At 49.4% G+C, this 261,543-nt stretch overlaps 42 protein-coding genes, 2 long non-coding RNA genes and 4 other non-coding genes across 87 annotated transcripts in view; 25 read left to right on the plus strand and 23 right to left on the minus strand.

The window, feature by feature from the left end:
• myod1 (myogenic differentiation 1) overlaps positions 1-1,050 on the minus strand; it is a 3,332-nt gene extending 2,282 nt beyond the window's left edge. Inside the window, exon 1 of the mRNA XM_037253122.1 lies at positions 318-1,050. Coding sequence (XP_037109017.1) covers positions 318-938 — 621 coding nt within the window. The 5' untranslated portion in view covers positions 939-1,050. The remainder of the gene's footprint in view (positions 1-317) is intronic.
• A 7,452-nt stretch (positions 1,051-8,502) lies between these two features.
• On the plus strand, positions 8,503-23,119 carry LOC119123838 (voltage-dependent calcium channel subunit alpha-2/delta-4-like). Its single transcript, XM_037253165.1, has 40 exons — positions 8,503-8,613; positions 10,518-10,599; positions 11,020-11,136; positions 11,280-11,339; positions 11,449-11,611; positions 11,685-11,816; positions 11,883-11,943; positions 12,099-12,249; positions 12,313-12,387; positions 12,468-12,557; positions 12,635-12,748; positions 12,815-12,893; positions 12,963-13,096; positions 13,243-13,260; positions 13,366-13,443; positions 13,515-13,595; positions 13,673-13,747; positions 13,834-13,920; positions 13,976-14,047; positions 14,171-14,232; positions 14,398-14,465; positions 14,541-14,586; positions 14,690-14,787; positions 14,874-15,057; positions 15,131-15,252; positions 15,334-15,402; positions 18,696-18,757; positions 19,185-19,199; positions 19,273-19,317; positions 19,465-19,527; positions 19,883-19,953; positions 20,093-20,171; positions 20,283-20,335; positions 20,412-20,467; positions 20,644-20,664; positions 20,756-20,873; positions 20,945-21,060; positions 21,141-21,223; positions 21,447-22,668; positions 22,732-23,119. The coding sequence occupies exons 1-39, from the start codon at positions 8,534-8,536 to the stop codon at positions 21,546-21,548; spliced, it is 3,282 nt and encodes a 1,093-aa protein (XP_037109060.1). The 5' UTR covers positions 8,503-8,533; the 3' UTR covers positions 21,549-22,668; positions 22,732-23,119.
• Positions 15,857-17,473, minus strand: LOC119123836 (leucine-rich repeat and transmembrane domain-containing protein 2-like). Its single transcript, XM_037253163.1, has 3 exons — positions 17,389-17,473; positions 16,575-17,225; positions 15,857-16,444 (listed from the first exon to the last, which is right to left on the minus strand). The coding sequence occupies exons 1-3, from the start codon at positions 17,432-17,434 to the stop codon at positions 15,993-15,995; spliced, it is 1,149 nt and encodes a 382-aa protein (XP_037109058.1). The 5' UTR covers positions 17,435-17,473; the 3' UTR covers positions 15,857-15,992.
• si:ch1073-174d20.2 (AFG3-like protein 1) lies at positions 22,899-28,024 on the minus strand. Its single transcript, XM_037253161.1, has 16 exons — positions 27,766-28,024; positions 27,255-27,330; positions 27,043-27,140; positions 26,461-26,610; positions 26,331-26,396; positions 26,107-26,231; positions 25,766-26,036; positions 25,544-25,681; positions 25,321-25,474; positions 25,135-25,242; positions 24,939-25,064; positions 24,742-24,852; positions 24,488-24,603; positions 24,223-24,423; positions 23,950-24,144; positions 22,899-23,879 (listed from the first exon to the last, which is right to left on the minus strand). The coding sequence occupies exons 1-16, from the start codon at positions 27,898-27,900 to the stop codon at positions 23,655-23,657; spliced, it is 2,295 nt and encodes a 764-aa protein (XP_037109056.1). The 5' UTR covers positions 27,901-28,024; the 3' UTR covers positions 22,899-23,654.
• Positions 28,025-28,396: 372 nt separating this feature from the next.
• Positions 28,397-30,025, minus strand: urahb (urate (5-hydroxyiso-) hydrolase b). Its single transcript, XM_037253164.1, has 4 exons — positions 29,909-30,025; positions 29,488-29,630; positions 29,270-29,405; positions 28,397-29,131 (listed from the first exon to the last, which is right to left on the minus strand). Exons 2-4 carry the CDS (start codon positions 29,616-29,618, stop codon positions 29,042-29,044), a joined length of 357 nt encoding a protein of 118 aa, XP_037109059.1. The 5' UTR covers positions 29,619-29,630; positions 29,909-30,025; the 3' UTR covers positions 28,397-29,041.
• Positions 30,026-30,101: 76 nt separating this feature from the next.
• slc7a10b (solute carrier family 7 member 10b) lies at positions 30,102-35,258 on the plus strand. Its single transcript, XM_037253162.1, has 11 exons — positions 30,102-30,905; positions 31,627-31,831; positions 31,904-32,055; positions 32,616-32,741; positions 32,806-32,959; positions 33,110-33,233; positions 33,305-33,408; positions 33,469-33,565; positions 33,657-33,806; positions 33,879-34,056; positions 34,157-35,258. Exons 1-11 carry the CDS (start codon positions 30,809-30,811, stop codon positions 34,273-34,275), a joined length of 1,506 nt encoding a protein of 501 aa, XP_037109057.1. The 5' UTR covers positions 30,102-30,808; the 3' UTR covers positions 34,276-35,258.
• A 47-nt stretch (positions 35,259-35,305) lies between these two features.
• dus2 (dihydrouridine synthase 2) lies at positions 35,306-38,578 on the plus strand. Of its 2 annotated transcripts, none has more exons than XM_037253193.1 (16): positions 35,306-35,412; positions 35,845-36,054; positions 36,137-36,182; positions 36,259-36,350; positions 36,416-36,459; positions 36,568-36,628; positions 36,704-36,751; positions 36,849-36,914; positions 36,976-37,046; positions 37,106-37,192; positions 37,272-37,440; positions 37,501-37,622; positions 37,705-37,851; positions 37,923-38,010; positions 38,091-38,164; positions 38,267-38,578. In XM_037253193.1, exons 2-16 carry the CDS (start codon positions 35,938-35,940, stop codon positions 38,454-38,456), a joined length of 1,422 nt encoding a protein of 473 aa, XP_037109088.1. In that variant the 5' UTR covers positions 35,306-35,412; positions 35,845-35,937; the 3' UTR covers positions 38,457-38,578. The 2 variants fall into 2 exon arrangements, with proteins under 2 accessions (XP_037109088.1, XP_037109087.1); XM_037253192.1 differs by having other exon boundaries at positions 35,313-35,412; positions 35,924-36,054.
• A 1,050-nt stretch (positions 38,579-39,628) lies between these two features.
• Positions 39,629-44,018, plus strand: LOC119123844 (nuclear factor of activated T-cells, cytoplasmic 3-like). The gene is made up of 11 exons (XM_037253178.1): positions 39,629-39,971; positions 40,859-41,126; positions 41,347-41,640; positions 41,765-42,097; positions 42,160-42,322; positions 42,380-42,579; positions 42,741-42,907; positions 42,970-43,110; positions 43,229-43,284; positions 43,352-43,673; positions 43,749-44,018. Exons 1-11 carry the CDS (start codon positions 39,662-39,664, stop codon positions 43,859-43,861), a joined length of 2,367 nt encoding a protein of 788 aa, XP_037109073.1. The 5' UTR covers positions 39,629-39,661; the 3' UTR covers positions 43,862-44,018.
• On the minus strand, positions 43,971-45,657 carry pdcd2l (programmed cell death 2-like). The gene is made up of 2 exons (XM_037253205.1): positions 45,117-45,657; positions 43,971-44,885 (listed from the first exon to the last, which is right to left on the minus strand). The coding sequence occupies exons 1-2, from the start codon at positions 45,577-45,579 to the stop codon at positions 44,284-44,286; spliced, it is 1,065 nt and encodes a 354-aa protein (XP_037109100.1). The 5' UTR covers positions 45,580-45,657; the 3' UTR covers positions 43,971-44,283.
• Positions 45,658-45,866: 209 nt separating this feature from the next.
• Positions 45,867-47,911, minus strand: immp2l (inner mitochondrial membrane peptidase subunit 2). The gene is made up of 7 exons (XM_037253218.1): positions 47,780-47,911; positions 47,632-47,711; positions 46,917-47,080; positions 46,731-46,834; positions 46,596-46,661; positions 46,391-46,493; positions 45,867-46,264 (listed from the first exon to the last, which is right to left on the minus strand). The coding sequence occupies exons 3-7, from the start codon at positions 47,049-47,051 to the stop codon at positions 46,139-46,141; spliced, it is 534 nt and encodes a 177-aa protein (XP_037109113.1). The 5' UTR covers positions 47,052-47,080; positions 47,632-47,711; positions 47,780-47,911; the 3' UTR covers positions 45,867-46,138.
• znf277 (zinc finger protein 277) lies at positions 47,837-50,534 on the plus strand. The gene is made up of 12 exons (XM_037253200.1): positions 47,837-47,910; positions 48,295-48,517; positions 48,623-48,711; positions 48,778-48,860; positions 48,955-49,046; positions 49,114-49,224; positions 49,302-49,434; positions 49,491-49,558; positions 49,642-49,738; positions 49,827-49,869; positions 49,987-50,161; positions 50,247-50,534. The coding sequence occupies exons 1-12, from the start codon at positions 47,883-47,885 to the stop codon at positions 50,425-50,427; spliced, it is 1,323 nt and encodes a 440-aa protein (XP_037109095.1). The 5' UTR covers positions 47,837-47,882; the 3' UTR covers positions 50,428-50,534.
• A 499-nt stretch (positions 50,535-51,033) lies between these two features.
• ankrd27 (ankyrin repeat domain 27 (VPS9 domain)) lies at positions 51,034-59,216 on the plus strand. 3 transcript variants are annotated; one of them, XM_037253167.1, is made up of 28 exons: positions 51,034-51,335; positions 52,715-52,837; positions 52,952-53,062; positions 53,132-53,458; positions 53,534-53,593; positions 54,004-54,057; positions 54,131-54,196; positions 54,260-54,336; positions 54,429-54,550; positions 54,617-54,695; positions 54,751-54,883; positions 54,965-55,048; positions 55,113-55,234; positions 55,395-55,477; positions 55,549-55,664; positions 55,799-55,891; positions 55,958-56,155; positions 56,214-56,258; positions 56,339-56,464; positions 56,546-56,590; positions 56,691-56,798; positions 56,891-57,085; positions 57,153-57,272; positions 57,334-57,507; positions 57,639-57,732; positions 57,799-57,862; positions 57,924-57,984; positions 58,197-59,216. In XM_037253167.1, exons 2-28 carry the CDS (start codon positions 52,736-52,738, stop codon positions 58,863-58,865), a joined length of 3,528 nt encoding a protein of 1,175 aa, XP_037109062.1. In that variant the 5' UTR covers positions 51,034-51,335; positions 52,715-52,735; the 3' UTR covers positions 58,866-59,216. The 3 variants fall into 3 exon arrangements, with proteins under 3 accessions (XP_037109062.1, XP_037109065.1, XP_037109064.1); XM_037253170.1 differs by having other exon boundaries at positions 55,113-55,228; XM_037253169.1 differs by having other exon boundaries at positions 54,007-54,057.
• A 282-nt stretch (positions 59,217-59,498) lies between these two features.
• Positions 59,499-60,796, plus strand: tmed6 (transmembrane p24 trafficking protein 6). The gene is made up of 4 exons (XM_037253212.1): positions 59,499-59,749; positions 59,818-59,944; positions 60,211-60,374; positions 60,481-60,796. The coding sequence occupies exons 1-4, from the start codon at positions 59,534-59,536 to the stop codon at positions 60,712-60,714; spliced, it is 741 nt and encodes a 246-aa protein (XP_037109107.1). The 5' UTR covers positions 59,499-59,533; the 3' UTR covers positions 60,715-60,796.
• Positions 60,797-60,975: 179 nt separating this feature from the next.
• LOC119123851 (BCL-6 corepressor-like protein 1) lies at positions 60,976-65,466 on the plus strand. 5 transcript variants are annotated; one of them, XM_037253195.1, is made up of 5 exons: positions 60,976-61,065; positions 61,589-61,638; positions 61,778-62,737; positions 64,837-64,891; positions 65,030-65,466. In XM_037253195.1, the coding sequence occupies exons 2-5, from the start codon at positions 61,630-61,632 to the stop codon at positions 65,284-65,286; spliced, it is 1,281 nt and encodes a 426-aa protein (XP_037109090.1). In that variant the 5' UTR covers positions 60,976-61,065; positions 61,589-61,629; the 3' UTR covers positions 65,287-65,466. The 5 variants fall into 5 exon arrangements, with proteins under 5 accessions (XP_037109090.1, XP_037109089.1, XP_037109092.1 ...); XM_037253194.1 differs by having other exon boundaries at positions 64,837-65,466; XM_037253197.1 differs by lacking the exon at positions 64,837-64,891 and having other exon boundaries at positions 61,778-62,734; positions 64,978-65,466.
• A 134-nt stretch (positions 65,467-65,600) lies between these two features.
• On the plus strand, positions 65,601-67,757 carry LOC119123861. 2 transcript variants are annotated; one of them, XM_037253215.1, is made up of 4 exons: positions 65,601-65,740; positions 66,222-66,250; positions 66,457-67,153; positions 67,406-67,757. In XM_037253215.1, exons 2-3 carry the CDS (start codon positions 66,224-66,226, stop codon positions 67,120-67,122), a joined length of 693 nt encoding a protein of 230 aa, XP_037109110.1. In that variant the 5' UTR covers positions 65,601-65,740; positions 66,222-66,223; the 3' UTR covers positions 67,123-67,153; positions 67,406-67,757. The 2 variants fall into 2 exon arrangements, with proteins under 2 accessions (XP_037109110.1, XP_037109109.1); XM_037253214.1 differs by having other exon boundaries at positions 66,457-67,757.
• Positions 67,758-67,958: 201 nt separating this feature from the next.
• rfwd3 (ring finger and WD repeat domain 3) lies at positions 67,959-73,070 on the plus strand. 4 transcript variants are annotated; one of them, XM_037253186.1, is made up of 13 exons: positions 67,959-68,190; positions 69,705-69,952; positions 70,030-70,211; positions 70,309-70,358; positions 70,450-70,635; positions 70,696-70,787; positions 70,879-70,993; positions 71,065-71,278; positions 71,370-71,520; positions 71,596-71,772; positions 71,847-72,064; positions 72,268-72,482; positions 72,580-73,070. In XM_037253186.1, exons 2-13 carry the CDS (start codon positions 69,726-69,728, stop codon positions 72,721-72,723), a joined length of 1,971 nt encoding a protein of 656 aa, XP_037109081.1. In that variant the 5' UTR covers positions 67,959-68,190; positions 69,705-69,725; the 3' UTR covers positions 72,724-73,070. The 4 variants fall into 4 exon arrangements, with proteins under 4 accessions (XP_037109081.1, XP_037109078.1, XP_037109079.1 ...); XM_037253183.1 differs by having other exon boundaries at positions 67,975-68,190; positions 70,030-70,235; XM_037253184.1 differs by having other exon boundaries at positions 67,976-68,190; positions 69,717-69,952; positions 70,030-70,235.
• Positions 73,071-73,566: 496 nt separating this feature from the next.
• glg1a (golgi glycoprotein 1a) lies at positions 73,567-83,693 on the plus strand. 2 transcript variants are annotated; one of them, XM_037253171.1, is made up of 26 exons: positions 73,567-73,960; positions 76,177-76,206; positions 76,284-76,370; positions 76,436-76,651; positions 76,727-76,930; positions 76,998-77,069; positions 77,204-77,390; positions 77,464-77,672; positions 77,768-77,889; positions 77,970-78,071; positions 78,148-78,301; positions 78,717-78,752; positions 79,473-79,697; positions 79,952-80,014; positions 80,092-80,205; positions 80,291-80,379; positions 80,447-80,564; positions 80,654-80,746; positions 80,827-80,964; positions 81,034-81,157; positions 81,230-81,372; positions 81,453-81,554; positions 81,626-81,733; positions 81,835-81,955; positions 82,065-82,171; positions 82,253-83,693. In XM_037253171.1, the coding sequence occupies exons 1-26, from the start codon at positions 73,649-73,651 to the stop codon at positions 82,418-82,420; spliced, it is 3,444 nt and encodes a 1,147-aa protein (XP_037109066.1). In that variant the 5' UTR covers positions 73,567-73,648; the 3' UTR covers positions 82,421-83,693. The 2 variants fall into 2 exon arrangements, with proteins under 2 accessions (XP_037109066.1, XP_037109067.1); XM_037253172.1 differs by lacking the exon at positions 78,717-78,752.
• A 495-nt stretch (positions 83,694-84,188) lies between these two features.
• On the plus strand, positions 84,189-86,481 carry LOC119123854 (relaxin-3 receptor 1-like). The gene has a single exon (XM_037253202.1). The coding sequence runs from the start codon at positions 84,767-84,769 to the stop codon at positions 85,889-85,891; it is 1,125 nt and encodes a 374-aa protein (XP_037109097.1). The 5' UTR covers positions 84,189-84,766; the 3' UTR covers positions 85,892-86,481.
• fem1b (fem-1 homolog b) lies at positions 86,313-89,751 on the plus strand. Its single transcript, XM_037253188.1, has 4 exons — positions 86,313-87,037; positions 87,258-88,227; positions 88,311-88,634; positions 88,698-89,751. Exons 1-4 carry the CDS (start codon positions 86,790-86,792, stop codon positions 89,040-89,042), a joined length of 1,887 nt encoding a protein of 628 aa, XP_037109083.1. The 5' UTR covers positions 86,313-86,789; the 3' UTR covers positions 89,043-89,751.
• Positions 89,752-90,928: 1,177 nt separating this feature from the next.
• LOC119123839 (zinc finger protein 609-like) lies at positions 90,929-98,048 on the plus strand. The gene is made up of 8 exons (XM_037253166.1): positions 90,929-91,318; positions 92,931-93,792; positions 93,960-94,176; positions 94,284-94,371; positions 94,446-96,369; positions 96,489-96,867; positions 96,950-97,282; positions 97,553-98,048. The coding sequence occupies exons 2-8, from the start codon at positions 93,058-93,060 to the stop codon at positions 97,624-97,626; spliced, it is 3,750 nt and encodes a 1,249-aa protein (XP_037109061.1). The 5' UTR covers positions 90,929-91,318; positions 92,931-93,057; the 3' UTR covers positions 97,627-98,048.
• A 665-nt stretch (positions 98,049-98,713) lies between these two features.
• Positions 98,714-101,791, minus strand: LOC119123858 (proline-rich protein 5-like). Of its 5 annotated transcripts, none has more exons than XM_037253208.1 (9): positions 101,601-101,791; positions 100,927-101,052; positions 100,541-100,621; positions 100,383-100,431; positions 100,262-100,316; positions 100,090-100,181; positions 99,890-100,027; positions 99,634-99,760; positions 98,714-99,168 (listed from the first exon to the last, which is right to left on the minus strand). In XM_037253208.1, the coding sequence occupies exons 2-9, from the start codon at positions 101,046-101,048 to the stop codon at positions 98,894-98,896; spliced, it is 939 nt and encodes a 312-aa protein (XP_037109103.1). In that variant the 5' UTR covers positions 101,049-101,052; positions 101,601-101,791; the 3' UTR covers positions 98,714-98,893. The 5 variants fall into 5 exon arrangements, with proteins under 5 accessions (XP_037109103.1, XP_037109102.1, XP_037109105.1 ...); XM_037253207.1 differs by having other exon boundaries at positions 101,589-101,791; XM_037253210.1 differs by lacking the exon at positions 101,601-101,791 and adding an exon at positions 101,249-101,564.
• A 3,816-nt stretch (positions 101,792-105,607) lies between these two features.
• On the minus strand, positions 105,608-107,944 carry zgc:114188 (uncharacterized protein LOC541327 homolog). The gene is made up of 5 exons (XM_037253219.1): positions 107,871-107,944; positions 107,100-107,251; positions 106,700-106,805; positions 105,992-106,057; positions 105,608-105,769 (listed from the first exon to the last, which is right to left on the minus strand). Exons 1-5 carry the CDS (start codon positions 107,871-107,873, stop codon positions 105,692-105,694), a joined length of 405 nt encoding a protein of 134 aa, XP_037109114.1. The 5' UTR covers positions 107,874-107,944; the 3' UTR covers positions 105,608-105,691.
• LOC119125051 lies at positions 105,828-105,956 on the minus strand. The gene has a single exon (XR_005098424.1). It is a non-coding gene; the product is annotated as a small nucleolar RNA SNORA71 (small nucleolar RNA).
• LOC119125049 lies at positions 106,182-106,310 on the minus strand. Its single transcript, XR_005098422.1, has one exon. It is a non-coding gene; the product is annotated as a small nucleolar RNA SNORA71 (small nucleolar RNA).
• On the minus strand, positions 106,939-107,066 carry LOC119125050. Its single transcript, XR_005098423.1, has one exon. It is a non-coding gene; the product is annotated as a small nucleolar RNA SNORA71 (small nucleolar RNA).
• Positions 107,945-108,326: 382 nt separating the features above from the next.
• Positions 108,327-110,101, plus strand: commd9 (COMM domain containing 9). Its single transcript, XM_037253216.1, has 6 exons — positions 108,327-108,461; positions 108,812-108,928; positions 109,213-109,352; positions 109,423-109,457; positions 109,652-109,755; positions 109,831-110,101. The coding sequence occupies exons 1-6, from the start codon at positions 108,408-108,410 to the stop codon at positions 109,957-109,959; spliced, it is 579 nt and encodes a 192-aa protein (XP_037109111.1). The 5' UTR covers positions 108,327-108,407; the 3' UTR covers positions 109,960-110,101.
• On the minus strand, positions 109,490-115,979 carry LOC119123842 (L-fucose kinase). The gene is made up of 25 exons (XM_037253173.1): positions 115,449-115,979; positions 115,164-115,315; positions 115,049-115,099; positions 114,742-114,867; positions 114,591-114,663; positions 114,406-114,503; positions 114,251-114,331; positions 114,069-114,188; positions 113,830-113,989; positions 113,655-113,761; positions 113,477-113,578; positions 113,180-113,353; positions 113,039-113,112; positions 112,607-112,962; positions 112,464-112,541; positions 112,152-112,377; positions 111,852-112,018; positions 111,534-111,761; positions 111,207-111,350; positions 111,020-111,139; positions 110,762-110,949; positions 110,584-110,683; positions 110,296-110,519; positions 110,134-110,235; positions 109,490-109,948 (listed from the first exon to the last, which is right to left on the minus strand). The coding sequence occupies exons 1-24, from the start codon at positions 115,519-115,521 to the stop codon at positions 110,164-110,166; spliced, it is 3,294 nt and encodes a 1,097-aa protein (XP_037109068.1). The 5' UTR covers positions 115,522-115,979; the 3' UTR covers positions 109,490-109,948; positions 110,134-110,163.
• A 266-nt stretch (positions 115,980-116,245) lies between these two features.
• On the minus strand, positions 116,246-117,347 carry pclaf (PCNA clamp associated factor). The gene is made up of 4 exons (XM_037253220.1): positions 117,173-117,347; positions 116,801-116,890; positions 116,529-116,709; positions 116,246-116,439 (listed from the first exon to the last, which is right to left on the minus strand). The coding sequence occupies exons 1-4, from the start codon at positions 117,216-117,218 to the stop codon at positions 116,397-116,399; spliced, it is 360 nt and encodes a 119-aa protein (XP_037109115.1). The 5' UTR covers positions 117,219-117,347; the 3' UTR covers positions 116,246-116,396.
• A 417-nt stretch (positions 117,348-117,764) lies between these two features.
• nedd1 (NEDD1 gamma-tubulin ring complex targeting factor) lies at positions 117,765-121,354 on the plus strand. 3 transcript variants are annotated; one of them, XM_037253189.1, is made up of 15 exons: positions 117,765-117,868; positions 118,316-118,462; positions 118,639-118,733; positions 118,816-118,932; positions 118,993-119,133; positions 119,243-119,472; positions 119,620-119,821; positions 119,908-120,013; positions 120,076-120,192; positions 120,254-120,295; positions 120,361-120,560; positions 120,610-120,805; positions 120,887-120,983; positions 121,060-121,126; positions 121,199-121,354. In XM_037253189.1, the coding sequence occupies exons 2-15, from the start codon at positions 118,327-118,329 to the stop codon at positions 121,304-121,306; spliced, it is 1,854 nt and encodes a 617-aa protein (XP_037109084.1). In that variant the 5' UTR covers positions 117,765-117,868; positions 118,316-118,326; the 3' UTR covers positions 121,307-121,354. The 3 variants fall into 3 exon arrangements, with proteins under 3 accessions (XP_037109084.1, XP_037109085.1, XP_037109086.1); XM_037253190.1 differs by having other exon boundaries at positions 120,361-120,557; XM_037253191.1 differs by having other exon boundaries at positions 120,079-120,192.
• Positions 121,355-121,436: 82 nt separating this feature from the next.
• si:ch211-59o9.10 (uncharacterized protein LOC561841 homolog) lies at positions 121,437-123,785 on the minus strand. 2 transcript variants are annotated; one of them, XM_037253204.1, is made up of 10 exons: positions 123,615-123,784; positions 123,202-123,308; positions 123,034-123,091; positions 122,588-122,930; positions 122,387-122,490; positions 122,259-122,306; positions 122,107-122,193; positions 121,920-122,032; positions 121,754-121,853; positions 121,437-121,559 (listed from the first exon to the last, which is right to left on the minus strand). In XM_037253204.1, the coding sequence occupies exons 2-10, from the start codon at positions 123,303-123,305 to the stop codon at positions 121,512-121,514; spliced, it is 1,005 nt and encodes a 334-aa protein (XP_037109099.1). In that variant the 5' UTR covers positions 123,306-123,308; positions 123,615-123,784; the 3' UTR covers positions 121,437-121,511. The 2 variants fall into 2 exon arrangements, with proteins under 2 accessions (XP_037109099.1, XP_037109098.1); XM_037253203.1 differs by having other exon boundaries at positions 121,437-121,853; positions 123,615-123,785.
• Positions 123,786-124,027: 242 nt separating this feature from the next.
• sycp3 (synaptonemal complex protein 3) lies at positions 124,028-125,969 on the minus strand. Its single transcript, XM_037253213.1, has 8 exons — positions 125,701-125,969; positions 125,543-125,636; positions 125,421-125,455; positions 125,202-125,319; positions 125,028-125,127; positions 124,753-124,851; positions 124,442-124,546; positions 124,028-124,370 (listed from the first exon to the last, which is right to left on the minus strand). The coding sequence occupies exons 1-8, from the start codon at positions 125,825-125,827 to the stop codon at positions 124,317-124,319; spliced, it is 732 nt and encodes a 243-aa protein (XP_037109108.1). The 5' UTR covers positions 125,828-125,969; the 3' UTR covers positions 124,028-124,316.
• A 314-nt stretch (positions 125,970-126,283) lies between these two features.
• actr6 (actin related protein 6) lies at positions 126,284-129,062 on the minus strand. The gene is made up of 11 exons (XM_037253201.1): positions 128,845-129,062; positions 128,427-128,544; positions 128,292-128,360; positions 128,084-128,207; positions 127,887-128,022; positions 127,643-127,699; positions 127,460-127,558; positions 127,299-127,377; positions 127,053-127,224; positions 126,814-126,952; positions 126,284-126,691 (listed from the first exon to the last, which is right to left on the minus strand). The coding sequence occupies exons 1-11, from the start codon at positions 128,910-128,912 to the stop codon at positions 126,562-126,564; spliced, it is 1,191 nt and encodes a 396-aa protein (XP_037109096.1). The 5' UTR covers positions 128,913-129,062; the 3' UTR covers positions 126,284-126,561.
• A 147-nt stretch (positions 129,063-129,209) lies between these two features.
• LOC119123845 lies at positions 129,210-133,152 on the minus strand. Its single transcript, XM_037253179.1, has 13 exons — positions 132,766-133,152; positions 132,583-132,676; positions 132,274-132,361; positions 131,913-132,204; positions 131,723-131,816; positions 131,535-131,622; positions 131,113-131,425; positions 130,949-131,042; positions 130,784-130,871; positions 130,402-130,708; positions 130,204-130,297; positions 130,051-130,138; positions 129,210-129,982 (listed from the first exon to the last, which is right to left on the minus strand). Exons 1-13 carry the CDS (start codon positions 132,809-132,811, stop codon positions 129,572-129,574), a joined length of 2,097 nt encoding a protein of 698 aa, XP_037109074.1. The 5' UTR covers positions 132,812-133,152; the 3' UTR covers positions 129,210-129,571.
• Positions 133,153-134,131: 979 nt separating this feature from the next.
• On the minus strand, positions 134,132-143,290 carry eps8l2 (EPS8 like 2). 3 transcript variants are annotated; one of them, XM_037253182.1, is made up of 20 exons: positions 143,205-143,290; positions 142,870-142,916; positions 139,239-139,303; positions 138,747-138,908; positions 138,501-138,650; positions 138,269-138,348; positions 138,087-138,193; positions 137,915-137,985; positions 137,590-137,716; positions 136,642-136,730; positions 136,506-136,580; positions 136,288-136,436; positions 136,043-136,229; positions 135,931-135,965; positions 135,762-135,867; positions 135,585-135,704; positions 135,261-135,336; positions 135,017-135,188; positions 134,805-134,937; positions 134,132-134,740 (listed from the first exon to the last, which is right to left on the minus strand). In XM_037253182.1, exons 3-20 carry the CDS (start codon positions 139,266-139,268, stop codon positions 134,663-134,665), a joined length of 1,947 nt encoding a protein of 648 aa, XP_037109077.1. In that variant the 5' UTR covers positions 139,269-139,303; positions 142,870-142,916; positions 143,205-143,290; the 3' UTR covers positions 134,132-134,662. The 3 variants fall into 3 exon arrangements, with proteins under 3 accessions (XP_037109077.1, XP_037109075.1, XP_037109076.1); XM_037253180.1 differs by lacking the exon at positions 143,205-143,290 and having other exon boundaries at positions 142,870-143,086; XM_037253181.1 differs by lacking the exons at positions 142,870-142,916; positions 143,205-143,290 and adding an exon at positions 139,372-139,585.
• A 3,637-nt stretch (positions 143,291-146,927) lies between these two features.
• On the plus strand, positions 146,928-165,961 carry myrf (myelin regulatory factor). Of its 3 annotated transcripts, XM_037253174.1 has the most exons (28): positions 146,928-146,948; positions 149,827-150,311; positions 156,463-156,553; positions 156,697-157,011; positions 157,238-157,299; positions 157,414-157,630; positions 158,224-158,324; positions 158,489-158,603; positions 158,960-159,155; positions 159,240-159,316; positions 159,595-159,705; positions 159,789-159,879; positions 160,369-160,569; positions 160,697-160,805; positions 160,938-161,047; positions 161,150-161,310; positions 161,384-161,456; positions 161,552-161,634; positions 161,747-161,821; positions 161,895-161,975; positions 162,130-162,197; positions 162,271-162,345; positions 162,628-162,858; positions 162,940-163,033; positions 163,120-163,182; positions 163,660-163,765; positions 163,859-163,933; positions 164,324-165,961. In XM_037253174.1, exons 2-28 carry the CDS (start codon positions 150,266-150,268, stop codon positions 164,402-164,404), a joined length of 3,108 nt encoding a protein of 1,035 aa, XP_037109069.1. In that variant the 5' UTR covers positions 146,928-146,948; positions 149,827-150,265; the 3' UTR covers positions 164,405-165,961. The 3 variants fall into 3 exon arrangements, with proteins under 3 accessions (XP_037109069.1, XP_037109071.1, XP_037109070.1); XM_037253176.1 differs by lacking the exon at positions 161,895-161,975 and having other exon boundaries at positions 159,231-159,316; positions 159,789-159,894; XM_037253175.1 differs by lacking the exons at positions 146,928-146,948; positions 149,827-150,311 and adding an exon at positions 154,184-154,310 and having other exon boundaries at positions 159,231-159,316; positions 159,789-159,894.
• A 270-nt stretch (positions 165,962-166,231) lies between these two features.
• Positions 166,232-167,408, plus strand: tmem258 (transmembrane protein 258). The gene is made up of 4 exons (XM_037254720.1): positions 166,232-166,356; positions 166,585-166,694; positions 167,085-167,213; positions 167,285-167,408. Exons 1-3 carry the CDS (start codon positions 166,354-166,356, stop codon positions 167,209-167,211), a joined length of 240 nt encoding a protein of 79 aa, XP_037110615.1. The 5' UTR covers positions 166,232-166,353; the 3' UTR covers positions 167,212-167,213; positions 167,285-167,408.
• Positions 167,409-167,662: 254 nt separating this feature from the next.
• Positions 167,663-169,826, minus strand: tmem138 (transmembrane protein 138). Its single transcript, XM_037254718.1, has 5 exons — positions 169,690-169,826; positions 168,951-169,323; positions 168,481-168,652; positions 168,339-168,414; positions 167,663-168,271 (listed from the first exon to the last, which is right to left on the minus strand). The coding sequence occupies exons 2-5, from the start codon at positions 169,076-169,078 to the stop codon at positions 168,159-168,161; spliced, it is 489 nt and encodes a 162-aa protein (XP_037110613.1). The 5' UTR covers positions 169,079-169,323; positions 169,690-169,826; the 3' UTR covers positions 167,663-168,158.
• Positions 169,827-170,065: 239 nt separating this feature from the next.
• Positions 170,066-175,407, plus strand: cracr2b (calcium release activated channel regulator 2B). The gene is given in 13 exon segments (XM_037254712.1): positions 170,066-170,159; positions 171,275-171,410; positions 171,545-171,810; positions 171,813-171,986; positions 172,060-172,207; positions 172,364-172,510; positions 172,589-172,679; positions 172,933-173,028; positions 173,098-173,285; positions 174,024-174,095; positions 174,315-174,369; positions 174,867-175,302; positions 175,362-175,407. Coding segments are annotated over 10 exon segments (1,305 nt in total). The 5' UTR covers positions 170,066-170,159; positions 171,275-171,410; positions 171,545-171,557; the 3' UTR covers positions 174,948-175,302; positions 175,362-175,407.
• Positions 175,408-175,468: 61 nt separating this feature from the next.
• Positions 175,469-180,071, plus strand: cd151 (CD151 molecule). 5 transcript variants are annotated; one of them, XM_037254716.1, is made up of 12 exons: positions 175,469-175,639; positions 175,750-175,857; positions 175,947-176,023; positions 176,293-176,795; positions 177,473-177,557; positions 177,724-177,915; positions 178,472-178,546; positions 178,765-178,785; positions 179,215-179,319; positions 179,389-179,547; positions 179,604-179,690; positions 179,765-180,071. In XM_037254716.1, the coding sequence occupies exons 5-12, from the start codon at positions 177,474-177,476 to the stop codon at positions 179,822-179,824; spliced, it is 783 nt and encodes a 260-aa protein (XP_037110611.1). In that variant the 5' UTR covers positions 175,469-175,639; positions 175,750-175,857; positions 175,947-176,023; positions 176,293-176,795; position 177,473; the 3' UTR covers positions 179,825-180,071. The 5 variants fall into 5 exon arrangements, with proteins under 5 accessions (XP_037110611.1, XP_037110608.1, XP_037110610.1 ...); XM_037254713.1 differs by having other exon boundaries at positions 176,293-176,468; XM_037254715.1 differs by lacking the exon at positions 178,765-178,785 and having other exon boundaries at positions 176,293-176,468.
• Positions 180,072-180,547: 476 nt separating this feature from the next.
• On the plus strand, positions 180,548-182,324 carry gatd1 (glutamine amidotransferase like class 1 domain containing 1). 2 transcript variants are annotated; one of them, XR_005098241.1, is made up of 8 exons: positions 180,548-180,713; positions 180,815-180,891; positions 181,154-181,259; positions 181,347-181,454; positions 181,530-181,621; positions 181,691-181,784; positions 181,874-182,115; positions 182,174-182,324. XR_005098241.1 is itself a non-coding variant. In XM_037254036.1 (7 exons), exons 1-7 carry the CDS (start codon positions 180,665-180,667, stop codon positions 181,987-181,989), a joined length of 642 nt encoding a protein of 213 aa, XP_037109931.1. In that variant the 5' UTR covers positions 180,548-180,664; the 3' UTR covers positions 181,990-182,324. The 2 variants fall into 2 exon arrangements, 1 of the variants encoding a protein (XP_037109931.1); XM_037254036.1 differs by having other exon boundaries at positions 181,874-182,324.
• On the minus strand, positions 182,251-184,979 carry chid1 (chitinase domain containing 1). Its single transcript, XM_037254035.1, has 12 exons — positions 184,642-184,979; positions 184,089-184,232; positions 183,881-184,013; positions 183,768-183,812; positions 183,569-183,675; positions 183,435-183,496; positions 183,275-183,364; positions 183,088-183,189; positions 182,821-182,970; positions 182,680-182,760; positions 182,558-182,597; positions 182,251-182,458 (listed from the first exon to the last, which is right to left on the minus strand). Exons 1-12 carry the CDS (start codon positions 184,759-184,761, stop codon positions 182,360-182,362), a joined length of 1,173 nt encoding a protein of 390 aa, XP_037109930.1. The 5' UTR covers positions 184,762-184,979; the 3' UTR covers positions 182,251-182,359.
• LOC119124276 lies at positions 184,239-188,671 on the plus strand. The gene is made up of 3 exons (XR_005098242.1): positions 184,239-184,626; positions 188,340-188,396; positions 188,534-188,671. It is a non-coding gene; the product is annotated as an uncharacterized LOC119124276 (long non-coding RNA).
• Positions 185,722-189,001, minus strand: LOC119124273 (zinc-binding protein A33-like). Of its 2 annotated transcripts, XR_005098240.1 has the most exons (7): positions 188,507-189,001; positions 187,953-188,048; positions 187,631-187,861; positions 187,528-187,550; positions 187,334-187,452; positions 186,434-187,070; positions 185,722-186,170 (listed from the first exon to the last, which is right to left on the minus strand). XR_005098240.1 is itself a non-coding variant. In XM_037254034.1 (6 exons), exons 1-6 carry the CDS (start codon positions 188,891-188,893, stop codon positions 186,514-186,516), a joined length of 1,413 nt encoding a protein of 470 aa, XP_037109929.1. In that variant the 5' UTR covers positions 188,894-189,001; the 3' UTR covers positions 185,722-186,513. The 2 variants fall into 2 exon arrangements, 1 of the variants encoding a protein (XP_037109929.1); XM_037254034.1 differs by having other exon boundaries at positions 185,722-187,070.
• Positions 189,002-190,049: 1,048 nt separating this feature from the next.
• Positions 190,050-193,501, minus strand: ddb2 (damage-specific DNA binding protein 2). Of its 4 annotated transcripts, none has more exons than XM_037254029.1 (11): positions 193,387-193,501; positions 193,180-193,329; positions 193,010-193,098; positions 192,631-192,822; positions 191,916-192,082; positions 191,701-191,800; positions 191,428-191,605; positions 191,201-191,346; positions 190,946-191,101; positions 190,479-190,524; positions 190,050-190,403 (listed from the first exon to the last, which is right to left on the minus strand). In XM_037254029.1, exons 1-11 carry the CDS (start codon positions 193,403-193,405, stop codon positions 190,162-190,164), a joined length of 1,485 nt encoding a protein of 494 aa, XP_037109924.1. In that variant the 5' UTR covers positions 193,406-193,501; the 3' UTR covers positions 190,050-190,161. The 4 variants fall into 4 exon arrangements, with proteins under 4 accessions (XP_037109924.1, XP_037109925.1, XP_037109926.1 ...); XM_037254030.1 differs by lacking the exon at positions 191,916-192,082 and adding an exon at positions 192,421-192,566; XM_037254031.1 differs by having other exon boundaries at positions 193,180-193,332; positions 193,385-193,480.
• Positions 193,502-193,841: 340 nt separating this feature from the next.
• kif23 (kinesin family member 23) lies at positions 193,842-199,881 on the plus strand. Of its 2 annotated transcripts, XM_037254027.1 has the most exons (23): positions 193,842-194,029; positions 194,271-194,331; positions 194,435-194,563; positions 194,904-195,009; positions 195,085-195,221; positions 195,304-195,413; positions 195,489-195,659; positions 195,742-195,786; positions 196,243-196,355; positions 196,568-196,689; positions 196,770-196,866; positions 196,946-197,025; positions 197,091-197,210; positions 197,285-197,444; positions 197,562-197,723; positions 197,792-197,958; positions 198,029-198,202; positions 198,279-198,491; positions 198,631-198,864; positions 198,941-199,029; positions 199,129-199,201; positions 199,435-199,505; positions 199,576-199,881. In XM_037254027.1, exons 1-23 carry the CDS (start codon positions 194,016-194,018, stop codon positions 199,589-199,591), a joined length of 2,664 nt encoding a protein of 887 aa, XP_037109922.1. In that variant the 5' UTR covers positions 193,842-194,015; the 3' UTR covers positions 199,592-199,881. The 2 variants fall into 2 exon arrangements, with proteins under 2 accessions (XP_037109922.1, XP_037109923.1); XM_037254028.1 differs by lacking the exon at positions 195,742-195,786.
• On the plus strand, positions 196,400-196,493 carry LOC119125057. Its single transcript, XR_005098429.1, has one exon. It is a non-coding gene; the product is annotated as a Z30 small nucleolar RNA (small nucleolar RNA).
• A 31,208-nt stretch (positions 199,882-231,089) lies between the features above and the next one.
• Positions 231,090-238,690, plus strand: LOC119124936. The gene is made up of 3 exons (XR_005098367.1): positions 231,090-231,430; positions 236,751-236,931; positions 237,525-238,690. It is a non-coding gene; the product is annotated as an uncharacterized LOC119124936 (long non-coding RNA).
• A 7,856-nt stretch (positions 238,691-246,546) lies between these two features.
• Positions 246,547-261,543, minus strand: part of tle3a (TLE family member 3, transcriptional corepressor a) — a 16,849-nt gene continuing 1,852 nt past the window's right edge. For 2 of the 7 annotated variants that reach the window (XM_037254699.1, XM_037254698.1), the window contains exons 5-21: positions 260,635-260,679; positions 256,342-256,404; positions 255,961-256,065; positions 252,841-253,045; positions 252,517-252,536; positions 251,170-251,292; positions 251,029-251,079; positions 250,760-250,912; positions 250,190-250,322; positions 249,934-250,109; positions 249,774-249,847; positions 249,447-249,696; positions 248,710-248,957; positions 248,470-248,617; positions 248,241-248,391; positions 247,994-248,070; positions 246,547-247,757 (exon numbers count right to left, since the gene is read on the minus strand). In XM_037254699.1, the coding sequence (XP_037110594.1) occupies positions 247,650-247,757; positions 247,994-248,070; positions 248,241-248,391; positions 248,470-248,617; positions 248,710-248,957; positions 249,447-249,696; positions 249,774-249,847; positions 249,934-250,109; positions 250,190-250,322; positions 250,760-250,912; positions 251,029-251,079; positions 251,170-251,292; positions 252,517-252,536; positions 252,841-253,045; positions 255,961-256,065; positions 256,342-256,404; positions 260,635-260,679 (2,130 nt within the window). In that variant the 3' untranslated portion in view covers positions 246,547-247,649. The remainder of the gene's footprint in view (positions 247,758-247,993; positions 248,071-248,240; positions 248,392-248,469; positions 248,618-248,709; positions 248,958-249,446; positions 249,697-249,773; positions 249,848-249,933; positions 250,110-250,189; positions 250,323-250,759; positions 250,913-251,028; positions 251,080-251,169; positions 251,293-252,516; positions 252,537-252,840; positions 253,046-255,960; positions 256,066-256,341; positions 256,405-260,634; positions 260,680-261,543) is intronic. The other 5 variants (XM_037254704.1, XM_037254703.1, XM_037254700.1 and 2 more) reach the window with 5 other exon arrangements.

A 261,543-nucleotide genomic window follows, 5' to 3' on the forward strand; every position in this document is an offset into this window, starting at 1 on the left:
GTCATATCAAAACATTTTCGAAAACAACCCTTCTTATTTTCTACATGTCTTATTATTGTTTAGTTTATTTTCTTCTCCTGTCGGGCGCGCGGCCAGGACAAGAAAGCTCATTCCCAAAAGAAAAATATTTATACTTTCATTCATTCGTTACAAAAAATGAAGGGTTTGCCAGAGGATTTTTTTTTGTTCATACAGAACGAAAGCCCTTTTCTGATACTTTTAAAATTCAGCAAATAAATTAAGACCACTTCAGCCATGAGGGTGTGGGGATTTTCTTTTTCTTTTCTTTTCTTTTTTTCTGCTAGCCGCCTCCTTACCATGCCGTCGGAGCAGTTGGAGCGGGGGCTGGAGGCGTCCGAGTCGGCAGCGTAACGCTCGACTTGCAGCGGGTAGCAGGCGTCCCCCGTAGGCGGGGAGCCGGCGGCGGTGCCGGCCCCGCCCGCGCGTAGCAGCGCCTGCAGCGCTTCGATGTATCCGATGGCGTTGCGCAGGATCTCGACCTTGGGCAGCCGCTGGTTGGGGTTGGCCGACGTGCAGCGCTTGAGCGTCTCGAAGGCGTCGTTGACTTTGCCCAGGCGGCGGCGCTCGCGCAGCGTGGCGGCCTTGCGCCGGTCGGCGTTGGTGGTCTTGCGCTTGCACGCCTTGCACGCCCACAGCAGGCAGCGGCCCGCCTGGTGGTGGCCACTGGGCGCGCGTACGTGCTCGTCGTCGTCGTCCGGGTCGCGTGCGTGCGAAGACCCGGACGACGACGAAGACGAGTCGTCCGGCTTGCAGGCCTGCAGCAGGCCCGCCGCGTGCACCATGCGGGGATCCAGGTGGGGGTCCAGGTCCTCGAAGAAGCGCATGTCGCTCGTGTCGAAGCACGGGTCGTCGTAGAAGTCGTCGCCCGGGCAGCCCGGACAGGGCGCCATGTTGAACTGCATGTCCGACAGCTCCATGCTCGCCACCGAAAGTTGCCCTGCGCGCAGCCGCCTTAACGGGTGCTCATGTTGGGCCTGGCTGCGGGCCTTTGGGGGCGGGGGGGGGAGGGGTTGCTGGAGAGTTCGCTTCACTGATACTTGATGGGGAACCCCGAAACCGCTCCCAGCGTCTTATAGCTGCCAGGGCACGCGTAGGCGTGTTTAGCAGGGCAACGTGCACCTGACGCTGGCCAATCAGGGGGCCGCGCGCGGCGCGACGGCTCTTAAGACTTCACGCCAATTAGGATCCAATTACGACGACGCCCCCCCGCCACTCAACGCAGAACATCCCATTCACATGTTCGAATGCTGGTGTTCATTTTTCCTTCATTGCCCGCCTTCATTTCATCCCCACAACGTTTGAAAATGTTTTTACAAGAAAAAAAACATCAATAAATAGATAAAGCATGTTGACAAATCCAAGCGTATGGCGGGCGGGCCTGCCAGGCAGCAAAAAAAAAAAAAAAAAATTACATGGGCCCTTTTATAAAATATGACAAGGTGATATGTAAGATTGGAAGTTGATGATGAGAATGCCTCTGACAAAATGAGATCATGACAATATGTTCAATACATTCTCTCCACATTGACAGTGGAACAATCACAAGGGTCCGTGGAGGCTTTTCCATTTGCAGCCCTTAAGGACCACCAAGGTGTTGACATGGCAAAGAGACCCCGGTGCTGCTCAGCTGCCATACGCAAAGCCCCCCTGCCCATCTTCTAAGATGGACGCCCCCGTCTGGAGCTCAGCTGGGGGTGACGAGACACGCTGGGAATCAAATGGCTTCCACTTAAAGGTAAATCATCTCGCTGAGGTCCACTCGGACCACACCCAGAGAACGACCCGCCGCCTCATTAGACGTCGTTGAACCCGGCTGGAGCGACACTCCCCACACCAAAAGTGGCACATAACCAGACAGCCAAGGAGGCATCCAAAGACCAAACCTGAGGATGATCCATGCATGGCGGCATATTTGAACAAGGGCTGTTTGCGCCGTTGCGGGCGTGAACTCCTCCGACTTGATTCAGTCCAATCGAAGGACCTCCTCTCGTTTCCTTTCATTGTGGAGTGCTCACATCACAAGGAGAGGGACGTTTCACGAAACACAATGACCAAAAAGACATCGGAAGCTGTTGGCACACTTTTCGTGATCAGAATTCAATCTGCTTTATTTTTGATGACTTCAAGGACGGTGGCTCCGAAGGATCAAAAAGACAAAACGGTCATATCGCATCTCGGTGTCAAATATCACCACGGCAACCACGGCAGAAGACCAACAAGACGAGTGTGTTGACTCGTCACCTGCGGGTTCAAAGGTCACGGACCACACAAGTGCCTGCCACTGCTACATGACCACAGGCGCACGCACACACACTCACACAGGCACGTGTAACCTGAGTCTTATTGCTGTGCAAGCAATTACTCTCATGTGCTCATCAACATGTTAACTGCAGACTAATGCTCACATGCGGACACACAACACACCCCCACGCACACACACACACACACACACAGCGAGCGCTGCAAATCAACTTTATTCATCCAGCAAGCAAGTCAATGTCAGCGAGGTGAGGTGGTCTCCGTCCGGGTGGTGAGGTGAAGATGCTTCCCGCAACAGCTGAGCCCCTAAAACCATCACAAGGCCCCCAAACGGGACCACCCAACACCACACAAATACACGCAACACACACTTGTGCATTTTTTGTATTTCATTGTGACAGAGCGCAAGTTTTCATTCGTGGTCGTAACTACCGATTGATTGATTTTCCATTTTGCAGCATGACCGTCTTGTCATTCTCCATGTTATCAAGTTCTAAAGTTGGTATCCAGACGAGGCCTGTAGCACTTTTCGTCTCCTCGCTAATCCGGTCCCCATGCTAACTTTTTGGAATGCGACCCGCTTTCTTTCGATATCAATCACGTGCGTGATGCACTTGATTGAAGCCAAGTCTCTAAAGCTGGACCCAGACCTGCTCCATGTTGTATTTTTATTTGCCATCCTGATACTTTCTGTAACCGCATCGGGAGCCGCTAACCCACAATAGCATGTTAGCAGCGCTGACGTGAGGCGCACGCACGTTAAAGCGAGCTCTCATGTCAACGGTTCAGGTTTCGTCCTCCAGCACCTGTCGTTAGCCGTTAGCCGCTAGCCGGCGCTGCCTCGTTTTGTCTCGCTCGTGCCAGCAAATATTTGCGGCGTTGTGTCATGCCGCTTCCCTGAGAGCTTTCCTTCTCGCTGGATTTAGTCTAATCGCGTGTTCCACTCTGGCATGCGAGGCTGTATGCCCACAGCAAGCGCCTCCAGCCCATCCAGGCCCGCAGCCAGGACGCGTGGGGGGTCTCCGAACGCAGGCGCCCGTTGACGGACATGGAGAACCTGCCCAGACTTTTACATGTCACAGAAAAGAACTCAAAAGATGTCTTGCTTGTCCAAATGAGAGAAGAGCTCCACATGCCTCAAAAAATCCTAATGTAGCATGGCTAGCTTGCGTTTGACTTCATAAAAGTAGGATTCAAGAGCTCAAAATAGGACATAAACCTTTGGCCACACCCAAAACATTTTGGGGGGTTATCAATTTCCAAATGCTCCCAAAGTTTTTGTTCTGCTGACTTCAGCCGATCTCCAGCATATATTTTTAGTCAGAATCTCCCGACGAGCGCCATTGGTCCGGTACGGTGGGGCGTTGACTTCCTGTACACGGTGGGGGGTTGACTTCCTGTACACGGTGGAGATGTTGGTGTACAGTACACAAGCTAGCCACTGCTAACCCAAACTCATTTTGGCTCACTCAGATGGGCACGGATGTCGTCCTGCTGACTCCGCCCATTTTTCGATTCTGGTTCCGAACCTGCTGTGATGCTTGTGAAGTCCAAACGCACGACATGCAAAAGTCTTCTGCAACGTAGGGCAGAAAATGAAAATGACAAGAAGGTAAACTTCAAGAAAGTTCTGGAAGCGTGACATTTTGTCGCGGCAGTGCCTCCTACGTCACAAACAACATACTGCATGACTCATTTACGTGATCCGATGACTGAAGGTTATTTCTGGCTTCTCGTGTACTCTATGTACCGAACGTATGTGCATGCGTGCGTGCGTGAGAGAGAGAGAGCTGCTCGTTTGCTCGCCGACTAACAAACTTGCTCACATTTAAAAAAAAAGATATTTTTCAAACACGGCTTTTCTTGATGTCTTCCATTTTGAGTCTTTTCCATTCATGACTATCTTTGGGCTTCAGACTGGTCAACAGATTCAACTGGAACCGTTTGCCTGAAACTTCAGTGGGACTGAAGGAATGCTGTTTACTGCAGACAGCCAACTGCTTGCGCACGCACACACACACACACACACACACACACACACACACACTCACACTCACACACACACGCAGAGTGTGTGTGCCCCCTCATTGGTCGGCGGTGTCGTCACGGAGACAACAGCTGTCTCCAGGATGAAGAAGCTACTTGGAGGGTGCCAGCCAGTCTGCAGGCCTGCAACCGGAGAGTCCCACAGGAGTCCCCAACACACACACACACACACGCACACACACACGCACACACTGGCACGGCAGGCCTAGCTTAGCGCCCTCTAGAGCAGGGCTCAGCAACTAAGTTTGGCCCCGGCCCAAATTTCTTCTTCCTGACATTGTCATGGAGCAAGTCGTGCTTTTTGTGCTCATTTCAGTGTGGCTTGTCTGAAGCAAGCACATGGAAGGCTCCATTGTGTTTTTTTTGTCTTCAAACAGTTCTTGACAATGTAGTGTGTGTGTGTGCGTGTGTGTTGCACGAGCGTGTTCATGTGTGGGCGTGCGTCACATGTGTTGTTTTCACTGACGGCAACTGTCGCAACAACGACCCCTTGAATCTGCACCTGCCACTGACACAGCCAATGTGCAGATACACTCACATACACACACACACACACACACATACACAGATGACCCCCAGGCTGATGCGCAGCCGAGCATGCTGGGAGTCGTGATGGCTACAGACGCCATCTTGGATGTTTGCCATCCAAACATATACACGCACAGCTTAAACACACACACACAGACATACAGTACATACACGTACTATCAAAACATATGCAAAAATATTCCCCTCACACACAGGCACACACAAACAGACACACGCGCCGTCATACGTCAAAAAAATGGAGACGGACACACGTTGGCACTTTTGTTTTAGCAATGGCGTAAAGGCAAAGTTTAAGGACATCCTTTGCACGCACGTACGGGCAGGGCAGGGGGTATAAGGGGTGGAGCTAGGGGGGGTGTTACAGGCGGGGTGTTTACTGTGCCCACGAGGATAGGAAGTTGGTCATGGGGTCAGAAGTCAGGGAGCGATAGCACGCTTCACTTCTATGTCAGTGTGTGCGTGTGTGCAAGACAACAGGTGGGACACACTAGCACATGCGCACACACACGGCCCACCTGCCACACCTGTCAATCACCAAGCAGCATGCACTTTTGCAAGGAAGCTCGCATCGTGTGTGTGTGTGTGTGTGAGAGAGAGATACGATGTACATGTGAGTGTGTGTGTATGCAGTATATACATCTCTATACGCACGCACATATATACATATAGACACTGTATACCTGTATGCATGCTGTCCTTGACACCCTCCCTGAACTTTGATCCCACCTAACGAAGGGACGCCGCTTCATCCTCGTCCGAATGGTTTACACGCACTTTGTTTTGGTGGCGACGAACGACAAGGCCTCTCAGTGACGGGTCAGTGAGGACAAAGTGTGCAGGGAGGGAGGGGGGGCTTTTGGGGGTCCAGTTACCCCTAAGGGAAGTAAACCAACGTCAAGTGTGAACTTTGATGTCTGCACGTGAATGTTGTTGCTCTGTTTGTCAAAATGCAGGAAGTCAAGTCAAAATGAGTTTGTCTTTTTGTAATTATTTTTTATTATGACATTGTGGATTTTTGCCCTCGTGCCGCACGAGCGAGACACGTTGCTGCACCAGTGGCAGTTATAGCGCCGGCCGCATGTGTTCCACTTTCTTCATGATGGCTTTGAACTTGTGTCCGCTGCTGCAGAGTAAAATGCCCCATCGCTCCCGACACCCCAAAAGCGCCCCCCCCCCCCTCATTATCCCGTGCAGATGTTGGGTCGGCGGGCAGCTAGCGAGCCCGTCTCAAATGTCGCCCATCTAATTGATAGGAAAACTCTGGCCGGGAAGCGCTAAGCCCGTCTGAGCTCTCGGGTTCCCGGTGGGCGCGAGGCGTTCACGGACCTCGCGTCGGGCCACGGAGCCAGATGAAGACGATCCGGACCGGGTCTTAAACGAAGGATGTGACGCTAATGACTTTAAGAAGAGCTAATCCGGCCATCTGGACCCACCCATTGTTTGATCTGGACCTTGTTGTCTCTTTGGGGACGGATCATGGGAAGGGGCTTCCTTGTTTGTTTTGCTTTCATTTGCTGCTGGATCCGTTGCAGATGGACAGACACGACCGGTCATTCGATCGGGGACGGCGAGGCCTTCTCTCCTCATCGTTCTACGTTCTAATAAAAAAAAAAAAGGTCCATCAGAATTGAGCACGGGCATGTACAAGACAACCCAATCTAGGTATGCCCCCCCCACCCTGAGTCCTTTGACGGTGGCGTGATGGATGACTCTATGGTGCTATTTTGAGGCGGGTGGCGCTATGTGACCTTTGGCGGGTATTTCTCGTCCGGCCTTTTAATGCACCCGAGAGCCGTTTCGGACTGTCCGGAACATTCCGCACTCTTCCCCCCCATCGAGGGGCTGAAGACTGTCTTTGGAAGTCGCCGCTCAGGAATGTGTGGCGAGGGGACGCCTCACCTGCGTGTTGCATTCATGATGTCAAAGAACAAGATTCTATTCCTGCACGGAACAAACGTGTTTGGATGGCTGAAGTGGATGTTGCTTCCATTCAAAACGTGCAGAGCGACGGGCGTGACGATCGGCGCCTGAGATGGCTCTGGTCAGCTTTTTTTGTGCTGGGCGGCCATTTTGGCTTCTTTTGGACTTGTGCTGCATTTGTTCTGGCAGCTGAACTTGAGTGCACAATTTCTCCGTTCTTCTAGCAGTGGACAGCTGCGGTGTCAGTTACACACAAACCGGGCCCCACTTGAGGGGGGGGGGGGCAGGGGGTCACGCGCCGCACTACACTCTGCTTGCGTGCGTCTCCGGGGACACGTTGGCTCGGGCCTCGCTCAAGACGCAGGAGCGAGGCAGGGGTGAGGTAGGCGAGGCCAGGCCTGGCCGGACCAGGTCGGGCCGGGCCCCCGCTTCCAGATGCCCGCTGTTGACAGAGTGCTCCTTAGCGTGCCATTCGCCGCTTCTCCTCACGGGCCGGAGTGTGCTGTGCGACAGCTGCGGGGTCTCAACAACACCCCCTTCATATTCCTACTTGGACGCCCCCCCCCCCCCCCATCAAATACTTGATGCCTCAAAAGCACCACAGCAGGCCACATGGGACAAAGACGGAGCCCAAATGCAGCATTATTGACACTTACACGCCTTGTCCACCAGATGACGCTGTCGCCCCAGCATTGCTCATCATCCCGCTTTTCTTGCTTTTTTTCCTGTGTGGCTTTGCACGTCCAAAGTCTGAAGGACAAATTCCTTTTGCATTATGAGTCAATGAGAATGATTCACATTAATGGTATCATTGAGTCCAATCCAGGAATTGCTGGTTCTGTCATCTGCTAGAATTAGTTGGTGAAGGAAAGCACTCTCCAGGGCGTTGTGGATGGATCCACCCAGGATGTTGCAGACGCTCTGTTGGGAAGGAAGGAAAGCCACTTGACAAGCTGACCCAAAGCCGACCCAATCCCCTGGTGCCGCCTCGGCATCTGCGAAGGTCCTGGTCTCGTCCTGGTACACCTCCGATTGAAATAGGTCTTGGGGCCTGCTCTCGGCAACACCGTACGCAGCACTGGGCCAACTTTTCATTCTTTTCTTATTCGTGCCGATGCAGCCGTGCTATGCCGCTTAGCTTGTATGCCTCTTGCACAATGACAAGAAAGGCATTGTTCAATTCTTTCTGCTAGTTATTGTTGATCATATTGACTGTACTCTCCAGTAAGTGACATGTCGGTTACCATGGTTACTACCGATGCACGGCAGCTAAGAACAAAAAATGCATATTTGGGTCTGAGGAATTTTTTTTTAAATGCCATGAATATGTGCATGCGTGTGTGAGGATATCAAAGGAATGAACAGTTATTGCATACCCAGGTGTGTGTGCGTGCGCGCACGTGTAATCCTCTTAAATGAATGCATCCAATGAGGCGCCGGCGTCCCGTCTGGTCCTACCCGCCCTTCGCCCGCTTTCCCGCCATTTAATCCAAGTGGATTATGTGGCGCTGACTGGGCGGCACATTGAGGTGAGGAAGAACCCGCAGGAATCGGCAAGTGGGAGCAGCAGCGGGAGGAGCCTCCCAGGAACGGCCGTCGTCCAAGACCACAGGTGGCGGTGGTGGGGGAGCTCGCTCGCTCGCTCGCCATGAGCGGCTGGAAGGAGGCAAAAATTGAGGAAAGGCAACCGGCCGGTACGGCCCACGAGAGGAGACGCCGTCCGTCCTCTTGAGTCGGGATGAAGCGCGGCCTCCAAGTCGCCGCCTCGCTCTTGCTGTGGCTCGGCGTTCAAGCTCAGATGAAGATCCCGCCTGAGACGTGAGTGTGCTTTTCCTTCTTGCCAAACTGCTTCGGATCTGGAGTGTCTTCTTTCTGACCCGGTGGATGAATGAATGAGGCTTCAAAGTGGTCTTGATCTGGATCTTCATAGTCTTGCTGTGCATGAGTGAAACCTGTCCAGATGGGTTCTGAGCTCGATAGTCTCACTCTGACTTTGACTGAATGAATAAATGAGCTTCCCACGGGTTCTCATCGAGCTATTCATTCATGACTATGACGACCCAACATTTCGCTAACGTTTCATTGACGGTCAAAGGGACTCAATGATGTCATAAACGTCATCACAATGATGGCGTGATTCCTCCTGGTCGAGATGTCAGAGAGCTAACGAGGCGCTTCCGTTGGGGGAATTGACGCCCTCTTGCTTTCTCGTCGGCTGCTGGGGCACAGATTCCGCCCCCTGCCGGCCGGTTAGGTCAGTGGCCAGGATTTGGAAGGCTCCAACTGTCCCACATATTTACCCGCCTCTTGTCCCTCTGCCATCTTGTCCACTCATCCTGCTAATCTGGTTAATCTGCACTAGCACACCGCCACATTATCTGGGCTGTGTCCCCGCTTGCAACTTTGGCTGTTTTCTAAATGCCCCCCCCCCCCCCCCCATCTTCCAGAATGCCTCCAGAATCTTGCACCATGTTCTCGAATGATCACAGAATGCCGTTACCTCATGTACCACAATGTTCTATAATGCCCCTTATGTTGTTTCCCACACTATTCTAAAATGGGTTGGCAATTTTACACAATGTTCAATGTAATATGAAAGTAGCATGCAAATGAATGCATTGTTTACACACACACACACACACAAGCTAATTTTTAGAATCTAAATCGGCATTTAATAAAGGGAAAAACCAAAACCACAAAGAAATTGCATGTTCACATGACGTCCAGTAGGTGGCGTCATCGTCGGAGGAATTCTGTGTACAGTACTCACAGTTCAGAAGATCGTATCTTTTCCGAGTATTTTTCATCCCCGGCAGATGACGTGACGTTCCCACGAAGAAAACTGTATTTTTTTTGTTTTATCACACACACATTCACACCATCAATGCGGGAATCGAACGCACGGTGTCGGCACACAAGACAGGCAAGAAGAAAACGATTCCAGCGCAAACGAACTCACTCCTCTGACGTAGTTCCCGCCATTAGCTAGTCCAGCTAACGAACACGGCTAACTAGCCGGCTATGCTAACTGCACTGGGCTAATGTCTGGAACAGGAATGCAATTAGCTACAGCTAACTAGCCATTATCACGCTCGTCCTTTTCCATCTGCGGGTAAACATGGCGCTGGACCTTGCCACCACGGCGCTCACCGTCCCATTTCCGGTGAAAAGGTTTTGTGTACTTGTCTCAGAAATTATTTTGTTAACACACTAATATGCTAACGTGCTCATCCGCAGTGTGTGCGCGCGCGTCTCTCTCAAACATGGAAGTACTTCCCGCATTGATGATTGAGGATTGATGACATCATCGTGATCTTAATAGGATTTTAGCCTTCCACTGTGCTTGTTAACTTGACACTTGAGTTATTTTGCGTTTTGTTCCACTTGATGTGTTCAGTAGTGTTGTTTTGTTGAGCTGTGGGTTTAGTGATTTTTGTCATACGTCCGGGTTGCATAGATTGTGTTGTATATTATGACTGAGTCATGTTGTCATCATTTTTGTCTTGTTTTGGGTTGGGTTGCTCTGAGTTAAGTTGGCTTAAATTGTGTTTTCCATTTGCTACTTATTGTGCGTCAGGTATTGTGATTCTGTTGTGTTGCGTTCTGCGTATCGTGTTTTTTGTAGGTGGGGCAATCGCAATTCACTTGAAATTGTTGTCTACGAGATGATAAATGATGCCGGTTGTGCAATCGACATGACAGGTTGTGTCGTTGTGTTACAGCGTGCAGCAATGGGCGTCCATCTTCTCGTCGCAGCTTCGAGAGCTTTCCACCAAGTATTCCGGATCGCTTCTTCTGCAAAAGGTACAGCTCGTTTTTCTTTTTGTTGATCCGCGATTGGCATCGATCCACTTTGATGGGGCGAGAAAGTCACCTGATGACTCGAGGTCACGTCATGTCTGATTTGGCTGACTTGCAGATCAGATTGGGGTGGCCAGGATCTCCAAGCTCATAATAAAGTGACACAAATCCCCGTGACACAAATAACCTCACTAAACAGGGTTAGCGTGCTTTGTTTAGCTCCGTGCTAACGAGCGCATCTCGGCTCGCTTGAGCCGTTTGTTCGTCGCTCGCATTGGTTATGCGAAGCGCATGTAAATAGTCTACAGATGAAATGTCTACTGAGGTAAACGTACAAATTCTGTCCGAGAATGATGGTGCCCGACTATCGAGTCCACCTTTTTGGCAGAAGTCCGAGAATCCATTTTTGTGTGCTGTGTTCAGAAACTGAAGGATGTGGAGCCCATCATCAAGATGGTGGACGTGGACGGAAGCGATCTGGTCAAGGATTACGCTGACCAGATTGAACGCATGCTGGGCAGCAAAATGAAGTCTGTCAAGGTGCTTTTTAGAATTCTGCCGTTGTTCTGTTGACCAGCAGCTGCTGAGTGATGAGCTGGTAGAATTCATTCATCAATCATCCGGCACCATTGTGCAAAAAAAATAAAAGGGACACAAAATCTAATCTCGATGTCGTCCTTCAGCGACTCGCCGAGTCGGCGGAAGATGCCGACCTCTATCACGACTTCAACGCTTCCTTAGAGGTAATTTTTTGGTTGGTCTGAAGTAGACAATAATCACGTCCACGTTGAAGCAAATGCTGGCCGGCCGGCGCAGAGGAAGTCCCGTCAGCGTTTCTCCTCGCATTCTCAGTTTGACTACTACAACTCCATGCTGATCAACACGCTGAACGAGGACGGCAACTCTGTGGAGCTGGGCGGCGAGTTCCCGCTGGAGGAGAACGAGCACTTCAACAAGATGCCCGTCAACACCCAGCAGAGCACCGTGCAGGTGCCCACCAACGTCTACAACAAAGGTGGCTCGTCCGTCGGCGCCGCCGCTCGGCCCCGGCGGCCCTTCCTCACCCTTCCTCCTCTTCCCCCCGGCAGACCCCAACATCCTCAACGCTGTGTACAACTCGGAGGCCCTCAATGACGTTTTTGTGGGCAACTTCCTCAAGGACCCTACGCTCACCTGGCAATACTTTGGCAGCTCTGCCGGCTTCTTCAGGATCTACCCCGGTAACACGTACGCACGATTGGAGTCATCAGATCACCACTTTGAGCTTAGCGTGCTTATCGTTTCAGGCATCAAATGGACGCCGGACAGCAACGGCGTCGCAGCCTTCGACTGCAGGAACCGAAACTGGTGACTTTTTCATTCGAAATTTTGTGAGCCTGTGCCTAATCTAGCACACACTTGAGGAGGTTCAGTCAGACAAAAGTTTGCTGCCATCTTGCGCTATTGTTATTTGAATGATGATGATGTGAGTTGTGAAGTTCCACCACTTGCACGCGTGTCAGGTACATCCAGGCGGCCACATCGCCCAAGGACATCATCATCATGGTGGACATCAGCGGCAGCATGAAGGGCTTGAAGATGACCATCGCCAAGCACACCATCAACACCATCCTCGACACGCTGGGAGAGAACGACTTTGTCAACGTCATCGCCGTGAGACGCATGCGCGCACGTGCCAGAACGTGTGCACGACTTTACGCGCCCGTGTGTGTGTAGTACACAGATTACGTGCGCTATGTGGAGCCGTGCTTCAAGGGAACTCTGGTCCAATCCGACCTGGACAACAGGGAGGTAAGCTCTCCGTCGGCAGCCTCAGCACCTCAACAAAGTCACGGCGTGATGTCGTCATTGTTGACGTGTGTGCGTGTCAGCACTTCAAGATACTGGTGGAGAAGCTTCACGTGAAAGGAGAAGCAAAGCTCAAGAACGCCATGAAAGAAGCCTTCAAGATCCTCAATGAGGTGGGAGGGGGGCAAGGGGCGTGTCTTTGACATCCCGCAGGGCACAATGGGAGAAGAAACGTGTTTTGTGCGCGTAGGCGCGCGTTTTGGGTCAGGGCAGCATGTGCAACCAGGCCATCATGCTGATCACCGACGGCGCCATGGAGGACTTTGAGTCCGTCTTTGAGGAGTTCAACTGGCCCGAGCGCAGGGTGAGCTCGCCGCCTGTGACTGTGTGTGCGCCTGCTCAACGTTGGCTGAGCTCCTTCGCTCTGCAGGTGCGCGTCTTCACGTATTTGATTGGCCGAGAGATGACCTTTGCCCAGAACGCCAAGTGGATCGCCTGCAACAACAAAGGTGGCGCAAGTCTTGCTTTGTTGTCATGCGAGAGATGCACTTTTTGGAGCTAGCGACACTTTGACGCAGGCTACTACACGCACGTGTCGACGCTGGCCGACGTGCAGGAGAACGTAATGGAGTACCTGCACGTGCTGAGTCGGCCCATGGTCATCAACCACGACCACGACATCATCTGGACCGAAGCCTACATGGACACTGTGGTGAGACCGCCCGCTCCGGCCCCCACCGTCCCCCTCGCTCATAAAAGACGGCGCACCGCCTCGGTGCCCTTCATCTTCCTCATGATTTTTCATCTTCATCATCATCATCATCATCGTTTTCATCCTCTTCATGACCTTGCCGTCAGCTTCCCAAAACCAAGGAGGTAAACCTGCTCCCTTGGCAATGCTCAGGCGCACGCCTTTCTTTTTGTCAGCTCCCTACTTGAAGCCAATCCGCTTGTGTGTTTTGATCATGGTGTTGTTGGCAGCTGTTCAACACCAAGGCGCAAAGTCTGCTGCTGATGACGTCGGTGGCCATGCCCGTCTTCAGCAAGAAGAAGGAGACGGTCAGTGAAAATTCAGCACGAAAAGTAGCCTTGGTTGGGAAGGTGTCAAGTGAGTCATGGCGTGTGTGCAGCTGTCGCACGGGATCCTCCTGGGCGTGGTGGGTACCGACGTTCCCCTCATGGAGGTGATGAAGCTGGTGCCCCGCTACATGGTGGGTCCGCCTGGCCGCGCCCTCGTGCTCCTCGTCCTCCTCGTCACGGTTTTGCCTTTGTCGTCGTTGCGTGTCAGCTGGGCGCGCACGGCTACGCCTTCCTCATCACCAACAACGGCTACATCCTGGCGCACCCCGACCTTCGACCTCTGGTGACTACACACAAGCACGCGTGCCATCAGAATTGGACCGATGTACTCCATTGAAGAGCGGCAACAAAGCGAGCGTTTGTTTGCAGTACAAGGACGGCAAGAAGCTGAAGCCCAAGCCCAACTACAACAGCGTGGACCTGTCCGAGGTGGAGTGGGAGGACGACGACGAGACGGTAAGCGCGACCGGCGGCCGGTCTTCTTCGCTCCCAACTGACCGTCTTTTGGCAGCTGCGGACGGCCATGGTGAAAGGCGAGACCGGAAGTTACACGCTCAACATCCGCGCCTCGCTGGAGAATGGGGTGAGTCCATTTGATGGACGAGGCACAAAAAGCGACTGAGCGAGCCAGAAAGAATTGCAAGTCCACTTTGTCACTAGCAAGAGGCAAAACCATGACGTTCCATTTCAATCCATTTTTGAACAGAGGAGGCCCCTCTTCCTGGTCAACGACTATTTCTACACAAACATTGACGACACTCCCTTCAGGTACGATTGGACATTGGGCAATGCTCGCCGTGACTTGTTCAAAACGAGTCTGTTGAATGCCAGTCCCATCTGGGAGTGGAGCAGCACATGTAGACAGACAATTTTTCAATGCTTTGAGTGGTGATTGAGGCTGAGCTCAGCAAAAATGCCTTTGTGTGCACACAGCTTCGGCATGGTGTTGACACAAGGTCACGGGAAACTCATGTTTGTGGGAAACGTGTCGGTGGAAGAAGGTAGGCGCTCGCCTCGCTTTTCCTCACGCTTTGCTCACATGGTGAGCGTTGACCTTTGCGCCCGCCCGCCCGCAGGGCTCCACGACCTGACCTCTCCCGACCTCAGCATCGCCTCCGAGTGGTACGACTGTAATCTTTGCTCACTTTACAGTTTGGTTCCTTTTTATGAAATGAGTTTACTCATGGCAAAGAATTCAATGCGACGGTTCGTTTTGCTCCTTGAGGACGTACTGCGAGACGGACATCGACCCCGCCCACCGCAAGTACTCGCAGCTGCAGGCGGCCCTCCGCTACCTGCAGGGCGAGGAGCCCGACCTGGAGTGTAAGTGGCCGCCGCTCGGCCGCCCGGTCGCCCGCTCCGAAAAGCTTTCGGGCCTCCATGACGTCAGCCGTGTGCGCTTGGCCTAGGCGACGAGCTGCTGCTCCAGCAAACCTTGTTTGACGCGGTGGTGACGGCGCCCATGGAGGCCTACTGGAACGCCATCATGCTGGACGACAAGGTGGAGCCCGGCGTGGAGACGGCCTTCCTGGGCACGCGCGTGGGCCTGACGAGGATCATGAGATACGCCGGCGTGGAGACGCGGGTGGCAAAGTGAGAAGGCGGCGCGCTGTCACCGTGCCGGCGCTCGCGATCAATACGTGTGCGTGTCTTCCTCACCTCCCAGAAAGTTCCTGACGCCCGCGGACAAGGACAACCTGTTTACGGTGGACCACTTCCCGCTGTGGTACCGCCTGGCCGTGGAGAACCCGCCGGGAAGTTTCTTCTACTACCCCATCAACGACAAAGGTCACACACACACGTGCTCCTCTTTCTTTTGATCTTCTTGTCATTGCTGTTCTCACACGTGTTTGTTGTCGTTGCTTCCAGGCACCAAGTACGTGGTGGCCACTACGTCGGTCACCGTGGCAGCGCAAGGCAAGACAGCCGTGGCCGGAGGTCAGTCGTCCTTCCTTGGAATTCATCAGAAGGTCAGGTCGCTTTTCTTTGTTTGTTTTGAGCTCGACTGCCGCTCCAGAGTCAGCTAACCAATCCAGCTACTACTCGGACCCTGGACACTTAAAAGTACACCAATCGCTTTTATTGAGGAAGCCGTCTCTTCATGTGGAACAATAATGGGAACTTTTACAGACTGTTACAAGTGGTGCTGAAGTTGTAGTAAGTCCGTGTGGCCTGTAGGTGGCAGTGTTGCTGTAGTATAAGAGTGTCTTGGCGCAGGACAAGAGGGGACATTTTTGCGAATCGTTCACTCGTTGCCTTCTCCCTAAACACTACACGGGGATTTTTTTACATCATCTAAGGAACTAGATAGTTCCTTTGAATGAAAAAGATTGATGTGATGATTCCAAATGCAATTGCCGCCCGCGTTCAGAGTCATTCGCTAATTCCTTACTACTCCCGAATGCCTTTTATGTCACGGACTATATGGCTGGAAGGACGAATCAAATCAAATAATCCCAAATCATCACTATTTTGAGATTGTAGTAGAGTCATGACGATGTCGGAAGAAGACGGCGGACAAGCACACATCAGAAGCTGCTGATGCGGTAGCCGTGCACCACGCAGGCCTCTTTGGGCGGCGTCTCCTCTGGCAGGAGGCCATCTTCCGGGTCGGCGTCCGGTCCCGACCGCTCCATGAGCGGCTGCCCGCGGTGGTTCAGGTGCTTCTGGTAGCGCGCCATGAGCGAGGCGTAGACACAGCCGTAGGTGGCCGCCACCGCCATCATGATGCACACCGTCCCGCACACCACGCCCGCCACCATCTGCGTGCCGCGAGCCCGCCGCACGCTGAGCGGACGGTAGCGCTGCCGCACGCAGTCGCGCCCCGGCGGACACGAGGGGCGGCTCGGGTCTCCGGACGCAAACTCCCTGGCGCTGGAGCTCTGCGTGCAGTGGGCCAACATCTCGGCCGGCACCCCGCGGATATCCCGGCCCGACAAGCTCCTCGGTAGACTGCAAGTCACGGCGTCGACCAGACCATCTAAAAGGATGGAGGAGAAAAGATGGATTCAACATTTTAGGGAGGAGAGGAGATGTTTGGTCCGAGCCTTTTCTCGTAAATGGCATCAGGATTATGAAGAGGTCTTTGTCAGAATGTCTCGGCGGCCCACCTCGGTAGAGCATCCACTCCATCCAGTGTTTGAAGGCCCTCATCTTGCAATCGCAGTGCCAGGGGTTCCCAGCCAGGAGGAGCTGCTTAAGTCCCCTCACAGGTTCAAAGGTGGCCCTCTCCAGAACGACCAGACGGTTCCTGGCCAGGGACAACCACCGCAACCTCTGGAGTCCGTCCAGCAGGCCCGTAGGCAGCCAGGGGAGCGCATTGGAAGACAGGTCCAGACCTCGGAGCCACCGCAAACCCTTGAAGGCCTCCCTGTCCAGGCCCCACTCCACCTCCTGGCTCCAGTCGATGTTCGCGGTGGTCAGGTGCTCTCCGAGAAGGTTAGCGGACAGGTTGAGCCAACGTAGGCTGCCCAGATCGGAGAAGGCTCCCGAGGGCAGGCCGGAGAGTCGGTTCTGGGAGATATCCAGGACCTCCAGGCCGCTGAGGTTGGTCCAGTCAACGGACACCAGGGTGGAGAGGTTGTTCCCGTAGAGACGCAGCGTCATGCAGTCCTGATCCAGCGTAGGCAGGAGCGGCGTCAAGGTCATCAAATCCAGACCCGAGCAGTCGCTGGTGTTCCCGGTGCAGGTGCACATGTCGGGACAGCAGCGGCCCGAGCCCAGGAGGACCACCAGAACCAGGGTGGGCGTGACGGCGCCAACTGAAAAGCCAGAACAAACGGTGAGAAATGGGCCTCGCAATAGGAATGAACTGGCTTTTGGATTCCAAGTTGGTGGATCATGGCAAAACGATTGCCCATGCATCTTACTATCCACAGCTCAATAATTAATCAATGATTTCCAATCATCGTGGAGCAGACTCACCGAGAAGCCGCTGGAGCTTTTGCGGGTGCTGGTCCAGCCGCCTCATGTCAGCCACATGGATCACAGCAGGGTCCGGTCGAGCAGAACATCCTGCGGAGAACAACCAGAACCCGACATGAGCCCGACGTTCTGTTTTTGCCACGCAGCAAACTTTCACTTTGGATGCAATTGTGATGCTACATGCTAGCGCTAGCAGTTTGCCCCTTCCAGCCGAGCCCGCGATGAACTGCCGGCGCTAATCCTGAAATGAATTGAATAATCCCAGCAAAGCTTTATTCCATCAGAGTGAGGATGAAATGCTGAACTTGGTCAAACATCGGCGACGGACGGACGGACGGACGATTAAAAGCATCGCCAGATGGCAGGACGGAGAGAAAAAGAGGAGCAAATCCACGCCGGCCTTCCTTTCCTGCCAAGGCACTTGAGTCAAGACGGACGCCGCCCCCAGCTCTTTTCTTTGTGGACCTTCCGTCCCGCTTTGTCAGCCCGCCACAAAGGGGCCATCTTGGCTGCCTCTGAGGCCTGCCGCCATTGAAGCGCATCGTCCTCACAATATGGACAAAATGTCTGCCAAAGTGTCACCGCAGACTGATGACAAGTTTAAAGCCCTCATTTGAAATCTAATGATAGTTTCAAACTTGAATTTAAAACCCTAACCCCAAGAAGTCTAACATGGGGGCCCTGCACATGCCCAGAAATACCTGTTGGAATTGCCACGCCACGGACGCCCTCAGGCGGATGCCAGGGGGGGCCGCCGCCCCATCATCCCCTCCCTTTGCACGCCCCTGGACTGCACACACGTCACATGCACACTCACCATGAGCCTCCAAGGTCAAAGTCGTGCAGTGGAGCTCCAGCACAGGACGTCCTCCTCCGGAACGGAAAGTCCACCTGCACACAGGTGGCCAAGCGCTCCTCACCCCATCAAGTGTGGAGCCACTTGCTGCTTCTGCTCAAACACGAGCGCACTTCATCCTGGATGCTCCTCCTCATCTGCGTCATTCTCATTCTGGTATAGTGCGCCTTATCTGTTATCGTCATCACTGCTCAGCTGCCTCTCGCGCACACACACGCAGACACACACGCGGGCATACATCATGGGCACACACCCAAACACCCGCCCGGGGTGAGCGAGCATCATGTGGTTTGGAGGGGGGGAAAAAAAGAGAGACAGAGGCCATATGTTGCCGCACGGCTGCCGTTAGTGGAGTGTGTGCATGTGTGCACGTGCGTGTGGAGATTAAATGGAGTGTGTGCATTCATTCACATTGACTGATTGTGTGTGTGTATTTTTGTTCTATTCATAGCCGTAGGTCTGCAGATGTCCTTGGACGTGCTGGAGAAGGCCTTCTGGGCTGTCACCAAGCAGGTGACTGAGGGCACGCACACAAATATACACACACACACACACACACACACACAGCCAGCTGTTTGTGAGGCAGGCAGCCGATGCTTAATGAAAGCTGACAGCTCCTGACTCAAGTTTTCTCTTTACATTTCCATCCTGAGCTTCGTCATTTTAAATGTCTTTTAAACGTACTTAATTAAAAATTTTGAGCATTATTTTGCGATTTTAATCGTCATTTTTAATTGTAAGCGTAAATACGTAACAAGAATTAAGTGTCAGTGCTGCCCCCAGAGGCACACTGTGGTACTACATAAGAAGGACCTTTGTCATTCATGAAAGTATGCAAAAGTACACAAACCTATCCTTTGCTCAACACAAATGACATGTAATATTTGTTGTCCTAGTTTAACGATGGATATCTTTCTAATTGATATGTTTTTTCTTTCAGGCGAGCGACACAGACGTGAGTGTTTCCTCTTTTGTCGCTCAGCTCCAGGTGGGAACGCCGCAATTGACATGTTTTGCTTGCGTGTTAGTGTTCCAATGTGGAAGGATTGTGCCCCCTCAACTGCGAAAGTGACGTAAGTCCCGTCACACCACACACCACCACAAAAGTGCTTTTTCCAAATGGTTTTTCGGATACTTTAAAAGGCGTAAAGTCGTGGCGTGCGTGCGTAGGTCACATGACGACGCACGTGAGCCGTCGTTGACGTGATGTCATCTTCCAGGACCTGCGCTGCCTGTTGGTGGACAATCACGGCTTCATCTTGCTGTCCAAAGAGAGAAAGGAGGTAAGAGGTCAGGGGTCACGGCCAACGTGAGGAGGAGGACTAGGCCGTCCGGCGACTGACGAGGCGGGATTGGCTCGTTTGAGCGCCAGATTGGCCGCACGACCTTCATGCTCACCTTCGACGCTGACCGTGTGCGTTGCCAGCAGTAGAACGAGATGCCATCCTGTCATTATTTGATTGCTTCGGTGACAGCTGGCCATCGCGAGGCACATTAGCCCTGGCCATTAACACACACACACACACATTAGTCAACATAATGCACATTACACAAAGCCACGCGCACACATTCAGGCAAACTTTGAGCCACCACATGTTATTCAGTCCACTCCATTTTTTTGTTTTGTTTTTTATTCAGGTGGGCCGCTTCATGGGCGAGGTGGACGGCGCCGTCATGGCCACGCTCATCAAGATGGGCATGTACAAAAAGTCAGTTGGGCAACTTTGTGCCTGCGTTTGCTTTTTTTGTGCAACTTTGTGGCTGCCGTTTTGTGCTGGTTCAAAGCCAGCATTACAACATTGTGTGTGTGTGTTGTCACGGTTTCCCGCCCGCCTGCTGCACTTGCAGAGTGTCGCTGTTTGACTACCAGGCCATGTGCAAGAACAGCCATCAGCACGCCAGCGGTGCTCCGCGCCACCTGCTCAGCGTCAGTCGCGTGCACCGGCCCACAGCACATTGAAAGTTGGCCGCCGAGGCGTACCTAATCATTTGTCCGACGCGGCCCAGGTTGACGGTTGTTGTCTTTTTGTTTCCGCAGCCTTTCTACAACCTGGCGGCCATCGTCCGCTGGATCTTTTCCAATGCGCTCATGTGAGGAAGCGCAACTTTTTCCTGACCTCTCTTTTTTTTTTTTTCAACTAACTTTGTGTGGTGTGTGTCTCTCAAGGTTCGTGTTGGACTTCAACCTGTGCGGTTTGTGGCACTCTGATTACTTTGTGGACGGTAAGCCACTGTCATCAGCCATTTTGTGATCGTGCCCATGACTCAAAACGCGTCCCTCAAATCTGACATGAAATGAATCCGGCTCAGCAAAAACTGTTGTGTTTGAGTCTCCTTGTCATCACTCTCCATGTTTTTCGCCATCATCTTCATCATCATCGTTATGTTCATCATTTAAGCCAAGGCTGGCTATCACACCTGTGAGTTCAACATGGACGTCACATCACATTAGCACCTCGCCCGCTGGATTTATTTGCATTTCTACTTGCGTGCGTGCGTGCGTGTGCACAGCTCACAAGCAGAAGAAGGTGGAGGCTCTGGTTCCATGCGAGACGGCCTATCCCGGCTTCATGTATGACACCTCCGTCAAAGAGGCAAACAGCATCATCAAATGTGGACGCTGCCAAAAGTACAATCACACACTACTTTTTTTTCTGCGCCTGATGATATGCTTGAATTTCATTTTTTTTTTTTTTGCAGGATGTTTGTGGTGCAGCGTGTCCCAGACAGCAACTTGCTGGTGGTGGTGACGGAGGCTAACTGCGACTGTTCTCGCCAATACAGCCCCATCCCGCTGGAGGCCAAAGAGATCAAATATATCCTTTTGCCACGCGCCACCTACAGGCCGCCTAAGGCAAAGCAACCAGCGTTTTCTTTTTCCTTGACGACTGCCAACATAACGCCACCGTTAAGTGCAACAGGATGAAGTCGCAGAAAGTACGCAGGCGCCCTGAGTCTTGCCACGCCTACCACCCCAAGGTCAGGCCGCTGCATCTTTGACCTTTCGCATCTTTTGATGCCCCTTTGAAAGATTCAAACTTTTACAACTTCAACTTATTTTTCAGTTACAGCATCTCCCATTTCTTATTTCAACACGTCAGTCAATTGTGCGGAATTTTCCATTTGTCGTCTGACTCCCTTAAAAATGTTTCTCTTGAAAATTGTGATCCGCTTGACTTTTTGTCAAACTTTTGTGTGTCAGGAAAACGCCAAGGACTGTGGGGGCGCGTGCACCATCTCCCTGTCATTGAGCCTTTTCTGCGCCTCCCTGCTGTTTTCGGGTACCCTTCTCCTTATGACATAACCACAGCAAGCGGCCATTCAGGAGGCGGAAGCAGACCTGAAGCAGGAAATCATTTGGGGGGGATGTCAATTGTCAAGACCAACCTGGTTTCCGGTCGTTTCTATGGCTTTTCACAATGAAGGTTTAGCAGCGTTTTGCTGTTGAGGCAAAAAGACATTTATGGGACGTTTGGCGCCCTCTGCTGGACAGATTCCTTCATAGCCATAGCTTTGACTTTTTTGTCTCCTTCAAAAAAAAATCTTGAACGGTGATATACTGCCAATAGAGTTTTTCCACAAAAACACGGGGATTAAGTAGCAACCCCATAATTTAAAAAAAAAAAAAGTATAAATAAAATATTTCTATAAATGTGTGTGTGGGGGAGGATACGCCATTAGGTGAACCCACAGTTGTCGAACGGCAAGGATGAAGGAGATCTTTTTATTGTATTCTTTTTCTTGTTATAACTTTATGCAACCTATTTTCCAGTCTCCAGAGATTGTTATAAATAAAACCAATATATTTCTATCATAGAGACTTCTGTCTCTCCTGTCGGCCAGCAGAGAAGCAAAAGTAGTGTAACACCTTGCAGTATTCTGTTTGTTTTACTAAAACACTTCTAGTATCATTAGGATTGTATTCAGTATATATTTTCTTTTGTTTATTGTCAATATCTACCTGGGCATTTAGGACCTATGTGGTGTGCGTGGTGACGTCACACCACGTGGCCGACCATTCTCGCTCTGCATGTGGCTGAGGTAAGACACGAGCTGCGCTCTCTCGATTTCGGCTAATTAAAGGAATACGACTCCACATTACGGCAAAAGGGACGTGATAAATACTTGGGTAGAGATTTCCTGTGATTTGGGGTTCGCGTTATAGTCGCCAGGTGACGCTTTTGAGCTATCACCGAGCGACGAAATGAGCTAATGCTGCTAACGCCAATTAGCGCTTGTGCTAATGTTGCTAACGTCAATTAGCGTGCATCTTTTTTATTTACTTCTGACTTACGAGAGATCCGGGAAGTCCTTCGCAGTTGCACGACGTGCTCACGAGGCATTTTGTGCACAATGATGGTATGATGATGTTTTTATTGTACATTTAGTTTGTGTCTTCAGTGGTGTCGTGATCCCTTGGAGAAGTTGGTATACTCTCAATTTTCATTTTTTTAAGTAGTCACAGTAAAAGGGCCTGTTTTAGAAAGTGACATGAAGAAAAACCCGTCATCTCTATTTGCTGCCTCGTAAGACGTTATTCTTTGGCTACTTTGTCTACTGCTACCTCTTAAATCATGCCCAAGAGCTATCCACTTTCTAATAGGAAGAAAAAAAAAGTAGAAAGGTCTGTTTGGACAAAGAACGTTTTTGTCTACAACATTGTTGAAATTTTATTCTGAAACCCTGAATCCAAAAGAATTTTGAATAAATACAGGAAATGTTCCTCTTTTTCTTTCATGTCAACTTTGCTGTTTAAAAAAAAAATTTGAGTAACTCAAACCGTCAAAATGTTTACATCATGTCACAGTAGGCTGTAGCACCATGTCATGGTCTTCATTTGAAAATTGGGGGATAAAAGAAAAAACATAATAAAAATGGTACACAAACAGCGTTCGCTGCTGGAGCCCCAAGATGACCTATTACGGAGGGGAGGGGGGGTGGTCATGTGTCTGGAGTGCCAACCCAGCCATCAACTGTGAAGTTATTTGACAACCTGCCAAAATGTGATTTTGCTAACTTGTGACTTCACAGTGGAGCAAACCAGTTCCACAGCCAACGTTACGGTGAAGTCCCAGAGTGGAAAAAGCCACCAGGCAGATGGTGGGAGTAGCCGTTGAAATGAAAAAGCCAAAAGGTAAGCAGAGCTGCAGCAGATATCCCATTGGGCCGAAACGTTATGAGACACATCGGCCCCTACAATTTCACAATAGCAAGAGATAAATGTTGGCCATTTTTTATCCGTGGGGGGTTTGAAGGAAATGGTAAAAAAAATGTCCTTGAACAATCCAATAATTGGTGTTGGTTTGTTGCTTAAAAGTTGAAGCAAATCCGTCCGAGAGCACCTTAGGAGGTCTGGCAGCGATGCTTCCAAACAAGTGTCCGAGAAAATGACGAGCCGCTGACAACGAGTCTAGATGGCGTGCTGTTTGTCGCGAGCTTGGTCATCGGGGTCGGCGGCGGGACGCTGGCGGTTCCAGTCCCGCAGGCCTTCGGGTAGGCTGGTGTCCTCGTCCAAGCTGCCCGTGCCCTCCACAAAGTCCTCGTACGTGGACTTCTCCTCGAAGGGCCGTGGGCCCAGCAGCTCCAACATGTCCGCCTTGTCCAGGACTTCCTTCTCCAGCAGCCGCTTGCCCACCTGAGCACGCACACGTTCAACACAAGCAGGACTCAAGAAGCTGAAAGGGAGAGCGGGGTTGCGACCCTACCAGCTCCACCAGGTCCTTCTTGTCCTGGACCAGCTGGTGCGTGTGCGCGTACGCTCGCTCCACCAGCGCCCGGACCTCTTCGTCGATCAGCTCGGCCGTGGCTTCGCTGTACGGCTTCTCCAGGACCATCTCGCCCTGGCGCGGCAGCTCAAAGGACACTTGGCCCACCTTCTCACTCATCCCGAACTGGACCACCTGTCCGTCGACACACGACGGGCGGGAGCTGTTCAAAACCGTCCCCGAGAGCACGAGCGCGCGCACGGGCGGGCATACCTGTGCGTACGCCGACTGCGTGACCTTCTTGAGGTCGTCCTGCGCGCCGGTGGTGATGCGTCCGAAAAAGATGCTCTCGGCCACGCGCCCGCCCAGCATCATGCACATCCTGTCGAAGAGCTGCTCGCGGCTGTAGAGGTACTGCTCGCGCGGCAGGTACTGTGCGTAGCCCAGTCCCTTCCCGCGGGGGATGATGGACACCTGGTGGCGGTTGGCAAGTCTCAGTCCAACCCATCCCCTTTGCCGCTTTGACGACCGTTCTCACCTTAAGCAGCGGGTCGGCGTGCTGCAGGAACCAGCCCACCACGGCGTGACCCGCCTCGTGGTAGGCCACCGTCTTCTTCTCTGTGGGCTGAAGCACCTGCGTCTTCTTCTCCAGACCTGAAAGAACAAGGCAGACCATGATGGCAAGTAGTCAAACGAGCGAATCAAGTATTTGAACTGCTTAAGCCGGGATCCCAGAGGAGGAAACGAATCAGGATCGGACGCACGGCAGCGGCGAGCGGATCCCGGACTGACCTCCAATGACCCTGTCGATGGCCTGCTCGAAGTCCTTGTGGCCGACGTGCGGGTGGAGGTGCCTGGCCGCGATCAGCGCCGCCTCGTTGCAAACGTTGGCGATGTCTGCCCCTGCGTGCGCCCACACACACACACAAAAATGCATGAGCATCGCCTTTTGTTTCAACGGCCGCTCAGACGATGTCGTGGGCACGTGCCGGTGAAGCCGGGCGTGGCGGCGGCCATCTTCCTGGCCAGCACGTCCTTGTCCACGTTGGGGTCCAACTTGATGGGTCGCAGGTGCACTCGAAAGATGGACGCCCGTCCTTTGATGTCCGGAGGACCTGAGGAGCCACAACAAGTTTTACTCTGGCTCCCCCTTGTGGCTGTGAGAGAGAAAGGACCCTTTGTTACCGATGTAGATCTGTCTGTCAAAGCGTCCGGGCCTCATGAGAGCGGGGTCTAGGACGTCGGGTCTGTTGGTGCCGGCCAGGACCACAACGTTGGTGGCAGTGTTGAAGCCTGACGGACAAACGGCAAAGTGAGAGGCAGGTGGGCGGGCACCGAAGAAGGCGCATAGCGGCTGCAGCTGCGACCGACCGTCCATCTCCACCAGCAGCTGGTTGAGCGTGTTCTCCTGCTCGCTCTGCCCGCCAAAGTTGCCGCCGCCTCGTTTGCGGCCCACCGCGTCAATCTCGTCGATGAAGAGGATGCAGGGAGCGTTCTTCCTCGCCATGGCGAACATGTCCCTCACCTGTCAACAGACACCTTGCTGTCAGGAAGCCCAAGCACGCGGCCAACACTTGCAAGTTTGCGCGCTCACCCTGGCGGGACCGACGCCCACAAACATCTCCAGGAATTCCGAGCCGTTGACGGTGATGAAGGGAACGTTGGCCTCGCCGGCCGTGGCTTTGGCCAGAAGAGTCTTGCCAGTCCCGGGAGGTCCCGACAACACGGCACCCTGGCAAAACATTTTCTTGTTCATCAGCATATCTCTGTGGGTGATTTTTTATTTTATTTTTTCTTCTTCAAACAAAAGTGTCACCTTGGGGATCTTGGCTCCGAGATCCTGGTACTGCTGCGGGTTCTTGAGGAAGTTGACAAACTCCAGGATCTCCAGCTTGGCCTCCTCGCAGCCGGCCACGTCCTTGAACTTGACCTCGATGTCGTCCTTCATCATCTTGGCGGTGGATTCGCTCATGCTGAAGGGCCCGCCCCTGCCGCCGCCGGGCCCCGCCCCCATGGGCCCGCGGCGCAGTGTGAAGAGCAGGAAGCCGATGAGCAGCAGCGTGGGAATCATGCTCATCAGGAAAGACCTGCGCGCGCACAAAGGCAAGCGCGGCGTTGAGGAACGTCCCGAGGCCTTTTGACGCGGCGTTCGCTGACCCGTCGCTCTCGGAGCTGTAGACCACGGCGGGCCGGCGCGACGCCTCCATGCCCAGCTCAAAGTGGGCCGTCTCCAGGTTCCTTTCAAATGTGTCCACGCTGCCGATGTTGAACCACACGTAGCTCTGTGCGCAACAGGATGACATTTTTCAGACTGGTGTCAAATTCATGTTTAAGAGGAGCAAAAAAAAATCTTGGTTGGAAATGACCATGTTGCCACTCACCCCTTCAGCGCCGGGCATGAGGATGACGCGCACGTACTGCTTGTTGACCACTTCCAGACGGTCCACCTAAACACGCAGAAAGAAAAATAGCCAGCCAAAGTTGTGGCCGGGGCTCGTCGAGGCACCTTACCAAGCCGCGGCCCAGGTAGCGGTGCACAAAGTCCTTCCAGGTGATCTCGCGCCCGCTGTCGCGGAAGTACATGTAGAGCAGCGTGGAGGAGGCGCCGGCCGCCAGGACAGCCAGGTAGCGGAAGTCCTTCTCGTCCCACGGGAAGTCGCCCTGAACGCAAACGGCGAGCGCGACATCGTGTACGTGAATATTTATTGCCTCGCATGTTTGGTACATTTAAATTCTGTCCACGTCGGGCAAAAAAAGCCCAGGACATTCTTTTGTTTAGTGCACTAACAATTTGAGTTGATTTGATTTATGATTCTGTGACTGTTTAGTTTTGTAACATGTAAAAACAGTTAGCAGTCTCCTTCTGTGGAGGATGACAGATTGGAATTCATTTAGGAATTGGTGCGCTGCCGATGAACCGGTGCACCAGTTTGCGCCTTTATGTGCTTGATGTCAAAGGAATGCTTTGGCGCCATCTTGCTGCATCTCTGCGCCAGGCAACACGATGGCAAAAGATTGCGTGATGCTGCGTCACCATGCGAGAGCAACTTTTGTTGTGGTGTGTGAAACATCGCAGGTTTCGGGAGCCCAAACCTTCTGCATTCGACTCCACCAGTCTTTTTTTCCTCCTCCTCCTCTCTTGCCACCTCCTGTCCGTCCTCCTCGTCCTCCTCCACTTTCTCCTTTCACGTCTGGAAAGCACAGACAATCTCAGTGACGACTCCTTTCATCCAAATGCAAACAGACGCCGATTTTGTTGATGCTGTAAAACATCTGACACGGGTTCGATCCAGCCAGGCCTTCACCTTGGGGCTCAGTCGAATAAAGACGTTGCCGAACCACCCGAAAGCCGCGCGGGGACACGTAGGTTGGGGACGCGCTCTGAAAAGAGCATGCAAAGTCATTCACTGACGTTACCTCATGAATAAAATAACAACAATTAATGAACATTAAGCCTCAACTAAGTCTTTGTAACTGACAAACACTTTGGGTGGTGATAATCATTTAGAAGGACGCCAATTCCCACGTTTTGCAACCAACCTAGCCATGTTGTAAGGTTATATGAATGAGCTGTTACGTCAGCTCAGCACCGTGTTTACCTTCCGTTAGAGCGGGACATCGGAATTCATGTACTACATTCGTTTAAAAGGAAAGATTTGGCCGTCCTTGCTCAAGTTTGACAGAAGCAGATCCACTCAAATTTAAACTTCGCGCGATTCTCCAAATGGACTCTTAAGTTCAACAACTAAGACAAATGACATCATTTATAAACTGAAAAGTACTTTAGGGGGGCGAATGACGCCAAGAGGTAATTACCGGCACGCCGAAGCGCGTGTATCCGCCAATGAAGCGACGTCCGACGGCGCCGGCGTTTAACCGAGCCGCGACAAGTGCAGCCCGGCAGCACAGAGGTCGCGCGGCCGCTGAGACGAGCCTCAAAAGCTGCGACATCCTCCCTTTCCCACCCGGCCAAGCTCCTGTCGATTAGGAGCTCTAAATTCCAACTTGTTCAAGTGAACTCGTCTTTCCCCAGCTCATCGTCGTGCTGTTATTGAACAAGGACCGACGTCAAATGTCAACCCAATCATGCCGAGCCTTGGGGTGGCATTTTCTAACGCCTGAGTAGAAATAAAGAAATAAAAACAGACTTCATAAAGGAAATATATTTTAAAATATATTTGCTGCTATTGCATTTTTAAAACAGATCTTTCTGTTGTCTAAGCATATTAACAGTGATTTTTACAGTCTATCAAGGTTTATTTTCAAGCAGGCCCTAACAAAGCGTTAAGGGGGCCTCATTGAGAAACCTCTCCCTGATTGGTCGGAGAGGAAAAAGATCACGCCTCCAAAACACAGTCAAACGGGACAGTGACAGACACTCGTATTACAAAATAGACACAAAGCAAAATAAGGAAATATATTTGTTGTCAGAATAATCAAAATCAACAACTTTGTAGTTGTATCGTTTATCAATTATCACTTTACTCCAGTAAAACAGTCACAAAACAAAAAGAATTAGATTTGAGGTTAAAGGCTAAAGCAGGGGTGGGCAAAGAAGGGCAACTCGCAACACCTTTCTTTCCTGAAATTTAATGATTTAATAAAGCAATCTCGGTTGATCATTTCTAAGTAAGTAATTATCAACAAATACAAGATAAAATGAGAATAACATTTTATTTGACATTTTTTATAAATCGCATTTAGGATTGAATGTGGCCCATCTGGTAAAGGTCAAATGTGAGCCGTGAACACAAACGTTTCCCCATCACATGAACCGAATGAATGGTGCAACTTTCTCCTCCTTGTTGACGACAGCCAAGTCCAAACGGGATGGTCACCTGTCACTGCCGGGGTCGATCCAGGCCATTGACCAGCCAAAGAAGGCGGAGCAACAGTACCCACAACATCAATGTTTACAGTTCAGTCAGTGGCACACATTGTGTTTGTAGTGTTCACAACTGAGATGGATCTAAATCCAAGTTCATGAATATGCATGTGTCATGGCAAAAATAATAATGATAATAATAATTCTACATCTGTAAGCATGTGTGAGCGAGTGTGTGTGTGTGTGTGCGCGCCTGCGCGGCGGCCCTCAGCTTCCCATGTACGTGCTGAAGGAGAAGCGGCTCATGAGCAGCGGCAGGTGAAGACTTTGCATTGAATCCGTGACGGTGAACACCACCTGGAGCACACACACGTTGATCGAAAGATGATTGATCACTTGATTGGATGACCATCTGAAAGCATTCCAAATCTACTGAAAATGTTCAAAGAAGAAAAAAAAGAATAGGACGACTGGCAAGCGTGTAGAAAAGATGACCTCGGCGTAGGGATAGAAGGAGTCGCGGTCCAGGCTGGTCCAGTACGAGCCGGTTTCAAAACGTAACTTGTACATTCCCGGGACGAACGCTTCCCGGCTGATGAGACCCGGACAGCGGCCGTCTTCGTCCGTCGTTCTGCCGTTAAAAAACAAACAAACGTGGAACTCGAACATTTCCTTTACCCTACCACTAGAGAGAGCCGGCATATTCAGCGTACCCGACGTTGAGCATGTTCCACAGCTTGAGCTGCGAGTCGAGTCGATGCAGGCTGAGGGACACGCGTGAGGCCGGAACGCCGTCGCTGATGTTGAGCACGTGCGTGGTGAGCGGGCTGCGCGCCGTCGTCATCGCAACAATTTCCTGGGCAAAAACAAAAAATTTATATATTTATTCCGGATAGATAATTGGCTGATTCATCCGTCTTCACTGTTTTACTCTCCCAAAAATCTGGAGCGGTTGACCTTTAAATCAGGCTCCATCAAGATCTTCATTTTGATGGAATGACAGAACGTTTACGATTGTGTTTGCTGTCTCGTACATTCGTAACGGATCAAGGAGCACGTACGGGCAACAAACGCTAAATTCAGTCACGTTAGCTCCATTCCAAGATAAATTAGAAGATGAGTGAATACGCTTACCTGCTGGTGAGTCTGTCGTCTGCCGCTCAAACTCTCTCGTCGGTGTGTGACGGCGCGGCGCGGGGTGCACGACAAACAAGCTTGGTGTCAAAGGTCGGCGTGTCCGGAATGAATCATTACAGAAAAGAAAAATTCAACAAACAAGCGAGCGCTCGGCCATTTAATCATCAATGTTAGCTCATCTTAAAAGGTCGCCGCAATCGTTTTGTTGAAGCTGACGGAAGGGAAATTGCTGCTTGCGCAGCTCAAGCACATGATTGAATCCAGATTAGAAGGGAAATTAATCATCTTTTGCTGATAACAGGCACGCTGCAGCTTTCCCGACTTATGGCAAAGTTGGGAAGACTCCTGCGTCCTGCAATGGACTTCTCCACACTGGCTGGAGCCAGACTGGATTCAAATGATGAAGACGCCGGCCAGCCCAGCACCTTGGGGAGGGACCCTGCTTCAAAATCCCCCCCCCCTCCATCCATCCGCCCATCCATCCTTGACACCGATCCTTGGAAGTACTCCCCCCCTCCCCCTGCTCCCGTGTGAGGCCTCCATTCTGTGCGTGCCCAACAAATCCAAATCCAGGTGAGCATTCTTCTACTTGGTTGATTGTCACCGTGGCCATGTCCACTCACAGACGTTGACAGCGACCTCACCGGTTACTCTTCTCTGGCCGTTCAATCCCGAGTTAAATCCAGTCGGGGTGTCCCTGAACGCTTCGCGGCGAGTTGCGCCTACTTAACATTCAAGCCCCAGCAGCGGCCGGGGTGTTGCGCAAGCGCGGCCCATTGAGGAGGCCCGGATGCCGAGAGAGGGGAGCGCCGGGACGAGCCATCCAGCCAGATTGGAACGAGCCGCGGCGGGAACCACAGCACCGGCGGGAGCCACAGCACCAGCGGGAAGGCCGATATGGACCGGCCGCCGCGTGACCCGAGGACCCCGGCTCCGGACCGCGTGACCCTCAAGAAGGAGATCGGCCTGTTGAGCGCCTGCACCATCATCATCGGTGAACGGCGCCGCCGCCGTCCTCATCGTTAGGCAACTAGCGTGTCTGTGCTCGACGCACGCGCGTGTGCCGCTTTGAATGAATGAGCTGAGCTGAGCTGAGCTGAGCAGAGCAGAGCAGAGCAGAGCAGAGCAGAGCAGAGCAGAGCAGAGCAGCAGAGCTGAGCTGAGCTGAGCTGAGCTGAGCTGAGCTGAGCTGAGCTGAGCAGAGCAGAGCAGAGCAGAGCAGAGCAGAGCAGAGCAGAGCAGAGCAGAGCAGAGCAGAGCAGAGCAGAGCAGAGCAGAGCTGAGCTGAGCTGAGCTGAGCTGAGCTGAGCTGAGCTGAGCTGAGCTGAGCAGAGCAGCGTCGTCAACTTGCCACATCAATACGGATGGACAGCCGGCGTGTCACATGCTGTTCAATTGCGCCCGACTTTGGGCCGGTCGCCGCTCCATGTCAACAAGTCAAGACGTCAATTAAGGGGCTTGTCCAAAGATTGTGCCGGTACATGGGTCTCATGGAAAGCCAATAGGGGTGTCCAAACTACGGCCCGGGGGCCATTCAAAGCCACCACCCGTAAACTAAAACTAACTTTTATAACACGAGGCTCCCAATGCTAGTTAAAACAAAAAAAAAGCAGAATTATTACATTGAATAATTATGTTGATGATTGGTTACTGCAAACATTTATAAATGTGCGTTGAGCTCTGGACTGTGTGTTGAACTGTCACCCCTCCCTCAGGGAACATCATCGGCTCGGGCATCTTCATCTCTCCCAAAGGCGTTCTGGAGCACTCGGGTTCGGTGGGCGCGGCGCTGCTGGTGTGGATGCTGGGCGGAGGCGTGGCCGCCCTGGGCTCGCTGTGCTACGCCGAGCTGGGCGTGGCCATCCCCAAGTCGGGCGGCGACTACGCCTACGTCAGCGAGATCTTCGGAGGCCTGGTGGGGTCAGTTGCCGTTTCCTGCTTTACGCCCTCCGCCGCCCGCTTCGGGCCTCATTGAAGCTCTGGTGACGTCAGGTTCCTGATACTGTGGAGCGCCGTGGTGATCATGTACCCGACCACGCTGGCCGTCATCGCGCTCACCTTCTCCAGCTACGTGCTGCAGCCCGTCTTCCCCGAGTGCGCGCCGCCGTACGCCGCCACGCGAGTGCTGTCGGCCACCTGCCTCCGTGAGTCAAAAAACGCAGCTCGGGTCCCCTTTGAAAGTTTGGTGATCTCGCAAGATCATTTGTCACCATTGTGTGGCTTGGGAGGTGAGCGCGGGCTCCCTCGGCGCAGGTGGCGCTTCTGGTGGGGCGCTCACGTTTTGTGGCTCCTTTGCGACGGAAACCATCCGTCTGGCCGGGCCCACAAGACTTTCTTTGTGCCCGAGAGCCGGGCCACCGTGAGAGCGCGTGACACTGATGGATGAGCCCCCGGCGGCACAGTGCATTCCTCGAGCCATGGAGACCCGCCCGCCCCCAGCCATGGAGGGATGAAGCGGATGGATGGATGGATGGATGGATGGATGGATGGATGGATGGATGCATGGATGGAAGGATGGAAGGACGGACGGACGGACGGACGGACGGACGGACGGACGGACGGAAATGCCAAAGCTCACCAGTCGTGGGACATTGTGATTTCCTGGGCAGGTTGTACATGTTTCCTGATGATTGCGAGAAACAACATAAGCGGTATTTGTTATTAAAGGGACTTGGGGCAAATGTGTTTTGTGACATTGGCGCAGTGCTGCTGACGTGGGTGAACTGCTCCAGCGTGCGCATGGCCACCAGGATTCAGGACGTGTTCACGGTGGGGAAGCTGCTGGCGTTGGGGCTGATCATCGTCGTGGGTTTGGTGCAGATCTTCAAGGGTAAAACTCCTTTCCTCACCTTCCGTCCCACCGGGAGCTGACCGTGGTCTTCCGTTTCCTCCAGGCAACTATGAGGCGCTGACTCCGCAGGCGGTCTTCTCCATGGAGCGGACCCCCTCGGTGGGGCAGATGGCGCTGGCTTTCCTGCATGCCTCCTTCGCCTTCAGCGGATGGAACTTCCTCAACTACGTGACGGAGGAGGTTGTGGATCCCAGAAGGTGCCCGCTGTTTCTGCTTTGTTACTTTGACCTTGCGGAGCTCTCCGGGGCTTGTTCCTGCTCGTGCTGCTTGTTGAACACGAGCCTTGTTGGCTACAAGAACAACGACGACAGACGTTGCTGGTTTCCCTGTGTCCCTTGTCGGTTCAGGAACCTCCCTCGCGCCATCTACATCTCCATCCCGCTGGTGACTCTGGTCTACACGCTGACCAACATGGCCTACTTCTCGTCCATGTCTTCCGACGAGCTGCTTTCCTCCAACGCTGTCGCCGTCGTGAGTTTCTCCAGCATGAGCTAGTGTTAATGCTAATGTTAGCCTAAATACTAGTATGTCCTCTCGTCCAGACGTTCGGAGAGAAGCTGCTCGGCGTCTTTTCTGTCATCATGCCCATCTCCGTGGCGTTGTCCACGTTCGGCGGCATCAACGGCTACCTGTTCACTTCGTCCAGGCGAGTGCCGGCCGTTGCTAGCGCTGGCCGCGTTTGCCCTGACCGCGTTTGCGCCGCCAGGTTGTGTTTCTCGGGCGCCAGGGAGGGTCACCTGCCCGGCCTGCTGGCCATGATCCACGTGGACAAGTGCACGCCCATCCCGGCTCTGCTGGTCTGCGTACGTTCAAACCGGCCTTTGCTCCGATAGCTAGCTAGCTAGCTAGCGCGTGGCCCGGTGTCTCCTCTCACGGCAGCGTGCATGCTCGCAGTGTACGGCCGCCATGGTGATCCTGTGCATCGGGGAGACTCACAACTTGATCAACTACGTGTCCTTCATCAACTACCTGTCGTACGGCGTCACCATCGCGGGCCTCCTTTTCTACCGCTGGAAGAAGCCCAACCTCTACCGCCCCATCAAGGTCCCAGCTCACCTCTTCTTTTTAAAAAAAAAAAAATTTATTGTTCCTTTCATGACTTTGTGCTTGGCGCAGGTGCGTCTGCTGGTGCCCGTGTGCTACCTGATGTTCTGGGCGCTCCTGTTGGGCTTCAGTCTCTACTCTGAGCCGCTGGTGTGCGGCGTGGGTCTTCTCATCATGCTAACCGGCGTGCCTGTCTACTTTCTGGCCGTCCACTGGAGGGCAAAACCAAAGTGCCTCAACCGCTTCATTGGTGAGCACTTGTTGAACTTTCAACTTGAACAGTCTTCCCGGCTAATTGGCCCGCGTCCATGCGAAGAAACATTGCTAACGTCGCTGTTGTTGTCGTGCAGAGACGGCGACCGTGGTGGGCCAGAGCTTGTGTTTGGTGGTCTTTCCTCAGTTGGACCCCATCGAGGCGGTGGAGTCTTCCGAGTGGACGGAGCCGTCGTCCGGTTCGTCCGCTAACTAAAAATGGATGCCAGCGCGTTGTGTTTCCACCACCTAATGCTGCGTTGACATTTATGCCGAGCGGACGCCTTTTCTTCCTTGCAGACTTTTGCACGTTGTTTTATTTCCCACCACCAACCAACGTACAACTTGCTCATGTGAGCCAACCCAGCTAACCAGCAGAATACACTGGGTTCTAGGAAAGAAACATCCTCACACAAGTCGTTTGTTTTATGTCAGCGTTTGGATTTTTGACAGGGCCAAATGTACTTCATTTTTTTGAGAACTAACCCATGGATTAGGTTGACCTGGTAGTACGTATCTTCTTTTCTTTTTCTAAAAGAGTCAGCTCGTCCTGTGTGTCGCAGTGGGCCAGCGTATTGGTTCTGACTGAAGTTTCCTTTATTTCCAATCCAATCGGAAATGTCATCGTTCATATGGACGTCTATTTCACGCCAGGACGTCAATAAAAAGTTCACGGTCACATCATGATAAGTCAACTTGTCAAAATGAACTTTTTTTAATACCTCCCTGACTTTGCTTTTTTTTCCACTGTAAATTATTTGTAAAGTATTGACAACGCAATATTGTTAACTATCATGTATTTAGACATGGTTATCACTATCAAATAGTTTTAGACCCGACCATTCTATCGATTTCATCGATTAATAGAAATATCAGATATCATTTTATTTGCATTAAAGTGTATTAAAACATTTTCCCGATGACTGTTTATGAACCAATTCTTGTTTATTTGGTATGATTTAGTGATTGATAAACAACAGCAGCTAAGCAATATGACACAAGAATTGAAGGTGATTGAAAGAAAGTAAAGCAGATGTTTACAAATATTTTATTTGGATTAAACACTAAAGATACATGATCAAATACGAGGCCATTGATTTGATAAGCGATTTGTTGTCAATTAAGCGATTCATTTTGACACCTTTAGAAATCTAACGGTGTTTATGCCTTCGGATGACATGACAATCACAAATGCTTGCATGTTCTTACTTTCGTTTTGTTTTTTAATGAAAAACGCCTTGCGGTGACGTCATCGTCCTGACCAGGAAGTAGAGCAGCACGCGTCTATCCGCTCGCTGCATGAGCGTGCAGCACGAGCGTGCCACTCTTGCCCAATTGGACATTTTACATGTCGGTAAGTGAATATAAAGTCAATCTCAAATTCTGTCGACATTGTTTTGTACAATTTGTACGTCGTCTCGCAACTAACTGTGCCAGTTAGCCGAGCTAAAATGTGAGCATTTAACCCGAATTGACTGAGCAGCCAAACTTCACTCTTTTCGTTTAGTTTGAGTGTCGCTTGGAGAGCAAACAGAACATTTAGTGGATCCAATCTTTTTACAAACTTATGCCATGACGCAGTGATTTCGGCATTTGTTTTGTGTACGTTTTCTTCCATTTCATCCCATTGAAATGTGGATGCTAGGGTTCTCGTTCATGACCTCTCGTCAAATCCTTCTGCTGTCAGTGAAAAATGATATTTGAGCAAACGTTCATACCACGGCTCAGAATTAGATGGGTGACATTGCTGCAGGAGAACTATCATTTTGTCTCGTGGTGCGTTCAGGGACTCAACTGGCCCACATGAGCAGGAGGAAAGTCGAAGTTGCTGGTGTGTCAAGTGGACTTTGCTGAGCTGCGTTCAGGGACTTCAGTGGACATGGCTGGGAGGCTGAGCTTCTCAAACATCACAGCCCTGGCCCCCATGGTGCGGGTGGGCACGCTGCCCATGAGGTTGCTGGCGCTAGACTACGGGGCTGATGTGGTCTACTCCGAGGTGAGGATGGAGACAGAGCTCACGGGTTGAGGTCCGGGCGAAGCGGGCTTCCATCCATCGCACTTGTCCCATTGTTTGGCAGGAGCTGATTGACATCAAGATGGTGCAGTGTCGCAGGGTGGAGAACGGTGAGCGCCGGCCGGCAACAGGGAGTGTGTGTGTATGCCTGCCTGCGTGTGTGACGCGTGTGTGTGCGCTTGGCAGAGGTTCTGCAGACGGTGGATTTTGTGGCGCCGGATGATCGCGTCATGTTCCAGACCTGCGCAAAGGAGAAGCAGCGAGTCGTCTTCCAGATGGTGAGACGAGAAGCGACACGCGGGCGCGCGCTTATTTGCCCGCTGACGCGTCTGTTGTGGCGCAGGGTACGGCCGACCCGGACAGAGCCCTCGCCGTGGCCCGACTGGTGTGAGTTCTCAAATTTGCAGACTTGTGACTGCTCTGCGCTGTTCCACAAAGTGTTTGTGAATGTCGTCCTGCTGCTCGCCCCGAAAAATGCTTGCGCTGGCGTTACAGGCAAAAGGACGTGGCGGCCATTGACGTCAACATGGGCTGCCCTAAAGAGTATTCCACAAAGGTCCGGTGAAGAACATCGCAGGTACTTTTATTCAACTCCAGCCTGTGTTTATTGGCTGTCAATCATTTTTTGCAGGGCGGCATGGGCGCAGCTCTCCTGTCCGATCCCGACAAGATCGAGGCTGTGAGTGTCGGGCGCTTCGGAAGCGGCCGCTCGGCTCGGCTCGGCTCGGCACGGCTCGGCTCGGCTCGGCTCTTAATGCGCTCGGTGTTGTTTGCAGATCCTCCGCAAGCTGGTCGGCGGCGTGGCCGTGCCCGTCACCTGCAAGATCAGGATCCTGCCCTCGGTAACAACTGATTGATTTGTTGTCCGCTGCGTGTATTTTTTCTCAACCCAATTTCTCGCAGCTGGAGGACACGCTGACTCTGGTGCGGCGGATCGAGAAGACGGGCGTGGCCGCTATCGCCGTCCACGGCAGGTGAGCCCTTTCCCGTCGTTAGTGTGCCGACGCCGCAGACTGAACGGACGAGCGCGCAGGTTCAAGGACGAGCGGCCCAGACATCCCGTCCACTGCGACTACATCAGAGGCGTCGCCGGGGCCTTGTCCGTCCCCGTCGTCGCCAAGTAAGGACGCGCAGAGACCAAAGTTCCAAAGTTGGCCGCAACTGACGCTTTATGTTTGCAAATCAAATAACACCGTCAGTGGTGGCTCCCTGGACCTGGTCAAGAGCTACGACGACATCCGGGCCTTCAAGGAGGCCACGGGCGCCTCATCCGTCATGTTGGCGCGAGCAGCCATGTGGAACCCATCCGTCTTTCGCAGCGCCGGACCGCTTCCTCTCCACGACGTCATGATCCAATACCTCACATACGTACGTACGAGTCGCCGGATGGGTGCGCGACTCATCACGTGACTTGGTGTGCGTGTGCAGGCGCTGCGCTACGACAACCACGCCTTCAACAGCAAGTACTGTTTGTGTCAAATGCTGCGGGACAAAGTGGAGTCGGCTCTGGGCAAACGCGTTCAGGCGGCGCAGAGCAACCGAGAGCTCAGGTCTGAGCTCGGACGCAAAGACCGAGATCCCGCCGTGCCCAAACGGCCGTGTCCAGATAAACAATTGCCGTGCGTGTTCCAGCGAGGCGTACGGCCTGGAGGAGCTGTTCCAGCAGACGCAGGCGGAGCTGGAGGCTCGTCGCGACGCCCTGCTGAGTCCCGAGCGACGGCGGGGCGACGTCATCGCCATGGACGGCGACGTCACCACCATGGCCCTCAAGTTTCAACGGTACCATTTGCACCCCCCCACCCCCATGAAAAAGGTTGAGTGAGCTGATGTCGTTTGTTTGCGGGAGGCAGACGTGAATACCCGCCGCAGCTCACGCCCAAGATGTTCCTCCTGGAGTGGAGCCGGCGACAAAAGATGGAGCAGCCCACCTACCAAACTGTAAACGAAAAATGCCTTCGCCGCCAAATGGCTCTGCCAGACCACAACGTGTGCGTGCGTGCGTTTGTGTGGCCGTTCAGGTGCAACGTGCGCAGGATCGAGCTTTCCAGTCCACCGTCACTGTGCAAGACAGGAAGTACAGATCGTCGCTCTGGTGTGTACACACACACACACACGCACACACACAAACAAAAATCACAATGAAGAGAATCGTGCTCACAGTCACAATGGATATTTTGCTGTTGTCAATTTTCAGGGAGAAGTCAAAGAAGTTTGCGGAGCAGGCGTCCGCCGTGGTTTGTCTGCGTGCTCTGGGAATTCCCGAAGGTCGCGCAGGCGAGGAAAATGTGGAACGGCTGCACAAAAGGAAGATGGAGGACACTTGCAACGCGGATGAAGACAAGAGGAAGAAGAAACAAGTGATGAATGACGACGGAAGCTTGTGAAGGCAAAAATGGCATGAATGTTTGACTTTTTATTTATTTTTAGCTCCCTTCTACGCAAACACACGGAATCTAGCAGGCGCCCGGAACGCGCTGAAGATTATGTCACACGCGACTTGAAACTCAAATTTTGTTGGACATTTTTGTTGAGCTTTTGCCCGCAAACGTTGCCTTCGGCCAACAGGGGGCAACATCGTATCATCAATTTCTTGCATGTCAATTTAGTCAATGAGATTCTAATTTTATGTCCTAACATTAAGTGAATGTTACATGTTTTCTGGAAACCTTCTGATTATCTTTTTATTCTTGTCTATGATGTAGGTTGGGGGTGTCCAAACTGGGTTCTGAAGGGCAGCTGTCTTGCCTGGTTTTGCTGCAAGGTGTGCCGCAGGAGCGACACATCTAAAACATGCAGGACAGGACTTACGGCCCTTCAGAACCCAAGCTGGACATGCCTGGTGTAGGAGAAGCACTATATAAGTGGAATCCAGTTTTTTTTTCTTTATTAGCACAAGAAGCTCATGTTATGATCAAACAAGTGTCCTTCTGAAATAGTAGGGTGACCCCAAGGAGCATTGGGGGCAGCAGAGCGTACCAAAATAAAGTTTAACTGCACATCGCACAGTGCAGGAGCTATGAAAGGGGCAAAGACTGCATGGCCAACTCCAAACTGGAAATAACGGTGATGAAAAGAAAAGCAGAAAGACATTTTTGTTGTAAGTTGATATAAACAAATGATACCTTTGGATATTTCTTCCTGACGGTGCGTAACAGTAAAAAACGGAATCACACTGGTTTGATTTACTTTGTTTATGGGCTTGATTTCTAATTAAATTCCAATACAAATGGAAGGCGAATCACAATCAGCTTTATTGGCCGAGAGCACGCCCGATCGATGACGTCAGTGCCGGGCCAGCACACGGTGCGTTCAGGTATCTCGGGACTTTGCGCATTAGCAAAGTGGATGTGACCCAAGACAGATAATATAAAGTACCGCAAGCCAACTTAACACGCTTCCCGCCCTATTTGCTGAAAATATTCAATCAGAATAAAATGGAATTGAAGCGTAGACTTTGGAATTTTATCCACAATTTCCATCCATGCTCGTCGCGTATCTGAACTCAATTAGAATTCCACGCAAGATGAGAACAAAGTGAAGATGACTGAGGCGACCTGAACGCGGCAGCAGATCAGCGCGAGGAGTGCAAATGTACTCTTGCTGGTGTTTGACCAACAGCACCAAACAGCAGCCCAACAAGTCAGTCAGTCAGTCCGTCAGTCAGTCAGTCCGTTGGCCATCTCCTCCGACCTCCAAATGTAGCCATCATCTCAACAAAGTTGGCCTTGAAGGCTGCAGATGCCCACGAGCAAGCGAGACAGGCGACAGCGACGACAGGCAAACTTTTCTTTCATTCTTCTGGAGCACACGTCTTTTGGTTACTATGTCCTCCGCAAAGTGTGCGGAGGAGGAGCTGGACTTTGCTCTCATCTTCGAGGAGGACAGTGGACAAGGTGAAGGTTAGTAGTGGCTTGTCACTTTTCCAACAAGTTTGGCTTTCTCGTCAAGTTGACGTCATTAAGCGCAACTTCGGCCGGATGTTGTAAATGGCGACGTTGGCGTAATATAAGTCCCCAGGAAGCAAAGAAGCACAACAATGCTCATTCCACATATTTTACAACGTGTTGAACGCGCCAGGTGTTATTTTTGTCCCGGAATATAAACACGGTGCTCGCCTTTCGGAGCATGTTGACCAAACATGCCTGCGATTTCTTTTGAAATGAACAAGAGGAAGCGCTTATGCTTTGTGCCTCAATCTGACACGCCCAGGTGTCAGCTGTTGAATTCTGCTCCATTTTTAAATTGGCACTTGGAAAGAAAAAAACAAAAGAAACTTGCACAAATTTGTTATGATGATACTTGACCGGTGAATTGCATGGTGAATTTTTTTGTACTTGTGGTGACAACACTTGATGCACTTTTAACAGCACAGTGCCAAGTAGGAAGGCCACAACCAATCTTTGCATCGGTGTCAAAGCTAACTATAGTTTAATCATTCTATTCTACTTTATTGCCTTGTTTTTTCTTTAGTTTCTGGAGTGACTTTCAACTTTAAATACTCAGAGCCACTGAAGATGTCAGCTGTTTTTGACCAGTTGGAGTAGCTTGGAAAAAGGCCAATCCAAATTACCTTGCCAACCCAATAAGTGCACATCAAGAAATTGTAAAAAAAAAAAATATATATAAAAACGAGCAAAAATGGTGTCATGTGATTTGCCATTTGTCCCAGCCTCAGTTTGTCAGCACACTAGTGTTTGAAATCCCAGGTGTAAATAAACGTTGCCGCCCGCAAAGCCAGCCACAAGTTTGTAATGCAAACATTGACGAGGGTGCCGTCTCTTGCCAGGTCTCAGTCATCACGTGACCACACCTCCGTGGCCCATGCGGGCCGCTCCCCCCTGCAGGCAATACGCACTGCCGGATGATGGCGCCCGGGGGAGCTCGCCGGCGTTGCACTGTCCCAGCATCCAGATCACCGCCATCGCGGCCAACGACGACGGCGGCGGCAGCGGCCGGCAGTGCGCAGAGAGCGGCTACGTGGAGGCGGCTTGGCCCAGAGACCAGCTGTACCTCCCTTTGGACCCGTGCTACCGTGACGCCCCCTTCTGTCCCAGGTTGTTATGCAGTCACACGCAGGTGCTTCAACACCTGCGGATTTGCATATTTGTTTCGGAAATGTTTTCAGTATTTTTTCCCCCTATACGTTTCAGTGGGTATTTTTTACCGGATCTTTTACCCCCCCCCAAAAAAAGGCCTGCTGTGCAAAGGGCCTGTACTTGAGCGCCACCTAGTGGCCAGGTGAGCTTATATTATATTTCCTTTTTTGTGCCGCAGCCCCTGCAGCAGCCTGTCGTCCCGCAGCTGGGTGTCGGACCTGTCGTCCTGCGACTCGTTGTCTCACGCCGTCGATAAGGACGCCGTCGAGGATCTGCGCGATGCCGCCCTGCTGCTGGCGCTGGGCTCCTCGGGAGGCGGAGCTGGAGGAGGAGGAGGCGGCGGAGCCTTTGGCGTGGAGCTGTGGCAGCAGAAGTACCAGGACCCGGCGCTGTCGCCTCACCAATCTCCCCAGCACTCGCCTCGCGCCAGCGTCACCGAGGACACGTGGACGAGCCGCTGCCCTTCCTCCAGGTCACCACGGTTACCGCTACCACCTTTTTAATTCGATTGTCAGAGCAACACGTAGTATCGTTTTCTTTGTAACGCATATCGCAATAGTAGAACCGTTTAAGCAATGGATACCAACACTGCGCAGACTGACCGCCCGCCCAGCGTCTCCGTGCGGGAAGCGCCGGCACGCAGAGGCCGACGCCTTTTCCCGCTCACCTTCCCCTCAGCGCTGGTCTTTGGACGACGCCTGGGCGGGACCCTCCGGCCACTCCCTCCATGAGCTGGACGTCCCACCTAAGACCAGAAGGACATTGGGGACGCAGCTGGTGGGAGATTCGCCGCTTGAGGAAGTCCCCGACATCGAGGCGCCGCCACCGGGAGAGGAGTCACGTGACGGCGGCGACTTGACCGAACTCTTCCTGCGGGTTCCCGCCGCCCACTTCAGCTGGACTGCCCCCGGAGCCGCGCCTCTTTTCAGGTACCCGACTCTTTGATGTCCAAGAGAGGAAGTGGCGTGATCCCGAGGTCCGCTTCCCTCAGAGCGTCGTCACCGCCCCCTCTGGACTTTCCTCTCCCGAGCGGCTTCGGGCCCAACCGGCTGAGCGTGGAGGCGGAGCCCCGGCCGTGCCACCGCGCCCACTACGAGACGGAGGGCAGCCGAGGCGCCGTCAAGGCCGGCGACGGAGGACACCCCAGAGTCAAGGTGAGCCCACGAGTCGGGAACGACGCTGCGACCCTTGACCTCGGCCCATGTGTGCAGCTGAGCGGTCCGTGCTGGCGTCCCCCCGCCGGCCTGTTGCTGTTCATGGGCACAGCGGACGAGCGCCGCCCCCTCCGGCCGCACGCCTTCTACCAAGTCCACCGCGTGACGGGCAAGACGGTGAGCACGCCTTGTCGGGAGAGGACGCTGAACGGGACCACAGTCCTGGAGATCCCACTGACGCCCGACATGAGGGCCACGTAAGCGCAACAAATGTCATTGGTCCCCCCTTTTCAACGTCCGACTATTATTCGTTTTGATAACGCGGACAAATTGGGGTACGTGGCCAATTTTGGGAAACGAAAGTGTCAAAGTGCAAGATGTGAAAAGGCAAGAATTGGGTTGGCTTGCTGTTGCTCAGCATCGACTGCGCCGGAATCTTGAAGCTGCGCAACGCCGACATCGAGCTGAAAAACGGCGACGCGGGCAGGAAGAACACGCGGCTGCGCCTGGCCTTCCGGGTGGCCGTGCCGCAGTCGGACGGACGGACGCTGTGGCTCCAGACGGCCTCGCGGCCCATCGAGTGCTGTGAGTGACGCCGTCGTCGTTGCCGCCGCCGTTTGTTGACGTGGCGGCGGCGCGCCTTGCAGCGCAGCGTTCGGGTCAGGACTTTCCTCGCGTGGAGCGCTTTGCGCCCACCTGCTGCCGGCGGGAAGGAGGACAGCGGCTGCTCATCATTGGCTCCAACTTGTCCTCTCGCTCCAGGGTGGTCTTCCTGGAGAAAAGTCACGGTGAGCTCTCAACATTTCCACCCCTTCCCAACCCTCCCTCCCCATTTTTTGCTGGCTTGAATCTTTCAACGTGGCGCAAGTCAAGTTTGAGCTTTAATGGGAAATCCCTTCCTGCCAGATGGGCGTGTCCTTTGGGAGACAGACGCCACAGGCGTGCTTGAAGCCAGCAGCAACGTAGGACATGTCTGGATGCCCGCCACTTTCTCCAGCCCGCCTGATGTTTATTTGTTTTGCGTGCCAGTCCAGCCTGACGGTGGTGGTTCCGGCCTACGGGCGCGACGCCGGCCTTCCGGCGCACGTGCTCTTCTACGTGTCCAACGGCAAAAGAAGGCGAAGCGCTCAGCAGAGCTTCACGTATCTGCCAGGGGTCGTCCCTAACGCGCTGCCCCTCCCCACCCCCCTCCTCAAGCAGGAGCCCCGGGAGGCGGGGCCGCCTTCCTGCCGCGGCGACGAGCAGGTGTGGCACGAAAGGTGGGCGCGGGGCAGCGGGACAGACATCCAACGGGAAACGGAGGACATCCTCGCGTCAGCGTCTCAGCTCCAGGAAATCACGCTGGACGATGGTAAGAGCGCACCCTTTTTTTGCTGTAGCTGCTTCATTGGTTTTACAATTTGCGCGCCGTCGTGCGTATGTGCAGTCAACGAGATCATCGGCAGAGACGCGTGCGGTCTGAGCGGCGCCGACCCGCCGGACCCGGACGGCCAGAGCGACTGCAATGATGCCACCTTCCCCTTCTGCTATGATAGCTAGCCTAGCCTAGCTAAGCTAGGGGAATTTTCGCTAGTGTGCTTATTTTGGAGTCTACAGCTAATGCTGGTTTTAGTTGACAGGATGCGCAAAGCATGTAAGACACCAACAATTTACATTTCTTTCTATTGATTTAATTCAAATAGCATGGACGCCAACTTAAAGGACAAAAGTTGATTTTGGCCGACTTGGGTTGGCCTGAAAGCAACGCTTTGCTCTGTGCAAGCTCGTTGACTCGTAGTTGATTAAATAATGAGGCAATGTGCACTCGGCAGCAACATTTCCATTGCGTTTTGTAATGTCTCAAAGCGTTGCCATTTCAGACTGTGCCTTCAGCATCATTCCTAGAAAATCACAATGTCCCATCACCAATGAGCTATTTTTGGAACAGGCCCACAGGCAACTCCTGAGGCCCCACCGGTCGTTCATTTAAAGAGCCATTGGTCCGGGTCCATTTGGACGAAGCAAACCTCGCGGACGGGTCGGCGCTCCGAGGACGTCCAGCAGCTGCGGGCGCAGGTGTAGACCAGCACGGTCCCGAACTCTGGCGGCGAGCGGTCGCAAGCCGCATCAGCGTCCTTCCAGCTCAGCAGTGCGACCAGCGCCGGCATGAGCTGCAGCTCAAACATCAGCGGCCCCCCGCAGGACGCGCACGCCGACCGCCACTCGTCGGCCGGAGGTTTCGAGATAAAGAGCGGCTGTCCGCCGCGACAATAGCGCAGGATCTGCCCCGGGCACATTGAGATCTTCTTGCGGAACCTGGAGAAGAAACAATCGCCGTGACGCGCTCCACTCTTCTCGTACTTCTCGCCGCCATCGTCATCCGGCTGGCCCGCGACCGCTCCCTCCCTCTTCTCGTAGTCCCGAAGCAGTTGCTCGGCGTGCGACCGCTCTTCCACGTCATCTTGGCCCCAAGCGTCCTGCTCGTCCACTACGCTGATGAAGTACGGTCGCAGGACGGGAACGTCCGACGGAGGCTCTGCCAGATGCAGGACGTCCAGTCGGTCGCTCATGATGTCCACGGGAACTACAACGATGACAGTTTTAATGTATCAAACATCCCAAATGATCATTTATTTAAAACACAGTAGAAAAGTAAAATACACAAGTTTAAAACCAATTCTTCAACATGAAATGCAAAGGGCATAGGTCCAATACAGCTTATACGTCCCACTAACGGTAGCTTGTTTTTTCCGCCCACTGGCGGCCGTCAAAGGTAACGCCGTGGTAAACAAAGTTGGCTCAAGTCGTACGTTACCTGTTTCTTCCTCCGGGACAGGCTTGGCGATGCCTTCCTCCTCCTCCTCCTCCTTCTCCTTTTCCTTCTCGTCCACCACGATGCCCCAGTCATCGGCTGAGTCACACCAGTCACTAGCCGACAGAGGAGTCTCCTTGGCCGGCTGGAGCTCGCCGGGCGCCGCTCTCTCGTCGACCTCCAGGCTCTGAGAGCGGAGCGCCGCCCAGCTGTCCGGCCGTCCGCCGCACTCGGCGGCCGGACAGGCGAACAGCTGGAGGCACCGGTGGTACGGCGACTCCTCCAGGGGACAGTACACCTGTACCACGTGCACCAGCGGGGCCGAGCAGTGCCCGCAGTGGGAAAAAGCCCGGCGGAAGCCCGCTACGACGTCCGGAAGGCCGCCCACCTTGTTGGTGAGGAAGGACGTGCGATGCTTGGACTCGTCGAGCTCGCCGTCGCAAAGACCCAAAAGAGTCACCGACATGGTCACACGTCGCGTTATCCAGCGGCTCGCGTCCCAAAGTAGGACCTCTTCTTCTTCGCTTCGTGACCACTGCTGCTAAACGTACACTGACGCCACCTACAGTAATCGAGCGGCAATAGCGTCCCGTACGAATGCACCGAAAAAAATCTCATCCAAAAAACAAATTCAGAGTAACAATAAAATCAACACCTCAATAAAATAGTGTAGAATAATTCCATATAAAAAAAAAACCCAGCACCCCCCTCAAGAAAAATGTAAAGTCTAAAAAAATAACAATTCAGACCCAATGAGTGATCATCATGTCAACTTGATTTATTGTCAATAAGTGAGGTCGAAGGTCTAAAAATTGGATGGAAGTGATGCTGATTAAATGCCATCGTAACACATCAAAGTTACTTCTTATGGCAAGGCAAGAAAAAATTTCTCCCTCGAAGAAAGAAACGAGTAGACGCTCAGGCGGTCCGCTTGCAGCAAATGATGACAACTTGATTGTCACGGCGACCACAGAGCCTCCCGCCAGCAGGAAGCGCTCAAAGCCGACGCCTCATCCACGATGCCTTCACTCGTCATCGTCGCGGGTGACGAGCGGCGCTCGGTTTGGCGGGAGGTGGGCTCGGATCCGCTGCCAGCGGCCCGGTGGCCAAACGATGTGAGACGCGCGGCCGTGGAGGAGCGCCAGCGACACCTTGCCACGGCACAAGGCAAAACCAAACAAAAACTATTAGTACGGAGCGCCATCCTAATTCCCATTGGACTGACTTTAGTTTGACCCGCAATCTAACAGGAGGCTTGGTGTGGTGCTTTTGCTTACCGGGCCAAAGGTGTTGCTATCCAGACTGTGACCGTGGTGGTCGCCCTCAATCCACAGGTGGCCGTCGGGAACGCACACGTGTCGCTTCTTGTAGCTCAGAGTCCTGCGCCGAAACAAAGTCCGTCAGCATGGTCAAATGGTATTCTTTCGGATTAACAATGCAAACTAGCTGAGCATGTTTCAAGAGAGGAAAGGAAGCAATGACCTGATGAAGTCTCCCTCCAGGCCGATGACACGCTTGATGATCTTCTGCTCCGGGTTCCTGGGTGACCTGAGAGGACACGCAGCCAGCCATTCACCGTAGGCTGACACAGCATCATCACGTTCGGAGGGGACTCACAAGATGGACACAATGTCTCCTCTCTGGACGTGGTACTTCCTGACACTCCAGCGATTCAGTAGGACCACGTCACACTCGGACGCTCCTTCTGGGTTTAGGAAGGGCTGCAATACAAACACGTGCGCATTCGTGTCCATTTTCTCTCACATATTTTGGTTGTTTTTATGAAAGGGTGGGTGTGGTCACCTGCATGGAGGCGCCCTCTACTTTGGCCACGTACGCCAAGCGGTCCAGGACGGTGACGGTGACGGGCACGGCCACAAAGAAGCCGCTCACAAAGGCGCGCAGGTAGCGCCGCCCCCTTGCGGCCCCCTGAGCCATGCTCACCTGGACAGGCGGGAGACAGCAAGCTGGGGGGCCGGCACAGAAAATGACATGCATGACGAAAGAAAAATGGAATGAAGTCATTTCTCTTTTAGCTGTCGTGTACTATATACATAATTCAGAATTGTATTTGTTGTATGAATAGGTGGAAATGGAAGTAGGAATAGTGCAAAGGAAAGAAATCATTGCTGCAGATTTTAAGTTTGTAAAAGAAAGCTCATTTTCCTTCAAATATTCATATGCTACTTGTAAACCCTCAACCCGCTTTTAATTCACACAATTTGAATAATTACTTATCATTATTCCTTACCAAATTAATATTTTGGCACTTAATTTGCAGTACACAAAAAACGCTTTTTTAATAACTGACTGTTTGACCACAACATCCTGAAAAAAGGAGCTAACAGCTAGCCACGTGACTATTGAGAGCCTCTAAGGATATGAAACATAATCAAAGAACGGCGCAGAGGTTATTTCACTTTCCTTGCCGCGACGTCACCTTTGACAGCAAAAGAAAACCAAGGACAAGTGAGCATGTACTGAGCTAAATAAACTATGCTCATGCTAACACACTCACCAGCATGAGCTTCACTTTCCTGATGCCGCAGGGGAAGTCACTCCGAAGTCCTAAAGCCTGACGACCTCTTCAACCTCGCACTATTTCGAAAGAAAAAAAAATCACAAGATGTATTCATACGGAAAACAAAACATTATTTGAAACATACCGTTTATTTTATTGAACATGGCAACCGCTGACGTCATAAATCATGGGCGTCGTGTGGCCTGTGATTGGTCAAATCTGCTGTTTTGGTCATGTGATGTAGTAAGATGGCAACTCGCGACAGTGGCGATGATGGTATGATCAACTTTTGAAATTAATTTCACGCCATTTTAAGCTTCTTTTCCGATTCTTTCCGGGGCTCTTTGAAAGAAGCCAACTCATGAGATGGTTGTCAAATAAAACCATCAGTGACATCTCCAACGCTTCCGTTTTTACCGGCTTTAGCTGCTTAATCGTGGTAGAACAAGCTAACTTTTGAGCGTTTCCAAAATTAGCTCGATGGACAAAGAGCAATTTGTTCTGATCATACTTTTGGATTATATTATTATACTTTGTGTAAACAATAGCAAATGTGGGCAGCTTTCTTTGTGAAGTGAAATGAATTCCTATAATAGAGAGGAACAAATCGGAAGTGTCACGGGTAAAATGTTTTTCCTCCTAACATGTGGTCGGTGTCAGGCATGGACCACATCCTGGAGCCGCTGTGTTTCCCAGAGCAGCCTGACGCTGCCGATCCCGGCGATCCCGACTGCCATCCACCCTGCGGCGGTGCACAGACGCTGGCGTGTCTCTTCTGCCCAGAGACACTTCCAGTGATGCAGAAGGACGTCTTCCTCAAACATCTACTACTGCAGCACAAGTTGGTCATCGCTGATGTCAAACTCATTGCAGACCTCCCAAAGTGAGTCACAGGCAAGCCTCGCGTGAAAATCACTTTGTGTATCTTTACTCTCACGTGAAAATCTCTATGTGTATCTTTACTCTTGTTGAAACGTGTTGTGCGCAGGTACCTGCTGTACTGGAAAGGCCGATTCTTGGAGCAGCCCGTCACTGATTTCTGCAGTGAGATCAAGACCAACTCCACCGGGCCAGTCGGTGAGTGCGCAAAGGTGTTTGCGTGTGTGACACATGACATCACATGAACGTCCGGTGACCGTCCAGAGAAACAGGAGCTTTACTTCCTGCTGTGCGACGTCCTTCCGGAAGACCGCGCCCTGCGCGAGAAGCTCCAGCAGAGACGGCTGGTGAGAACCACGCAACGTTTTTGGGCTCTTCTGTGGTTGATGGTGGGCTTCCAATGGGAAGCGCCTGATGATTTCTCCTCGTTTGCATCCCCAGGAGGAGGTGCTGGAGCAGCAGCAGAAGGAGCGAGAAGATCGCAGCTTCCGCCGAGTGTGCATGTTTTGCAACGATGAGTTCACCGGGAACAGGTCAGACGTCAGACGACGCATCAGACCGTCAAACTAAACCTCAAAGGGAATCGGACCTGCTTTTCAGGTCGGAGCTCCTGAACCACATGGCCCGCGAGCACGCCTTCAGCATCGGGCTTCCCGACAACATTGTCTACTGCGAGGAGCTTCTGGACACGCTGCAGAGCAAAGTGGACAAGTCGGTCCGCACGCCGCTCTTCCGCTTCCTTTGAAAGACGGCGTCGCGTTGACGGTGTCATTGTCCCCTCGCGGCAGCCTGCAGTGTTTGTACTGCGAGAAGACGTTCAAGGACAAGATGACGCTGAAGGATCACATGAGGAAGAAAGCGCACCGCCGCATCAACGCCACCAACCGCCAATATGACCGATTCTACATCATCAACTACCTGGTAGGCGCTAGCGTCCGGGCGCCTCGTTGCTCCCCCTAACCCTAACCCGCCGGCAGGAGCTGGGCAAGACGTGGGAGGAACTGCAGGCCGAGGACGACCGCGAGCTGCCGGACGACAAGGACGAGTGAGCGGACGAGTCGGCGTGGCGCGGCGAGGGCGCTCGCTTCGGGGCGTCCGTCTGACCGCCTTCTGTTTGCTTCTCGCCAGCGACTGGTCCGACTGGCGCGCTTGTCCCATGACGGCCGTCTGCTTGTTCTGCGATTATCGGCGCGACACCATGGACGAAATCTACGCTCACATGAAGGTAGCCAAACAGGCGGGAATTTCTTTGAGTTTTGGACTCGACGGCTCGAGGCACCGACAATTTGGGCGCTGCTTGTCTGTTGTTCCAGGGGGCCCACGATTTTGATCTCCAGCATCTGAGGGCGGAGCTCAGTGAGTTGGCCGCCGTCCGCCACGCGCCGTCCGCCACGCGCCGTCCGCCACGCGCCGTCCGCCACGCGCCGTCCGTCCGCCACGCGCCGTCTGATATGTGCGCTGCTCCTTTTTCAGAGCTGAGCTTCTACCAGCAGGTCAAGCTGCTCAACTTCATCCGCCGCCAGATCCATCAGAACCGCTGCCACGCCTGCCAGGGTAAGTTTGGCTGCAGAGGCGACGTCCTACGCCATCTGCGGGAGCGACGGCACGCCATGGCGCTGCCGCCCGCCTGCGCCTGGAACCAACCGCAGTGAGTTTCAAAAGTCAACACTTGGACTCGCAACTCCGCTTCCTCGTTCGTCTTTTCAGGAAGTGACGTCTATCTGTTACGTCAGGTACTACTTCCCCACCTATGAGAACGACGCCCTGCTGTGCGCGCTTCCCGACAGCGACGGCGAGGACAGCGACGGGCGAGCCGGGGAAGACGGCGTCCCCGTCATCGCCGAGGACGTGTTGGACGCCGAGCTGGTCAAGGAGAACAGCGTCCTCAGGAAGCTGCTGAAAAACGCCACGTGAACCTCAGCAACCTTTCGCACCGGACTCCACTCTGCTGGGCACTTTTTGATGACATCATGTCTCAGATTATTTGCCATAACAATAAATGGGTTTATATTTGTCTCCAATTGGCTCTTGATGGTGCGCGCAGGAAAGTGATTTAGTTGTGGCCTTATTGACATTTAACAGAAAGATGGACTATGGATGGAAACGTATTGCGGCCGGCCACACATGAATAACACTTTCTTCAAAGTTCAATGTCATGTTATAACGTGATCAATTGGTGATGACATGCTTAAATTTAAAATGAGCATGTCTCCTCATTTGTTTTGAGGCAAAATCAACGTTTAGTGGATTGCTGCATTACAGTAAGCCCTCTCCCATGACTCACAGGAGTGACGTCATTGCCCACGGCAACATGCCGCTGCACATATTTGAGGATGAGTTCGGATATCTTGTGCGAAAAGTGACAATTCCAACTGTTAGTTTTACTATATTCAGAAGACGTTGACGTCTGGATAGTCACGACTTTTCGTTTTGAAAACACTTTTATTATTGATGATTCAACTTGCACAAGACGAGCGGGATAGCCTGCAGTACACACGCAAGCCGATAGAGTGTGCTGTTTGCCCATCTCGTCAGAGCTGGTCGAGGAGCGTCAAGTGCTCCTCAGCTCACTTGGATGAAGCTTTGCGTTTCGTACGAACATGGTTTCGCTTTTGGTCTTAGGACAATGGCTGTCAGCCAGCGTGACGGCATTGTCTTTGTGCGACTTGCTAGCTGCCACTGAGCACATCGGCTAACGGAGCTGCGAGCCGGTCGGACGGGCGAGTGACGAGCCTGCGACTGTGCGAGACGCTGCCGCCGCCGCCGCCGCCGCCGCCGCCACCGGATGAGCAGCCGAGGAACTCAGGACGCGTCGACGAAAGGTGACCAACAACAACGTTGCCTCTTTTCTGTCTTCAGTCGCTCGTCTTCCGGCTTAAGCGAACGTGAGACGTCGTCGCCCTTAGCCGGAAGCAAACGACGGCTCTTTTGTTGTTAGCCGCTGAGCTGATGAAGCTAATTGTGGCCACTTCCGGGCCCGGTTCGGATTGGCTGAGTCACAGCAGTCCACAACAAACATCTCCAACTTGGAGTTCACCCTTTGAGCTCGCTCTCGACCAGCTCCATTCTCTTGGGATAGACAAGCAAATCAAAGAAAAGACCTGGAAATAAAAATAGCACCAAATGTTGCTCAAGTGGGACTACCACCGTGTCGTATTTTGGTTTGACAGCTACATTTTGTTATGAGTTGTTGATGTCATTTTCTCCCACGCTTCATAGATATGCATATTATTAGGTGACGAAATACTTCATAGTCAAAAAGGTTCTAAGGTTGATTTTTAGACTTTATGTTTGTCATCAAATGTTTAGATGACTCAGGCCCAGTAAGCAATTTTTCAAAACAAACAAACAAACAAACAAAGGGGGGATGAAAACTGAGATTGAGACTTCAGGAACTCCATTTATTTAGAACCGAGGGATACAGCAGTTAAATCACAAAATTCACTCCAGAATATATCATCTGCGGTTTGAATCTAGCGCCCGCTGAATTTCCCAAGCAGTGACATCGCAGAAGGCAAAGCGTGAAGTTGCCACTTCCACATTCATGCATGGGAAATGGCACTTTTCATGCGTTTACATTATGTTTCAAATGGCACAAAAAGCAAAATTGACTTGCTATTTCAAATATAAGGGGGTACAAAATAATAATTCACACGGTAAATTTAAAGGCCTCAACGGTGAGGTCATCAAGCGGTCACGTGATGTTGGCTGATGTCACGGTTTGTGCGAGCGCATCCCGTCACGAGGGGTCGGGACACATTCCTGCCGGGGGGGTCACAAGGGCCGGCGCTGGCGTCACGTGATCTCATTCCTCACTTTGGTCCTAACTGAGGCGCCCAGTAAGCACCCTCAGTTGCCACGCCGAGCGAGCGTGCGTGCGTGTGCGTGCGTGCTAGCGACACCATGAAGCTGACAGCTGAGGAGGTGAGTGCAGGGCAGGGCAGGGCAGGGCAGGGCAGGGCAGTCGTCAACTCTCACTTTGGTTGACTTCCCATTTGCCGCTTCCTCTTTACGTTGCCGAGACCTGCGCTCAAACTCGTTGCTTTTCTTTGTGTGCGGCAAGTTTGCGGCTTTTTGTTATGAAATGAGCCTCAGGTTGACTTTTGAATTTATGCTCGTTACGTCGTCGCTACCCTAAATGTTAGCAAGCGGGTGCGATGGCTCCCTCGTCCTGCCAACGTGCGCCGGTTTGGTCCCGCAGGTGGCGCAATTGCAGCACCCCATGGCGCTGTACGACGAGAACATCGCCAAGAACGCCTTCTTCGTGGCGCTGGAGAAGCTCCGGCCGGACCTGTGCGAGCGCGTGGCCCGGCTGCACGGCATCGTAAGGACTTAACCCAATCATTTTTTTCTCTAACTGCCCTAACGGTGCCAGCTAGCGACGTCCGTTAGCATGTTTGTAGCCGTAAAGCAAACCGCTTGCTGCTGACTTGCGCAGGTTCTGGTCCCGTGCTGCGAAAGTCTCGAGGGTAGCGTCGTGTCGGAACTTCACTTTGACAGCTACGTGCTGCACCCCGTGGAAGACGGATACCAGACGGCAGACGGAAAGGTTGGCCTTTTTCTATCACGGACAAAAGAAAAGAAATCCCGTCTTCATCCTCCGCATCTTTCCTCGCAGGAGGTCCGGATCCAGGACAGGCGGGTCCTGTTGGGATCTGACCCGGCGCCCCCGGTCTCGCTCCCCATCCTGTTTGAGGAAACCTTCTACAACGCCAAGGAGGAGAGCTACAGCGTCCTGTGCATCTCCGGGCCGGTGGAGGCAGCGGCGGCGGAGGAGGCGGAGTCGGGCCCGCCGGCGAGGGCGCCCAGCGCCACTTACCACCTCAGGAGCCTAGAAGACGTCAAAGTGTTCCTGGGCCGCCACAGCCACAAGCTGGACAAACTCATCGCAAACTTCTCTCTGGCCTTCAAGCAGCACGAGCGAAAGGGACTCCGGCACCACATAGTAGGACGCGCTCGCGACCCGCTTGCGCTTTTGGGCCGCACGGATGCGTCACGTCACTCCTTTGTGTGTTGCTAGGACTCCACCCACGGCTTGTACACACGCTGCCTTCAGTGTGTGCTGCGGGACGCTCGGCCAGTGAGTATGGAAAAAGGAAAAAAAAAAAAAGTGAACTCGTGGTGACGGTCGTCATCTCCGTTGCTATGGCAACCGCAAACCAGTTACGCTCTGCTTTTGATCAAAATCATGTGAAGCTTTGTCATCATCTTATCGGATTTTGTCACTGAGGTCACGCGGATCCAAACGGGATCTCGGCCGCCGAGGTTCCCGTGATGTTTTACGCAATGCCCGCCAATTAGAGTTGCCATCGAGCCATCGCCAACCCGATGACGGGATGCGGAAAGGCTTGACCGTTTACCGCATGTTCTGGAAAATATCGTTTCCATGCAAAAGGAGGGCAAATGCGTAACCCACGACAGGAAACGTTGACAAAGCTCCGGCCGCGTTCCGATGACCTGTCAATCACGAGGCTGTCGTGCTGTGTTCAGAAGGTGTCGGCCAAGCAGGAGCTGCAAACCAGTCTGGTGAAACAAGCCGTGGAGGTAAGGACGGCAAAACGCGCATGCACTGCCGCCGCCGCCGCCAACTAACACGCCGGCGCTCCGCTTTGCTCAGGTGTACGTGCATCACGCCACCCACTCGCTGATCTTCAACCTGGTGTCGACGTTGGAAGCCGGACAGGTGGGCGGAGCCCGGCGCCGCTCCGAGACGGCCGCCTGACTGACGCCTTGTCCTTGCTTGCAGGACGCCGCCTTCAACAAGACCACCAGAAGTCTTCAAGAGCTTCAGCACAAAGACGTCGGCGTCAAAGCGCATTTCAGGTGAAATGATTCGGCGGCACGTACACTGGCGAACAAATGCTACGTGCTAACAAATGCTAACAGGCGCTGACTCGTGTCTTCTGCGCCGTCAGCATCAACTTGTCTCGCGCCAAACGGGAGCTGGGTCAACTCAACCAGCAGACGTCGCCGCTCCTCAAGCTGCTTTGCCTGCGCAAGGTGGCCTTGACCGCCACCCGCACGGCGTCCTCGGCAGGTAGCCACGCCACGCCGCGCCAACCTCAAGCTGACTTTCCACTCATTGCGTGTGCGTGTTTTGCAGCCAGTGTGGAAGCCGTGTGCGCCGATGACCTGCTGTCCATCATCCTCTATCTGCTGGTCAAGATGGAAATCCCCAACTGGTGAGACCCGACACACGCACGCGCGTGCAGGCTACTGACTTGTGTGTGTTTGCAGGATGGCCAACCTAAGCTACATGAGGAACTTCTGCTTCTGTCAGTCCAGCAAAGACGAGCTGAGCTATTGTCTGAGCACCTTCGAGGCGGCCGTCCAGTACATCAGCCTGGGGAGGCTGCACCACACGCTCTCCGTGCGTAGCCCGCCGCGCCTAGCCCACCGCGCCTAGCCCGCCGACGCTGACAAATGCACGCGTGTCGTGTCGTGTGCTCAGGATTGCCACGGCCATGCCAACAACAAGGTGCAAATGAAGGTGGATCTGGCCAGCGCCTCCACGCCCATCAGCCGTTTGTTGGAGGTCAGCGCCGGGCGGGACCTTTGACCTGTCCTCGCTCGCCACTCACGCGCGTTTGCATGCGCAGCACGTGGCAGACGGGAACGAGGCGGAGGTGGAGCGTCTGCTGAGCGAAGGCGAGAGCGAAGAAGACGTGCGGCCGTGTCACCCTTTGTGCTCCTGTGACCTCTGCGACCTCCAACTGTCCGGGTCAGACTTTGTTTCTCCTGCAGTGTCTCGCTGAATGATGAATGAAGGCGCAGAAAATACTCTGCCCCCCCCCCCGTGGTTTTCAGGGGTACTGCAGTCAATTTCATCCCCAAGCCAAATATCGAAGTTGACGGCGCATCGCTTTTGTTGGTGATTGCAGGAAGCTGAACGACCCGTCCGTCGTCACGGCGTCCTCCAGAGACGAGCGAGGCTACACGCCGCTGCACGTGGCCGCCGTCTGCGGTCAGCAGGAAGGCGCGCGCGACTTTCTCGCCCGTGGGCATTAGCAACGTGGCTGCCTTGCTTGTGTGTAGGTCAGGCGCAGCTGATTGACCTTCTGGTATCCAAAGGAGCACCGGTCAACGCCACCGATTACCACACGCTCACACCGCTGCACTTGGCGTGTCAAAAGGGATACCAAGGAGCGGCGGTACGTTTGGACGCGCCGCCACCGCATGCATCATTTGCTGTTGCTTATTCTGAGGAGGAGCACCCGAGCCATCGTTTGCAGACCCCGTGAGGGTGCGCACACGCCACTGCAAATGCATCTTTGCTTGTGCGTAGCTGCTGCTGTTGCATTACAAGGCGGATGCGGACGCTCAGGACAACAACGGCAACACACCGCTGCACTTGGCCTGCATGTACGGACACGAGGACGTGAGTTGACCAAAATCCGACACGTGGAGCAGTCTTGCCGCGATATCACCATGTGCTTTTTGTCAGTGCGTGAAGGCGCTGGTCTACTACGACTTCCAGAGGTGCAGCCTGGACCTGGCCAACGACAAAGGCGACACGGCGCTGCACGTGGCGTCTCGCTGGGGCTACGAATCCATCGTCCACGTGCTGCTGGAGAACGGCGCCAGCGTGCACGCGCTCAACAACAAAGCGCACACGCCCGCCCACTGCGCCCTCAACTCCAAGGTCCGTGCGGGACGAATCTCGGCGGCTCGCCGTCTGACCTGCTTTTTTGGCCGCGCAGGTGCTGGCGTTGCTGCGGAGGGACGAGGGGCAGCGCTGCGCTCATGTGAGGACGCCGCGTCCGCCGCCGCCACCGCCTTGTTCTTTTTTTTAACGACGTCCGTCTTTGCCCCTCCCCTCCCTCAGCCTCCCGTGCGAGTTCCTGCTGCCAGCTCGGAGCGCAGCGGCCGGCGCTCGTCCACGTCAAGCGGCGCGTCGTCCTCGCCGGGCCGCGAGCTCCCGCCCGAGAGAGCGTCGGTGCGACATGGCCAGGTAACGCCCGCGCCGCCGCCGCCGCCGACCGAGCGCCTTTCCTTTCGCTGCTGAGCGTGTGTGTGTGTGTGTGCTTGACAGGTGGAGAAGCTGCTGCGGGCTGTGGCGGACGGAGACGTGCAAATGGTTCCCCCCCACACACACACACACACTATAACTCTTTTGTCATTGTCTCTCTGTTTTTGCTTTCTTTTTTTCTGAGGTTGCATTTCTGTGCGTGTTTCAGGTGCGCTACCTGTTGGAGTGGACAGACGAGGAAGAGGCGGGCGCGGCGGCCGAGGCATCGCTGTGTCATCCTCTGTGTCAATGTGCCACGTGCGCGCCGGCTCACAAGGTGGCTGGCTCGGTCGGGTGTACCTTCCGATCAAATTGAAGCGTTTTTGTCCAATGTTGACGTCAGTGTGCGTGCGTTGTCGTCGTTATCAGGCGCGTGCGGTCCCATGCGGCGCCTTGTGCGTGCGTAGCGCCAACGCGGACGGCGTGACGCCGCTCCACGTCGCCTGCATGTACGGCCACGCCGAGCTGACGGCGCTTCTGGTCCGCCACGGCGCCGACGTCGAGGCGCGCACCGAGCGCAAGGCCACGCCGCTTCACCTGGCCAGCCAGAACAACCACCTGCAGGTGGGCGGGCGCCGACGGCCGTCCGCCACCACGCTTGTGACGCGCGCGCGCACGCTGGCCTGTCCAGGTGGTGAAGTTCCTGCTGGAGTGCAACGCCAAGCTCAACAAGAAGGACCAGTACGGCAACACGGCTTTGATACGCGCCTGTCTCCACGGCAACCTGGACACCGCCGCCACACTCATACAGGTGAGTGCGGACGTCAACCCGTAGAGAGGCGCGCACACGGACGCCGCTCCTTTTTGTTTAGAGCGAGGCGCTGGTGAACGTGCGCAACCGGCAGGGCAACACGGCGCTGCACTGCGCAGTGCGGGCCGGCCACCGGGCCCTGGCGGATGTCCTGCTGAAGGCCGGAGCCTCCCCGCACCTGCGCAACAAGAAACACAGGACGCCTCTGGACGCCGCGTATCAGCGAGGCGGAAAGGTGAACCCCGCCGTGCCCCGCTGAGTCAAAGTCTGCTTTATTGTCAATTTCTTCACATGCCAAGACACACAAAGAAATCGAAATGACGTTCCCACTGACGCGTCACCGTCTCTCTTTTGGCTGGGCTTCAGAACGCCGAGATCGTGCGATCGCTGCAGAAAGCGTCGGGACTCCCCCCGGATGACGAGCCCATCAAACTTCTCTCCGTGCCCAAAGGCACTCTGGGTAAGCGTGACCTCTGGCTCGGCTACGTTCAGTCAACCCGGTGACGTTTTCCCTCCTTTTTTGCAGCTCACTCCTTCGTTCAGTGTCTGAGACTCAACGATCCCGCCCGCCAAAAGTCGGCCGCCGGCAGGTTGTCGCCCTCGTCCTCATCGCCACCTTCCTCATCCGTTTTGACGTTCTTTTGTGCGCAGGATTCAGCAGATGAAGAAAACGTCCGGCAGTCCAACCGGGCGCTCGGCTGCACCCGAGCAGGTCCGCGTTGTCTTCCTGTCAATTTGCCATGCAAGCTCAAAGTATTACTCTTGTCACTTCAATGCCCACATATGCAAGTCCACCAAAACGTTGTCTAGCTAAATGCTAACGTAGGTGAAGCGCCAGAGATGGGCTCATGGAAATGAGTTTTGACGTTATTGTGATGACAACGCCCCCAACCCCAGCACGTAAGCATGTCTTTGCGTGTGCAGGTGAGTCCCGATGCGAGGAGGCCGCGGCTGCGGCGCGGCGGCACGGCGGACGCCACCGCCTCGTCGGCGAGCCCCGACGGCACCCCTTGCACGAGAGGGCGGGGCCTGACCCGTTGGCACACGCTGGACTCGGGAGAGGAAGCCCCGGAGCCGCCGATGGACGTGCGCGTTTGGACCAGACGTCGCCACGACGACGACGACGCCATGCGCCGAAGCCCCGCGGCGCTCGCCTTTGTGATGACATCGTCGCCGGCGTCAGACAGACAGACGCCGCGCGACTCCGTGACGGAACGGTCGTCAGACGACGGTGACGTCACTTCACGTTTACCCGCAAGCCCGCCGCGACACGCCAATGCTGGGGACACGGCGGCCATTTCTGGTGACACGTCTGCCACCAGTCTCGCTGGTGGAAAACGCAATTCATGTGACATGTCGCGCACTCAGGATATGCCCCATTCAAGTGCCCACATCGGAGCCACGCCCATTTCCAGGGACACGCCCATTTGTAGTGACGTGGCCGACACCAAAGACACAAGGCTGCCTTGTGACACGCTGCTTCTTCCCTGTGACAAAAACAACTCCGCTGAAACATCCCACATCCAAGACGACAGCCCTCGTGCGGCCCACTCCCCTATCGACGACATCTCCGGTGACCCCAGGGTGGGCTGACGCTGCCAACTCCCGTCGAGTGCCGAGGACAGCTCATCCGTTGGAAAGCCGGGTGCGCGCGCTTCAGCTGGCGGTGGGAAAAAAAGACGTCCGCAAACAGGAAATTGCGTCCACTGCTCCATCATCTTCTCCACACCAGAGGGGAGGGGGCGCTGAAAGCCAAGAGGTCAAAAAGGGATCCTGCTCCTTCAGCCAATTCTGCAGTGGTGGTAAATCAGCAAAATGCAGAGACTGTCAAAAGTGCATTTTTTGCATTGAATAACTTCTCTGCACTTCAACTACTTTCCGTCCGTCTTTTATTAACTTTGTACATCATGCTTGGACTGAAATTAAAACTCATCTTGCATGCCACATTTTTTTTTGTCAGGCTTCTTCTCACCTTCTGACAGGGATTTTCATAGGACTACAATCCCATTGTCGTCCGGAGGTCTGAAGCGAGGAATCGAAATAATCGGATGACCTTTTTGTGTGTATGAAAAGCTCTCAGACAAAAGTTGGCCTTTCAAAGTATTTCTACTCTGTTCCTTTGGCACTCGCGAGTAGAAGTAGATGAAAGCGTGGCTGTTATCGCGACGCAGCGGCTGTCGGGCCGGTCGGCCTTCCCAGCCGGTTAATGATTTGTGACGCGGTGGACAAGTGGGCCCTCGCTCGGGCGGCATCAGTGGGACATGATGCGGCACGCGCTCGGCTGGTTCCTGGTGGCCTTGTTTTGGGGCTCGGGGGCCCGCGGGGGACCCCTGAGCGGCCTCCGACCCAACATGGCGGACCAGGAGCTGTTCTGGGGCGCCGACCAGTACGACTTCTCGGTGGTTCTGCCCGGCGCCGGGATGGACTGCTTCTGGCACTTTGCTCACCACGGGGAGAAGTTCTACCTCAACTTCATGGTGAGATGACTGGAACGCCGCTGCAAGCCTGCCTGGTACGACACATTTTTTTGTGCCGGTGCGTTCAGGTGCAGTGGGTGACGGGCGTGGGCCACGACCGCCACCTCTCGGTTACCGTCAACGCTCCCGGCGGCCTCCTGCTTTCCACCGTGGATGACGCCAATGGGCAAATTGACTTGGACGCCAGCGAGACCGGTGCGCGCAACAAAGACACACACACACACACTCCAAAACAAGCGGCTCCGACATGATTTGAATTGGGTGGGATGAGCATCATTTTCCACGCCACACGACAATCACCCAAAACTTGCAGAACACACACTGGCCCGAAGGGGGCGTCAAAATACTCTTGAAAAAGCTTACACGCATGTTTCGATGCACGTGTATGTTGTTTGTTTTCACGTTTGTGTTCTTTGGCATGACCGTGTTTGCGCCTGTGGACGTACGTGTGCGTGTTTCAGGTTTCTACCAGATGTGTTTGAGCAACTTCCACAACCGCTTCGGCAGCATGCAGGTGTCCCTCAGCTTTGGCGTTTACTACGATCACGCGCCCCCCAAACAACAACAACACCACCAACTACAAGATAACGCCAAGAAGCTCAATGACACGCTGAGCATCATCGAGGTCTGCCGTCCTAAACGACGTACTTGTGGGAGGGAGGGATGAAAGGAAAGCGGTGGCTGCTGCGGACGATCGAGAGCTGCTTTGCTTTGCTTTGCTTTGCTTTCAGGCGTCGGCCCGGCGCGTGGAGAACGCCGCCTTCCACATGTTCCGCCACTACAACGCTGGACGCATGCGCCGCGGCGCCGACGACTTCCTGCTGGCGTCCAAGCGGCGGCGCGTGGGCCACTGCTCGGCCGCCCTGGCCCTTCTCATCGTGCTGGCCGGATATCTGCAGCTGCGTTTCCTCAAGAGCCTCTTCGCGGAGCGCCGCCACGGCGACGGCGAGCCGCGCGCATGCTGAGTGCTGCTTGCTTGCCAACAGGAGCCTTCATCACTTCGATCCCGTTTTCATCGATTTTTAACTAAATCCTTAGTTACTAGAATTGTTCGGGCGTGTAATAACCATGACTTCCACGAGGTGGCAGAAGGCACAATGAATTTGTGAAACCGACGCATGCAATTACCGTGATGACCGCTTCTGTTATGTATTGTGATGTTAAATAAATTGTACCCGTTCCACGTGCAACTTGGTTTCATGCGAGATAGGAATGCTGTCGGACAGGTCGAAGCTGGCAACAAACATCAGCACGACGAGCGCTGCGCTTGCATTTTGACGCCAGCAGCCACTGCGTCGGATGGGACCACAAATCAGGTGACTTTCGCTTATTTGCCCAATCGTACCTCATTTGGGGAAATGAACATGAAAAGGATGCAAATTCATAAATCTGACAACGGAACGAGGGTATTAGGGGCTTGGGGAAGATTTTTCTTCACGGCTGAGCATTTGTTTTATTTACCGACCCTTGTTGAATTTCTTTTCAATTGATCCCGCTCATTTTTATTTCGGCAACACGGTGGTCAGCACGTGTGACTCACGGAACGAGGGAATTAGGGGCTTGGGCAAGATTTGTCATCCAGGCTGAGCACTTGTTTTGTGGCGGGCGGGCGGATGTGATGAAACACAGTCTTGCTAAAGGAAATGTGTCCATTTTGGGAAATATAAGCCAAGTTGAATATTTGGATAAACGCTTCGATTCATATATCGAATGCAAAGATATCACAAACAGTACCGTGACGAACAAGTGACCGGTTCTTCCAGTTACAAGACTTCGCCAATGCCATTAAAGATTTCATTGGATGTAAAAAAATGGTGACGTTTGACTTTGTCGTTCCAGGAAACTTGTAAAGAATTAAGGAGACTGAGTCACCAAGCGACATGGCGGACGTAAGTACCAGTACAAAACATGGCTGGTTGACTTTCATTTGCATGCGTCATCATTTCACTTCAGAGTTGCAAGTCCTATCCATCGCGCGCTTGCCCAGCAAGCTCTTCACAGTATTTCATGTGTGATTGGGTTTGTCAGGTGTTGTTGGGAAGCGCCGAATACATCTTGGGTTTGTGCGGCGAGGTGTACAAAATGGTGCAGACGGCCAAGTCCAACAAATCCCTGTGCCAGCAAGTGGCCGACCGCGTGCGCACCTTGGAGAAGATGGTGCTGAGCATCAAGCAGCGGCCCGACAGCGTCTCGCCCGATGTCAAAAGCGCCCTGATCGACCTGGCCCACAGTCTGAAGGACGCCACCGAGCTCATGGGCAAAGTTTCCAAAGCCAACGCCTTGGTCAAGGTGCTAAACTCCAGCAGCAACGAGTCCAAGTTCCAGGAAGTCGGTCAGAAGCTGAACCAAGACATACAGGTGCTGTCCATGGCTCTGCAGATCAGCCACGGCGACACCCTCAGGGAGGGCCTGAGGACCATCGTGGCGGAACACAGGGCGACCGCGGCCCAAAGCCTCGCACCCCTCCGTCGCAAGCCCGTCCTGCGGGTGAGCCAAGCCGACCAGCGTTGGGACGCCGACGAGGGTTCGGGCGGCAACGAGGATCCAGGCGCCTCGGATGGCGGCGCGGCCCAGGATTCGACGGCACTTGTCGCCAAGATACTATTGTCTTCCGTGAACAAGCCGCCTGATGGCAAAGTGACCGAGGAGCCCGGTGCACCTCTGGCCAAATTGTCAGAGAGCAAGGCGCCCGTACCCGCGTCACCTACTCGCATGATACTCGCTAGCGCCTCACCCGAGACCAAGGTACCTGCCCCAAAGTCACAGGGCGCCCCGGCACACGGTTCCACGTCGTACAGCTCCGGGCAGCCACCCATCCACATGCCAGAACCCACTCTGATGTCACCGGTCCCCAGGCCCATGGTGTCCCCCATGCCCATGGTGTCCCCCATGCCCATGGTGTCACCCATGCCCATGGTGTCCCCCAGGCCAATGATGTCCCCCATGCCCATGGTGTCCCCCATGCCCATGATGTCACCCGTCCACATGGTGTCCCCCCACGTCTCCAGCTTCCCCTACTCCTATGCGCCCACACCTTCTGGGATGAGCTTCAGTCCTATGGCGATGGCGTACCAGCAGCGCCCCAACACCACGGTGAACACCTCCATAAGCTACAACCATGCCCCCACTCAACACGCCCTCATTCTGGCACAAGCTTTCGCCCCGGGGCAGCCACGCTCCCGGCCACAAAATCATAGGAGCGGCAACATTTCGTGCAACATTTACTATAAGTGAGCTCAATGATACGCCGCGTGGACTGGCGCTTCTCAAAACTTTGGCCTGTTGGCAGAGGAGAAATTGTGCAAAGATGACCAAGCACACTTAGGTACTCCATGTGCAATACTTCTTAAGCAATAAAACCAAATCCACTCAACACACTGTTGCTGCTTCCCGTCAATATTTGTTCTTTCTTTGAAAGCCAAGAGGTCAAAAAGCAACTTGGTTTCACTTTCGATGCGAGGTAGAAATGCTGTCGGACAGGTTGACGTTGGCGACAAACATCAGCACGACGAGCGCTGGCTTGCATTCTGATGCCAGCAGCCACTGCGTCGGACGGGACGACAAATCAGGTGACTTTCGCTTATTTACCGACCCTCGTTGAATTTCTTTTCAATTGATCCCGCTAATATTTATTTCGGCAACACGGTGCGCAGCACGCGTGACTCACGGAACTCAACGGAACGAGGGAATTAGGGGCTGGGGCAAGATCTTTCATCAAGGCTGAGCACTTGTTTTGTGGCGGGATGAAACACAGTCTTGCTAAAGGAAATGTGTCCCTTTTGGGAAATATGAGCCAAGTTGAATATTTGGAATTAGATCACCAAATGATTCCCGGGCGCGGCACTGCTGCTGCTCACTGCTCCCTTCGGGGATGGATGGGTTAAATGCAGAGCCAAATTCCACCACACCCAGATGTGTGTGTGTGACAATCATTGGGTCTTTCTTTTGATAAACACTTTGGTTCATATATCGAATGCCAAGATATCACACACGATACCGTGACGTACAAGTGACCGGGTCTTCAAGACTTCGCAAAGGCCATGAAAGATTTCATTGAATGTGAAATGTGTATTAAAAACAAAATGGTGACGTTTGACTTTGACGTTCCAGGAAACAAGTAAAGAATTAAAGAGACAGAGTCGCCAATCAACATGGAGGTAAGTGCAAGCACACAACATGGCTGATTTTCATTTGCATGCGTCATCATTTCACTTCAGGGTTGCAAGTCCTATCCATCGCGTGCTTGCCCAGCAAGCTCTTCACAGTATTTCATGTGTGATTGGGTTTGTCAACAGTTGGTGGAACCTATCTTGGGTTTGTGCTGCGAGCTGAACAAAATGGGGCAGACGGCCAAGTCCAACAAGGCCCTGTGCCAGCAAGTGGCCGACCGCGTGCGCAGCTTGGAGATGATGGTGCTGAGCATCAGGCAGCGGCCCGACAGCGTCTCGCCCAATGTCAGAACCGCCCTGATCGAGCTGACCCGCAGTCTGGAGGACGCCACCGAACTCATGAGGAAACTTTCCAAAACCAACGTCGTGTCCAAGGTGTTAAACTCCAGCATCAACGAGTCCAAGTTCCAGGAAGTCGGTCAGAAGCTGAGCCAAGACCTGCAGATGCTGTCCATGGCTCTGCAGATCAGCCACGGCGACACCCTCAGGGAGGGCCTGAGGAACATCATGGCGGAACACAGGGCGATCAAGGCCCAGAGCCTCGAACCCCTCCATCACAAGCCCGTCCTGCAGGTGACCCAAGCCAACGAGGGTCCGGGCGGTGCCGAGGCTTCAGGCGACGCCGACGAGGGTCCGGGCGCCTTGGACGGCGGCGCGGCCCAAGATTCTACGACATTTGTCACCAAGATGCTATTGTCCTCCGTGAACAGGGTCAAGCCGCTTCTTGGCAAGGAGACCGAGGAGCCCGGTACACCTCTGGCCAAATTGTCAGAGAGCAAGGCACCCGTACCAGTGTCACCTACTAGCACTAGCGCCTTACTCGAGGCACAGGGTTCCACGACATACAGCTCCAGGCAGTCACCCATCCACATGCCACCCTCCTTCGCGGAACCCACTCTGATGTCACCGGTCCCCATGGTGTCCCCCATGCCCATGATGTCCCCCAGGCCCATGATGTCCCCCATGCCCATGATGTCCCCCAGGCCCATGATGTCCCCCATGCCCATGATGACCCCCAGGCCCATGGTGTCCCCCATGCCCATGATGTCTCCCGTCCACATGGTGTCCCCCATGCCCATGATGTCACCTGTCCAGATGGTGTCCCCCATGGTGTCCCCCATGCCCATGATGTCTCCCGTCCAGATGGTGTCCCCCATGGTGTCCCCCCCCGTCCCCAGCTTCCCCTACTCCTATGCGCCCACACCTTCTGGGATGAGCTTCAATCCTATGGCGATGGCGTACCAGCAGCGCCCCAACAACACGATGAACACCGCCACAAACTACAACAACAACTATCGAGACTTCCTCAAGCTGACACGAGCTTTAGCCTCGGTGCAACAAGACAACCCCTGGGAGCTAGACCCCTAGTCATAAAGTCATATGAGCGGCAACGTTTTGCGCAACTCTTACTTCAATGATACGCCGCGTGGACTGACGCTTCTCAAACGTTTGGCCTGTTGGCAGAAGAGAAATTGTGCAAAGTTGACCAAGCACACTTAGGTACTCCATGTGCAATACTTCTTATGCAATAAAACCAAATCCAATCAACGCATTGTTGCTGCTTTCCATGAATATCTTTTCTCCTTGCTCATTTGAATGGGCGTTCACGATCTCCATTACTTTGTGCATTTTGGATAGCGTGCCGAAGAAAGAGATCCGGGCCTCAGAGCGCTCCTCGCCTCTGCCCAATCAAGGCGTCAACACGTACAAAGTTGTCTAACCTGTTTACTTGTTAGCAATTTTTTTTTTTAACTTTAGTGACTTGGTCAGACAGGTTCCTTCAGCTGGCTTTGTGCTCCTTGTTGGCCACGCAAGAAATAAGGTAACTTCTTTTTGACTTGAATAGTCAACCAAAATAATGTTTTTTTTTTGTTTTTGTTTTTTAATTGAGCTGTGAGTTTGTTGTGGTTAGAACCATTGGGGCTTCTGCTGTTAAATCTTGGCCCTCTGTGGGCTTTGTTATGGCTTTGTTAGCATGTTAGCTTTGTTAGCAGGCTAGCTTCACTCGGCACTCTTGATTGGCATAAGAAACAAACTTTGGGGTCAGTTTTGGGTTTTTGGGTTGTTGCTGGCCCCTTTCGGTGCCTCTTTTGCTTATGTTTTGCCTGCGACTTTCTCCACGTTTCTGTTGTGTCTGCTTTTTGTCTTGTTTGTCCTCTTTGGGCCTTGCCAAGGCGCATCCGGCTCCCCAATCCAACAGATTGTTTGTGTGTTTGTTAAATTGTGCGACTTTTAATGGATACACCACACATTTCCTTGTTCTCAATTTACATACATGAAATTAGACTTGCTTGATATTTCAGGCATGTCTTGGCAATGGGAAGAAGACAATGTGAGTACACAATATATTGGACTTTCATACGTGCGTGTCAAACTGAGTCTTTGGTGTGGGAAAAGTATTATTTCTGGTGTCAAACCTTTCACACTTTGAGTGTGTTTCATTGTCTCAGTGTTTCTTGGAGGTAGGTGTTCAATGTTTAGTGTGTGAAACTTCAGTAGTGTGCGTCTTTGAAGCGACCAAATTCACATATGTGTCAGGAGGTGCTGCTGGGAGATGTCGCGTTCATCTTGGACTTGTGCAAGGAGCTGTCCAATGTGGTGGCGAGGCCCAGCTCCCACAGGGCTGGCTTTCTGCAGGTCTACAAGCAGGTGAGGCTTTTGGAGGAGATGGTGCTGGCAGTCAAGCGGCGGCCCGAGATGGCCACGCCCGAAATCCGGATGGCCCTCGTGGACGTGGGTCGTTGTCTGTCCAATGCCAGGGACTTCACAAGCAAAGTCTCCACAGCCAATTCCGTGGCGGGCTTCCTCAAGACCAGCTCGGATGGGTCCAAGCTCCAGGAAATCAGCTGGAAGCTGAGTGAGGCTGTGCAGGAGCTGTCGGCGGCGCTGGAGAGCAGCAACCTCCGGTCCTCCGGGTTGCGCGGCAAAGAAAGCGCAGATGTCGGGTGGGTTGCGTTCACCTCGGCCACGTCGTCGCGTCGCTCCGTCCCCGTGTTCCGCCACGCCGTGGCGGTGCGTCCCCCTCTGATGGTTCTGGAGCGGCCCCCCGTCAGCATGGTGTGCTCCACCGTCATCAGCTCCAACCGTCCCCCCACTCGCGTTACCCTCAACCTGGCACGACGTTACACCTCAATGCCGACGGCGTTCTTGATGAGTGGCTCCTTAGCACCGCGTGGGTGTACCTTTGACCCACACTATTTCTAATGTGCTGGTCCTCAACGTATTTTTTTTTTCTCTCCTCCCTGTGGAAGTCCAAGGCCAATGCGCGTGCGCGCGCACGCGCCCCCCTTTTGCTGTATCCTCTTCCAAGTCAGCTGCAAATCTTCTCACCTCCGCCCTTCTCTTTGCCTTGAGCAAAGTCTTTTTGATGGTGCAATTAAGTCCTTAAGAGACAAAAGGTGATCACGTGTTTTTGTGTTGGGGCGAGTCTGATTCGGCACAATTGGGCATTGGACGTGTGCCATGCTGGGTGCTTTCTTTGACATACCTGACATTTCATTTGGTGACTCACTTTTGTGCTCTTTACTGTTTTGATGTTCTTCCTTTTCTCAGTCTTTGCTGTTGCTAAAATAGGATCCGAGTGGGCATCTCTGTGAGGGGCCAACATTGCATGCTGGTGTGTCTTTGAGGTTGTTGCGTTTTGTCCGTCGTTGAGCAAGGAAAACAAAGATTGGTTCTTTATTTGTTTGGCTGAGCCAGTGTGTTTGTTTGTGAGGCTTCCTCCTTCAAACGTCTTTCTTGTGTTTTTGAGTTGCAAACGTGTCTTTCATTTGAAAGGTGTCAAAGTGTTGATGTGTAGAGATCAAATGTCTGAAGCACTTGATTTTTGGAATCTCTGATGGTGTCTTTGATTTCTATGAGTGTAAGCCTGGGGAATCAACATTGGGAAACAAAATTGGCGCTTTTTGTGACAGTTCATCACGCAAGGTCATATATTGCTTATTATCGGGAAACGTGCACAAGACCGGCTAATTTGTAGAAGCATTCTTTTACACCTCCAACATGGTGAGTTTGGACTGAAAATCCTGGCTTTAGACAACATAGCTCGCTAAGCGACTCATCTCGCTTCGTAGCGGCGCAAGCGATCTTTGTTGATGACGTAACCGGAAATGCGCGGCAAAGGAGCCCGGGAGAATCTCACAAGCGTTTGAGTGCGGCCACTTTTATCGCTTTTGCCTTGGACTCCGGCGCGCTCCAGAGTCCGCTCCGACCACCAGCGACTCCCGCGGGCCGTGAGCTGGACGGCCCCGGCGAACGTCGACTTCTGCACCGGTAAGAAGAAGAATCAGTCGCGGTTTAGCTGCAGGTGGCTAGCGGCTAGCAGTGAGCTGTACTTGATAACTACGAGTTCGGAAGTTGAGCGGCTCGTCATGTAACTTGGAGGTACCACGAAGCGCGTTGCGGTTCCGTGGCAGGGGCGCATGTTGCAGCAGGAAGACAACATGCATGACACAGCAGGAAGACAACATGCATGACACAGCAGGAAGACAACATGCATGACACAGGACCCCCGAGGACCACGATTGAAGAGTCCTCGTCTAATCGAAACTAGAGATGCACCGATCCGACTTTTTCAGTTTCAATACCGATACCGTGAGTTTGCGTATCGGTCGATACCCGATACCGATCCGATATTATGGTTGACTTAACAAGCTACATACCTCTACATGTGGAACAGAAAAGACTAAAGGCAATGGCATCAGGCATGACTACACAGTTCATTCCTAAGACAAAATGTAACAAGATAAAGCAGATTCATGCAATGAACTATTTATTTGCAACAAAAATTGTGCAACAGCAGCAATAAAGTGTATTAGCATTTAAATTCAAGTAAATTAGGATACAAACTTCTTTAAAAAAAAAAAATACAAATGTTGCAGCTGAAACTGCACTGGGCAAATATAGAAAGGGTGATCAAGCACACAGTAACCAAATATTAAAATAAATAGTAAACATGTAAACATTAGGTGCCGTTCCACATCACTCATGACCTGTTGAAATGCTCATTTAAGCAGCAATGAGAAGTGCTCCCTGAAAACAAGCTCCGCTTAGTACTAGTACTTTAACTGGCAGTACTACCACCACCCCTGGCAACATTAGCTTTGCGGACATTACAAACTGCCGTCGAGCTAGTTGGCGTGTTCAGTTTAAAGTACCTCCACACAGCTGACTCTTTCGTTCGCTCCATGTTTGCGTTTGTTTAGAAAACTCTCGTGGCATGCGGCACACGTGCTGCTGACGTATGACGTAGCCCGCGTCCCGCGGCACACATGCTGCTGACGTATGACGTAGCCCGCATCCCAATAGATTAAGGAAAGGATCGGCTGCATTTTCCGATACCCGATCCATCAATTTTGTTGATATCCGATCCAGATATCGGATCGGTGCATCTCTAATCGAAACGCTTGCTGGCTTGCTTGCTTGTTTGTTTTGAATCCAATCGCAGCCACATTCCAATTCGAGTCGCGAGTCTGCACTGGCCGTGTGAGACTGGATTCAACTGGTAAGAAGGTTCCAGATCAGAGTGAAACAACGGCCAAATCTCCAAGCTGTTTTCATCAAACAAGCATTTCAACTAAGTGTTGGAGCTTGTATTACTCCAAAAACGGATGCCAACGTTTTTGCTTTCACTGCTAATAATCCAAATGTCCGTTATCTGCCTCCTTGACGATCCATGAGTTTTGGCCCAGTATAAATTGGCGCAAATGTGTCGCTGACATGATGAGCTGCTGTGACAAGTACATTTCCCCGCTGTGGGATGAATAAAGTTCCATCATCATCATCAGTGTCCTCATCAGATAGAAGCAATGGAGTTAGACCCCCTCCAGGGCAGCGCTGCCGCCGCCGCCGCTCCCTCCATCATGTCCGACTCTGGCAGCAGCACGGAAGTGGACGAGGAAGACGACGCGGGTGGCGAGGGGGAGGCCCGAGTGGCGGTCCCGCTCACACTTCCAGCCACCTGGGCCTTCAGTCAGAGGAGGGCGGGCCAAGGGAGCGCCGCGACACAGTCCTCGCCCGTGCGGAGGCGGCTTCGGTAAGTCTGTCGTCCGTCTGTCCTCGTGCATTTCTCAGACGCCAAATGGTTGATTATGAGCGGCCGCCTCCATCTAGGCACGCCATCCGGGTGCACTACTCCAGCCAGACGGCCACGCCCCCTAGAGGCTTCCCCAACTTTGTGCTGCGAGCACCCGCCGCCCGGCCGTCCAGCAGCACCGAGGCGAGCGAGTCTGACGAAGAAGAGCCCGGCGGGGTGGCCCCGGCCCCTCCAGCTCACCCGCGTCTCGACGGCCCTGGTGAGAATGCGCCCCCCGATACCGGTAGGTGCCGCTTTCTGATCCGAACGCGGCGTCTCGGGCGTGCTTTCCCTTTAAGTCTTCTTCTCGCCTTCAGCCGCAGACGGCCCGAGAGAAGGAGGAGACGACGGAGCTCCCGCAGCACAGGTAGCATACCGAGCTTCGGCTAGCTGATGAATGGATGGCAGCCCTGGTTGAAAGTTGTTTTCCCGTCCTAAACGTCGCCGTCTGCTTACAGCCGCCCCCCGCCGTTCCAACGTTCCAAAGCGAGGAGGGCGACGGCAACACGTGCAGCATCTGCTTTGAGGCCTGGACGGCGGTGGGCGACCACCGCGTGTCCGCTCTGCGCTGCGGACATCTCTTCGGCTTCACCTGCATTCAGAAGTGGTTGGCCTCGCAGCGCGCCGCCGCCAAATGTCCGCAGGTAGGTCCCATCTCACACGTTTTCACTTGCGGCCTCACTCGCTCTTGCCTGTCTCATCAGTGCAACAAGAAGGCCAAGCGCTCGGATATCGTGATGCTCTACACGCCCAAGTTGAAAGCCGTGGACAACAGCCACCACGAGAGCCTCAAGAGGTCCAACGTCCGCCTGCCCGCCAGTCAGCCCCATTTTGCGCACTCACCCCACCTCCCTCCCTCCCTCCCTCCCTCCCTCTCTTGTGTGCAGGGCTCTTGAACAGGAGCAGTCTCTACGGAGGAAGGCCGAGTTAGAATCGGCCCAGTGCAAACTCAAGCTTCAGATGATCACCACCAAGTACGGTCAAGCTCAACAGGAGCTGCAGGTATCGACTTCCTGTTTCCAGAGTCAACGGCCGGTCTTCGGCGCGCGCCTTATTCTTTTTTTGTCTGGCAGAAGATCCGAAGTCAGACGGCTCAAGGCGGTGGCGCCGCCACCTCTGCCGCCGTCCCCGCCTCGTCCTCGTCCAGCTCCCACCTGACGGCGCCGTACAATTACTCCGAGGCCGTGCTGGTGTCCGCCAACGGAGGCTGTCGAGTTCTGGCCCACTGCGAATCGCTCAACTGCCTGCTGGTCTCGCAGCCCTCGGCGCGCGCCGTGCTCCTACCCGGTGGGCCCTCGCCGCCACCGCCGCCTTGATTTCTCCTCCCCCCGCCGCATGTCATTCCTCGTGACGTCTTTGCGTGTGAACGCGGCGGCAGGCTGGGGCGTGAAGAAGGTGAGCCTGTACAACTCCAGGCACAGCCAGTACGTTCCCATCCACAGCGCGCACATCCGAGCCTTGAGCTTCAACCGGCAGAACGACGGGCTGCTGCTGTCCGCCTCACTGGACAGCACCCTCAAGATCACCAGGTGAGGCGTCATGGTGGCGACGGCGCCCCCTGCTGGCATTTCCCCGCTGGCGAGGCTCACTTCGGGTGTTTGCAGCATGCCGAGCAACGCGGTGGTGCAGACGTACAACGCGGGCAAGCCGGTGTGGAGCTGCTGCTGGTGCTTGGACAAGCCCAACTACGTCTACGCGGGCCTCAACAACGGCTCGGTACTGCTCTACGACATCAGAGACACCAGCACCCACGTGCAGGAGCTCCAGCCGCTGCGCTCTCGGTGAGGGAGGCGTTTTCTCCGGCTCCCGCTTTGCCCAAACCGAGCCCAACGTTGTCTCCGACTTGTTGTTTGAGGGCCCCGGTGGTGTCGCTGTGCTACGTCCCCCGCGCGGCGGCGTCCAGCGCGTTCCCGTGCGGCGGGCTAATCGCCGGCACGCTGGAGGGCGGCGTCTTCTGGGAGCAGCTGGACGAGAACACGTACAAGCCGCACAGTCTGCCGCTGGAGGCGGGAGGTTGCACCGGCATCCAGGTGGAGACGGAGAGCCGACATTGCCTGGTCACGTACCGAGCCGGTGAGACGCCGCCGGCAGTTGATATGGAACTCGCTCGTTGGCGTCATCACGCAAAACCAACGAGGGTTTAGCAGTAAACGTTACTCGGACTAGCAGTAACGTCCAAAGTCAGCCACGCAAAACCAACGAGGGTTCAGGGTTCGGACCCAAACTCGGACCAGCAGTAACATCCAAAGTCAGCCGCGCTTGTTTTGAGCACGCAGGCCGCCTCCACCCGACGGTGCGCTGCGTCCTGATGGCGCTGACCCGGACGCCGCAGCGGGACGCTGGCGAGCCGCCCGGCTGCTCCTGCTCACCCGTGCAGACCTTCAGCGTAGGCCCGTCCTGCAAACTGCTCACCAAGAACGCCGTCTTTGCCAGCCCGCACGGAAGCGGAGCGCTGGTGTGCGCTGGAAACGAGGCCACGCATTCCACCATGGTAGGTCCCGCGACATGCAAATTCACGCGGTCTTTCCGAGTAGGTGTTTGCGAGCGCCCATCTGATGGCTTTTTTGTTTTTGCGTGCCGCCGTTGAGGTGTGGGAGGCGTCCAGCGGCGCTCTTCTCCAGAACCTTCCGTCCGACCTGCCCGTGCTGGACATCTCGCCGTTTGCCGTCAACGGCGAGCACTTCCTGGGCACGCTGACGGAGAAGATACTCAAGCTCTACAAGTGGAAGTGAAAAGACCGGATGGACGCTCAATGGTGGCGCCGGGTAGAATTTGTTCATCATGCTGTGTTCAAAGGCCCCTTTAGGCACGTTGGGAACGTTCTGTTGCAAGGGAGGAAGGTTTCGGCGTCTTTGAGCGCAAGCCTCGGATGTTAGAGCGGCCTTGAACTCGGCACCGGCGGTTCGTGCAAGAGGCCGCGCTTGCGTCCACCAAGATTCCCAATCGAGCCAATTTCGGCTCACGAGCCGAAAATGCTCCCTTTGTGAACGATGCACACTATGATGACCGCTGTTTGTTTTCTACTCGTTATTTCATTTCTGTTTCTCAAGTGAATAAAACCCATCTTTTTTAGTCTGAACTGTCTGTCCAAGCTTTTTATAAAATGCAATTTTATATGCATTACAAAAAACAAAAATGCTTTTGAGCTTTTTTTTTTAAGCTTTTGGGTCTTCTATGAGTAAAGCCCGCCATGCTCAAACAGCCATGCAAGTTCTCGTTTACAAAATGTACAAGTTTTGACCATGACGGCAAAGAAAAGAGATGAACACATTTATTTCATGGCAGTCCAATGGAAATGCCATCATGAAATTTCATTTGGGACACAGACGTATGACCAATTTCACTTGACACTTTTCTTTCCCTGAAACAAGTAGCACCTTTGATTGATAACTTTCAGTGATGAATGAATGACACCTTGTAATTGCCAAACGTCTGCCCTGGGGTGCCGCTCTTCTCTTCAGTGTATCGGATTTGAGCCGCCGCGCGCGCGCGTACGTATGAATTATTTATGAGCCAGCCGCCCACGGTCAGGCAGCGCGGCCCCAGGGTGCGCCCTCCCTTTCCCTCTCCCTCTCCCTCTCTCCCTGTCCGCAAGCGTGCAACATTCCCGAGCGTCCCTGAACGCAGCAGCCGCGGCCGAGCAGCAGCAGGCTGAAGATGGCCGACTGCATACGTGTTCTTCACCTCCTGCTTTGCTTGAGCGTCTCGTCGCTTCTCCGGCCGTGTCGAGCGGACGCCAATGCGTGGCCCGTCGCGGCCAACCTGCAGAATCCGCCCGGCGCCGTCAACGCGGCCGCCGCTGACAGGAACCCGGTCGTCGGCGGCGCGGCCTCGGCGCATCGGAAGCGCTCCGCCGGCTGGAAGTTGTCCGAGGAGGCGGTGTGCAGGGACGACCTGACGCGACTGTGCGCCAAGGACACGTGGAACAACAACCTGGCGGTGCTGGAGTGTCTCCAGGACAAGAAGGAGGTTGGTTGGTCGGTCGCTTGCTTGCTGCTCGAGCGGGGCTTTGGGAAGCGGCGGTCGGTCGGGGAGTGCCCGCTCAAGCTTAGCTGCCTCCGTTAGCCACCTGCTAGCCCACGTAACACACAGGACGTCACGCGGGACTCCCATCGCGATTCGGACGACTCGGCCTCTTCGACGCTTTTGTACAAGTAGCATCGAGCGCACCACTCTTTTTATAGCGTCGACCGGGCATTCGCCTTTTGCGCTTCTGTTCGGCGTGCTGCTTTTCCCACTAAATGCTTTTCTTGTCGTGTTGTCGACGTCGACTTTGTGTAAAACTTCGATTGAGTGGAGCGAAAAGCGCCGCCGTCGGGAGCCTCAAAACGCTTGATGTGAGACCGACGAAAAGACTCTTGGCAAAATGTGTCGGCCGAATCGAGCGCACGACGAGTCTGTCGGCCGAATCGAGCGCACGACGAGTCTGTCGTCCCTCATGTGAACCGATGAGCAATGTTTTGTTGGCGATGACCTGACATCGCCGACATACGAGAAAGAAACATCCGAGCGTAGGAATTCGCTCAGGTGTGACGAGCAGCAATTCGAGTTTGGCGATCTTGCTTTTGTTTGGGAAACGCTTCGTGTCACTTCAATGTCCTGAAACTGATCAGCGATGGGCCAAATATTTACAATAGGTGCTCCTTGCAACATTTCTTCTTGAGGAGAAAGGCCATCGAACCTAAAATATCGGGCCAATCCTTCTAATCATCCTAGAAATGGAAGGTGGCAAAAGTACGGACGACCACATTCATTTGGGTGTCGAGTGATCACGTTATTCTTGAAATCCAGGAAACTGCTGGGATCTGAATCATCTTGATTTTGAAGGGAAATATTATTCAATCTTACGCCGCTGAAATTTAACAATAACAAACTGAGGCTTTGATCCAGATGAATTTCAATCCCATTCCAGAATCTGTATTTGGTCTGGAACAACACGCGTTCAAACAGACAACATTTGTTTTGAACTGGCCATGTAACAGAAAGTCATGTGAAATTGCAATCTTTTTTGTTTGTTTGTAATTGTTGATTCTTTACAATTGTTCACCAGTTAAACATCAAAGCAGCGACTCGGCAGCCCCCATGTGTCACTCGCACGTGACTTAAGTCGTTTTTGTGCATCTGATCAATTTGCGTGTTGTCAGGGCAGGGCAACGGCGCAGCGAGCGCCTTCTCAGGCATTTCGTGCATGCTCGCTAGTCGCAACGTTGACACAAGATTAGCACCATGGTAAAAATCGCTCAGTCAGCTTTATTTCTAGATCAATGTCCTGGAATAGACAAACAGGAGAGACGGCCAACAACAATGGACTGCGGGGACAAATGTCCACGTCGAGCCAGCCCAGGACACATTTTTGCTATGTTTGGGATGCCACGTTAGCGGAGGAACCACTAGCACATAGCTAAGCGTCATCATAACTTTTGTTTGGAATGTTGCATCTTGTACATACATTTTTGTCCGACATGTGGTTAGGAAGCGTATTTTGTAACCATCATGGAGATTTGACAGTTTGTAAGATAATTGGATCTCATTCAGCACAAAGGCTGGCGGGCGGGCGGGCCGGCCGGCGCGGCATCGTACCGCTTTTAGACACACACATTGTGGATGTGGGTGTGTGCGTGTTGTGGTTTGGTCTACGTGGAGTCCAACGGGAGGAAGAACATGAAGACCTCGGTGGAAAGAAGGCGTCTGCTCACATTGTGCAAAAGATTTCATCATGCGTAGAATAGATGGAAAGAGACCAGGGGAAATTGCACGCTTGGTTTTATTTTCAAACCTGAAGTGACCTTGAGAGTCAACCAATGTCGTGGCGACGAGCGGAACGCCATGCTGCTGGACCGGCCCGGCCGGCCGGCCGGCATTCTCGCCACGCTGCGGCCGACCGGTTCCACCAGCGAGTCATTGCGTTTGTGTTGGACTTGTGATTTTTTTGAAGAGGTTGTGAGCGGGTCATGTGACCGCCGAGGCAGAAATGGCTGATCGGATTGAGGCCGAATCGTTTCGGTGTGCATTTTTTTTAAAGGAAGCAAATTTGTTTTGAAATTCCTGTGCTGCCATTCAAAAACAGGAGTGTCAAAGTTCATCAAAAGTCTGACTTTGAAGAAAACCACAAAGATGGAGGAAAGAACTTTGAGTACCAATGCCGGCTCACTTGCGCTCTCTCTTTTTTTTTTTGTGTCTTCCAGGATTCGGACATCGCGGCCGAATGCAGCCATGTAAGTGGGCCAGCCCGAAATGTGTTCCGGCCGCCAAACCTCATTTCTTATCATTGTCGTCTATCTTGGCGCTCTAGCTGCTGTGGAACTACAAGCTCAACCTAACCACCGACCCCAAGTTTGAGTCGATGGCCGTGGAAGTGTGCAGGTCCACCATCTCCGAGGTCAGTCCGCTCGGCGTCGATGCTCGGCTAAAAGCGAACCAAAAAAAAACCCCAAAACGCTGCAGATTAAAGAGTGTGCGGCGGAGGAGCTGGGCAAAGGATACCTGGTATCGTGCCTCGTGGACCACCGCGCCAACATCAGCGACTACCAGTGCAAGCAGTACGTCACCAAGATGACCAGCATCGTCTTCAGCGACTTCCGTCTCATCTGCGGCTTCATGGACAAGTGCCGCGACGACATCAACGAGCTGCGCTGCGGCAGCATCAGCACGGGGGACAAGGTGGCAAAGCACCAACCTTGGCTTGCACCCTCCGAGCTGGCCGTCTGACCCACCGGACACTTTTTGCCGCCGCAGGACGTCCACTCGCAAGGCGAGGTGATCGCGTGCCTGGAGAAGGGCCTGGTGCGCGAGGCCGAGAAGCGGCCGGGGGCGCACGCCATCAAGGACGAGTGCAAGAAGAACATCATGCGCGTGGCCGAGCTCTCCTCGGACGACTTCCACCTGGACCGATATCTCTACTTTGCCTGCCGGGACGACCGCGAGCGCCTCTGCGAGAGCGTGAGTCTTGTCTTCCTTTCTGGCGTTGGCCTTGGAAAACCCAAACTAACTTGATGTGTTTGTGCAGACGCTGGCGGGCGAAGGTCGCGTCTACAAGTGTCTCTTCAACCACAAGTTTGAGGAGGCCATGTCGGAGAGGGTGAATAGCATTTTTGCCCTACTTAGCATTTGCGCTTCACTCCCGATCCGCTTCTGGTTCCAAATTGGGCATGGCGAGAATTTGCTTGTTTCAAATCGACAAAGGCATGAGGATAATCGTGTGTGTGCGTTCAGTGTCGCGAGGCGCTGACCACCAGGCAGAAGCTGATCGCCCAGGACTACAAAGTCAGCTACTCGCTGGCCAAGGCCTGCAAGTCGGACCTGCGCAAGTACCGCTGCAGCACCGACAGCGGCGTGCCCCGCGCCCGCGAGGCGCGCCTCTCCTACCTGCTGCTCTGCCTGGAGTCGGCCGTGCATCGAGGTGCCCGCTTAGCCTCTGGCGCAAGCCCGCCGGCGCCGCCCTCCTTCCAACTCGCCTTTGCGTTTGCGGCCAGGTCGCACGGTGAGCGGCGAGTGCCAGGGCGAGATGATGGACTACCGCCGCATGCTGATGGAGGACTTCTCGCTCAGCCCCGAGATCGTGCTGCACTGCCGCACCGAGATCGAGAGCGACTGCTCGGGTCTGCACCGCAAAGGCCGCACGCTGCACTGCCTCATGCGGGTCGGCCGCAACAACGCCGTCGACCCCAACTGTCAGCGCGCGGTCAGTCCAGACGCGGAGTCTGCCGGGCCCGGCCCGGCCCCTGTTTGACTTTTGCTGAAAGCCGGTTGTGGTTCTTTGCGGGTTTGCTCCCACAGCTGCAGACGCTGATCCAGGAGGCGGACCCGGGCGCCGACTACCGCATCGACCGCGCGCTGAACGAGGCCTGCGAGTCGGTCATCCAGACGGCCTGCAAGCACATCCGCAACGGCGATCCTATGTCAGACAAAAACCAAAGACCTGGGCCGGCTCCTTCTCTGTGCTGGCCGCGTTGACGCCGCCATCTTTATGCCTCTTCAGGATCCTGTCGTGTCTGATGGAGCACCTCTACACGGACAAGATGGTGGAGGACTGCGAGCATCGGCTGCTGGAGCTGCAATACTTCATCGCTCGGGACTGGAAGTAAGCCAAGGGCCGAACTGAGCGTTTGCGGGCCTTCCCCGCCGAGTGCCGACCCCCCTGACCCGCCCCACCGCAGGTTGGACCCCGTCCTGTACAAGAAGTGCCAGGGCGACGCGGCGCGCCTCTGCCACACGCACGGCTGGAACGAGACCAGCGAGATGATGCCGCCCGGCGCCATCTTCTCCTGCTTGTATCGCCACGCCTACCGATCAGTGGAGCAGGGCCGCAGGGTGAGTGAGTGAGTGAGTGAGTGAGTGAGTGAGTGAGTGAGTGAGTGAGTCAGTGAGTCAGTGAGTCAGTCAGTGAGTCAGTCAGTGAGTCAGTCAGTGAGTCAGTCAGTGAGTCAGTCAGTGAGTCAGTCAGTGAGTGAGTCAGTGAGTGAGTCAGTCAGTCAGTCAGTCAGTCAGTCAGTCGCCGGTGGGCGGGGCCTGCAAAGTGGCTGCGCTGCTTAGAGGTAGACGTGAGCTCTTTCAAAATTAGAGCAGATTTTTTGTTTGTTTGATTTGTCAGACAAAGATGATGACATAAACAAACAAACAAAAAAACAATGGCAGATTTTCCCGTCCGGGCCGCTCGCCGTGAGTCTAGGGGGCGGGGCATCCGCGTCGTGTACGCTCGCTCATTGACCGCCACGTGTTCTCGTAGCGCCCAGTCCAAGTCACTGAAGAAGGAAACACCACTGTGAGTACGATGACGACGCATTTAATTTTGTCCGCATGCAAACTCAAATCTCATTTTAGATGGCTGGTCAATGACTCCAAGGAGAACTTGGACTTTCCTCAAAAGTTTAGGCTTTTTTTCTTTATGCTACATTCAACTCCAATTTGGTGGGAGCCTCCATTTTCAATTGCAGTCTTTTCTCACAGACGCTCTCCTATTTCAAGGTGCACTTGACTTTCCATGTGGACAAAAACGAACTTGGGTTTTTTTTTTTTCTCTAAATTGAGGACATGATGGCTGAAATTTGGGTAACCAATCGTTGATTCATAATTGAGGTGGTGATTTGCTCAACTGTCATGTGGGCAACCTCCTCCCTCAAATGATGTCGTGCCTTCTAATCGACCCTCTGTGCTTTGACTTACGAGTGGGCCAACTTAGCATTTTGACACAACTGGCAGTGACTCACTTCTCGAATTGCGCTGCCACCATCTAGTGGCCGCGGTCCGAAGCGCATCTCCAAACAAAATATACATTGGGGTCAGGAAAAGCTTGTCTCTTCAAACTCCCAATTCAAGGCACTCGCATCTCAAAGCACCACTGTATTTGTGAAATTTGAAACCATGGCGCTGCTTAGGTGTCCTGGCTAATTGTGGCTGAGCTGGAGATGAACAAAGCGAGGGGCGGTGAAAGGTGTCCTTCTCTTGGTTGTGATCGCCGCTTGTGTGGATGTTGGCGCCGCAGCTGTCGCGCGACTGCAAGGTGGAGGTGCAGAGGATCCTCCACCAGAGGGCGCTGGATGTGAAGCTGGACCCCGAGCTGCAGAGGCGCTGCATGACCGACCTGGGCAAGTGGTGCAGCGAGAAGACCGAGTCGGGACAAGAGCTGGAGTGTCTGCAGGACCACCTGGAGGACCTGGTCCCGGACTGCCGCAGCGTGGTGGGCAACCTGACCGAGCTCGAGTCCGAGGTAGGTCGGAATTTCACCCCAAAAAAATTTGCCGCATAGTGTTTTTGCTACTCCCAAGCCATCATAACAGGAAATGTTATTTTAAGAAAGTTAATAATTACCCACAAAATGACGGACGGCAAAGCACTACTTTTGGCTCCGGCCTGCCTCATAAAAGCGCCTCCCTCACTGCAGCACGGGTGCTTGACACCAGTATGCCACAAGATGGCGCTACTGTGTTTGGAGACTGTTTTCAGCTTTTGTGGTGCGCGCAGGACATTCAGATCGAGGCGCTCCTGATGCGAGCCTGCGAACCCGTCATCCAGGCCCACTGTCACGTAAGTGTCCTTCTTCCGGCTAATGATGTCATTGTGTGGTTGACACGCCCCCCCCCCACCTTGCGCTCGCTTCCCAGGAGGTGGCCGACAACCAGATTGAATCCGGAGACCTGATGGAGTGTTTGGCGCGCAACAAACACCAGAAGGAGATGAATGACAAGTGCTCGGTGGGCGTCACGCACTTCCAGCTGGTGAGCTTCTCGCACACGCTCTGCCTTTTGTCTTTTGCTCGTGTGGTTTGGCGCCAACATTTGCTCTGTGCTCGCACGCCGGCAGATCCAGGTCAAAGACTTCCGCTTTTCCTACAAATTCAAGACGGCCTGCAAGGAGGACGTCCTCAAACTTTGTCCCAACATCAAGAAGAAGTAAGTCCTCCTCCCCCCCGCCCCGAGTTGTGCGACGGATTGCGTGATGATGTCACGTGTCTGCCAGGGTGGACGTGGTGACGTGTCTGAGCAGCACGGTGAGGAACGACACTCTGCAGGACGTCAAGGAGCAGCGCGTGTCCGTCAAGTGTCGCAAGCAGCTTCGGGTGGAGGAAGTGGAGATGGTACGTCCGCCCGGCCGCCGGCGCTCGTCACGTCCAAACTGCGCCGTGATGTCATTGCGTCGAGACGACTTTGTGCCTTTTGTCCTCAGTCCGAGGACATCCGGCTAGAACCGGAACTGTACGATTCGTGCAAGCCAGACATCAACCGCCTGTGTCAGACCGTGGCCTTTGGAAACGCGCAGGTCGGCGCTCGCGCACACACACACACACACACACGTACGTGTTGACATGTTATTTGACACGTGACATGTAACGTGCAAAGGTGATCGAGTGTCTGAAGGAGAACAAGCGTCAGCTGACCCCGCGCTGTCGGCAGAAGATCTTCAAGCTCCAAGAAGTGGAGATGGTGGATCCCGACTTGGACTATCAGCTGATGAAGGTCTGCAAGCAGATGATCCGGGTACGTCATGTTTGGTCGCGCCGGCTGGTTTTTGCCCCTTGGCTTTTGTGACCCCTGTTTTTGGTGCAGCGCTTTTGCACCGAATCCGAAGGCAAGAACGTCCTTCAGTGTCTGAAGCAGAACAAGAATAGCGAGCTGATGGATCCCAAGTGCAAGCAGACGATCACCAAACGGCAGATCACGCAAAATACAGGTGGGGGGCCTCCAGTCATTTATTTATTTCGCTTGAAATGACGCTTTTGGATTTGCGTTGTTTGTCGGTCAGACTTCCGTCTGAACCCCATCCTGAGGAAGGCGTGCAAAGCCGACATTCCCAAGTTCTGCCAGCCCATCTTGAACTCGGCCACGGCCGACAACGAGCTGGAGGGCCAAGTCATCTCCTGCCTCAAGCTGAAGTACGCCGACCAGGTCAGAACCGCGCGGCCCTCTCGTCGGCCCCGGCTCCAATCTTCGTCTTGTGACGCGAGCGCTCGTCTGGCCTTTGTCAGCGGCTGTCGTCCGACTGCGAGGACCAGATCCGCATCATCCTGCAGGAGTCGGCGCTGGACTACCGACTGGACCCTCAGCTCCAGCTCCACTGCACCCAGGAGGTTCGCAACCCCTCCGCCTGCATCCCTCCGGCTGCTTTAGCGCCACGCTAAGCTAACGTGCGTGTGTTCAGATCACGCATCTGTGTCCCGAAGAGGCGGCGGCTCAAGAGCAGACGGGTCAAGTGGAGGAATGTCTGAAGATCAACCTGCTGAAGATCAAACAGGAGACTTGCAAGAAAGTAATGAGGCGGAATCTCCGACATCTGGCTCGTTCCAAATGAGCGTGTGTTTTTCACCCAAATCGGAGTTGCCACTTTGTTTTTGTTCTTTTTGATTTCAGGAGGTGTTGAACATGCTGAAGGAGAGTAAGGCAGACATTTTTGTGGACCCTGTCCTGCACACGGCCTGCGCGCTTGACATCAAGCACCACTGCGCCGCCATCCCGCCTGGGAAGGGCCGCCGTGAGTACAATCATGTCATTTGACGCTTCAAATGGGCCTTCAAAATCCGTTGATCGAAAATAGTTGAATTGATTAGCCCTAAGATGGAGTTGATGTTTTGCGTGCGCAGAGATGTCGTGTCTAATGGACGCGCTGCAGGACAAACGCGTGCGGCTGCAGCCCGAGTGCAAGAAAAGACTTCAGGACCGCATGGAAATGTGGAGCTACGCCGCCAAGGTAGCTATGGCAACCCGCCAACCGCCCGGCAACTTGAAATTGGGACGGAGCCACATGACGGCGCATTTGCGTTTGCCGCAGGTGGCGCCGGCGGAGGGTTTCTCGGACCTGGCGGCGCAGGTGCTGACGTCCCCGTCCAAGAACTACATCCTGAGCCTGATGGGCGCCAGCGTGGCGCTGCTCTTCCTGATGGGCTTGCTGTGCGGGAGGTTCACCAAACGCGTCACCCAGGAGCTGAAGGACAGGTAGACCCCGCCCACTGCGGCTATGGACACGCCCACAGGAGGAATCCCGCCTCTCAAAGACCCTCCTGGAACACTCAAAATGGACGTCAACCACTCTCTCTTAGCCCCGCCCACGGCCGGAGGACCTTCCCAGTTATTTTTTTGATTTGTATTCTTTTTCCGTGCCGCTCGGTGGGGCCGGAGGAGAAGACGTGTGAGGGAGCCCGACGTGTAAATGTGTAAGAAAAGAAAAAGAGAGAGAGAAATGCCACATGACCTGCTCTTCTGCGCTGCCGCACCACGATGACTCGGCCCCAATCTGGATGTGTGCGTGTGAGGTGTGTTTGATTTACTGCTGTGGGACTGCCAGGCGGGCCGTGCCAACGCAGCCCCGTCCGCCTCCTGCACATTCTTCTTCTTCGTCTCTAATTTGGCTTTTTTGGTGTGCTGCTTTTGTCCCATGACGCGCCTGTGCCATCAAGGCGGCAGCACACCTGCCTTTTTGCTTTGTGATGTCATCACATGTGACCAGCACTGCGCCGTGATTGTCTGCAATGGTGTCCGCTCAGTCAAGTCAGTCTTCCCACGTCATTGTCGTGGAATGAGCGCAGCACTGCGCAATGTTTGTCACAGAAAAAACATTTTTGCAGTCACCATTTTGGCTGTTTTTTTTTTTTCAGTTTGTAAAATCATTTGTTACGCGGCGCTGATGTCCGCTATGGGTGGGGCGAGCACACTGCGGAGCATCCAAGTGTCTCTGGAATCATCGCACACGACAAAATATCCTATCAGTCGCTAGTTAGCTCATTGGCCTTATTTATTGGTTTAGGTGGGCCGTTGTCTCGGGTGCGCAGACGTCCTCCGCTCCAATGGCGTTTGTGACACCCGCATAGCTGCCACCACCTCGCCCGCCGCTGTTTGTTTTGGTTCTCTTGCATGCGCGTGGGCGCTCGCGGCAAAGGATCGGAGCTCCCGGGAGCCCGGTGATGATGTCACTTCGGCGTGACGTCGCACTCGGTCTTGCCGTGGCGTCCTATCGCATAGTGGATGTCGTTGACCGGATGCTCGCGCGTGCCATTGTCGGAGCGGTCGCCGGCCGTGACAGACTTCTGGTTCTCCTTCTGGTTCTTGTGGTGGCCAATAGACCTGCTTTATTTTGCGCTAAGCAAAATGGTTGTTTTGTTTTTGTAAAGGATGTTTAGGGTTGTTTTTTTGCTTCTGTCCGCTTTTTGCTCTAATTATTGTGTACAGGTTTAAACAGGAGCAGTTTGTTGATAATAAAGTCTGCAAGATTTCTACGTGGGTCGCTTTTGTCACTTGAGCTCGCAATCGTGCTAAAAGCAGAAGTCTCCCAGTGGCCGAGGGCCATCTTTGCAGGCCATTGGATGATATCTGGCGACCGACCGACCGCCCTGCTTGACATTGACCCTGATTTGCCTTTCTTGCTGTGTGGTCGCCCTGGACCTTGCAATTTTGAACGTCCTTCTTTTTGTCTGCCATCTGAAGAATATAGAGATGATCCTAAATCTTGACATGTTTTTCTTTTTGTGAAGGATACGGGTGTTACCAGCTGCACACTGATAAGGATTTTTTTTTTTCCAGGGCAGGTGCGAACCGGGCCTGCCTTCCTTATCTTTGTTTGCTCATTAAGCGGCGGCGGCCGCGGCTCAAGTCAACACAACACAAGTGATGGGAAACATTGGGTTGTCCTCAAACACAACCGCGAGCGCATACAGGAAATTAATCTGGTGCGCCTTTTTTTTTTTTTTAATTTGTGTTCAAATTTACGGGAAGTTGTCCAAACTTTCTCTTGTTTTTGGAATGTGCGCTTCAGCCGCTGTTCACTTAAGTATTGAATCAGTTGAAAAAATCGCGCGCGGGAAGCCGTTTCTCAGTCTTTTCATTCCGACGACAGTGCGCAAATGAGGGCATCATCTTAGTCTCAGCTTCACCATCACCTTCATCCTCGTGAGTAGCCAATTGTGTCCCGAATATTCTTTGTAAGATGTTGTATGTGTGCGTGTGATTGAAGTGTGTTTTGCTGCTAATGAGGGGAAAACAACCCGCGTGTGCGCGTGTGTTTGTGGGATGCGCGCGCCTGTGCGTGTGTGTTTTGTTACTGATGGGAAAAGAACACATGTCCGCGTGTGCGCGGTGCTTTGGTCCATCGAGGGCTGCCCCGCTGGTCCACACGCCTCCCCGTGCACGCGCATGGGTATAAATGGCGCTGCAGCGGCGAGCAGAGCAGTGAACATGAAGTCGGGTGCGGGGCGAAGTCAAGCTCAGAGGGTGTCTCGGACGTGAGGCGCGAAGGGATCAGGACCGCCGACATGAGCCGCGGCCTGCAGTTGGCGGGCTGTGACGCGCGGTGATGGCCGCGCCGCAGGGGCAAATCGGTAACGCGAGCGCTCCGTGGAACGCGGCGGCGGCGGACGCGTCCGCGGATGGCTCTGCGGCGCTGCGCGTGCTGGTGTCAGCGCTGTACTCGCTGGTGTGCGCGGCCGGGCTGCTGGGAAACCTGCTGGTGCTCGCTCTCGTCAAGGCGCGCGGTCCCGGCGGGGGGCGGAGGCGCGCCTGCGCCGTCCACGTATTCATCCTCAACCTGGCCGCGACGGACCTGGGCTTCGCATTGACGTTGCCTTTCTGGGCGGCGGACACACTGCTCGACTTCAGCTGGCCCTTCGGCCACGCCATGTGCAAGGTGGTTCTGAGCGCCACCGTGCTCAACATGTACGCCAGCGTCTTCTTCCTCACCGCCATGAGCGTCACGCGTTACCGCTCGGTGGCGCGCGCGCTGCGACCGCGGGGTGGCGGGCGCTGGGGGCGAGGGCGCGCATGGTCGCCGGGCTGGGCGGCAGGCGCGCTGTGGGCGGGGGCCACCGTGGCCACGGCTCCCGCCGCCATCTTCTCGACGGTGCGTGACGTAGCAGGGGAGTGCCTTTGCCTGTTGGACTTCCCCGAAGGAGGCGGCTGGCTGGCGCTCTACCACCTGCAGAAAATCCTGCTGGGTTTCGTGGTGCCCCTGGCGGTGGTGTGCGCGTGCTACCTGCTGCTGCTCAGGCTGCTGCGCGCGCGCGGCGCCGAGCGGCGACGCGCCCGCGTCACCCGCTCCATCACCATCGCGGTGCTGTCCTTCTTTCTGTGCTGGATGCCCAACCAGGCCGTAACTTTGTGGGGCGTCCTGGTCAAGCTGAACCTGCTGCAGTGGGACCGCGCCTACTACGTGGCGCACACGTACGCGCACCCGCTCAGCGTGTGCCTGGCGCACGCCAGCAGCTGCCTCAACCCGCTGCTCTACTGCCTGCTGCGCCGGGATTTCCGAACCCGGCTCAAGGAGAAGTTCCGGAAAGTGCGGCGGCTCGCCGCGGTGCCCAGGCGCGCTCCCGCATCGCCTCATCACGTGCACGCCGGTGGCATTCCACTCAGCGACTTCATGGACTGCAGCGAAAACCTCGGACGCTCTCGACACGCCGAACTCTGCGCCCCGGTTGAGTGAGCTCATCGTGGAATCATAGGTCTGACTTTGGAGTGCGTTCTGACGCTCGGCCAATAGATGGCGGCACCAAATTAGAAACTACGTCTGGCCCGATGTCAATTCAGCTGCTTCAAGCAGGGTGACAAGCAGGTCCCGTCCACTGCTAGTGCCTTCAAAACTCTGTCTTTTTATGGTATTTTTTAAATTGCATTTTTAACAACTGTTCACAAATAAACAAAGTTATTTGTAATAAAAAAAGAGCGCGAAGCCGATGAGAATTTTAAACAAAAAGGTTCAAAACAGATGGTGGTGTTGGCGCTTTTGATTTCGAATCCGGAGAGGAAGTAAAACGTAATCCACCAGAAGTGCGTGCGTGCTAATGCATGGAAAATGTACTCTTGCTAGACCGTTCCAGTCGCCAGCCGGCCTGACGGACGTATTTTCACGTCGGACTTGACTTCCGGCTTGTTGCTACCTAACCAGCGTGAAGTGAAAGTGCTGCCTGGACTTGTTGTTAACTCCATTTGACACGTTTGCTACTTTTTAATATAGCTCAACAATAGGCGTGTGTGACTCGTCGAACGACAAGAAAGGACTTGCTGCTTTTCATTTTCTTTGAAAAATCGTGTTCGTGGACCGCAGCGGCTTTCTCCGTTGCAAGCTAGCATCAGGGCTAACCTGAAAGCGTCGGACGGGCGACAAACGAACTCTTCTGGCCGTCCGCTTTCTCCTGGCTCGGACGCTCAACGCCACGGAGACGCCCAGCAGCATTTCATGCGTGCGCGGGAGTTCGCTCGGACATTTTGATGGGAGGCGGCTGGCCGCCGCCGGGTGGACGTCGCGGGCAGAACTTACGAGCAAGGCGGAGGCGACGGCGGCGGCAGCAGCAGCAACCGCGGCCGCGACGTTCCGGGCCCGCATGGAGTCTCTGGCCGGCTACGTGCACAAGGCGGCCGGCGAGGGTCGCGTCCTGACGCTGGCCGCGCTGCTGCTCAACCACAGCGAGGCCGAGACTCGCTTCCTGCTGGGCTTCGTCAGCCAGCAGGCGGGCCAGAGGTCCACGCCGCTCATTATCGCCGCCCGCAACGGACACGACAAGGTGGTCCGCCTGCTGCTCGACCACTACCGCGTGGACCCCGAGCAGCTCGGCAGCACGCGCTTCGACGGGTAAGTTACGGATGGTTCGAGAGCTCATTCGAGTCTTGCAAGGTGCGTGTTGTCAAGCCGAGCACTGGACTGATCGCCGCTCCTGTCATCGAATTGAGTGGTCACTAGGGACAATGGACTGGTCGCTGGATGATGTCAGGGCAGAGTGGATCGGGTGCTAGTGCAGATACGAGACAGGTCCGTTGGAATGGGCCCGTTTGACCCGTGTCCTTTTTTGCAGCTACACGATCGAGGGAGCGACGGCGCTGTGGTGCGCGGCGGGGGCCGGCCACTTTGAGGTGGCGCGCCTGCTGGTGGCTCACGGCGCCAACGTCAACCACACCACCGTCAACAACTCCACGCCGCTGCGGGCGGCCTGCTTTGACGGGCGGCTGGACATAGTGCGCTTCCTGGTGGAGCACGCCGCCGACATGTCCATCACCAACAAGTACAACAACACCTGCCTGATGATCGCCGCCTACAAGGGCCACGGCGAGGTGGTGCGCTTCCTGCTGGAGCGCGGCGCCGACCCCGACGCCAGGGCGCACTGCGGGGCCACCGCCCTGCACTTCGCCGCCGACGCCGGCCACCTGGGCGTGGTGGCCGAGCTGGTGCGGCGGCACGCCGTCATGACGGCCAACGGGCACGGCATGACGCCGCTGAAGGTGGCGGCGGAGAGCTGCAAGGAGGATGTGGTGGAGCTCCTGCTGGCGCACGCCAACTGCGAGCCGGCGCGTCGCGTGGAGGCGCTGGAGCTGCTGGGTGCCTCCTTCGCCAACGACCGCGAGAACTACGACATCGGCAAGACCTACCGCTACCTGCGCGCCGCCATGGACGAGCGCCAGCGCCACGGCGACGCCTTTCCGGCCACGGAGCCGCTGCCGCCGGCCGAGGCCTACGGCGGCCGGCCCGAGTGCCGCACGCCGGCCGAGCTGGAGGCCATCCGGGCCGACCGCGATGCGCTGCACATGGAGGGCCTGATGATCCGCGAGCGCATCCTGGGCGCCGACAGCGCCGACGTCTCGCACCCCATCATCTACCGCGGCGCCGTCTACGCCGACAACATGGAGTTTGAGCGCTGCATCAAGCTGTGGCTGCACGCGCTGCGCCTGCGCCAGCGCGGCCACCGCAACACGCACAAGGACCTGCTGCGCTTCGCCCAAGTCTTCTCGCAGATGCTGCACCTGAAGGAGCGGCTGGCCCCCGACGCGGTTTGTCTGCCACCTCTCCTCCTATTTTCTTTCAGCCTTTTGTCCAAACCCGCCTTGGCCAAGTCCTACATTGTGGCGTGCAGGTGGAGCAGGTCCTGGGCTGCAGTGCGCTGGAGATCAGCCGCAGCATGGCGCGCGCCCAGTCGGCGCCCGATGGCGAGCTGGCTCAGGCGGCCGACAACTACGAGTCCAACATGCTGACTTTCCTCTACCTGGCCTGCATCGCCACGAAGACGTCGTGCGCCGACGAGCGGCAGCGCACCCGCATCAACAAGCACGTGTACGACGTGGTCCGGCTGGACCCGCGGGCCCGCGACGGCACCACGCTCCTGCACCTGGCCATCAGCTCCAGCACGCCCGTCGACGACTTCCACACCAACGACGTGTGCGGCTTCCCCAACGCCCAGGTGAGCAGATGCTAGTTGGTTACCTCGTACGTCCCGCCCCCCCAATCAAACGTTGTTCTTCAGGTGACCAAGTTGCTGCTGGACTGCGGGGCCCGCGTGGACGCGGTGGACCAGGAGGGCAACACGCCGCTGCACGTGATCGTGCAGTACAACCGTCCCATCAGCGACTTCCTGACGCTGCACGCCATCATCATCAGCCTGGTGGAGGCGGGCGCGCACACGGACCGCACCAACAAGCAGAAGAAGACGCCGCTGGACAAGAGCACCACTGGCGTGTCGGAGATCCTCCTCAAGACGCAGATGAAGATGAGCCTCAAGTGCCTGGCCGCGCGCGCCGTGCGGCGCCACCGCATCGCCTACCGCAAGCAGATACCCGCCAGCCTGGAGGAGTTTGTCGATTTCCACTGACCTCCGTCCGTCCGTATCTGGCTAACGTCGGTCCGCCGGCGTCGTTATCGGAGGAGGCGCAGTCAGTCGGTCGCACTGACGCGTTGCCGATGGTTGGCCGGTTGCCGGATCGCCCCCTTGCTATGATGGTACGGGAGACGCTGCACTCAGATGACTCGGGCGCCGCAAACAACGGCACGGCATTGGCACGTCAAGCCGCCGGACTCAACATCCACGTTAGTCATGAATGCGTTCTACCGTTCCGTTAGAATGTTTTCTCAGCCCACGTGCAAATATATTCTGTCTTTCTACATCTCTATTTTTTTTAAACGAGCTTAATCACTCGAAACAAAAAATCACTTTTCCAATTCCAGTTTGCACGATGCCAAAGTTGACGTGGCCCAAATTTCAGAGATACCTGCCAGATGTTATCGACTAAAATGAATTGGCATTGCAATCAATGAATGACCTCGTGCTAGCTAAAAAAACAAAGCAGTGCCAAGATAGCACGAAATCCTGACTTGCCAACCTTTTTGAAAGTGATGCCGTTTTACTGTACTAATTCATGCCAAGGGCTCCCACTTTGCTACACACTTACAAATGATATTCATTTATCTCACGATATTGATCATGTGAATGATTTCTCGCAATAATCAGGAAATGAAACTAAATCAATATGCAACGTTTTAATTTCTATCAATCTCTGCCAGTGTTATTTGCAAATGAAGACCGATAGAAAGGATCATTCCTCGAAAGTCACTATGTCCCCTGACTGGCGAGCGATTGCTCACGTGTCACAACATTGTCACTCGATGACTCCGCCGAACAAGGACCTCATCTCATGAACATGGAACCTTCCGCCAAGCGCAAGTGTGTGAGTGTGAACTTTTATTTTGAAATTGACAAGCTCTGATTGTGTGACTTCATTTAATGCAGTGGTTCTTAACCTTTTTCCTTGTTTGCACAGTGGTTTTTAACCTTTTTCCTTGTTTGCACCCCATTCAATTCACCAACCAGTTCTCGCACCCCTAACCCTAAATAATTATCATAACTGGTTTACTTTACAGCTATCAGGCTTCATTAGCATTATCCCTAATGCCAATTAACACAATGACTTCTTGATTTCCAGAATTTTTTACTTTTTTCGGTTACCCCACCATTATCTCCGAAAAATTGTAAATCTCCCCCAGGGTATCCTCGCACCCCTTAGGAAGCACCCCCGGTTAAGAACCACTGATTTAATGGATTAATTTGGACAAATGTTCCATTTCCGCCAACTAAGTGCCTCAGAATACGCTTCATTGTGGAAATCACGTGACGACAACGTTAGGATGGCAACATCGATGACGCCAAGAAAAAAAGACACAGATGACGATAACCGTGACGTGACGAGCCAGTCACAACAATGATGACAACAGCTACAGTCACGGTGACAAGGACAATAATAGGAACCACCACGACGGCAAAACAATTGCAGATAACAATAGCAAAATGTTATGTACATTGACAAAAACAACTGTGACGAAGACAGCAGTCAAGACTTTAAACAATGACAAATAACATGGACCACAATGTTTCCTTACCAAATGTAAAAGAATGACAAAATCATTAAAAATGGACAGGCCTTCGATTTTCAAAATGTTCTGGTTTATTGGAGTACATGTCGGCACGGCTGCTACGTTGGAAGCGTACTCATAAGCCTAAAATGCATGTTATCGGTTTGAAATGTGACTTTTTCCAGCAAGTGCACTTAAGTACATTCAAAAGTCGCCGTCAGAGAATGAATCGTCCGAACGAACGCGGCTCGATCGACGACCTCTGTTGGAAGCCAGCGGCGCAGGAATCCGTTCCAGCGAGAGGCTGATCCATGCCGCGTGGCTCAGCTCAGCGAGTCCGTTCCGGCGCTCCGGGTTTTCCCCGCCTTGTAGCAGTCCTGTGCGGAGCCGCTCCGCGCCGCAGCTTTCTCTCGTGCGCTCGCTCTTGTCGTTATTTCCAAGGGGAATATTTGCACTCTGCGACTAAGCGGGACCGTCCTAGCCACCCATGGGACACCCGGGTTCCGTCCCTTGTTGCGCCAGTCCGACTCACTGAATGCGCGATGTGCGTCTTGGTGGCGGCGCGCAGGTCGGTGGGGGCCCGGGGCCGTGTGACGGCGGCGCTCCACTGAGGCCAGCCAGCCAGCCAGCGAGCGAAACAGGAGCACGTTCGCCACTCTTCCTTCCACCCGTTTCGCCGCCTGGCCTGTCCGGGCCTTATGGAGTGCACGTGAAACGGGCCGCGTCGGGACTGTGAGCGGGGTAAGTGGACACAGGCGCTCGCCGTCTGGGGCTTGGCGGCGGACGGCAAGCGATGCTCGCTGCTCGCTCGGCGGGCTAGCCGCTGCCGTCTTTGTCTGCAGACGCTGGGAGCTAAGCGCTCTGCTTCCATCGTCGGACACGTCCTTGTCTGCCCCAATATGTGCACTTGACACTTGCTCTTTTCGTTCCCACCATGTTCGCTTGGGTATTCCCGATATCCTTTCCCCGCTGAACGATCACGCCACTTGGGTTACATGACATTCAGGCAACTTGATGTGCTTGGGCCGAAATGAGCATCCCAGCTTGTTTTTGAGCCGCTTGGTTGGTTGGTTGCTTCTCAAGTGAAGACGATTTGCTTGCTACTAATAAGCCAGTTAGGCAAGGTCCTGTCGAGCTTTTCTGTACATGGAAGCTTTCTACTAATGTGAGTGTGTTCACTTGTTATATTTGGAAGGGACGACAGCTTGTCACGTCGCAAATAACGACTTGCGAGGATGTGCAAGTACACGCTCATAGCCGAGTGTAACTTTGACACTGCTTGTAAACCACCAAGTGGTGCTTATCAATGCGGCAGAGGTGAATTGATGTTATTGTGGCACCCGCATGTTCAACTTGGGATGTTTCGGCCAAACGGACGCGTCCGACAATGGATCTCGTTAGCCGCGTTGGTAGCAGGCTAGCAGCGGGCCACCGCGAGCCTGGCTCGATGATGGAAGCCTCCGTAGATCGAGCTTCGTCTCGGCTCAATATTCGATGTTTGTCGCAGCGGTCGCCGTCGTTACGCGTGTTTTAAGCGAACGGTGCCCACCCGGCGGAGCCGAGAGCTTTTCTCGGCGTGCCCGTTTGCGCTAAAGTGACAGCGAGGCCGACGGTTTCTCTCGGCTAACATGCTAACTGTTAGCTACTTAGCATGCGAGCTAGTCGGGTGTTGGCATCCGCCTTAACGGCTCGTCGTAAGGCACTTGTTTGCATTTTCTTCACTTTTTCGTCCAACGCAGCATGAAATTTGTATAAATAGTGCCCCAGTAAGCAAAAGCCTCCAAAGGTTCTTAACTTGGCTAATGTGACGCTAGTGAAGTGACGTAAACTCTGCGTGTTCATTTCAAACTTTTATCTCGACTCATATTTAGACGTGTTGATAGTTTGGGTTCATTCTTTTCGGTAAAAAGTCCCAATGAAAATTTTGTGTCTATTTGCCATTCAAATAGAAGTATCAGAAGGTAGACTGATACATTCGAGTAGTTTCTGTAGTGTGTGCGAAGTGCTCGCTGAACTTGTGGTGAGACACTGCAACTATTGATTATTTTGATCATCTGTTGATTGTTTTTTGAGGAAACGGATTATACTCCACCGAAAGGAATTGGACAAGTTGAAGCGAAGCAAGGTCACTCAACTGTGAATCGATTATCGAAATCGGGATTTTTTAAAAACGTTTTTTGATCATGGTTAGTTTCTGAGTAATCGCTCCATTGTTGCACCTTGAGTATTTTCTAAATACATGGTCGTTTCACCTAATCCTGAGGAAAGCGATCAATGTCGTCTGGATGGAAAATGTAGTCGATGTGGCGGGGCAGAGTGTGTATTTACTATCAAAACGTGTTGTGTCACGCAGGAGGCCATGCGGGCAGCGGGGCGGCGGCGCCGGGTCCAGCCCTGAGCAGGCGTCCCGCGGCTGGCTGGGAGGAGCGCGGCCCTCCTGCGCTCACCCCCTCGCGGCGCTCCGGGACGCCCCTACTAAGATGTCCCTCAGCAGCGGCCCTGCAGGCGGGAAAGGTGCGGACTCCAGTGCGGTGGACGCGTACGACAGCGGCGATGAGTGGGACATCGGTGTGGGCAATCTGATCATTGACCTGGACGCCGACCTGGAGAAGGACAAACTGGAGATGTCAGGCAGCAAGGAGGGCGGCCCGGCGGCCGGGCCCCCCGGTGCCGTGACCGCTCTGCCCGACAACATCAAATTCGTCAGTCCTGCCGGTGGTGGGCAGGGAAAAGACAGCAAATCCAAATCCAAGCGCACTAAAAACTCCAAAGACGGCAGCAAGACGGCGCCGCTGGACGCTGTCAAGAAGGAGCTGCCGGGTCGGGCCCCCGGGGACCCGGCGGTGGCGGCCCACAGCCTCAACCCGGGTCTGACTAAGGGGGGCGACAAGTCCGGCAAAGCCATGCGGGTCCCGCCGGTCGTCAAGAAGGACAAGGACGGTATGTCGGCAAAGACTAAGAAGGACAAAATGGAGGTGGACAAGGAACCGCTGGCGCCGACCGGGACCCCTCTCCCCCGCAGCGGGCCCTTCGAGAGCCAGCAGAGTGCAGAGGCCCCCATCGCCGAGCTGCTGGGTCACGTGGCTCTGGACTCTGCCGGGATGGGCCAGCCTGTCGCCATGACGACCGAGGAGGAGGACGATGAGGACGAGGACATGGACGGCGGCGGCGGCGAGTGCCGCAACTTGAAGAAGATGCTGTGTGGGGGGGACAAGGTAAGGTCGGAGACACCTCGACAACATTTGACGGTCTGTCGGTCTCTGCCTGTTGTTGCCAGTTTTCCCCCAAAAGTTGACATTTACGCATTTCTCTTGACTTGACTGCCAAGATGCTGACCTCCAAAGGCTCACGCTTGCTGCTGGTGTTTGTCTCCCCCTTCCAGATGGAGTCGCCCGGCTCCACGCCGGCTCCGCCTCCCCTGCACCTGCTGGCCAATAGCGACATCTCGTCGCCGTGCGAGCAGATCATGGTGCGCACGCGCTCGCTGGCGGTCAACACGGCCGACGCGGCGCAGGCCACCGAGCCCGAGTGCCTGGGACCCTGCGAACCCGGAACCAGCGTCAACCTGGAGGGCATCGTGTGGCAGGAGACCGAAGACGGTCCGGCCGATGCACATTTCATTCACCGATGCCATGATAACGAACACGACTAGAAATGGTCGCGTCTAATACGTTACTGTGTGCGTGCGTGCGTGCGTGCGATGCAGGCATGCTGGTGGTGAACGTAACGTGGCGGAACAAGACGTACGTGGGGACCCTGCTAGACTGCACCCGACACGACTGGGCCCCGCCCAGGTTGGTTTGGGTGCACGGGCGCGAAGCCGAGCACCCGCCCGGCACGTGCTGAGCGCTCTGCCCATGTCTTTCAGGTTCTGCGATTCTCCCACCAGCGACGTGGAGATGCGAGGCGGGCGCGGCCGAGGCAAGCGGATGCGCCCGGCCGGCGGCGTGCCCGCCAACGACAACGGCACGTCGTCGGACAACAAAGGAAGCGGCAAGACCCGCGGCGGGGCCGCCGGCACCAACGGCAAAGGGCGGCGCGGAAGCCAGACGTCCGCCGCCGGGCCGGGGGAGGACGCCAAGGCCAGCCCCTGCTCCTCCGCCAAGAGGAAGAGCAAGCCCGCCTCGGACATGGAGCCCACCTCCAGCTCCGAGGACACCAAAGCGTCCAAGCGAATGCGGAGCAACTCCACCGGCGCTGCCCACTCGCTCCCCACCGGGAAATTGGAGGCGGCCGCGCTGGAGCGCGTGTGTCCGTCGCCGGTGCTCATCGATTGCCCCCACCCCAACTGCAACAAGAAGTACAAGCACGTCAACGGCCTCAAGTACCACCAGGCGCGCGCCCACCACGAGCACGACGCAGACAGCGAATACGGCGACGAGTCGGGCCACCACCCCGACGCCGCCTCCTGCAACGGCGCCGCTATCTCCCCGGCCCGCTCTGCCACACCTAAAGGGCGGGGCTTCGACGCGCCCTCGCCGGGGAAGCAGCCGCCCAAGCTCGGCAAGAAGAGGACGGGCGAGGGCGAGCCCGACGGGACGGACGCCGAGTGCTTGACGGACGAGGCCAGTAATGACGGCGTGGAGGACAGGAAGGCCAAGAAGATGGCGGCGGCCGGCGGGAAAACGGACAAAACCACCCCGAAGGGAGCGAAGCCCGGCCGGCCCACGCTGCCTGCCGGTCCCTCCGTGCCGCTCTCTTACAACCCGCGAGCTGGTTCTCCCTCGCCGGGCTCTGCGGCGGCCCCAAAGAACGGCCAACCCAAAACCCCCTCTCTGGTGGACCCCTCCTCCAGCCCCCTGGCCAAAGACAAGAAGAAAAAAGACAAGAAGAGGCGGGAGGGCGACAGCCCCAAGGGGCCGCCGCGGCTGGAGGAGGGCTACGCCGAGGCGGGCGATGCCCTTCTCAACGGCTCCTCTGAAGTTCAGCAGAGCCGACTGGCCAGCATCAAGGCGGCGGCCGACAAAGTCTACAGCTTCTCGGATAGCGCGCCTAGCCCCTCCCTGGGTGGCGGCGGTGGCAGGGCGGAGGGCGCCGTGGGGCAGAACGGCACCGACGGCATGTCGCTCCAAACCAGCAGCCCCGCCTACTCGGACATCTCTGACGAGGGCGAGGACGGCGAAGGAAAGGCGGAGGGCGTCAAGGTGAAAACGGAGCCTGACTCCAAGAAGGCCCTGTATCCCCCTCAAGCGCCGCCCGCCAAGGAAGCCCCCTACTACCCCACCTACGACGCCTACTACCCAACGGCCTACGCTGGCGCCAGCCCCGCCTCTACCGCCGCACCCAAGAAGGAGGAAGAACCGGAGGTGACCGAGGGGGTCAAGGTGAAAGTGGAGCCTCCGGAGGACAGGAAGTCTGAGGCCGGACCCCCGCAGCCGTCGGTCATCCAGCAGCGCCCCAACGTGTACGCCCCCCCGCCCCTCTACTACAACCAGTACTACGGCCAGCCCTACTCGTACTCGCCCGACCAGGCCTACCACGCCCACCTGCTGGCCTCCAGCCCCGCCTACCGGCAGCAGTGCGAGGAGCGCCAGCGGCTGGCCGACAAGAAGGCGGAGGGCAAAGCCTCGGCCGGCCCGCCCACCCTGACGCCGGCCCCCGCCCTCGCTGAGCTGGCCAAAGGCAAGCCCAAGGAGGCGGCGGGGCCCGAGCCAGCCAAGTCCGTCATCATGGTGAAGGGCGACGACCCCAAGGTTGCCGCCGCCCCCCCTGAGGGGCTGAAGATGAAGCTGAGCGAGGCAGGCCATCAAGCCAAAGAAGAGGCTACCGCTGCCGCCATGTGGTACAGACAGGTATGACCGCCTTGCTTGCCAAAGTTTGGAAATAGGTACAACTGCTCACACCTGACAAAAAGCTTCACTCTCAAACCAATCGTCAATACAAGTGCCATTTGTCGCTCTCCTTTTGGCAGGAACCCGACGCCCGCCTGTGGCCCTACGTGTACCCCAACAAGTACTCGGATGCCCCCAAAGCGCAGGAGGACGAACGCGAGCGCGACAGGAAGTCAAAGGAGGACCGTCCGCGGCCAAAGGAGGCGTCGTACAAAGACGAGGCCAAGGAGGGGACGGAGGGCCGGGCGCCGCTGCCTTCAGAGGAACAACAGCAGCAGCAGCAGCAGCGTGTGGCGGCCAAGGAGGCGCGGCCCCCCCACGTCCAGTTTGCAGCCCCCCTGGCGCAGCACCAAGGCTACATGCCCTACATGCACGGACCCTACGCCTACGGACAGGCCTACGAGCCCGGCCACCCCGGCTACCGGGGCGTGCCCTCCGTCATGATGCAGAATTACCCCGGTAAGACAAAAAACCAACCAATACAAGAAAGAAGGAAAAGGCAGAAAAGAAATGAGATGCGCGCCCGCGTGTGCTTCCTCAGGCTCCTACCTGGCCGCCGGTTACTCCTTCTCGTCGTACGCTGGCAAGGCGGCGGCCGAGGAGGGCGGCGAGAAAGCGGCGCGTTCCAGCCCCACGGTGAAGGCGACGGGCGGCGAAGCTAAAGCGCTGGAGCTCCTGCAGCAGCACGCCAGCCACTACAAGAGCAAGTCGCCCACCGCCGACAAGACGCCGGCGCATGAGCGAGAACGCGAGCGAGACGGCGAGCGGCCGCGCTCGTCGCCGGCCCAGCGCGCGCCGCCTTCGCACCACCACCACCACCACCACCTGGCCTACCCGCTCCTCGCCGGACAGTATGACCTGGCCTATGCCTCAGGTGACAACTCAACTTTGCCACTGCATTTTCCTTTTTTTTAGCTTGCACCTAGCACCCCTTTATTCCTTGCTTTGTTTCCTCATCTGACCTTTTCCTTCTTTCCTTCGTTGCTTTCGTCCTTCCTTGCTTGCTTCCTTCCTTCCATTGCTTCCTCTTTCTCCGCTTCCCTCCTGGTTTCCTCATTGCCAGTAGATGTCCACTTTCATGTTGTCAGCTGAGCTTGTCCAGCAAAATTGTGACGGCGTGCGTGCGTGTGCGTGCGTGCGTCAGGTTTGTCGTCACCGGCCATGGTGGCCAGCCAGCAGGCGTCGGCGCCGTCCATGTACCCGCCCCCGAGGAGGTGAGAAAAGGCTCGCGGCCGCCCGAACGTGACCAGATCACGCACGGACGCTGCCGCCGCAACGCCGGAGGGGAGGCGGGCGGCCGCTAGCCCCGCCCCCCTCGACAGCCTGACGCTCAAGGATGGAACTTCTTCATCTCAGTCGCCGTTTGTCCTGAAGACCACAAGAAGAAACGCCGTGGTACAGAATGGCGGCAGGCGGGCAGGTATCCTCCCTCCCTCCCTTGCTCCCTCCCTCCCTCCCTCCCACCCCCTCAGTGTCTTGCTGTACTGTAGCGTGCGTGCCGTGCGCATGCGTGTAAATAATGTACAGAGGAATCATTTTTAAGAGGTTGGATGCGGTTTTGTTTCCTACTCTTCTTTTTTTCTCTCTGTTGTTTTTCTACTCCTGTTGCTCATATTAAAAACATGTAGCTGGACCAACCACGCCCGAGCCCCGCCTCCTAATTGACCTGTGCTGTGATGTCACCAGCAAGCGCTCAAAAAAGCTGTTGCCTACCTCTTAGTCAAATGCCTCAGGGGTAGGGTTTGAAGCTAGAATTCAAAAAAAGATCAAATCATTTTGAACGGTGACAATTGTGATTAGTGTCTGTGTTGTCTACGGTTCATTTATTCCAGACAGTTGATAAGAATCAAAGGCTTCCATTTGATACCATAGAAAATGCATGGCCACTCATGGAAGTTTGGGGTCGTAATACAAAAAGTACAATTTCTTAAAAAGTATAAAAGGTACATTTAAATGCCCTGATGTCACAAGCATGTTTTTTGAGGACTACCTGGAATATGAAAAGATACATTTTTATGAAGATATTTAAAAAAAAAAACACACTTATGCATCACAACCACATCCTGATAGCATCATGAAGTCCTGGACTGGCCACACGGGGGCGACAAAGGCGCTACCAAGTGTCATCCAATTATCGCAATGGGATTAGTACGAGAGTAATCCGATTACACTGCAGCTCACTCTGCGGTCAGAGGTAAAAGGTCATCGTTGCAATTTCTGCTTCCTGTGGGTACTCATGTCTTCATGTTCTCATCTTTCATGTTCTCATGTTTCTTCCTCAGGTCATCTTTGCTCAGGCTCCACCATCGCTTGCGTGTTTCTTCTCACGCCCTCATCTCTTTTCATCCTCACCTCTCATCCTTTCTGTTAGCTACGCCGCGTTCCCCAGCTAGCCCGTTTGCAGGAAGCAAGCGTGCCGTTTTACTCCCAAGAGCAGCATCAGTTTCCTGTGCTTGAACCTCTGACTGTACTTGCAGTGCTAGGGTTAGTCCTTGACGTTAGGTTGACTACCAAAGTGTCCGGCGTCAGCGGGCCGAGTCGGCGAGCCGGCGCCGTCGGGCACCTCGTTGGCGCAACTCATCCTGCCGCTGAGCAGGCGCGCGTCAGAATGCGCATTGGCCACCGTGTGGCGCCGCATGCCGCCCACTTTCTCCAGGTAGGCCTCGCCCTCGTGCTCCACCAGGGGTGCCAAAGAAGAGCAGATGTCAGGCTGGGAGCCGTCACCTATAAACCACGGCAGACCGCCGTCCCCCCAGCACTCTGAACGCAAACAAGAAAAATAGCAGAAGCAACCTCAGCTTAGTAAGAAGTACAACCCCAACAGGCCTTTCGAAAGAGCCACGATTGAAAGACAACAAATTCATCGAATAGATTTGCTCAAGTCCAAGCGCTCAAAAAGATCCAGAACCTCATTGAGAAGACGCTATTCTAAGGACCTGACTAGCGAGTGCTGGACAGGAAGTGTTGAAAATAAAACAGAGTAAGCAGCATTAAGGCTTTAATCTCCGGCATGATCCTCTTGAGTTTATTTGTGTTCTTCGCCTCCAGGAATGAACACAAACACATTCCTGGCGGGCTGGCCTTGTACTTTGCATTGAGGGCCCCACTTGTAGTAAAGGCTCAATCTTCAGTGTGGCTTGGAGCAATAGTCTGAATCACTGTTGGTGAGCGTGCTAATCCGCTCACTAGCCACAAAAGTGTTTGACCTGCAATCACACAACACACCTGAAGGGTGAAGGTCGGCGGCGGCGGCAGGGACGACATCGCTGAGGTACGGTGACACTACCATGGCCGCCAGACGCTCGAGATGACGGTAACGCGAGCTGGACGCTGCGCCGCACTCTCGCACCCCCTGCGGGACGCTTCCGGAAAGTCGACATTACGGTCACACCCCGCGATGTCATAGCGCTGGCGAAATGCTAACTTCCTGTCTATGACGTTTTTCATTGTAGGTTCGCATTCAATCATGAAAACTGATGACCTGCAGCACCAGCAGCATGTGCGTGACGGCGGGCGGCACACCGCCCGCGCTTTGCAGACTGTCCTCCAGAGGGAGCTTCAGCAGTACCAAGTCTCGGAAGGCCAACAGTGTCATCTGTCGTACAGACAGCTCCTGACCCTGAGGGCGTGCAATGAATTAGCAAGCGCTAAGCGAGTGCAGCCCACGTGCGATGTCGTCACCTGTAGAGGGTAGAAGATGGCCTGCAGCGTGGGCAGCGTCTCCGTGAAAAAGCACCGCCATGCCTCGGCCAGCGCCGCCAGCTGCTCTCCACCTGGGAGGAGAGGGAAAGGGCGGGGTATGCTTGCGGTTACCGTGGCAACAGCTGACATTCCAACTCCTCCTCCTCCTCACCAGAGATGAAGATGCGCTCCAGAAGCTCTGTTAAGCCGCCCGTCAGCAGACGATTCTGAAGACGCAAAGGCGCAACGTGTCAACTTCATTACCTGTTGTGGGCACACCGACCAAAACGCACCTGCAAGTAGTCTGTGACGAAGGAGCCCATCTCGCTCTTCAGCAGCCACCTGGTGGACAACAAACATGGCCGCCACACGTCAGGCAAACAGAGCCGCCAGGAAGACCACAAAGTGGAGTAAGACCGGCATGCAGGCAGGACGCGGATGATGACGTCACCTGATGCTCTCGTTCAGTGTGTAGAGCTCGTTGGGCTGCAGAGCTCCGCCCCTGAAGACTTTCATCACTGCCGATTGGACGCTGAGGACACGAGAGGAGGAGCGGCAGCATTTTGGACGATGATCATGAAGATGGGGAGCTAGCCCGCTAGCATTGGCGTGCGCACACATCGAGTGTGACAGGATGTGAGGCGGCAGTTTAACACGGCCACATCCTCTAAACATCTTGTTGCGGCTGATGCGACCAGGAAACGTACGCACACATATACACATGCGCACACACGCAAGATGAAGCTTGTGAGCAGGAAACATACACTTCCTGATTCAAGACACACACACACACACACTCACACACTCAGGGAAGAGTTCTGAAAAGTGCCCGTGTACCTGTTCCAGATGGTGCTGTTGCATGCTTGCAGTGTATTGGGTGCAGCATGGAAGCGGGTCAGGTCGGACAGAACTGGAGAACTCATGAAGCGGGGCCTGGAGCGCCGAAAAGATCCCATCATGCACCTTAGTCACACGCACACACACACACACACATACATACAAAGATAATCAAATCTCACCCTTCCGAAAAAGCAAACTCTTACTTTGACACATAGATGCGACTTATGAGACATCCTGCCATGTCACCACACACACACACACACACACACACACAAAGCTGTGGAACTCGGCAGGAGCAGTGTGTGGTAACCACGGCAACCTGGATCCCGACGATGTCCCCTTATGCCCGCAGGATGGAAAAAAAAAAAAAAAAAAAAGTCAAGCGTCCTCGGTCGGCTCTCGATGCCACTTCATCAGCTAGCCAACAATCAACCCGCGCAGTGATGAAGCACCTTTCTTCTTTTCTCTTCTCGGAGAAAATAAACAAAACAGAAGCAACGCGACCCTTGCAAACAAGACTCGACTTAAAGCCACCGAGTGACACGTGACAAGTCACCAATCGTTCACTTGACAAAATGACGGACAAGTACGCGCACGCGCGTCTCGCAACATCGACGTGGATGTCTCCGTGCGCGCGCTCTTTGCGTTTTTGAACTCACCTCGGCTCTCACTTGATTGTCGGGAGTTAACAAAAGGAGTGTCAGATCAGATGGCGTCAAAAGCAGTCTTAACGCCCCGCTGTCTCGAGACCTCCGTCGAGCTTGTCAAACTTTTTGTTGTGTAAAAAGTTTCAACGTTTGCATAGTGTTGCGCTTGCTTTCTCCTCGTGGATTCCCTCGCACCAAGTAGTGTTGGCTCGTGAGTGAACGATTCGTTCAAAAGAACGGATTCTGTTTCAGTGAACGAGAGTGAATGAATCACTTCCTAAAGTGATTCGTTCTTTTTTCAGTTCATATGATTTCAACCAGTAGGTGTCGGTAATGCGCATTGAAGCTGGTGCCACCTCGCCGTAAAACAAAACGAAGAAGAAAATGACGTCACTTCTCGTTCACGAACGAGTCGAATTGCATTTCCCGTTCACTAACTGAACGGATCTGTGAGTGAACGGCTCAGTGAGTGAGTGATTTGCATTTTCAGTTCATCGCGAGAACGGATCATTGAGGAAACGAGTCCTGACTTTCCCGTTCGCGAACGAGTCAACGAGTGAACTGCCTTCCTTCCCCCCGTGCGTGCATCAACGGATCAGTCAGTGAATGTGTTGCATCTCCTGGCGTGAACTATGTAAGCCAGAATGTCGATTTACGATTTGCCAAGCAAAGAAAGAACCACTCCGTGAACCGCCACTTCTTTTATGCGCGTTTTCACATTAGATTGCTGGTTTGAAATTTACTTTTATTATTATTATTATTATTATTGTTATCTTAACGAACATTAAAACCTGTTAAAACTTGTCTGGTGTTTTATTCCTTTTTATTTTTTTGGGCATGAAAACAAAAATCTGACATTTGGTTAACTGCTTTATATGACAATATGTATGTGTTTTACGTTGTGTAATATGTGTTGATGTCCCCCACAATAAAGAGCAAGTAGTCATATACACATTCTTGACACGTACAATGCATAAAGTTATTAGGTACACCTGAAAATGGTGGTGTACCAAATGGAGTGTCCGTGTGACGTCACAGATCAACCAGCCAACCAGGAGGTGGGGGTGAGGGCGGGTGTGGCACTTTTCACTTTCAGTTCAGCTTTGGCCATGATTTTTCCCTATGGAATGGCCTGTTATTAGGTACACTTGAAAATTGCGGCGTACCTAATGGAGTGTCCGTGTGACGTCACGGATCAAACAGCCAATCAGAAAGTGGGGGTGAGGGCGGGTGTGGCACTTTTCACTTTCACTTAAGCTTTGGCCATGATTTTTCCCTAATGAACTGGCCTGTTATTAGGTACACTTGAAAATGGCGGTGTACCTAATGGAGTGTCCAAGTGATGTCACAGATCAAGCAGCCAATCAGAAAGTGGGGGTGAGGGCGGGTGTGGCATTTTTCAGTTAATCCAGGGGTGTCGACCTCCAGTCCTCGAGGGGCCGCGTTCCAATATGTTTTCCAAGTGACCCTCGTTAAGCGCACCTGCGTGAAAACTTTTAGCTCCTTTCACGTTCTGCAGGAGCTAAAACTTTTCCCGCAGGTGCGCTTAACGAGGGAATCACACGGACACTCCATTAGGTACACCGCCATTTTCAAGTGTACCTAATAACAGGCCACTTTATTAGGGAAATATCATGGTCAAAGGTCACAGGTGTCAAGCGCTAGTCCTCGGGGCCGCATTCCAACATGTTTTCCAAGAGTCCCTCGTTAAGTGCACCTGCGTGAAAAGTTTTTGGTCATTTTCACGTTCTACAGGAGCTAAAACTTTTCCCGCAGGTGCACTTAACGAGGGAATCACACGGACACTCCATTAGGTACACCGCCATTTTCAAGTGTACCTAATAACAGGCCACTTTATTAGGGAAATATCATGGTCAAAGGTCAGGTGTCAAGCTCTAGTCCTCGTGGCCGCGTTCCAACATGTTTTCCAAGTGACCCTCGTTAAGCGCACCTGCGTGAAAACTTTTAGCTCCTTTCACGTTCCGCAGGAGCTAAAACTTTTCACGCAGGTGCACTTAACGAGGGAATCACAGACACTCCATTAGGTACACCGCCATTTTCAAGTGTACCTAATAACAGGCCACTTTATTAGGGAAATATCATGGTCGAAGGTCACACGTGTCCAGCTCTAGTCCTCGGGGCCGCGTTCCAACATGTTTTCCAAGTGACCCTCGTTAAGCGCACCTGCGTGAAAAGTTTTAGCTCCTTTCACGTTCTGCAGGAGCTAAAACTTTTCACGCAGGTGCACTTAACGAGGGAATCACACAGACACTCCATTAGGTACACCGCCATTTTCAAGTGTACCTAATAACAAGCCACTTTATTATCTTGGAAAACATATTGGAACGCGGTCCGGAGGACTGGAGCTTGACGCCTGTGACCTTTGACCATGATCGGGACCATGAACGGGAAATGCAATTCACGACTCGTTCGCGAATGGGAAGTGACGTCATTTTCTTCTTTGTTTTGTTTTACGGCGAGGTGGCACCAGCTTCAATGCGCATTACCGACACCTACTGGTTGAAGTCATATGAACTGAAAAAAGAACGAATCACTTTGGGAAGTGATTCGTTCACTCTCGTTCACTGAAATAATTCGTTGAACGACTCGTTTGAACGACTCTTTTGAGTGAACTGATTCTAAAGATTCAGTTTACTTAAAAGAACTGGAATGCACATCACGAGCACCAAGGTGTTGGCGGGAGCACAAGCTCAAGTTGCTGCGCGCTGACACTTCCGCCCTAAATATTCAGAATAAGAGCTCAGCTGGCTTTGCTCAAGCTATTTCCCTCCAAATGGACTTTTTACTTTTATTTGCTTGAAAACCATAGATCTACTCCATGACTCGCAAACTACCTTGATGTATTTTACGATGATATGCTTGAAAAACAGATCTACTCGATTACTGGCGAATAAATGATCCTGCCATGATCTGAGTAAATTCAGTCGGCTGACAGGTTCCTTCTTGCCCACTCACCCACCCGCACATTCAGTCACGGACACGAGATGACGTTGTTTGTGATGTCAACACATTTCGCTTTTTCTGTTGTCAGTGTCAACACGTCTTAGAGTAGGCTGCTTGCTCAGGCGTCATGCCAAGCAATGACTTACTTCCTGTATGTGTCTTCGGCAACTTGACTCGCATGCGCTCGCTCGCTCGCTCCTTCCACTTGATGGAACCATCTGCGTGTGCGCTCCCGAGTGCATGATGTGAGCCAACAAATCATTTAATCCAATCGACGGACGTGACTTCCTGTTGCAAGATGCAAATTAGATTGCTGACAGCATACAAAGCAACTTTGTTGAAGTCTCAGACGAACCGAGCACTCGGCCGACTCTTCGTCCCTGGCTGGCTGCACTCTTTTATCAGAATATTCATCAAATGACCAACGAATCCTCAGTCAGCCCAAATCACGTTAAGTCCAGCCTGCACTCAGCTATAACTATACGTTAAAATGTATTTGAATGTGTAGGTAGGGCTTGTAAATTCTATTGTGATTTCTGGATTTAATTAATTATGCGGTGGAGGTCAGTCACGTGGTTCGCCACAGCCGCTGTAAGAGCTAGAACGCCCTCTGGCGATGGTGCCCCTTACAGGGTAGAGCTCCCCCCTCTGGATGTACGTACACACGACAGCTCAACTTTTCTTCACATTGTGAGTCAGGAAACGCGTCTTGTCAACATCCAACTTTGCCTTGTCAGATTCAGAGCGATGCAGAAAAGGTAAGCAACTTGGCTAGTTGTTTTTAATGGCTTTCAATAGTGGTTGTTGACTATTTGTGTTTCCTAAAATGAAGTTCCTTCCAGATCAGAACAAGACACAAAAAAAGCATCTGGCAGTGACTTTAAGCGCGAGTCGATCTAATGCCGCTACGTCATATAGAACCTTTTGTTAATAATATTAAACTTTTTTCTGGCATGGTAGCAACATGCTCCCTCGTGAACAGGTTACAGCGAAAAACAACACGAGCACATAGACAAAAGATTTGATTTTTTTAACATTGAGAAAAGACTCAGTTGAACTTTATACACGTTATAAATAAGTCAAAGTTGCTTGTGTTGGCTGTTTTTGTTTTATTAGTAGAAGAAGGGTCGGGGAGGGGCAAGGGTAGAGATTTAAACTCCTCGAGGCTGTTTGAAGTTCATGCCGATCGTTTGCTGCGTCACTTGAAGGTTGGACAGACCGCCAAAGTCCTGACGGCACACACAGAGAGCAAAAGTTAGACGAGGAGGAGACGACGACAGGAAGTGATGTGCGCCGACACCAGGGTCTGACAGGAAACGGAGCTCCAGCAGACACGGGAAAGGCCGGCAACTTTGCTCTCCCTGTACTATCGATGGCCGAGGCGATGGATGCGCCCACGCCACTTTCGATACAGGGAGTCAGTCATGTGACTTGTGAAGCTTTGGACTCACCAGCAGCTTGAGCATCTCCTTGGTGTCGGGGTCCACCTCGATCAGCTCCTGATCCAAAGCGGACACCTGCCAGCACACGCGACAACACATTGACACCGTGCCCGAGATGGCGCCAAAAGGCACAGCCCCCCCCCCCCCCGATAACAGCATCTGGACAAAAAGCTCTTGCGCAAGTCGCTCGACTTGATGGTGTTTGCGAGCGCCAGGGTCTGACAGGAATTGGCGGTCTTGCAGACACGGGAAAGGCTCGCAATTTTCCTCTTCCTGTACTATCGATGACGCCGGCGACAAGCACGCCGGTGACACTTTCGATACAGGGCCACACAGCATGGGAAAGCCAAATGGAACGTCAGACGGTCAATGGGAGAAAACACTTATCTTAGCATGCACTAGCATTTTGACCGTTGTCAAGCACCGACGCGCTCAGCAAATTGTTCCGAGTTGAAGCTTGACTTGGGTTACGGCCCCCGGCAAAAGCAGAGGCCGCAGCCAGCGCCTTTACGGAAATCTGGCACCGAGGCTGAACGTCACATTAAGCTAACAATCGCTCCGTTGCTGTCACGACCGAGTTCTCGGCTTTCCTCGGCTCAGCTCCTCTTTATTTGTCACGTGTGCGTCACCGCAGCGGCCGTACGAAGGCTCTGAAGGCTTCAGAAACTTTTTCAGCGAGAACCGGTCGACATCAACTTCCTCCACGGGACCACTGACCTCCGGCACGTAGTTGTCGCGCCGCTCGCGTTCCTCCTCCTGCAGCTTGATGGAGATTCCTCGCACGGGACCTCTCTGGATGCGCTTCATCAGATGCGTCACATAGCTAGACGGCCAAAAACAAAACTTCAAAACTTTCAAGGCCCAAACACTGTTGTCAAAAAGTCAAAAGATGGATTCCCGACATTTTTTCCAGGTGAGCCGACAAAGTTGTGTGAAGTCAATTTGAATGCAGGTGGTGTTTGCGAGCGCCAGGGTCTGACAGGAATCGGCGGTCTTGCAGACACGGGAAAGGCTCGCATTTTCCTCTTCCTGTACTATCGATGACGCCGGCGACAAGCACGCCGGTGACACTTTCGATACAGGGCCACACAGCATCGGGAAGCCACGCCATACTCACCCGGCGATTTTGTTGCGGAGCTTCTTGCTGGGAATGATGGCAATTTCCTCGCACACTCGCTTGTTGGTGTGGAAATCGTTGCCCAGCCGGGTGTAATACTTCTCAATGATCACCCGGGCAGCCTTCTTTACCGTCTTGGTCCTGACGCGCCCCTGAATACCACACACATATCACAAAATATATCTTAGTAGAAAAGGAGTGACTGCGGCTCCCTCACCAATCCTTAGACCGAAACAGATTCTTTCAGACTTGAATTTGTTCTGTGGCCTCGTTCGTTACTCATAACTTGTCAGAATGTATGGCATCATGTTTGGCTGCCTTTAACGAAGCTTCACAACTTATTCACTGGCATACGAGAAGTGGCTTCAGTTAACCAAGTGAGCGGCGCGTATGCCAGCACGCTAAGTGTTAGCATTACTAGCTAAATTAGCGTCGGCTAAACCAGAACACGTTGCAGAAGTGTCGCGGAGGGCTAGATAGGCAAGAGTGCACGTTCAATGAATCGCGCATGTTTTCCGTTTTAACTGACTTGAAAAAAGAATCAACTAAGACGCAAGTCAGCGTTTCATTGAGCGCCACACCGACTCCCGCATTAGCGGCGCGCGTCCTTCCGCCGCTATCTGCCAAATTCATCACCACCCACTGCAAATAAGGCAAAAACGGAACCGAAAAGTTTATGACCACCACGGGTGTTTTCACTGCGGCGATTTGACCCGGTTGGACGGCAGGATTACTTTGGATTGTTAAGTGAGGGATGTGGAAATCACCCACCATGTTGGCTCGGCCTGGTAGAAGAGGACACGTCACTTCCGGTAAGCTCCGATATCCGCAAACGGATGTACAGACATAATTCTGACGGAGCTGCTGATATTGCGCCGCCTTTGGTAGGAGGCCACAAGGACAACGGCTTCTAAAGACAAGACCACTGGAAGGTATGGATGGATTGAGGATAACAAGTATAAAAGAAGAATACATTTAAGAATATTGTGCAATAATAGAGATATGTTACTCAATTCAAGTCAATTTGATCTATAGTGCTTTTTAAACAAGCACCACTAAAGTACTGCAGTACAAATAGCACAAAGACAGTTAAAAAAAAGACTCCTTTATTTGCCCCACACAGGGAAATTCCAGGGCAATAAATTAAAGACGTAAAACAGTAAAATAATATATTGAGTCTCAGAAATGGTAAAAAAAAGGTGTTGTGTTATGACAGTTTAAGACCAGGTAGGGGCAGTCGCGCACAAAGGCGGCGAGTCTGCTTACACGAAGAAAAAGCAAAGCGGTACCTGTCACGTGACTGCCAATATGGCTGCCGCACTGTCAAGCGAACATTTCGACAATTTGCAGCTACTACTCAAGGTTTTTTTTGTATCATTTTGTCAGCATCGAATGGTCGAACTGTTTTGTTCCGTGATTAGCCTGCAAGCCGCGGTTCGCTTCGATGCTAAAACAGGAACACTTCGATTGTGATTAAGAAAAAAAAACGTATTCATAATAAAGTTTCTTGATTTAGGTCAGTGCTTCTGAAACAGTGGGACGGACGAGCGATGACTGGGAGCCCAGGGAACATGTTAATTAGGATACAATGTTACAATTCTATGAACAAAAAATACTTTTTATAGTCACTGAGTAGAGTTAGGCCGTGAAGTTTGGGTTACAAGTTTACAATTTCAAAAAATGATACGTATAGCGTTTGTGTGTGTTTTCAGGCGCCATCCAAAGAGTTTGTGAAGGACATGTGCGTGCAGAGTCATGCAGGTCCAAATCTCCGTCTGACTCAGAACGCTGCCACTGCACTTGCTGTCCCTGAAGCTCAGGCTGCTCAAGTACCTTCACTTTTTAAAAAAAATACTTTTTTGTAAAGAAATAATATTGTGCTCTGTCGCCATATAACAAAACACAGTACTGTACACTCCCTTCGTTCTCCAGGCCATTGTTTTTCAATCTTAATTTTTCCCCATTTGTAGTAGTCAGCTGTAGCACATGGGTTGTTTTCAGCCAAAAATGCTGGTTCTAAAACAAAGAAGCTTGTTTTGGGGGAAAGATGCATCTATTTATACACCTGGTGGACTAGGAAACGCTATAAGGAGCCATCCTGCATGTGTTTCAGTTAGCGCGCGCGCTGCGCACGCTGTCGGCTCACGTGGTCTTCCACAATTTGAGCTCGGCCGAGCAGATTGTCCGCCTTTTCCCGGAGAGCTTCCATTCCAGCCTGAAGAACTTACTGGCCAAGATCCTGCTGGACAACAGGTTGGCTCCTCTGGCCTTGGCCCCATCTTCTTGCTGGTGATGACGTCGTACTTGTGCTTGTGTGTTTCAGGGAGGTGTGGAAAATGGAGGCTGTTGGGAGTCAAAGTGAGTGAATCATTCTTTGAAAATGAGATTGAAAAATGGTACAGAATCTTTTATTCACTTAAAAAAAGGGTGTAAAAAAAAATTCAAATTGTTCAACAAAAGTGGATACACTACTTTTTACTTTACATGATTTTTACAAAATGGAACGCTGCAAAATAATGGCTGTTCCTTTGTGTGCGGGTGCATGCGTGTAGCCTCACTGCCCCAGCTGAAGGCCGTGGATTGGCGAGTGGACTTGGTGAGCAGCTCCGACTCACTCAGTCGGATGTGCGTCCCCACGTGTCTGGTCCACTTCAAGGTTTGTTCCTACACGCCTGCACATAAACGCGCACGCACACACGCCTATGTCGCCACGTGTGCTCGCGATTGACAGACGGAGGATATTGGAGGCGAGGATTCCGCTTCTGTGGCGGCTGTGGAGCTGAGCAGGGAGAGTCTGGACACCATGTTGGACGGACTGGGCCGCATCCGGGACCAACTGTCCGTAGTCGCTGGGAAATGATGACGTCACGCACATGCATTTAAATCATTCGCGGCTTCATTTTATAACATTGCCAATTTTTTTCATTTGGCCACTTTTTGCACACACCCGTTGTAGAAATGAATTGGGATTGTAGATTAAATGTAAAAGATACATTTAAGCATGATCGCGTCATGTATCAGATGAAGAAAGTACCTTTACTATCCGAGGCGTGCACAGGAGTGTTTATACTGGCTGGAGCACGGTGAGGCCGTCCAAGTCCAGCTGCACAGTGTGGACGCTGAAGTCCCCCAGACCCTAAAAGAAGACGGAACCCGATCACCACGGCGACGACCCAACGACGACAACGGCACTTACCGGCGTATTTGCGAGGACGTCTGCGACGTCGTCCTTCCGGTCGAGCTGGCGGGTGAGCAGGCAGAGGAAGCCGCCGCCCCCGGCGCCCGCCAAGCTCTGGCCCAGGACCAGCGGGCTCAGCGCCTCCATCATCAAGCGCACCGACGCCGGCTCGCAACCCGGCGCCATCCGCTTCTTGTGTTGCCACGAACGATCCAGACAAGCGCCCAACGACGACAAACAACCTGGTGGCGGGCGACGCAATTCCAGAAGAGGCCCACGCTGAGGTGAGGTGTTGACGCATCTCACCATCAAGACAAGCTCGGGCACAGTCCTCGCCGTTGGACACCAGCTCGTGAGCGTTGTCGACCATCGCGGGAAGACGAGCGTACCAGCTGCGCACTACGTCCTGTGAACGGCCACACAAGAGTCGGTTCCGGAGCGTGTGTGTGTGCGTGTACGTGTGTGTGCGGCGCGCACATGTCACCTGAAGCAGGTTGCGAGCCAGTCTGGTCTTGCCGGTGTAGACCAGCAGGAGGCGGCGCTCCAGAGCCTCCATAAAGGTGGCGGGCGGTCGCAGGCGTTCCACATGCACCCGCAGCGGCAGACGCGCTTGAGAGCGGCCCACCTTAATGCCGCCCTCCAGGCCTCCCACCTGGTCCTGCCAGCCCCCACCTGTCCAGAGGAGAAGCGACGCCGTAGGACCCGACACAATCCGACGGGACGGGACGAGATTTGCGCAAACCCGTGGTGAGGACTTGTTCCAGGTGCAGTACGGCGTGGACGAGCGCATCCCTGCTGTAGGATCGCCCCGTGGCGTTGTAGACCGCCGCCAACAGCGCCCCCGCCAGGATGCTGCTGGTACCTGCGGGTCAAGATATGGAGCGGTCAAGCAACAATTCGCAAAGGTTTTCTTGCGCGGTGTCCCTCACCGAGTCCCGAGCCGGTGGGCAGTGCCGACCAGCCGTGAAGCTCCAGACCGCCGCCCCAGCGAGCTGTCAGCTGACGCCCCAAAGGCTCTTGGGAGGATGGCGACGCCACACCGGCGCACACGCACACCGCCTTCAGCAGAGCCCCTTTCAAATGATGACCATCATTTACATGCTTTAGATGGCTGGTTGCCACGGTAACCAGCAAGCTTCTCACTCAAGTTGACATCACACGCCTGTGCACCGCAGTAACAAGCTAACTTCACACATGCGTACCACACCTGGTCACCACGGCAACAAGCAGACTCGCACGCTCGGAACAGGAAGTACCGGGTGCGTTGGGCTGACAGTAGTCCTTGAGGTGGTCCAAGGTCTCACACACCATCTCCGCGGCGATGTCGGAGTCCCGCCCTCCGCTGTGGCAGACCAATAGCAGGAGGGGACGTGGGATGCGGCGCGCTCGGGCTCCGATAGGTCGCCGCCCGTCAATCTTCACCGCCACGTTGGTCACGCAGCCGCCGCGCTCAAATGTCAACGGTGGCGTGTCGCTCCAGCCGCCTGCAAGGCAGTCGCCACCTTCATCACATTCTCATATTTGTTGACTTTTTTTTTTGGTTGTGTTGTGATATTTTGGTCTGATGGAGTCACCTGCGAGGTCAATTCTGGCAGGACACTCTACTTCATGCCACTGCCCATGAGGCGGGAGTTCCCCTTGGCCAACGGTCACAAACGTCTGCGATGACATCACAGCCCGTCGTAGCAGCACCTGAGCGGCACCTTCGTAGTGCCGCGCCGCCCGCACCAGCAAGTCGGGCCTGTGTGAACATCAAAACCAAATGAACTAGCTTCATGCTAACACATAATGCAATAGATGGGCTGATTTCTAAAGCTTCAAACTGCTAATTTGACAGCGCTGCACACAGGCATAACGTACATTTACCTTCTCACCTGCTGAGCCAATTAGCTCGCTGCGCCGCCAGGGCCTGGACTCCGCCCTTCAGATCTCCCTTCTCCAACAGGAAGTACGCAGCGCTCCAGTTCTCATTGGCAGCCGGCCCGCTCCTCAGCCCTCCGCCACCCTCCGCCTCGGCCCAGCACGTCAGCACGTCTGCGATGCACGACAGGCAGCGGGCGGACACGCCCAGCTGAGCTCCTGACTCCGCCCCCTCGCTAACTGTCATGCATCAAATAAGACATTCGTGACAATAGGGCATGCAAGGGGACATGATGACTTCCCTGCAAGATAACTCCAGGACTAACCGTGGACATCGCCGCCATCATCAAGTGACTCCTCGTTACCAGGCTCCTCCCCCGGCTCCGCTCCGTTTCCTGCTGCGACTGACAGACAGCACTTTTCATCAATACTTTTCCATCAATCCAAAAATCCCAGCCAGGAGACTCACTGGTATCCAGCGTGTCGAGGAGCGCTGCCTGCTGCCCGCCCGCCACGGCTGCCCTGAAGCTGGGCAGCAGGCACGTGTCACTTTGCCGCATCAGGACGTCTCTGGCCCGCTTTCTGCCCACCAGGTACAGCAAAGACTCCCTCCAGTGGAGCTCCGCCTCCTGGTGCGTGAGCGACAGGACTTCCTTCAGGGAAAGGCGCCAGGCCTCCCGCCAAAGTCGCACGGAGCCGGCCCCGCCCAGCAGCCAGGCCACGCCCCCCGCGAGGCCCGGGGCGCCCCTTTTGGGGTGCAGGGCCGGGAAGAGACGCGCCTCCAGCAGGGAGCGCCGTTCTCCCGCCGCCCACAGGTCCTCCGGCCTGATGCGCGATAACATCACTCACTTCCTGTACCGCACTTGGAGGACAAAGAGGGAGGGAGGGAGGGAGGTCCTACTGTATGTCGGTCCTGCCGAAGAAGACGCGCCAGGGCACGTTGACGAAAGACGCGGCTTCGGCATCACAGCACAGCTGAGGACAAACGCCAGGACATGAAATCATTTGTTTTAGTCACTCTCTGCCGAGTCCGGTCACGTACCTCCAGGTCGTCCAGTGCTCCCATCACGGTGTAGACCGTCAGATTCAGTTCTCCCAGCTTGATTCGATGTCCCTGGATGATGACGTCATCATCCAGTGCCAGCCGTACCACGTCGGGGGATGTGGACGCCTCTAGGCCTGACAGTAAACAACCTGAGGGGACGTGCAGGGGCCCCTGGTGGATGGTGCAATCATTGCGTCAGCATATAGGTGACCATGTTTATGGCTCTAGCCATTGACAGCACCAGAGGTGTCTTTCAATTGTTTACTTGGGCTTATTAGCAGGTGGTCACCCTACCTGCAGGTGGCAGTGTTGGACCACGGCCCCTGTCGCCACGGTAACCCGGCTTTCCAGAACACTGTTGATGACACGCCCTCCTTCGCTGACACCGCTGGCTACCTGTCGGGGGGGCGAGAACACCAGGTGGCGTTAGACTCTCCAAGAACCTGGCGGAAGACACGTTTGAAGACGTCACCTGTATGTGGGAGAGGGCGTGTCCCGGAGTGGGGTGACGGGTCAGACGGAGGACATGCTGCTTCCCGGACAGAGTCATGTAGTCATAGTGACCGCCCGGGACGTACACTAGGGACGGGAAGAAAACGGACGTGTGAAGGACAAAACAAGTCCATAATGCGGCGGCGTAGACGCACCCAGGCTGAGCGCGGCGGTTCCTCTCAGAATCCGCCACAGCTCCTTCCTGCCGCGTTGCAACATCGCCCCCTGAAGCCCAGACACGGGATCACGCCCAACAAACTCATCCTCCGTCTGGTCCGAGCACAAACACTTGAGCACGTCCAGAAACAGAGACAGCTATAGAAACGCACACACATGGCTTCATTTAGACGAAAGCAATAGCATTGGGATCCCCGTGGTAGCCATGAGGACCAACCTGGAGGGGTGGAGCTCCAGAGTCCAGGCCCAGATAGGTGCAGCCGTCCAGAGGAGGCGTCACGTGCACCTGCAGGAGTTTCTCGGCCACCGGCCGGCTGAAGAACACCGGACCAGATACCTACGAGACAAGTTGAATGAGCTGATGCGCACAAGATCAATTTGTTTGCGCGTATGCGTCACCAGAGGCACTTTCCCATCATGCATCAGCGCTTGCTGGATGCGCTCTGGGCTTCCCTTGTAGATGATGTCGCTGACGTAACCCTGGAAGAAACAAACACTTTGTCGCTCATCTCCACGATCGGGCACAAGCGCCAGTCAATCGAGCTCCATCTCACCTTATCGTCACTCAAGTAGACGCCATGATTGACGGCGTATGACGGGTCACCGGGGAGCGCCAGAGCACGAACACCTGAGAAGTTGTCCCAAGACAACACTAACACACATGCGCACACACACACCATTGAGAAGTGTTGCTCTCGTGTAAGTGAATGTTGAGACACGTCAGCCGTGTTTTTCAGACCGAAGTTGGCAGGGATGCTGAACGTCATGTCGGTGCTGCACACCCAAACGCCAGGAGGAGAACCAGGACAGACCTGAGAAGATGACCAACACGGAGACCCAAAGATAGATAGAGGGGATACATGCAAGGACGGACGGAGCCACGGGCAGACCTGTTGGGTGAGGAGGCGGAGCAGCACGTCCAGGCAGCAGACGGGAGCCTGAACCACGAGGGCGGGATCCTCCACGGGCAGCCACGAGAACGCTCGGCTGCACGAACTCCACGGGAAGTCGCGACCCTGCGGCCGCATCATCAATGAGCAACGTGCACCAGCGTTGGTGCTCGAGTGCCACGCCACTATGATAACCTCATTTGTATCCCGTATTCATTTTATCATGAATGGAAAGCATGAAGTTGTGTTTTGGGATGTTTGCCGTTAAGGTCAGGAGGTCAAAATGCTGAAAGAAGGTCAAACTGACCGTGTGGAGGATGAGGACGTGAGCGTCATCCAAAACGTCAGCTGTCACCACCTGAGGGAGCATTTGCAGGATTTAGTAGTACTGCTCGTAATAATGTGTTTGTGCGAGTGCTCACCGTGTGTCCCGCCCGGCTGCTCAGGTGTTCCGCCGCCACAAGTAGCGCGTTGAGCGTGGCCCCTCCGCTGCCCAACGGTTCCTGGCGGTCCTGCACCGTCAGCAGCATCGTAGTCGCGCTCAAGCAACCCCCGCGCTGACGCAACTCCAACTCTGAAAACAACACACACACACATTTGTCACAAGTTGCAATCACCACATAAGGCACGTACAGACAAACAAGCGTTCATAACTCTATTCCGAAGGTGTGAGCAGCGGCCCCAAAAGGCGGCGGAAAGTACTGCACCTCTGTGGAACGCGTAGACGCTGTCCTTGTGCTGGCAGGTGAGGACCACCACAGTCCAGCTGAAGGTTGACATCTTAAAAGCCTCTTCGGCTGCTGCTGTGAAACAGAAACAGCAGGCAACGGCTTTATCATTTATATCTTTGTCCGAGCTCAACTGTTTGGAAGCGAGCTAGCTTAGTCGCTGACCTAGCACGGACAAAGTTGCCGACGGACCAATCACACGATAATAAAACCTGTCTTTTCTTCTTTCAATAGTGCCAATGCGTCATACGGAATCAGCAGTTACCTCTCCAGAGTAGGGGGGAAGCCAATAAACTAAGTGGGTTCTCTGTTGTGTTGAAATCTTTATTGGTAGATTTTGGACTACACGCACTTCCGTAGTGGCCTTTATGTACTGTTCAGAACGTCTCCACCGGGCGGTGACTAGCAGGCACAATTAATATTGAAACGCACCATTGTGTACATTAAATTGTAGACTTGCTCGACATTTCAGTTGTCTATACATCCGGACTGACTAGTGGTCAATACTCTTTGATTAGTCAGAAATGTATTTGACAAAATTTAGTGCAAAAGTTTACAAGACATTCTATCTTTTGAAAACAACAAAAAAGACAGCCCTGCCCCATTCTTTTAGTAATCGTTCATAAATTTCAACGTTCCTTTAAAAATATATATCTTTGTGCAAGTGATGACTAGCAACTTAATAACACAGCACTACGATTTTTCTTTTTACCGCATAACGATCTTTAATCAGTTTTGAATAGAGAAAAAAACGTCTTTACATTACCACATGAACATTTGAAATACTAAGTCATTTTTAATGACAAAAATTACTTTGTAAGCAAAATAAAGCAGATGAACAATTGTCATCAAAAAACATACCAGTCATGAACTATCCATAAAATTCAACAATTTATATACACATTTACAATTCCCATTCAGCCATCTTCATTCATCTCCGTCCTCTTCTTCAGCTGGCAGCGGCCGAGACCTGCGCACACAAACAAAAAGAGCCACGGAGTCACCACAGTAGATGGGACAGAACGTCATCCAAGAAAACATAACCGCACATCAACGTACTTTTTGGTGGTCTTGGACACGCCGCTGCCTCCAGCCTCCTCCTCGTCGTTGTCTTCATTGGGCTTCAGGTTTTCCTTCTCCGGCTTCCTTCCAGGACTGCCAAAGAAGTCCCCGATACCCTTCTGCCAAGTGGGGGTGGGACGAACGCACACAGGATTTCCTCCGGCATACTTGTTCTTTCCTGGGGAATGTATTGTAGAAAAAAACGAACGTTGAGTATGGCCTTGTGCACGTCAACTAAGTGTGAATGTGCGCTGGGTTGCCTGACCGACCAGGAGTGGACGCTTGACTGTAGGAGGAAGAGGAAGGGGAGTTGGGCGCACTGGAGCCCAGAGACTTCCTGGGAGCAATCGCTGCCACAGCTGCAAGCAAAATGATCACAGTCATGGCAATCTCAGAAAGCACGCAAAATGAACATCACTTCGCCCGTCACAGACAACACAACATCAAACGGCCATTCGTCACATCACCACCGAATGAGTTGGAAGCGCGCGTTTTGGCGGGAGGCTGACACGCACGGTGGAGCGACTTGAAGTCAACTTGAAACATCCACACAATGACATTGATCAACACTTGGCAAGGCTAGCAAGAAGCACATCGAGGCAACTCGGAATCATCACACGCTTGCTTTGGCGGCGGCTCACCTTTTCTGTAAGATGCAGGCACATTGTCCGCTTTCGTCCGCACCATTTTGTCTTCGATTAGAGTTGAGGAGTAACAAAGAAGTCGGAAAGTGAAAGCGGTAGAAAGACGAGAAGGAGCCGAATAAAAACGGAAAAAGTCGGCTGACTAGTCGCGCGCCTTCCCGCCACTCTTTAAGGGAAGAGCGGATGGGGCGGGCGGGAGAACTCTTCTTTGTTGATGTCATGACGACTTGGCTCGATGCTGCCCCCTTCGATCAGACGGTATTAATGCTGGGAAAGGTACTGTATTAATAATCCTGTTAAACGGTTAAATGGCATATTGACAAAAACAACACACGATTAAAAAAACCCCTTTCTGTATATTTGGTCATGAAGTTGATCTATTCCCAGAAAGCACATCAAAAGTGTGAAAGTGGGTGCTCTTTTCAATGGAGGCTTTTTGCCCCATGGCTATTGTAATGTGTGAATGCTCTGTGTTAGGAAATACAACAATTTAATAAAAAACAAAGTTACACAAGTCATAAATGTAACAGTGAGCTGCGTTTTTCTAATAACGTGAAGTTTTCAGCTGTTGCGTCGAAGTGACGTCAAGTTTGTCCCTCGACACTCCCCGTAGTGGCGGCAGCTGCTTGGTCTTCAAGCGTTTCACGTCAACTTTGGCCAAAAGAAAACAAAGCAAAAGAAGCAACAGCAAAGGTTTGCTTGACACTTTGGGGGTCTTTGCGGGACATTTTGACACTTTGCATGAACTTTGTGCCACTTGGGTATCGTTGAAGAGACCCCCGTGATCCGCAGAAAACTTGAAAGGTTGCTCGTTGGCTGTTTCCAGTTAGCCGCTCGCCCGTTAGCTTAGCCGTCGCCGCCAGCAGCTTGCTTTGGCAAACTTGAGCAGGTTTGAGGTGGTGTTGCCATTTTGGGCCTTCTCAGGGTTCCAAAGTCACATAAACGCTTGTGGTTTGTCCAAGAAAGCCAAGGTGTCAGACAACAACAAGCTGTCAAACCTTGTTGTTGTTGTTGTTGTGGTGTCGGACGTCACAACTCGTCGACCAGTTGTCATGTATGCAGCCTGTTGATTGTCAACCTGACCAACTGGGGTCTTACTACGAGCTGATGATAGCCTATGTGTTGTGGTTGCGGGCGCAGGGGCGGCAGCCATGGACGACGTCACCCGTCTGATGTCCACAGGAGATGCGGTGAAGATCTGGGACGCGGATTCCATGACGCTACTGGAGCAGTTCAACCCGCACAACAGAAGCCACCCAGTGGCGCAGGCCTGCTGGACGGCAAACAGTATCCTTGGCCGTCGTCGGCGATTGTTGCCGGCTGTCCGTTTCTCCTCCTCGGGTGGCCAACGAACAATACGAGACGGCGAGAATGGCGTAAAGGTACGAGCGTGCGGCGTTTGGAGCTCAGCCATGTCGCCGATTGCGCTCGGAGCGGCGTTTGCTCCTTAACGCCGTTGGCAGATCAGCACGTGGTGAGTGCCAGCAGCTGCGGCGACAAAGTGGCTGTGTCCAGTCTGAAGTCTCCTCACCTTCCTCTGCTGGAGCTGGCCCAGGGGGTGAGCGCACGCCGCCGACCCATCGCCATCCTTTTGGCCGTTGCTCGCTGACGGACGGACGCCCCGGTGTCGTCCCTCGCAGGAAGGCCAGACGCGCATCGCCCTCAGCTCATCCTCACAGTTCGTGGCCAGCGGAGGTCTGGACAACCGCGTCCACATTTGGGACCTGAAGACGTCCAAGCTGCTGCGCTCGCTCGAGGTAAGCCGTCGCTCGCTCTTGGTTTTGCGCTCTCTCGTCTTGACGCCGTCGTGCGCCCAGGAACACACCGATGAGGTGACGTGCGTGTCCTTCAATGCCAACGACAGCCTGCTGGCGTCCGGTTCCTCCAGCGGCCATCTGGTCCTCTACAGTCCCACCACCAACACGCCCAGCAACCCCTTTGGACACGGCAGCCAGCAGGTGGCGCACCATTCTTCCTCTCCATCAGCGGCAAAAAGTTGCTTTCCTTCACTCTGTTGTTTCATTTGACCCCCTGTCTTTCCTCCGCCGTGTTGTCATTGGGCATCAGCCGGTGCGTGACTTGGGCCTGTCGTGCCTCAAACGCTCGCTGCTCGGCAGCGTGTCGGACGGCGGCTGGCTGACGCTGTGGGACGCCAACACGCAGAAAGAGCTGCACGCCTTCCGAGGCGCCCACAAGGCGCCCGGCTCGGCCGTGGCCTTCTCGCCCGCCAGCGAGCTGCTAGTGCTCACCGTCGGCTTGGACAAGAAGATCGTCTGCTACGACACCACCAGCAAGACGTGAGCCCCGTGCCGGCGGCGGTGCCGCCGCATCTCACATTGGCTGTGTTTTCCTTCCCCTTTAGCTTTTGGCGGCAAAGTGATGAAATTAGGCCACAATTCACGTCTGTGTGTTTTGTGTGTGTGTGCGTGCGCACCTTTGGTCAGCGTGGTACGTTGTATCCGTGCGGAGAGCCCGCTGACGTCGGTCACCTTCACTCTGGATGGCTCGGGCGTGCTCGTGGGCTCCGCCCAGGGCGACATCTTGCGCTACGACCTGAGGAACAGCAGCGCCCCCGCCAGGGTGACGCCGGCGCACGCCACCCCCGTCACCAGTCTACGCTTCCAATGCGCCGCCGCCAGACACAAGGTGGCGCCGCTCACTCACCATTCGGCGGTCGGGATCCAGTGAACGAGGGTAAGGCCATGTTGACCACAGCGTTTGTCTTCCTGCAGTCGGGTAGAACATCATCCAGGGTGTCTGGCACCAAGAGCTCCGCCTCCAAACTGTGCGGCGGTCATGTCAGCTCCGCCCTTAGCTCCTCCCCTCCCATAACTGCAGGTACCTTCTCATCGCCTGGGTTCCGCAGGCAGAGCTCAATTCCCAGGTTGCGTTGTTTCCAGCAGGTGGCGCTGAAGCCCAGGCGGACGAACGGCAAGGGGCGGAGCGTCTTCCGGTCACAGACAAGTTCAGCAGCGTTGGACGAAGCAGCCTCGATGTGTTTTCGCCACTACGACAAGGTAGCAACACGCAACGGGGCGTCCGCGAGGCCAAACGTGACGTAAGCAAATGTGCACACAGATGCGGGAGGTAGCGTCAATGAGACATTTGGAGCGGCTCAAGGTGCGCGGCGCCGTCTTGGCATTCTTCGCATGAATGCACGAAGGCCAACCTTGTTGTTCTCATAGCAAACTTGCCGAGCCGAGAGGCGGGGCTTCCTCCCTGTGCCCGCAACAGTCTGGACATGTTCTCGCCGCTCCGAGATGAGACGTTCGACGTCGTCAGCGGGAGGCCGTCGGCGGGACGACTCTTGCGCCCAACCTCGGCCTACCAGACGCCCTCCATCAAGGAGGAGCCGCCGGTCCGAGCCGGTGACCCCGACAAGGCGGTGACTTCAACTTGGCAGTTCAACTTGTGAACATAGATTTGTTTGGCAGGCGGGGGAAACGAGCGGGCCCTCCCCCAACCTGGAGGGCAAGGGTCAGGCTCTGCCCGACTCATCCCAGCCGACCGATCCCAGGCACCCGGCCTCTGCCTTCACTCCCGAGCTGACCGTGAGGAGAGCCAATGGCGTTCAAGCGCAGCTCGATTACGATTCGCCCGTTCTCGGGGCCCCACCTGCGACCGCCGCAGGTACGGCCTTCATTAGATGGGTGGAAGTGGGCGGGGTTGATGGCCGGGGGCCCACTCTTCTTCTTCTTCTGTGGTGGTCAGGCGAGACGGAGGCAGCCAGTGGTGCGACGGCGCCCTTCAGCAGCATCCAGATGAACGCCATCACCAACATCATCCACCAATCGCTGGATGAACTCAGGTCAGCGAGACCACTTGGCTTCCTGCCTTTTTGCACGTCACGTGACTCGCCGTGTCTTATGTGTCACTTGCTGCAGAGACGCGTGCCACCGGGACATCATCAACCTCCAGGTGGAGATGATTCGCCAGTTTTGCATCCAGCTGGTGAGCGAGCGAGCACTGCCACGACGACGGCGGGAGCGAGTCGTGTGAGCCATGCGTGCGCGTGTCTTGCAGAACGAGTTCAACGCGCTGATGTCGGCGCAGCACACGGCCAACGAGGCACTGCTGCAGGAGAACCAGCGGCTCAGGGAGGAAAACCTTCGTCTCAAGACCAACTACTGAAAACGCACTTTGTGTTGATGCTCATTAAAACTTGTCATGTGATCAGCATATCGACTGCAACTTTATTGGCGGCACACTTGCGCATATGAGCAAAGATTTAGTTTTGACTTAAAGGAGGCGGGGTCTATTATAAGTCAATAGAGTTTTTATTTAGAAAGATTTCGTTTTTACTTTGAAAGAAAAGACGACTTCAAGATAGCAGAGGTCAAAGGTCGGCCAGGTCGACTCTACATATGGGGCAGGTGGTGTTGTCCTGACAACGACAAACAACATCAATTTTCGTTCATAGCTTTCCCGAAGCACCTCTGCTTAGCGTGACTTCTCCTGATATGAAAGCAACCGCATGATTGTAATCCATCCTTTTTTCCCTTTTTCTGGTGCATGTGAAAGGGGAGGCGGAGCCCGTTTAACAAAGCAAGTCGCAAAACAAGACAAGCGGCAGCTCACCTGCAGCCAGCGGTCGATGCAGGCCACGTGGTAGTCGTGGAAACACGGCAGCATCCTCAGACGCTCGCCGTCGTCGTAGTCGCCAAAGCAGATCTGACACCTGGCGGGCCAACTGCACATGAGCACGGAAAGAGGGCGCCGCCGCCGCCGCCGCCGCCACACTCACCCGGCGTTGCCGGCGCCCGACTGGAAACGCTTGATGGGGAAGCGCAGGACGTGCTCTCGTGTGAGCTTCTTGGACACCACGGCGCCTTGCTGCTCCTCCAGCGCCAGGAGAGCCTGCGGGCCAAGCGCACACACGCACGCTCAGCAAAAAGGCCAACCGCACCGGCATCGGCCCGCCGCACGCTCACCTCGTAGTCGTCCTCGTAGAAATCGTCCTCGGTCCTCCAACGGCGGCCTCTGCCCGGCGGCGGCGACGAACGGGGCTGCGGACGGAGTCGACGGCCATTTCCCAAAACGCTCACATTTCGCTTGATTGGCCAAACAAGGATTCCTTCATTACCCTTTGATGATGCTGGTGCAACTGCGCCTCCTCTTGGTCAAACTGAGCCTGTGCATGCAAACAGGACGTCAGTAGTGAGCTGGTGATGGATGACATGGGTAGGTAACACGAGAAAAGGCCACGCCCACCTGCAGGCTTCGTGCAAACGCTTCATCTTCTTCCATCTGTGCCGCGCAAACCAACTGGATGTCGTCGTCGTCGTCGATGAGGACCGCCTCATGTTCCGCCACCGCTGCATGCAAAAGTGAAAGGGACTCCAATTGGCATGGCGAGCATAAAAGAACTGGCTGAAGGATTTTCTCAAAACATTTCACGACGTCACTCTTTACCTGTTGAGACATCGCCACACTCGCCTCTCAGCCACCTCTTCTCCGCCGCCGTCAGGAAGGACAATGGGTTTGACGGCGTGCCGACCGCCGGTCTCATCGCCGGCGTTACGCGGGAGGGGGAGGAGGTGGATGAGGAGGATGACGACGCGGCTGAAGGTGAGCAGGACGAGGAAGACGAGGAGGTGTCCAGCCAGTCGTCGTCGGGAAACAGCGTTCGAGAAGAGACGGCCGCAGAGCCACGTCCCGGTGACGCCCTCGCCACCTTCCTGCGTTTAGCTGGCCTGGACGTGCCGGCGGTGGCGTGGGAATGTTTCACGCGCCCTGCTGAAAGCCGCGTCATCACCTGTGGACCGGCGAGGAGACGCCGTGAATTCTGTCAATTCTGGTACGAGGAATCGATTTAGATGTGATGACCGGAGCGAGCCAACAGACGGTTTTGGACTCACCGAGCTGGACGCGTCCTCTGCAAGACGTGCGGATCGCCTGGTCTTGCTTCGAAGCGGGCTGACCAGTAACAAGTAAACACAATACGAACAACCACAACAACCATTAAGACAGGGCTCGTCCGTTTTCCTTGGGCTAATTGATCGTGCTGAGCAGGTGGCGATGCCTACCTGGGCGTCTCTGGGACGACAAGCGACATCTGGTCCATGAGGAAAGCTCGGTCCAGTCGGTCGTCTTCAGAACCGCTCCAGTCGGACGTGAACGGAGACTCCATTCGCTAAATCGCAAACATCACCCATACTCGGTGACAAGGTTCAAGTTAAGTGACAGCGAATCATTTCATCAAGTGTGACGGCGCCGTTCTTCCCCGAAAGCACTTTCAATCAAGGCGAAGGTACTAGCGGCTAACATTGTTAGCATCGCGAGAAAGCAAAAGTAGTGAAATGTCCGAATCAACAACATTTAAATCGGAATAAATGTGATACTTGCCGACGCTGATCAAATTGGTGGATTTAGAAAACGATTTATACGAATGTTTAGAGTGAAAAGCAAGAATATAGATATATATGAATAACCAGTTTACCAGGTCCAGACAGGAAGTAAAAATGTATTTTTCAGCCCACAAACTGCCCGAACTTTGGAAATATTTTAAAATGTTCTCCGCTGGCACATCATTGTCCTTTCATCGACTCGTCATAAACGCGAAATAGTCGGTTGGAATTTGAACGTGTGCAACAGCTTAATGTGCTCCTCCACGAACACTTGACACATGAATGGTTCCGTCTGTGTACCGCTCCAACATCCACGCTTCCAAAGGTAGTTAGTTACACGTACGGTCTTTATTCTTTGACTGACTGCCAACACGGGAGACGAGACACAAGTGGACATACGAACAGCAGGCCTCCTAAGACTGAATTGCTGTGAAAACTTGACCTGTTATTTCTTTAATTAATACAAATAAAGTGAAGTAAGGAATCACAGGAAAATGACAACAAATGAAGTTGAGGTTGAATAGGTTTTATTCCCTAAAACAGGATGAAACAGTTGAATCGTTTTTTTCCCCTCAAACTGGATGATGCCCTAACATGGCCAATAAACTTCTTGAAACGTTTGTACTTTTTCTCTTACAACAGTGCCACCTAGAGGTGGCTCGAGCAACCAAAAACAACTCTCAAGCGCTTTACCTCCTCTTTACAACAGTGAACAGAAGCTGAAGGAACGTGCATGTTCAAATAGAGAAAAAGATGAGGCTGGGAACTTGGGCAAACTGAGATGAGCTGGGAGTCTAGAAAAGCATGGTCTGCAGGGACTTGCGCACGGACGCCATTTCCTGTTGTTGCTGCAAAAGGACAAAATTGAAGATGGGTTCACGCGGCAGTCAGCGCGAGGACTCGACTCGGCTCGACTCACGGTGTCCATGAGGATCTTCTTCTGCATGGTGGCCATCTCCTTCCTTAGCTCTTGCTGCGCCCGATGCATGACTTCATCTTGGTTCTTCTCCATCTCTTCCATGTTCTGCTCACGCCCAATGCCACCAACAAAAAGCAAAAAGAAGAACAAGACTTCCTTCAAGCGTTTTAACGTGCCACATGCTTCCTTCTCAACGAGCTGCGTTGAAGCAAATGTGTTGAAAGTTCCCGCAGCTGAGGAGGTCATTGAATAAAATGAACAAGACCAACGTTGCCAAATGACAGAAGAAGGTGCAAAGTTGTTGGTTTGACCTTGACAAAGTTCTTGAAGAGCTCTTGCATGGCCTCTATTTTCTGCGTCTGAAGAATTTTGCTCTGCTGGACCACCTTCTGCTGCTGGCGTATCAGAGTCTGAACACACACACCCGACATGTCACATGGAATGGAGAAGTGCGTGAGCCAAGAAAATATCGAAGAGGCTTTGAAATTGTTTTGATTCATGGCATTTTGAATATGTGACATTTAGTCCTATTTTGAACTTTTCATTTTATTTCCATGTCTCATACGTTGAGTGTGCGCTCGCCTACATTGAACTTCTCCTCCTGGTCCTTGATTTGCTGCATTTCCAGCTGCCATTGGTCCGAAACCGACGACAATTGCTGAGAATAGTCCTGAGTCATCTTCTGCCTGCGCACACGCACGACAGAAGCACCCAGACGTGGTTGGATGACAACGTCTGGTTGGGGCTCATATTGTCAAACCTCTGTTTGTGGTAGTTGTTCCACAGTTGCTCCATTTTCTGCTGCCCTCCATTCATGTAAGTCTTGGTCAGACTTTCCAGACGCTTGCGCTTGGTGAGCATCACCTTGTTGATGTCGGCTGCATTCGCACACACCGCATTAGAATGAATGAATATCATTTTTCAACCTATAACTGATGAAATATGAGCAAGGTTTGACCATTGAAAATGCTTTTCTTACCCCCAAAGCGCTCCAACATGCTGTGAACTTCAACCCTACGCAATCAAGATTGAGTTCATTAGCAAATCGTTTTCAAAAGTAATAAAAGATGAAATAATGAATCGAGCAACTTCTCTAGCTACCCAACAGGGACTCCAGTGTCTTCATCTTTAAAGTCGTCAGCAACTCTTTTCCTCGATGGAGCTTTGTCCTGACTTGGAGTTTTCTCCTCGGAGGCTATTTGGAAGGAAAACGAAAAAAAGGGAGCAAATGTTTGTGAGCAGGTGTAAAGCACATTTACCTTCCCCGAGGTCGTCTTCGGAGCCGCAGTGGAGCGCTTTCTTCTTGGCAACTGGAGAAAAGTCAAAGACTTTACTCATCGCTTCTTCGGAGAGCTTCTTCTTCTTCATTCGTTTGCCGGTCGACATTTTCGAGAAGTTCGCTCAGCTAACGTTAGCGGCGGCTAATGCTAGCTAGGCGCGCGGTGCTAATGGCGGGGATAAATGTGAACTGAACCTGTGAAATGTCACTTTTTTTGGTCGCTTTTGTCCTAACGCAACGCTTAAACTCGAACTTCGATGCTGGGCGGCTTTGGAGCGTAGTTTGCAGTAAGCCGAGCCAGCAAATGAAGCCACCTGCCTCCACCTGCCTCCCGCCAGAAGACGCTTCGACTACGGCCTTTCGATGTTGAGTCACCCTGAAATTGACCAACAAGCGGGAAATTTTGCTAACAAATAAAATAAAAATAAACACAACAAAAACTGTACACGTTTGTGTCTTATGAATCATGTCTTAGGCTAAATCAAGATTTTTACTGTCCCATGACAAATTAAATATTTTTAAAAACTATTGTGGAAAAAAGACTTCATGGTTTTTTGGCAGTGATAACGATCACGGAAGTACACCACAAATTTTATTGACCAAAATAAAATGTGAACATGTTGAATCAATGTGATTTCATTCAAGAGTTTTCAGTAAGAGTGTAAAAAAACAATCAATTTCATAAATACATTTAAAAAAAAACATCTTCCTGAAGGACACCTTGATAGGCAATGGATATTAAGATACGCCGTGGCAACACGTAAATGGTGTTGTCAGAGTAGCCAAGGCGCTTTCAATCGACACCGGTTGTCATCTGGCTGTGGAAGCACAAAATGGCGGCTCAGATGTCAAACTTTTCTTCACAAACAAAATGTCCGTTCTCTTCGTAATCGTCGCGTGTGACCACCATCTCCTCGTAGTCGGGGTCGTTTGCCAGCAGCTTCCCTCCTTGCCACGCGTACGTGATGGGACTGTTGCCAAAGAAAAACAACACAAGTCCGTCATAAAATCTCAGCCTCTCGCACAGAAAGGAAATCTCGCGCCAGCCACGTGGACTTGAATGAAATGCGTAAGTACGAGCAGCGCGACTCACTTGTCAGGCAGCGTGACCTTGACGGGAACGTGAGCGGGAACCAGAGCGCGAAGTTCAGCTTCCAGGCGCTCCCGGAAGCCCGGAAACAAAACGTTGCCTCCAGTCAGGATGATGTTGCCGTACATGTGAGGCTGCATGTCTGCGCACATACGCACACAGGATGCCCGTTGGAGCCTTGCTGCCTCAAACGTGCCCCCCAAATCCCTTTCCCAGGAGGCGGAGCCGGAAGCGAGCAAGACCTTGAGACAGAGAGCGGACCGAGTCCACGATGGCCTCGGGAATGCCCATCTCCTGGATGCCGACGTCGGAAGGGTGGAAGAGGATTTCGGGAACAGCGAAGCGCTCGTTGGCCAGCCTGAGGATCTGCTCGCCCGTCTTGTACTTGCCGCTCGGCACCACCTGCTCGGCTGGCTGGCGGACGACGCAAAAGCGGGTGAGGTCGGGCGCCGACGGCGAGGCCGCGGCGGACGAGAGCGCCCGCTCACCTTGCAGAAGCCCTTTTTGATGCCGCTGAAATCGGGCAGCACGTAGTCCCTCATCACCGTGTTGTCCAGACCCTTCAGCCTGCAAGCAGCAGCGCACGCGTTGGTTCACCTTCCGCTCGCCGCATTGGCGTGAGCTCAAAGAAACCGTGAGGCCGACTTACTGTGCGACAGCCATGTCCCGGTAGAAGTCCTGGGACACAAAGCATACGTCCTCCTTCACCTGGTTGATCACGTGGGTCTCGTCCATCACGTGCAGCTGCCTGCAAAAAGGCACGCTCGGCTCGGCTCGTCTCGTCTCGGCAACCCGGCTGACGAGTCGCTGCACTTGATTCAGGCAGCCTTACCGATAAGAGATGATTTCTTTCAGGTGATTGGTCAGCAGCTTCCCTCCTACGTTAATCCTAACAGAAGGACAACATCATCGTCATCACAACACAAACAATTCAAGTTACAACAATTCTGAATACCCCCCCAGAAAAATCCTCAAATGAGCAAGTCAGGTGGGGGGGGAAAAAAAGGAATGGTGGAATGGACGGGTCTCTGCTCTGTTTGGGAAATGTATCTAAATTTACATCACCCATCGCTCACCTGCGGATGGCGTCCTTCATTCTGCTGCCGCGGCAGTAGGGGGCGATGTGCGTAAAGGAGAAGCCGCTGTCCACCACCAGGCAGCACAGCTCGTAAGGTTCCGAGCGGAAGTATCGGCGAGCGCTCAGAGAGCCCGCTGAGCGGCAAAGAGCGTCAACACAGGCAAAGAGCGTCCGGCGGCCACCGTCCACGCTCACCGTTGATCCTGAGAGCCGACTGGAAATGGTACTCCTCAAACAGGATCTCGTTCATGGACTCCTGGATGGACGTGAAGTTGAAGTAAGGCTCGCTGATGATGATGCTGCTGTCTGCAAAGTCCACCTGGAGACAACCCCCTAAGATGACGTGAACCACGCAAGAAGTGCGGGAAGAAGAGAAACGCGCTGGGCGGGTAAATGAGCCCACCTTGAACATTTCTTTGCCAAACAAATGATCCCAAACTTTCCTCTGGACGTCCCAGTTGACCAGGTAGCCCTGAGGAGGAAAGAAGGTGGTCGTCATCTCTGTGCATGTCATGATTCTGGGTGGGGACGCCTTGACCTTCTGGAAGGGCAGGATGTAGAAGAGTGCCGAGGGATCTTTGATCTCATCCAGCTGGTTGGCGGTGAACGTTTTCATGCGGGAGGTCTTGGAGCGAAACTGGCAATTGGGAATGACGCTGGAAAGCAAAAACGGACACGAGAGCATTTTAGCATTGCAGCAAGTAGTATCAGGGAACGTCGTTAATACAGATAAATCTGACTTGACTCAAAATGCTTTAAAATCGCTTTGTAGTGTTGCATATAAAAATGTTTTACTCGAGTGATGACTGGAAGATTCCGCTCACAGTCGCTGGATTCATCAGCACGTTGGGTGAATGTTTGAAAGCGTTTATGAACGGCTCTGCTCGGTCGGAAAATGATTGTTGACTAAAACGCGTCGCGTGCTAACAAAAGCTAACCTGCAAAGGCAGGCTCACCTGACGTCCTCCAAGCTGTATCCAATTTTTGCCGTGTAGGCTCCGTTGTCCAACACTAAAGTGGCCATTTCAATTCCAAAGTAATGCCTTAAAGCGTCATCTCATCACAACACATTCAAAATAAGCTGGTGCGCTCGTTTCATGGTGAGTTTGGGTCATTTCCTGTTTCCTGCGCTTCTCTACGCTCATTGGCCGATACGTCAGAACACGTCAGAACGCGTCAGCCAGTCAGAAGGGAGCGCCACATCAAGTCCCGCAAACAAGTCGTCCGGACGGAAACACAAACGTCCAAACACGGCATGCGGAATGATTTCAAAATAATAATGATAATAAAATAAGAATAATTTGCAACAGTAAGAGCATCGCAAGTTAAATTAGTTCTTAAATGATTAATAGGCAAAAGTAAAAACCTGCTAAAGTAAAAATGTCACAAATGTCATCACAAGAAGAACAGCAGATTCTGATAACATTTTTACTCTTTAACATAAAAGTAAAAGTCAATATTCAGGAGGCACAACGTAAAGCCCCGCCTCCATTCGAAATGACATAAATACAAAGTGTTGTCTGGTGTCAATTGTCTTTTAAGGCAACACGTGTGGGACGCCGCCGCGTCAGGTCGCCAAAATAAAAAAAACACTCGGGTGCCTGACAAAGATGTTGAAGAACCGTGTGACGAACGTAGCGAGCGCTTCCCAGTCGAGCAAACGTGGTCAAAGACGTTCACAGTCTACATGATGGCCCCGATATGTCCGGAGTGCGTGTCCGCGGAGAGCATGACGGACCTCTGGTCCAGAAGTTCCCTTTCCCGGCCCAGCGCCGCCCTCTCCAGCTCCAGCAGGGCGCGATCCCGCTCCAGCGCCACCCGTTCCCTCTCCAGCCACTCGCGCTCCGCTCTTGCCGACGCCCGCTCTTGGTCCAGTGCCATCCGCTCCTGCTCCAAGGCCGCTCGCTGCTGCTCCAGGACAGCCCGGTCCTCACCGCCCCCCACCGGCGGCTCGGGCCCGCCGACGGGGACCGGGAGGGGGGCGCCGTCGCACACCAGGCGACCCTCCATGGCGTCGTTCATCAGGTGGAACCACGGCCAGGAAGCGGCGCCCTCCGCCATGTTGTCCATACCCGTGGGGGGGTACTTCAGGTCCTTGGAACCGCGTGACATTGTCAGTGTGACATTAGGACAGGTGCTGATGACATCATGATGAGGCGTACCTTAAACCTGCGTTTGAGATTGTCCCACTTTTTGGCCACCTGGTAGGTGGACACCTTCCCTTGGAGGTCCAGCTGCTGGATGATGGCCCTGACGCGCAAACACAGGCGAGGTGGTCACGAGGATCTCGACAGTCCGCAGGGCGGCCTTCTTACTTCCAAGCGGCCTTGGCGGCGTTCCTCCTGCCGGTGAAGAGATCCTCGTTGGCGGCTCTCAGCGTGATCAAGCGCCGAGTGTCCTGCTCACTCACTGCGTCAAGAACAAATTTGTGACCATCATGGAAAATAAAAAAAACAATCATGATTATTTGGGTTGGTATTGAAATCTGCACAGAAATAATAGCCGTAATGTACTTTTGTAGGCGAGCTCGGGAGGGGCAGCGCATTCCTCTCCGCTGGCGTCGATGTAGGTGATGCTGTCATCGGAGCGGCAGAGGTCGGCGACCGCTCGGGCGTCGTCCATCTCGTAGATGGCCGCCTCCGGGGCGTCGGCCGAGGGGGGCGAACCCGAGACGGCGTCGTCCTCGCCGCTCCAGACCGGCGCCACCTGGACCCCCTTGCCCGCGAGCCGACCCTCCAGGGCGTCGCTCATCAGCTGGAACCACGGCCAGGACGCCGCTCCGCCTTGGGGCTCCGCCCCCTGAGGGGGGAACTTCAGGTCCTGGATCAAACGCGACAGCCAACATTTCGGACGGCTAGCGTAAGCAGCGCGAGCAGCTAAAGGAGGCGAGCTCACCTTGAACTTGGTCTTGAGGTTGTCCCACTTCTTGGCCACCTGATCGGGTGTGATCTTTCCCGTCAGACCCATCTCCTTCACGATGGCCCTGCACAGAAGCGACGGGCATCAGGGCAGGTGACAAGGCGGGACGCTCGGCCTGTGGCTCACACACTGGGCCCGGACCTCCAGGCGGGCTTGGCGCTGTTCCTGCGTCCTGTGAAGAGGGCTTCGTTGGCGGCTCGCAGCTCCACCAGTTTTCGGATGTCCTCATCCGTCACTGGTCAATACAACGCGACGACAGTGAGAAAGAAATCTAGCGGGACCAAACGTACGGGCGGCGGTCTTACGTCTGTAGCCGAGGTCGGCCACGCTGCGCCGGAGGTCGCCCAAAGCCAAGGAAGCGCTTTTGTCGTGGCCGCAGATCAGCATGTCCAACTCCGACTCGCTGAGGAACTCGGCCATCCCGGTGCGACTCCTGCGGGCTCGCTTCCTCGGCGCCGGCGACAGCAGCATCTCGCAGTCTTCGTCCTCGGCGACGAAGACGGGCGCCAAAGCGGGCGCGGCACCCGCCAGACGCCCCTCCATGGCGTCGTCCATGCTCTGGAACCACGGCCACGAGCTCGGGTTGGACTCCACGCCGCGCGAGGGGAACTTCAGCTCCTGTGGTAAACCGTCAAGGTCCGAGGCTCTTGTGACTCACTGATGGCGGTGTTGCGTGGCTTTTGGATTAGCGCGACAGTACAATCAAGTTTCTTGTACGTGGCTTCACCTTGTAGCGCCTCTTCAGGTTGTCCCACTTCTTGGCCAGCTGCTCGGTGCTCAGCTTGCCCTGAAGGCCCAGCTCGTGGAGCACGGCCCTGCCGACACACACTCAAATAAATGAGACAAAATGCTTCATGCACGCCCGTCTCCTCCCATTTCCCGCTCATGATATGGTTTTAAACGTAAGCAGCTCACCTCCACGCCAGCTTGGCGGAGTTTTTCTTGCCGGTGAAGATGGCCTCGTTGGCGGCGCGAATTTTGATGAGACGTTCTGTCTCCTCTTCTGACACTGGTGGTGCAAAGAAGCCCATGATGTCACCACACTGCACATGATGTACGCCTTCTATAGACTGGCTGATGACATCATTGCATCGCTCGGGCCTACTTTTGTAGGAGCACTCGCTCATCCTCCTCCAGCCCACGGGAAGACCCTCGGCAGACTCGCCGCCGTCCGCGCTCTCTGCGGCAGCCGAGTCGTCCATCTCGGTCTTGATGAGGAACTCCAGGACGTCGTTGTCGTCGTCCCGCCGCCGACCGTCGCCGGGCAGGCCCAGCGCCATGCGGCTGTTGTACAGGCGACCGCGCATGGCGTCGTCCATCATGCGGAACCACGGCCACGACTCGGCGCCGCCGCCCGGCTGCTCCCCATCCGCCGATTGGTCGGGCTGCTTCAGGTCCTGCGTGCGCACGCAGAGTGGGGTCACGCCGCGTTAGCCGCGCCGACACCGCGGCGCTGATCCTCGTACCTTGTATTTGGAGCGCAGGTTGTCCCACTTTTTGGCGATCTGCTCAGCTGTCAACTTCCCTTGCAGGTCCAAAGCCCTCAAGATGACGCTGGACAGGAAAAAGCGGTTCACATCGCCTGCACGTCCGTTCTCAGCATTTGGTGAAATGGAAGGCCATGCTAACTGTTTCATTTATGTTAGCGTTAAGCTGGTGTTTTATGCTCAAAAGTTGTAGATGTTTATGTCAAATGTCTCAAAGCAAAAGATTGGAAAGCAACTTTCAAGGGGGATTCAAGGCACACCTTCTAAATGTGTGTTCGTATTGTGTACCTCCAAGCTATCTTGGCAGAGTTTCTCTTTCCGGTGAAGAGAAGTTCGTTGGAGGCTCTGAACTTGATTAACCGCCTGATGTCATCCTCGCTCACTGTGGAGGTCAAAGTTCAAAGTTAAGCAGCTGGAGGAAGGAAGGAAGGAAGCAAGTATGGCAGGAAGGAAGAGAAGCTAGCTTGTTACTTTTATACGAGTCCTCCGTCAAGTTGGGGCTGAAGGCGTCCATCATCGTCGCAGTCAAGCGACGACAAGCAGGCGCCTGTCGTCTTGTACTTCCGCTAAGCGCTTGGCCGCGCTCCGTCCATCGCCGAGCGGGTGCGCTCGCTCGAACCACACAGTCGAACCTTCTCCTTCCTTCCTGCTCGGCTGTTAAGTGGCTAAAGCTTGCGAACGACGGGACGACGCAGCAGACCGCCGGCCGGCGATTGACGGCTACGGTCTTCCTTCTCGCAGCACTCCGCGTAACGACCGGACCGAAGAAAACAGTAAGCACCCGGGAGCGTCGGCAATTCGAAGGCGCGCTCCTTTCGTCGTGCAGGAAGGAGGCCGTTGCTCACGTGACCTGCGCTTAGGCGGAACCGGAGGGGAGGGGAGGGACAGTTTCCACGCACTTCCCAGCATGCTTTGCAGCGCTTGCCGTTGTTGTGCCAAAGTAGTGAACATTTGTTTCCCCTGCCGCGGGAGCGCGCACGCCTTGTTTGGAAAGCGGTGGAAAGCAATAAAAACATGAAGAACACACGTTTGCGTCAGTCAATTTTCATTTTTAGAAAGGGTTTCTTTCATTTTATTTCTTTAAGTTCATTCACGCTCTGCTGTTGACACGAGGTGCGTTCAAAGACCAATCGTACAGACGGAACACTTATCTACTTCACCAAAAAGCAACGATATAATTAATTACGTGAGCTCTTTGCATAAACCTCGATGCAAAGGAGCTCCACTTTTTGGGGAGCATTACATTATACAAGGAGTATATATTACAAAGTAGACCTTATACTTAATTGTGATCATCATACATCCATTTTTATTATTCAGGTATTTTCAAAGCAACTTAATATTTTTGCATTTATTAATTTGCATTATAATTAAATGCTGACACTACAGCAATGTAAAAAGTGTTCGTTTAAGAAAAAGATACGCACGTTTTGTGATTTGAGTGAATTGATTTGAATGAATGATTGAGACAGAATTTCAGCTCTGAAGGCTCCTTTTGTCCCAAGCAAAGTGACAGGTGGTGGGACAGAAATTGTAACAGAAACTCTATAAAAATGTCAACCCGTGAGAATTTGTGCCCCCCTCCTCATTTAAAACTGAGTCCTGGACATCGACTGACTCTTTCTCTGTCTTCCTCGGGGTGTGTTCAGGTAGTGTGGCAAATTTGAACTCCTTCCCAGCCCAAAATTACATATTGTTGTCAAACTACAGTGATGTCGTGGAATATTGAACCCCTTTTGTCCGATGATTTCCACGTCCGCCAAAAACAAAATAATGAATTACAAGATTGTTTAACATCAAATATTTGCCAGCTTTTAATCAGCTCGTCTTGCACTGCTTTCCCATCATATTTACAATCCTTTTGATTTGAACTTAATCTTCATTGACTTAATTGAAGCACAACAGTTGAAAATACACCCGTGCAGACAACACAAAGAAATGACGGCATTTGACGATCATTTACAGACTCCATGCGCAATTATGGTGATGATTCAAAATTAGAATATGAACCTGTAATGCTTTTTGTATCTCCTGCTTCATTCTGTAAACAGCAATATGCAAATTCATTGGCTATACATACACCATGAGAAAAATGTGTCCAAACTTCCTGGCACAAATTACACAACCATTTTAGTCAGCGATTGCTATTGCCATTAAGCATCAACGTGCCCCCCCCCCCCCCACATCGCCTTTCCAAGCATGTTGCGTATTTTACATACATGTTGCGCGCACCCAAAACTGTACATTTGCTGATCCACACAGGTTGCAAATGAGCTTGCGCACGTACAAAATGGGAGAAAATAAATATTCAATAATAACGTGTACAACATGGTCTTGCATGAAATGAAGAGGGATGGGGCGCGCGTCTTCACTCTGTGCTCCCCGAGTCGATTCGCTCCTGTCTGCGCTTCATGACCTCCTGAAGCTCGCTGTCTCCGCACAATTTCTGCCAGAAAAAAAAAACGAAGGATGCAACCGAGAGAGTTCCTCCAATGGATATGCGAGCGTACCTCTATTTGCGTCTTCTGCACGGTAATCAGCGATGAGACGCGAGCGCCTTCGTCCCCGCACACGGACTTCAACTCTTCCTTGTTGAGAGAAAACAACTGAGCTCCAGTCAGGATGCCTAAATAGTCCACTGTCCTGTTTGGGGGGGCCAAGAGCTAAAAGTCATCTCGAGAAATATTGAGTGTTAAGTGGTGTGTGTGTGTGTTTTACTGACGCTTTGGAGAAGCCCTTGGCAGCAAGCCAAGACTTGACCTGCTCCGGGCTGGAGCTGTACGTGAGCGACACTTGAGCGCCTGCCGGTCGCTCGATGCGGAATTTTCTGGCGGGTGGCTGGCTTTTTTTAGCCGTGATCATCATCAGTAGCTCATTGTTGACTTCGTCCATCACTGAAACAGTGCAAATCTTAGCTAATTGCAATTCAAATTGGTAAACAGAAATAAATGTGAGGTTGGCTTTACTTTTGTCTTTGTGTCGGCCTTTGCTGAAACTGTCTCCTGGGCTCAGGGAACCGGGTGAGGTTTTACCATAGCCTTGCTGCATAAAAAAAAACCACACATTTTCATTGAAAAAAAACCCATACAATTAAGAATTAGCCAGTGACTTTTTTCTTCTTGAGCTTTTCTATCTCACTGGACAACTCATTGTGAACACGCATAATCAAAAAAAGACAGAGTATGTGAGAATAATCCAGCCATCAATAATTATCTTTACGAATGTAAACTGATTGAAGTAAGCAAATGGAGATCCTAAAGACAGATTGAGTGCAGGCAAAGGGAGTTCACCTGGTTGTAAAAAGCCTCCGGCTCGTCTAGCTTGACAACATCCAAGATGTTGTAGGGGACGTAACCTGCTTGGCCGCTACGATTCCTTAGTTTCCACCACTGCTTGTCGTCCTCGAGCACCTGAGACGCCAAATCAATTGAAAATACTGCAGAAAAAATAGAGACAAATATTTCCACCTGGAGGATTTCGTCCGTCAGCACTGACAACTCGTTGGCATTCCGCGCTACAAAGGGGTAGCGGATTTTGGCATATTTGCGAGCGTTGGGCATCCCGTTGTAGGACCTTTGGAAACATACAATATTCCAGACTTTTTCATTTGGGTTGATTTGAAAGTTCATTTCTTACCCATTGGATGAGTTGGAGGAATGGCTTCCGTAGAACTGCGAAGAAACACACAGATGAAATAAATGAACCTGCCGAGTCTTGCATTTCAATTCAGTTCTACGCCAAGTCTTACATCATCAGATGAGTGTTTTCTGTAATCGGGGCTTGTGGGGGAAACCAAGGAAACGGGGGAGCCCAGAGGCCCACCGGGATACTCCGTTTCCCATGGGGCCGTCCTAAAGAGTTCCGCCGGAGGCTCCCAGCCATTCCGGAACTTGGGATAGTAGGGAGGAGCGCACTGATCCCTTGGCCACTCCGCTCTAAACAATTTAAGGATGAGATTATAATTTTCATGAAGCTTGAGTATTGTCGACAAACCTGGGTTTGGTCCAAGCCTCTCCTAGAAGCTCAAATATGGTGGTCTCTTTGGGGGTGAGGTGCCCTCGAAGGAAGTCCACGGCGTCTTTGGAGAGGTGAGGGGAGAGAATCGAACGAACCAACTCGGGACTGCCGCAACTCTGCAGCACCTGCAATGGGGTCATTGTCAGCACTGCCCCTGCGAGTAGGACCCCCTCAACATCACTTGTCGTTCTTACCAGCTCCAAAGGGCCGAAGAGGAAATGAACTAACTCTGATGCGCTTGGATTCTGGATGTGCTTCTTCAGTTTGGCCTGCAGGGGGTGCAATGATAAAGCTAGCGAGGAGTCCGTCAGGCAAAAAAAGCTAGCTCACCAAGAGGTTGAAGGCCAGCTTCAGTTTCTGCAGGCTATCGATGAAGTCTTCCTCAGAGGGGGGCTTGGCTCGCAGGGTCAGCACGCCCTCTGGGAACAAGACCACAATGAACACAAGTCGACAGTCTTACCAAGCGCCTAAGGTCATTCTATAGGTCGATTTGACCCCTTGGATCCAAATCTTGACCCAACAAATCTTCTACCCAATGGTAGAATTAATCCAGCATTATCTTGGATTCTTTTGGACCCAGCGCTGGGTTAGTTATTTCACACAATTTGGGTTTGATTTGACCAGAAGTTTAAGGAGTGGATACTGACGGGTTTTCTCAGCCTGGAACCCAACTTGTTTCTTTTAACGATGGAAAATGTATGACCTACACCATCGCCTTGTCCTCATTTATTCTCATTGACATTATTTTCTATGCAGAGTTTGTTTTTAAATCCTCAAATGATCCAGAGTTGAGAAAGCGTCAGACTCAATGAATGGAGAACAATATCATCTGCGTGTGTCGTCAGCGACAGCACGCATCCATCCAACTGTAAATTGATGATGCGTTCAAATTGCGTGGCCGCTGACCAAACGTGCAGAAATGACAACGACATCAATAGAACATCACTCAATACGTGACGGCATTATTATTACTTTGCGTCTTAACATATAGCGAGACTCTTTTTGAGACTTTGTTCAAATATGTACGAGAGCCAAATCAAACAACTGGAATTATTCCACGTTAGTAATAATAATAATAATAATAATAATACCGCTGCAATGAAAGCTGAAATATTGTCAAATAACTTGTTAGCAAAGGCCATATTGGAATATTAGTGTTTACCACCACGCATGTCACTGGAGAACACCAAAAAATACAAACATGGCAGTGTGAGCGATATGCAACAAGTTGTCTGTCACTTGACGGTTGCCACCACACAAGAAGAAAGGGCGACAGACCTGCTGGTCCTTTCTTCTTATTCTTCTTACTCTTGTTGCGCTGGTTGAGTTGGGAAAAGGCCTCCGTCGCCTTTTGCAACCGCGCCACAAATATCTCAATGTCGTCCAGGGCACAGTTGAGGAGTTGCTACAAAGAAGAACAACACCAATGAGGGCGTCTCACGATGGCACCACTTCAAATATTAAGTCCAGTGAACTCAATAAATAAAGAAATACATAAATAATACTAAAAATAAAGAAATAAAAATGAAAAATCCAAAATGTTTGATAGGGCTTACATCATCCAAGTGTCCCTAATATAGTGAAAGTGCAGGGAAACACTCACCACATCCTTCTCGATACGCTGGGCCAACCTTTCATGTGACTCTGGGTCACTGTGTCCAGAAGATCGTCTGTCTGCACCCACCCCCCCCAAAAAAATCAATTACATTATTTTGCCAATCAACTGATTCACTTTGAATGATTTTGGCCAGATGTGAGCATGTTTTTTTTTGCACCTTGTGGGATTGGGGCAGCAACACGTCCCTTTGCAACAGGGGTGGCCTTGGGGGGCGTCTTTGGAAGTATGGTCTCTCTTCGGTGCTTCATTTTCTCCTGGTTGATTCTGCAAGAGCAAGAGGACATCAGGACCTTCACAAAACATCATAAGTCAGCATGTTTGTGTGCGCCATTCTCTTACTTGAGAGTCTGAAGCCTCATTTTCTTCCCACATTTGTTGTCTCCAAGAGCGCTGTCGATATCTGCATGAACCAATTCAGCCTGCAAGAGACAATGAGTCCAATTTGATGAGACATAGATACAGAAACAGGACTAGAAAGTTTCATTTGAAACAAATCCATGTATTTAACCAAATAAAGAATGTGATTTAGACAATAAAGGATGCAAAGTGAGCCACGCGCTGCGACACCCACCTCCACCTGGTCACAATGGAAGAAGTGGATGTCTGGCCGATGCTGCTCGTTGTCCTGACACACCAGCAGCAGCACGGACGGGTAGCGCGTCTGATTCAGAACGGCCTGAGACAGGTGGATTGTGGAGAGGGGGAAGTTCTCCAGTTCCTCCTGCACAAAGAGGACATCAAAAAAAAAAAAACTCGGTATGAACACATGTTAACGACGTGCTGAACTGCAATTTATGTCACCACAATGCTAAAGTACCTGGGTGTCACAGTCCAGCAGCCTGACTGCCTTATCAGTGACTTGCAGGAGCATTTCTTGAGTCCAAATCTTGTCTTTTGAATCGAGGAGTACAAGTTTCTTGATGGCGTCGTCCACAGTGGCGATGGACTCGGTCTTGTCCATGATGAAAGTGGACAGATGCTAAACCAGGGACAGAGAGAAGGTGAGACATTTTTCGATCAGTAAAAAAAAAGGGGGTAACATCAATCATTTTTAGGAGTAATTATGAATTACATTCAAATATTAATATACATGGACAATATGTCTACATAAATGATAATAACAATGGAAACGTGAGCTATAAGAGGACAATGATTCACCAGTCAAATCATTCTCCGCCAGCAACTTACACATAAACTTTCATTTCCTTCCTCACAAACGACAATTATGAAACAAACTTTTTAATCGAGCCTTGTTTCTCAAAAAGTAAAAAAAACTTCAGTTGAACATTCCCAAACGTGTCAACCTTACCTCAACATGATACTGTGACGTCTCATGCATAATATAATTGGAGTTGGAATATTTTTTCCTTTGCTCTGAAAAAGAAAACAAAAACATTTAGAAAATGTCTGAAACTAAAAGAAGTAACGGTAAAAACACTCGCCTGGGTTCCACATGTTGCAGCGATCCGAGTAGAAGTGAATAAACCAAAGACACACTTGAGTGAACTCAGCACACCAGCTGGGCAATAAGGAAGAATGCCTGCCTACTTTATATGAACGCTTGTTTTTTTTCCCCCTCCGTCATATACTCTACTGGGAAATGGTGATAGGAGCGAAAGGAAACCAAAACAGCCAAGTAAGATGACTTCACACGTCAGTTTTGCAGCAAAAATAAATCCACAAATAAACAAGTTGTTTTTATTTTATTTATTTTTTTATTTCCTCCAATGGTTGACTCCCAAAGGAGTGGCAAAATGGATATCTAAGAAGTTAAATATTAATTGTGCTATCAAAGAGTGGAAAGTTGAAGTGTGTCTCTCACTTTGTCTAATAATAGCAAGGATTACAGCAACTGCGCCATAAAAGCGACAAACCTTAGGCTCAAAGATCACAGATGCTCGCTACACAACAACACAACATCACGAAAACTTCCTCATGGTTATCATTAGGTACGATTGATGCTAGCTATAAAGTGCTAACTTTCAAGTTGACTTGCGGTGCCCCAGTTTGACTGATGTTTATATGCTGTCATTATTGCCACACCGGTCAAGTGTGAATTGAGATTTGCCCATGTGATTTCACTACATTTCAAGGAAATGAGAGGAGTTGATGTTGGCTGTGTTCACGCCCACAATGGCGCAAACCACCCTGTTGTGACCAACTGATGGTGTCACACGCACATTTGTTGTCAAAGCTCGTGTGGCCACAGATTTTCATAATGATTCTCTTGAAATAGCACATAAGTGTGTCACTGCGCCCGAGGACCTATTTACCAGGTGAATGGCTTGCAGGTAACCATTACATGGCTATTAAATGAGAGCAGGTCAATATCAAGCTCACTGCGCCAGAAGTCCCCGCCCCCCCCCCCCCCCCCCCCTCTAGAGCAAACACTTTGCCACACACGACCTTAAAAGCTCTTGTTCCTTCCACATTGGACACATTGTGTTGAATGTGACACAGAGTATAAACATCAATTGACTCAATCTGTCAGGTGTCATGTTGGGAACGACTCAAGTGTCATTTTGAATAGCAATAGCATCATGTGCAAATGACGCCAACATTTGCCTCGCTGTGCCAATCCCTCTCGGCTCATTTCTTCCGGCTTGGCTCCGCGCGGCTGAAAGAAAGAAAGAAAGAAAGAAAGAAAGAAAGAAAGAAAGAAAGAAAGAAAGAAAGAAAGAAAGAAAGAAAGAAAGAAAGAAAGAAAGGCGTCGGGTGTCTGTCTGAAAGTGGAGCTGGCCGCCATGTCTTATTAATGGCACTTATGGCGGCCAAGGCACGAGCTCGCAATGGGAGCCATTTAGCAGGCAGTTGGGCTGAGAAGCCAAAGCTAATGACCAGAGATAAACTGTGGTGGCTGGAGGGCAGACTGTCAAACTAGGTCCAGATCATATTGACATGGCCCACATCAAGTGCATGCAAATAAAGCGCCGTGCCGTGTGATTGTCCCCATGAAATGCAATAAGTCAGACGACATCATTGGCTGGCTGCCTTTTGTTTTTACTGCCTAGCAACATTTGGATGGTAGTGTTCAAAAACAGGTGGTGACAATGGTTGACAAACTTTTTACGTCGACTCTGATCTAAAAAAAAAGTTTTTCCTCCAAGTACCACCATCAATGCAGTCAGACATAATGAAGTGGTTTCCACCTGACAGTGATGCTAAGCTACGTAAGCTAACATAGGCACTCTCATATTGGATGACACTGCTGTATGCATGCTGGCTCAGTTTTGCTCCTCTTATTTGTTGGGTTATTGGTTTATTATTTATTCATCGCTCATTTTATTTATATTGTTATTTTTTGTGTATTATTTATTGTTTGTGCCTTCTTGTTTTTATTTTGTGTCGTCTACTTGTATGTCTCGTCACCGTGGGATAGAGGAAACGGAATTTCGGTTTCTTTGTGTGTCTCGACATATGAAGGGATTGACAATAAAGCTGACTTTGACTTTGACTTTGACGAGTGCAAGTGTACCTAAAGATGTGGCCGTCGAGTGTATCGCACGTATTAAACAAGTGGATGTTTTGATTTTTAGAGTGAGTCTCTGCTCTGTGACCAAAGGTGCTGATAAAGAATCATTTGCATCAGTGGGTCAAGTTTTGCATACAACATACTGAGACCGGATCTTTTCACTTTGGAGGCAGATGGTCACTGTTGTTGTTGATGATGCTGCTACACAACAGTATCCCATCTCCTGGTTCGTGAGGACGAGCAAGCTGCTCTGACGCCACACACGTGCTGACCATCTGCCGCACAGGCTGAGGCAAGCCGAAAGGAGAATAACATAAGCTCGAGTCGCCATAAATACGACCGGGCAGGGGGGCATCCTGTGGATTTTTGGACGACTGTCGCACCAAGGTGCGAAGCCAGACGGCGTGGGAACATCAGCATGCCAATATTACCATCATACAACAACATTCTAATTTTAGAATAACCACTCATGGAAGAAGTTTGTTTCTGAATCGTGTCTAGTACAACATTCCTCTGTACAGTCCAGTCCAGCCCAAGTCTGAGGTTGCGACAGAGGTAAGAAAGTCTGCCTCATATTTTTCCCCACTTTTCAATGAGGCTTTTATTCACCTGCAGGATACGGGCATCCCCACCCTGTTCCGAGCAGACTTTAGAAACAGGCACACCCTGCACCCTTCGCTAATGTCAAACACTGGAACACACACACACACACACTATGTATACAAAATTATGGAGACACGCTTATGAAAAACAAGTGGACCCTGGCTATTGAGGGGAAAGGGATCGGCCAGCCCACAAAAAGGGAAAATCTGTGTTTTGTTGATGCTCACTAAAAATTCAGGTTGAGTAGGCCTTGAGTCAACAAGTTAATTTCAGTCAGTGTTGCAGTGGTTGCAACAGCAGCAACAGCAGCAGCTTAACAAGACGATATTTTCTCTGTGTGTGGCAAACTGGCAAATGTTTACTCCACACTAATTGCTATTTTCATTCAGATCTCCCTCTAAAAGAAAGAATAACGATAACGTGTTGGTACTTAGAGGGAAAGAAAGGCAGGACTGTTTTAATTACACGTGTAAGACAAGTTAAGGCGAATCCGATCAAGTGGCCGTTATTTAATACTCGTGAAATTAAACAAGTGCTAACAAGATTGTGAAGAAGCCAGTGAAGGTCTGCACAGTAGGCTCTCTCCGATCAACTGAAACTTTTTACCCACACAATAAACAGCAGCTTGGTGTAATCATTTTGGACAATGATACAGTGAATCAAAATTCCTCATTGCACTAAAATTGCTGGCAACCGTGGAAACGGGATCCCATCCAAATGGTACTTGGTACTTGTTCAAATTGTACAATTTTAACCACGTGTGCATTGTCATAAATATTTTAACGGAAGCCTTCAAAATCCAGGTTGCTTCTGTAAAGAATCCATTTGTAACAACCCAAACACACCAAAAGTATAAAGTGCTTACCAAAGAGTGCTTTGGCGCTGATCTTGCTGTCCGATCTTGCCACTCCACTGCAATGACAAGAAGAGATGGCATTACGCTGCATTCCCTTCATCTTGTCTCCAACTACAAGTCCAGCCCTGTCACTTTTTTCACAAGCCCACAAAAACGCTAGTGATATATACAAAGTGTAAATCTACGAGATTCAGACCATATGGAGCGGCCAGAGTGCAAGAGGGAGAGTGGAAATGGGGGAGGGAGGAGGGGGAGTGGGAGGAGGAAGGGGCCCCCAGGGAAGCTGGAGCCAAAAGCTCGCTAATCATTCTCAACAGAGGAGCTCTGTGCTTGAGGTCCCTGACCTGCACCACCTTCCACATACTGGCTTAGTGATTCTCTGGCCGTCGTGACAGTCACCTGCGATAAAGAACGACGCTAGGGAAAGGTAAACACAGAGGGAGAGGATGGAATGTGAGGTGCCACTCACTTGGCTTGCCTTGCTGGAGATCCCAAGGCGCTCATGGCTCATAACATCCACCTGAGGAAGGAAGGAAGGAAGGAAGGAAGGCGTCATAAGCACACGCAAGACTGGACACAACATACAATCCAGTTTAAGGAAGGGGTGGCCGTGATGGCCCACTTTATTCTAGAGCGAGCCCTGCATGTTTTTTCCATTTGATCATTTTTGGAAGACTCTCCACACAGCATAGCTGTTATTGTTCAGTACTACAAGCACCAATGGCCCACTGACTTAGATGATGTAAAGGCCCTCTGTACTGAAGTGACAAGGACAAATATTGCCCACAAATTTTTACTAATCAGGTTGTGTGAGGTTTTTTTCATCCTGTCATTCAGCTCATTCTCATTACATTTCGACGCTAATGCTAAAGTAGAATAACTGTTTTTTTGGCAATTCTTTTCTCGATTCTTTTCGTTTTAGAAGAGGAAACTGAGCACCAAGATTGAGGTCAATGAGACGTTTGCATCCGTCATCCATCTTGTCATTGCCTGAACTTGCTATGTTTTTCTTGCCTTTCCTGTCTCTCAATCATCCCCCGTTTCCAAACACAGCCCAATGGAATGTACGCGTGTGCTACAAGGAAACACTCAACTGTTCTTCCACTGAGCCATTTTGTTGGCAACCCGGGAACTCCTTTGTGACAATGGCAGACATGACCTGATTAAATTCCCTCTGTATACAATTGTATTTACCACATCACTTTTATTCGATTGAGCTTCGTGCTCATTCAGGCTCATTGGTGGTAATTAGCGTGACCTCACTGAAATCAGAGCGTAGCCACCTTTGAGCATGGAGCCTCCTCGTTGTCTGTCAAGGCACGGACGGCCTCATGACGTGACCGAACACACGCACGACACGATGGAGCTCCTCCTATGTATATCACCATGGACCCTAACAAGCTGCTCCACAACAAAACTGTGTGTTTGTTTTCTTTCACAATGTTTGTAGTTCACTGCATATATATATATGAGGTGGCCATTATGATGCAGTGACAGCAATGTGGTATTATTTATTGGAGGAATGGCTCGATAGCATAACATTTGTTAACTTGCATATTGTAAACAAACACAGTGCAGCTCAGCCTGTGACTGTTGGTGGTTTTTTAAAATGAGTGCCATCCATTCATTCACTCTGAACCACTTTTTCGACACAAAGAAGATGGGAATGAATGGCTTTTATGATTGAATTGCCTGAGATCTCAGTCCTGATAATACACCAGGGCTGGTGTAACACAACTTGTCAACCTAAGTCAACATAAACAATTCTAAGTTAAGAACACAAATAGCAGGAGAAGCAGAGCGGAGCTACTGTATATTTATTTCGAGGCGTGGGAGCAAATGATTTGTACTGTATATAAAGGGCTTCTAACTTAATACAAAAGAAAATTGACTTAAGGATTTGACTGTTGAGATTTTGAATCCGTGTAAAGCAAACGCATGATATATAACATTTAACATCCCCTGTGATATATTATAAGGTAGCCTGCCGTCTTAATGAGGTGAGAAAACATGACTGCAAGAATGTGACGAGATTAGCACTTGCAGCACATTGTGTTCATTCATACCATAGCTTCCTCCAGCACATGACATGAAATATAAAAGAACCACTTTTACTGCCAAGAGCAACATTTGCCCATGTTCAATTCCAACGCTCATCTACTGTCAACACAAAGCCACATGAAAGAAAATGTGTCCAAGCTAGACCAACACCATACTTCCTCTTTTTCTCCTTATCGCCTAGCGTTCATCTCTCCGCTCTTTTGTTCCTTCCTCTGGAAGAGAGCCAGCTTTCACAAGGCAGAGGAGGATAGGTTGGGTGTCAGTCAGGTGAGGCCCCTCAACCGCTTTGTTTAACAAAGACAGCAGCACAAGCTGCGATAGCTGCAGAAAAAGGTTGGATTGAGAGATCTTCCAAAGCTTTTGGGATTCTAAACTATGGGAATGAGGTTGGATAGCTGCTCATTCACAATAGCCAACATTCTAAAGTTAATCGCTGAGGCGAGTCCTTTCTTGTTCAGTCCCTGTTTGTGGCTTGTTCTGCTCAACTGCTGTATCAAATATTTGACATTTTTAATACAAGTTCCCCATAGCGCTATTCCGCTCCAAGCTAACCGTATCATTTCTAGAACCCATCATAACTTGTAAGTTATGATAAGTAAGCATGATGTGTTTTTTTCTGAATGACATTAGCTTCTAATCAAAAAGATATTTCTTACTTACAAATATATCTATGTGAGTGATGCATACAGGCGGAACAATGAAATCATTTTCCATGAGATGGCAATAAAACTGTTCTTGTTCGTACATTGAAGACACGACGTCCGTCCTGTGACTATATACAGAACGTATCAGGTTTGAGTTCAATCAATATGTGAGTGAAATGAGACATAAAGATTCATGGATAGCGTGCCATGACATTTCGATAGGTAAAATCGGTTCCTTGGCTCAATCATACTGGATTTAACAATTGATCCATTCAATTAAATAAAGCTCCATAGCGGCAAGACTACACTGCTAATCCGCGACATCTTGCCTCACACATGAAGAGTTAAAATAATCAAAGCCTAACATGACCTTTAGTGATTTGAAATTTGACAGCACAAAAGAAGGTTTGTTACCATGGTAGCGCAATCGTCAAAACACGATTCGTTTGTGAAGGGCGGCGCGTTCACAATACTCTTTCGATAATGTGAGTGGAAAAAAAAAGGTGAAGCTTGAGTAATGTGGACTTCACCCTTCGTACCTGACTCAGCCATTTTGATAACTGTTATCTGGTTGTATCTCTTGAAATGCCGTTTGATCTCAGCTGGTGTTTTCTTGCTTCATTGTGTTGAAATGAATGAAACGTGCATCCATCAAAACAGCAAGCAGCCTTCAAGCAATCAATTGCTTGTTCATGTGGAGCACATTCATGCAAGCATATGGAGAACTAACTATACGTAAGGTGAAGCGAGATTATCATCGATGTCATAATATATGATAGCTAAAGGCAGTAAAGAGTGGGAGCTCTTGACTCAAATGGTCATGGAATATGATTCAGGGGTGTTACATAAACAAAGAGTGTTAATAATTCATGTTGTCTTGTGCCACTTAATTACTTTGCACTGTGTACACGGAGATGTTCCTATTGTGGAGTCATGTGTTCTTTTGATTGATATTTATATGGTCCGTATAGCACTACAGTACAGCGATAGATTTATTGTATTGAATTGCATTGTTATATTTAAACTGCTGGTATTTTTGTAAAAGCAGAATTCATGTACTGGACTCCTTTAAAAAAAAAGGAAAAAAAAAATCATGAAAGTAGACTTTGTAAGCAAAGGTAGAAAGAAATCAACTTACTTTTGTGTGTTCTGAATTGAATGCTCAAGGTGACCAACATGGAAGCCGCCGCCGAGCTGCCGAGCTGCCTGCCGCCAATTAGCACACACAAAACTCCGGAATGAAGGGTGCACAAGAGATCTGCTTAATTCCGAGCCTGCAAGCAAAAGTTTCTGTGGCTGCTGCAACACACACACACACACACACGTAGTTTTTGTTGATTTCCCGCAGCAGTCGCTGAGGACAGGGAGGCAATGGAGGAACAGGTGAGTGACAGATGCCTGGCAGGTAATTCAAGACGAGAGGGGAGGAGCTCCTTAGGGTGCTCGCTCGCTCGCTCGCTGTGTTTGCATGTCAACTGGGGGTGATGCAACTGAAAATCAAAAAGGAACTGAAGCCGCCATGATACAAAGGCTGTTTAGATTTTTTTCTTCTAATAGCCATTATATAAGCACTTGATTTCATCAGAGGTAGGCGATCAATGGGATTTTTTTCTGCTGCCTTGAACTCTATCAGAAGCACTGACCTATAAAGTGCAACATACATTGTAAGATTTGGTGCATGAAATTGCCTTTTCTTCCATTTATTAGGGAGCAAGTATGCAGTCCAAACAAAGGTTTGACCCAAGGCCTTTCTATGATTTGTTTTACGTAGCAGTTAGTTACTATGGAAACCTTTCTATAAAGTTTGATCATTAACCTGAAGCTGTTAGCCCTGACAAATCATCAATCAACAATATTTGAAGAAGTTCAGGTGGAAATGTGGCTGGAAAGACTTGTGTCATTATTGTACAAATAGTCCTCTTAATGAAGTTATTGTCATTATAGTGTTGAGCTTAAATGGCAAATTACAGTCATACAAATGTAGAACTTTTAAATTTGACATGAAGGCAAGTCAGCCATAAAGGGTTCAAATCTCCAAATGTTCGTGAATTCAAACCTTTCATCCTTGGAATTAGATTTTCTGTCCAGTCGTTATCGGAGCAACCGCGCCCTCTATTGGAGGATGTGTGTTGATAATCACACATCATAAATTAACATGTGTAAAGCAATTGTGCATGTGAAAATAAGTAACATAACGCTTTCGTTAGTCTCGCTGCATTAAAGTGAACTATCTGAGACCTTCCAGGAATGGTTTTCACTTTCTAAATATATACTAAATGACCTTTAAAAAAATAATAATTTCATGCAATTATCAGACACTCCTAGTCAGGTACTTATCTTTTTTTTTTTTTTATTAAGAGATGAGTGAATCTGCGTTACCACAAAAATGACATTGAATAAAAACTTTTCATCTATTATGCCCTGGCATCTTGAGAAACCTTGAGAAAGTGGCAGCATTACACTTGGGTGTACAGTATCACTTCAATGAATACCGCTCCGATCAATAATTCAAACTTACGCTTAAAAAAAGAACACAAAGCGACAGAACAGACCATGAGATGCTAATTGGATGTAAATGGAGGCCACATTGTCCATTTCTGTGGTAAGAAGGATGTATGTTATCTATAGACTGACCTTGATTGGTATTAAATGTCGAAACAGAAAAATTGGAGTTTGATGACAAGTTGGACGTTTTGGGGCTAATTCTGACTGTGTAAAATACATTTCAAATCTCTAAAAAGTTTTTATATGAACTGAGATTCCACGATGACAATGTCGACATTTTAAACGTGACGACATCAAACTACACACATATTGTAAATAATGTGCATTGAATGTAAATATACTCACTTTACTATACTTCATTGAGGAAAGGTAAATACTGATTGTCGTGTTTCTTAAAGGGCCACTTACTCCGTAAAGTACCTTGACGCCACGGGGGCTTATAATAATATGAAATATACATTTTAGCTGTGTTTCTAAACTCTATTCTAAAATCCTCTGCCTTCATTTAACACTTTGGTCAAGCACTTTACATGATATTGAGTAGCTCATGATAGTGGTACGAACCGAGCTAAGAATCTTTTCGAGGTGCTACTTGGTATGAGAAGTTTCAGCGCCACTCTCGTGTACAATGAAAACATTGGGGCAAAATGTATATACTAGCCACACATAGCAAGCATCCATGCGATTGGCAAAATGAACTGCCTTAACGTGGCCAGCTGTTTCATTGTCCCCCTCAGCATCTAGCTGGCTCTCTGTCTCGCTTGTCCTCTCAAACAATCTGCATAGTGTGGCTGGCGCAAGAAGGGAGGCGTTGTTTGCCTTGAATGCAGGAAAGGCACGGGGGGGGGGGGGCGAAGAGGGAGATGCTCCAGCTGTGGAAGGACAAGACAACACAACAGCATCTCACATGTGGCGAATGGGGGGCGTCCAGGCTGCGGGGGGGGGGGGCTGCACACAGTGGCATTGTTGTGGGGGTGCAGCTGATAAGAGTCCGAGAAATGGATCATTCCCTCCCCTCCTCCTCGTGAGGCCCTAACGCAAAACACTCCTCTTGACGTAAGGCCCCGCAGATGGGTTTTAAATCATCAAACTACATCAAGGAATGATGTTTTATGTTTTTTTTGTTGGAAAACATGTCATATGTGCGGTAAATCCAATGAAGTCAACTATAACTTGTAGTGACAGTATCAAGTTTAGTACATGTGTTCCCTCCTCCAGATGTGATGTAAGGAATTGGGTTCTGGAAGACTTACAAGTGTTTTATAGGATACCATTTATTATTTCACTGCAAGTGTCAATGCTTTAAACAGCTTGAGAAGTTGTCAAAATCAATGTTGATGTGGACAAGATTTATTCGACTTCTTTGGCGTCAGCTAATTATGATTATGAATATTTGCATGGTTTATGACCATTATGGATGGATGGATGGATGGATGCCATAAAATGGTAAACGTAGGGTTTCCTTATATTTTATGTTTTAAAAAAACCCTACGTAATATTATTATTATTATATATATATATATATATATATATATATATATATAAAATATTTGCTTCGCTTTTATAATTGTCTTAAGTTTTGTTATCATAGCCATACATTACAGTTGTAATTGATAATGGCCTTAAAGTTGCAAGACAACACAAACTACCAGTCTCTCTACACCTGAATTATTTGGAATGACTATTGTAAGTTAAATAAGGATGGAAATAATGCTTTTAAACTTTGATTTCGTTTTTTTTTTTTTTTTTTTTCCAGCCCCTCCCTCACCTGCTTGGTCTCCTCTCCTCCGACGCCCCTCGATCTTGTCCTTGCGCACATCCTGTCCAGGAAGGAGGGGAACCAACTTCACTCGCTTTGGATGACTTGGACGCAGCTTTTACGCACAACATTTGAGCGATTCGATTCGGCAATTTTTTCACAAGGTGACATGGTTGCGATGGCGTGTTGGAGATGATGAGCCGCCGCCGGCTGTGACACGTGTGAATTTGTTTGACAACCTTGCGTCTTTGGCAACTGAACGAGAGAGAGAAAGACGCTCGCTCTTCGCGTGCACGATTGGATTTCTTTATTTTTATTTTTCGTCCCGTCCAAGAAGAGAGTTTGTGATGCATCTTTGAACGTTTCCCCCATCCGAATTGCTGTCGTTCGGAGCAACGGGGATTTTCAATGGATTTTTTATGCGGGGCCCGCTAGGATGGACGTGGTAGATGAAACTGAAGCCTTACAGAGATTTTTTGAAGGTAAGACGTCGCACTCTTGAAAAGTTGACATTGTCAATTGAAGGTGTATTTTTCAGGCAGTTCGACGTGCACGTGTTGCCACCTTCTCTCTGGAAACTCAATGAGTTTTGTTGATTACGACTCGACTACTTTAGATTTGCAACTCACTGCGAGAGTCATTGACTTTAAACATGTCAGTTATTCATCCGTTTTTTGTTTCTTTGAACCCCAAAATGCAAGCAACCTGGAGGGTTAAAGGGCACAGCATCAAAAGTGCTTGTGATGGCTACCAGATCAAGTTGAACACTTGAAGGATTCAAGTTAAGAAGATAAATGGCGGGTTTTGCAAAAGTGTTTGAGACGCGAGCAATGTTATGGTTGAATAATTGCACAAGTCTATGCAAAAAGAAATGATTGAGGAAAACCAAAATGACATGAAGTGGTGCTTTGCTTTTCTTTTTTGAGCATTGATTTGAATTCATCCCAGAATTGACTCTGACTCACTTTGTCATAATAAATGACGTACATCACAGGCAAGATATTGACGTTCACTCACGTCTGTTTGATTGATTCACAACACTCCCATGTCTCCGAATTCCCGGTGCACTAATTCCACATTGACCATGTCAAGTGTTTGGCAGAAGTCAAGTGCACATCGACACTTGAGTTTTATGGATTTCGTCAATGAAAAAAACTTGATCGTATACAGTATACACACAGTGTTAACTTATATTCCCGGGCCACCCTGGACTGTCAGAGATTGGGTGCCATTTTGACAGGAATTTAGTGTGTTTACATTCTTGCTTTGGGAGTAAGAGAGATGTTCTTTCTCTGGCTTTATGTGAGCCACACTCACTTGCACTAAAATGTCAACTTGGCCATGAAAAGTAAATAGGTGCTTGTTTTTGATGCTTTGAGCCTGTTTCAAATGTTGCCTTTGAGGGACTGCTAATTATTTCGAAGATAAAGACGGTGAGCTTGCAAGCCTTTGGTATCAAGCCATCATAAAAAATAATGATGAAACAATGTGAGTCGAAGACATGGAGCTTTTGTCAATAGAGTTCCATTCCAAGATAAAGATCAAATAATGGACAGAAATCTCATGCTAGGCTAATGATGCCATAGCTTCTAAATCATGTTGCTCTGAGTCATCCCTATGAAGCTCACAACTTTGTCAAACAACACGAAAGGCTTTCAGTAAATCTTTATTGTTGCGTGCTGGACTTAGTTTGAGTACTTTTCAAAATCTCGTGCAAGCTGGTGCAGCGTGGCACGTTTTTAAAAAGGGTGCTTTGCGCCGTTGTGGGCGTGAATACTGCAGACTGCGGCTTGTGCAGTGATTCAGAGGGTTCAATGCATTCTGTTGTTATAGTTATGAATGAAATGGGATGTACTAGTGAGTATTAATGACAGCAATTAATTCATCTGGAGCTCCCACACACACATACACCGTCAATTTAAGTGATTGCCTCACAGGGTGGTTTGTTAAGCGTTGAGTGGAAATTCATCTCTCAATTCCCAATGAAAGTCAACGATCTGACCAAAATCAATGTGAATGGCCCCATTCCATTCAAACAGGTCGTTGAAAAAATGTTGCTTTTCATTATAGGGAGGCATTTGGCTTTGATTTTGGATGATGGTAGACTTTTTGTTTTTGCGGCTTTTATCCAAGAACACACGCAGCCATCACAGTGATGGATCTCAACCACCCACCCACCGCCGGTAAGCTATGTTTTAATAGGATTACCGAAATATGTATACATCACCCTAATGCACAGCTTGCATTCCTGGCATAGCCCTGCTGGTTGTTAAAACACAATGAGGTGAGACTGGGGTGTTTCTTCTCAGAAGACTCCATTAGAGTAACAGTGAGCAGACAGGGTGAGGAGGTGAGACAGAGCAGACTCACAGTGCTGAGAGAATCGCCCTTTGGGAGAAAGCCAACCAAATCTCCAACCATAACTTGACCTTCTCATCTCTGACTCACTTGGACAATAAACAGTTGCTCACATGCACACGCAAAGTTTTGTGACATTTATTGCCGCGGTGTGGATTCATCTCAAGTAACCATCCTCTCTAAGTCAACTGAACTATTGATTGAAATATCACTTTGGTTTTTGTGTGAGGTGTCATGGACGTTTCATCCACGTTCCTTTGAGCAAAAACATATGCTGGGAGTTACAGTGTAAACACCACGTCAAGCACAACTTGATGGAAGCAACGTGTCACTCCACTTGCAATACACAGTTAAGCGGAGTCGACACATCTTGATTTTTTTTTCTCCAACATCTTAACCGATTTATTAAAGCCTTCTCATGGTGAGGAAGTAAAACTCCCCGAAGTATGTCATCGTACCAAGAGCGACCTGTGAGGGGCAGCATGGTGCCACAAGGCATCCGCAGAACATCCAAAGAATTTGGATTTGTGTAAAGTGCTTCTTTTAAATGGCATAAAACAGTCAGTGTTTGTTTCATTGAGCCAAGGCACATGTTTTCCATTTGAAAAAAAAAAAAACCTCACAAATATCTCATATGTTGACACAGATGTTAAACAACACAATCTGCAATCTGCATTTCCATCATCCACACCCAGAAACATGAATGTGCCAATGTTTGAATGAAATGCTTGGCAAGTGCTCGAGCGGAGGACAAAAAAAAAAAAGAAAATTCTCTCAACAAGTTTCTTGCGATGCCGATAGCACTTGAGGCCAACTGATGGACAAAGTGTGCGTATACCACTCTTGTTCTTTCTCCCGTTGAAAATCCATTCCTCATGTGGCTGTACGAGAATTCCTATGAAGTACTCCCAACAAGCTAGTGAATCATAGTTCCAGAAGGTGGTTTTGAAAATGCTGCTTGAAAGCCGGATCCATATACCAGCCGCCAGACTCCTTTGATTTACAGCTCCGAAAGGTGATTTACTTGGAAAGGAATGAAGGTATTGTTCCAGAGCGGCCAGGCGTGAGGTGCTCATGGATGACCTTTTATTGTCGTGCCTCACCTTCATCATCAGCACCAGCAGTCATCCTCAAATGTGTGACAATGACAATAAAGATCTATTCTATTCCCAGCTCGTGTTGACGTGGAATCGTGAGAAATACACATCTTGGACTTTTCTCTGCGATTTTGTATTCGATTGGAAGTATGTCAATTCCAGATTTGCAATTGCTCAAGTTTAAAGCTCCTAAACATGTCGATGAAGAAATGACCTTCTGTTTGGTTGTGCCCCCACTTGACCCCAATGCAAGTGGATTGAAAATAATTGGATATTCTGAGTAACATTTTTTTTTTCCAAAGGAATCGACCTCCTACTTGGATCTAGCATTTGTTAAGATGAATACATTATTTAGAGAACTTGGGGGGAATATAAACAGTTGCCTTATCTGATGTTGAAAAGAGTTGGAAATGTTTGTTTCCTGACCCCTGCCTCATCTGTTTACTCGTTCTTGCGTCATCCTGCTAACTAACAGTGATGAAAACATGACCTCCTTTGCTGAGGTCCAGAGGAAAAATAATAGTTTGTAAAGTTCTATCAATCTCTCTCTTAGGGTCACCTCTTCTTTTTTTTTTTTTTTCTTTCCCTCCAGTCATTCGCTCTCTACGACGTCTGGTTTTCCTTTTTTTTGGTGGCCTTTCTTTTGTGTCACGCTCCCAGCCCTGTCACTCCTCTAATCTCCTGAGCCAGGTCCACCATGCAGTGCGCCCAGTGCTTGTGAGCGACGAGGACTGTGTGTGGTAGCCTGGTACAGCCCTTTCTCATGACTGAGGAAGGAATAATCCTCATTATAACACCCCTCAAGCCATTCACACGCACGTACACGCACCAAATTACCTTTTCTTTTCTTCCACGTCGACGTGCACGCACGCGCAGCCTCGCACATACACACTTGTTGGGGCTGATGGTCTGCGGGAGAACGTCTTCAACTGCCATTAGTCAAACATGTGAAAAATCGAGTGGATTTTGTTCTTCTTGAAGGGGTTTTTCGTCTCAAGGACATCAACATGCTTTGGCTACGTGCAGGTACTCCTCCATAATGTGTTTTTAAATGTATGAGTTGTGAGGCTCAGTTTTCTTTTTTTTTTCTTTTTCTATATGCAACTGCCAGTGTTTGTGTTCTTCTGTATTGTGTATTGAGTTTGGTTTCACCTGCGTCGTGGTAACCAATTTATTATCCTCCAACAAACGTATGGAAGGTGACTACGCTTTATAGGAAAACAATGAATACAGTATGGTTTGGTGTTGAGACAGTGTCCTTGAGGACCAGTCAGGGGCCGCCGTTCAGCCACTTCTGTACTGGACACAATGAAAGAAGTCCCAAAGGTCATGGCACCACTCTCGCTAACCTGTCCAATAGCTGGAGGACCTGCAGGAACAGCAAGCAAGAAAGATGTTGCTTCCGTTTGGAAACACATATCCCGAAGTATCTGTTCTTTTTGTTTTTCTGTCTTTGAGGACTTTGTTTCGACAATGATGGTGGGACAGAATCTTAATCGTGTGTGGAGCTCTGTGTTGAGATAACCACAGCACAGGAGTACATCACGCACAATACGACCAAAACAGTTCGAGGTTGAACCTTCAACCGGATAAAGTTACACAAAAGCAAAGTGACTGAATTGAGCCCTCATCAAGTACGCGGGACGTCATACACGTCGGCGGTCTGAATTGAAAACTTTTGTGATTCATTTTTATCACAGGAATTTGCTTGAAATCTAATTTGTACGACCTTAGGGGCAGCTTCGAGAGTAGATTCGCTTGCACACACACACACACACACACACACACACACACACACACACACAGATACACAAACTCTGAAAAGACCAGTCTGTATTGAAGTGAGTCTGACAATGATGACAGTGTTTGTTGTGTCCACAGCTGGACTGAATACAAGTAAAGTTGCACACAGCATCGCAAACTCCACTGATTGAGTGACAGGAGATGGAAGCTATTCATGGTTGTGTAAGATTAAAAATGATTGCTTCGGTTTACGCTATTGCAAGCAAAACAAATAAAATAAATCTAATATCACATCCTTTTCTCAGCTTCGACAACTTAACAAATGTTTGTTTCTGGAGACAATTTTTCAATGACGTGTTGCTCTTGTGCTGGAACCCTGGACTATAGTTTCTTTGACATCATTTGGACAAAAACGGTGGCGGTGGCGTAATGCCATACCGTGCTTTGCCTTCTCTTTGCAGTTCTCCTTCACACTTTCATTCATTTGAGCCAACTTATGGTTTGTCCTCCTTGTTGGCCTCCCTCCCTCCATCCATCCATCCAGCCAGCCATCCATCCATCCAGCCAGCCTCCCCTCTCCCTGTAGCATTTCGTTATCAGGCCTGCCAGTTTAGATTTACGGCTGTTGTGGGTGGGGTGCACATCTGGATCTTATTTCAGGGGGAACCATCCTGCTTTTCTCCCGCTGCACTGGCACGCATTAGGAGACATTTACCATCTGCTTCTGTCCACTCAAGAGAGCGTGAACCTGCTAAAGGTTGCAGAGGACCTGACATTGCAATGTGAAGATTGATGTGACACAATAAAATTCGGGGGGGGGGGGACCTTCATGTGCTTAAGGACAAGTGGTCACAGTCTGCTATGCTGGCAATGCTTTGCGTGCTTGTTTGCGCCCATTTTGTGTAAACTGAGTACATCAGGCTATTAGTGAGGTCATGTGTTAAGGATTTGAGAGGCTTTGGCGCTCAAAGGGTGAAAAAGAAAGAACCTGCACTCAAGCAGCACGGCACGATTGGCTTTCCCAACCTTTATTGAGCCACGCACGGCACAAGCAAAATTGATATACAGTCCCGGAGGAGGCTTTTATTCGACTATATTAAAAGGAGACATGCATGAGTGCAGTCATGGAGCAACAAGATTCATTGTTTGTTGTAATTGAGGAGGGCAGCTTTATGCATCAAGCAATGTTAACTCCTAATATTGGAGCGAAAGTAGCCACACATTCCCACTAAGCAAATCATAGATTGTGTTTATCCTTTTTGAAATACTGTACAAGGCAAATGGCATCTAATCAAGTGAGTTGCGATAAGGAGGGAAAGGATCCAAAGTCGGCATCCACTTGCAATTAGTGTGCAAAGTTGTTGAAAGATTCCTGTTGTTAATTCCCACATGCTCTCTATCTCCTGACCCCCCCTCCCCCTCCCCTTTACCCTAGGCCATGATATTACCAGTAGTCTGGATACAGCCAACATCGACACCAGTATCCTGGAAGAGTACATCAGCAAGGAGGACGATAGCACTGACATGTCAGTAGGGACTACGCGCCAACCCGGCAACGTCAAAACAACACACACTGCCCATGCACTTCATGTCGTTGCGAAGGAATTTGTTTTCTCTGATAAAGCTAATCCCCCCCCCCCCCCCCTTTTTTTGCCCTTGGGTCTCCCAGCTGTTTCTCAGAGGTCCACAGCACCCCGGGACCTAATTACTCATCCCCCCAGGCGGGAGTGTCCACCTCTGGGGGGTTGGTGTGCGGCGTGAGCCCTCCGATTCCCCTCCGCCAGGGAGCGCCTCCCCCCGGCCCCCCCAACTGTCCCAACAACCCGTACCCGGCGGCGGGTCCTTCCCTGAGCCTGCGGCACAGCTACCCCTGCCTGGGTCAGCATCAGCAACACCAGCAGCACCAGCAGCAGCACCAGCAGCAGCAGCAGCACCAGCAGCAGCCACACATCAAACCCGAGCACAGAGCTCACTACGCCCCTGGGTGAGTGAAAGGCCCACTTTTTTGGAATGGGCTTGGTCATAAGCAGATGAGAGTAAAAAAAATGACTAAAATATGCAAAATTGTTCCTCATTTAATTAGGAAATTAGCCATAATCACCTCAAAGTGAAACGAAATAAATATACCCACAATGTTATATAAAAGACAATATTCTGGACAGCCACTTCAGAAAATGGAGTTTTTTTTCCGATCTTGCGTTTTATTTTAGAACTCTTCCCGAGTCCCCGCCAGACTCAAGCTCAGAGCCGTACTCACCTCAGCAGGTGAATGGTGAGTGACCACCATTTGCTTCCACTTTTTTGAATGTATCATGATAATAATAGATTATATGCTATCCACGTAAGAGTTTTAAAAGTAAATCCTTGCCACCACGATGACTTTCAGACCCGCACATGATTAGGACCATGACGCCGGAAAACATGTGTCACATGACTCCGACGCCGCCCCTTCCGCCTCACTATGGCGGCATGCACCGGGACATGTACTTGAAGCCAGAGCCCATCATATCCCAGTATCCCATGGGCCCAGCCACCAGTGCCGGTGGAGACATGCAGCAGACGCAGATGCTTCACCAGCTACTGCAGCATCCGCAGGGGCAGGAGTAAGTGATGATGACCATCATCATGATGAAGAAAGTCACCCATTTGCAATTTTCTTTTGATTTCTACCTTGGTTCATTTGCTTTTTGTACGATTTCTGAAATGGCGCCAAAACAAGATGGCGTCCGTGTTTCAATTGGAAAGATGGAAACATTTGAATGAACTGATTGTGTTTCGAATGAAATTGGGGAAAAGACATTAGCAATATGGTAGATTTACAACTCAGACACAAGGGACACAACATTTATGAGGTTTAGCTTCAGCTATCACTAGCAGACGCAGGTAAGCTAGCTTAGTTAGCTCCAGAGTTTAGCTAACACACATATGTATTTTTTTGTGTATTGCTCAGTGGAAAAAAAAAAACAACAACAACACTCCAGTGTGTGTTGTGACTAAGATGGATTGTGTGAGTTCACTTACGATACGATTTACACCAAGTAATCATTTGAAATTCAGTTGGGACTCAACTTGACTTGAGGCTTATGGTCAGGTAGCAGCAAGGTTAATATTGTCGATTTAGTTTGAATTTTTTATTTGTTTCTACTGTCCAGATAGAATGATTGCACGTGCTTTTTGTTTCCATTTGTCCCACCAGTGGAATTCCTGTTCATCAGGCAAAAAAGAGGAAGCATTCTGACTCTCCCAACAGCACTCTCAATTCCCAAATCCTCACAGGTATCATCAAACAAGAACCAGGTAGGCGGGCAGGCAGGCAGGCAGGCATCTTTCTTTCTTTCTTCTTCACCTCTTCTACCTCACCCGCTCTTGCTTTTTAACAAAACAGAAAAGTTTGGACACTCGGGTGGTTTTCGTGCGTTCTCATCTTCATCCTGATATCCGATCATCTGGTTTGATTGCAGGTTTGATGCAGGAGGCCGACAACGGATACATGGACCCAAACTATCAGTGCATCAAGTGGCAACCTCACCAGCAGAACAAGTGGACGCCACTTTATGATGCAAACTGCAAAGAGCTGTGGGTGGATTTAATGTTGGCCAATTTTGATTGGAGGGAGAAATAACAGGCAAAAATGGAAGGGAGTGATAATTGTTGGAAAAGATCATTCAAGCACACAATTGACATTGCCGGGCCGCAGAGGTCTATAAATTCCTCAGAGGTGAGCCGTGCGGGGGAGTGAACCGGCCGGCGCGAGGTTTCGATTAAGAAAGACGAGAGGAAGGAGGGGGGGGTGAAGGAAGAATTTACTTTAGCAACGCTGGAAACCGAGAGTAATGACAAGAAATGACCTTTCGGCACGTGGAAAAGATATTGCCGCCGTCAATAGAAATGTCCATTCTCTTGACGCCTTTTTTTCCCTTCTATGTCTTTAGCCCGATGCCAAGCTACCGAGTAGATGCCGACAAAGGCTTCAACTTCTCCTTGTCCGACGATGCTTTTGTGTGCCAGAAGAAGAATCACTTCCAGGTGACAGTGTACGTAGGGATGCTGGGCGATCCCAAGTACGTCAAGACAAGCGAAGGATTTCAGCCCATCGACTGTTTCTATCTCAAACTCAACGGAGTGAAAGTGAGGCACTGGAGCGATTGATGGCATCCTCTCAAGAGCTGCATATTTATTTAGCCTGTTGTTTCTCTTTCGCTGGATTGCAAGGTGGAGGCCATGAATCAGTCCATCAGCGTGGAGCAGTCACAGTCGGATCGAAGCAAGAGGCCTTTCAAGCCGGTTTTGTAAGTCTTTGGCTTGATACTCAAATGAAAAAAACATCAAGATGTTCTGTTTTAGACTCGCTGGTTACTTCTGTCAATGTTTGTTTGACTTGTGGGTGTAGCCAATGCAGGGGTGGATAGTAGATTTCAAACAAATTCCATTTTTAGGTCATCCCAAAAATGTCATCGCCAAATAAAAGACGTGTCATTGACGCCCAACGAAAAGCTGCTCCTCAAAAACTGGACATCTTCTCATCTCCTTGTTGTAACATTTCCTCATGACCTTTCGCTCCCTCAAGGGTCACCTTGCCCCCAGAGCAAGTCACAAAAGTGACAGTTGGCCGGCTCCACTTCAGCGAGACCACAGCGAATAACATGAGAAAGAAAGGCAAACCAAATCCAGACCAGAGGTGTGTCTCGCTCTCTCGCTCGCTCGGCATTGATTCACTTTTATGATAACCCGAGTTGATTGATTCTTGATTTTGTCCTGCAGGTACTTCATGCTGGTGGTGGCCCTGCACGCTCAGTCCCACAGTCAGACATACACTGTGGCTGCTCATGTGTCTGAGAGGATCATCGTCAGGGTAACGTCCAGCCATGTCTGTCTGCCTCCCTCCTTCAGCAATCTTATCAGCTGTGAATGTCATTGCGTCATCTGCATGCCATTCTTTGATGGTTTCTCTCGTTCTAGTCCTCTCCTTTGCTTGCCTGAGATACCGTCCAAATGTCTTTGCGTTAGATGGCTTCGAAAGATATCGTAGTTTACGTGGACAAAAGTATTCAGACAGCTGGCAAATTCAGACTGTGGCCTTCCACATCAGAGTGGGAAAACATCTCGATTTACTTAGTTGCTCTCAAACTATTTGATACTATATGCTTTTGATGTACACGCACAAAAAAATAGAACCCAGCATTGGCTCAAGTCCTTTTTGGATGTAGCGCTAGGAAAGCTAGTTCACCTCATTCGGTTGACTCAAAGTGAAGTGCGTCCCAATACTTTTGTCCTTTTATTTGGGCCTTATTCGAGCCCCTTTAAAATAACTCAACGACAGCACCTCTACCACACGTCACAGGCGTCCAACCCGGGCCAGTTTGAAAGCGACTCGGACGTGCTGTGGCAGCGAGGCCAATTACCCGACTCGGTCTACCATCACGGGAGAGTCGGCGTCAACACCGACCGGCCCGACGAGGCTCTTGTCGTCCACGGTAATGTCAAGGTCATGGGCTCCCTCGTGCATCCGTCCGACATCCGAGCCAAAGAGAATGTACAAGAGGTCAGGATGTTTGTGTGTGCGCTCTCTTTCGTTGTCGTCATGAATCACGCCTGCCTTGAGCCATTCATCCGTGTCTTCATTCCATCCGCATGTGCTCGCTTGTTGTTTGGTGTGTGTGTGCGTGTAGGTGGACACCACAGACAATTTGAAACGGATTTCTCAGATGAGGCTGGTCCATTATCAATACAAGCCCGAGTTTGCCGCCACCGTCGGCATAGAGCGCACCGCAGAGACCGGTAACAAACATGGAGTAACTCATTTCATTTCATCACTTTTTGCTTTTCACCTAATACCTGCGTCGGTGCTCCGTGGCTGTCCGATGTGTGTCTTGTCTTTCGCTCATACTCGACCAAAATGTTCTCCGACAGGAGTGATTGCGCAAGAGGTTCAACAGATTTTACCCGAGGCAGTCAAGGAAGGGGGCGATGTTGTGTGCGCCAATGGGGAAACTATTCCCAACCTTTTAGTTGTCAACAAGGTTTGTTTTCATACAGCAATCATATTCACAGGAGCAAGCGCAACTTCCTCTTTTTTTTTTTCATGCTGATGTGGCTTTGTCTCTCATTTCCTCTCTGACAAGGATCGCATCTTCATGGAAAACGTGGGTGCGGTAAAAGAGCTGTGCAAGCTGACAGACAACCTGGAGACCCGAATAGACGAGTTGGAGCGCTGGAGCCGCAAACTGGCCAAGCTGCGACGTCTCGACAGTATGAAGAGCACCGTGAGCGGCGGCACGGTCAGGTGAGAGTGCCAAAACCAATGCGGCCTGAGCACGGCCTGAGATCTTATCACTTGCCTGTCGTCGTCCTCGCAGCCAATCGGGAAGCTATTTTAGCAGGACAGGAAGTGGCCCCCTTAAGAAGAAGACAGTCAAACCTGGGAGCAAGGTCTGCTAAGATCTAAACACTACTTTGGTGTTGGATTAGAAGCAAGATGCAATTATTTCTTTATTTAGGCTTATTTGGTTTGATTTATTTTGCAGAGCCCACTTCCAGATCAAGGCTGTATCAGTCAGAGGTTCATGCAGGGGAGCATCCTGGCCCTCGTCATTGTCATGGCCTTCAGGTTAGACGGAGACAATGTTCACATGGTTTCCAGTTCATTGCAGCCTTTGAACGTCATTTGTCACGAACTTCAAAAATCACACACATTTCTGTATTTGATTTCTACTGCACAGTGTCATATCCATGTCCATCCTTTATGTCCTGACTCTTCATCATAGAGGAGACGTCGGTAACAAAGACGGCGGCGGGTATGTCATTTGTTTCCCTTAGCAGTGAAAATGTATCTTTCTCTAATCTGCCTTTGGATGTGATCTGCTGTAGCTTTGCTTCCTGTGCTCTGTCCATCTCTTGGATGCCCGTCTTCACTGCCACTGTCACTTTCTGTTCACCTGCATGTTCATGGTACGACGCCAGCCTCTCTTTTCCCGCTACGTCTTTGACTTTCTGATCATCTTGAAATTTGATCGACATGGTTTTTATAACCCGATCTGAAAAGACATGGCCATCATGAATGTCGTTTCATGTGTGCTACTTGGATACAATGTGATGGGTGCAGGTCAAGAGCCGCACTGGGATCGTCACTCAAGAGTCCATTTGTTCCGCTTTCCACGACATCGACACCAGGTACATGAATGGATGCATAAGAGTGCTTTTGAAAGCCGCTTCCTTTGCTTATGCATGAATCTTTCCTCAACAGCTTGCTGTTCAACCACATCTTTGAGCAACCAATCATCCACCATTCTGATGTTAAATAACAACCAATCTGCCGCAGGTAAGTAAGCTACTCTCCCGAAAAAAATCACACCAATATTACAATAAACACTCAGCAGTCACAACATTAGATACAAGAATATCTCAAAATAATTACAAACCATATTAAGCTCAACCGCTGCCATCTAAATGAGATTGATTCAAATGTGCTTCAGCTCATCTGAGAGTGAGGATTTCATTTAAAATATATATTTATTATTATTTCAAGTGATGTCAATGTTGGTTATTGTCCTTCCGGTCCAATTATTCGACAACTGTATAACTGTAGAATTATGATGTGTAGCTCCAGACACCTTGGTTCCCACACCAGGCAGCATTAATAAGAAGGCCAAATCCAGAATGATGGACAAGGATGGACGCAACAGAAACCGTCTGAGTCACACGTCTGCTCCGCTCTACATGTCCAAGTCCAAAAGGCCTCCATCGGCAGACTCGGACGGAGCGGGGGCCGCCAACCGTCTGCCCGGTGGACAGCAGCCAACGCCACGAAGACAGCGCAGTGTATATTTCAAGGGTAAATTCATGGTCAAGCATCTTATTTGTCTGCAATCAACTTGTAGCAGCTTGTCTACGTTCCCTATGCTTATTTTGCCAGAAGGAAGATCAACACCGTCGCTGACTGCTCTGCACATAGTGGAGACGGAGCAAGAAATCACAACACAATATTGTAAAACCCCCAAAAGTTGCAGGTGTGGAATTTTTTATTTACAGGAGTTACGTTTTTATTTTCTGCGGTGTTTACAGGCTTTTTTTTTTTTTTTTCCTGCTTCCCCAGTTACACGATATCCCTCCATGGAAAGACCAATTCTTCGCTATCGCAACTCACTTTGCACATGATGTGAGTATATGAACACGGATATTAGAGATAAAATAAAAGTGCTTTAAAAAGTTCAATACAACTAAACTGTACTTGGACAGTGATTTTATTTGCACATCGCTCGAGGGAGGCCTTGTACCACTAGCGGTATGCGCTCAGGAACCGATGAACTACAGTAACCCTAACCCCGCTGCAACTATGTGGCTCGTTTGGATGCAGTATGAAAACAGGGAAGCTGCTGATGCTAAAACAAAGTCAGTCATCAGCTGCCGCAAACTGAAAGGAGATGATTGTAATGGTGCAGACAAAGAAACGATATTATGTTAACCAGCACGCATTGCAACAATGGGCCATTCAATTTCAGTCGAAACTGAACACAAAGAAGGTGAATGAAATAAATATCAATACATCATTCATTCAAAGTAGAGAACTTGTTGCGCAATCATGAAGCACATAACGCGTATGTGGAGGCATATCATTGAAACGGATTGCTTTCAGGTCCCCAGACAGCGTGTGGGTCCAACAATGTCAAGCTACCAAAGGACGGCTATGTCCAAATCACACGGAGACCGAACTGTACAGTGGACAAAGAACAACAACACGGGTAAAGTTTTTGATCATGAAATGCAGAAAACACATCAATTGAAGTCAGCTTTCCTTCTGCTTGGTTGGCTGATTGTTGACGTTCCTCTTGAAGGGCACTCATCACTTGTGGTCACTGCCTCTGCTGTCCTTCCAAGACATCACCTATCATTTTCGGGTCTCTTCATCTGTGAGTACACTCAGCTACCAAACAAGGGGAGATCAAATGTCATGAGTGAAATCACAACTTGTTGATACACAATGCCATCTAACGGTGGTGACTGAAGCGCACTTGAATGTCACCATTTTGCTTGTATCTCAAGTAGGGGTGTCACAATCGAATATTTTCACAATCGATTCATCGAATAATCTGATTAATTCATTCAAATGTGCTGACTTGACAATCGAATGAATGGACAATTATTTTGAGAAGCTAGTAACTCATTGACCAAATCCTTTGACTATGGGAGAAAAAAAAGGATTGCCATAAATGCTGTCAATTATTAAAGCGTGTTTTGGTATGAAGAATTTCTTTACGAGTAAAGCTTTTTATTGATTTTTTTTTTCAAATTCTTAACAGGATGGAATGAGTTGTGCCGCTGAGGGTGAAACGTCCTCCTACTCTGACTACCACATTGTCATTGAAAACAAGTGCATGTGAGATGCGAGAAGGATGCCTGCCTGGCCACCTCGTTCATGCCTTATAAGCGAGCTGCATCTACCTGCGATGTGCATTTTAATGTGCATTCTGTTTTATTCTTGTGTTTTATTTTCAAAGAAAGTTATGTAAAACTATCTATCACTGCCGTCTGGCTCGTATCAACATCTCTTTTTGCTGTCATCAGCTGTTGTTTGTGTCTGAAAATGTTTGAGATCAACTGACAACTGTGTTGCACCACAGTTGAAATGCCACCTTGAAACTTGTGAAGTGAAATGAACGATCACAGACGCGTCGTCAATATACACTGGATGACACCGTATACATTTTGTTGACTTGATGTACACTGAAAGTACATTCACCTCCAAATAGAAATACACTGACGAGTTTAAGGGTTCAGCTCCGTCTGGCTGCAACCTGCCTTTTACCTCGAATAGTCCACACTGCTACTTCCTTGGCCTCTTATGCTACAATTTGGGAAAGTACTGCACAGACAGAAGAGGAAATGTATCTCTTAATGGCAAATGTCAGAATCCGTCATGTATGCATTAGCACACAAATATGGGCAGTGTTGAAGGAAGCAAGTCATGCTCATTTCCTCAGAATTACACATTATAGGACTGGATGGATGAATGAATGCTTAGTAACTGGAAAAACGCTAGAGAATAATATATGTCCAACACTGACAATATTTCTCAAGAAAACACTGGAATATTTTACACTGAATTATGCTTATGCTAGTAACGTGCATCAAAGTTGCTTTTCCCTCCAAACTCTCAATTGCCACAGTTTTGTCGGTGAATATAAATAAAGCTGCGAGGGAGTTGTGACTATAACATCACTGTTTGAAATATTAGTCATCTGCACCATCTTTTAACAAGTTTAATATGTGTGATATGTTTGGTAGCCTATAATGTTTTCTGATTTAAAAATATTCTTGTGATGTGCCCAACTGTTGCGCTTTTGTCTTTCAGATTCATTGTCCACATGTAGGTTTTTGACAAATTCAATATCTTACAGGAAAAACAGCCATCAGAGGGGAAAGAAAACATGTTGAAAACTCAGAGCAACTCTTTTCCGTTTCTTATGTACTCTTGCTTATTTATAATGCACCAGCTAGCATAAATGAAACCACTGTAGCACTTTTCACACTGTGTGTACATATACACTGTATATAAATAATGAACTGCTCTTGCTCTGTCCATCTGCTTTAGATAGTCCAGTAGAATTGCATTACATATAGTACTGTTTGGCAGCATTGTGTTTAAAATTGATACTCATTTTTTGTGTTATTGTATTGTTTTTAAAGTTTATGTTGTTGTTGTTTTTTGCTGTCGACAGCATATTTCCACTTTAGCTATTAAGAACTGGAATGGTTACGAAAACATTCCGACCATTTCTACATGTGAAGTCCAAATACCATAACACTAACTTGAATACTTAAATATCATGACATATAATATTGAGACCACACGGTCATCACTTTTCCAGAGGGTTTTATTTCAAGAATATGCTGTAATATTGTAAAAGCAAATAAATATTATATGATTTGTGGCGCAAGGAGACTTTTTCTTTGGACCACCAGATGGCAGCAAATGAGTAGTCGATAGTCTACTTTGCTCATAGTTTTGTCTTAAAGGAACCGAGATCACAATCGGTTTCGTCACAGACTCTAGATTCTGGTCAATCTACCGGCAACATATACTGTTTGAATATTTTAAGTTTGCTAACAACCCATACGATTACATGTGTTTTGGACCGTTTTGCAGAATGAAACGCGAATCCATTGCTGAAATCGAGTACAGTGAATCCTGATAGACTGCGACAAGGACAGAATGCTAAAACAACACGTCACGTCTACGTCACCTAAACCCGGAAAAGATTGGGAAGAGAGGCAGTACGTGGCCTTATCATCTTGAACCTCGAGAGGCAGGAGCTCTGCTTTATTCGAAATGGTATAGTTTTACTTTTAAATAGTTTTGAATGTCGTTTTTACTAGCTGAAAGTAACTGTGCATTGTATCACCAACGCATAGTGACTATGATGCGTCGTTTGTTTCGAGATTAGCAATGAGCGTTAGCCCTCCCGCGTCAAAACAGCGATTCAATTCAAATAATATAGTGAAGCCAAACTCAAAGTATACACGATGAAAGCAATAACATGACTATGTTGTTTGGCTCCAGGAACTCGAGGCGATGACCAGATATACCAGCCCGGTGAATCCGGCTGTGTTCCCCCACCTCACGGTGGTCTTGTTGGCCATTGGGATGTTCTTCACAGCCTGGTTCTTCGTGTATCCTGTTGGCTATTATTTCAATGGATTACATTTGAGTATGGTTTAATGGTTAGTCTGCTCTGATTAAGAAAGTGGATTGCTGGCATGAAATCACTTCGGTCTATCAGTCTTGTTTGAATGATTTGAGCACTGGGGCAGTCATGTCACAGGAAAAAATGACATTTCCCTCAGTGCTAGGGACATACGCTTGTCCTTAATCTCAATGTTGACAAGATTGTATAGGTGCTTTATAAATACGTTGAAAAGAACTTTGAATATCCAACCATTGTTAAATGTTGTCAATTGGGATTGTACTGCCTCATCTTCAAATAGCTATACTTGCCAGCAGATGTCACTCTTTTCACTGTTAAGCACAACGGGATGATAGCACCTTGACTTTGCTATCAGCTATGAGGTCACTTCAACCAAATACACCAGAGACGTCTACAAGGAGTTGCTTATCTCCCTGGTAGCTTCACTTTTCATGGGCTTCGGTGTGCTCTTCTTGCTGCTCTGGGTTGGCATCTACGTATGAAGGTAGAGAAAGGATCCTTTGGAATCCGTTTCCTTGTGAACAACTGATTCTTTAAGTGCTGCTGTCATTTCAGGATGCCAATTTAGATGACGACACATTCCATCAGGACAACACAGGACATGGATTTTGAGTTGGATTGGACCGCACTGACAATAATTGGGATTGTTTTCAAATAAAAGGGGGCTTTGTACAACTTCTGATATTTCCATTCATTTAGCGTGGTAGATGCGACGCTGCTATGTCTCTGTTAGCAATAGATACGTTACTCCAGTTACAAAACAAAGCAACTTGACCTGTAGCGAGGTTATTTGTGACACTCAGACAACTATTTATGGCGTGTTGCACTCCTGGCACCTAAATCCTGATTAATCTTTATGTTAAAAATAGAGCAGTCTGTTTCACCTTGTCTCCTGGATCCCACCGTATTATCTATGGATGGATTAGACAAGGGTTACAGAAGGAATATTTAATCATTAAAAAAAAAACAGCAAGACAATTCAAAAGATGCACACTGACATGAGTGAGTTCACTCCAAAATCATGACTGGCATCATGTAAACATATTCATACCTAGCTTCCATAAAACTTGGTGGTGAGCCGCCTGGTTTCGTCATGAGATATGATGATGAGATGTATGTCATGGATAATAACTCAAATAATTCTTCATGATAGTATTTTGATGCAGTCCTCTATTCAGAGTGCAGTCCAAAGGCCACGTATGGAAGATTACCAGGCTCAATCCAGGTTAATACATTATGTCACCTTGGTTTACCTGCCCATGGAAAGTTTTAAATGAATTGCCCGCTTGGGAATAGTAAACAAATAGTGATGTGCTTTCTTTTCACAGACGGGCTTGAGTTGCGGTCACCCTTTTCTTGAGTAAGGGACAGATTTCTTGCTTAATAACATGAAATCTCCAATACGCTTGCGTCCGTCCATCTTTTGTGTCTACTGCCGAGCTCTGGCAAAGGCCTCACGCAGCCAAAGAGAGTCCACGTAGAGCCTCGGGTCCCCCATGTACTCTGTCGTGCGTTTGTACAAGTAATAATACAACACAGCCACTGCAAGTCGAGAGAAATTTGATGAACGCACGGAAAGACAGGGAAATGTACAACTTTGGCAAATTACCTATCCTCTGGAACACAAAGAGAGCTTGAAGGCCATCCGTCCAAACAAAGCTATTAGGTGCTCTCCATCTTCGATTCTACACAAAAGAGGGAGGATAACTGTAGGCATGCTTGAAAGGTTGGTGCAGAGCTCACGTGCTTACCAACACCCAGCTGTGGAGGCAGATGCTGAGGGTCAGGTAGAGAGCGGAGAAAAACAGCAGAGCTTTGAAACGCTCCAGCAGCAGAGAGACCAGGCCCACCTGGAACACGTACGTGTTGAACATCATCAGCAGGATGATGATCATGTTGAACAAGATGGCGATGTCCTGGATGCTGCAAAAAGCTTTGAGATAAGTTGGAAGTACTAACCAAACACACAACAGAAAACAACACCACAGTACATCTAAAAATAAAAGAACCACAAAATCACGTTATATGCAATTACTGAGTACACGTGTGTCCATTTTGCGGTCGAGCGATTTAGCATAACAGTTGTATAAGAATAAATACATTTGAATACAAACTACCAATCAACAAAAGTAAACAATGCGAGACCAAATGAAATGTCTATCCACATCTAATGGGTTTAAAGTTACGTGGAAAAAATAGATGTATACATAAGATAACTTACATGAAGAGCACCAGCTGGATGACGGCCGCTCCTCTCAGCAGTTCACTGAAGGAGTTGACGAAAAGGTCAAAAGCCAAAAGTGTGAGCTGGATCAAAAGCACCAGGGAGTAGTTGCTTGTCTGTAGCATCGCCCCGAAAGTTTTTACATGCACATGAATTGCTGATGCTGAAGTTCTGGAAGCACTGCTGGGGTCTATTCACATTGCGAGACAGTGCTGCATACAGTTCTTCCAAAACGACTCTTGTCTCCATCCAGACACATCCTGCGTGCTTTTCTCAAACATCAGATGTTTTCTGCTGATGGTAAGTAGTCCATGAAATCACTGCAGACAATGGATGTTGTTTGATGTAAGGTCTCCTCATGCTGAATTACCTGCACAAAGGAATAGTGCCATTATTATTGTTGAAGCACAGCAAAGCAAAAACTCTACCTGAAGTCTGTCTGTTCTGTGCAATGAGCTGCTAGAAGTTGATGTCACGCGAATATATAACCAACGTGCTGTAAATGTTACACGTGCATCCTAAAGTTTTATCATGGCCTCAATTGAGATTTTGACGCGTTTCTCCTCGCGTAAAGTAGCTCATACAACAAACAATCATTCTGAAGTAGGTAACAACAGTATAGTCATCGCCAGGTTGCACAGAGGATCTTGACTTCGAAGAATTGCGTCTTAAGCCCCTAGCTGTTGTTGTTTTCCCCTTTGTTATCGTACAAGTGAGGCATCATAAATATACTTACCGACAGAAGCCAGGAGAACACTCGAAATGAATAAAGATAACAAAAAACTCTTCGTGATCTTCGGAAGTGATTTGGAGACACACATCTAGCCCCCAAATGCTTTTCAGACGTAATGGACGCATTTCCGTATCTTCCATGGTAACGGAACCTTTTACCGTAATAACCAATGTAGGGATAGTTGTGTAACACTTTTTTTCTTTATCACTTATTAAACTTAATGATGCGTACTTTGGTAATATTTAGAATAAATGAGATATATTTGCGATATCACACAAAAATACCTGAAAAGAGACACGTGATGCGGATAAGATATTTGTGCTGCACACTAAACAACACTTTACGGTAAAAGCCAAATGCGCGGCAATGGTACCTACTGCCATCTATGGGCCACAAGCAGTACTCGCCAGGTTAGTTCCAAGAAGTCAGTGATCGAAGGTAGTGGACACCTGCGTCCGTCCAGCACACTTTCGGTATGTCAATTTTGGACTTTTCCCCCACTTGTCTTAAATGCTACTCTTTAGTCTACCTGCATTATCTGAGGATATTTCAAATTAATATTCATGTTTCCACCACACTTTAAGCGTGTTTTGTATATTATTTAGGAATCATTTGAAACACTGTATATTATGGCAAGTTTGTTTTGGTTAGCTTGTTTAGCTAACGTCACTGGCCATTAGAATGGCAGCTGTTTGGTTTTGACGCTTGAAATAAGATTGTCTTGAACATTTTCAACGTGCTAAAAACATAGAGTAAATGAAAGTTATTTTGTTACAACTGTTATTGTATTAACCGTCATCCACTGTCCCTTTCTGTGAGAAAACAACTGACATGAAACGCCTAACTCAGATTCCAAGTTACCCTGCCTGTACTCTAAAAGCCTCCATAAACTGTTGACATAGTTTTTACGATGGAATTTATCTTATCACTTGTGTTGGGAGAAAGCCGTGAAGGCTTCATAGATCATTTTCCAGCGTTCTACCAGGAGTCACTCTCTACATATTTATTTTTTTTATGGATAAGGGAACACCATTGTTTGGAGAGGGTTCTTATGTTGTCCCATTCAACATGTTCTTGGTATCTAAAGTCATTAGAATAATAAATCACTCAGGGGAATTTGAGGTTGTATGACGTATTTAAAATGCTTAATTATAAGTGATTAACGACCTTGGGAAAATATTTGCCTGCAGTTGTGGTCGTTGTAAGTTGGTAACCATGCAAATGTGTACAAAGTGTGTTTTGCATCTCCTCACTGCGGGCTATCCACCCTCCTCTTCAAGTACAAACAAAGTCAGACGGCTCCATCCTGTTCCTTACTTCTGATATTGCCCGTATTGGGCTTGGTTTGTTTATAGTGTATCATCACTGCTGTAAGCCGTACCTTTCTGTTATGGGAAATTTACAGTCACCCTTTTTGGAGTCTTGTAATTGGCCCTATGATGTGCATGAGTATAAATGACACTTTGAGTGATAGATATTTCCCAACACCCTGTTTCCGAAGGAGTCCCATTCAAGTTTGATTAGAATCTATTAAAATAATGTTGTAATAATTTTCGGATTGTGACATGGAGTCATGTTTACGGTGCAGACGTGAGTGAAGACAAGTTTGACAGAGCAGCTGGAGATAATGCGCGTGTTCCCAGCAGAGTTTCTTGTTCTTGTTTGACAAGGGAGGGAGGGAGGGAGGGAGGACCTGTGAGCTACGCTGCTGCAGCAACAAAAAAGTGAGTATAACTGTTACTATGGATAAGGGGTCAGCAACCTTGTTGAAACTGAAATCAACGAATGATTAAAGCAAAGGCAGTTTGATACACACTTATGATGCTCAGGTGCTTATCCACTCATTTTTCTCTTCCAGCATAAGCTACAGTATGTCGAAGTGGCTGAGTGATGGGGAAGTGCTGGAAGGTCAAGGCAGTGGCGAGGCTGTACTTGTAAGCCCACGACCTCAGAGTCTGTCACCAGGGACCCCCCGACTGAGCAAGGGTCGCAGCCCAGTCGGTTCTCCCACCCTGAAAAAGGCAGCAGCAGCAGCAAGCCCGCAGTCAGAGACCATGGGGAAGGCCAAGCAGCTGTTTGCGTTGTGCGACAAAGAGGGCAAAGGCTTCATCACAAAGCGCGACATGCAGGTAAGTGTGGCACAACGGAAGCCAACTCCTCATCGTCAATGTCCACATCCTTTCCTCAGAGGCTCCAGATGGAGCTGCCTCTGTCGCCTGAACAGCTAGAGAGCGTTTTTGAGAGTCTGGACCGCCAGTGCAATGGCTTCGTTACACCACTGGAGTTCAGCGCAGGACTTGGTGTGCATACTGCAGTTTGGCATCACAATTCTGGGGGAATATGTCTCTCAAACAAGTGTCTTGCTTGGTGCAGGTGAGCTGATGGGGACAAAAGACACAGTTGAGCAGAGCCAAGAGCTCGCAGGCCAAGAGACAGACCAGGCAGACTGGTCGGAGGATGCTGCTACAATAAGACTTATCGACATACTGAACGAGCTGGGGATTGACAAACTCTCTGACAGGTGGGAACGCCATTGTTACGACCCCAAAAAATCGGAGCATTTACAATGTCAGGTTTTTGCCATTTTAATAATGTGTGTTATGGTATCAAACTCACAACGATGCTATTGTGACAACAATCTTGTGAAGTGCCACTTTGTTTTGCTGTTGTGTGTCAGTCAACAGGAGCTTTGTTCTCTGTGGTGTGAGTTGCAGAGAGAGCAGCCAGAGCTGCTCAAGCTCCTGGAAGGCATCTTGCTGCATGCTGTCACACATCTGCAAGATTCCATCAGAGAGAGAGACAGCCTGGAACAAGCGTTGCGCAGGTGCCACACAAATACATTTGCTCACTTTGTGCTTTGTGGCAGAGTTTGAACATTCCCTGCAACTTTGTCGCACTCTAGACGGGAGAGTGAGCACGATCAATTTGTTCGGTCCATATATGAGGAAATGGAAACCCAAATCCGAGAGGAACGGGAAAAACGCCTGGCTCAGGTACAGATCGGTGTGTGCTCTGTGAGGGTGTGTAAAAATGTTAATGCGTTCCAAAGTAAACATAATTCTGCCGTTTTAATCGTATTTATTCACTCAAACGGGCACGAGAGAAGAACACAAATAGCAAAAGGCGACGTCACGAAAAGTCGACTCCAATCATTCTCGGCAAACCGAGAGAGATGGAGGGAAAGAAAACAACGGGTGTCCACCAAAAGGCAACATTATTTTCACCATTGAATTCAATTGAAAACAGGAGAGCATCAAACAAAAGCAGAGAGGCATACAAATTGAGGAAGAGTTGAAGTTGCGTGACCACGACTTGGAGATAACCTTGAGCAGACAGAAACAGGTTGGTAGCGATGGTCTTGCTGATCTTCCTGCTCAGAAAGCCCTCAACAGAATTTGTCTTTGCACCAAGCTGGAGAGCAGAATGCAACAGCTGGTCTACGAACAGGCAAACATCAAGCAACAGAACCAGGAGCTGCGCAGCCTCAACGTCCAGCTGCGAGAGCGGGCGGAGCGTAGCAGCCGGCAGCTACAGGCTGCCGTGCTTCAGTTGACCCAGCTACAGCTCAGCGCCGCCCAGGAGCAAGTGGACAGACAGCAGTAAGCCGACATTGTTACAAAGAACATTTCAGTCAAATATAGATTTTGCAAAATCAAAATATTTCTTTGTTAAGAAAGAAGTCTGCTTAGCTACACAGGCGCTATACATTACTGATACCAGTGGTCCCCAACCTTTTTTGCGCCACGGACCGGTTACATGTCAGAAATATTTTCGCGGACCGGCATTTATATAAATAAATAATACATTTATATAAATAAATAAATAATACATTTATAATAAATATATAAATACGATGAAATAAAATGATACGACTGACATAAAAACAAGTACAAATGACAAAAATAAAACTCACCATTACGTTGAATTAGTGGGAGCACTGAGTTTGTTTCTCAGAAACGAGCCGGTCCCATCTAGACGTAATCGGAGACAATGACACCCGAAGTGATTACGGTTTGTCTTTTATTGCAGGATGCTTGGTCTCCATGTGTTGAAGCAGTTTTGAATGCTTCATTGCCTGGTTAGTTAGCCTGTCGCCACATATTAGCTTTGCGGGCTCGACAGGGGAAACATGTCACGTGACCGGGACGAGTGTCTTGACCTGAATTAATTGATCGTCGATAAAAAAAAAATTTCTGTGCGGCTTGGCGGCCCGGTACCAAGTGACCCACGGACCGGTACCGGTCCGCGGCCCGGTGGTTGGGGACCACTGACTGATACAACGTTCGTAACATTTCAAAGGAGGCATTATCTTTGAGCATTTCATTGTCTCACCGCAGAAATGTGACTCAAGTGTCACGAAACATACAGAAAGAGAAGGAGAGTCTCCTGAGGCAACTTGGTTTGTTGAGGTAAATCAAATGCAAGTAGCAAAATTGGACCGACAGTGCAATAAGTACACCTTTGTCGCTTTCATAAGGAGCTCATGAGTATTAACACGACCGACGCCTTTTGGCTCACTTGGAAAAGGACACAACATTTTGTGAGGCCTGTGAAATGGTGTCACTCTTGTGCTTGCTCCTTTTTAACATACTAAGTTTGAATGTCAGGCAAGTCCTTCTTCTCTGCAGGGATATGAATAAAAGACTGCGAGACGACAAAGATGCCCAGCTGACAAAGAAGAGGGTTAGTCATCCATGCCCGCTCCTTTCTCCCCTGCCTCTAACCTATGACCTGAGTGCATGGACTCATCAGCGATATTCCACCCTAAGATAAGTGTGGGAACGGCTCGGTGGCTCTTTCCCGTCCGTCTCCCGGTCATCATCGCATTCTGCGGCTTGTTACTCTTTGAATTCCGCTCGCGTGCATCGGAGACTGATACCTTAGCTTGAAAAGACATTTATTCTGCCTTATGGAAGGCTATTCATGCCTTGTGCGATATTCAACAAAAGGCAATGTACACCCGTGATCCTTGGATTGAAATGCCGTGTGTTTAAAAATAAAGCAGACTTTGACTTTGTCATCCACCAATTACAATTCAATGAGTGTCATTTGTGTACTGCTTTCTTGCACATGCAGCAGAATAAATGTCTGCAGAGCACTGGGTTTGTTTTGTCTCAAGTTGCCCTTTGTGGATGGTGTCAACTAATACCACTAACGACCTTCCGCTAAACTCCTTTCAGAATCCAAATATGGAAGAACATTTGCAGAAGAGAGGGTCAGTGGTAGGGCACAACTTTCTACCAGTGAAGAGGTTTGTGTGAGAAAGTCTGTGTGGCCCACTGAGGCAGAAAGCCACTAATTGTGCGTACTCCGCCGAAGCCCGCGCCATGAGCACGAACCTGGCGCAAAGAAAAAAGCAAACAATTCAAAGTCATCATATAGAGTCAATTGCGAAAGTCGGACAGGTAGGGAAGACGCTTGCTTGACTTGAATGACAAATTGACGACAGAAGGGAGTCCAAATTTCCTCCTGAGAAAAGCGCTGATTGAATCTGATGTCACTTTTTAGAGCAGCATCAACATGTATTCAAGGTGGTCTTCCTGGGCAATTCAGGGGTGGGGAAGAGCTCCTTCATCCAGCACTACTGCAGAGGACGTTTTGGCAGCGCTACCACCGGTAAGCTCATCTCAACCTTTCTCAACGCCGCTCCTTTTTATGAGCTGGTTTGCCGCCAGGTGTCGATTTCCAGATGAGGACCGTCACCCTGGGCTCCACCTCCATCACCCTGCAACTGTGGGACACCGCCGGGCAGGAAAGGTCAGTCGGCCGGCCTCCTGGTCAGCCTGCCGGCCTCCTGGTCAGCCTGCCGCTACTCCGACCTCCTCCGCATGCGTGCAGGTTTCACTGCGTGACTGAGCAGTACTACCGCAAGGCTGACGCCATCCTGGTCATGTATGACATCACCTGCCCGGCCTCCTTCACCGCTGCGAGAGAGTGCTTGCACTCTGTGGAGGTGAGCAGATTGCTGAATCAGCTGTGCTTTATTTTTGCAAGAGGTGTGCTGGCTCAATAAAGGTTAAGAAACCAATAACTTTAGTGTGTAATGTAACGGGCGTGTCGTAGGAGAAGATGTGCCACGGTGCAACACGGATGCTGCTCGGAAACAAGCTGGACTTGGCCAACAGGCACCACCGAAAAGTGGAATCAAGAGACGGACTGAAATTGGCAGAGGTGGGGTCACATTCATCATTCAAAAACTGACTAAGAAAAGAGGGGGGGGGGGGGGGGGGGGGGAAATGATTTAACTCTGCTCCGTGCAGCAGCACCAGGCTTCGTTTTATGAGTGCAGCGCCAAAACCGGAGCAAACATGGAGGAACTGATGACTCGTATGGCTGAGTATGGATGAAGATGCTTTGCTTGACATTGACATGTTTGGATTCATTTTATTTGCGAATGACATGCAATCAAAAGAGAGTACATTTCCTTTCTGTGATTTGACATCATCTGAGCAGTTTCAATTTGGCAATATAGTATATGTATTATTTGTGTTGTCGTTATTCAATAGTTTGTACTCCGGTTGATTTGTATTCAACAAGTGATGAGGTTGAAATAGTAGCAGCGCTCATTACATTGCGTGGATGGACGTCACTTTTGCTTTATTTCAGAAAGTTGGTTGCCCGGCTCGATGGACAACGTGAAGATAGTCCTTCCCTGACAAAGTGTGCTCTACCAAGACGTTGCTGTGTATAATTAGAAAAGGACAAATGTTTGAAAAAGGTCCAACGGCTTCCGTTTGTTCACCTCCTCCAGTTTGGTCACTTCCCAATTCCAAGAACGAGAGGTCAATGTTTCCTTGTTGCGATACAGACGCAGTGTGTCTGTCGACTGAAAGTTGACTTTACTGTCAAATTTGTACAATGTTTGAATTGCGTTCAATACAGTTGTGTTGAGCCCACTTGTCCCACCCAGTATGTTTGAGTAGGTTCCCTCCACGCTCCACACTCACTTGATGTGGGAGAGGCCAGCGGGGCGGGGGGGGGGGCACTCGTGTCGGCTGGGCAAGCGGCTGCAATCGGACACATTACTTTCAGACAACTTTGACAGACAGAAGCACAACAGCGGGCTGAGTGGGATCTTGCAAGGCATTGCCACGGAAATCTTCAATCAGGTGGGACAGTTTTGGCCTCGCTTGAGCACTTTTTGCATGACACCGTAGTTCAAACTAAATCTCCAGGAGACTTTTGCTTGACCCCCTCTGCATGCATGCATGTGCACTTGGTTTAAGGGCATGAAGAGTTCTATTTTGGTTTGTTTGTAGGTTTACCACTTCTGAGATGTGAAGTTGTTCATTTTGTAGGGTGTTCCTCCTGAGGAGTTAAATTTGGCTTCAGCGCCAGTGCGCTACAGTAGCTATGTTATTGCTGCATGTCATGTGACACAAGCTGTCAAGTATCTTTACCCACCACATATTTGATTTCATTAGTGAGCTACTCCTGCTCACTCCTTGCAAGTTTGGGAAGTTTCATTCTTCACGTTTACTCAATGGGGAATACACATCATACAATATTACACCTGAAATAAACTCTTATCACAACTTATTAGATTTCATTGCATGCAATAATTTTTAGAGTTGCTAGATGGAGACTATTAAATCTTTGCTTCAAAGACACATTAGATCAGATGCTGCTGTACTGGATGTGTGCTTTGCATAATAAATATCACAGTGGAGCCAATGTCGGCTCTAATAGGCTCTGATGCAAATATTGTTTTCAGCCACCAGTCATTTGTCAAATGTCTCCACACTGTACTGCAACCTGGTCCTATTATGATTGAAATGTTTTTCAGAATGGAAACTCGGAGGGAAAACTCCAACAAATGTGGGATCATATGTCTGAAGTACATGCTCCTCATGTTTAACATTCTCTTTTGGGTAAGTTACAAAAGCAATGCGGATATTTGTCATTGAAAACCAGAACAATACACTTCTTTTTGAATTTTTCACTAAAGGAGGATGCAGATAGAAATCTATTTTGACTTGGTCAAAGAACAACCTCATGACAATTGTATCAAACGAATCGAGTGGTTTGTTGCCTCAGGTGGCAGGGGGTGCGGTGTTGGCCGTGGGCGTTTGGACTTTGGTGGAAAAGAGTGACTACATAAGTCTGCTGAACTCCAACTTCTACACAGCATCCGCTTACGTCCTCATTGTCGCCGGGGCCGTTGTGATCGTCACCGGTATCATCGGATGCTGCGCCACTCTGGGGGAGATGAAGAGGCTTTTGATTGTGGTGAGGCAAAAAAAAAAAGTTCATTGTCTACACAAGGAATGTCCCGTTGAAGATTCTGCTTCCACCTGCTCACGCTGATCTGGTCTGGGGTGGCTTTGAAAGTTAAGCCTGAGTCACCTTGTGCACCGTGTGCAGCTCACTGGAACGGCCCACACCGAATGGAGCTGTAGTGTGACGTGCCAGGTCACATGGCGCGTGTCCTCAAGAGTTGACATTTTTAGATTTTGGCTAAGGTGAAAGGAATGAGGAGCATCGCAAGCATCCGCGTAAAGCAGACATGCAGAGGCAGCCGGGGGAGGCTACGTGTTGTGTAAATCGAGAAGCAAACCCACTGACTTTAGGACTATGAGAACGGGAACAACTTGCTGAAAATATTTCATATCATATGTGAAGACATGTCGGACCGCGTGTGCTAAGCCGGGAGTCACCAACCTTTTTGAAACTCAAAGCAAAGGCGGGAAATCGATTCAGTAAAAACACTTTCAAGCCATATTCACCAGCATTACAATATCTGATTGACATGTGTGTTGTTTGTCATGTTCGATATCTCTTGCAGTACTTGGTGCTGTTGCTGTGTGTTTTTCTGCTGGAACTCGTCGCAGGTGTCTTGGCATACATGAAATACCAAGAGGTAAACTCTTTTACTCCCAACTTTTTTGTGTGTGTTTGTTTGTGCTGTCGGCCCTATAAATCCAAATCCAGCGTGAATGATTATTTTTCAATGCCACTCAGGTGTTTTTCTTTTTGTCACCATCATTTTAACAGAGAGAGAGTTGAGTTGCCTGTTTACCATGAATTGAGCCTTCTCACACATTCATTCTTCTTTGTTCCCCCCTTTTCTTGCTCCAGTGTTTCCCTTTCTGCCAAAAGGTAATCTGCTGCCACTTGATGTATTTTACAAGTGCATCTCAATATATTTGAATTTCATGAAAAAAACGTTCAAATATGTCAGTAGTTTCATTTCATTACAGAGGTGAAAGTCGTCCGTTGTTGATTCTCAAGACACAAAGTGAAATACTTGATGATATTGTTTTTCATCTTGAGAATTTACGATATCAAACAAGAAACAATCAAATGACCTCAGAAATGGAAATGTTTTTTTTTTTGCTTGTAACTAAAGCACCCTCTTAATACATCAATGTCATCTGTGAGATTCTACTTGATTGAAAATGCACCTGTACTGTATATCAACATGCTCTGTCACAGGTTGATATGAAATGCACATAGTCGCTCAGGTCAACTTGAAATGAACTCAAAAGAAAATACGTGCCAATGCGCCCGCCGCTTGTGTCGTCACAGCTGGATGAGGAGCTGAGGCAAAACTTGAAGGTGACCATGCAGCAGAAATACCAACAAGCCGGGGAGGACAGCGTCACACAAGCTGTGGACAAGCTCCATCAGGAGGTGTGGATACGTATATTGTAGAAGATCTACACACTGCATCTGGTTGAAATTGGTGTCGTTCCCTTTCAGTTCCAGTGCTGCGGCAGTAACAGCTCCTCCGACTGGAAAGACAGCATTTGGATCCAGGCCGCCGCACGAGACGGCCAGCTTGTTCCTGACAGCTGCTGTAAAACACCCAGCAGCCTCTGCGGCATCAGAGAGCATCCCTCCAATGTTTACAAAGCGGAGGTGGGTACACATGCCTGACACCAATTGACAATATTCTAAATGTGTTGTGATACCAGGGAGGCTGCGTCATGAAACTGGAGGAGTTCATTCTCAGTCAGCTGTATATTCTTGGCGCGCTGGGCATTGTGATTGCAGTTTTACAGGTGAAAAAAATCCATTTCCATCCAAAAGTATGTTCAGTACTGAACTAACACTTTCTTTGTATCTTTAATTCCAGCTATTTGGGATGATGTTTACTTGCTGCCTTCATCAAAATCTGAAAAATGATCCCTACTGATGTTGCACTTTTTAAATATGCTTTCAAATAACAAGCTTGCACTTTTAAAGTTGAGCTGCTGGGCAGCACTTCACTATGGAAAATAAGGATGATGCAGGAAATGCAAGCTTGCTGTGGTTATATTTACACGTACTGTACTGCTGCTCTTGGTGTGCCACAAGGTTTAGTTAACTACATAATATACCGGAAATACCAACAATAAAAACAATTAGCATGAACATCAATAAAAGGCATTGTATTATTTGAATGTATTGCTGACATGCTGCTGTGATGGATTGGTTAATGAGTCACATTTCAAATATTTGAGAGCACAGGTATGGAAATAATGGCCTGTGTGACGTTCTTCATTCCATTCTTCATTCCCTTCTTTACCCATCATTTAGTCCTGCGTTCATTTTGTGATTTTTTTCAATTGCACAATTAAAATGCCTCTCATTTTTATTCATTTCTCATCAGTTTCATTCGAAATAACTGAATTAAAATCGTGAAATAAATTGACTATAGGTTATGTGACTATAGTTACATCAATTAAAAATAACAAATGATTCGCTTTTTGAAATAAAAAAATTCATTTAAATTATTTTAAATATTTGTCACGATTCTACCACGTTGTGTGAAAAAGTGTATTAACGCCCTCTGGTGAGTATAAGAAAGAATGCAGTTTTCCGATTTAGCAACTCGAGATTTTCTTGTGAAGGTCTTCCGGCGGATGTTATGGTCAGCTGACCCGCCTTCCTCCTCGCGGAACTTCCTGTTTGACACGAGCAAATCTCAATTTGATTGCTACAACATTATGTCATCGATTTAAGCACAAGCGGGCAGAAAAAAAAAGATTGGAAAATGTCTGCAAAGCCAACGTGTTTGATTGTGTTGAGTGCCGCTCCTCAAGGTGTGTTTGACAAGCTCTTCGTTTAACTGCAATTTTTAAAAAAAAAAAATTGCACTTCATGCATGAATGTTGTAACTTGTTTTATTTTCACTGGTCGCTAGGAGTTTCTGCAAAGTCTTTCCAGCAGTGTTTCAATCTTTGCTCTTCTGTGTTTAACCTCCAGACAGCAACGCCTGCGGTAAATCTCCTTTTCCTGGATAAAAAAAAATCTGCTCAAACTGGACTAAAATATACAAATTAAAACGTCATATTGAGGGGGGGGAAGAATCCTAGCTGTATGGCTTCTCTTAATTCTCCTTTAAAAAAACTACAATGACAATGCTAATTTTAGTCCTGTTTATTTTTTAATTGGGTTCAACCTTCAACAAATCAAACTAGAAGGTATTTCAGAAGAACACATTTAGCAATGTCACTAACCTAAGCTGTCTGTTTCATTCAAGGGGAAGCCAATGGATTTTGTTGGGGTGGATGACAGCACATCCAGGTGGGTGCAGGACTTTCACATGAAACCTTACGCAACTCCTGCCAAACTTGAATCCATCGATGGTGAGAGTCATTCAGTCACGATTTTTGTCAATTAGTTTTGCCCGCTGTCACCACGACCTTGTGGTTTATTGATTGATTTTCGAATAGGGGCTCGATACCAGTCTCTGCTCATTCCCGACTGCCCGGGAGCACCCATCGACCTGGCACACAGCGGCTCTCTGCACCGTATTCTCTCACACTTCATCTCTCAGGAGAGTGAGTAGAGAGCCTCTTGTCAAAGTCTGTGACCAAATAAATGTGTGCATGCTAGTTAAGTGTCGATGTGCGCAGAAGCCGTGTGTGCTGTCGGACAGGGAGTGTCAGCTCTTTGCTCTGCCACCGAGGGGAACAGGTGGATCTTGGACGGCTATAGTTTGACCGGGGTATGTTCAATAAGCGTCACATTGGAAAATTGTGCAATGTCAATTTAAATGTGTTTGCTGCCGCTGAAGCCGTCAGTGTTTGAACTGGTGCGGAGGCCGGACTTTGCCAACCTGCCTTTAATCGTAGAAGACTTTGTGAAGGACAGCGGTGGCTCATACACAGGCGAGTGCAACTTCGTCATAGCCGATGTCTCGATGGCATATTTTTTCAAACTTCTTCGGGAAAACCTTCTATTGAACTTGGTTTCGCAGCGAGCCAAGAGGACGCCGTGCACGTCGTCGCCGACAGACACCTGATAACCGGTCAGAACGTGCAGTCCACCTGGCTTGCTGTCAACAATTTAATTCTGCTTGCTAGCGCCAAGTAAGATGAGCTGAGTCACATTTGGCGTCACACTGTACCTCAAAGATGAATTTATTCTGTGAGCAAACTCAATGCACTTGCACATCAAATCCATCATTTCACTTCATTTCTGCAGCACCTTGTCTCCGTGATCGTTTGGATCAACTCAACTAGCTTGCTTCATCATTTTCAAAACCTATTTGATAGTCAAGGTAATACGATTGTATTTTTCAATTCACGCTGATTGATTTGTCCTGCTTAACACGCTTCTCCTTTCTTAATGGAACTTCACCCATTGATTTATTTGCAGTAACTTTGCATTTTCTTTGTCCCAATCAACCATTAAATCCTTTCAGCAGCTTTGTGGTACAATTAAGAATCCATGAGCTGAGGACTCAAAGGAGGTCATAGAAGTAGTCCAGTCCTTGTCCCAGTTCCCACAAGGAAATTCCAGTACCCAGTTTTTTAGCCAGAGCGATCCTCACATACACCGACTGCAAAGTTAAAGAGTATTCAATTCAACATAGAACCATGACCACAAATTGTAATTAACATTCAGAAAGTAATGAAAGTACATTTCAATCAAGTTTTACCTTCAATGATGGATAGTACACCACATGTTTTACTCCATTGCTTTGGAAACAAAGAAAGGGCAGATCAGTCCGAGCGTCGGGATGGAAGTCGAGCGTGACTCATCGAAAAATGACAGCCTTACCTCTTGTAGGTAAAATGGTGCTCACCGTTGAAGTCATCCCAGACGATTTTGGGCTTGTGTTCCCACAAAAGGTCGATGTACCTGCCAACGGTTGCACATGAACACTTCATTCCAATAAAAGACAAGTAGGATGGCGCTCACCTCCCCCCAAGAAGGGGCTCTGTTTTCTGGCTCCCAAAGTCCAGGCCGTATAAATTGAGCCCAAGCAGAATTTTGGATCTCCACTCTTTCTTGGGGGCCAGCTGCACGATGCAGTCGTTCACCCAGGACAAGGGGGAACTCGGGCCCGCTCTGACGACAGACACCATCAATTTGTTCTACTAGTACTGCGACCGGTCACCATTTTCTAATTGACTTTGACTACAACTAAATTCCAGATATGATCACCATCGATTCCATTGTCCTTACTTGGGACCACTGGAGTAGTCGTACGTCATGAGGCTGAAGCCGTCCACTATTGGGGCAAGTTGCTCAAACTCTTTCCTGTCAAACATGCCGGGCTGGCCGGCGCTAATTGGGGCACAAATTCCACACGCGGTCGGTCGGTCAGCATCGTCATGGCAGACATTGAACTCGTCTGACTAGCTTCACTTGCCTCGTCACGGCAGGAGGAATGACAAGGATGCAATGGAATAGGTTGGCCTTCAACGTTTCGCACGTGTGCGTCACCAAATGCACCAGTTCCCTGTTGGACACACATTGGGTCATTTTGGTGCCATTCCAAGTTCAAAAGCTGTCGCCGGTGATGGACTCACTTCCTTTTGTTGCCTGCCAGCTGGCTCCACAGCTCCAAGGTGAAGCCATCAAATCCCTCCGCCTGCAGTAGCAGACAAAAAACACAAGTCCGGTGGGCCACCAGTCAACTGCAGTGGACTCTGCGCTAGTTTACCTTTGCAACCTTGACCAGCTCCATTCCCAGCTCCTCAATCTCATCTTCACTGGACAGCACGCTCATGTAGTCCTGATAGGACCAGCCGTCAAACAGCAGCCTGGGCACTGGCCGCAAAACAACACTGCGTCTTTATCTGGACAAACACAAGCAGGCAGGCAGGCAGGCAGGCAGGCCTCATCTGCTCTGCCGTACTCACCCATCTTCACTTGATTGTTGGATTTGCGCACCGCTTTGACCCAGCCTGGAAAGATGCGAGCATTTCATCAAATGGGAATGACTAAAGAAAAGAAGAAAGAGCCAGCCGTGTACCCGTGTCATGGTCGTGAAGCCCAGTGACTTCAAAGCGCTCGCTCCCTCGTCGGCGAAGTTGAAGCCACACCGGAGACACCGAGGTCAGTTTGGGACCAAACAGCTTGGCGATGTCATAACCGTGGGAATTCCACTAGGGAGAGAACATATTTTAGATCAGGCAATTATTGGGAGCCACACAGGGAAGGTCTCATTGCTCAAGACTTACGGGTGTGACATAACCAATCACTTCTCCTTTAAAAGTCTTCTGGATGTGCGTCCAATATCTTTTCTCTTCCCTCACGACATCCTTCCAATGAATTGATGTTTTCACCAGTCCCCTCTCCAACACACTCTCTGATGCTGGGGAGGACTGGACACCGACACACAATCCAGTTAAACAACAAATGTGGCGTTTGAAATTGCCTACCTGAGTCGTTACAGCGGTAAATATACCACAATAAAGTCCCAAAAATCATTTTACAACATTACTCTTAAAAACATAGTCTACTTCATTTGGAAAAATGCTGAATTCTAAGTGCACATGCGTAGAGTCAACATTACATGGTAAAAAAAAAAAACCGACGGTTCAGACATTTGACACTTTGTTGTTACCGTACGTACACTGTTTGGCGGAAGAACACGTACTTACTACCGGTCGGTCATTCGTTAGTTCGTGGCTTTGAAATGTTTTGCCAAATAATGTCGACTTTTTCATTCCATTTGAAAGCAAGGAGCGCCACTCCTCCTAGTGTGATGTGAACAAGGTAAACGTTACTCACCTCATTTTCGCGTTCAACTTTGTGCGACTTCTTCAAATCCGTTTTGGAGAGTGTCCCACACACCAAAGAGATGCAGCAGTAGGACACCGCGACAACTGACACCACGAACCTTCTTCTCATTTCCAAATTTCAAAACCAAATAGATGAGGGAGTTTCAAAAAAATGGGGGCTTTATCGGCTATGCGGGCTTGTGTCGTGAACAGCAACAGAACATTGCGTTCAACGAATGAGCAAAAAAGCGGGCCAATTCGGATAGCTAGCAAAAAAAAAAAACAATCCAGCAATTAAAAAGATCAGCAATTATCGAGAACAAATTTGCCTCTGTGATGTCAATACGGCTCGCTCAGTCACTTCCGCCTTTCACTGTTTTCAGAATAAAACTTGTGTGAGTCGAACGAGTCCTTCCAGTTCGCCAACCGGTTTGCTGTGTTTCATCCTCCTTGCTGTTGATAATACGTCAAAGGAAAATCAGGATTTTTCATACATATTTTTTTAGTTTGAAATTCTGAATTGTCTCCCCATAAACGATATAATCATTTGTTTTCTCATAATTGCACCACATTGGATGCCTCCCTCCTGGTCTGAGGTTAATACTTGATAGAAGATCAGAATTTTTAAAAGCATATTTTTTAAGTTTGACATTCTGAATTGTAACCCCATAAATTATATAATCCTTTTTTTCTCTCATTATTTCTTCCTCATAATTGCACCACATTGGACTCGAATGCCTGTTCTGAGGTTTTGTGTTCAGGTTTTCTCCAGGTACTGCGACTTTGTGTCTTGGCATGTGAAGAAATTGACTAATTTATTATTATTATTATTATTAAATTGACTATAAAAATAAATCAAGCGTCTTTTGGCAGTCAGACTGTTGGTTTGGACCGGTGCCATCACATTGCCAAGACATTCTGCAATGGACACCAAGTCCCAACTGAGCCACGCTAAAAATGACCAAGTGTTTTCCAACAGAGCTTCAGTCTCAAAGGCATACATGACTTCATTTTTAGCAGCCAAAAATGAAAACAAAGTAACCAACGAAATGTTCATCACGACGTACAAGAAGAAATATGACACAATTCATGATTTCAAAATTCATTCTTATTAGTGAACATATAACGTGCACATATTTTTCAGAAAAACCAAAATGTCTCAAGTTTGAGTCACCGTTGAGTTGAATTGTAAAACATTTTGCTGGGTCATGTATTTGATTGCACTCCAGAGTGGGAATCAAAACCACAAGCATGCTAATAGACACGTAGAAGAAACAAGTCTGGCATGATTTACAACATTGTGATAGCTGTTGACAGTAAGTCATCAAGGTCTGACAATGCTGAGGCTTTTCTCTTTTGCAACAGACAGACTTGTATTTTCACATTCAGCATTTGTGTCTGTGTGCGTGCGGTTGAACCGCCGCATCATTTTTTCCCATCCTCCGATATGTTGGCCAGAGCAGAACTTGTTTCAGCCAAGTTTGACGAGCAAAGCACTTGTGTAATGAGCTGTACGTGAAATTTGAATCATCAGCATCTTGTAGATATGGTCAGAGTTCGATCCCGACTCCAGCTTTCACGTGTGGAGTTTGCATGTTCTCCCCGTGCCTGTGTGGGTTTCCTCTGGGTTCTTTCCACGTTACAAAAACATGCATGGTTGGCTGATAGACCAATCCAAATTGCCTGGATGGATGGATCGATCAGTGGATGGATTCCAGATCAGCAGACATGGATGGGCAGATGGCTGGATTGATATATGGATGTATTGGTGGATGATGATGGAGGGAGGGAGGGAGGGATACATGGTTGTAAAAGTGGATGAATCGATGATGGAGGGATGGCTGGATGAATGTCCAGAGGGAGGACTGTTGAGCCGCAGTCTTCACTTATCTAAGATGGCCAGCCTGATGGTCTGAGGACAGACGGTGAGGGGGAAGGATCCGCTGCCCTCGTCATGAATCCCGGTGGAGAAATATGGGAAGATCCTCTCGGTGAACTTGTCTTTAAAGATGAAAATAATCTTTCCATCCGCGGCGTTGATGAACACCACCTTCCCTTTGTCGTAGTCCAGCTCCACCGTAATCCTGTTGGCCTTACACTTCCAGTCCAGTTTTGTGCGAGGCGAAGTCTGAGCCCACAGGACCTCCCCTATAATCCCTCCAATGATCCAGACCCCTTCGGACGGCTTGAGAGACATGGCCCCCTTCCTTTGGATGGACTCTCGGACGACGCCGATGTACCAGTCTTTCCCCTGACTCACATCCACCGTCCAGCTATGTTTCCCGGACACAAAGCCGCCGGCTCCCAGCACGCACACTCCGCCCGTGCAGCGTTCCGGGTTGTCCGGGAACATCCGCTGACTGCTGTACTGCACGCAGGTCAACTCCTCAGAAATCTCCAAGTTGGCCTGGGCTGTGTTTGGATCCAAGGCGATGGGCGCTGGATGATTTACAAAAGGCCAAACAAATAGATGCATTCATACTTTGGTGTGAGGAAAATTCCTCCAGCGCTTATCAGGGTCACAGATGAGCAAGAGTTAGCTCATTTTGGTCGACCACATCGCAAGGGTTGAGGTTCAAACGCACAACCTTCAGGTTACTCTACCCCATCAGCCATGTCAGTGATGAACTATGTTGGCCCCGTCCGTGCCTTAGCCATTGTTCCGATTTGTGTTTCAGAAAGTCCCCATTTCATTGACTCACCGTATTTCACGAGGCCCTCCATCTTCTTCCATACGTGAAATTTAAGTGACGCCTGATGCGTGGCGCAGTTGATCAAGATGTCTCGGATGATTTCCGGTTCTCTGATATTGCATTTGAGCCTACCGAAACAAAAAGAATCATCACGTGGACTATATAAGCACAGCAACATAGGTCGGGCACTTGCCCACACTCACTTCTTTTTGGTGTCTTTGTAATCCTACGGAGTAAAGACGAGACATTTCAAACCACAATGAAGTCTTTTGAAGACAAAACAAGTTTCAGTGCGTTTGTGCGTACCACCAAGAAGGCTAAATGGTCTCCCTTCAGTCTTGTCTCTGTGCGGCTGATGATCGTGGCCAGGGTCTTGATCTGGTTCTCAATGGAATCCAACTTGACGCTCATCACTTTGACCTTCACTTCCACTTCCTGTGCCAGCGCCTGAAGTCTGGACTTTTCCTCATTGAAAAGGAACAAGTGCAACTTTTGGAACTCCTCCCTGATAGTTCGGTTGTTTTCATCCGCTTGCTTCTGTAAAGAGATTGCGGCGGCGGCGGCGGCGGCAGCCTCTGAAGTTAAAACGTGAACATCAAAGTGAACAAGTGTGTGCTGTAATGGGAACCTGTATAAATGTTCGGGTCCTTTCCCAGCTCTCTCTCGTCTTGTTCAGAGTCCGCAGCTTCTTCTTGAGAGACTCCAGCTTGCCTGATATTTCTTCCTGACATATTCACACAAACATGAAATCGTCAACCTCGACCTTTTCTATCTTTTGGTACACTCTTCTTCTTACATGGCTTTAGGGTGGTAATAGTTGTCACTTTTTTAAAACATTTTTTTACCCGGTTTCCCAATTTTGAAATTGACGTTTCAATGAGTGATTCCTTGTCCAATGATAGGAACATGCCATTTTCACTCACTTTCATTCCATGATGTTTATAACATGAGCACTGCAAATAGCAATGGCATGTGATTTTCTAAAATGATGGAATAATTTTTGTCACTCTTCCAGCCTCTCTGTTTCAACCTGTTGCTGACACTGCGACACGGAGCACATCCCCTTTCGAAGGTGAGCTACTCTTGATCAAACGTCAACAACATTACAAAGAAGACGATATGAAGCGCGTTGGAATACCAATCGATTCCATCCCTAACTTTTGGCATAATTCTATTTTGTACCTTCTTCTGCTTGGCGGCTTCATCCAGCGGACAGCACTCGTGGATCTTGTGCTGTTTGGACATTTGGCACAGCAGGCAAATGGGCTCCTCGTCATTCTGACAATAAATGCTCAGCTTCTCCTCGTGAAGCATGCAGCGGTCTCCGCTCACGTTCTCCGTGTGGTACTGATCCGCTGCGATCTTCAGCGCCAAATTGATGGGAGGCCTTTTGGGAGTGGAGACGGCCTTACACACCGGACACTCTTGACATTTTTTCCATTCCCAGAACTGATGCAGGCAAAGTTTGCAAACGTTATGTCCGCACTGGAGAAGAACCGGGTAGCAGTAGATTTCCGTACACTGAGGACAAGTGAGGTCCTCTCTGGAGATGACGCTGTGTGTTGCCATGACTTTGAAGATGGACGGTCATGTGAGCCAAGTGCGGGTCTTCACTGCTTTCCAGGTGGACTCAACACTCACTCATAGTTCACTCCTCACACACACACACACACACACGTACCGTCAATGCTGGCAAACTTGTCAAACCGGTTCAATGCAAGTTCAGATATAGACGACGCGCAAATTAGGTAATGCGTGCTGCTTGGGAACAATGGCTGTAATTTGGAACAAAAATACACTTGTCACCAATGACAGAAATGTACATTCCAATCAAATACACAGAAAATGATAGATGATACGAAAATCTAAAATGTACATTCTTTTTATTATTTGAATCAAATACACAGAAAATTAAGAAAAGGATATACTAAAATCTGTGTTGAGTGAAAAAAAAAACGCAAATCACAACAAAAAGACAAGAACAATTACAGTAAAACAAGCTAAATTAAAATGGAAAAAAAAAACGCATCGCTTTCTTTGTGTGACGTGCAACGCTAAAAAAATAGACTGAGTCAATCAAACCAGCAGTGACGCAAGTCGAAAAAAATATTGTGGGAAACTCGTAGGAAATTTACAAGAGCACCAAATAGAAGCAGCAAAATGACAGGTTGACCTGTAAAGTCAAAATTCAATATAGTTAGCATCATCTTTTGTAGCAATCTTTTTTCTGCTCTTTGCCAATATGTTTAGCAAACATTGACATGTGAAATTCTTCCAGAAGACGTTGCCAACATTTCATTGTGATGAGTACAGGAGAAAGAGAGAAAAAAAAAAAAAAATCCCTCCTCAAGAGGTGTTTTCCGGCACACAGTTGAAAGTACGATGACTCATCCGTCGACAGCGTTGCGTTGGTTCGGTCGGTCGGTCGGCAAGCAATCCAGAGTTTAACAAACCACCTCTCAACCAGGAAAGGCTCAAATCATCCACAAAGCCTTTGTCAGTCTATTTATGCCACTGACGTCAATCCATTCATTTCTTATGGGCATAGGATTGGAGCATAACGTGATATCTACCCGTCCAGTGCAGGGACAGCTCCAGGAATTGGCTCTTGCATCATCCCTTTTTCTCTAGAAGCCAAAATGACCAATTAGCTCATACATGAGACTTAATAGACTTCATGTCACATTTGTTTTGTTTGTCTCATATAAAATACGAAAAGGGAGCATAAGTAAACAATAACACTTTATTACAGTTCAGTAGAAAACAACAACATCTGCAAAATGTTGAATTAAAAACACATAACAGTAAGTAACAAAAATATATCCACAGGCTGCAGTTCACTGTTTTCTTGTGCGCTTTGTGCACTTAGTCTTGGTCGTCGTTTGGGCTTGGTGCGCGGAAAGGCGTTTTTTCTTGAGCTTGCTCGGATCCCCGCCACTTCTCCTGCTTCTGGTGGCCCGCTGCTGGTGACCGGGCCGCCCCCTTATTGCTCGCCCGGCCGACGTAGAGGTTTCCTCTTGTGGCCTGTTGTCGTCGGCGAACAACGATTCGTCTTGGTCCCAAACGACCACTGTTACACCTGTGACGCAGACATGGGGCTTTTCAGAGCATCAAAACCAAAAAGGGGGTCCAACCTTGCCTTTTATCCCCTTACCCATTCCAGAGCCAATCACATCTCCCATTGGATTGAATTTATTGATCTGAAAAACATATGAACACTTAGTACAGCTTTAACTTTACCTTCCACACCACAATGGACTTGGATCTGTTGTTTTTTTTCTTTATACGTGTGATTTTAAAATGTATACAGTAGATCTAGCTGAAAGAAAAGAGGAGTTTATGCAGGGTGAGGCATTGACAAGAAAAAAATTGGCTGTGTTGATAATTACAGATGATGCTAAACGAATAGAAAGCCCCTTTCCACGATGCCCGTAAAAGGTGTTCCAAAACGCTGCAATTATCATTCTGTCATGCGTCTGTGTGCACTTCATTGACGACTGTAGAGTGTAATGCTTGCGGCAAGTATTTGAACAAGGGCAACATTGGAGCAGTTGCGCTTAGTGAATAAGAAATCATTTGGGAAATTTGGTCGGCAAATTGACTGTGCTTGGTTCTACTCACAGATTTGATTCCTCCAACATTGGGATCATACAATTGGCACACAAGCTCTGCTGTGTTGGAATCAAAGATGTCAATAGTTCTCTGGTCGTCCTGACAGATCCTGTCATCAGGGTAACGACCCACCACAATGAGGTCATACACAGGATGCCATGTAGCCTGTGGAAACGTTGACAAAACAAGTTTGGCTGGGTACTTCTGTTTTCTTCCCCCGACTCGGATCAGGCACGAATTCTTGGACTTTGTGAGACAACCAACCTTGATGGGTGTGATGTGTTGAAAATGTCGATGTGGATGCTGGATGATTTGTTGAGGCTTGGACCAATCGGAGGATGAATACACACGGATCTCGTTGTACTGATCGGTTGTGAGCAACTTGGAGCAGTCCGAGGGATGGAAATAGGCTGTGAAGATGCAAGAAAAAAATCAGGCACAGGGATGTTAAAAAAAAAAAAAATCCCTTGCATGTGAATTTGTCAGAAGACCTGAGTTGATCGCCTTCTCGTGAGGCATGTCATGAAGAAAGCTCTTCTTGTCCTTCATGTTTCTCAGGTCCCACAGCTTCACTGTGTGGTCCACTGACGCCGTCGCAAGCAGCCAATCACAGCGTGGGTTGAACTCTGCGTGGGTCACTTTGGCTTTGTGTAATTTATCACTGAAAATCTACAATATTGAAAGAACACAACAAAGCATTTAGTCTTCTTATAGGGGACGAAATCATGATTGCTACATGTAAAAATGGTGAAAGAATCACATACCTTCTGGCCATCTAAACCCAGCAGCAGTAGATTTCCAACGTTGTCTCCGGTCACAAGCATCTGGCGGCTGATGGAGACGTCCACACAGCAGTACCAGAAACTGGGAGTAGAATGTTGATTCAAATGATGCCTGTATTCAACTTTTCCCAAAATATCTTTAAAATAACTAAATGAGGGCTGGCATTTTCCATCAGTCTTCTCCGCACTTTTCTCACCATACGTTGTGGTGTTCGTGGCCACAATCTGTCGTTCTGGATAAAATGGTGGCTGTGAGGCCTTCAAAGCTCTGCAGGGTCAGTGTGCCCTCACCAGAGGCCACGTACACCCTGGAAAGATCCGTGGGACAAAACTTCATCCCTCCGATGAAGTCTCCGGCGCCATTCTACGCGCACAAACAGAAACGCAGGCCTTTCATTGGGCACTTGTAATTGAAGAGGACGTATTATGGAAAGATGTCTTCTGCCTCACTTCTGTTTAGTGGGACTGTTACAGACAATGTCACCAGAATTAGCTTCTGATTGCTGGCCTTTTTTTTTATTTGATGGAGGGGAGGCAGCGTGTTTGGGATTGGCTGCTATGCAAATGACTGAATCTCTATGGGGGGTGCATTATGTCTCCTTGAGACAAAAAGGACCTCTTTCGAAGAAGACTGATGGAAAAAAAACCTTCATGACCCTCGCTGTGTGCACTTGATCCAATACAAGCAGACTGTAGTCTTACTTGAAGGTATCTGTGCAGGCAAACACTGTGAGAGTGGTCCCATTGAAATCTCTGAGGGACGTCGTACCCCCCATAGATGACGTGAACAGCTGAGTGGGCTTTAAAGGGTTCAACCTCATATCTGTTACCGAGTCTCCAGCCCCCATCTGAACAGAGAAGCAGGGCTATCAAGCCCAGCCAAGCGCAAGTGCTCACTGAGAGCAAGCTCACCCCTCTGATGAACATCTTCTGCTCGCGGAGCTTGAAGTCCCACAGCTCGATGTCGCCACCCTTGGAGCCCACTACCAATGTGCTGGGATTGGTGGGATGCCACTCCAGGCAGGTGACTCGCCGGTCGAAGGGAACGTTTGATGCGTGGTAATGGTACGAAGAGAGTGAGCGGACAAAAGGCTCTTGGAGACACTGAAAATTCAAAAAACTCAATGTGACATGTGACTGACAGGGGCCCAGTTTACTGTGTACTATGCTCCTCAAATGAAGTGGTTGCATCCATGATAAAAAGAGGAGCCAAAAGGTTCTTTTCCACCGGCGACACTCCTACTAACGCGACAACTTGTATTTTAATTTGACAACAGCGCCTCTTTCTCACCTGTCTCATTTGAGTATGAACACTTTGTCCCAAAGTGTGCTTGTAGATGTGGTGGAGTATGCTTCCATGTGCACTTTTTTTCTGAATCCCTGTGGAATTGAGAGGAGACCTTGTCAACACAGACACCAGCAGACAAGATCAAGCACAGGAAATGAATGCAGCCCACCCACCTTTTTTGCACGCCTCTGCATCCTTCTTGTCCCGTAGTTTAGCCGACAAAGTTGAACCAGAGTTCTCCCCACCAGCTCTTTGCTCCACCTGTGGCTTTTTGGATTTGAGGCCATCAGATTTGGAGGGTTTGCTTTTCATCGCGAACCCTGCAAAAACGAAAGGACGCGTTGAGCAAATGTGTTAAACATGCATCACAACAGACACTGTGCTGTTTCGCGACTGCATGCTGTGGCAGCTTAGCAAAAAGAGCACTAGCGTTTACATAACACACGTGACTTCAAAACGTGGCTGTTTTGTAACTTGTATTTCTCTTGTTTCACGGCAGGTGGCGGTGTTTCAATCAACCAGCATGTCAAGTGAAAGCGGCGTTTATGTTTAGTCGTTTATGCGATACAAATCATCGATGTATATTTACTATCATCACCAGCCAAATGAAATCTGATTGAAATTGTATTAGATAATAAAAGACGTGAAGCAATAAAGCGCTATTACGGTTTGAATCAATTTGGAACGTTAATGCTCGAAAGCGAGTTGTTTAAATTGTGTCAGCTGGTTAAATAATAGTTTAACACGTGAAATGGATACAACGGGCAAAACGACAAGCGTGTAGGCGTTTTATTTTTGTAGAAAATCACAGTAATTCTTACCTTTCCTTAGCGACATGAACGCACCAAGCATGAATGCAGGAAGCGGAAACACCTGATCTAAAACGACGCTTCTGATTGGCTACGATCGGCTCATTTTGAAAACGTACTCTGGTTTGAACAAAGACGAGGGAGCGAGCGAGCAGAAATCAACAAGAAGAAGGTCAAAGAAATAGTGGGTGCGAGACAAAATGACCAGACCAGCGTAAGTTAAAATGACTAAATGTTGAAACGTGTTGTCTGTTACCACAGTGAAGCGTGACATTTGTCGAGGGCGTGTTATTTTTATGATAATGTTGTTTGGACGTTCACCGGTTTTAGTTGAAACGTTTAGCCGCAGGCCCACTAGCCTCGGGGCTGGCTGGCTGGCTGGCTAGCTAGCATGTGACTTTGTTTCCAAACTGCCAAGTAGTAATGGCGTGAATTGTATTTTTTTTTTTCTTCAGAAAGGGCAAAACACCCCGGCGACAAGCTCCCAAAAAAAGCGGCCAGAAAGACCCAGTTGGGGTGAGTTTGAAAGCAGATGGCCAACACTTAACAGACGCGCCGTGTTGGAGATTTGCGGTGAACCAACCGTCTTTTATTTGTATTTGTTTTCTATCCCACTCAGGTTTACTGTCGTGTGCGACCCCTCGGCGGAGAAACCGAAGAATGTTGCATCGAGGTGATCAGCAGCACCACCATCCAGCTGCATGCACCCGAAGGCTTCAAAACAAACCGCAATGGAGAATACAAAGAGGTGAAGGATTGGAACCAGCGCAAAGGTTCACACGTGGAAACTTTCAAAGATGATATGAGACCAAGTATTAGTGCTTTTCAAGTTTTATTTCTTCCTACATCTTTTCAGGCATGTGTATAGGAAGTGTATCAATCAATACGTGATGTTTGGAAGGAATTGAGTAGAAAGACAGTAGAACAGGCAACAATGAGAATGAACTTGTGTCAACAAACTTTTATGCCACCAAAAATGATTCCAGTGTTTGGCAAAACAATTTGTGCATGGTCAAAGAGCTGACTTTCAAGCCAGCCACCCTTCCTATGAAAAAACGGTTTGACAATCGATTCTCTCTGTTTCACAGACACAGTACTCCTTCAAAAAAGTCTTTGGAGTGTTAGTGTCTCAAGTGGAGTTGTTTGAGAGTGTCGCCAAGCCTCTCGTTGATGACCTCATCCATGGAAGAAATGGTAAGACTTTGTTCAGAGCGTTGCTGTTGCCGCCACCTCCATTTTATCCCGTTGCGTGTCTCTTGTTCATCACAGGGCTCCTCTTTACATATGGCGTGACGGGAAGTGGGAAGACGTTTACCATGACTGGCTCTCAGGGCCTAGGTGGACTTCTGCCTCGCTCTCTTGACATGCTCTTCAACAGCATTGGGTCTTTCCAGGCCAAGAGATATGTAAGGCCTGCACTGAATATCTACTTTGTTCACACATCTGTGTCACATCTAGGACCTAATGTTACGTCATCTATTTTTGCAGGTCTTTAGGTCAGATGATAAAAATGGCATCGAGATCCAGAATGAAGTCGATGCCCTGTTGGAGAGACAAAGGCGTGAAAATGTTTGCGCTCCCAAAACGGCCTCATCCAGGTTGGCCCGAGTCCCGTCCACGAACACGAAACCCGCTTCTGACGTTTAAGCGGGAATTGTCGACTTGCACTTTAGGCAGAAGGTGGATCCTGAAATCGCTGACATGATTAAGCCGGCCGAGGCGTGCAAAGCAGATGACGTGGATGAGGACAGCAGCTACAGCGTTTTTGTGTCCTACATTGAAATCTACAACAACTACATTTATGATCTCCTCGATGAAAACCAGGAGGATACATTTAGGCCCAAGTGAGTTCCAAGAAATCAAATCGACACAAAAACGAGCCTTCAGATGCTCACTAGATGAATGTCAAATTGTATTTTCTTCTAGGTGGAATGGTGGAGGCACACCTCTGCGTCAGAACACTGACTTTACGTATGTGACCAGTGAAGAAATAGTAACTTCATACTTAAGTTTCCCATAACAGTTGGCATTCCAGCTGCTCCTTAGGATGCGTTGCCATTGCTGGGTACAGCTACCCACTTACTAAAGTTAGCAAAATCAAAATATTTTGTATCTGTAAAAAAAAAAAAAAGAACCAGTGAAAGCCGCCAAGCATGTTATGTTTTTGTGTATGCGCGCGTTCTGACAGAGGCATTGGCAAAACAATTGCATGCAGTCAGAACATCTCTCGCCATGGCATTCTGTCCGGCTTCTGCTTGTTGTCTGTCATGGCAGAGCTCCAATTTCCCGAAATCAGCTCCAGTCCTTTTTTCTGCCCCACCTGCCGCATCCTCCTAAACTCAACGAAACAAGCAATCTGGTGTGTTTTGAGACTAACACTGCCTCTTCTTCTTTCCTTCCTTCCTTCTTTCTTACTTGTGACGATAGAGCACCTCAGTCTAAAATTCTCCGAGAGGACCAGAACCATAACATGTATGTTGCCGGTTGCATGGAGGTTGAAGTCAAATCTGCTGAGGAGGCCTTTCAAGTCTTTTGGAAAGGTGAGTGGTGTGGATTTTGAAGGAAGGAGACAAGAACGTATTTCATGCTGTGATGGACCTAGCTATTTGTCTGACTTGGTATTGTTGCCCTGACTCTGACCAAGAAATGACCTCCATTTTAATCTTCTCTCTGAGCATACTACGCAAGAGTTCCTTCCAATATCGATTTTCAAGAGGTTCTGGCTGGTGTGTTGATAATCTCGGCGCTCTAGGTCAGAAGAGGAGAAAGGTGGCCAACACCCGGCTCAACCGCGAGTCCAGTCGCTCCCACAGCGTGTTCACTATCAAACTGGCGCAGGCTCCTCTGGACGCAGATGGCGACAGCATCCTTCAGGTGAGCTGGGGCCAAAGCTACGTTCATTGACACCAGACTCGAGCCTCTGATTTTATTTGTATTCTTTTTTGAACGAGAAGAACCAAGTGGCTGTCAGTCAGCTGTGTCTGGTGGACTTGGCAGGAAGCGAGCGAACAGGCAGGACAGGGGCCGAGGGCACTCGCATACGTGAAGCAGGTAGGATCTAAAATGGATCTATTTTGTCACACATTTGCGCTCGCCTAGGATGCCTCCAACCACACGCGTTGCCTTGCAGGAAACATCAATCAGTCTCTACTGACCCTGCGCACGTGTATCGAGATCCTGCGAGAGAACCAGATGTGCGGTACAAACAGGGTGAGTCCCACCCACTGTCCCACTCACTATTGTCCCCAATTTGATTGCATCCTTTTGTGCACTAGATGGTTCCCTACAGAGACTCCAAAGTCACCCATTTATTCAAAAACTATTTTGACGGAGAAGGGAAAGTCAAGATGGTTGTCTGCGTCAACCCAAAGGCCGATGACTACGAAGAAACCTTGGTCAGCTCCGCGTGCACTCTCAGCCTCCCTTTTCATTTGCGTTTGTCTAACGTGGCCTTCTCCACATTGTCCAGCTGGTGATGCGCTTTGCCGAAATGACGCAGGAAGTGGAAGTGGCTCGGCCGCTGGACCGACCCATCTACGGCTTCACGCCGGGCCGCCGCAATCGAAACCAGGCTTTCAAAGAGGAGCTATCTCGCAAGTTGGAGGAGCGAGGTGGTCCAGTCGACACAGGTAGTGTCTGTTGTGTCATCATTTCATGGCCAAAGAGGAGAAAAATGAAAGTTTTCCACACTACCCCAAAAAACCCCCAAAAAGTGTAGTTTGACATTCTGTTGTGTTTCCTCACAGACATAACTTCAGTTTTGAACTTGGCGACGCACAGCCTCCCTCCTATCCCCTCCATCGAGGTTACGGACGCTCACGATGACATCACCCTGCCGAGGCTGATCGACGCTCTGCAGAACAGACACCGAATCAGACGGGCCATGTTGGAAGACTACAACAAAGCAGGTGACTGTTCATGGTTGACCTCATCCCCCGCTGAACCTTCCGGCCTGACTTCTTTTTTTGTCTTTTAGCCAGCAGGATGACATCTCTTCTGCAACAGCTCGACGGCAATATCAACTCCAAAGAGAATTACATGCACGAACAGAACAGCAAGCTTTTGGAGAAGGACAAGATCATCCAAAACAACACAGCAGAAATTGAGCGCTTGGAGAAAAAAGCAAAGATGCTTGAGCATAAGGTGGGCTTGTGTCCAAGGCTCAAGCCCTTCACAGCTGCTTTCTCCGACTGAGCCGCATCCCCGTTTGCAGATTGACATCCTTCAGAAAACCACCAAAATCTACGAGGACGACAAGCGTTCCCTGCAGCACGAGTTGGAAACGAGAGCGCAAAGGCTGCAGAGGGAGCTGTCCGAGAAGAGACGCATGGAGCAGCGCATGCACGGGGCTGTCACCGACACGCAGCACAAGTGGGAGAAAGAATGCGTGAGTGTTTCCGCTAGATGAATCCCTTTCATCTTGCCAACCAATGACGTGGCGGCGCTTGCGTCTGGCCACGCAGGAGAGACGCGTGAACGCCATGCAGCATGAGATGCAGAACAAACTGTGGGTGAAAGACGAGAAGCTGAAGCAGCTGAAAGCCATCGTGACGGAGGGCAAGACGCCGAGTCATCCTGATCCGCCGCCCCGTCAGACGCAACCCAAGTCGGCGCCGCCCCCCAGGGAAGAACGAGTCCCAATGGCTGCAAAAAGATCTGCCTCGCCTTCACCGGCGGTACGCGGGCTTGGCTGAGTTTGGGTCTTAACGTCATCATTGTTTCTAAATATGCTCAATTGAATTTCTTTTCACAATTTGCCGTGTGTGCCCATGTTTATTCATTTGCCTGGTTGTGACTCCTCCTCGCTCAAACCAGACGTCGACGCCAGTCCGGCCCCTGCACCGGCGCTCCCGCTCAGCGGGTGGAGAAAAGTGGGTGGACCACAAGCCTTCCTCCAGCCTGGACTTGGGAACGGTGCTCCAGCCCATCATTCCCAACGCCATCAAAGTGTCTGCGCCCAATGAGAAGGTGCTGTCCAAGTGCGACAGATACGTGTTGACGCACCAGGAAATTGCCTCTGATGGCGAAATCCAGACCCAACTTATTAAGGTGAGTCGTGGCGCATCACTGAGGGACTACATGGGCCACTTGCTCATAGTACATGACATGTTTTTGCATGTTCCAGGGTGATGTGATGAAGACCAGAGGAGGGGGACAGGCTGTCCAGTTCACTGACATCGAGACATTGAAACAGCAGCTCACCAACATCGAATGGTATTCACTCTTTGTCTGGAATTAACCACTGAGGTTGCAGACGCTGTCAACAATCGTGTTTTTTTTAAAAATTAAACTTGTATGTTTTTGTGTCCCAAGCCGCAAAAGGAAGTCTTCAGAAGGAGATGGCAGTAATCAAAAAGGTGGATCTTTGGCCGATGTGGAGAACAGGGTAAGATGATTGTCATCAGAAAACTGGAAGAGATGAAAACAGAACAATGTGCAAACTGCTTGGTCGTGTTGCGAAACTAATGCAACTATTTGAAACATTTGTCATCTGAGCCCTGCAGGGAAATATGTTCAGGCATCTGCCTATTTGTTTTTGCCGTATTGGCAGTCCTATTAAAATGATCAATGAAGAGGTTTTATTGTACTAGTGGGTTTCAAATAGTGATTTGTCTACAGTGCGCTGTCGCAATGGAGATGAAGGCTGGCTCCACGATGGGACCTGGCGTTGAGCATCATTGCATCACTAAGTAAGCTGCTGTTGTGTTTTGTAAAACGCGGTTTACGGGACTAATTTAATCCATTTATTTGCATTTACAGGCGCAGAAAACCCTGAAAGCAGAAAGCGGTTCCACTGAGTATCACTCCATTTTGGTCTTTTTGTGCAATATTTCCAAAGCTTTTTTTTTTTTTTTTTTTGTATCTTTGCTGGTATTTAACATTCATCACTTCTGTATTATTCAAGTGTACACTTCCAAAGCTGTTCATAAAATATTTCAGGTTTTGTAGGACCAGCAGAATTTGTGGTATCTAGGTCAGTTTTGTATGGTGTGCATTGTGTGTATCACCTTTATAGTTTTTGTACTGTAGTCTAAAGTTTATAAAGTATGTTTTTTTTTTTCTCGAGTAATTTCCTTCTTAATTGAACGCTCCTGTTGTCACTGTACTCGGGAAAGAAATTCCTTTGCACCGGGTTTTGTGTGGCTGAGTGCAATACAATAAATAAGCACTGGGTGGCAGCACAGGACAATAGTTAAATATCGACAGGGCTCGGAGAAGGTTCATCCGCTTGCTTCACTGTTGGCTGCTGACTGCTATCAATTTGGACAACATTGCAAAAGGAGTTGCAAAATAGTCATCGCAGTCATGAGATTTTATATTTACGTGTTTCTGCTGAAGTGACAAGTACTGACAATACAATTGGATCTGCAGGAACAAAGTGATCCCCCCCACCTCACAGCTGGGTTGAAATTGCAAACTGCACTTTTGTGAAATCCAAATAAATATGAGCACGCATTTCCCGTCCCCACAAAGCTGAGGCCATCAGAGACAGTTGAAACCTCATCTGGCTGAGTTTCAATTGGAAAGCGCTGAAGAGTGACTAACATGGAGCCTCTTGGAGAAGGTCAAGAGCCCGGAGCAACCAGCGGCCATTAAATTCACTCCAAGTGCTTTGCTTTTTGACCAGGCTTGCACCGCACTATTATGGTGTGCAAACCCTCAACGCCAAGTGGCACAAGCATCATAGACATGTTATTACGTTTGAGCCTCTAATCAACATTACAGCTTTTAAAAGAGACTCTTGAGAAGGTGAGAGAGAGAGAGCTGCATCCATCCATCCGGCACTCTCTCTGCATTGAGCATACACTGTCGCTTGTGAAACATTTGACAAATGTTCACGTTCTGCTCAATTATATTATAATTTGTTTTACCGCGCATCCATTTTCAGACAATTACATTTACTTAAATCGTTTTTTTTTTTTTTTTAACTCCAAGTACTGCCTTCATTTAAAAAAAAAACATAAATATTCAGTAGCGTAGAAGGTGTTGCGATATGAGACGGGTTATTTCTCAAGGGCCAAAAATGACACGTTATTAACGCCAATATCCTTTCACGCCGATAGATTTCGAACGCATAACTTGCCCTACCCCAGCCAGCAGTGATAGTGCTGTTCCTGCAGTGTGCGTCTTTGCCTCTAGGGGCAGTGTGGTGCACACATGCAGATAACGCGCTTGGAGTACGTTGATTAAAAGTTGACGCCAACACACCTTCCTCGGCCGCCATTATGTAGAAGGTAGTTCAAATGTTTGAATACTCGGAGAGAAAGAAATAAAGGCACCAGTCAGTGAACGAAATAATTAGGCAGTTCTTGTGCATGGAAGGCGAGTGTTGGTGGACACCATGAAAAAAAGACAAATCAAAACAAAAACAACGCTGCAAAGTCAGTGGGGGAGATTTGAAGGTAAGCATAGTTTTAGAAAAATGAAATAAATTGTACATTTAAAATAGAAAATGTGAGATTGATGTGACTAAAAAACATTTGAATCGATGGACCCTCCCAGTATGCTGTTTATTGTACGCCAATGTAAGTATACAGTTCAAAAATGAACACAGCTTAAACAAATGAATATAAAGTAACTGGTTATGCCAACTAATGTGTTTTGTATCTCAATTTCAGCATGCGGCCTTCTTTTGCTACAACGAGGATTTACTGAAAGCAGAAAGAGCAAACATCAACTAGGATTCTACCTTGGGCGATACAGGATTCTAATTAAGGTAAGCCATTATAAACTTCTCATTAAGAATGGATGTTTGGACAATTCATCCAACCACAATTCATTTGCTGCTGTCAACACGATGTGATTTTGGAAATTCACTTTGCGACAGTTTATTTTTCGGGGTACGAGGCTGCAAGAAACTAGTGACTGAAATAGGATGAGGCAGTTTGAATATTCATGTTCAGCTGTTAGCTCAACCTGAAGAACTAAATTTAGCTATCTAGTGCCTTCATAAATACTATTTTACCAACCTCATGGATCCTAATTTTAAAGGACTTGCTAGAGCAAGAACCTCAAGCACAACCGCACTAGGATTCCCCATGACACTTTCCATCAGTGGCATAGATAAGAAAGCGCCGTCAGTGAAAGTCAATTAGTGGCAAGCGTGCAAATAGCGCGTGAGAGTCGAGCGTTGCTTGAGCGGGCTGTCTCCATGGTTGCATGTCAAAAGTGTGGCTGCCTTACAGCCGAATATTCTACAAAAGCTCTGAGACTGACAGACATTTAATTGTCATTCAGCCTGTCTGCAAACGTCTTGAAAATTCTTCCTCTTTGCCGCTCCTTTGCAGAATGAAAATCTCTCTTCCTGTTGTTGACGGTCACAAAGGTCAAAAGCGTGTCATGATATTTCATGAACACAACTGGAAAGTGGTTCAAATGTGCCGTGTCTGTTAAGCAATATACCTCCAATAGTTTTACAAATGTTTCCTCTATTATTGAAATGTTGATGGTATTTTGGCTTTTATTTGTGAGTCTTCAATGTTGTTTTGGCCCACCCACGGTGGATTCAAATGGAAAAATTAGATCTGATTTAATTATGTTCTGGGTAAGTGGACCTCTGAATAAAACAATGAGTAGTAATATTGGAAGCCACTATCACAAAGTTCCAAATTTAGCCTTTGCCCTCTTTGTTCTCGGCAGTCGACTAAGTGCTTGCAGTTGTCAGCCGAGTGTACACTGGCTGCACTTGTAGCTGGCGGTGTCCTTCCTGTGGTGACAGTATGCCATGACGGATTTCCGTTGACTCACTTTCATTGTAACCGCAATGGAGAAGGAGGAAAAAAAAAAAAAGATCACAAGTGCTTGATGTCATCCAGTTAAAGCTGCGGCTTTGCGTGCAGTTGGCAGATGATTTAAGCAGTACTGAAAGGGGTTTGCTGACGAAATGCGGTGGGGGGGGTCTGCACTCACGCTTGTACAAAGCGACCCAATGGATGATGACTAAATAACGTCTACTTTGAATATGACAGGGGTTGACTTTCTCACATCCCTCAAAGCAACAAAAGACTGAATAAGCGTGATTAACAAAAAGCATATGCAGGGGATATTCAAATAAAAGTCCACTCAGTACCCACTGGGCCTGTTCAAATTACAGATTTCTGACTATTATAAGGACCTGAAAAAAAAAAAAATAATGTCAAAAAACTCCTAGGCTAGAACAGAAGAACTTTATTTGGAGTTAATTGGAGAGACATGACTTTAAATGTGATTCACTCATCCCACTTCCAAGAGGGTGTGCACACTTCTGCAAGCACATCATCCCAATTTACTTTTACCAAACCGTGTTATCTGCGCCGTGTGTAAGTCGGGCCCATGCTCGCTTTTTAAACACGCACATTAGTGGCTCGTCTTTTTCAAATAAAGTCTTCCACACGGCCGCTCTTATCCACCACTTTGCACATTGCGCTTGCAATTGGTGCTCAATTATAGGCGGCGCATTAACGACTTGTTACTTATCATTAGGTACGGCCAAGTTGTTCCTTCTAATAAGGCGGCGCCTTTTATCACACAAGCGCAGGTATGCGTTGAACGGCTGCGATTAAAGCAACCGCGCGAGTTCTGGCAAACGGGAGGGACCGCAGCAAAAACACTACTGCGAGCTGTCGCCCAATTCACAAAGCGTGTTGTTTTCACGCTGCGTTTAGCCACTTGATTAATGCTCGTTGAACGTTCGCATTGGAACATCACCTGAGGAGCACGTAAACCTGCGGTGGCGGCATCCCGGATAGTAACGGCGGCGTGAAAAGCCGGTCAGGCTGCCGGTGAGGTCAATTTAAGCAAACACCGGGACAGCCGGCAGAGAAATTGTGATCGATGGGCTCGGTCGGTGTGAGACACTTCGTGGGGAGGGAAACGGTCTTATATCAAGCCATCCAATTCGCTCTTCTCTCTCGTATTTTGCTAGCAATCACCTCCACTCACTCACCGGCCCAAAAAATGCTCATGCAGCCAAATGACAGATGGCGTATCCTTTGACGTGAGCTCCAACCAGACGGGCCGGGCCGGGCCGCCGGAGTGATCAATACGCACATCAAGATGACTGAATCCTTTGAAGCCTGTTTGTAGAGCTGGATTTGCTGAGCTAACACGGTCCACATAGAACCCCCTCGAATAAGCTTGTTTGGCGAGCGAGCCAGCATCCTCTGTGTTTGAATAGGAACCATTCAAATGGAGACCAGACAACGCCCCTTCCCTCCCCTCTTTCTTTCTCCATACAAGCAGACAAACATGTCCGCCCTGCCAGTTCCTCATTTTCTTCTCTCTCTCTCTCTCTCTCCTTTGTTTGTTCACTTGACTTCTGCATGCTTGATTACTCGCCACCTCAAATATCGAACATCAAATTGGCCGTAACATTGTGAAAGCGCTGTAATGCCAAGATTCCGCCCTGAGAACGTCAACTTGACACTTGCTGGAAGACAAGTGGAGTTGCATAGATAAGACACTAACCACGTCTTGCAACGGTCTCCTTCAGGACAGGACAAAATATTTGATCTGAAATGGTTTTGAAAAGAAAATGATGGATTTGCATCAAAGTCATCGTGATGGCTTTTGTGTAATCATGCAAACAGAAACAAACACACTTTGCTGGAAAGTCAAATTCCGAGTTGCTCTGAAACACAAAATGAAGCTAGCTAGCTAAATAAATAAATACATACACAAATAAATAAATAAATAGCGACAATGACTAGCTATAATAGCTAAATTAATTAATAAATACATACACACAGCTATTTATTTATAGATAAATAAATATTTATTTATTTATTCATTCATTTATTTGTGATGAGTCATAAAAAAAAGCTAAATTAAAAGTTGAATACTCTGCGTCGGACAGCGACAACTAATGCAAATAAATCCGATAAATCTGACGCGCGTTGGGCGATGCCGCGACATTGTTGCTTGTCCTATTTTTACATAAAGGGTTTCAGAAACAATAAGTGTTTTGAAAAACATGCAAATCTTTTGGCTTTGAAGAGTTACTGATTATAGAATCTTTGACTAAATAAATGAGGTCGTTGGCCTTCCCAGTCAGTTGAGGCTTATTTGAAAGTGAAAATGCTGACATCTCCTTTGACATCCCTCCCAACACTCCATTTGCATCCCCGTCCTCTTTTCTGTTTACACTCCGCTCGGCTCATTTAACTTCCACGACCCGGTGAATACATAACCCAGGGCCATTCAAAACATCCCGTTGGGAGAAAACCAAAGCACGTAAGCATGCAAAGGCCGCTGCGCTGCGCTGGCATCAGCCTTCGGGAGCGCCTCCTCGCTGCGCTTTTCAAACGCCGTCGTTTGCTGCCTCGGAGGCAACCAGCTGCATCGCTCCGACGCACTTCCATCGCTTTGTTAAATCTCGCCCTCGTGCGCAATTCACGATACGCGTTCCGAACGGTTAAAGGTTTGGCGTGCCCTTTCAGAAAAACGGCCCTTTCTCGCTAAAGGCTAACAAGCGTTGCGTTCAACTCTGCATTTAATTGCGCATGCCAAAAACATTTCCCTTGAAGTAGCTGTTCGCTTGGAAAGCGACATTGTATTCGACGTTTATGTTTTCAAATGAGGAAGCTGGGGCCTTTCAAAAGGGCCCAGCGGAGGAGCTAAGCTCACATACGCAGCCTATAAAATCTGACGAGTGTCGACGGCGGGCGGGCGGGCGGGCGAACTAACTGCGGGCACAGTTAACGGCCAGAAAGGAAAAGAAGCTGGTGCTAGTAAATTTGCAAGTAATATCGTAAAGCCTGTTTGTCTTTTTCCCCCTCTAAGAACTAAATATGCAAAAATGAGCATTCGGTTTGTGTGTGTTTTACGTTGGGCTCGGTCGGGCAGTTAACGTCGTAGCTGTTGTGAGTAAGATACGAATTTCATTCGATGCGCACCAGTCGACCGCTTTTGCTGCAGTTTTGTTTTTACTGCGGCCATGCAAAGCACAAAATGCCTGAGGCGGTTTTACGGTCTCTGTGAAGCTGTTTTTGTTGACAGTCAATCAGTCAGTAAGTTAACACGCGCGAATGAATCCGGGGGCCGACTTTGGTGTCTCCAGGTTAAGACGTTGCTGTGCATTTAATAGTCAGGTTTTAATCAGGTTGTGGCAATATTTATTTGGAGTGTGCATGGAAGCGTAGTGGCCGAGCGAGTGAGTGAGTGAGCGAGCGAGCGAGCAAGTGTCCCCATGCTCTGCTTCCCATTAGCGCCTGCCTCATCCTCAGCCTGGGCAGCTGTTATCTCAATGATGTTCTAATTCTAGCCAAACACTTCTGTGTTTGACTCAATAGAGGCAGTGTAAGTCAGCAGAGTCAATATTAGCACAGCACACAGGGTTGGTTGGTTGGTGTGAGGTAAAAATGTGTTTGTGTGTGAGAGCGGGAGAGAAAGAGAGTGAATAGGTGATTAAGGGCAACGTAAATAAAGATCATCAAAAAGGAAGCAAGCAAGCCGTTTCCTGCTTCCGTTTACTCGCTTGCTTCCTTCGAGTCTGCCGCCATTTCTTTTATCACCTGTTTCTTTTTTTTAAATATTCATCATGAAGAAGTTATTGTTGGTTCTTGGCGTTCCTGCGGTCACTAGCAGCTGCCGGCGCTCTTTCGGCCGAGCCGAGGCTTGCCGACGGTGAACAGCTCAACGTCACTGTCAAATGTTTTTCTCGTGATGGATGGTGATAATTAGTACTGCAAAAATACACTCGAATAAGAGCTACATGAAAATGTTTGTCTTTACAAGTATAGTAATGCTCTTTGCCATCCATCCGTTATAGCTATTGTTGCATCCATCCATCCATCCATCCATCCATCCATCCATCCATCCATCCATCCATCCATCCATCCATCCCATCCCATCGTTCTCTCCCTCCCTCCCTCCGCAACGGAAGCACACAGTCCCGTTCCACTCAGCCCGAGGCCTTGTTAGCGGTAATAAAGCGTGTAAACAAAGCGCGGCGGGCGTCGTATTTTAAGGTCATGGCAAACAGCAGCAATAACCTCGCAGTCAGCACAAAGTCGTCTCCCTGATGTGGCGGCGGCGGCGGCGGCGGCGCAATCTCCCTATTTAAATCTGCTGACACGCGGAAACGGCAACATGAGCTAATGCACTACTTAAAGAGCATAATCGTTCTTTCCCTTCCTGTTAATGAATGCTAATTAGGAGTCTGGAGCAGTTTCTGGCATGTGCTGGCTGGCCCTCTAATGTGCCGTATTGTTCTCCTCGCTTCAGCTCAGCACTAATGCTGCTGTGCCAGCTATTAAAGTCAGATAAGCCATCCATCTTTAACATTGCCAGCCAAAGCCACGCTAATAGCTCAGCCATTCAATGGTTCATTTCCACGGCTTCCGGTTTTTCTCCTTTTAGTTGTCTCCGTGCACACGTGAGCCGACTCTGTTTGGCAAGAAAATAAATAACAAGATGTCCGTCGTGTCAAGCTCTAAAAGGTTTTCAGGTGTGACTCTTAAATGGGGAGACGTAATAATGTGATGTAATGCGTGAAATGACTCGCTAGTAATAAGGTTAATCGCATCCACACTTTTAACGAGCAGTAGGGGCCATATTAGCGGCCGTATTATTCCCATTCTGGAGTCATGTTGATTTTACGATTGATTTTAAGATCTGCCACTTATTCACAAGGCAATTTAGTTTACGTAGGCCACTGAGAATTGGCAGCCAAGAAAAGGAAGACAGAAATGAGACATTTCCACAAGCTCTTCATTTGAATACAAAGCCAGCCGTAAAGTGCAAATCACAACCCAGTTGTCAGTACCAGGAAAGGATGGGTTCCAAAAAAATAAAACGGCAAATGTAGGACGTCTAGAAATTATTTTCTTCCATTCCGTGTCTGTTGAATGATGAATACGTTGCCATCAGAGTGAGAGAGTAAATCCAACAAGGTGATATTTGTCATCTTCCCACAGAGTGTTTGGTTTATAGAGCGTGTATGACTAATGGGGCTTGTGGTTGACCAGGCCCGTCCCGCGACACGGGAAGACTCAACTTGCGGGACTTTATTAGTCTACGCTTCATCATGTTTCATTCCACTTGGCAAAAAGCAAGCGTTGCTATTTCTGCGCCGGCCGGCCGGCCGGCAAACGCTGATGAATTAAACAGAACCCGGCGTTGTTTACGTACAACAACTCGTCCGTTAATAGACCTTTCGCTGCTGTTTATACAAAATACACGAGGCAATCGTGCGTGATCGATGGCGTAGGCGGCGACAATTGCTTTGGCAACCAAATCGGACAGCGTTGCTGTTTCAAGGCTAATTGAGAATATTTAAAAACACATTGGCTCTGGAAGGGTTGTAGAGCGTATTAGACTATCCAACTAAAACGTAGTTTAGCCATCATCAAAAACATAATTAGGAATAATGGATCATGGTCAAACTGACATCGTTTACATTCACTGAGCTTCGCATGTCTTCAGGCTATTTCCGTTCTTTGTAAGAGATGGAAAATGGAAAAAAATAAATAAAATTCCCACACTCCCCGTGCAAGGAAATGCAAGAACACGCAATCTGTGAGAATGACCAGATGTAGCATGTTGTAGCATGAAAATATGTGTTGATTCAACTTCTCTCAGCGAGACTATGAAAGCTTCGCGTCTTTCATGTTTCATTCTTCTGGAATGCCGTGTGAATTAAAGACAAGTCTCAGCAAGAAATACTCACAATCACATGCTGGTGGTGGTGTGAGTGGTTTTTGCAGTTTGCGCAACACAATGTCAACAGACGAGTGGAGAGTCGGCGCCACATTCATTGCTTGCTTGTAAAGAATATATTCTGACGTGACTGCGTCAATGACGACGAGCTTCCGTGTCGGTGTTATTTTTACTACGACGTAGTCAAGCGCGCTCCCAATGAAAACGTGCCCCATTTTCCTGGATGACCCCCACTACCACGTGGTCTTTATGTCAATGTACTCCAAGATGGATGTGAATCTTAATGATAGGGATTCCCCTCAAAGCACCTTCATTAAGTAGTGAAATGGATAAGATTCAGATGTTTCCCTTCTTAGATTAAGTAAAAATGTGAAATATGTCAAATAACTGCCACATAACTTGGCAACTTCACTCGGAACCCAATATGTCGTCGACTTGCCCAAAGGTACGCTTTCAAATGTGGATATATCACCCAGCTACTTTTAAGTTCATTACCCTCCACTGAAGCAAAAATCATTCGAGTATGTACCTGACACCTTGGGTCAAATACCAAAGAACTAGTATTTGCAAAACCTTTTAAAAGATAAAGAGCCGTATCTTTCGCAACAGCCATAACCTTTTTTTTTTTTTTTTTTTTTGTACCAACCAACCAGTTTCACAAACAAACCAGACAGTTTGAGGTTTTGATGTTTAGGAAATGAGTGTGTCATCTCCCCAACTGCATAAACACATCCAGTACGAGCTGCAGTCTTTGTTCTTTGCTGTTGATTGACACGCATCCGCCTTCTCTCGCAACCGCTAACAGCTTAGCATGCTATGGAATGCCGCTCGACACAAAAGGCAAAACAGGTCTTAGTGGAGCGCAAACAGCCACGGGCCCGTATGGCGCCAACGCTTCGTCGAACAGACAATCATCAGGACTATTATTACCACCAGCATCTTTGCTTTTTTTCGGTCTGCCAAAACCTCAGCGTGATACCTAATAAGTGATTAGCTTGCGCTTTCCCACAAGAAACTGCTGCAGGTGTGAGCATTCTTTGGAAGGAAGGAGTGGTCTGTCCTGAAAAGAGCTACACCTCTGGGGCTGGAGCTTTCTTAGATAAGGATTACACACGATACAAAGGCCTTTCCAGGCGTGCTGCTCTTGATCTGACCTCTGACAAGGATAATCCAGAAGCTTGTTACACCTATTTAAAACGTAATTGCTCGCTGTCACAGAACAGGAATCTTTCCTCCCTTTTTTTTTTCCTCTTTTACAAGGACCATAAGAGCCAACGACATCAATCTTCTTTGCGGAGTAGCTCATCAACCTAAAAGGGCGGATAAGTAATCTGGCAGATGAAAGATAGGAGGAAACCCTTGTGAGCCAACACAGCCAGAAAGGAGTAGTAGCTTGTGGTGGAATTGTTTGTGTGTTTCTGGGCGGCGCCGCAGCACACCGTTTAGCCTGGAGCGCGAAAGCAAGAAGGGCGCAGCAGGCTTAAGCAACGTGGCCGCTGGAGAACTGTGCTGCTTTGCCTGGCAGGCAGCTCCAAAGGTGGGGGGGGGTGTCACCTTGCGGGTGTCAAGCCCTACTCGCCCTGAGCCACTGCTCCGTTGAGCAAAACATTTCAGGAATGACTGATTTATATGGCAGCTGCTGAACACTTTTTCTCATGGCGCTCCAAGTTTAACAGCTGACAAACGCAGGCCGATGCTGTGAGGAGGCAAATGCCATTTGATGAGGTCAACTGGAAGCTCGTGGTTGGGATTTGTATTAAGGGAAAATAGCAGATCCAGCAGGTGGCCAAAAAGAGAAAGATTTGCATTTAGTACTGCTTCCAGTGCCGTCCGTCAATGGGAGTTAACATGTTTTTAGACCTGCACAGAAGTTGACTGTGAATCAATGGAATGACTCCAATTTGTCTTGATGGCCTCAAGAATCAGTTGATCAACAAAAATCTGTTTCACACAACCTGTAATTAATCATTCATTCATTCATTCAGCAATGAATTAGGCCCTTCTCTAGTGGTTCAAATGTGATGAGACAGGTTTAGGGGCGGAAATTATTTCACCCAACATATTCTGCCGAGCAACATGTTAAGGTATCCGTTGAACTAAAAATGTGCTGTTAGAGGATAAATTGGAACTGTGGAAGAAAAAAAAAAAAAATGTTTTTTTTATTTTTTTAATCTCTGTATGGAGCCATCCATAGTGGTTGGTGCCCGACCAATTAGTTTCACATGTAAAGTTTCTGCTGAGATGTCTGCTTTTTTTTTTTTTCCCTTTCCCAATGACCAATCTTTCTAATCATTGTTCTAAAATGCCAAACTCCAGAGAGACGCTTTAGAAGTGGAGCAGTTTGATATCTGAGATGAAGGCACTAAAGCGCCTCGCAGCACACCGGGCGGGCGGGCCACTGTAACCTTATTTCACGCTGCCTCTCAAATCGTGTCAAGAATTTGTGAGGCAGTTAGTGTCCGTCATTAATAACCACCCTGGCCGGCTTGACAGCTGCTGATTGGAATGAAGAGCAGTGCTACAGCAGACAGCTCCAAATTTCCCTGACAGACAGACAGCCATGTCTCCATTACGGGGCGTCGCTCGGCTGCCAAAACAGCAGTCATCAGAGAAGAGAGAAAACACGCTTTCACACCACAGACACCTTCCCGTTGCCTTTGCTGGAAGGAAAGCATTAACACAGCAACAAGCACATAAACACATAGTCTATTCCTTGCGGCAGATATCATTTTCCATCAAAGTCAACATCTGTTGGCTTCATGCTAAGCTAGCTTTGACCTCTCGCTCGTGTCTGTTTAACAAAAAAAAAAAAAAAAAATGCAATTAGTAACTACAGTTCTGGAGTGACAACAACAACAAAGTGGGTCATGTTTTTCGAGATTATTTTCAAATATGTATAATCTGTAAATTCACTGTCCTGGGTCTTTAAATGGAGTCATTGCAGTCCTAAATGGATGGGACAACAATGATTTGATCTAAAATGACTTGAGCAGTTTGTTTTTAGCAAGCGAGCGTCATGCTGATGGTTATGTTTTGTAACCCAAAGGTTAAAGTTAGAAAATGGTTGTGAACTGAAGTAGAAGTCACATCATGTCTTTACAATATGGCACCCAAACCACAATGTCTAACCGTGGCAAATGTTATTAGCTAGGCTGGCCGGCCGGGGCAGGTTGTTTACTCTCCAGTGGGCGCAAATCACAGCTCTATTACCCACAGGAATGTTGCTTCGCAGCACAGGCTGTGATTACAATTACCCTGAAATGTCTTCGGTCAAACTTATTATAAGTACATGTCATTTTTAGAAGTGGTAAAGTGACACTGGACAGAGTGCTGTGACATTGTGTCTTTATTTTCTCACATGAGCTGTTTTGGCCAAAGAGTAAGGAGCCAAATAAAGACATGTCTTTCCTGGAAGTATAAAATTACACACCACACTGATTACATTTCAATGAGTTACTGTAGTGTAGAGTGATGTGGTCATTTGACAAAAATAAACTTCTGCATCATTCTCACATATGTTGTTCTAACCCTACTTGTCAATGTGGCATCATATGCTGATTATAAAACTACTTTATTTTTATTGAGTAGTGCAGGTTAGGCATTTTTCTTTCGAGGGTGGAGTGACTGAAAGTTTGCGGCCTTGAACATTTTGATCCCTGTAATGACAGAGGGCTTTGGCATGGGTCACCCTGTCAGCACTCGGCATCCGCACATGCCTGCTGCTCCTCAATGCGAGGCAAGGCACACACATGAGAATATGTGAACGCCCGTATGGATTCGTACACGTGCGCATCGTTGGAACAGATTCATGCTATTTCCATTCATTTGAATGAGGAAGGATGATTTGAAAGGAAGCGCATTGCTATTTACAAGATTGAAGTGTGTGTGTGTGTGTGTTCACACTAAAAGAAGTTGTTGCTAGGCAGATGCAGTGTAGGATTGATTTATTTATAATTACACTAGGGTAGCATAAAGAGTCTTAAAGCCATCAAAATGGTCTCATTATTGTCATGTTAGCGTGGTGGATGGTAGCATGCCAGTTAGCATGGGTTCATAAATGATGTGAGATAAACATTGAGTCATGAATCCAATAGATTGAAATACTGAAAAAGCACTGTACTGTACTAAAGTCAGTGGCGTTCAACTTTTAATTTTCCCTGATATGTCGTAACCCCAATTTGAATATTTCGTAGTGATCTATTTGATTCACCCTCATCTCCTACCTACTGAATAAACAAAGAAGCCCACAATGCGCATCAATCCCCCTGCAAGCACTTACGGATGACACAAACACACATGCATAAAGACTGCAGAGCCACAGGAGGTGGCAGACAATCAAGAATGGGAGCCTTCATTTTATAGCTGCCGCTTCCTTGTCAGCTTTACTCCTGACAGCAATAAAACACTCCATAATAAAAGCCACAATCCCGGCCGGGAAAGCAGCAGGACTGCCGCTATAGATAATCTACTCAGCTCATACGCCGCACACTGCGTTTGCATTTCCTCTCCCAAAATTCAATATGCAGCTTTACGTCCGTTTTTTCCGCCCTGGTTTTAAGCGTAATGAAAAGCAGTGAGACGAAGCTTATCTGCTGGATCCACATGGGCAAAGCAATATTGTGACCTTCCCTACCTGTGGGAGCACAAGCTGCTTAATTAGCTGCTTGTATGTTGTCCAAACGGGAGCTCTGGAGAAATCAACCTCCAGGTAAAAACTAATAAGGGAATATCTGTTGAGTTGTAAAATAAAAATGAATCCTACAATAGAAATAAAAGACAAGTGATTTCAAATCGTATTCTAGTCGCTAGATATCAATCGAGGGATTTTCTTCTCCCTGATCTCCTTGGAAAACGGAGTGTTTGTCCCACGTCCCCCCAAAGTCATTCAATGCTATTACCAGATGAGCTAACAGCTAGCCAAGCTTCTTCTCCTCCTTTTTCGTCTGTGACTTCAAGAAGTACTACTACTAGCGCTACTACTCGTATTATCGTGGTACCTCTGTTTTTTGGGGGGATAAATCCGATCCAACAATTATGGCTAAATCCTAATGGTATGAAAACCAAAGCAGCACTTACTATAGGCAATAATGACATGTCAATTTATTTGTTCCAGACACCCCAAAATGTCAACAGAAATACATTTGATAGGGAATAACTATAATTTTTACAGACAAAATAAAAAGTACCAGAAAAAACAAATCAAATCGTGTGTAATAAAACCAGTGTCCGCTCCTTGCGACTAGTCTGAGTGCAAGCCACTTCTACAGCTAGGCCTCCAAAAGGCAGCGCCGCCACCTGCCTGCTCGCAAGGAGACTTGACATCTCCTCAAAACCTTCAGCTGCTCTTGGCCTTTCTCGCCTCCCCCCCCTTTAGCCGCATACGGCTGATCACACCAATCAAGCTTTGATTTACAGTATTTACACCGTCTTGTTGCCTCCGCTGTGGGAATGCGAGGAACGGCCCGGCCCGGCCCGGCCCGGCCCGGCCCTCCCTGCAGGTGGCATAAATGCCAACCAATCAGCGATGGCGGCTTGTTCCCCTTGGCAGGCTTCCCCGTGGTGGCTGTGATCACAGTGTTAACAACACGTGACCTGGCCTCACAGCCCACAGTAATTGAGGTTACATCCCAGGCAATACTTTGATGAATAATTAAAAGGGCAGAAAGAGAACTCAAAGTAACTTAGCCAGTGCCCTGGGGTCTAATAACGTGCTTGGACTGTATTAGGTAATCTATCCACTGGTGCTGGTTAATGTCACAGCTACACGTACGCAGACATACCACAGCAACACACAATTGGGTCAAGCTGAAGGCGACATAACTGTATCATTGTCAGGTTGGGGTTCTCGTTCAGTCTCGTGCGTGGTATTTTCAGGTTGGGTCGTGGGCAAAATGGTGGAAGTAGCGCGTGTGACTTGTTTTCGACACCTAATCAAAGACGCACTTGTGTATTTATTTACTGTGCGTTACACACAAATGTGGAACAAGAGCTACGTTGTGTCCTTGACACTTTGAAACCCGAGTGTGGAAACCCGAGTGGTGTTTATAAGTTGCCATTAGGCCTGCAAAGGGGATAGAGATTCACCTCCATAGCAGTGCACGCCGTTAATGCCGCTAACGTCATTGGCAGAGTAACAGGGGTCATTCGCACTATGCCAAAATATGACCTGTTTGATGGACTGCACCCTGAGGATAAGATTAGAAACTGCAGCTTCCTGAATACTTCCTGTGCTGACGTTTCTTCTTTCAAATTTGCAGTGCTAAACACAAATGTGTTCTGCCATCTAGTGGCATACAGTGGAATTACACTCAAATGAACCAAAAATGACCACAACTGGTTAACTGGATGGTGTTTTCTTCTTGTGCATGTCAGGTTATAGTGACAGAAGAAAACCAAATGTGTTTTTCCTTTCTTCCGCTTTAAATGGTAGAACACAAGCTGGCGCTTGTACTTCAATGGAGCATTGGCACGCTTTTTGCAGGTAGTGACAAACACGGCCTCTTTCCGTTGTTAGGTCCTGCTGTGTCACAGCTCCAGCAGTGAGCAGAAAGGAGCTGCCAGTGCAGAATAATTAAGACCTGTGTGGAAGTGACAGGGTCACGAGGAGGTATGTTTGGGCGGCGCAGCAAAGCTCGTCTTCTCAGCTGCTTCCTCTGTGAGCGAGCTGTCACTGCTCAGGCGTATTTATAGCATCCGAGCAAGCACTCCACTCTCCCCTCTACCTCGCAGACAGATGTCACCTTCAAGCCACCGTATCTGGGACAAAACACAATGCTGTCAGCATTTCAACAGGACACACAAAATCAACACAAGTATTGGACATCAACTCCTCATTCACTTTGACGTATTCTAGGCAGGCATGACTTTAGAATTTTTGCCAGCATATTGCGCACGGCATGGGTCCATTTATTTGTCGATATTTTGACAATTCTGAAGATTGAATTTGTTGTTTCCAAAACAAACTGCGGTGGTGATTGAAGTGACCTGGCAAGTACTCGACTGAAGATTGAACTGTTTGTGGGCGATTTTCTTCAGGAAATGCGAAAAGATGCAAATGGTAGCTTTCTTGCTAGCTTATTTCAAAGAATTGGTCCAAGGGTGCTCATTATGTCTCAAACACTGAAATGTTGTTTAAAATCACGCTTGTTGAACGTATTCCAACATGCAGAATGATGACAGGGTTCTCCGTGATGGGGGAATGAGCTTGGAAAAACGGGCATTTTCTTCAATCATTATTATTTAAATCAATGCTTTTGCCGAAAGCTACAAGGATGAGACTTTTTAATTTGACGCCTCCGATAAATAATACATTACACTGCTTTCTAATCCTTGTGTGTTGTAAACATGCAAACAAGGCCTCATGGCGCACAACAGAGACTCCCAAACTCATTTGAATTTCAACACAAAAATATACTCGGAGAATAAACACGGGGAAGTGCGTAAAGTGCGCACGCACGAGCGCGTGTACGTCGTCGCGGTGGACTGTGTCGGTACTTCAGATAAGCGACAACTGGGCCTCGCTGACTGAATGTGTTGACATAGCTTTAATTCAGCTTGATACCAGACACCAGTAGTCCGTCTGAGCCTCTGAGTGCCGGCCGGGGTGTTAACCTCTCAGAGATACACACTCAAAATATACAAACAGCAAGCTTGACTGGCCAGCGGGGATTAAAAGAACTTTTGCGCCGTTCGCACACCTTGCACCCGTTTGCAATATAAGTTACTCAAATACATCAACGAATCACTTTCTTGAGGAGAAGTCGTTTGCTTTCATGAGCTGCTAGCTAATAGCGTCGTCGGAATCTTATTCATCTCTCCGAGAGGCTCCTTTTCCGTTCGTCAAAGGGCCGATAAAGTTCAGTGGCGACGTACTAACGTCTTTTATAGCTGTGTGATGCAATTTATAAATGTGGCTATGATTTGATCCTTTAACCTTAAACAGGTTGCTAATGTGTCAGGGCATCTGGCTTGCGGTGTGATCTCAAGGCCCGTGGATGAAGTGTCGGTTACTCAATATCAGCATTCCTCGCAGGCCATGAGCCCGCCTCTGCCAAAGTGGCTTTCTTTTACGATAATCGGTTGATGCTTGCTGTCGGAGGACGTGGCAGGGAGCGGCTTTCCAGGATGCGCCATGGCCTTGCTGACAAGTACGGCTCACCCCAGCTGCTAGGGCGACTCCTCTGTCACGAGGCGCTCTGGTGGGCTTAAGGGGAGTGGTGACGGGATCCTGCGGTAAAAAAAAAAAAATATCTGTGAGCCCCTCCAATCAAAAGAGACGCTTTGGTAACCAATAGCAGAGCTTCAATAAAGCCCCCACGTGACCGAAGCGGCATCCGCACGACAGGCCTCGGTGACCACGGGATAAAGCAGCAATCAGGTGCTACATTGTTTAAGTGCGTTAGCTCAGATTAGACCGCCATTGACAAATGTCACAGTAACCTTCCGTATGCAGCCCGTGCTCCCCATTGGGCAAACAAACAAACAGCATGTACAGGACACAGGAAATAAAATTTGCTTGTTTGTTATACTGAATATTAAAACCACATTTGACAAAAAATACAAGCTCAAAATTGGTTACACATGACATCATAACACTATTTAAATGCAAAATGCACTTGCCCATGGTAGAAGAGCCAAAATCATTTGGAACAAAGTGTAGCTCTCTACGGTTGTTAGCACCTGAACTCAACTCTTCAGGGTGATCTTGCGGTCGCCATCTTGTAGTCCAAAATACATCCAATATAAACAAATGTTCCAGCAAAATACACTTATCGGAGGGGAATTGACATTTTCGGTTTCCATCGACTCACGGTGAAACGTTTGATGAAAACAAATAAGCCTGAAGATATCATTCATCAAGTAATGTTCCGACGGCTCATTTTGTAGATCCCAAGCCAACCCTCCCCTCACGAGCTGACACTCTATCGCATATTCCCACAGTCAATTTCAACGACGATTCTCTCGCATACGGTTAAATTGACGATGAAGAGGCCCGAAGAGCTGCACTCGAAGGGGGAGGGGCTCCGTTCACCGCCACCTTGCACGGGAAATGCTAACGTCTGGCTGTCACAGACGATCGGTCAAATCGACTGGTTCAAATGAGCAGAGCGGCTAAGACTGCAGTCTGGAGTCGCTACAGTGATGCTAACTGCTTCATTTGTACAAGGTGAGACAGAGATTTGGCGAAAAGAAACTGAAACTGTGCGCAAGTGACTTCAATTCTAAAGCTGAAGTCAATCATAAAAGGTGATCTTTTATTGAGGCCAGTCTGACCTTCATTTTTCTGTTTAGTGACATCCCGAAAGCTTTAAATTCATTCATGGAATTGAGACATGCCCTTCTCCCGTGCTCAATGTGCTGCACACCTTGTGCCATCTGTTCCTCTGGTGGGACATACTTGCTACTTCGCTTAGCGTAGCGCATTAGCGAGTGCTACGCCGGCTCCAAACGAGAGCAGGTACATATTGTGCCCGCTCCGGAAGCCAATGTGCTCTTCAAGGAGGCTCTGTTGAATTCACTGCCAATTGACATCATTTATCTTTATTTAAGGCATAAATAAGAGCACAATTAAAGAACTTCCACTGTGCTAACAAAACTTTTTTTTTAATATATACACAAGCAAATGTTCCATGACTAAATGTTTCACATTTCATGAAAAAGTGGCCAAGAAACAGTCTAGTGGTCATGTGGAAACACTGTTTGTCATCATTTCTTCGTTATTAAACGGGCTTACTTGATCCAAAGTCAAGATTATAATTCTGACTTCATCGCACTGTAAATCTTTGTCTGTTATTACACACTTAATAGTGTCACGCTTCTGATAATGACAGCACACACTAGTCCCAAATCGTAAAGCTTTCAGTTAGTATGGCAGTAAATAAGAGACGAGCATTTTCACTCTCTTTTATTAATTACACAATGATGATGGCATCTGACAAAGATCCTCCCGCGGGGCAGCGGCATATTATTATCGCCGCTTGTCACATTGTCACCATAGTAAACATGAGCTACTACTTCTCGCTTTGGTTTATTCATGCAGGCTTCGCCGCCTTATGGATTCATTTGTCTCGTGCGGGACAACCTCAATTTCATTCTCTGTCTAATCTTGAGTACCTCAAACCGCCAATTAAGAGATGAGCCTGACTAAAATAACGACGGAATAGACGATACGAAGTGCTGATTGATGAGAAGTTCTCGAAAAGGAATTAAGATGATATCTATGTTCGGTTCCGGTGAGGCAGGAATAAATGATCCCTTGATGGCTTGCTTAATTAGAATAAGTGAATCCCCCACTTATATGGAAATTGCTATATGATTTTTCATCCAATGATGTGCACGCGCATAATGATGGCAACCGTGGCCATTCTCATCATGTTAATGAAGAGCGCTGCCGCTTAACACTTTGGCTGGACGAGAGGAACGGAAAGGAAAGGAACGTTTTGTTAATTGGACATGGAGTGCTGCTAACAATAAGCTATGCATGGCGAGATTTGCCTGGAGGAGCCGGCGCCCGGCCGGCCGGCCGGGCTGAGGATTTGTTATAATTGGCCCAAAGATGAGGAGCTCAAGCCAGCTGTAAGCATTCAGACTGTGACAGTGGACTCATATTGGCTTCTCCTCGGTGAAAATGAGCTCAAGATTCGCAGCCTCGGGAGACATAATACATGTCACAGTCTACAATAATGGTTCATTTGAAATCCTGTAGCAGCCCTCTCGCTCTCCTTATCCTTCTTGGAGTTCACTTCCCCTCACTCTCAGCCGTTGGTTCCCTGTCGCCCGCCCGCCCGCCCGCCCGTTCATCCTAAAAATGCTTTTCATCTTTTCCTGCCTCCACCCCCGCGCACCATTAGTCCCATCCCTCCACGCTCTAACGACCAAATGCATTTCCTAGATTTTCTCTGTAGCAACCATTATTATCATCCCGGAGCTAATGTTTGAAATTCAATTGCAGCAATCCATATCCAGGCCAAATGACTGTCTCCCATTCGAAGCGGGGATTCCCAACATGAACACAAATGGCGTCTGTGGAGCAAAGATAAAAGCAGTTGGCTCCACATATAGCCGAGGTAAGAATTCTCCAAACAACGCCTTCATAATATATTCAAACAGAAATGCTTCGACAATGCTCGACCTCCGCCAGCCTTAAAGAGCTTCCGAGGATACTGATTCATTTTCGTACATCCATAGGAGTGCGCACGCACGCACACGCACGCGCGTGACCTGAATTGCTCTCTTTGCAGCTGCAACTCGGCCTATGAATGTTTCACAACACGGCGTATCTATGTCTGCGCTTTTTCTTTTTTTCTTTCGCGCCAAGACCACACCGCCAGAGGGAAGGCGAGGTTTGGTCGGAGGTTGGGTGTTGAGACACAGACAATATTTCCCCCATCTCACAATCACATGTGCGCTGCGCTTTCATGAATTAATAACGGGCACTTTGGAGGCCAGGCAGGAACATGGTGACCACATGCTGATGGAAGTTTAATGAGCAGCACGGGGACCGCCATGGCACCGCCGCGTCTCCCGGCGCAATAGGCCATGTCCCCGCCGGCCCGGCCCGGCCCTCCCCGCAGAGGCGCGGTGTTTGGGCTCTCATTACCTAGATAAATATATCTGCCCCGTAGATCAGCGCTTCTTCCTCCTCCCACCCTGGGGATGATATCACGACCCTGATTACTGTGCCCTGCCCTTGGGAGGGAGAACGGCTGGCCTGGCCTGGAATCACAAGAACACAAAGATCAGTCTCAATTCCGCTCGCTGCTAAATATCAGCCGTGACAGCAGCTGAGCCCGCCGAGCAGGTTCGGGGTGGTCCGGGCTCAGATCATCCAAAGCCCACAATTACAATTGTGCGTGGGCAATGTCATCACAGAAGTTAGTATAGCTAAGGGTGGAAGGCCCCGCCCCCTCGACTAAATGTCGATCTCCCTATCTCCCTCCCTCCCTCCCTCCTCCTCAACTCTCTACTCCACTGATGAGGCTCTGAGATGCAACACGCTCATTGATTTAAGAGCCACCGCAGACATTGATTTGAGATGGCCGAGGTAGCGGGGCACGGAGCTTCCTGTCCGTCTTAATGACTAGATCAAATGCATCACACCTCGTCAACCGGCCGCTCCAATATTGATTACGCTCCAGACCAAATCCAATCATTTGGAGTCAAATGTATTCTGTGATCCTTTACTTCATTTCTTTTGGCTGTGATCCTCAATTTGTAGCAAATCCACTGTGGATTGGACTTAAACACATGCAGCAGCTCCCTGCTGACAAAGGACCATGGGTGGCTGTGTAAATTCACTCATGTTTACATATACTTATAATGTAAATATATGTGATACTGTACATGCTCGTAAAAACAACACTAGATACCACATTGTTGAAGCTAACTCAGAAGGCCCATCCTGCTAAAGTACACTAGCAAAATGCTAACACGTAATATGAAACTATAGATAGGCTAACGGATAGCATCGAAGTTACAGTATAAATCTTTCAATTCAGAACCAAAATGCTGCCACAGAGCATTCAGTCATTATATGCTTGCAAAAACATTTGTTTCATAACTTTATCTTAGCCGTGTGGCTTTTCAACTAATTCATGTACGTTAACAGGAGTCGTACATACAGTATATTTCATGTTTGCATCAAGTGGAAAGGGATTAGTCCAAATACTGTACACTGTATAAAAGTATCAAGTACAATTTATTCCATGTTCAAAATGTGGTCAAATCTACGTAGCCTGATGTCAATATTAAATAGGTGAGATTTTGAATTGAGAAATGCAATCATAAAGAGGCATAGTCTTCAAACATTGACATTTTACTGCCGCTGCCATACACTTGATAATGACATTATTTCAAGTTCTCCGCTGAGGTATTCCACGACGATATTCCAATTCCAACATGACTACAAATAAGTCCCGCCTACCATACAGAACAAGAGAGCCACGACATGCATGAATATAAAAGTGTTCTGTTTGTGCATCCGTATTCAAAGTGCAAGCAGATGTAATGAAACAGGAGGGCCTGGGTGAATCCCCCCGTGCGCCGGGTTCTCTTGGTTTCCCGACGTCTTGCACCTCTCGCTCTGGTGTTTATATAAGAGCGCGGTCTCAATCATTCTCTCCAGCTGGTTGAAGGTTACTCGGGGCAAGAGGGGTAACAAATGGGCTCTGCGCGCCATCTGAGAGCTAGCGGGGCTGAAGGCTGGATGGATAATGGCCTGTCATAATGGACAATATAAGCAGAACCCTCCTGAGACCAGGAAACCAAAGAACAAGTCGGCTGAATTATTCATGGTTACCATGGCGGCCCACACAGCTGCATTGCATTAGGCTCTTCATTAGCCGCGCCGTCCGTATTGGACCAAAAAATGCCAGCAGAATTTCCCATTGAGAGAAGACATTATCCGAAGCTCTCGCGGGGGTTGACTCCTCGCTTAAATGCGCCTGAGTGCTGACCTTCGTCACCACGGTAATAATGTGCTAAGGATTCAAATGCGATTCCATCCACGACAAGAGCTTCTCATTGGAAAGATGGCTGCACGGCCGGCCGGCCGGCCGGCGACAGCTTGGGCTGCTCTGACATTGTGCTCATTTCCCGCTAATAAGACACTTAACACGGGACGGGGCCTCTCAGCGCAATGACACAGACACAAGTAGGAGGGAATTGCTCGCTGCCTTCTATTTGCTTTTCAGCTAGGTGCAAATGCATCTGTCACTCACGTTAGATGTATCAATGAGATCATGTGGAACGGGCTGGAAAAACAGACCGTGGCGTTGTTTTCATCTCTATAATGTGCCATTTCAATGTAATATTCCAAAGTTTAGGCATAGCTGTGACACTTCTGCAATAAAAGGGCATGGGTAATCGATGATCAATAATTGATGATCGGGAATTTGATAGCAAGGAAGGTTAAGCTGTTTTGTTGCCACATAAATAGTTCAAATGAAGAGGCAAGGTAGCCAAAATGTTTCTAATAGTGGAAGGGTGCATACTGCATGACAAACGGAAACGTGTCACCTCCAAGTCGCCAATTAAGCACGCGTGACCTTTTCATGCATAAACAACATGCACATATGGACATCAGTCAAACACGCACACGCGCCGGGGATCCAATTTCACCAATGATCACGAAACACGAGCGGCTATCGAGAAGTCAATACATCGTCATCTTAGCGAAGATTGTTCCCCGAGAGTGACGATATTGATCCGTTCGTGCGCTTACCGGTTATCGACCCGGCCGATAATAACAATCCCTCGCAAACAAATATCTTTCATAAAGTGGAAACATTTATTGAAAATGAGTCGGCACCTTGTTGGGTATCGATCATTTTTTGCCATTTATGTTTTTAAATATTACATTTAATCAAAGCCTAGCTCAAAGTAGCCCAAGCACTTTCAGAAGCACCGACCTGCATTTATAACTTAACATTTCATTCCGACATTTTACGTCTGCATTTTTCAAAGAAAGTCATTGCGCAATATTCTCTTCGGTCAAATATCAGCGGACTTGTATTCATTGCCCCTCCGCACCGCAACTCTTTAAACTGGCTGAATTTATTTGTATTACTCCGAGGTGATTCAAATAAAGGCCTTGTCATATTTCAATTTGACTGTAATCCCTTCATTTGATGTATGCTTCCAATAAAGCGCAACAAAACCGATTGGAAAATACCAATTTCATCTTCGTAATCCTTTTTGAACTGTAAACTCCATCTGTAGTTTAAAGTGATGACTCACTCAAAGCATCATCTTAATCCTTTTTTTTATGCAGCTTAGTCCTATCACCGAGGGGAACGGGGCGAAATTGAAAGCTGCCATCAGTGCAATAAAGCCGATTCCGATACAAGCAGAAGGGCACAATGTCATTATCATACAAGGGCACAAAAGTGTGTCCCTCAGCGCCCAGCGTGCCTGCCTTCCTTCCTTCCTTCTCATGTTTGATTTCCTTTTTCCCTCTCATGACATAATTTCATGCTGCAACATCGGTGGAGTATTGTTTGCTAACACTAACCACATTGCAATTAGCGTCAGTACGTTTACACGCGCAGTTTAATTTTGGCGTAGTTGAAGACATTCAACACCATGTGAACATACCGACTGCAATTAGGAGCGGAAAGAAAAAGATCAAACCCGGACGGCCGGGACCCTGATGGCTGATTCATCAACACAATAATACACTTGTTGCTTGCTTGCTTGCCATTGAAGAGGTAATGAGCATTTATGGTTGTCATCTCTTTTTTGCTTTCCACGATCCTATTCTGTTGTTCTTTTGACATCATCCATATTGGCAGTTGCTAGCTAGCTTGGAGTGCCATACAGCATGATGCACCTCTCCTGGGTAATCACACCCACTCGCCCTGATTTTCATTGTGCAAGAGCTGACATTTGTGCTGCCAAGTGGAGGGGAGGGGAGACTGCAAACAGGCGTGCACTGAGCCATTTTGTCTTGTAATGGCAGTTTGATCCTCACGGGGCAGTGTTGAGATAAAGGAGCGCCATTTTTTTTACGATATGTTGCTCATGATTGATTAGGTGATTTTTGTCTTGGCGCAACAATTTTGATATGTTGACCTTTAAGGATTTTTTTCGGATTCCCATAAAAATCCCATTCTACCAATGAAATTATTATGAATGCTAATTATCATGAAGGAAGAAAAACACTATTGTGAATGTTTTATTGTGATGTGGAATGTAGTCACCAATTTACTCAAAATCGATATATAAAGCCATAATATAATAAAGCCAATTCCCCTTTGTGACTGTTGACTTCCACACGGGCTATATGAAAGGAATTAGAGCGATTGAGAAATCAAAATAGTGCATTCATATCTATACAAATGATTATGAAAGTTAAAAATAATTACAAATCCTGAACCTGAATAAACAAATCTATCCTTTTTTTTTTAGCTTCAGAGCAGTGTCAAAGATCCTTCAGTGTCTTTTGGGAGCCACTTGGCTGAAATACTAATGCAGGCGGCTTTGCTTGTTGTGATGCCTTTTGACCTGTTGGCTTGGAACTGCCTCTGGCTACTAATGAGAAGGCTCAGTCAACCACACCAATATAAACTCTGCATAACAAGAGACTCACAGAACAATCAAGTCAGTATGTCCCGGCCAATCAATAATTCTACTTTATTTTGCAATCTATAATCAGGTAAATAAACTTCAAGGGTCAAGGTGAAACCTGCAGATTCCTCACATATTGATTTTGACACTATATAGACAAGGTGGAGCATTACTTTTTTTAATGCATTCATTACCAATGAATGCATTAAAAAATGACATTTGTATGTGTCAGACACAATACCTACTGTGATAGTTAGCAGATCCTTGTTTGCATCTGTTTTCATGTTGCGGTGATGAATTGAGCACCGGGTTCATTAGCAACGAGAGCTCATCTCATTAGACAGCGGCTGGCATCGGTGCTGAGTCGACAACATGCGAGTCAGAGTGCTGATGATACATTCCTTTGCAAACCTTCCATTTATCGACAGTGACCGCCTCAACATTTGAGACTGCTTACTTCTAAATTGTGCTTTTTCGTCTGCTCTTTAAAACTACCTTTCAAAGACGGCATTTTTATGCCTCTGCTTGTTTTTATTGAGTCGTTAAATACGGACTGGAAAAAAATCTTGACAATTTTGTTTTTCATCTTTTTAACCACATGAGCTTTGTCGATAATAGTCCAGCATAGATCATTTAAAAAAGAGAAGAAAAAAAAAAAGGCCCCCCACCTCCTGGATGTCTTAATGTCTTGTGCATATTCATAGCTTTGTTAAATTTCCCATCAAAGTGTTTGGCAGGTCCCCGGCGTGAGCTGTGCCTCATTTTGCTCCATGAATCATTCATGCTGTTTAGCTCACAGTTGTTTGGGTGCATCTGGCTAAGGGAGGCGCGAGACGAGGCCAAATGGAGAGACCACATGGCGGCTCCAGATGTTTTGCTTTTGTATACGCACAGCTCATATAAAAAAAAAAAAAAAGCAAGCAGTACCACCTTGGCGTCCTCACCATCTGGGGCAAGAACCACGAAAAGCAGCCCATCCTCCCCAGGTGAATTCATGCTGACATTGTTTCAAAACATACCAGGTACTTTCAGACACATCAAGACAAAACAAGATAGCAATTACTTGATCATCAATGATGTCGTTATTTAAAGAGGCAAATTGAATTGCCTCCAGAAGTAAGCAACTGTCGACAATTTCCTTTCCTGGTTAAACAAAGACCAAATAATTAGAAATGCTTGGTCAGGCAACAAGAATGTAGCCGCTACAGTTTGATGACAGGAAATGTTCGATAAACCCTCATTAGGCTTGCATCCCTACTGCTGAGTCAGCAGTATGATATCAGAGCAATAAAAAAAAAAATGCAATTCATTTGACAGAATGCAATGTGCTCTTAGATGCTTATGATGAAACATTGCAAAATCATATAAACAGTATAGTAGGTCCGAGTACCAATCCCTGAGGGACCACCACATGCAATTACTGCCAGTCTTTTCCTATTCATCTTATATTCTTGAAACCCAGAGGAATAGGCAAACAATTGTCCAATGACAAAAGTGTGCGTAGCTCTTCCGTCCATCAAAGAATCTAAAACTACAATAACTCAAGGTGTCCCAATTTGCTATATTTACATCATCCTCCATAGAACTAAGCTAACAATTCAAGAGGCACATTTTGTTTCTGCTTAAATATGTCCTCTTCTAAGATCAGAAAAAAAAAATCATTTCTTCAATGTTAATCACCACCGAGAATAAAGCAGTCGTCATGATGCCTAAGAGCCGAGCCGATGTTGAGTTTTTCGACAAAGTTTCTAAATATCTGTCAGAGTGCATAATTCCGAGTTGTTGTGAGCACGTCGGCTTCCATGTTGGGCCCCTGTACGCATCACAGCCATTCCCAGATCGCTGCCACTCTCAGTCAAATCATTATTTAGTCCTTTTGTAAGCAAGCAGTGTCCCAGATCGCAAATTAATCTTTCATACGTTTCCAAGATCCAGCCCTCTGTAATCCCGACACAACAAAGCACAGCAAGAGAGCCGATAAATTATTCATTCATTTGTCATGAAAGCCTTTGGTTATGTCTGTCATGTTTCACTCTTGCGAGGAAAAGCCATTGATCCTTGCCTTCTCCGTGACAAAAAAGAACAAACACGTGACATCGCACGGTCGCGCATTTCTCCACGCTCGCGACAGATCTGAGGAAAATGCCACAGTAAGGCAAAGAATAGCACGCCGAGTGCCTAATCTGTACACGCATTATGTCTGTCGACGCGCTCTAAACGCCTCGCCGTGCTCTTAACTAATAGCCGCAAGTGCCACCTGAGGGAAAGCCTTCCGACTCGCAAGCGGCGGGCGTGCAGGAAGTCACCAGCGCCTTGCCAGAAATCATTTTTCCACAGCGGTCTCGTCTCATCGGCATGTCTGACGTGTACATGACTTCATAATTTAGCGCAACGGGATAAGGAAAACAGCGTTGTTAACAAGAAAATGCTTTAAATCACAAGCGCCGAGTAAATTTTGTGTCAAATATTCATGTGGAAAGTGTGTTTGTGTACAGGGAACAAAGGGCGGCCGGCGTGTTGTACATCTGACAGAGCTGCAGGCCACAATCTCTCTCTGTGTGTGTGTGTGTGTGTGTTACATGTTGGGAGGGGGAGAGAGAGCTTTCATTTATAATGTATAGAGCTGCCAGAGAAGAGGTGTCGGGCCTGCTCAGGTTCTGTGCTGAGCTGAGCTGAGCTGAGCCTCACTGGCTGGTCTTCAGCTCAACCTGAGCACTTGCCTTATTTACTTTAAAAGCTTTCCACTTGTTTGGAAACGCAGGCTTAATGGATAAGACAGATCCGATTCCCTTCTACCGGGAATTTTACGAGAATAGATGGAGTCGCACGTCATAAGTTTACTTTAGTGTCTCGTAAGCGAGGATGGAATCACTCGGAGCACTTGACTGTTGGCAGGATGTTTTTTTAGGGATCTTGGTTCTTGTGGCCGTTAGCAAAACCGTGTACAATGAGGCACTCTTTCTGATTCGTTGGAACTGGGATTCATCATGGACTCTGGACTCGAATTACAAGATATCTTTTATGATAAGCAGTACGGTCAATGTTTGCCATCTTGCCACCTGTATAAAATGTCTCCTTGCTAGCTTAGCCGTACAACATTTAGGCACCTGCGCCTTGCTTTGTTTTGGTCTGATGTAATTCTGTCACATTCTCCAGCTGCTTTGCCACAACATCAGCGGCTAGCTAGCGATGCACATTTGGAGCAGAAGAAGAGCGGTGGGTGCCGTTGTTGGCCCATTGGCCTCCTCCCTTCGCCTGTCAGTGCCAGGCGGAGATGAGCCGCTGGCTGGCTGGCTGGCGACGCTCCGTGTGCTGTTGTTAATCCTGCCTGTTCTGCTTTGTCAAAGCTGCTGTTTGAACAATGGAGCTGTCTTTTTGTCCGCTAATTTAGGAAACAAACATTCGTCCGCACGGCAAACAAGCTCTCTCAGGAAGTGCTATTAATAGGATAATTAAGCAGATGGTAATGAGCAGGATTACTGCTAATTATGACAAGATTTGTTTTGGCATTTGCCTGAGAGGCAGCAGAGTGTTAAAGTCGGCGCTGCATCGAGCGAGCAGGCGGGCACCTGAGTAAACATGCCGGGATGCAATTGCTGACTTTTTTATGATTGATCAATTTACACATTGAATTCCTTCTAAAGAATGTAAAAATATGAGGACTACGTCCTGGTCAAACAAGAAAATGAATGAATGGGGGACTCCAACTAGCCTCTCCAAAAAGCAAAGTCAAATGTCATGCAAAAGTGGCAAATCCTTTCTTTGAATGCCCGCCCGCCCGCATTTCAAATATTCGAGTCTTGCCGCATTTCGAAATGTCTGAGTGAAAACATGCATTGTTATTCAAAGGCAAATGTCTCACCCACTGAGGGCAATTTAAGATTTGATACATTTTCCTTCAAGTGGCAAACAAGGGAAGCGCGTCTTTATCGTCAAACACGAATCATTCTGTGATCACATCTTTGTCGGTGAGCTTCTGCTTGCTCCCTTTGCTAGATACAAAAAGTCAAATCTGCCAGAGTTCTTGCAATACTTTGTCATTCGTGCAGCCAGACTGTTCCATCTCGGAAGAGCAGTCGTCCGACATGAGATTCGATCGGAAAGTGACAACAAACATGCCTGGTCGAGGTGAAGGGGAATCTTAATGCGATTCTCGCTAAAGCTCAGACAGTGAGCCGCCTCCATTAAAGCTTGCCACGCGGCCCCGATAAGTCTGGGATTTACAGCTTTGGCTTATCGTCATCTTCACACACTGTCTCACCGAGAGAGAGCAAAGTACACCGACCCTAAATCCTCCGCGACCGGGAACCGAGTTTGTCTTTAGGCTCGGGGTGCAGTCCAAATCGCAGGTACTCGCAAGCGAGGGCTTAGATAGGAGCCTCGTCGCTCGACAGCCCAAAAACGCCAACATTTCACATTCCGTAGCAGAAGCTGGGCGGAGATTATCGAGAGGAGAGAGAGAGAGAGAGAGAGAGAGAGCACTGTTTCAGAAATAAAATTGCTTTTATTCCAGCCAACATGTGTTCTGTGAGATTAACGCATAATCTTACAACGTTTAATAAGTGCCGCCGCTTTGTGGGCTTCCGGCTGAGGCGGTAAAAGTGGAGCACGCCTGCTCCACTTTAAATCCTGTTTATTGAATTATAAAGAACCTTAAAGGATCACCAGTGTGACTCATGCGTTTCAATACGTCTTCGTCGTCGTCGTCGGATGTCCAAAAATTGTCATCCGATTTCTTTTTTTTAATTTGACAAATTCCTTTTCTAAATATAAAAGATGGATTGTGCAAATCCACACCAACGCTCAATAACTGAAGAATTAGCGAGGTTACCGAGCGTAATGAGCACTTCATTTAAGAGCAAATGAAGAAGGTTTGCCCCTCAACTATCATCCGAGCATGAGGCCGTACTGGAAATCCCCAACCTCAATTTATGTAATCCAAAGCCCTCGCATGAACTTCATCTTGAGCTCCGGCTTTCAAGGCGTATTTGGAAGTTAAAGTCTCAGATCAGATTTGGACAGATTAGAATTAAGAGTTGGGAGTCTGGGAGGGGTGGATATGAGGATTTGCGCAGCTCCGCGAGACGGCCTTGTCACTGACAAGTTATACCGAGCCGCCCGCGGCTAAGAGGATTGGTCGGACTAATCCGAATCAAAAGACATACCATGTGAATTACATCTCCAAACCGGTTCGCTGACAAAGATTAGGAACGTGCATGTCAATCCTGTCATACTCTACTTGCTGCTGGAAGATGAGCCAGCAAACACAAACAGGCGCTTTGTAGCCTGCTAGCTAGCTAACCTGCCTGATCCAGCTGGCCGACCAAAATCTGCTCCTTTGATTGCACCCGGCTTTTTAATGTTGTGGAAGATCAAAGGAGCAAGTTCAGTTCAGATCACCACCGACGTTTGAAACCTCAAACTGGCTACGTTTGACTCCATTTCTTGAATCGATGATGGCAAACGTAGCTGTGGGTTGATTGGTCACCGTTTTGCCTTAGGATGGTCATTTCAATGAATTGATGACATTTCTCAACTGCTGAGATTGCCGTGAGCCTCTCTAGCCCAAATTGCCGGATCATCCGACACCCACAAACTATCGTAGCCTCCCCGCTACTCATTTTCTACCAAGGCATCTGGCACCATGCGTGACAATACAAGGCTTTCTGTTAAGACGTCAAAGAATGTTACTCTACAGTGGTGAAAGAAAAAAAAAAAAGAAAAAAAAGCTTTTCCTTGCTTGGCTCCCTCTCCAGAAGCACTGAACAAACAAGACTTGTATCCCTGGCCCAGAAATGCTTCAAAGAGCACATGTCTGCTGGGACTGGCTGTGAAATGTAGAGCAGTGCTGGCTGCTTAGGTTTGCATTTCAGCCAGAGTAAGCTCTTAAGAGGACTGCGGAGCCCTGGGCGGGCAGAGCGAGCTGTTAAGCGGCCGACCGGAGTGCCAAAGCTCTCGCGCAGCAGCAGCAGCAACCACCGCATCGCCGTCACACGGTGCAATCGCAGGCCAGTTTCATCAATTATTATATCATCTATTCCCGTCCGCGTGATCAAAAAGACACGTGAGCCCGACTTACAAAGTGAGAAATAATGCGCCGCTTTCAAGATCGAATGCATCTGTTGGCTCTTCCCGTGTACCGACCGGGAAGAGATGGTCGTTAGCTCCAACCCATCCCATCAGGGCTTGTGAAAAATGCAGCAAAGCTATTTTGTTGCCGATTGAATAGATGGAAACGCCGGAGGGCACGGTGTACAGTAAATGGAACGCGCTGAGACGAAAGCAGCGAGAGAGAACGAACGTAAGAAGAAAAAAGAAAAGCATCAGGCAATTGGGCGCAAGTCTGTGCAGCGCAGCGCTACGGAGCGTGCCCAATAGAGGTCTCTCGCTGCACTATAACGGCTGGCTCATAAAGCCGCAAATGGTATTTCCACTTCATTCAGTCTCAAGGCCGGCCGGCCGGCTTCCAAGCAGCTCTTCAACGTTGGAATTGAACCCATTAGCAATCGATTAAAGGACCAGCAGGCAGTCACTACTCAGCCGGAGGGGCTTGAGTTGCCGTGAAAGCCAACAGAGGCTCCTGGGGATTGAGGTTCAAATCTTTGGTTATGTTGAAATGGTGGCAAGCACGCTAACCTCTGGATGGCCCCCCTGTGGAGATGAGTAGCGTGGTTTTAAATATTACAATTTTTCATCATCCAATTTTTTTTGGGTTGAAATAATTCCTTTGTATATATTAGGGCTGTAAAAATACGATCAAACATAATCCAAGTTCATTTCTAGCGCACATTTTGCACCAGCTGCAGCTGTAATAAAGTACAACTGATCAATTCTATTTCTCGTTTTCAGAGAAGACACCAGAGGCAAATCTATTGACTCATCTCTGAGATCACCACTCAAATGACACCCCAAGGTACGATTGCTTAATATATTTAGACATCTTGCATGAAGTCATTTTAGTTGCTACTATATATTCTTTTGCATGGAAATTGAAATGAAAATCCGCTCCGCCTTCATTATGCAGAGCCCGAGCGCTTTTGATGGACGTTTCACGTCGTTGTTGTGCAATGGGCGACGCGTGCAGATCCCAAAGGGACATCTGCTTTGCTTCACGGCCTAACCAATTTGATGAAAATATTCCAATCGAATCTTGGAGCCGTGGATATTTACCCAGACCATGAGATATGAATGATGAACAATCTGACCTTTGCGAGCAGATTTGAATTTCAATCAACTTTGTGCAAACCAATGCACGATGCAATATGAAAATGTAGAGTGGTTCCATGTAATTAGCTCAGGCTTACAACAATGTGCTCTGGTCATTAGCGCGGGTCCGTTGGGCAAATAATGAGCGCGCATGTAGGGGAGGGGGGGGGGTGGATTCATTCAAGTGTATAAAAACAGAATTCATCCTTCCCTCCAACGCTGTCAGCTTTTATTCATGGAGCCGACCTTTGTCTGCACCGGCCTCATAACTGACATTTTCAATTACACTGCAAACAACTTATCAATATGCATGGATTTGCCAGCCAATATCTGAGCAAACACAGTCGTTTGGCGAGCCGAGTCTGTCGGCCGGGGGGGTGGGGGGAAATAGGGCAGACGTGTCAAGGTCAGGATTTGGTTAATGAGGGACGGGCCGCGGAATAATTGAATGGGCTGAGCAATATCGACTGTTGAAGCAGAAGCGTTTAAAGCGTTGGCGATCGTTAAGGAAAATCCTCCCGGCGCTTTATGTTGTGTGGCAGTAATTTATGCACGGGCATCCAAGCGGGTGCCCGATGCTTGATGGCGCCAGAGGCACAAAGCAATGAGTGGATTAGCCAAGCGCGCTTTCCAAACGCCAGCCAAGCGTGGAAGTCATCGCTGCGGATGAAGTGAGGGTGCAATTCTTTGAAATGCACGGCTGATAAATGGCAAGGGGAGAGGTGCTGAATATGCGCTTTGGGCACCTTGCACAAAAAGGGGCAAAAACGTGCGAAGAATGGCAAGGCTGAGAGTGCTCGCTCGCTCGGGCGGCAAAATGGGACGTGATGGATGGATGGATGGATGGATGGATGGATGGATGGATGGATGGATGGATGGATGGATGGATGGATGGATGGGATGTGCTTTCTGTAAACAGGCGACTCAAAGGACGACATCACGTCAATACTCCAGTTTGCTTGTTTGTTTACGCTGTATGACCCTTGCGATTTACTGCCGACCAGTCCTGGGTGTATCCCGTTTGTCCCCAAAATGTCCAGAAGTAGCTGATACTGTATCGAAAGATAAATTATGATTCCCACTTGTTACATAAAATAAACCTAGATTGAAGATACATTTTTTTGTTTGGGAAAGGTCATCAGCCCGTAGTGTGCTAAACTGAGGCAAACGCTAAAGCTAATGCTGCTAATGCTAGTACTATGAAAAACCAGGACACTGCAGACCCTCCAAGCTCATTTAGATCAGCAGTATGGGAGCTATCATCTTGAACCTAAAAGTACAACTGCAAAGCTGCAACGTTCCCATTGACGCTATCCCGTGCTAACGGGAACATTCCTTTACCCTGCCGAGAGTCTTCCAAAAGCTCATTTCCCAGTGCCTCAAAATGCTTAATCTGCACCATGAACTGCTCAGCAGTTGTCGCGGCAACAAGCAGTTCTCGTGCCTTGAACCATCTCACCGGGTTGAGAGCTGCCGGCGGGGTGTGCGCCTAATCCCTCCCTCCCTCCCTCCATGTAATTACGGCTCCTTGCAATGACCACAGCATCTCAGTGCAAATCAGATTAGCCGCTATAAATCGCTCTCGTTTCTCGCAAGCCCATCAAAGAATTCCTTATCTCCGCCCAGAGAGCTAAACAACACCGAGACAGCACGCCCGCCCGTCCGCCACCTCCCGCCCCCCTAAAGACACAGCCTGTTTATTTGCTCGGCGCAGGAAAGCAAGCCTTTTTCTTCATCGTACACAAACCGGCCCGGCTGGGTGGGTGGCCAGAATGCGGGCGGAGGCGGGGCCAACCACATGCCGATAAGCACTTCCGTCACGTCTCCAGCTTCCTCACTGCGTCATTCCGACAACAACGTGATGTAAATAAAAGGTCGGCGGACATGATGGAGATGTATTACTCCTCCCCTTCCCGTCCAATTTATTCCTCGGGTCCTACATTTACAACTTTGAGAGAAGAGGAAGCGGGCGGGCGGGCTTTGGGCTGAGAGGAAATGCGGCTCTTCAGTGGGAATAGAGACAGGCTAAAGTAAAGAGGGGGAACAAATGAGGTCTGTGATCCTAGCGGTCCCCCCCTTCCTGGCCTCTTGCCCCCCTCGCAAGCCCCAATCAGGCTGAAGCAGAGCTCTCAGCGTGACAGCCAGGCTTTTGTTGCTGGCTGAATGGAGGTTAAATATCCCTCCAAATCAGAGCTCTTTGGCTTTCTGGGCCCATCGTCTGACAGCAAGTACCTTTCACATGCTAATGCACGTGGCTTTTTTGGGGGGGTTCTTTCTTTTCTAACCATGGCTGGACAGTGGTATCATGCTCGAGGATGATGAATAAAGCGAGCAAATGCACCCCACCCCCCTTCAACTTTCTTTACTCACTCTTTTCTCTCATCGCCCTTCTTATCGCCATCACTTCGACCTCAATCTGCACGGGTTTAGAAGAGCACAGATGGTCTCTCCTGACCTGCTATTCATCATTTTGTCAAACGCTTTGTCACAATAATAGTCCCCAACAACAAGCTGGAAGATTTGATTTGTTTCTATTGATGAAGGCCTGTTAATTTAGCGAGCGTCTCATTAGGCTTAAAAGCACCAATTAATTCCTTTTGTTCTCATTAAGCGGCTAATTCCAAACATGAAGCGCCACGACCAATGAGGAGCCCAAAGCCAGACAGCACAGAGCCACTGGAGCGTCAAGCAGGTAGGCAGCCAGCCAGCCAGACAGCCAGCCAGGCAGAGTGAGAAAATTGCATCGTGAGCGAGTGAAAGTGCTTGAGCAAAGGAGAGCCCTGACAAAGGCTTCTGTTAATTTGGACACAAACTTAACACTTGTCAGCAACTCATTAAGCGCTGGAGATGTCCTCGTCCATCTCAAGGTTATCAGCATGCTTGAAGGCACTTTTCAGAATGAAGGCTGCTCATTGGCAAATCGTCACACGTATCGTTTTCATCGAACCACAATCAAAACTGGGTCAACTCAATGCGTTAGCCGAAACACAGTATTTGGATTAATATTGAGTTTTGTGGAATAAAAATGAAGCAGATTGTTGTCTGCTCATGGCCACTTGAAGCTATTTGTTGAATGAAGCAAATTAACTAACGCATCAAGAACAAACAAATTCATTCGTAAATTACTGGAGCAGCTGTCAGCTGGGACGGACGGACGGACGGACTCCAGTTAGCCGTCACGCTAACGAGCGATATAAAAAATGGATCTTGTGTCTGCACAGTTGACATTGTCCCACAGCTCTCAGGCTCTTCTTCGATCAAATGCAAAACTGTAATGAAAGGAGCCATCCATCCGCCATTGTTAGTATTTCTCATTCTGGGCGATTGGGTCGATGCGGAGATATTTTGCAAGGCTGTTTTCAAGTGCAACATGGACCGAGAAGAGTTGAGCTGGTATTGCGCAATGGAAAAGTGAGGAAAAGTGCTTTCTGTATTAATGCTGAAAATGGAGGCCAAGTTTTTTAGTGTAGACCGAGTACATGAGTCACAGACCAAATATTTGGGAAGTAGAACACAATGTTGTTGTAGTGTACATTTTCGACAGGGCAAAATGGACTCACTCCGCTTGACTATGAGCTCGTCGAAGCTCCCAGCCAAACATCACAAAGAATAATAATAATTCAATACTTTCTCATCGTTAATAATGGCGTATCACATGTAAACCTTGTGTTTAGTGGACTAAAATAGCGTCTGAACTTCCAAAAGACGCCAAATCGGAAATGGGAATCAGGATGGAGGCCAAAGAAACCTATTAGGATGGCGATTGCTTGCAGGTGTAGGGATGAGTGTTGCAATCGTGGCAAACACTTTCAATTAAAAACTCAGATGAGAAATTTCAAAACATGAAAGCAAGCAAAGTGGCGAGCAAGGCAGTCTTTTCTTTTTCTCTATCTGGTGCCTCCACTCCATTATCAGAGTGCCATTTGTCATTACGGCCAAGGCTCATAATATCCAGAGATTGCTAGTTTGCTAGCCGGACAGCAGCGTACAATTTGCCGCAGCCTTGAAGGATCCTTCAGCCTCTCCCGACAATTTAGCCAGGGAATTGCCGAGCGTTGTCTTTTGTCTGCTGGAGACACGGGGCAATTATCCGGCCCCCGGTAATGTTTCCCCGACTTTAATCTCCTGGCTGAGCGCGTAAAGCGGAATGGGTAGTCGGGTTTCAGAGCGCCTCTGGGTTCTATTAACACACGACGGCTGTTTCTGCTCGGCCGAGAGCGAGACCAGGGCAATCTGACAGACGCACGGACGGCTCTCCGCTGGGCTTTGAAGGAGAAAACATGATTATGTCATGATATATTTTTCAAAAGAGATCCAGTCCAAAGATTGCTCGTCTGTCTTTTCAATCAAATCTGCTTTTGTAAGGCTCGTTGGGAATACGGCCAGCGACGGATGCTTCGGTGGACAGCAATAAATAGAAACAACGTTTTACCAGTGAGAAAACAGACTAGGGGACAAAAAAAGGAGGCCGAGATACACTTTCTGCAACAATTGAATCGAATGTTCTCATTGCCCCCGGAGACAAAAAAAAAAATCAAATAAATTGCACTTTGGAATTCTTCATTTATGAAAAGCATCCCTGCTAGCTGCTATCTATTATTGACTGAAAGAGGAATGTTGTTTTGGTTGCCAGCACAAAACATTCAAATTCAATGAAAACAGAACGCAACTCAACAAAAACACATTTGGAACCATCAAACCAAAACAGATGACACGCATTCATTTTTACAAACAGGTTTAACCTTTTTGATTTGCGGTCCTGACACAATTGAAAGCTCACTCCTGACATTTGTGGAATATGAATGCACACGTTTGTATCCATCTCAGGTTGGCGGCCATTTTGCCACTTCCTATCAACTGAAAATGACATCACGGTTGCTTAGGGCTCGAGTCACGCCTAATTGACAAATGGCTCGTTTCCAATGACTTGTGTTTCATGATTGTATTTCAAATGTCAGTTTACCAAATCCATATTTGGAGCAGTATACCTGTAATATGTGTATTTGGTTCCTCTCTTTGTATTGCAGTAGTCCGCTGTGTTGACCTGGATGTGGGCCAGAAGCGGGCTCTCAAAGCACTTCCCAATGATTGGAGTGGCCTACTGCTCTGTCGTCACTCAGGCAGGCGGGCTCTTCCTGGGAAGAAACTGTTCTTTTAACCACAAAATGGGTTCTTCTTTGCTTCTGTTTGTGAAGTTACTTCATGCAGGTGTAAATAGGCAATCCAAAACATTGACTTTGTAATACAGAAAAAGACATTTTTAATATAAAATGACTGAATATAAATGGGTGATTAATTTCATCCAAATCAAAGAGACAAATGTAAACATGGGCACAAAATGAGGCCAAAAGGAAAAACAAGCTCCTGACACCGAGGCTACAGCACATTTTGCCGAGTAATTAGTCTTGTTGCGTTATTACCGCGCCTTGTTCAAAGAATGGGTGTGGAAATGAAGTCATCATGTTGGCATATTTTGCATAATATTGACGCTTGTCCGTTGCCGCATCCAATTCTTACTTACCTTGGGTCATGAAAAAGAAACATTTTGGCAGAGGTTACGTCTGTGTTTGTTACAGATGCCGGCTAGCGTCACACCTCTGATTATTATCATGACATGTCGTTTGGGAATCACTTATTGAAAGTAGTTTCCAGGTCATTGTTGTGCCAATGTTATGTGATTCCACGGAGTCAAGTGCAACATCAAAAGCACATGTACAACCCCCCAAAAAAAAAAATGGTAGTCTGACCGTAGCAGCAAAAGCAATCCAACCTAATCCAAATGAATCCTGTTTTTTTTGCAGGCTTCTTCATCCTGGTTGGAAGCTGATGGCGGCTCGCCTTGACTGCTTATCTTCTGCCTGTGGTCGTTCGTCGGCTGTTCGGGCCTCGTCTTATCAGGACCCGGCCTGCTCGGATTGGAGGGTTCGTGGGAAGTAAACATAGAACCTGTCCTTTGCTTATCTGCACCCAGGAGGCTGTGTGTGCGTGTGTGTGTAGGATGGAGAAAGAAAAGCCTGTTTCCATGACAACCTCTTCCTTCACCCCCCCTCCCCTCTTCTCTCTCTCGAGGAGAACCCTGGTGGTCTTTGTGTAATGCGATTCCACTAGAATGCACCGTGGATTAGAGCTCCACAGCCTTCGGGCCCAAGGCAGGCCAGTGAAGACATGATTACCCAGATCAAATGCTGTAATCACTTGGCACTGGAGGCTTTCACATCCATTCCAGATAAAACCTCAAACTGGCAATGCTCAGGTGATTAAGGGATTATTATTCTGCATTTCACCACGGTGACGGTCACTCTCATTCCCCTGACGTCAGAAGAAAGGTTGTGACCAGAACCCAGCGGCGGTCGGTCCATGTATTGACATTCAACCACCCCTCCCTTTTAAGTGTTCCTGAGGGTCTTGTCTTGGCTCCAACAATACACTCACAAGTGGAGCGTGTTTTTATGTTTGCTGTACAACACTCAGCATGGGCTCCTCCATGAGAACCCGCTGAAACCTCTCGAGGTGGATTCGGAAGGCGAGGCAATGACCCTCCCTCCCTCCCTCCGAGTACGCGCCAATAGGCACTCAGAGGTACGGGGAGATATTCCACTTGTTTGATTAAGTGAGGAAGAAAACTACTTGAGCAAGAAGCTTAGGCTACAAATGTTGGAGGAAGAACACACTTGAGCCATGTGGGAAAAGAAAGACTATAGCCGCTAACAAATGGGCCCGTGAGAGCGGGCCACGGCGCTTGGCTCCATGCTGAAAGCATCCGGCCTCACTATTGTCAGCTAACAACAACATCTGTGAAGAGGTAGCCGTAAGAAGGAAGGGCTCACAAAAAAAGTCCTAGAGGAGCCCGGCTGCCGAGGCCATTCTACTCATCCGCGCTCAAAAGTACTTGTCTACCAAAAGCCCACTTGAGAGAATGTAAGAGCGCTATTGCATCATATTTCTCAAGTGTCGCTGTAAAGTATTCAAAAAAAACAATGGCAGCTTTTAATGCCACTACCATATGCTGATTTCAAACTTGGAGTCATTTCTGTCTTCAAGATGCCGTGCACCCACCCACAATGCTTTCCTCTTATGTCAACTCTTGCCGCCATGGATTTACTGCCATTTCCTGATATTTGCTGTCATGGAATAGAGCAGTGTTTCCCAACCTTTTTTCATTCACGCCACACCTTTTCATTGGAAAAAATCTCGAGGCACACCACCAACAAAAATCTGTTAAGTGTTACACCAGCTTCTATATTCAAATCAGTTATATTACAACAAAAGACGTAAAGTTCTATTCCTATATATGGTTGGAGAGTCGAATAATTGAATAAAAATAAATACTAAATATTCTGTAAATTGTGTTTCTTTTGTAAATGAAAGTGACAGTTTTTGAAAAAAGGTTTTAGACAGTGTAAGGAATAAACTATTGAAAGTGATTGTGATCAATTGTGATTGTGATTCCAATATCCTGATTTATAACAATTCATACGCAAAATCAACAAGGTACCGCAAACTCTTTATTTAGGAAATTACAAAGTGCTTCCAAACGAATGACTTGAAGCCCAAAGGGGAGCGAATTTCCTCGTCTTCTTGGACACTAGCCATAGCACCAGCCCAGGTGCCGCGTAGTTGTCGGCTCCCCTTTCAAGTGCCTGCTCTGCTCACAACACAACACGCCGCGCACTGCTCCCGGAAAGAGGAAGCAAGCAACAATGAACTGGATTTCAAAATAAAGTCGCGTCGAATGTCCGAGGTCAAAAACAGGCGATATAGATCGATGTTTACGTTTAGCATCGATGCCAACAAATCGTAGAGCATTATATCGATGTATCGATGAATCGTTACACCCCTAATTTCAAACTATTTAGGGTTTCTAAGAATAGGGTTACTAACTAGGCTTTCAAAACTAGGGTTAGGGTTTCCGACCAGGGTTTCCAAGGAGTTTTGCCATTGCTAATTAGGGTTTCAAACTAGGGTTAGGGTTTCCGACTAGGGTTTTAAACCAAGGTTAGGGTTACAAACTAGGTTTTAAAGCTAGGCTTAAGGTTTCCAACGAGGCTTTCAAATTACTTTTAGGGTTTCTAAGATTAGGGTTTCTAACTAGGCTTTCAAAACTAGGGTTAGGGTTTTCGACTAGGGTTTCCAAAATTAGGGTTAGGATTAGGGTTGGGGTTTCTAACTAGGCTTTCAAAACTAGGGTTAGGGTTAGGGTTAGATTTAGCGTTAGGGTTAGAGTTAGGGTTAGGGTTAGAGTTAGAGTTAGGGTTAGGGTTAGGGTTACTAACTAGGCTTTCAAAACTAGAGTTAGGGTTAGGGTTTCTAAGTAGGCTTTCAAAACTCGGGTTAGGGTTTTCGACTAGGGTTTCCAAAATTAGGGTTAGGATTAGGGTTGGGGTTAGGGTTTCTAACTAGGCTTTCAAAACTAGGGTTAGAGTTAGGGTTAGGGTTAGGGTTAGAGTTAGGGTTAGGGTTACTAACTAGGCTTTCAAAACTAGAGTTAGGGTTAGGGTTTCTAACTAGGCTTTCAAAACTAGGGTTAGGGTTAGAGTTAGGGTTAGGGTTAGGGTTACTAACTAGGCTTTCAAAACTAGAGTTAGTGTTAGGGTTTCTAACTAGGCTTTCAAAACTAGGGTTAGGGTTTCCGACTAGGGTTTCCAAGGAGTTTTGCCATCGCTAATTAGGGTTTCAAACTAGGCTCAGGGTTTCCGACTAGGGTTTTAAACCAAGGTTAGGGTTTCAAACTAGGTTTTAAAGCTAGGGTTAGGGTTTCCAACGAGGGTTTCAAACTACTTTTAGGGTTTCTAAGATTAGGGTTTCTAACTAGGCTTTCAAAACGAGGGTTAGGGTTTCCGACCAGGGTTTCCAAAGAGTTTTGCCATTGCTATTTAGGGTTTCAAACTAGGGTTAGGGTTTCCGACTAGGGTTTTAAACAAAGGTTAGGGTTACAAACTTGGTTTTAATGCTAGGGTTAGGGTTTCCAACGAGGGCTTCAAACTACTTTTATGGTTTCTAAGATCAGGGTTTCTATCTAGGCTTTCAAAACTAGGGTTAGGGTTTCCGACCAGGGTTTCCAAGGAGTTTTGCCATCGCTAATTAAAGTTTCAAACAAGGGGTAGGGTTTCCGACTAGGGTTTTAAACCAAGCTTAGGGTTACAAACTAGGTTTTAAAGCTAAGGTTAGGGTTTCCAACGAGGGTTTTAAACTACTTTTAGGGTTTCTAGATTAGGGTTTCTAACTAGGCTTTCAAAACTAGGGTTAGGGTTTCCGACCAGGGTTTCCAAGGAGTTTTGCCATTGCTAATTAGGGTTTCAAGCTAGGGTTAGGGTTTCCGACTAGGGTTTTAAATCAAGGTTAGGGTTACAAACTAGGGGTGTAAATCGCGGGTTTTGTAACGATACGATATCATATCGATACAAAGAACCACGATACGATATCATATCGATACAAAGAACCACGATACGATATTTGCCGATATCTTAAAGCCTGCTGTGATTCATTCACGATACATCACGATATAGTGTTCTACGATCGATATAGAACAATATCCTGATTTATAACAATTCATACGCAAAATCAACAAGGTACTGCAAACTCTTTATTTAGGAAATTACAAAGTGCTTCCAAACGAATGACTTGAAGCCCAAAGGGGAGCGAATTTCCTCGTCTTCTTGGACACTAGCCAGAGCACCTGCCCAGGAGCCGCGTAGTTGTCGGCTCCCCTTTCAAGTGTCTGCTCTGCTCACGACACAACACGCCGCGCACTGCTCCCGGAAAGAAGAAGCAAGCAACAATGAACTGGATTTCAAAATAAAGTCGTGTCTAATGTCCGAGGTCAAAAACGGGTGATATAGATCAATGTTTACGTTTAGCATCGATGCCAACAAATCGTAGAGCATATCGATTAATCGATGTGTATCGATGAATCGTTACGCCCCTAATATATATATATTGTCATATAAAGCAGTTAAGCAAAAGTCTGATTTTTATGTTTTGATTGGCGAATATAAATACAAGGCTTAGGGTTAGTGAACGAATCACTTCCTAAAGTGTTTCGTTCTTTTTCAGTTCACATGACTTCAACCAGTAGGTGTCGGTAATGCGCATTGAAGCTGGTGCCACCACGCCGTAAATCAAAACAAAGGAGAAAATGACGTCACTTCCTGTTCACGAACGAGTCGTGAATTGCATTTCCCGTTCACTAACTGAACGGATCTGTGAGTGAACGGCTCAGTGAGTGAGTGATTTGCATTTCCAGTTCATCGCGAGAACGGATCAGTGAGGAAACGAATCCTGACTTTCCCGTTCGCGAACGACGCAATGGGTCAACTGCCTTCCTTCCCCCCGTGCGTGCATCAACGGATCAGTCAGTGAAACTATGTAAGCCAGAATGTCGATTTACGATTTGCCAAGGAAAGAAAGAACCACTCCGTGAACCACCACTTCTTTTATGCGCGTTTTCTCCAAGCTAACGGCTAACTTTATTGCATGAAGGGATGCGCCGTTATGCAACAACGGGGAGATGATGCTTCTCTTTGGGTCATCTTGATTTTATAACACTTAAAATAACGTGTATGCATTTATACGCCTAAATATTGTTATCCAATATATCTACTGCAATTTCACATTAGATTGCTGGTTTGAAATTTACTTTTAATATTATTTTCAAATAAACATTTATGTTAAAACTTGTCTGGTGTTTTATTCCTTGTTTTTTTATTCGCCAATTAAAACATAAAAATCTGACATTTGGTTAACTGCTTTATATGACAATATGTGTAGGTACACCTCATGGACACTTCAATAGGTACACTACACGAGGTAACAAAATTAAAAAAGAATAAATAAAGGGATAATTGCACAATAAAAGCAAATTTATGTATATTCTCACACCTGGGATCGAACCAAGTTCTTACCGAGCAAGAGCCGATGTCGTTATCCAGTCGGATATTTCGACGTGGAAACCCGCGGTCGTCTGCACTGTTTTGTACTAATCATGTGCATTCCAGTTCGTGGTGAACTGAATCTTTAGAATCGGTTCACTCAAAATACTTGTTCAAAAGAATCGTTCACCAAATCGTTCACTACACTTTCTTATTTATTTATTCTTTTTTCTTTTTTTAATCTCGTGTAGTGTACCTATTGTAGTGTCCATGAGGTGTACCTAATCACAGGCCACTTCAATAGGGAAAAAGCTTAAGTGAAAGTGAAAAGTGCCACACCCGCCCTCACCCCCACCTCCTGATTGGCTGTTTGATTTGTGACGTCAGTTGGACACTCCATTAGGTACACCGCCATTTTCAAGTGTACCTAATAACAAGCCACTTTATTAGGGAAATATCATGGTCAAAGGTCACAGGTGTCAAGCTCTAGTCCTTGGGGCCACATTCCAACATGTTTTCCAAGATAATAAAGTGGCCTGTTATTAGGTACACTTGAAAATGGCGGTGTACCTAATGGAGTGTCCATGTGATTCCCTCGTTAAGCGCAGCTGCGTGAAAACCTTTAGCTCCTTTCACGTTACGCAGGAGCTAAAACTTTTCACGCAGGTGCACTTAACGAGGGAATCACACGGACACTCCATTAGGTACACCGCCATTTTCAAGTGTACCTGATAACAGGCCACTTTATTAGAGAAACATCATGGTCAAAGGTCACAGGTGTCAAGCTCTAGTCCTCGGGGCCGCGTTCCAACATGTTTTCCAAGTGACCCTCGTTAAGCGCACCTGCGTGAAAACTTTTAGCTCCTTTCACGTTCCGCAGGAGCTAAAACTTTTCACGCAGGTGCACTTAACGAGGGAATCACACGGACACTCCATTAGGTACACCGCCATTTTCAAGTGTACCTGATAACAGGCCACTTTATTAGGGAAACATCATGGTCAAAGGTCACAGGCGTCAAGCTCTAGTCCTCGGGGCCGCGTTCCAACATGTTTTCCAAGTGACCCTCGTTAAGCGCACCTGCGTGAAAAGTTTTTGGTCACTTTCACGTTCCGCAGGAGCTAAAACTTTTCACGCAGGTGCACTTAACGAGGGAATCACTCGGACACTCCATTAGGTACACCGCCATTTTCAAGTGTACCTAATAACAGGCCACTTTATTAGGGAAATATCATGGTTAAAGGTCACAGGTGTCAAGCTCTAGTCCTCGGGGCCGCGTTCCAACATGTTTTCCAAGTGACCCTCGTTAAGCGCACCTGCGTGAAAACTTTTAGCTCCTTTCACGTTCCGCAGGAGCTAAAACTTTTCACGCAGGTGCACTTAACGAGGGAATCACACGGACACTCCATTAGGTACACCGCCATTTTCAAGTGTACCTGATAACAGGCCACTTTATTAGGGAAACATCATGGTCAAAGGTCACAGGTGTCAAGCTCTAGTCCTCGGGGCCGCGTTCCAACATGTTTTCCAAGTGACCCTCGTTAAGCGCACCTGCGTGAAAAGTTTTTGGTCACTTTCACGTTCCGCAGGAGCTAAAACTTTTCACGCAGGTGCACTTAACGAGGGAATCACTCGGACACTCCATTAGGTACACCGCCATTTTCAAGTGTACCTAATAACAGGCCACTTTATTAGGGAAATATCATGGTCAAAGGTCACAGGAGTCAAGCTCTAGTCCTGGGGGCCGCGTTCCAACATGTTTTCCAAGTGACCCTCGTTAAGTGCACCTGCGTGAAAACTTTTAGCTCCTTTCACGTTCCGCAGGAGCTAAAACTTTTCACGCAGGTGCACTTAACGAGGGAATCACACGGACACTCCATTAGGTACACCGCCATTTTCAAGTGTACCTGATAACAGGCCACTTTATTAGGGAAACATCATGGTCAAAGGTCACAGGTGTCAAGCTCTAGTCCTCGGGGCCGCGTTCCAACATGTTTTCCAAGTGACCCTCGTTAAGCGCACCTGCGTGAAAACTTTTAGCTCCTTTCACGTTCCGCAGGAGCTAAAACTTTTCACGCAGGTGCGCTTAACGAGGGAATCACCCGGACACTCCATTAGGTACACCGCCATTTTCAAGTGTACCTAATAACAGGCCACTCTATTAGGGAAATATCATGGTCAAAGGTCACAGGTGTCAAGCTCTAGTCCTCGGGGCCGCATTCCAACACGTTTTCCAAGATTCCCTTGGCTCTCGCTCAGAAAGAACTTAGTTCGAGCCCATGTGTGAGCATATATCTTAATGTGCTTGTAGAATTGGACACTCGCTGCGTACGCATATGCCATCAAATGCAAGTATTTATGTGTAAATACATAAGGTGGCCCGCCCCTAACCCTAGCTTTAAACCCTACTTTGGAACCCTAACCGCCCCTTACACTACTGGATTCCACCCCGCCCCCTAGGTAGTGGGCGTAATCCATTGGTTTGCTCCGCCAACTTGGGGGCGGGCCACTTTATGTATTTATTCATAAATACTTGCATTTGTCTGCATATGCAGCGAGGTTCCAATTCTAAAAGCACATTCAGGTATATGCTCACACCTGGGATCGAACCAAGTTCTTTCCGAGCGAGAGCCCGTGTCACTAACGAGTCAGCTATTTCGACCTTGGCATCCCTTCGCCGTCTGCACTCTTTTGTACTAGTGCATTCCAGTTCTTTTAAGTGAACTGAATCTTTAGAATCGGTTCATTCCAAATATTTGTTCAAAAGAATCGTTCACCGAAAAAGGGAAAAAGCTTAAGTGAAAGTGAAAAGTGCCACACCCCGCCCTCACCCCCACGTTCTGATTGGCTGTTTGATCTGTGACTGGAAATGCAAATCACTGACTCGTTCACTCACAGATCCGTTCAGTTGATGAACAGGAAATGCAACTCACGACTCGTGCGTGAACGGGAAGTGATGTCATTTTCCTACTGGTTGAAGTCATATGAACTGAAAAAAGAACGAATCACTTTAGGAAGTGATTCGTTCACTGGAAAAAAAACCCGTTCTTTTGAACGAATCGTTCTCTCCCGAGCCAACACTAACAGCAACACACACATAAACTGAGTATGTGCCGATGCCACAACATGAAATGTCAAGATTCTCCGATTTGCCACGCAAGCACGAACTGACCTGTGGTTTGGCGATCCTGTTTACAATGCGCTCGGTATTTAATGTTGGACAATTTCCCACGGCACAGCTGAACATCTCTCACGGCACACCAGTGTGCCGTTGGGAAACACTGGGATAGAGAATAGAGAGCCAAGCCAGACGCAAAGAATAGCAACAATCACATTTGAAAATAGACCGCCTCAGGCCTCCTCCAAATTGGACAACAATTGAGCGAAACAAATGATGGCCACATTTGAAGTGAAAGTCACTTTGTGTTTGCTGATGGGCTCCAGCGTGCCTGCGAACCTCGTGAGGAGAAAATGGATGGATGATTGGTTGATTGATTGGATCACTTCTGGTTGGAAATGACAGTCAGTGGCATCAGACGGGAAGACATAACTGAAAAATGAAATGTTTAATGCCGTTCTTAAGGATCTCAATAGCGGTTTTAGAGCATTGTAATCATGTCTGTCTATATAACTGCAAATTTCTTCAAATGTGATGCATGTTTTGCACTGTTTAACTAAGGTAATCTTACCAATTTGAAAAATATATATAAATATGCATGTATGGAGAAATATTGTTTGGTAAAAAAAAAAAAAAAAGTAAAAATAAATCTAAAAATATAAAGACATCTCCCAAGTATGATTTCCAGCTAGCATAATTTGCTTGAAATTTTCCCTACCTACTAGAGAGAAAAGTTCCTAACCTGAATTCAATGAGGCATTGACGCAAAATAATTCAAAAGCGAAAAATTCTACTCAATAGTACACTCAATTCTCACACCAGCAGTGCCATGATTATTTTTTCTTTTTTATACAAAAACAGTTTATTGACTCATCAACAACTGCCAACTGTACAATCCTCATGACATGAATGCGAGTCAGATGTGTTTACCAAGTGACAATTCTCCTCTACGAGCAGGTTGTGGTTTACGCAATCGCGAGGAAAGCAAAGAGCATACGCAAGATGTGCTGATGATGTTTACTTGCCAACTTGCATTTCAGTCACAAACACCAGCGAGAAACTGATGAGGCAGTGAAGCGGCACATCAACAGGCTGGAAATCAGTAGCTCCTAATCCATTTGAATGTTCTTGAAAGCGGCCACAGTGAGGTCTTCGGCAACTTGCTTTTTCCTTCCAGAGTAGAAGCAGAAGTAGCACAGACTCGCTCGCTCCTCCCAGTCTGACAATATGATTTCTCAAATCATCCACTGCTAAAATCCACCGCTTGACCGTGTTAAAGCGAATTCCAGTGGCTTATTTTTCAGGGAGAGGGGGCAAAAAAAAAATCCAAATTAGATTTTTGTAAAGGTCATCCAGCATAATAACCATTGTGAGGGGGAGGAAAGGAAATAGAAGATCCTCTTACAAAGTCCTAATCTAATTTTCATTCCCAGAGGGGACAGAAAATCACAGAGAACAAGAAAGAACCATCACAAGCGTAATTGGACACCAAAATATAAATCTATAAAAAGGCCTTCTGTTTTTTTTTTTTTTTTTTTTTTTTTTTTTTAAACTCCATTATGTACACTTTTCACAGGACCTCCGACGAGAAACTCCAGAGCGAAGCGCCGCTTCTAGTTGTGTCATGGAACGTTATTTCCACATTCAAATAAAAAGAAGAAATATCCGAGAAACAAAGCAACAAAAAAAAAACCTGCAAAACATTTTCTTCTTAGTGCCTTTGGGGACTGCTCTCGCTGTACAAGTGTTAGTTGGATGAGTGAGGAAGTGCAGAGCCGAAGGTCACAACATCCGGGGGCCAAAAAAAAAAACCCATCCACCTCAGTCTGGCACTGCCAAACCTCCATGAGGGGGCTGCAGGCAACATCCATGCTGTCTGTGAGAAGTCCACGGAGGAGAAGCGCAGCCGTCCTCAGCGCGAGCGTGCTGGCCGACAAAGTTTTCAGTAGATCACCTCGTACACCGTGGCCTTCTTGTCACCAGAGCCCGTCACAATGTACTTGTCATCCGTGGAGATGTCGCAGCTCAGGACGGACGAGGATTCCTTGGACTGGTGAGAAACATTTCAGGCTTCAGTTAAGTGAGGAACATCAGTGGAGTACGCCGCTAAATTAGATTGGAGCCATCGTCCGGTGGCGGCCTAGATTGCCTTGCAAGCCATTTATTTGTCAAGTCAATTTCACTGATGGGAGCGCAGATGGCCTTCGCCGTGACCTTCCTCTCGGTCCAAGCGAGTGCATGCTTTTGGACCACTTGCAGAAAAAAAAAAAAGATTGATCTTCATACCTGGAATATGCTGGCGCCGTAGGGAGTCCTCCAAGCGTTCAGCAGGTTGTCCTTCCCGGTGCTAACAAACCATTTCCCTGGTAGACAAAAAAAAAAGGGGGCATTAGTCAAACTAACAAAATACAACATAAAAAAAAAGTGAGAGTACCTTGAAAAAAAAATAATCATGAATTTAATCAATTGTATTCTTTTTCAAAATATGCTACAATCCGTAACTTAATCTCTGGCATTCTGAGTGTGTTCGTACCACAGTAGGCAAACTTGAGGGAGAGCACGCAGCTCTCGTGCAGGTGCAGCTGATACTTGTCTGGTTTGGAGTGGTGCAGCACTTCCACGTTGCTGCTTTCCATGCCCACGGCCAGCCACTCGCCCGTCGGGCAGTAGCCCAGCGAGAAGATCTGAAAACAGAGTCATCCGCATAATTGAGTGACCCAAAGCGCTAGCCGTTTGCGTTGGCTGCTTGTTGGCCGTCATACCTGCGAGGTGAAGTCGTGCTGCTGCAGCTGGCGACCCTCCCTCAGATCCCACGAGCGCACCGTGTTGTCCAGGCCACCCGTCCACAGTTTGGTGCCGTCGTGGGAGATGTCGATGCAGCTCGCGCCGTCTGTGTGACCTTGGAACTGCCTGCGAGCAAAATCAAAGCAGGACCCACCCACATGACGCACGTCTCGTGTCAAAAGGAAAAAAAACAATAGCGCCGCCTCCTTTCCTCCCACCTGACGAGCGTCTGATTGTGGAGATCCCACACGGCGATATTTCCGTCGCTGCAGCAGGAGAAGCAGACTTTGGCGTCGGGGCTGATGGCCAAGGCGTAGCACGCCGGCGCGGAGGAGGTGAGCTCAGCTTTGATGCGTGGCGTCTGAGAGGCCAGATCCCAGATGGTCAGCGTGCTGGCCTCGCCTCCCACGATCAATGTGCGGCCATCGGGCAGCAGCTTACACGAGCGGATGTAGTTATCCCTGTTCTGTCGCACGAGGGGACACAAAAGCAAATCAATACGTGCTCGGGGCCAGGCGGGCGGGCGGCCGGCTTTGGGAGATTTAAGAAGATGGCAAAGCGAATCAAACTCCAGCTGTCATAACAAATCAATATGGGCTTTTCAGCAGATGTTTACGGTTACGTCTCCTTTGTTGTCTTTCTATTCTTTGCAAAATGACACGTCATAGTCATCGGCCCCTTCCTTCAGAAATGTTGCGGTCTAGAGGGCATGTTATGATTGAATGAGAGCTGGCTTGTTTTTCTTATAGTCAAGCTGTCATCGCGATGTGTGCGCCTGGCGTGGCGTGGCCCTCGCTCGCTGGCGCCAAACAAGCTAATAACATATAACAATAACATATAACATAATAACATATAACAATAGCGTCCTACCGCTAATAACAGGAGCATTTGTTACCTGCCAAAATAACAAAGTCGCTGGTGAAAATGTTGGCAATGAGTGAGCGGCGCGCCTCACCAGACAGTCCAGTTGGGACACGGGACTCTTGCTGCCCGGTTGGCTGATGTCCCAGATCTTCACGCAGCCTTTGCCGCCCGTGTAGACGTGGCGTGTGGGGTTGCTAATGGTTACGGCGCACACCACCTCGCCGTGACTCAGCGTGTTGATCTGACGGGCGTGGCGCGGGATTCCAGGCCCGATCAGAGCGTCGGGCGGGAAAGGCACGGGCTGCATCTGGCCATCGGCGCTCACGTGGAAGGAATAAGCGCTGTTGGAGGAGAAGGCTTTTAGATTGACTGTTAACGTTTCACATCACAGCTGCAGTAAATAAGGTGCGATACTTACGGCTTGCCTCCCGAGATGGACGTGAGGCTCGATTGAAGTCCTGGGGCTCGCATGTGGGTGTGAGGATCAAAGCCCTGAAAGAGACCAAAACGGCATCTGAGAAATGATTGAACTGCTTAATTATGATCGAGAAGGAAGATCAACATGGAGGCCAGGTTACCATGGGGGAGCGTCCGTAAGCCGCAGCGGCCGCGACGCTCATCTGAGGGGAAATATGCAGACCGGCATAGACGCCGGGACTCGTCAGGCCTCCGTTCATTTCGTGATGACCCATCATGGCAAAGGGTGTCGGGTAGGAGCCCGCGATGGACAGCGGCGTACGCAAGGCCGGGGCCGCTGGAGAAAAAGCCACAGATTGCCTCACGCAAACGGGATGGGGAAGCCCAGCGTCGGACGGAAAAGAGAATGTTACCGACCGAGAGCATCCATGCCTGGTGGTTTGCCCAGGATGGGTCTGAGCCCAGGAGTGGAGCTGGTGCCAGGGGTGGGGGCTTCATTGCGCGGGGTGGGGGTGTTGGACTTGAGGCCAGGCGTGGAGGATTTGTCATTCTGTCGAGGGAACGAGAAGCGCTCACAATCTGGGCAGCGTTCAGACGGACCATTTGAGTGTACTTAATCCCGTCTAATTCTGACAACGCGCAGAGTCCAGCGTAGCCATAAACTGCTATTTATTCAAAAACCTATTACAAGCACAATGGGGATAGGCACTTTTGATCCTTTTACTGCTTTGGCTTTAATCTTTTAGGAAGGCAGAGGAGGGAAAAAAATAAAAAATCCTGGAATAGTTAAATACATTGAGCTATTAACGGCAAGGACCCGACTGATCCTGATTCAGGACAATATTATCCCTGACGTTTAGTCGTGCACTTAAAGCATAGACAGCCATTGGCTAATCCGCTGCCAAAAACCTCAGAGATTTATTCGGACATATCCCTTTACTGGCTTTTTTAAAACCCCTTTCTGGCCTAGTTTGAACTAACTCTTACATGACTGAGCTCCTTGGCCTTGGACGATGGCGTGCTTCCAGAGGACGCAACTGATGCGGGGCTGTTGGGTGTGTCCTTCTTGGGGGGGCGGGGCTTATCAATACCATTCTCGGGCGGCGAGTGCGCTGGGCTGGCCCGAGGCGTGGCGGGATCCTGGAGAAAATTGACAGGTTGAAATTTGTTCAAAAAAGGTCATTTGAAGTTGTGATAACACTTTTCACCACTAGATGGCAGACCTGGTTGTCCGGTCCAACAGGTTCTATGCTCACCTCATTCGAAACATCTACCACCAGGTCGTCACTTTTTTCTCCATCGCTGTCCTGTGACGGACGATAAAGAGCTTATGAATAAACCCAATTATTTTGGGTAAAAAAAAATGAAAAAAAATCGGTCTCTTTCAGGGGACGTACATATCTGCTCATGCTATCCTTCTCCTCCACTTTGCGCTTCTTGGAGTCCAAACTGTAGTCGGAGGAGCTGCGATGCTTCTCGCTGGCCGTGCGTAAGCTTTCGGATGGCGATATTGAGTTATTCTGAAAAGGCAAACAAAAGCTTGATTAGCTTTTCATCGAGCAGTGAATCATTCATCCGTTACAAGTTGCTCACAGGGAAGGAACGCCCTGTGCCAAGGCAAACACTAAACGCGTCTCATTCGCGCAATTATGGATGCTGCAGACTCTTAAAATGCAGCTGTGAGCCAGCACCGCCGCCGTGACATCAGCCAAGCCCAATCACACACACACGCACACACACACACACACACACACACACACACACACAAGCCTGTCTTTGGCCGCACAACAGAACGGGCCTTTATCCGAGCTGAAAGGAGGACGGCTTGTTTTCTAAGCCGGGGCTCCTTCCTTCTCATAGCTGGACAACAAACGACCTCATGGGGACATGAGCAGAGTGTTGTGTCTGAACAGAGGGCCTTTTCTCTGGAGTCACTCGGGCTAAGCGTGAGAGAGCGCGGGGGGGGAAGAGACAATGTGGCCGTCGCGGGCATTGATGGCCGCACCGCGCTCGGGCGCCGCGTCAGCCCGGCTTTTGAGTCAGAAAGACAAGCGAGCGCGGCAGCGTGGGACAGGCCCGGCGGGGCGGGGCTTCTCGCCGGCCAGAGTCCGCGAGCCGATGCAAACATAGACAGCGCGCTCCCAACGCCAACAGAATGGGAAGAACTGGGCCGGAGTCCAGCGGCTCCCCCTCGCTGGAACAAAAGCCACGATGCGGACAAGCCGGCGGCGGGCTGAAGAAGCGAACAATGGCCGACGGACTGGCAGCCCGGGCGACAGGCCTCCGTCTGTATAATGGCTGACCTTTAAAGGGATGCTGAGCGTGACTCATTAAGCAAAGTCAGCCATTGGGCTATCACATGACCTGGGACGAGAGCGCGCAAACAAACAAAGAAAGAAAGAAAGAAATAAAAGGCCTGCTAATCACCCCCGGAGTTCCATTTCTTCAGACACGACCGAACCCGTTGAGCCTACAGAATGCCAAACCCGCACAAGCATTCAGATTAAGCGCTCGGGAAAGTCCGCCCACGAGGAAATCAAACAACAAGTGAGACAGCGGAAGGCATCAATCAAATCCTTCGATAATTGGGATGAAATGACACAGCTTCCCTTAGGCATGATATTATTATTTTTTTTTTTTTCCATCTTTTGGATTTCTCCCAATCTCAGAACGTGGAGGCAGTGGTGTTCCGCTTTGACACATTTGCTCAACAACAATGCTGCAGAAGAAAAAGTCAACCTTACTTTCACACTCACCGTGCTCTCTGCGTGGCAAACATGGCGGCGGCGGCAGCGGCGGTCACCATGAAGAAGACCGAGTCAAGCGGAAGAAAAAGAAGCCAGTTAGTGTATTGTCATGGACGTCTCCTGGCACAACGTGTGAGAATCAAGCAGAGGGCATCGGGGCCTGGCTTATCTGCGAGCTAAAGCTGTTCAACGGCTTATGCGGTCACGGGCTGGGAATGTATCAGCTCATTACCTCGACAGAATGTGAACAGACAGGAAGCGCTCGTCACCTAAGGAGTGAAATGGTTTTGTCGCGCGCATCTGTCGCTAATTGGGCCTCACCTCTGTGTTCCAGATCATGGTGGTTCTTCTCATCCTTCACCGGAAGGTGGGCTTGGCCGCCCAGGGCTCCCAGCGCAAGCAGGCCCGAACCCGAGCCCGTAACGGGCGGGATGCCGGGAGCTTGCAGGCCGGAGGGATGCGGGGGCAGCTGGACCGGGGGCCCGTGGGCGGCGTGCGAGAGGTGCTGCGCCTGGAGCTGCTGCTGCTGCCAATGGACACATTGCAAGACACCCAGTGGCTCACAGGGAAAAGGCAAGTGGAGAACACGCACTAAACGCAAATCAGGCTGATCTGTTGACCATATTAACACATTGACACATTCTATTAGCGTCGGGATCAGAATGCCACCCCGGGCGGGCGGGCCGGCGCTATTTGCGGACCGCGCCGATCGTAGCTTTGCACGCTAGAGAGGAGCCACGCTGACTCGTGTTGGCTCCCGTCTACCAGATGAACGCTTGCTTGACTGCGCGGCGAGCAAAAGAACGACAAAGAGCCACTTGGAGTCGACACGCACTTAATGGAGAGTAAACATTTCACTTCAGGTAACAGAAGCGCAGCACTTTCTGCTCCAGCGGTGAGCAATCCTCTTAAGCAATGCCAGGACGTGACGGAAAGCGTCAACAACGAAAAGCAACTTCCCCAGCGACCTCTTTTTACCTCCCGCCACATTCGTGTTCCTGGATTAACAACATGAATCATTTGCACGGGCAACTTCAAACGACCCAAGGAAGGCCGAGTGCCAAGAGCTGGCACTGCGGTCATCTCGCTCCAAGTGTGCGTCTGGAGGGCTGCCGCGCGGGGGGAGGGGGTGGGGGACCCCGCCTTGGCACAAGCTCAAGCCTCCCATATTCGCCATCAATATTTGAAAGGCACGGGGAAATGGATGGGAGTTAAAAGCCCCTTAGCATGGAAGTAAGCAGTTTAAAGCAAGGTTAAATAATACTTAGCTGAGACACCAATAAAAACATCAGCAATTTATTACCCGTCTGTGAGCCAGCTGAATAATTCAGCCGCTGTTACGACGGGCGCTTTTACAAGAATGGCTTCAATCGGCGGCCATTATCGCCACTTCACCGATATCGGCCACTAAAGATCGGGGAGGTGAAACGGCGCCCTGCCGAGGATTTGCATTCTTCTTCCGCAGTGGAGATAGAAAAGCTGGCCTGGAAAATGGCACGACTTGACATTGAAACCTGGACGTTCGCCCGACGTGATTGCAAACTACATCCAGGGAGCACCAGAGAAAAAAAAGAAGGATTATCATATTGCGTCCATGAGGGAAATTAAGGGTCGCCATCCTCGCTCATTGTGTTTAATGAGCCACTGATGGCTAATATGCACGGTTGATCAGCAAGAGCCCTCATTAGAGAACCGTAAACCATGACAAAAATAAATAAAGGAGTCGCGATACACTTTCTCTTCAAATTGAATCTTCCATGATTTCTTTCCTGGACTTGATAAAACTACGTCAGCTTGATTCATTCCGCAAGCTCACTTGCATTGCTCATGGTGCACACTTTTTTTTTTTTACATAAATTAAAAAGTCATCTGCACATCATGCAGGAAAAGTAAATGTGAGCAAGGTGGACGTTTGGCCTATTAGTGACTCAAAGTGGAAGCGTTGGCCGTCATCTCGACACAAGCAGCTGCCCTAGTTGCATCCTATTAATGGCCCTCAAGCCCATCAATAAGGCATGGAGCCATCTCCTGAAGGCTGCCTGGCCCGCTCTTTCACCCCACCTTGCTTTGCAATATGCATGAGCGTTTTGGCATGCCTTGCACAGCTTCTCCTCAATGAATGAATAACTGATGGCAAGGTGGTCGTAAAACATACACTAGCTACATCTCTTGCAGCGATAGCAACCCGGGGTTAGGGGGGTTACTCAGGCGAGGACTTGACTGCTTCATAATATATAGTGGGTGTCAAAAAAGAAAAACAGAATGGTACGACCATAGTACCACCAAAATAGCAGATGTACTCTTTGCAAGAAATGCCCCCCCACAAAAAAAAGTCAATTAAAAGTAGCGATACTAGGTATTAGCCCGATACCGGCCTTATCTCAAGCTTATCGGGTACTTGTGAAGGTTACTGATACCAGCCATTAATGCTAAAAAAAAAAAACGATTTGATGTTGAGTAAGTCCTCCTCACCAGTAGTTGGCGCTACACAGTAGCCGTTTGACACATTAGCTAATCATGATAGTCAGAAATTCTTCCACACAGCATTGAGTGAAATTTGATCAAAAGTTCTAAATGTATGATACTTGATTTTTGAGTCCCTTTGAGTAGAACTAATATTTACAAGTTGCGGAATCAGCGTGATTCGCAACAGTCACAATGGAACAAGGTTAAAGCTGTTGAAGCTGTTAAAGTGGCATAGCCGCATCTGTTAAGTGGAATTAAAAAAAAAAGTCTAAAAATGCATCGTCTCAAGAGATCTACTCTGACAAATTCTGTGGAAAAATCCTCCAGGAACACAAAGTCCCCAAGAGGGGCATCAATTGACTTCCAATAGGTGGCTCCAATCAGCCCACGGAACCAGCCTCCGTCCGCTAACGACTCTGCGAGCGCACTTATCAGAGGCTGAACCCAATCACGGCGGCGCGAGCGAGCGAGCGAGGAGGGTGCTGATCAATGAGGAACAGATGGCAGCGGGCAGCAGAGGCGGGCGGGATGGCCAATTGCTGCGAGCGCTGGCTGCCTCAGCTTCTGTGCTGTGCTGTGCTCACCCTCAGCCTTTTAATTCCCGCAGCTATCCAGGTCAGCAGTGAGGGATGAGGCTCCTCGTTAAAACCTTAACCAATTAAAGCAATACTGGCTGAGAGGAGGATTCTCCAGAGCTCTCAGGATCTCATTTATAAACGCACAACAAGGCAGTGAAGATGCCACAGAGACCCGAGCGGGAGCAACACAACACTTCACGGCTCCGCTAGGAGCTAATACAGACTTATTTATGCATTTACTGGACGCATAGATATATATTAGGGTCGCACGAGAAGTCGACGTTACTGTGCGTCAATAGTATCAACAGATCAAAACATGAAAAGCATTCAGAGTGTACGCTATTGCGCGTTATGAGCGCAAAGCAAGAAAAGAATGAAAAAAAAAAGGGGTACACACGGTGAGAGGCAGATTGGGAAGTCCACGTACCCCGATGATGGCATTCAGCTCAGTCATAGTGACCTGCTTTGCCCGCTCCACTGCCTGAGCAACCTGCTGTTGGTGCTGTGACAAGACATCAACACACACGCATTCATGTTTTGGTATCAAATGCTATTTGCTAATATTCCACCACGGCAGTTCAACAATTGGGAGGATTTGGACAATTTGAAACAAAGGTGCCTAAACGACGAATGGATGATCGAAATCAGTCGTCGATTAGCTCTCCGTGAATTTGAAATGGCAATAAATCGAGAGCCGGCCATGTTGGACTTTCGACCTTCCGCTGCGTATTTATCGTCAATCTCGGCATCAAGTGATGGCGCTACATTGAAAGCTTACCTCTTGCGACAGGAAAGGCATAATTTGCGCTAAAATGGCGTTGAGTCGCTTGGCAATCTCCGTCTGGAAGACAACAGAGAGGAGACGTGGAAATATGAGACAGACAGTGGCACGGCGTAACCCCGCCTTTAATGTTTACACCGATTAAGTCAATTACTGCGGCAATCAGAACTGCTTGACTCAACATCCTCTAAACAGCGTGATATTGACATTTGAAAGATTTAAAACATTAGGCGAGCCCAGGGGGATGGAGCACAGCTGTGCTGAGAGTGCACTCCAAGCTCAACGGATATGAGGCGGCGGCGGCGGATTGAGAGGATCCTCTCTCTCTCTCTGGCAGGCTTTTTTTTGCTCTCCGTCCTGCACTTAACCTCCATGTTAAACCGCACAACCACACCCCGACGACTGAGGCCCACAAATGTGCTGGTTTACTTACATGTGACATTTGGGCCACTTTGCATGCGCCGTGTAAAAAAGGCGTAATGACCTCGAGGGGGAACACGTTGCAAACTTATCAGTGGCTTTTTCCTGCTCCATTTGTCAGCGCGGAGTAACTGCCAACCCCCCCCCCTATTCTTCCGCCTGTCTAGCGAGCGCCATGGCAACGGCTGCGGCCCTATCTTGCCGGGATCATTATGCAAATGGAACCTCTCCTTGACCGTAACAGGCTTTAAAATCATATTACGTGCTCGGAGGCAGGTCATTAAATTGAATTTTCGGCCTGTCGATCACATGAGTGTTGCAAATGAATGCCGGGTTTAAAAAAAAAAAGGAGAGAGAGAGAGCAAAGGGGGGTGGGGGGTGGGAGCGATCGCTCTCCCCCCCTTGTAAAAACACTGCACAGCTGGCTTGCTCTGCCTTGCTCTTTTCTTCCAAGGATGGAAGATGAGAGTGTTCAGGTTCAAGCTCTGCACTGGGAGCAGAAAAATAACAGTGCCAAAGCTACATCATCTATGGAATTTATGAGCTGCAGTTCATCCCAGGGCCACTGCGGAACACAAACACATCACGGGGGACTCGCTACGATTTTTCATTTGGAGCCGAGCGCCAGCTTATTTATGACACATGGCGGAAATGCCAGCCTGACGTATTAGTGCAAGAGAGATTGGAGAGTAATGCGCAACACCACGAGACCCGTTGACCCGGGCTGCAACACGGATAGCCACTTAGCATGGACAGATGGCATTTTTTGGGACTGGATTTTAGCTGGTTTTACAAAAGAGACTTATCATCTCTCATTACAAATATATTATAATAGTAATATAATAATAGTCTGTGCCAACCTGCCGATTAGATTCTGACTAGATTTTCCCGATTGAAAAAAGAAATGGCCGACCATTATCTTCAAGTTAGTAACAACAGTACGAGAGCTCGCCGTTACAAAGTGACTCGACTCCTTTTTGGTTCAACTTTCATCATTCTGGCCTTTTTCTGTTTGTCGTTCTCGTTGACAAAGGATGTCCAAATTGACAGCGCGGCCCAGTCCGGTCCCGTGACGTGTCGTGTTAGTCCTGTTTGTATGAATCATTGCCAAACGTGATAACACACTGTTGACATATTTGACTTTGCAATGGCCATCACGCCTCCGCGGTGACACAAACACGCCAGATAAAAGCTTGGCCGTTTGAAAAAGTGCTGTGAAGTCACAAATAGCACAGATTGCTCTCAGAGCTGTCCTCGAGACCAGGCGCTAGATTATTTTCTGCATAAAAAGAAAACCATTGACCCCAATAAAGGAATAAAAGTGATCAACAAGCAATGAAGATAAAGGCTGTTTACGAGCCAGCGTCCGTATTAATGCACTCGAGTGCGGCTCTGGCCGGACGGAGCTCAAAAACGGCCTTCAGAAAGGCAAGGCGGCCTGCGTAATCCGTGTTTGTCCAGATAAGCCATGTCAATAGCGGGCCAACATTTGACAGGATTTGCGCGAAGGCCTTGAGCGCACGGCCCGTTCCTCTGTAGCTTAGTGTCGCCGTGACAGCTGGCCCAGAGAGGTCAAGAGGTGGCTCATCCGCCGGGCCCTCGGCAACTCGTTCAACACACAAACACGTAAATGCACGCACGAGGTGTCGACTGGACTCCAGCAGAAAAGAGAGTTGCCAGGAGTTTCTCCCTGTTGCTGCTCACGGACGCTTGCTTGCTGTCACTTTGAGCAGATGACAGCGCTGCCCTTGAGAGGCCGCCGCTGCCGCCGCCGCTACACAAGTACAGCTACTCGGACTTGTGTAGCACCACTTTAAGAGCACTCTGGCGCCGCTTTGTCAGCGAGGCGTTTGCCCGCAGCCGTCAGCGGCCGCTCCAGAAACTGACCGGGATTCAAGAACGAGCGGGAAATAAAATGGCGGCCATTTGCACTTTCCTCCGCATGCCGACACGGCAGACACGTCCTCTGGCTGACCGTGTTTGTTTTGGCCCCGCGTTTTGGCTGCGTTTACTACTACAAAAGAAAAAATCCCACAGCCTCGGTTTTCACTCCTGAATGACGTCTTCAGGTAACAAGCACCAGATGAGTGTGATTAGACATCATACGTGTGCCATCACAGATGATTTGCAGCCAGATCAGATTTGATCTGCGTCCGCCGGGGCCGGAATGTGAATTACGTCGCGCCGCAAGGAACTAAGGCAGGCTTCTAAGAATGGATTTCTTCAGCGTGGAATAAATTCTGCTTACAGAAAAGTAATATGCTTGTGTGCATCCAATAATCCATCCCAGCCTGGCGTGTTAACCGCTCGCCATCTACGCGGCCCCTCCCCCGCCTGAGCAGAAGCCAGGGGAGCTGCATGGGCCCCACACTGTTTGCTCACAAACACGCCGGTCGGCAGGTTAGAGCCCCGCTGATGAATTATTCAAGCGCTTCCAGCAGCTCTTTTGAGGTTCCTGATAAAAAAAAAAAAAGTGAGCAGCTAAAATGGATCAGTCGATTAACCTGTTTACACAAAGCCGGCCGGGGTTGTCGCCCCGACTCGTCTCTGTTCTGCGGCTGGTGGCTCCCATCCCCCTCGCCGATAAGTGCCTGACAGAAGCTATCGGAGCAGCCCCGGCTCTGACAGACATGTGACACGCGGTCCAGACTCTGATGGATCGCCCTACGCCTCCGGCGCTGTCATTAGCCCAGCCAGCCAGCGAGCGAGCAGGGTGATGGCGGGGGAAGGGACCAGCGCGCCGCTTTGAACACCAGCCGGGTGATCCCACGACTTGTGTTTAATGCACTTCAACAGCCGTGGTGCGCTTTTCATTGGAGCCACATGATAATGGGAGCTGCGTCAGCTAAATAGGCACGGTGACATCGTTATAGGGCCAAACACGCAAGGGGTTTTCAAATCAAATTAAAAAAAAATATCTGAGTCAAAACCCTGGCAAGATCTAGATATAAAAAAAATAAAAATAAATAAAAACAATGTCAGATACCAAATAAAGGCAAAAAAAAAAAAAAAAAAGGATTGACCCAGTCGACAAAAAAATGTCTGGGACCTGGCAAAAACTGTTTCAAGGTCCATGACCAGAAGCAAGTCTAAGGACCAGGTTAAAAACCAACTCAAGAACCAGGCTATAATCTGAGACCAAAGCAAAACCCCAAGTCAAGAATCAAGCGAAGCAGAAAGACAGACAAGTCCGATTGTTTGCTGTCTGCACGCATCGTTTGAAATTGGACTTCCTCACACGTGATCTCGCAAAAACAAACAAGAACAGACACTTTTGGCTATGCGCCCAATTGCCAATGTTTCCCGTGTGCCTGAAGATCGGAGCATTGTGGGATGAAGTCGAGACTTGCTTTGGAAAACACTCGGTGGGAAGCCACGATACAAGACATCGTTTGGCTTCACGTTTGTCACTTAGCGCTTCTTTAATTGACTACATTCCTTTCACCCCCACACGCCTGAAGATTCTCACTCATAAATCATGAACGCGTTTAATATTTCAGATTGTCGGCCCCGACTCGTTTTAGATCCCATTATGGGGACAAATCAACTCTTAACGAAGGACAATCTCGCAAGATAGAACCACTTGAAGGATTTGGTGGCTCGGTGTGTGTGTGTGAGGCAATAGCAGACGCTTGCTATCTTTCGGGATAACGCCAGGCGTGACTTTTGTCCTCCTTCCTGCAATTAGCGACCATCCCTGACCCTGATGCTTCATGCGCTTTCTTTAATCATGAAGTCAAAGGTCCAGCCAGCCAAAGTCGATTTCAATCTAATCAACGGGCTGAGATAAATCCCGGATTGCGAGCGGCGAGCGAGACAATCGTCTCCCGACATTTGACTTAGTCGGTGAGCAACAATGATGGTGCCTACCTGTTTGTGCATCTCAATGTTGAGTCCGTAAGACATCTCGTAGTACTGCCAAGAAAACAGGAAACATATCAAGTCAGTCATTTGGCATTGATTTCTCCTATTTCAAATTGCATCACGAGAAGGATTAACGGCTAACATCTGCTTTGCTCTTCTGCGGCCACTCTCGATTGTTTCTATCAACGAGTTCATACGAGGACGACAATCGTTTGAAGATCCAAACAAAGCCTCTGTGTTCCTCTCGTTTGACCTCCGCCGTCGAGACGTGATCGATATCGGAATGACGCCGTTCCAAATGCGCCGGCCGGGTCGCAATTGGGATGGCCGTCAATATCGATGACATGCCAAATCACATCCGAGTGTGACAAACAGCCAGAAAATTGACTTTGTGTTTTTCCGCTGATGGCGCAGAGCATCAAAGCGTTCAACGTTTTGATCCGCAGTCTCCCTCGGACATCTATTTACTCACTCTAAAGTGTTTGCACAACACTTGTGATTTCAGGTCAGAGCGTCTGACTGAATCCGGCCGGCCACAGAGTCTATTTTGACGAGCCAAATGCATTATTCAGTCCATTAGCGTTGAAGAAAAGAAGAAAAAAAAAAGTCTCAAACAAGAGAGCCCTTCTGTCTGAGATCAGAGCCCCTGCAGTGTAAGCTGATACCCCGTACTTCCTCACGTGTTTACCTAACCGCCTGACATGTTGTCCCCCCCGCTCGCTCGCTCCCAAAATGAAGGTTTGGCTTCAAGCGCCCCCGCCATGTTTACCTGGGACAGCGGGCGCTCTCATTGCGTCAGGTGGCAGCTAAACATCCCGTGTCACAGGCACACCTATGTTTTCCAAAACCACACTGGAACTTTGTGCTAAAAGAGACGCATGCGAGCGCCTCCATTTTGTTGGGGCGCATTTTCCC

The sequence above is a fragment of the Syngnathus acus genome, chromosome 6 (assembly GCF_901709675.1).
Source record: "Syngnathus acus chromosome 6, fSynAcu1.2, whole genome shotgun sequence".
In the NCBI taxonomy this organism is placed as follows: domain Eukaryota; kingdom Metazoa; phylum Chordata; class Actinopteri; order Syngnathiformes; family Syngnathidae; genus Syngnathus; species Syngnathus acus.

Bases quoted from the DNA above. Each gene is read 5' to 3' on its own strand.
- si:ch1073-174d20.2 (XM_037253161.1), bottom strand. From the start codon at position 27,900: ATGTCGCAGCTTTTGAGGCTCGTCTCAGCGGCCGCGCGACCTCTGTGC. The intron at 25,475-25,543 runs GTGAGCGCGCAA...GTCTGTTGACAG, and splicing joins TGGGCGTCGGTCCCGCCAGG to GTGAGGGACATGTTCGCCAT. The intron at 25,065-25,134 runs GTAACAAAGGGT...GTGGCTCCTCAG, and splicing joins TGACAGACAGATCTACATCG to GTCCTCCGGACATCAAAGGA.
- urahb (XM_037253164.1), bottom strand. From the start codon at position 29,618: ATGACGACGGCGCGCAGCCCGCTCACCACGCACGTGCTCAACATCAGC. The intron at 29,406-29,487 runs GTACGCTGAATA...TTTTAACGGCAG, and splicing joins TGGAACATGCTCAACGTCGG to AACGACGGACGAAGACGGCC. The intron at 29,132-29,269 runs GTCATCTTTTCT...TGTGTGCTCCAG, and splicing joins CCTTCTATCCCTACGCCGAG to GTGGTGTTCACCGTCACGGA.
- LOC119123836 (XM_037253163.1), bottom strand. From the start codon at position 17,434: ATGAGGCGGCTGGACCAGCACCCGCAAAAGCTCCAGCGGCTTCTCG. The intron at 17,226-17,388 runs GTGAGTCTGCTC...CTGGCTTTTCAG, and splicing joins AAAGCTCCAGCGGCTTCTCG to TTGGCGCCGTCACGCCCACC. The intron at 16,445-16,574 runs GTGGGCCGCCGA...CCATCCTTTTAG, and splicing joins GGAGTGGATGCTCTACCGAG to ATGGTCTGGTCGACGCCGTG.
- fem1b (XM_037253188.1), top strand. From the start codon at position 86,790: ATGGAGTCTCTGGCCGGCTACGTGCACAAGGCGGCCGGCGAGGGTCGC. The intron at 88,228-88,310 runs GTTTGTCTGCCA...TGTGGCGTGCAG, and splicing joins AGCGGCTGGCCCCCGACGCG to GTGGAGCAGGTCCTGGGCTG. The intron at 88,635-88,697 runs GTGAGCAGATGC...GTTGTTCTTCAG, and splicing joins GCGGCTTCCCCAACGCCCAG to GTGACCAAGTTGCTGCTGGA.
- kif23 (XM_037254027.1), top strand. The intron at 197,724-197,791 runs GTGACTGTTCAT...TTTGTCTTTTAG, and splicing joins GGAAGACTACAACAAAGCAG to CCAGCAGGATGACATCTCTT. The intron at 198,492-198,630 runs GTACGCGGGCTT...CGCTCAAACCAG, and splicing joins CTGCCTCGCCTTCACCGGCG to ACGTCGACGCCAGTCCGGCC.
- commd9 (XM_037253216.1), top strand. From the start codon at position 108,408: ATGGCTGCCGCACTGTCAAGCGAACATTTCGACAATTTGCAGCTACTA. The intron at 108,929-109,212 runs GTACCTTCACTT...CATGTGTTTCAG, and splicing joins CTGAAGCTCAGGCTGCTCAA to TTAGCGCGCGCGCTGCGCAC. The intron at 109,756-109,830 runs GTTTGTTCCTAC...CGCGATTGACAG, and splicing joins CGTGTCTGGTCCACTTCAAG to ACGGAGGATATTGGAGGCGA.
- myrf (XM_037253174.1), top strand. From the start codon at position 150,266: ATGGACGTGGTAGATGAAACTGAAGCCTTACAGAGATTTTTTGAAG. The intron at 157,631-158,223 runs GTAAGTGATGAT...TTGTCCCACCAG, and splicing joins CAGCATCCGCAGGGGCAGGA to TGGAATTCCTGTTCATCAGG. The intron at 162,198-162,270 runs GTACATGAATGG...TTTCCTCAACAG, and splicing joins TTCCACGACATCGACACCAG to CTTGCTGTTCAACCACATCT.
- rfwd3 (XM_037253183.1), top strand. From the start codon at position 69,726: ATGGAGTTAGACCCCCTCCAGGGCAGCGCTGCCGCCGCCGCCGCTCCC. The intron at 70,636-70,695 runs GTAGGTCCCATC...CTGTCTCATCAG, and splicing joins CCGCCGCCAAATGTCCGCAG to TGCAACAAGAAGGCCAAGCG. The intron at 70,994-71,064 runs GTATCGACTTCC...TTTGTCTGGCAG, and splicing joins AAGCTCAACAGGAGCTGCAG to AAGATCCGAAGTCAGACGGC.
- LOC119123861 (XM_037253214.1), top strand. From the start codon at position 66,224: ATGTCTTGGCAATGGGAAGAAGACAAT. The intron at 66,251-66,456 runs GTGAGTACACAA...CATATGTGTCAG, and splicing joins GGCAATGGGAAGAAGACAAT to GAGGTGCTGCTGGGAGATGT.
- tmem138 (XM_037254718.1), bottom strand. From the start codon at position 169,078: ATGCTACAGACAAGCAACTACTCCCTGGTGCTTTTGATCCAGCTCACA. The intron at 168,653-168,950 runs GTAAGTTATCTT...AGCTTTTTGCAG, and splicing joins ATCCAGCTGGTGCTCTTCAT to CATCCAGGACATCGCCATCT. The intron at 168,415-168,480 runs GTAAGCACGTGA...TCTTTTGTGTAG, and splicing joins GCCTCCACAGCTGGGTGTTG to AATCGAAGATGGAGAGCACC.
- zgc:114188 (XM_037253219.1), bottom strand. The intron at 106,806-107,099 runs GTGAGTATGGCG...TTGGCCGTCTAG, and splicing joins CTCCGCAACAAAATCGCCGG to CTATGTGACGCATCTGATGA. The intron at 106,058-106,699 runs GTCAGTGGTCCC...GTGTGCTGGCAG, and splicing joins GCGACAACTACGTGCCGGAG to GTGTCCGCTTTGGATCAGGA.
- znf277 (XM_037253200.1), top strand. From the start codon at position 47,883: ATGGCAACTCGCGACAGTGGCGATGATG. The intron at 47,911-48,294 runs GTATGATCAACT...GGTCGGTGTCAG, and splicing joins TCGCGACAGTGGCGATGATG to GCATGGACCACATCCTGGAG. The intron at 49,739-49,826 runs GTAGCCAAACAG...CTGTTGTTCCAG, and splicing joins AAATCTACGCTCACATGAAG to GGGGCCCACGATTTTGATCT.
- LOC119123851 (XM_037253194.1), top strand. The intron at 62,738-64,836 runs GTGTCCCCCCAC...CCGGTCCCCATG, and splicing joins TGATGTCACCCGTCCACATG to GTGTCCCCCATGCCCATGAT.
- tmed6 (XM_037253212.1), top strand. From the start codon at position 59,534: ATGATGCGGCACGCGCTCGGCTGGTTCCTGGTGGCCTTGTTTTGGGGC. The intron at 59,750-59,817 runs GTGAGATGACTG...CGGTGCGTTCAG, and splicing joins AGTTCTACCTCAACTTCATG to GTGCAGTGGGTGACGGGCGT. The intron at 60,375-60,480 runs GTCTGCCGTCCT...CTTTGCTTTCAG, and splicing joins ACACGCTGAGCATCATCGAG to GCGTCGGCCCGGCGCGTGGA.
- dus2 (XM_037253192.1), top strand. From the start codon at position 35,358: ATGAGCGTGCAGCACGAGCGTGCCACTCTTGCCCAATTGGACATTTTA. The intron at 35,413-35,923 runs GTAAGTGAATAT...AGCTGCGTTCAG, and splicing joins ATTGGACATTTTACATGTCG to GGACTTCAGTGGACATGGCT. The intron at 36,629-36,703 runs GTCCGGTGAAGA...CATTTTTTGCAG, and splicing joins CTAAAGAGTATTCCACAAAG to GGCGGCATGGGCGCAGCTCT.
- LOC119123845 (XM_037253179.1), bottom strand. From the start codon at position 132,811: ATGATGGACGCCTTCAGCCCCAACTTGACGGAGGACTCGTATAAAA. The intron at 132,205-132,273 runs GTACGAGGATCA...GTGCGCACGCAG, and splicing joins ACCTGCGCTCCAAATACAAG to GACCTGAAGCAGCCCGACCA. The intron at 129,983-130,050 runs GTACGCCTCATC...CGCGGTTCCAAG, and splicing joins ATCTCAAACGCAGGTTTAAG to GACCTGAAGTACCCCCCCAC.
- sycp3 (XM_037253213.1), bottom strand. From the start codon at position 125,827: ATGTCGACCGGCAAACGAATGAAGAAGAAGAAGCTCTCCGAAGAAGCG. The intron at 125,320-125,420 runs GTAAGAAAAGCA...GTGCGAATGCAG, and splicing joins CATGTTGGAGCGCTTTGGGG to CCGACATCAACAAGGTGATG. The intron at 124,371-124,441 runs GTGAGTCGAGCC...GTCCTTTTGCAG, and splicing joins AGAAGATCCTCATGGACACC to CAACAACAGGAAATGGCGTC.
- chid1 (XM_037254035.1), bottom strand. From the start codon at position 184,761: ATGAGAAGAAGGTTCGTGGTGTCAGTTGTCGCGGTGTCCTACTGCTGC. The intron at 184,014-184,088 runs GTAAGTCTTGAG...TTCTCTCCCTAG, and splicing joins TGATTGGTTATGTCACACCC to TGGAATTCCCACGGTTATGA. The intron at 183,190-183,274 runs GCAAGTGAAGCT...TGCCCCAATTAG, and splicing joins ATTCCTCCTGCCGTGACGAG to CGCCGGCCAGCCCGGCATGT.
- slc7a10b (XM_037253162.1), top strand. From the start codon at position 30,809: ATGGACCGGCCGCCGCGTGACCCGAGGACCCCGGCTCCGGACCGCGTG. The intron at 31,832-31,903 runs GTCAGTTGCCGT...TGGTGACGTCAG, and splicing joins ATCTTCGGAGGCCTGGTGGG to GTTCCTGATACTGTGGAGCG. The intron at 33,807-33,878 runs GTCCCAGCTCAC...TGCTTGGCGCAG, and splicing joins ACCTCTACCGCCCCATCAAG to GTGCGTCTGCTGGTGCCCGT.
- cd151 (XM_037254713.1), top strand. From the start codon at position 176,392: ATGTTTGAAAAAGGTCCAACGGCTTCCGTTTGTTCACCTCCTCCAGTT. The intron at 177,916-178,471 runs GTGAGGCAAAAA...TATCTCTTGCAG, and splicing joins TGAAGAGGCTTTTGATTGTG to TACTTGGTGCTGTTGCTGTG. The intron at 179,320-179,388 runs GTGTGGATACGT...GTTCCCTTTCAG, and splicing joins TGGACAAGCTCCATCAGGAG to TTCCAGTGCTGCGGCAGTAA.
- gatd1 (XM_037254036.1), top strand. From the start codon at position 180,665: ATGTCTGCAAAGCCAACGTGTTTGATTGTGTTGAGTGCCGCTCCTCAA. The intron at 180,714-180,814 runs GTGTGTTTGACA...ACTGGTCGCTAG, and splicing joins GTTGAGTGCCGCTCCTCAAG to GAGTTTCTGCAAAGTCTTTC. The intron at 181,455-181,529 runs GTGAGTAGAGAG...CGATGTGCGCAG, and splicing joins ACACTTCATCTCTCAGGAGA to AAGCCGTGTGTGCTGTCGGA.
- nedd1 (XM_037253189.1), top strand. From the start codon at position 118,327: ATGGACGACGTCACCCGTCTGATGTCCACAGGAGATGCGGTGAAGATC. The intron at 118,734-118,815 runs GTGAGCGCACGC...CGTCCCTCGCAG, and splicing joins TGCTGGAGCTGGCCCAGGGG to GAAGGCCAGACGCGCATCGC. The intron at 118,933-118,992 runs GTAAGCCGTCGC...TCGTGCGCCCAG, and splicing joins AGCTGCTGCGCTCGCTCGAG to GAACACACCGATGAGGTGAC.
- LOC119123844 (XM_037253178.1), top strand. From the start codon at position 39,662: ATGTACTCTTGCTGGTGTTTGACCAACAGCACCAAACAGCAGCCCAAC. The intron at 41,127-41,346 runs GTTGTTATGCAG...TTTGTGCCGCAG, and splicing joins GACGCCCCCTTCTGTCCCAG to CCCCTGCAGCAGCCTGTCGT. The intron at 43,111-43,228 runs GTGAGCTCTCAA...CCTTCCTGCCAG, and splicing joins CTTCCTGGAGAAAAGTCACG to ATGGGCGTGTCCTTTGGGAG.
- LOC119123854 (XM_037253202.1), top strand. From the start codon at position 84,767: ATGGCCGCGCCGCAGGGGCAAATCGGTAACGCGAGCGCTCCGTGGAAC.
- LOC119123858 (XM_037253208.1), bottom strand. From the start codon at position 101,048: ATGATGGGATCTTTTCGGCGCTCCAGGCCCCGCTTCATGAGTTCTCCA. The intron at 100,622-100,926 runs GTACACGGGCAC...TCGTGTCCTCAG, and splicing joins AACAGCACCATCTGGAACAG to CGTCCAATCGGCAGTGATGA. The intron at 100,432-100,540 runs GTGACGTCATCA...GTTGTCCACCAG, and splicing joins ACACTGAACGAGAGCATCAG to GTGGCTGCTGAAGAGCGAGA.
- pdcd2l (XM_037253205.1), bottom strand. From the start codon at position 45,579: ATGTCGGTGACTCTTTTGGGTCTTTGCGACGGCGAGCTCGACGAGTCC. The intron at 44,886-45,116 runs GTAACGTACGAC...TCATCGTTGTAG, and splicing joins TGTCCCGGAGGAAGAAACAG to TTCCCGTGGACATCATGAGC.
- tmem258 (XM_037254720.1), top strand. The intron at 166,695-167,084 runs GTATCCTGTTGG...CTTTGCTATCAG, and splicing joins TTCACAGCCTGGTTCTTCGT to CTATGAGGTCACTTCAACCA.
- pclaf (XM_037253220.1), bottom strand. From the start codon at position 117,218: ATGGTGCGGACGAAAGCGGACAATGTGCCTGCATCTTACAGAAAAG. The intron at 116,891-117,172 runs GTGAGCCGCCGC...TTTTGCTTGCAG, and splicing joins GCCTGCATCTTACAGAAAAG to CTGTGGCAGCGATTGCTCCC. The intron at 116,710-116,800 runs GTCGGTCAGGCA...TACATTCCCCAG, and splicing joins CAGTCAAGCGTCCACTCCTG to GAAAGAACAAGTATGCCGGA.
- eps8l2 (XM_037253180.1), bottom strand. From the start codon at position 142,960: ATGAAGGGAATGCAGCGTAATGCCATCTCTTCTTGTCATTGCAGTGGA. The intron at 139,304-142,869 runs GTAAGCACTTTA...TTTCTTTTTCAG, and splicing joins CAGCGCCAAAGCACTCTTTG to AGCAAAGGAAAAAATATTCC. The intron at 134,938-135,016 runs GTCAGTAAAACA...CCCCCCAAACAG, and splicing joins GCCAAGGGCTTCTCCAAAGC to GACAGTGGACTATTTAGGCA.
- LOC119123838 (XM_037253165.1), top strand. From the start codon at position 8,534: ATGAAGCGCGGCCTCCAAGTCGCCGCCTCGCTCTTGCTGTGGCTCGGC. The intron at 13,596-13,672 runs GTGGGTCCGCCT...GTTGCGTGTCAG, and splicing joins AGCTGGTGCCCCGCTACATG to CTGGGCGCGCACGGCTACGC. The intron at 14,466-14,540 runs GTAGGCGCTCGC...GCCCGCCCGCAG, and splicing joins AAACGTGTCGGTGGAAGAAG to GGCTCCACGACCTGACCTCT.
- si:ch211-59o9.10 (XM_037253203.1), bottom strand. From the start codon at position 123,305: ATGGAGTCTCCGTTCACGTCCGACTGGAGCGGTTCTGAAGACGACCGA. The intron at 122,307-122,386 runs GTGGGCGTGGCC...TTGCATGCACAG, and splicing joins CGTTTGCACGAAGCCTGCAG to GCTCAGTTTGACCAAGAGGA. The intron at 121,854-121,919 runs GTGAGTGTGGCG...TTGGCCCGCCAG, and splicing joins TCGGGCGCCGGCAACGCCGG to GTGTCAGATCTGCTTTGGCG.
- LOC119123842 (XM_037253173.1), bottom strand. From the start codon at position 115,521: ATGTCAACCTTCAGCTGGACTGTGGTGGTCCTCACCTGCCAGCACAAG. The intron at 113,762-113,829 runs GTGCGTCTACGC...TCCCGTCCCTAG, and splicing joins AACCGCCGCGCTCAGCCTGG to TGTACGTCCCGGGCGGTCAC. The intron at 113,579-113,654 runs GTGACGTCTTCA...CCCCCCCGACAG, and splicing joins ACGCCCTCTCCCACATACAG to GTAGCCAGCGGTGTCAGCGA.
- immp2l (XM_037253218.1), bottom strand. From the start codon at position 47,051: ATGGCTCAGGGGGCCGCAAGGGGGCGGCGCTACCTGCGCGCCTTTGTG. The intron at 46,835-46,916 runs GTGACCACACCC...TTTGTATTGCAG, and splicing joins TAGAGGGCGCCTCCATGCAG to CCCTTCCTAAACCCAGAAGG. The intron at 46,494-46,595 runs GTCATTGCTTCC...GTTTCGGCGCAG, and splicing joins CTGGAGGGAGACTTCATCAG to GACTCTGAGCTACAAGAAGC.
- glg1a (XM_037253171.1), top strand. From the start codon at position 73,649: ATGGCCGACTGCATACGTGTTCTTCACCTCCTGCTTTGCTTGAGCGTC. The intron at 77,391-77,463 runs GTGCCCGCTTAG...GTTTGCGGCCAG, and splicing joins GGAGTCGGCCGTGCATCGAG to GTCGCACGGTGAGCGGCGAG. The intron at 78,072-78,147 runs GTAAGCCAAGGG...GCCCCACCGCAG, and splicing joins TTCATCGCTCGGGACTGGAA to GTTGGACCCCGTCCTGTACA.
- LOC119123839 (XM_037253166.1), top strand. From the start codon at position 93,058: ATGTCCCTCAGCAGCGGCCCTGCAGGCGGGAAAGGTGCGGACTCCAGT. The intron at 93,793-93,959 runs GTAAGGTCGGAG...TCCCCCTTCCAG, and splicing joins TGCTGTGTGGGGGGGACAAG to ATGGAGTCGCCCGGCTCCAC. The intron at 94,372-94,445 runs GTTGGTTTGGGT...CATGTCTTTCAG, and splicing joins CACGACTGGGCCCCGCCCAG to GTTCTGCGATTCTCCCACCA.
- ddb2 (XM_037254029.1), bottom strand. The intron at 191,347-191,427 runs GTCTTCTGACAA...GCATCTTCACAG, and splicing joins CGAGAAGGCGATCAACTCAG to CCTATTTCCATCCCTCGGAC. The intron at 190,404-190,478 runs GTAAGGGGATAA...TCTGCGTCACAG, and splicing joins TGTGATTGGCTCTGGAATGG to GTGTAACAGTGGTCGTTTGG.
- actr6 (XM_037253201.1), bottom strand. From the start codon at position 128,912: ATGGCCACTTTAGTGTTGGACAACGGAGCCTACACGGCAAAAATTGGA. The intron at 127,559-127,642 runs GTAAGGCTGCCT...GCCTTTTTGCAG, and splicing joins AAAGAAATCATCTCTTATCG to GCAGCTGCACGTGATGGACG. The intron at 127,378-127,459 runs GTAAGTCGGCCT...TGCTGCTTGCAG, and splicing joins CGGGACATGGCTGTCGCACA to GCTGAAGGGTCTGGACAACA.
- ankrd27 (XM_037253167.1), top strand. From the start codon at position 52,736: ATGGCGCTGTACGACGAGAACATCGCCAAGAACGCCTTCTTCGTGGCG. The intron at 54,551-54,616 runs GTAGCCACGCCA...CGTGTTTTGCAG, and splicing joins CCGCACGGCGTCCTCGGCAG to CCAGTGTGGAAGCCGTGTGC. The intron at 56,259-56,338 runs GTGAGGACGCCG...CCCCTCCCTCAG, and splicing joins AGGGGCAGCGCTGCGCTCAT to CCTCCCGTGCGAGTTCCTGC.
- LOC119124273 (XM_037254034.1), bottom strand. From the start codon at position 188,893: ATGGCAACACACAGCGTCATCTCCAGAGAGGACCTCACTTGTCCTCAG. The intron at 188,049-188,506 runs GTACAAAATAGA...TGAATATGTCAG, and splicing joins AAGCCGCCAAGCAGAAGAAG to GAAGAAATATCAGGCAAGCT. The intron at 187,551-187,630 runs GTACGCACAAAC...TTTACTCCGTAG, and splicing joins ACCATTTAGCCTTCTTGGTG to GATTACAAAGACACCAAAAA.